This window comes from Lissotriton helveticus, chromosome 12, assembly GCF_964261635.1.
Source record: "Lissotriton helveticus chromosome 12, aLisHel1.1, whole genome shotgun sequence".
Lineage (NCBI taxonomy): Eukaryota > Metazoa > Chordata > Amphibia > Caudata > Salamandridae > Lissotriton > Lissotriton helveticus.
The window spans coordinates 123,950,569-124,238,926 of record NC_136073.1 but is presented as its reverse complement, the minus strand read 5'-3'; the positions used below and the strand labels follow the sequence as shown (position 1 = coordinate 124,238,926).

The window sequence follows — 288,358 nt, the reverse complement described above, 5'->3', positions numbered from 1 at the left end:
TTACCATGCGCGGAATCACAGCAAATGTAAAAATACCTGGGGAAGCAAAGGCCTGCCCGAGTTTGCCTGGGCCTACCAGTGTTGACTACGGTTGTTCACTGTGGTTAATGCAGTGGTGTAGTTGAAAGTCTATGGCCTACTAATGCTAATCCCAGCATCAAGTTTACCTGACTAAAACTACGAATATAAATTGCAGAAACAAACTTTGATTGCTTGATTTTCTTGTCCCTTACATGTCAGCGAGAGGCGCACCACTGCAACATGGACTCAAAACAGGTTGAGGACTGGTGCCAGCAGGCATGGTGGGGGCGTTCTGTGACAGTATGGTAACTAGGTGAGAGGTGTATGCAGTCTCCTCTGTGGTGTGCCTAGTTTGCTACTGTGGGTGTGCGATTGGCACATTAAATTTACACTGCCTCTGGTATAAGCCCTAAGGCTCGTCCTAGCTACCTAGGGGGTGAGTAGGGGTTAGCTTAAGTGTGTACTCCCTTCTCCTGACTAGTGGTGGGTTCGGCCAGGCTCAGGTGCAGACCTTAGCCAACCAGAAACTCCACTTATAACATGGGTAGAGAATGCTTAGGAGTTGCTTGCAGTCCATTGTGAAAGTAAGATGTAAAGTAAGCGGAGGATGCTTGATGAAGTTGTTAGACCCGCTATTAGTTATTAAAAGCACCAGGTACTATGAATTAGTCATTTGTACTCAAATCATAGGACACATGTTGTTCAATACACACACCTTGGACACGACTGCCCCCCCACCCTCGAGCAAATGGAAGTAAAACATTATATGGATTGGCAAGCTCTTGCAGACGGTGGTTAGCTCGCACACTTGGGTGCTCTGCTGAGTTTGGGGGCAGGTTAGCATGCTTCATCTTGTCACTTCTCTGTCAGAGCCAGCAGACCCATAGGGTGAAAGCGCGCTCAAATACACGTCATGTTGGAGGTAGGTCCAGGATGAAAGGTTGTGCTGGGTATCTTGCCAAGGGGCACATCTGGTTGGGCAGTACATAATTTTAAAGTACAACTGGGGATCCCCTCATTTATGTTAGATCCTGGTTGTTTGTTGTTTCCGCAAAGTTTGGGACAGGTTAACTGGACGCATCTTGTCGCAGTGGGTTTGATGTTTGGTCGGGTCAATTGACTCAGTACAGCCATTTTTGCTTGGTATATCTGGGCATGAAGGAATGCCAGGCAAGTTTCTAGCAAAGGCAGTTAGCGGGACTTATGGGGTATGGGATGTATTATCTCACTGGCAGGCCGCCATGCAAGGGGACCATGTACCTAGGTCACACACATCAGGCAGAGGTGCCCAGTTGAAGCATAGGGTGACGGCACAGAACAGGACACTGCACAGGTTAGATGTCGGTGAATTGTGGCTGCACTACTGCACATGGCAAAGTAAACCTGGACTGATTCACATGCGGGGTATGGTGGTGGTGGTCCCTACCTCTTTTCTCAGGATCACTCCCTGTTGGGCTTATCTAACGATCATCTTAATGGGTTTAAATTTACAGCCTCTCTGGTCTCTGCCATACTGTGAGTAGGTCAACAATGAACTTTAATAAGTGCTGCAAAGGACCTCTAATGCGATAGAACAACATCTAGTTTACCGGTGCCATTTGTACCATCATTAGCACTTTGCAGCCTGAAACTGATTAGGCAAAGACATACCTGTGATGGTGCAATGAGCACTCAGCTGTAGAACCAGCTAGTTTCAACATAATACTGGTATACCATCAGTGAAAAATGTAAGGTTGAGGGCTACACACGAATAGGCACTTTCTGTCAGCTGGGACATGAGTGTGAAGTTTACAAGAGAGTTCGGGTTACCTTGTTAGTGCTGATATGGAGGGGACAGAGCACTTATACGGACATCTACCAGAGCACATTTTGCAGTCATATGTAAGGTTAAATTGATTATATGGTTGACAAGTTACCAGTTGCTTCAGTTAAGCGAACTTACCTTGGGAGTTGGCAGCAAACATTCGGACTACAAGGTTGGTGGTTAGCCGCTTGGCAGGCCTTTTAGATGTACGTTTCTAGCTCAGGCACTCCAACTATGGGTTATAGTGCCTGAAGTCTGCCCTGGGATACAAGTTCACAGGCAGGTGGAGCAGCTGAACTGAAAGGGGCTTGGGTTTGAGCGCTGGTCACAGGTTCAGATCCGGGTAGGTCCACTAAGCAGTTCATCCTCTGAGGTCAATGAAACAAGTACCATTGAGTTGAGTAACAATATCATGTACATATTCTCCCACCCTATAGCCTTAGCTGGGAGCCAGGTAGGTTGTGGAAGTTGTCATCCAGCGAGTGTGCTGTGGTCCATAGGATTGGGGAAACCCCTGGGTCAAACACAAATGGGCTACATAGTATTAAAGAACACTTGGCTTTCCCAGTATTCATGAAAGGGCAGGTATTTATACTTGGTTCCCCTCTGGTTCACACTGTCCTGTGGGCTCCCTGGTATACTAGCAGAAGTTTGGGAGGGTAAGGTGTCACCTAGGGTGCTGACTGACTGAGTGCGATGGACATACTTCGACAAGTGCTAAATACAGATAACTGGGTGAAAGAGGAAGTGAGGCGGGCTTGTTAACTCTTACTTCCACCCGCTTTGCCACTTCTTGTCAGGAGTGGCTTGTCAAAGGTATTGCTCATCAGCCAAGCAATGTTAACATTGAACCAACACCAAACTATTGGTTTTAGGACATCCTGGGCGCATATACATGAAGGGCTGGGTGAGGCGGGAACCACGGATACTGGGTCCCCTTCCCAGTTGCAGACCCAGCAGGACATGATAACAGGTGGGGCGATGGGAATCCCAAGGCATTTAAGGGGACAGCCAGCCGTAGGCCACCCTGGGAGGGGTGGTGTAATTGTGCAGGCACTGGAACGGCTTCTGTAGAAGCAGTGGCCTGGGTGGGGCGGGGATGTCTCCCTTCTTACCACTGGGGTCTGACAGCTGGGAGGCAATGATTTGACTTTCCAGAGTAGGAGGGTCCTGCTGCCAGAACTGAATTACCCCTGGTGTAAGTTGTGCATCCATCCCTGAACAGAGGGGGTTTGTTTTATCAGTATAAAGTCCACAGGGAGTTTAGAAAGAATGGAGGCTCCTGTCCAGAAGGGGCATCTGGCCTCCGGTACGGTATGGGCTTGGACTTGTTTTGGCTGGATCTGGGAGAGGCCCAGTAATCAGCAGGATGTAGTTAAAGATGCCTACCTTGGTGGGGGGCCCTGGTTGTGACGGTGGCCACCCCAGAGCTGTGGTGGAGTTACAGGCCGTTCCATAGTCTGCAAGGTACAGAAGGCTACTACATGCAGCAGCACATTAAGGGTGCTAAGCCAAGGATACCCAGGGATGTCTTAGCATGTAACCCTGGAAGTACGACGGTGCCCCGTTATTCCTATGGGCGGTTGTGGGTCTGAGCAACCGGGGGCTGCCTGGAATGCTCCGCCCTTTTTGGGGGGGACGTGAGTAAGTGCATGGACTGGCGGTCCACTGATGGGAGGGGTGGCCCCTCCCAAAATTGGTAACCACCGATTGGCGACAGCCACGGTGTTATTTGGCTCATCAGGCGGGCAGGCGGCATAGGGGCTGGCCTGCCCTTGGATCGCCCATAAGATAACCCACCATGTTGGCATATTTGTTATGCAAATAAACCTGCAGCAAATTTCTCCACTAACAAGGTGTCTTGTGGTTTATTTATGTATGTTGCTGTATGAGAACTGAGGAGTGTTGCCGATATTGGCACTATGCGATTTGTCTCCCATGTACACTGCCTGGTACTGAGTACCTGCTCTTTTTGTTTAGAGGGGGAGACTACCAGGCACTTCTCAAGAGCGAGGTAATACTTTTAATTGGAGAATACCGATACTTCTCCAAAGTGAGGTAATACTTTTAATTGGAGAGTACCAGCACTTCTCAAGAGAGAGGCAGGGCACAAGTCCTATAAAAAGAAGTGGGGGGGACTGACAATACGTAAATTACCTCATGACGTCACATATTGAACGTGTGCCGGTGTCTGAAAATTACACCGGATACGTTCAGTTTATTTCTGTGGGCCCCAGCTTCTTGGCAGGGGGTGTTGTGTTGGGCCTCAGGCCCACATAGTACTAGAAGTAGGGATACAGACACTCCGTTACATTATGTGATAACTGGCCCAGGGAACGTGTGCCGGGCCCCTTTTATTGACAGGGTCACCTGACTGGTGACGATTGTGATGGGTGAATGTTCGTGTGTGCTTAACAGGGTAAAACACTAGAACGTGTCCAGCCGGACAATACATCCCTCCCAAACTTTAATGAAAAAACAAACAAAAGTCCAACCTGTAACAAAACAAATAAACAACACATAGCACCAAATGAGTCTCTTCAGGCCATCAGCCAGGCAGCGCTGGAGCTTTGGACCGCATGGGATGCCTTCAGTCGCCTTGGCGATGCGTTTACACCGGCCTGGTCTCGAAGTGTCGACGTCTATGTACAAAAGTTCAGTGTTGATGATGCATCTGGAGCTGTGGTGAAATCCACTTTGGATTCGGAGACAATCTCTGTGAGTGAGACCTTCCTGTGGGGGTGGCGTACTCGGTGACCCTCCTTGCTCCTGACTGCTGAGCGACGTTTGACTTGCCTCTCTCGCCTGGACTCCTTTGCCACTAGAGCCTCTAGGATTGCTTTCCTTGCTGGCTGTCATGGTACCGTGTGGACCGTGCGTGGCTTTGCGTTAGCCACGCAAAGGCGCCACTGAGGAACTGCCAACGGATTCACAGCCAAGTCGCTCATGTAGCCTCCGAGGATGGTGTCGTTGTCTGGACTTCCTCGCCATCTGGACTCGGGTTCTGCGCCTTCCTCTACTTATCTTGTGGGTGACCAATCTTCCGCGGATTTCCAATGGCCGGGTGTGCTCGACTTCAGCAGGCTGTAGGTTGACTGGGGTGCACCGACTGTTCCTGGGTGATTCGCCTCCTTGAGCTCCGGTTGTTCGGTGTGTGTGTGGATTCACTCTGGTGGTGTGATGCTCCTTGGTGATGATGCACCGGGAAGGTGGTAACATAACGGAGCTTCTCTTCAGTGGACAAACAGGCGATGATCTTCTGTCGGGGTGACCTTAGGGAGTGAAGAGGACTTGGGGGACTTTGTGGCACTGCTCCGTTGTCTGCAGGCAGGTGCACTGTGAGGTGTGGTGCTATCGATACCAAGCAGCCGGTGACAGGTGAGAGGATGGCCGAACTGCGAGGAGTGGGGCCAGGACGCAGATTGCGCTGCTAGCGGCTTACGGCAGGTCCTCCCCCGGACTGTCTCCAGTGACGTCTCTGCACTCCGGTGACTGGCTTGTGGGGATGAACACATTCCTCAGTGCTGGTGCGAGTCCTTGGTCCTGTTGCTCTTCTCTGTTCTCTCTTGCGCCTGTGGTGTTTGTCTGCCCTGTGGTGTCATGCCACTGTTCTTTCCTCCTTTGCGGAGTGGCGTCGTGCTACGCTCTTCTCCTTCCTCCGACCAGGCTTTCTCTGGATGTGGCGCCCTGCCACCTGTCTCATGTTTGCCCCACATGGACATTTCACTGGCCGTGTTGTTCTTGTGACTGTCTTGCCATTTCTTTGGCGGGCCTGTGGCAGGCCGGTCCTGTCAATAGGACTTGCATGTTCCTCTTGGGGACTTCAATTGGCATCATCCCCTCCTCAGGGATTTCGCCGTGTCCCTCTTCTACTCGCTCGAGGGCGTTGTGCTTGCGCCTTGAGGTTGCGCCGCCGTGGCGTCTGCTTCTTCCTTTCTTCCGGTGCGCTTGTCTGGACTAGTCACTCTGTGTGACAGGCTCCTTTGTTGCTGTGCGCTGTGATGTCCTGTCACATGTCACTGTGCTGTCGATGCCTGTCAGGTGGGGTGTGCGACTCCTCTCTTGCCTGTCGTGAGTCACAGCTGACTCCGTCTTGTGGCAGTGCGAGGGAGGACACTGTGTTGCCTTCGGCCCGCTCCGGGGTTTCACTGGGGCAGTGGAGATGTAGGGGATCTCCCTCCAGCAGTGCTTCTTCGTAAAGATGTCTCTCTCCTTCCTGGGCATCTGCCCGTGCTGTCGGATTCACTGGCGTGGCCTTCTGCGCGCTTTTGACCAAGTGCGCTCCATCTTCTCCTTGGACGCTTTCTTCTGGCACTTCGTGTGCCAGTAGGGTAGCTTGCTACGGTGCTGTGTATCTGGAGGAGAAAGGGATGCAATCCCTTCTCTGGTGGTGGCGTAAGGCATCCATGTGTGGTGCGTGCTCCCCACCAGTCTTTTGTTGTGCTGTTGATGGGGACAGCTCCCTTGAAACCTTGCCGTCTGTCCCTCTTGCTTGCGTCCTGCGGTAGCGAGGAGTCCACGTAGCACTCCTGCTGCGGTAAGTGTCTCGCTCACGTGGCCGTCGCCGGGGTCAAGGAAGTGGTGGGTTACCCATGGCGGGTGCTGCCTTTACTTTCCAGATGCTTTTGCAGACGATGCATGCTGGCACTCTCCACTCAAGGTATAGGCTCCTTGGGCTTCAGTATCATTCTGTTCTCTGGCTGAGTTCTTCATAGGAGCAGCGGTGCTGCTGGCTTCTGGGCACCGGGGCTCTTCCCTTGAGACTTGTTTCTAACTGTTGCTGGAGTCTAGTCGGTGCATGCCTGGGATGGAGAAGCGTCAGGCTTCCCGGGAGCACTCAGTGATGTACCCCAGTCTTTTTTTTTTGACAGTCTAGGCAGCCTGCTGGGGTGGCGCACGGTGCACCTCACCTTTGTGTGCTTCTCTTGAGGCTTGCTGTGTTTCACTGCCCAGTACGTTTTGTTGCGTTCCTGCGCTGTGGTAATCCTGGGCCCTTGGTTGGACCCCGCTACCTGATAGCTGCATGTGCTGGTAGATCTTCGCGGAGGTTTTGCTACTTCTTTTATGCCGTGCAGCGAGTGGCTGGTGTGTCTTGAGGTGTAATACTTCTGTGATGAGGCAGCACTGTCCTGCACACTTTAATGACTTGTCTCGCTACCTTGAGGCGGAATCACTGTGGGCCTCTCGACCCTCAACTTGACACTCACCAAGGCCTTGCAGTGTTCCTGTGGGTGTGGTGCAAGTAGGTGCAGGGGTGATGCTCCCAGACAAACAGCATCAAGGTGTGCTTGGCAGTTTGGGATACGTGAATGTGATGCCACAGTGTGGGTGACTGTTTTCTTTGGGGGTGTGTACATCTGGGCTGGGGCCCCCCTATCTTGTCCTTGCCAATCCTGAACGTGCTTTAGGTTCGTTGCGTGTTGTACCTGCTTGATGCAGCTGCAGGAGGGTGTGCTGCTTCCAATGACCGCTGGATGGCAGTACTGTGTGTTAGTTCCCCGGCCACGGCAGTCTGGTCTTGGAAAATGGGGGCTCTTCTGACTGTTAGGTGCCGAACCGTGCACTGACTTGTCGCAGATATGCAAGCACTGGGTGGCGCTGTGCTCTCCTCAGGCCTGGTGCATGCATGTGACCGCTGGGTGGCGCGTTCTTCGATGCAGGAAGTCGGTAGTGTTACCAGCGTGTCCGGCTGCAGGGATGTGAGAGCATAAAGGGCAAACTTTTGTCAGTGCTCTTTGCTCCTTCCTGGAGCAGACGCGCTGCTGCTCTTGGCGGCCGGGTGTGTAATGTCAGGATTACCACAAATAATGACACTGCCAGGAGTTAGAATTTCATGTAGTATTTATTTCTTAACAGCACTAAGGAGCGCCGAGCCTCCTGTCTCTCTCCCAGGCTTTCGCGCCAATGCCGCTGTGCTGCGCGCGCAGCCTGGACGTCATCACCGCACGTCACATGGTTACGTGACGTGCGTACACTAGACTGTGCCTCTACATATCTCCCTTTTTTTTCCAATAATGAAACTGTTAACTCACAGTCCGCCGTTCATGTCAAAGTCTCGGAACCAGGCAGGCTTGACCACTGCTCTCCCCCTCTGGGTCAGTCTCACTGGGGATGGCGCGGTCCTTCCTTCCTGACTTTCCTCACCGCACCTTTCCCTTCCTGGTGCGTCCGCATCACTTTCTCTCCTGTCCCGGTTGTCTTCACTTCCCCTTGCCTGGCTGGTGTCGCCAGTCCTCTCTCCCTGCTGCTCTCGGTCTCTCTCCTCTGATTCTGTCTCTGAATGTCCTTGTTCACCCAATTCTTCCTCCTCATTTTCTGGATTCTCTCCCACTCGGTCCCAACAAAGCACTTTGTTGCATCTTGCCATGCGATCCATCGACCACACGTTCCCATCACTTAGCCGAGCTGCTCTGCCCAGCACTTCCTCGACTTGCATAGGCTTGCTGTACTTGCTGTCGCCTTTTCTTTGTAGAGTGGCCAACTTAACTCGCACCCATTCTCCTTTTTCCAAACCTGTGTCCTTCACATTCTTCCGGTTGTTGTAATGTTTTGAGTAAATGGCTTGAGCTTTTTCCAAGTTAGCTCGCACCACTGCTGGGGACCATTCACTCACTATAGTCTTTTCCTTCCACACTCGATTGTCTTGGGTGAAGGGTTCACGGCCCCTTAGGATCTGGAAGGGGCTGTACCCTGTTCCTGTGGGGGTAATCCTATACGCCCAAAGTAAATGCCATATCTCCTTTTCCCAGTCCTTGTTGTTGGAAATAGCTGCTTGGACTGACCCCATCACCACTCTATTAAACCTTTCCACCAGTCCGTTTCCAGCAGGGTGATAAATTGATGTGTGCTTCACTGATATGCCGTTTCTCTGCATGAACTCCTTCCATTTCTCTGACTTGAATTGGGGGCCATTGTCGCTTAAGATGGACTTGGGGATTCCTTCCCTCACGAATGTGTCAGCCAGGAACTTTATGATTGTTTCTGTGTCCATCCCCTCGTCTATTTTCAGCTCCGGCCACTTGGAATATCTGTCCATGAGGACACATACGTACTTCTGGGTCCCTTGCTTGTCCAGAATCGGGCCTAGGATGTCCACTGATAATTCCTCCCATGGGTTTCTTGGGAGCTCGAACTTTCCAAGAGCAGGGCGTAGGGGTTTGAGTGTCTTGTCTGCCCCTTGGCACTGTTGGCATTCCCTGACGTGCCTTTTGGCCCTTACGTCCATCCCTGGCCACCAGTAGTTTTGTTTGGCTCTCAATTTCAATTTCCCTATCCCCAAGTGTCCCTCGTGGAGCATGTCCAATAGTTTGGGGACTATTCCTGCTGGGGGGATGACCTTCTCCCCTCTGTAAATAAACACTCCTAGGTCGTCCATCGACAATTCTTCTCTGACTTCAAAATATGGTTTGAGGTGCCCCCGGGTTTGTCTCTTGTCTGGCCATCCTCCTGTGATGCACGCTTTCACTTCTTCCATGACCGGGTCCTCTCCATATGCCTCCTTCCACTCCTGATGTCCTACGGTCTTTTCTTGGTCTTCCGTGAGCGCCACCATCTCTTCCGTCCATGCTTGGTCTACTCCGCTCTGGTCCATGGCCGCCGCTCTACTCAGATAGTCCGCCACCTTGTTCCTGCTGCCAGGGATGTGTTCCACATCATATCTAAATTCTAGCAGTTTGAGCGACATCTTTGCGATCCTGGGTGTGGCACTCGCGTGTCCACTGGATGTTAACACCTTTAGTAAGGGTTTGTGATCTGTTCTCATCAAGAACCGTGTGCCCCACAGGAACTGTCTGAATCTGGTCATGGCCCACACAACTGCCAGCATTTCCTTTTCGATCACACTGTACCGTTTTTCGGTTTCGCTCAGCGTGCGGGAGGCAAAGCTGATCGTTTCCATTCTCCCTTGACCCCGATCTTGCATCAGGACTGCTCCCAGCCCCTTGTCGCTGGCGTCAGTGGTGAGCACCGTGTTGCCCTGGGGGTCATATCCTTGCAGTGGTACCGCTCCAGCCACTTCTCTCTTTATGACATCGAATTCACCTTGTGCATCCTTCGACCAGCTGAACTCTATGTTGTCTCTTGTCAGCAACCTCATGTGGTGGGTCTTTGAGGCGAAATGCTGCACAAACTTACTGTAATATTCCGCCATTCCGAGGAACGATCGGACTTCTTCCTTGTTGGAGGGCGGTGGGGCTTCGCAAATGGCTCTCACATTGTCTGCTTTCGGGGTAACCCCTCGCACCCCAATTTCGTGCCCTAGGTAGGTCACGGACTCCATTCCTATCCGGCATTTGGACCACTCGGCCGTGAGGCCCTTACTTTCGAGAATCTTCAGTACTTTCCCGAGTTTGTTGTCATGATCCAGCTTGTCTCGTCCCATCACCAAGATGTCATCTTGGAAATATTGGATGCCATCCGTGTTCTTAAACAGTTGGTGCATTAACTTTTGGAACACCGCAGCCGCCGATGCCAGTCCAAACGGCATACGGCAAAACTGGTAGCACCCAAACGGGGTGATGAATGAAGTGAGTTTTCGGCTTTCCGGGTGCAGTGCTATTTGGTGGTAGGCGGAGGTCAAGTCGATGGTGGAATACCATTTGACCCCCTTGGTTCTGGCCAACATCTCCTCGATCCTGGGTAAGGGAAACTTCTCCACCACGATGCTCTTGTTCAGCTCGCGTAGGTCGACGCACAACCTGACTTTCCCACTTGGCTTCATCACTACTACCAGTGGCGCAAGCCACTCCGCGCATGTGATGGGCTTGATGATCCCTTTCCCTTCCAGATCCTGTAGCTCCTCTTGCACCGCATCTCTCACCGCCAATGGTACATTCCTCACTTTGTGGGCTACCGGCACGGCGTCTACCTTCAGAATTATCTTGTGAGCGAATTTCTCCATCTTTCCTACCGTGCCTCCGAACACTTTGGGATACTCTCCTCTCCACTTTTCTAGGTCAGGCCAGGGTACCAGCTCCGTAAGTAGTATCTGTTCCTTGCCCCCCAGATCCAACTTGATGCCCAGGTCGCCTTGGTCAAGCCATCCTAGGACCGAGGGTCCTCTCTCCGATACGTAGAGTTTGCAAAATGCTGAACGGCCTCTGAACTCGAACTGCAATGGCCTGAATCCTGCCATGGGTATTCGGTCACCATTGTACGTCACGGGGCGGATGTCTAACTTCTCCAGTTCCGGGCCGAGATTCGGCGCGAAACACTCCTCCCATACTGCTCTCTGGATAATGGTGAAGGGCGAGCCCGTATCTGCCACCACTTTTATCGGTATTCCTCCTATCGACATCTCCAAGACCGGTTTCATTGTCCTCTTGCCATCAACACTCATCACTCGACCATCCACCTCTAGTACTTGGTCCTCGATATAAATGACTGTGACGACGTCTTCTCCTGCGTCCTCTTCTTGTTCTTCACTGTCCTGTCCCACATACTTCACTACGCTCTTCGATGCCTTCTTCCGACACACTTTCTCGTAGTGTCCTACGATCCCGCAGTACATGCACTTGGCGCGGAATGCTGGGCATTTTCTGTCGTGCGCCTCGTGGGACCAGCTCCCACATCTGTAGCATGACCTCTTGTTGCTTCCCGCTTGTTTTTCCGGCGGGCCAGGGTTGCCATTCCATTTGTTGGGTCCTTTCGCCGCCGCTCCTCTGTACTTGTAGTCTCTGCGCGGCTCCTCATCGTCTATTCTGTTCACCATGGTGGTGGCCGCCGTCTCCTTCCTCGTTGCTTCCGCACTCCTGCGTGCCAGCTCTGCTCTTTTGACGATCACCATCACTTCTTTTAAGGTGGTGTTCCCGCTGGCCCACAGTTTGTCTTGCACAGCTGTGCACGTGGTGTGCATCACCACTTGGTCCTTGATAAACTCTTCTTCCCAATTGTCATATTTGCACGTGGACGCCAGTCTCTTCAGGGCAGCCACATATTCTTCCACTGTCTCGCCTGGGCGTTGTTTCCTTTGCTGAAAGTTAAACCTGTCCACCGACATGCACACTGCCGGCCTGTAATGTTCATTAAGGTCATCGATGGCATGAGCGTACACGTCGTCGTCAGCGCTCCCTCTTTCTTTTGGCACCAGGCTCTTGTATATTCTCAGGCCCTCGGGGCCTAGGTTGAGTAGTAGGATTCGTTTTTTTCTTTTGGAGTTGAACACCTCCTCACTTTCGTCCTCCAATACTCCTATGTAGTTGTCTATGTACTCCCTCCAATCCTCCCATTTCATTAATGGTTCTCCTGGTCTGGGTAGGAATTGCACTGGCGCCATCGCGTATCCTGCCTGCGCACACATTCTTTCGCTTTTGATTGTGGATAGCGTGCTCCCTTGGGTCCTGGGGCTGCCTGGAGCGTTATCTTGCTCTTCCTTACTTGTACGGGACTGGGGACTGCTTGCATCCGGCCCCTCGCTCTTTGGTGGGGGATCCAGCGCTGTCTCTCTGTTTCTCCTGACGCTGGTTGCTTTTGGTGCACTTCCCTTGTGCCCGCTGGTTTGGGCGCGCTGTACCGTGGGCTCCTCTGGCGATGCCCCGTCCTAGCGGTGCGATCGTTTTTCTTCTCGGGGTGCCCCTGGGCTCTGCCACGCTCCTTAGGGCTGGTACCTGTGTGTTCGTTTCAGGCTGGGTCTTTCCTGACCCTCCGCCTTCTAACCTTCTGGCGCCGTGGCCTTGTTCCTTCGCCACGTGTCTTCCAGGCACCGGTTGGTTTGTTGGTTCCTTCGGTGGCACTTGGTCGTGTGGTATTTGTGGTGGCTGGGTCTAGCATCCCACCCTCGTCGCCATTGTAATGTCAGGATTACCACAAATAATGACACTGCCAGGAGTTAGAATTTCACATAGTACTTATTTCTTAACAGCACTAAGGAGCGCCGAGCCTCCTGTCTCTCTCCCAGGCTTTCGCGCCAATGCCGCTGTGCTGCGCGCGCAGCCTGGACGTCATCACCGCACGTCACGTGGTTACGTGACGTGCGTACACTAGACTGCGCCTCTACAGGGTGCACTACTGGCACTGACACCGTCAGCTGTGGCAGTATATCTCGCAACTGCGATGCTTGGAAGACATCAGAGCTATAGCTGGGCTCTCACCACCGGCGCTGCTTCCCTCAAGGCTGGAGTGGCTGGTGGCAGGCAAGGAGCTTCCTCCCGCTTGAGCAGGTATGGGGAGACCTTTGGTTCAGCACTACTGCTCTTTTTCTGCGTTTCCAGGCTTCCTCACATTCGCAGCTTTTCTCAAGGCATCTGCCGAGCGAGATAGTACTTTCCCTTCAAAGGGCAAATGGGCAGTTGCGCAGGGTAGCACGTGTCGGCGTGGGCAGCTTGCTCACTTCCATGTGGGAGGTGACATGTGCGGGGGGGCAGTGAGACACGGTCGCTCTAGACACGTCTCACCTGGGCACCCCACGGGTCCGAGGATGGGTGCAGTCTTTTCACCACACGCGGGCAGCGCTGGTGCAGGCGCCGTCTCCCTTCCTGCGGTGGCGATCACTGCGCATCTGGTCCCCTCGAACCTGGTGCAGGCAAGAGCAGATTCCCATCTTTCTCCGAGGTTTTGCTGACGGGCCAGCCAGTGCGATGGGCAGTGCCGGGTCAGTATGCAGGTGGACGCAGGGCAGTCTGGAGGGCGACTGTCCAGCTGTGTCAGGCTATGCTCCCCCCCCCCAAGGAACCGGGAAGCGGCTGATATCACACGCGTGGGATAAGACCCACTCGACGTCATTATTGTGTTGGGCCTCAGGCCCACATGGTACTAGAAGTAGGGACACAGACCCTCCGTTACTTGGTTCGATAATTGGCCCAGGGCATTTGCGTCTGGCCCCTTTTATTGACAGGGTCACCTAACTGGTGACGCCTGTGATGGGGGGTGTTTGTGTGTGCTTAACAAGGTAAAACACTAGAATGTGTCCAGCCGGACACTACAGGGGGGGTGGAGTCCACCCTTTGAAAAGAGTGGGGGGACGCCGAGTACCTGCGTGTACCCCGACTTGAGCCCTGGAGAGAGGTAATACATTTAATTGGTGAGTACCTGCACTTCTCAAGAGAGAGGTAATACATTTAATTGGTGAGTGCCTGCACTTCTTAGGAGAGAGGTAATACATTTAATTGGAGAGTACCTGCACTTCTCAAGAGTGAGGTAATACTTTTAATTGGAGGGTACCAGCACTTCTCAAGAGAGAGGCAATACATTTAATTGGTGAGTACCTGCACTTCTCAAGAGGGAGTTAATCCTTTTAATTGGAGACTACTGGCACTTCTGGCACTTCTCAAGAGAGAGGTAATACTTTGAATTGGAGAGTACACGCACTTCTCAAAAACAAGCAGGTACTCTGGTACAGAGTACCTGCAATGTTTCCATTTCAAGCACTGGTCACAGGATTGCTTTTCATAATTAACTTTAGAAACTCCAGGACTGGCGTCAAATGGCCAGATGTATCAAAGGGTTTTGCTCATTCTGTGTCTATGGGGAAATGTGTTGATACATAAGGCCCAAAATGTCTCTGCAGGATGAGGAACAGGTGTCACATATAAATACAAACTCAGGTTCAAACCAGGGTGTCCCAGTTTCTATGGTGAGAAAGGCTCCCAGTACCAAGAATAGAGAACTGAAAGCAGATTTTCATAGCCACGTACCCAGTGTTTTACTTATAAATAGGTATGGTGGGGTCAACATTTACTTATGAGCCTAGCACTGACACGGCCAACAGTTGTGGCACCTGAATACCAAAACTGTCTGTTAATGTTTCCTCCTTTCTCTGTGCTTTAAGTGGAATGTAAACTCTCACGAGTGTGTCTCTCACTCGAAGTGGCGTGCCCAGTGTAATTAAGGGCATGGCTTAAACCTGTAAACTACTAATCTGTGCTTGGCATAGTGAGCTACCGGACTGATATTTTGCTGTCTCTTTCTGTTACTGCATCCAGTGGTCGAAGTGGGGGAAAGTAGAGGAACTGTGGGCAGAGAATCATAGGACGGGAATAAGCCGAAGTTGGGATCAGTGGGCGGAGTCAGAGGTGTGGCCAGAATGCATAAAACATTCAAATTTGGAGTATTTGTTTAGCATTTCAGTGACCAGTTACAGCTTACTATGTTATTTAATTCACCAGTGGATACACGATTATTTAAGGTTTAATATAGCCTTATAGCCCACCGTAGCGGGCTATACCGGCTATTAAAGGCCCGCTGAATCGTTAAAGGTCCGAGCCGAAGGCGAGGGACTTTAACGAGACAGCGGGACTTTAATAGCCGGTATAGCCCTGCTACGAAGGGCTATAAGGCTATTAGAACATTCTGCCACTAGAGGGCAGAATGTTCTAAAAAATTAAACAAAGGGTTCTTGAAGCTCAAGGGGATATAAATCCCCTCGAGCTTCGAGATGCCTTTGAAGAACATTAGAATGTTGCTCTGCGGGCCTTTACAGGCCCGTAGAAGCAGGGAGCAAACCATTGTCTGCAATGGAGCTCCCAACATTCCAATGTTCTAATATGAGTTATTGACATAAAAATAAATTCACAAAATGGGACATGTTTCCAATCACAGAATGTCCTGAATACTCTTAAAATTGGAACCACAAGTCATTTGTCTCCAAGCCATAGAGTTTCTGTCATCAGCACTTCTCTCCTCCCACTTTCCACAAGAGCAGTTCAAACATGAATGTCAAAATAGCCAGCTTTGCAAATGTTTTCTAAATAATTATGGCTCTGCCATATTTGCCACATAATGCAACATCTGCTGCATAATCTGACAATTTTAACTAATAAATTTTTGTAGCTCAAACAGATCAAAAGTTACAAAAAAATGTGACTTGTGTTGCTGCGAGGTGGATGGCCCTTTGCAAAGGTTGAGTGATCACCTTTCTCACTTCTGCTTTCATATGTTACACTGGTACTAAGGCAAACCAGAGACTGTTAGCATGTGTAAAAATGTCAAAATAAAGTATCAGAAAATATACTCATTATGCTGCAGCCTTTTTTTGCTTCATAATTTAGTCAACACTGCAGTGTCATTTTGTCCTCCTTTGCTGCATAAATCCAGTGGCCCCAAAGCAGGCAGCACATGTTTAAAGTGCTTGTGCAAGAAGCAGAGAGACTGCGAAGTTTGCAAACTTAGTTTGGTGTGCGTGCAAATCCTGCATTGATGATCCCTGGTGAGTTGCAGCTGCTACTGCTGATAACAAAGGCAATAGTGGTACCAAAGGTTTAGGCTTGGACTGGCCTCTTGGTCAGGGCCGGCATTAGTGCTGGTGACTCTTTGTGCAACAATGTTTATTGTTCTGCCACATATTCCCTCACTACCACCCTTTGACACTGTCAAGTCTCCATAACCACACTCTCTATCAGATGTATTTAATTTGATTTACAGCGCCACTCATACCAGTGTAGGGTGTCAGAGCACTTTACATCACACACATTACAAAGAGACAATCAATTATACATGTGTAAATCACAGTTTAGGAAATGTTACATAAGACTAAGGACTACAAGGTGTAGGAGTCACATGACAACCATACTAGTAGGCCGTATTGTTTAATAGTGATTGATTTGGAGAAACACAAACTCAGAATTTAAAACATAATTCCATGGTTGGGGGTTCAGGTTAAAAATCCGAATTGATTGCTATCCAAATGAACACTTTTTGCAACATTAGGTTAATCAAAGACTGGGGTAAATAACCATAACTCTCTAATTTATACCTTGCAGTTTTCATGCAGCTCTTAGATGACAGTTAATAGCTCATTGTTCTATGTTAGTATTATAGCCCTATAGCCCGCCGTAGAGGGCTATACCGGCTATTAAAGGCCCTCTCCAGCGTTAAAGGCCCCGAGCCGAAGGCGAGGGGCTTTAACAAGGGAGCGAGACTTTAATAGCGGTATAGCCCATCTACGAAGGGCTATAGGGCTATTAGAACATTCTGTCACTAGAGGACAGAATGTTCTAACAAAATAAATAAAGCCTTTTGGGGGCGTGAGCGTATTGGAATCCCCTCAGGTTCCCTGAAGCCTTTGTTCACAGCCAGAGCTGTGAACAAAGAAACATTGGAATGTTGGAGCTCCAGGCTTATACCAGCCATTATAAGCCTAGAGCACTCCATTGTTTTCAATGGAGCTCCCAACATTCTAATGTTCTAATATAATTTATAGATTGCAAGTAACAAAAGGATCTCTCTGACAATAGCAGTAATCCACTGAACTATTTACATTATGTGCACTCAGTAATCTGCATGGTACATGTTCTTTACAGCAGGCACATTAATCCTTCCTCGCTACCTTTCTATGAGCCAAACCTTCCACTAGACAAAACTCTAACTTCTCTATAGGAAGAACATTATTCATTGGAGTTATCATGAATTTTTTATTGTTGCTGACGCCTCCACCCAAAGTCAGCACCAGGTGCGGTCACACCGTTCACACTGCCCTAGAGCCAGCTCTTTTCAAGGGTCCTGTGACCTCAGTGGCACTGACGGTCTCCAGGGTGTGTTGCTTCATAGACTGTCCACTAAACTACAGGTGAACTTCAGTATGGATTGTGGTGGACAAGCCTTCAAGGTTAACCCACACTTGCCACCACTAGGGTCCACCTGCTGGTGCTAAGACACCAGGGCTTCTAAGGTCTTGTGGGGCATTCTAAGTTCTAGCATGAGAATGTGCTCCCTCAGGAGAGTGGTCTGGTGGACTGGTCATGAAGGCTGAACATGGTTCTCCAGTTCCAAATTTGGTAGCTCTGACTACAGTGCCACATCCTCTCCCCCAATGAACACCATACTGCCCCACTGAGAGAACTCGCCCTGCCTTCTACTACAACCCAATTGTGCCCTGCTATAAACACCTGGGTGCGACTGGATTCAAATTATGCACTAAACAAGAGTAATATGCTGCCTAAAAAAAGGTAACAACATCCTGGAAAAAGCAAACACTCTTAGGGAATGCAAGATAAAGTAAAGCATGTGAAATTGTAAGCAGGAACAACATGTTTCCCTTAATGCTTTTGCACTCATTAATCAGAAAGCTGTGAGTGTTTTTGCCTGAACAGTTAAGGGCAGGTAGGGACCCGTTTTAATGTCCATTGCTTATATCCTTACAAAATGTAAGCAATATGGTTTAAAAAGACCACATCCATGAACACAAAGCCACGGTACACACTTTGTTTTCCAATCCACTCATCAATCAGGCATTGCAGCACGTCCAGGATTGGTGCACCTCCCCACCCAGGTAAAACAATGCTGTTCAAAGAAAGACAAGAAAATTAAAGAAGTGCTTCACTGGCAAACTCTGTCAAGTGATGCTGATGTGTTTGGGTGTGAATAAAATCAATCTGGCCACTTTGCGACCACTCTGTCTTGCTTTATTTAGTTATTTATTTATTTTTTATAATTTGAACCTTTTATTCCAGCGCTTCACTTTGGAATAGAAAACGACAGTTCCAGCAAAATTGTTTTTCTATTTTGGATCTATTTCACAGGGGAACCAATAAACTAAAGGAGGAAAGAGGGGCTGAAAACAGCTTCTCAGAGTCACGGTTTTCAGTAAGTGAGCAGGAGCTAGAAGAAAGAAAAGGGAAAAAGGGGAAGATAGGGGGGGCAGCTGCCAGCAGCAGAGCAGAAGTGACACTGTCCTTGTCTTCCTTGGGCAGGAAGGAAGAAACTAAGGGCCAGATGTAGGTAGGAATCATTTACCGATTTTTAATTACAGAATTTTACCGATTCAGTAATTAAGAATCGGTAAATATGAAGGGTGGACATGTAGGTCCATCCAGATGTGTTTTTTACCGAATCGGTAAAAATCTGTATTTACCGATTGGGTAAATACCGACCGGTAATGGCCATTCATTCCTATGGGCTTTGAAGCCCATAGGAAAGAATGGGCATTACCGATTCGGTATTTACCGAATCGGTAAATACCGAATTCCACAAGGGTGCAGGGGGTGTCACTTTGACACCCTCTAGCACCCCCAAAACATGTTCGGGTGCCATGTGGCAGGCATACCTGCCCTAAGGGCAGGTCTGCCTGTCATATGGCACAGGTGTGCATGCACACCTGAATCGGTATTTTACCATCAAATAGAATTGATGGTAAAATACCGATTCTGTAAGGCTTGTGGGACTCTGAAGAGTCCCACCTACATCTCATAATTACCGATTCGGTAAAAAAACCGATTCGGTATTTTACAGATTCTGTAAATTTACCGATCGGTAAATTTACCGAATCTGTAAAATTCAGGGCCCTACATACCAAATCTGATTTACCGGTCGGTAACGGCCGAAAATACAGATTTTCGGCCGTTACTGACCGACCTACATCTGGCCCTGAGTCCTTTACCTTCTCTGTTAGCCCCGCCGGCCCCAAACGGCTACGAACACCGAACCTTGACTTGGCTATTTCTGCCATCCGGGGACGCATGTTTAAAATAAAAAAACAGTAGGGGAATGGAATCTATTGGATTAGAGAAGTAGGGCACGCCATGCCCTGCCGATCCTGCCACTTCGACCACTGACTGCATCCAGATATATAACACAACAACTGACATTACACCTAAAACCGTCCAGGATTATTGGCTTTGTTAATTGATGTTATTTTCCTAACATAAATAAGTAACATCAACTGTGTTATGTATATGTAAAATGCTTCAATTCTAAAATGATGAGTCAAATCAAATTTTCAAAGCTTTATTCGACAGCGTGTCATAAAAGCAATTGTACATCCTAACACTACACTATAAATACTACAAAGTAAATTTAAAAACTCATGAAACCATTATGCTGTCACTTTCCAAGGTAAAAAACAATTTATACAAAGTGATTACAAACAATTCAATAAGACATAATTTAAAAAGTTGATCGTACATAAAGCGGTGTTATAAATTCATTGGGCAGCATCTGGGAACTGCAAGGTGCGGGTGCGTATAATCCAGGCCCAAATTTTGCAACGACGATCGCCATACAAGGTGAACAATCTGATTCAAGTAATCTTAACGCCTCTATGTACCTACGTGTTCCTAAATTTAAACTCACAGGTTTTATCCACTTACGGCGGGGAATTACATAAAGGGGACATACAAATAGCAGGTGAGGAATGTTCTCAGTCAAATCTTTACAGTAATGGCATTTGTCATCCTGAGTTGCTGACCATTTGTAAGTAAATGCCTTCAGAGGAAGGGTCCCGGTTCTGAACTGAAAATACAATTTTCTATCAAACGGTCTTTCAATGATGTCCCAGTAAAGCTCACATGATAGTAGAGGTTTGATATCAAGAAAACGACCAGTTAAGTTGGCATTAGATTCAGGACTATAGGCAGTCAACCAAACCATGTCCCAATACATTTTTTTCAAGGTTGCCTTTGATGGAAAGCTTAAGGCATTGGGATTAATCCATAGGTGATCTAGTTCCAACTTAATTAACATACCCCTTATTTCTTTAAGCCACAGAATGGAATGAAAACGATCTGACCTGATAATGTCCTTCAGGGCAGTGGCATAATGAGCTAATTCAGGGGTTGTCATGATCCGTCTCCAATATAATAAAGGTCGTAGCCGTGCCAAATCCTCTATATTCTTCCTGCCGAGATCATATACCAATGGGACGGTTGGAGTACTTTGGGGAACCCCGACTAGACGGCGTAGAAACCTGTTCTCCGCCAATGTTAACTGTTTCAGATTGGAAAATCCCCACAATTCTGAACCGTACAAGGAGGCGCTTATCACCTTCATGTTATAAATTTCTAAAGCAGGGGTGATTGGCTTAGTCAATGAAGCTTTATGCTTGAGTGCCACTACACCCGCCAGCTGATGGAATTTTAGGACAGCCATATTGATGGGATTTTTCCATCTCATATTATACTGAAGGGATATTCCTAAATACGTGAAGGCCTCAACCTGTTCTAAGGGAGTTCCATTAAAATTAATTGTACCTTTAAATGTTTTCCGCTGGTTCAGGCACATGAACTTGGTTTTGGAGGTGTTTATCTCAAGTCCACGCGTCTGACAGAACTCACCGAATGCATTAACTGCCTTCTGAAGCCCACTCGGAGTTCGAGAAACTATCAGCATGTCGTCCGCAAACATGAGGACTGGCACACGTGCTGCTGCTAATACGGGAGCGTCAGTGGGGTAGCGGCTTAGGTGGTATACTATGCCATTGATGTATATAGAAAACAGTGTGGGTGCCAGAACACACCCCTGCCGGACACCACGTTCGACAGGGAAAGGGTCGGTCACCTCACCCTGAGCCCTCCATCTAATTCTTGCATAATTGTTCTCATGCAAGCGGACAAGAAGTGTTAACATTTCCGGGCCCAGCCCAGCTTCAGCAAGTACACTCCAAAGTTTAGAACGAGGGACTAGATCAAAAGCTGATTTTAAGTAAAAAAAACAGCATAAAGGGTCCCATTGGTTAGAGCCACGTTCCTCCAGTAAAGAGCTATAAAAAAGAAAACCTGATCAACTGAACTTGTACAGGGGCGAAAACCAGCTTGGTATGGGGACAAAATATCTTTTTCTTCTATCCAGATTGCAATTTATTTTGCACTAATCGATCTATTAATTTTTGTGCCGAGTCTATAAGACTGATAGGTCTATAATTATTAGGTAGTGATTTGTCTTCTTTTTAAAAACCGGAATTATTTCAGCACCCTTCCATGAGGTGGGTATTGGTGCAGCCCTAGCCACGGAGTTGGCTAACCACTCGAAATACTGACACCAAGACAATCGATCACTTAAAAACACATCAGCGGGTATGCCATCCATTCCTGGGGCTCTGCCCCCTGTCACACAGTCTAGCGCTATACTAACATCTTTTATAGTGAATAGCTGACATTGATAGAAAACTGTAGGGGGTAGTGTGCGCTCTCCTTCAACTAGATCACGAGCATATTGTGGTTTGAAGAAGTCTACCCACTGGTTTTTAGCAACGTTATTTTGCAGGGGTTGTGCTATCCCTCCTCTGTCCCACTTAACTGGAGCCCAGAATTGCTTTTGGTCCTTTGCTGCACAAGCAGATTTCAGATCACGCCAGTGATCCTCGTCCCACTGTTTCTTGGCTTCTTTCTGGGCCTTCCTATATATATCCCTCGCCTTTCTCACACCTGAGATGTTCCTGCTTCTAAGTTCAATACTAAGATTCTGGCGGGCTACTTTGCAGGACTGGTTATACCACCCCACCTTAGGTAAATTTTTATTAACCTTATCTAATTTTGTGGACTTCTTAAAGAACCCTTGAAGCTTAGCGAAAAATACTGGTGTGAGCCTCTAGCATGATTTCAGGAAAATTGTGTTTTTTACTGTGTGAGTTTATCTTGTCCACTTCTTCGACCACCACTTTTTTAAGATCCTCCAGCCTCTCCGGGTTCTCGATCAGTCTACCCCATTTTATATGGCGCAGGTTGTTCGAAGCTACAATATCTAGGGTGACTTTGCCGCCTCCTAGATTTGATTCTCTTGACCCCACTTTTGCTTGGATATCCATACAGAGAGGGTTATGGTCACTCTCCATCCTGTTTTTTACAATCATATTGATCAGCCTATGCCATTCTCTGATGTCCACCAGGAAGTAATCTATTCTACTGGAAAACCTACCATTATTGAATGTTTTCTCCCCCTGGCGATCTGATGGGGTACGCCCATTAGCTGCTCTAAGGCCTCTCGCTAGACATAAAGCCTTATGTTGGATGGCCACTGTTGTCCATCTTTTAACTGCGGGTAATTCAAGCTGGGGGACGCCCCATTTGCTGTCCTCCTCAGCAGCTAGAATTTGGTCCTCTTGACCGAGCGGTTCAAAGGTAGTGTTGATATCACCCCCCACAATAATAGACAGCTGGGTTGGGAGCGCCTCAAGCTCGTGATCAAGAGCAGTGATTACTTCAGATGTTTGGCCCCCCGCCACTCCCCTAGCATCGATGTTAAAGAAAGCCACCCCCTGGCCATTAGCCCATGTAATGTTAACTGACAAAATGTCATTTGATGGGGAACTCCTTTGCTGGATTCTACAACATAATGATTGGCGAATCCAGATTATCAGGCCCCCTGATGGGCGATCTTTAGGGTTTTTTGTAGCTAGTACCTGGAAGTTAAGGAACCCAAAATGATGTACTGGGATCAACGACCATGTTTCCTGAAACAGAATGATGTAAAATTGGTCAACGAAGTTACACCCTTCTGGAGATGTTACCTTGTTAACAATTACGGCAAGGTTCCAAGAAAGAAAGGGCAACCCAGCCTCAGCTGCTGAGCAGCATAAAGGTTCCTGAATTGTTAGCATGCCTTGGGTTTCAACCTCCAACCCCGATTCAGGTTCTATAATAATAGATGGATAGCCTGATGATTCTAATGGAATTACCTCTAACCCAGGACTAATACATGTCTCCAACAGGCTGGAGCAGGACTGTTGTTCAGGATCTTTAATCTCTGTTCTCTTCCCTTAAAAATTAGATTCACCCACCCTTTTTACTTGGGTCGTAGACATAACATTGGTAAGGGTAATCCCCTCAGTTATGGGAGCACACGTTCTATCAAGCTTGGCTAATTCTTTGAGCACAACACTATCAGCCCTCCCAAGTCAATCGCATTCGTTCAAGTCTGACAGTGCCGCAAACCTATTTTCAAGGCTGATTCCCCATTCGCTGGTTTGGACACCCCTACCCCACGTATTTGACACCGAATTCCACTTTGTCCTTAATATACTAGGATTCACTGTGCTACCTCTGTGATAGAAAAAATCAAGTGTTAGCGGAATTATATCAGTGCTCCTACGTTGTGGGGGGAATATATTTGTCAGGACGTTAGGAAGTACATCTGGACCTGAAAAATTCAAAACTACACAATCTCCTCCAAATTCTTTTGGGCTATTCCCTATCCAGTCTACCCTTCTTGCCATATTGATTTCCCCAGCTAGCTGCTGTTTTCCCCATGGAGATATCAACATATTATTCGATAACCAATGCACCGCTTTACTGATCAAAGAAGATGTAGATTCCACCTGGCCAGAATTCAAGGGGGGTACGTTGGCCAGGACCAGGACAAAGGGGAGAAGCCTCTACAATAAGTTGAACAGAGCCTTTCTCTGGACACAATACAGTAGGTCTTAATGGGGGGTCTTCTTTTGTCGTTACCTGGACACCTTTACCTACTGAGGGCTGAATGGGGGGAGGATTCGATACCACTTTCTCCCCACCCCCCTCCACGCTCCCAGAGTGCTCCTTATTTGTTTCAACTCTACTTGAAACTAGGTTTGATATATTACCCACCTCCTCCACTGTCTTGTTTAGGAGTCCTCCTAATCTATTTACCTCTACTGTTAGCTGGTCAATTTTAGCTACCAATGGTTTAATGATACACTTAATTTTTGATTCGATCATGTACACTAATTTCTTCATTTGCTCGTCTTCCATGAACACCTTCCCACCATCCACCCCATTTACTTCATTTATAACCATACTTTTGGGTGGAGAGGCTATCCTTTTTCTACCCGAGCGTGACCCACCACGTTTAATCTGGCCTTTTCTACACGCTCTGACTGCTCTGGTTACAGGCACAGGGGGCGGGGAATTTTCTTCTATTGTGTTTAGCTGGTCATCAAAATCATTCTCTAGGTCAACGATGGGAGGTATACTTTGTTCCGAAATATCATTTGTAGGATAATCAATATCTAGAGCATCGCTACTATCAACCTGTACCGGAAGTTCTACTTGGGAGGATTCGGGCGGAGGACTCTCCGTAGTGGTTGGGGAAGAACTCAAACCCAGTGACATCCTTCTTTTGCTGTTGATTTGACTCACAACCTGCACTAAATAATTGTCCATAGTGTTAGATACTGAGGGAGTCTTTTGCTTTGACATGCTGCGCACAGTTAGCTAATGTCACACTGGCACTCAGTAACGCTGTACTAAACAATAAATAACGGTTTCGGGCAAGACAAAAGCACAGGTTATCGACAATATTTGTGAAAGAATTTAAGTCTCACTGGATAGCTACCACAGGTGTCTCGCAGCAACGACGGTCAGAGATCCTGGCCCAGCCCAGCCCCGATCAGTCCCGGACTGTCACAGACTGTCCGCCCTTAGTCCGGGCTTCGCCCCGTGCTCCGACCCGCACGCGTCCCGCAATGCGCGGGAAAGGGCATGTCTATGTTGAGGAAGGGGGAGGGGGATAGGCAGGGGCGGGAAGAGACACCAGCTGCGCTGAGTTGTTGAAGCGCTTAGGATGCTGGTTCTCGCAGTTCCGGCCCCTGCTGCTGCTGTTGTCCGATTCCCCTCAGTGTGCCCTGCTCGGTGTGATAGTACTCCTTTATTTCCAAAGTCCTCGTGGCTCAATCCGTGATGGAAATCAAACTCCCAGCAAGGGTCCCAGCAAACGAAACGGCTTGCGAGCAGCACCCGCGGAGCGGGGGGCGTGAGCCGTAAATAGCCTGTGTGGGGGCAGGGGAGGGAAGAGACACCAGCTGCGCTGAGTTGTTGAAGCGCTTACGATGCTGGTTCTCGCAGTCCCGGCCCCTGCTGCTGCTGTTGTCCGATTCCCCTCAGTGCGCCCTGCTCGGTGTGATAGTACTCCTTTATTTCCAAAGTCCTCGTGGCTCAATCCGTGATGGAGATCAAACTCCCAGCAAGGGTCCCAGCCTCAATTAACTATAACGAGTCTCTTTAAAGTTACATCAAAGGCCAGTGAAGGGTGGTACAGCTGTAAATTTAAGATTTTGTTTTACTCTGAGGGTGAGGACAAAAATAGAGTAGGCCAGAAAAGAACCTGTTTAAGGTCCTGGTTTTTAGGTAGAGCCTGAGTAGTGTGCATGCTCTGCTCTGCGAGGCATGTAGCAATGAGTTAGGGATTTGAAGCTCCGCCCACTCTCTGCCCATATTTAATTGGCTTGTGTTGTTGTAAATGCTAGCTTCTGATTCCTTTATCACCTTGTTAAGCCCTATGGCAACTGGCCTTTTTACTTCTGATTTTACACAGTAGGTCTTATGTATGCACTATTTTCTTTAATGGGTTTTGCCCTACTGCAAGCAGGACGTTCTTTCCTTACGTTCAGTGCACCATGCGAGCTTTCACTTTCCCGACTTTGCTGTGAGGAACCTTCCCAAAGCAGGAACGGTAAAGGGCTATGTGCCCTTTGTCTCTCCCCCCATACAATTTAATGAAACTGCCAGGTCGCCTGGCTCCCTGTGCCAGATTATACATTGATAGATAACAACTCTATGGGGCATATTCTCAAGAATGTGTGATAACCATCGCAAAAGTTACTTAACGCAACTTCCAACATCGCAGTCTTTCGTGGGAAAATGAAGCTGTGTTAACCAAGCATTCTCAACACGGCGGCACCATGCGATAGTCTCCAGATAACGCGTTAAGTGACCGCTTTAAAATCAACATCACACCGCAAAAATGCGAAACGCTAATGCAAAAAAAGCTGCAATGAGGCCAATTGTGATAATGAAATTATCTAAAACCAGCAACAGGCCTGCAATCCACACACGTCAGGTGTGAAAAATCACCATAAAAGTAGAAAATAAACTCAAACAAATGCTAAACAACAGTGAAGTACAATGGATGTTGCCGGAGCAAGTGCTACAGAGAATCAGAACCCCACAAGCCCACCGGAGGACCTGCCTGGGAACTCGGGTCAGGGAAGGCCAAGGAGAAGAAGAGAAGGAAGAAGCGGTTCAGCACGCAGGAAAACAGGGTCCGGATTACAGAGATGGTCGAACACCATTAACAACTGTTCGTCACTTCCACTATGTCATAGGCAACTAAAAATAGTGAATGGCAGTCCATTGTGGACAAGGTGAATGCAGTAGAAGTGCTGAAGAGTACAATGGAAGGGATCAAGAGGCGCTGGAATGACGTCAAGCGTAAACCAAGCTGAAACTCGACAACAACCGGAAGGCAGCAATGCAGACTGGAGGTGGGAGTACTGCGCCACAGTAGGAGCAGGGCGATATGAAGGAAATGGTGTCCACAGTCATCAGTGGGAAGACGGTGACTGGAGTCAGGGGACCTAACACTGCTCAACATGACCGGAGACAACAGCAACAGAGTGAGTAACGACCTGGGACTGGGTTGACGGGGGGGAGATAGGCACAATGGCACACAATCACAATTGAGCTGAGCACATCTGCAGACAAACCATGCCCCAGACCCCAACTCCCACCAAGAGACCAATGTATACAAGTATGCAACATCTCAGCACTGTATAAGCACAGTAGTCAAAGGAACATCACAGAAAAGAGATAAGGGGCAGCAAAACAGAGCAGCAGGGGCCAAATCCCTGAAATGCAGTACACACACATTACATGCAAAGCACAGCAACACTGACAACAATGTGACATAAACCGAAACACATCCACAACAGAATACAGGACACAACTGGTGCCGACACGGAGAGTGGCGGCCATGGCTGCACACCAGCGAATGGACGCTGGATTCCTCAATGACCTCAAAACCATCCTCATGGCATTGCTGCCACAAGGCGTGGCGCTGATGCATGCTGCTGCTACCACCACATCCACATCTCTGCACCCTGAAGTGTCAGTGCCACACAGTGCAGCAGCCATTCCACCTCCAGGCCCTGAGATGTCACTGTCACACAGTGCTGGAGAGAAGCCAGCACCACCCGCATGTGAGGCACATGGAACAGCAAAGGATGAAGAGGCAGATGAAAGCACCATCGTGGTAAGAAGGATGCAGTAGCATTCATCTCCGCCATATGGCCGGTTTCAGCTTGGTTCTGCTCTCTGCATCATCACCTTCCACTGTCCCCCGATGCACTCTGCAACACTCACCTTGGACCTCGCAATGGACTGCCATATTCTGTTTGATCGCCAGTGACACAGCAAACAGACTGTGGACTGAACTTCTCCTCTACCTTTAGACTTGTCATTCCCTGAAGGACTCTGGCTGGCCCTCCACGGGCCAACAATGTAAAGTTGGGTATGCAGGGCCCTGTACTGCTCCAGAAGCAACACTCAACCAAATGTGCATTAAACATTCATAATCACGCAGATGTGTCGCGTCAATGGTCTTTCATGTGTGGTAGTATTGATTAATGTAGGGTCAGTGAATTCCCCTTACATCCATGTGGCTCATGTTGTTGGACTTGGGTCACAGGGTGACACATTGCCGAATGTTGTCCGGGTGGCCCTGATGCAACAACAGCGACACACACATTAGTTACTTCCTTGTCCAGCCCTGTACCGAACCACGCCTAGAGCCCAGGGTCATCGTTCAAACCCTCACGCTGGACTGGCATACGCCAGGTCAGCCCACTACGCTTACGCTCCAGGGGGGACAACACCGCTACATGTGCCAGGACTTCACTGTGGTGAACTGCTACTCACAGGTCTAGTTGTCAGCATGCCACGGACACTCCCTCACGGCTGGTATACACCCACACCACACGTGTCACAGGATATGTGACCCTGTCAATAAAAAGGACCGGATGTATTTGTACAACGCCATTTCCAACCTCTCTCGGGGTGTATCCGTTTGGTGTGCAAGTAGGCATGGGGGCTCAGGGGCCTGCGACATTACATACCGCAGGCCCAGAGGTGACATGATGGCGTCCGCACCATGATACCCAATCATGGAGTGTCAATGATTAGCGGGGCACAGTCTTAGTGGCACCGGATGCACTGCGGCAGGCACACAGCCACGGGACGGTGACTTCCGGTGCACTGAGGTAGGGGCACCTTAAGTGCTGAGCGGGTGTACAGCGTGTGATGGTGCCCTGTCCCGGCGTTCCGGACGGCTCAGGTTTTGTGTGCTCTGCTGGACCGCAGTGTAGGCCTGAGCTGGGACGCCCCTTTGCTGGGGCAGCTGTGCGCTATATAAGCTCTGATAACATTAACATTAACAGCCAGCAGGCAGCGCAGGCCTACCACCATTTGGTGTCCTCTCCTGGATCACAGAGTTAGTGGCACCTATGAGGCTGAGCGGTGTGCAGCCTGCGATGATGCCAGGTGCACTGGTATGTCCTCTTCCATGGAGAAATCAAGACCCACCACCAAATGTGAGACCTGGTGGCCTGTGGAGCGGGGCTGTATGATGTGGAGGGTGCCATGTCCGCAGGCCCCGGGTTAGTGGCTTACAGTGGCACGTGCTGGGCTCTCTTTTCTACACACCGGTGGTGGAAGGTGAGCAGTGAGGCATGTGTACGCAGGGGCGGGCATGCACCGCTGGGCGGCGGGAGGGGCTAGGGTGCAGCTGCCTGGGTACGCAGGGGCAGACAGGCGATGATGTTGTGTGCAATTGTATGTACTGTGCCATTCATGTATCTGGACTCTGTTTCAGATAATGGATCTGTTTCAGATGTGAGACATGGTGAACTGCACTACATACCGGCACGTGGTGGGAGACACACTGGTGACAGCAGGTATGCAGTGTGGGCGGAGTGCGAAGTGTCTGCACTCTCTCTTCCTGTCCCTCTCTACTGTTATTTGTGTCTCTCTTCCCCCTCTCTGTCCGTCTATCTCTCTCCCCCTCTCTGTCCATCTATCTGTTTCTCCCCCTCTCTGTCCGTCTATCTCTCTCTCTCCTGTTGGGATCCGACTTAGCGCCAGGTCAGAGCAGGTGTTAGTTTCCTGCTGCTAACGCGCCTTATCACAAGTTTTGTGATCTTATCGCCAATCATTGAGAATGTTGTGGAATGGTGTTGTCGCGTCTTTTTGCTTGGGAACGCCTACTCTGCATCTTATTAGCGATAATTGCGGGGGTCATTTGTGACGATGTTTTTTTGCGGCTGCTATCGCAGGTAAATTGGTGCTATGGGTTGTTAGCACCAGCTTGTGAATGGGGCGCTAAATTTATTGCCACTTTGGCTGCGATAAAGTGCTGCTAACTCTGTGATAGCTTCTTGAGAATATGCCCCTATGTTTCGGTCTTTACGACGGGGAATATTGATAAAGTACCGCGCAGAAACCTCTGCCTGATCCTCCACATCCAGAAAGTGGAGCAAGCCGCTTTGGGGGTGTGTTAGTGCTTCTTCAGTAGGTGATGTGTTTTGGAACCTGGGCGCGTGATCGATCTCTTAGGGCAGACCCCACATGTGAAAAGAGGTGCAGAGATAAACATGCCAAAATAGAAAGATGAGCTGTGTGTTTCACAATTGCACGCACTCCGTTACAGTGCATGTATGCGCTCCCTTTTATAACCACTACAGGCCAGCCCTAAAGTGCCGGCACTCTCCCTGACAAATAAATAAAGTGCATTTACTCAGATCCTGTCCGGATAAAGAGCTGCGGAGACCTAAAATGGAAAAGACGCACTGAGCGGATATCTGTAAATAAGGAAGCGCTAGGATGTAAAAAGGTGCAGGAGTGGACCTATACGTCTAAACAGTGGGGTTTCAGGTGTGCATACTGAGAATACACACAGCTTTTAGGGGCTGGCACATCGCTCGTACCCCATGCAGTCTGTCTAAAGTGCAGGGGGGGGACCTATAGAACACACATTTCCAAATACTGTTTTGGCTGAGCTCACCTGGATGTGTGAACATTCATCTGCCGATCCTGGGTAACTTTGTATAAAGTGACATCACGGAAGTCCGACTGTACCATGCATATGTGCCGATGTCTGTGTGTGCAATACGGGTACCTCTGGATACTCGTGTTACTGGTGCGTAGAAATGTGCTAGTATGTACTTGTGAAACATATGTACCTGTATATTGTTGTATAGCGTTTCAGGACCCTAGTGTAATTTTCACGATTCATGCCCTTATATAGTTATAAATCACCTTGACCTTATATAGGCATAGAAATCATAACCATATTGAGACATAGCCCATGCAGTCCAAATACGGCATGGCTACTTCCACTAGTTCCGAAAAGCCACAACGATTTCTTGGAAAACTCAGCTTCAGCAGTTAGGGACTTCCCCTTGCTTGAATATTGATTTGTCCAAGAACTCATAGAGTTTTCAAAGAACTGAGACTCTTTGAGGACGTTATTATGTCCACCTTTACGTCAAACTCGGCACCTGCAAGGTATAAATATGCCCACACTTGCCCTAGCAAACACACAGTGGTTTGGAGTAGTTCGACTATCTACTTGCCCAACGCATCTCGCTACAGCAAGTGCCGAAGGAAGCTGACCCTCCAGCAGACGCACTGAGAGAGACGCTGTCTTTTCTCTTGCCGAGAAATCCAGCTCCAGTGTGTCCAGGCTCCCCTTGCGGGGAGCCTGGACACACAGAGAGATACCAGACCTCCTTCATTCTAAACCAAGGTACATAGCTGATTAGACCCTAAGAGAAATCTTGGATAGATTCTTGGCAAAAAGAATACTGAACTTATGCTACACCACACTTATTTCTTCCCTCGTACTAGACTTAGGTTAGGTACATCGGGGTAGGCGTATTTTAGAAGCACCAGTTGAGTACTTTTAGTCTTTATTTATGTATGTATTTTATGGCTTAGAAACGCATTATACTTTACATCAAACTCGGCACCTTCAAGGTATAAATATGCCCACACTTGCCCTAGCAAACACAAGGTGGTTTGGAGCAGTTCGACTATCTACTTGCCCGACGCATCTTGCTACAGCAAGTGCCGAAGGAAGCCGACCCTCCAGCAGACACACTGAGAGACGCTGTCTTTTCTCTTGCCGAGAAATCCAGCTCCAGTATTTCCAGGCTCCCCTTGCAGGGTGTTGGGAAATCGAGTCCTGAGACAGAGAGATACCAGACCTCCTTCATTCTAAACCAAGGTACGGAGCTGATTAGACCCTAAAAGAAATCTTGGATAGATTCTTGGCAAAAAGAATACTAAACTTATGCTACACCACACTTACTTCTTCCCCCGAACTAGACTAGGTTAGGTACATCGGGGTAGGCGTATTTTAGAAGCACCAGTTGAGTACTTTTAGTCTTTATTTATTTATGTATATATTTTATGGCTTAGAAACCATACCATGCTTTTACAGTATTATTTTATAATACTTTTCCTGCTGTACGCATTATACTTTACAGCCAGTCTTACGGTTGTAGCAGTTAATTTCTTATGCATGAGAAAGAAGACTGCTCAATAAATACTTTTATTGAAAACACCCGTCTCTCTATTTCTCTGCACCTCTGGTGGAATGAAGCATGCATGATTGACTGAGTGAAATATCTATCTATTGTTTCCACGACTCTGAAGATACATTTTATCTTGGGGAAACAAAGTTGTCATGTTTATGCGGTTGTCAGAAACGAATCCCTTCTTGTGAATTCGAGAACGTTTCTAGTGACCTCTGAGCTAGCTGGCACTCACAATTAAGTTTAATATATTTGATAGCAACCTAGTAGACATAAGTCCTACATCACATTTATAGGATATATTATTACAGAGCCTATTGGGAATATAGGAACTATACTACATTGCGCCCAACATTTGGTAAGGCACTAATTTAACGCTAGATACTAGAGTAACTCAGTTGTGCTTTTCACAGAGACCCCTTATTCCCGTAAAATACTCCAATAGACGTCTGGAGTGGGTTAAAGGATAAAATATCTGCCATAACTGAGTAGGACGAAAAATCCTATGTATTAGTTTTTTGGTTTTTGTTCAACGTTGAAGGATACAGTGTTCCAAAATATTGTGCACCTTATCTTTGTTTCCTTGAAACTTGCTCTGAAAATTTTCAGTCATCAAAATGTCGAATAGTGACGAAGAAAACGGTGAAGATGCAGTAAATGCAATCCAACCGGGTTTAAACCTTACAGGTTTTCAAGAAACCAATGCGGATGCTATAATCATCCCGGAAAACGTACGGAAAACCATCGCTATAAAGCTTATACAAAATGGCCTATCATCGAGAGGTGGTAGGGTAATTTTTGTCATAGAGGCACATGAATATCGGCAGACAGAGGTATTCTATTTATGGATTATCTTCCCTGAAGCGAATCCAAGATCACATGTGTTCCACTTCTACAAGATAGAGGAACCTCCAGCGGAATACGTTCCTTTCGAGGACATTGAAATTCCACTAACTTACCAAGAGCATCAGCTCTGGTTTAAAGGCGCCCTACAACATCAAAATCACATTACCAGGCTCGGTCCAGTAGGTAGACCAGGAGCAACATGGCTGGTACTAGCCAGCTATACACCACATCCTGACATTGAAAGAATGATAGATGTAGAACTATTAGCTCAGCTAAAACAATTAATTAAAATACATAGACAATTGGTACAATATGTCATGCGGACTCTAACATTCCAACCTGCTATAAGAATTCCACAGCACACTCCTCATCAGGGGAACACAAACAAAATAACACCACAGACCATACAATCGGTCATCGGTAAATTACCCACAAAAAGGGAACAAATTCCATTCTGGTTAGCTCCAAAAATTACTCAAATCGAGGCAGTGTTTCCAGATAGTACACCTCATGAGAAACACAGGATTCTAACAATCTGTTTACCAATGGGGATCACACCACACCTGGAGGACTGTGACACTTGGGGTACAGTCTTTGCTGCAATTCACACAAAACACATGGTGTTCCGTCCATGGCGGTAATACCAGACGTCCTGAAACAGATTCAAAATGAATACGGGGCAGAGCCTGCGTTAAATCTCGGTATGAAATTACTAAAGGATTTCAAACAGGTCTCAGCTATAATATTAGCTAATATTAAAGGTGAAGCAGCATCCGTGGCAATCCGCCAAAAACTAAAAAACTTGATGTAACTGAGCAACTCTATGAACTGGCCAGAATAATAGAAAAATCCTATGAAGAACTAGGTAGAGATAGTTTGGGAGGGAAACCACTAAAGCCTGAACTAACAGAAAATCCTGAAAAAGTTTTTATTAAAAACAATCTCACCACTCCTAAAAAGAAGTGGAAAATACTAGACAGACACTTCCTAAAGAGAAACGTTCTCAATCCAGAGGTAGGTCTCCTCAAAAGGAGCCCACTGAAAAGAGGTATAACATCAGAAACAGGGATAATTTGAGAAAACCTGATAGATATCAAGATACTGATACAGGTTCCTCTCGTACCTTTCAGATTTCCTCACAAAAATCGGAAAGAAGAGGACGATCAGAACACAAGGAAGAACGCGTGAAATCCAAAGACGATCAACACGTTCCAAAAAATAGGAAAACTCAATTCACCAAACAGAAGGTAGCAAGTCTAAAAATCAGACATGCAGAGGATCTTGAGGACACAACTCAAGAACGGGGAGTGGGCCCCGACAATGCTGGACAGCGCAGCAGAAGTTACCATAGCTCGCAAGATCCTGAAGGATCATCTGGAGACAGTGGACCTGAATGAATACATTCAAGTTAAAACTACCGATACCAGGGTTAGTGTACCCCATAAGTTATAATGAAGTGACACTCCGGATAGAGGGGGACCTAACTAGAAAAATAAGAGCACTCTTGGGAAAAACTATCTAAGGGTTATGACATCCTTCTGGCTGAAAAAGACTGGCTACCTGAATTTGTCCGGAGTACCCACATGGCAAAGAGATCATTATGCCAGCCTTCTCAAATCATATTCCTATTCATAAAAAATACACTTATGCCAGAAAATGGGCTGTAGCCCAGGCTCCAGCATTATATAAAAATCATGTGGGATGGGATGAGGACTCTTCTCACCATAATATCCAGTTAAAAAATCAATCAACGGCTCAGAGGCAGTATCCAGTCAAGCGAGAAGCTAAAAAACAGGTCAGGGGGATCCTAGATCAACTTGAATACCAAGGCGTGATTGAAACATGCACCTCGTCAATGAACAATCCTTTGTTTCCTGTCTCCAAACCAGACAATATATATCGTCTAGTTTTGGACTACAGATATTTAAACTCTTGTTGCAAAACATTTGCAGTACAAAATGCACACAGTGCAGCACCAATGAATAACATAGTGCGCGAAAAATATAAAACGACATTAGATATTTCAAACGGTTTCTTCTGTCAAAATATCACACCTGAAAGCAGGTATTTGACCGCTTTCTCAATTATGGGGACACAGCGTCACTTTTGTCATCTCCCACAGGGATGCAAGAATAGTCCCGGGTTATTCACAGCCAGAGTAACAGAGTTACTGCAAACGTATGATGATGAAGCATTATCTTATGTCGATGACATCTATCTTACAGACGATGAATTGGTCAGGCACTTGGGTGAACACCATAATACTTGGCTTCGCCTCTGAAGGGTACAAATTCAATTTTAAGAAATCAAGAATTGCCCACCTCAACGTCCTATTCTTAGGATACAAACTTTCAAGTGAAGGCAAAAGCCTGGCAGCAAACTTTTTAGAAAAATGTGCGCTGCTGCAACCTCCAAAAACACTGAAAAACCTACAGTCAGTTCTAGGATTCCTGAATTTCAGAAGAACTTATATTCTAAACTAGGCAGAAAGGGTTAAACCTCTCTACGAACTAATCAAACCTGATTTCAAACCAACTAATTGGACTCAAAAACACACAGAAATTCTGCGGTCAGTTCAAACAGACATGATAGCAACAACCCATTTACAGACACGCGTAAACGTATGCAACCTTGTAATCCGAATCATCCCAGGAAGATGCGGATTCACATACCTAACCTTTAATGAAGGTGAAAAGGTACCAATAGCTTATAAATCACACTTGTACACACAAGCTGAAATGTAATTCACTTCAACAGAAAAAATTCTGACAGCGGTTCAAACTGCAGTAGCAAGAGAGAGGGCTCTCGCACAGGGAAAACGCATAAAGATTGTTACTCCTGTACCTGCCTTAGAGGCAGTGACAAAAGAGAGCATTCCAAATGCAAAGGCTTTACATCCGAGATGGATACAATGGGTTAATTCTCTTGCTGCAACAGACTTTGAATACGTTTTTGTCCCCTACTTGAAAACTCACGAATTTCTACAATACGAACAAGAATGTCCTCTGCCCACTGAGATTCTGCCTCTAGAACATTACGGATGTATAAATTATACAGACGGATCAGCACAGCCCGCAATTGGGGGAAAACAAGCTTATAGTGCAGCATGTGCGATTGCTAAAGGTCGCTGGTGCGATGGAAAATTCCGACCTATGGTCACAAAAACTCAATCTCTAGGTGATTGTAGAGCTCAGCGAGCTGAACTACAGGCTTTCAAGATGGCGTTTGAAAATACCAATCACGAATTCCCCACACTCTAAGTGTGTGATTCGTATTACTGCGTCCAATCGTACAACGAATACTTGCAGATATGTGTTCAAAACTGTTTCAAAGATGCAAAAGATGGCACAATCAAGCATCAGTTGCTTTGGGAACAAGTAGTTCTATTACAGAAAGAACTACAAAAGACTCACATGATCCATACACTGAGTCATCAATGTGTTGGCGTTCACATTGCAGGGAATTCAATGGCTGATGAAGCCGCGAAGGCAGCTGTGCAAACGGCTTCCATAGCTGCAATCACTCATTTGAAAAAACAAATAGACGGTGAAACAATGCTAGCTGTCAATGCCACAAACAAAGGCAGTGGTGCAGCAATAACTCTAAACTATCCATTCGAATATTCATACATAATTGATGCCAACTCCTTCCTTTTTGCTCGAATCCCTGGAGTGGGGGATAGGATAATTCCAAACAGGAGTCGGAGAGGTGCTTTGATTCAAGAAGCACATATGGGAGAAGGTCTGATACATCAAGGGATCTCAAAATCTCTACGAGAATTAAAAGAGATGTACTGGTGGCCAGGGATGAATGCCCACATTTATGAATTTGGAATTAATTGCGATGTCTGCTACAGAGATCACAGCATAGAGAGCCAGCAGATACTTGACTACAGTGTAGCCAGCCAAGTACAGACACCATTGTTAGACAGCATTAGACTTCCTACACGCAGACGTCACCATGAACGAAAGCGGCCCCACAACTATTAGGACAAATTCATTTGAATGTGGATTCAGCGCTCGGCTGACGCCCGAACTGTCATGAAAGATTTGCGAGCCTTTATCGGCGCATACGCAATCGGCACGCTACATTCTGACCAGGGTCCTGCTTTTAGTTCTCGAGCTTACAAGGGGGCCATGGCCAGTTTGGGCATTGCATTGCAGTACTCAAGTCCATTCCATCCTGAGGGAAATTCGGTTGAGGAAAGAAAAAACCGTGACATAAAGCAATCTATAACAGCAAGGGTATTAGGCTCGGGTGACGAGTAGGTCAAACATCTAATAAGTGTCCAAAGTAGTCTTAACAATCTGCCAAGAAATTCTCTGGGTGGAATCATTCCATATAAAATCCTTTTTGGTACTAGAATGATTGTTGAAGACCTCGATCGTCATACTTCAGTGGTAGAACAAAAACCCTTTGATATCAAAGACCGTTTGGCTGTTTTGCAGGACTTAAATGAAACAAGAAGAAGTCTAAGCAACACCATACAGAAGCCAATGACCACTGAAGAGAACCCACCTGTGTCAGCAAGATCTGTGTGGATTGCAAAGATTGGGGATCTGGTCAGAGAAAAAATAGCGGACAAGAAGGAATTTGGGCTTACTTACAGAAAACCAGTACCTGTACTAGCAATCCACGGATCAAGAACAGTGTTACTGCCGCCCCTTGCTGGAAGAAAGGAGAACCGGTTTGTATCAATTGACCTGGTAAAACCACACCATGTGGTCGATAATAAGTAGTAGGCCCAGTGGACTCCAAAGATGTAGCAGACAACCAAATCTTGCTACTATCCAAGAGGTTCAGACTGAGAGACTCATCACCTTTGAAGAATCTGCAGTAAGAAAAGAAGGGCTATGCAACAAAGCAATGGAACTTGTACCTCTTGAAACCCAAATAACAGTTTGTCAAGAAACTCCTGTCTGCAATGATTTAGTATCTGACTATACTAATATGTCAAGGGACCAAGCAGCTCCAGCGATTTCAAATAATCCGGATGCAATACAAACAATTGACAGAACTGCCTCTGGCTATTTCATCAACTTTGATACCTTTTCTGAGTATCCCAGCGAGCACGAAACACCGCCAGCAAATACAACTTTCAAGGAACATGTAACAGAACTTTTTCACCAGCTTACAAATGATATCTAGTTTCACAGTGGGTTGAACTTTGGATTGTGTTAGGTGTACTTTTTCTCCTACTATGGCTCATTCTTGTTTTAAGTTTGGGAAAGCTGATAGATGGATAATATAGTAAAATGGACACAGCAAGTAAGAACATCAACTTGCTCCTGAAGCCACACAAATCATCTCATCTTGAGCAAAGAGACCTATCGTCAGTAAACATCACAGCCGTTCCTCTACCTGGTGGTATAGCATGGGACAGACTGATTATGACATTTATGGTCCTGTCGAGCTGTTAAAGATTCCGCACCAATTTAAGGTTTCCTTTAGTGATTTTGTTTCACCCAGAACATTTTCTGATGATTGGGACTTTGAGACTGTTAATAACATGATGGCAGACTTAGAAATGTCAGCAAAATTTACAAAACATGAATACTTAGAAGGTTCATCAGATTATGAACAAATGTATTGTTTTAATCATTATGGTCATCATTTTTTGCACAAATCTGCAAATCCTAGAAATGTTTTTACTTATAATCAATGGGAACATTGTCCAACGCCACCAAAGGGTAGCTCAAGAACATTTTATGAAAAATGTCCATACTTCTCAGGTTTTAATGTCACGAATCCAGAAACATTTTACGTTAAAAGTGTTAATAAGACAGGAATGAAAAGTATGTTGACTAATACTAAGCAAATTTATTCTGCAGCCTTTTATGCTCAATTGTCCAGATTAGGTTTTGACTTTTGGAAAGACAACATTGAGACAAAAACCGTCTGAGGCACAAAAGACTGGCAGGTGCAAGGCTTAGAAGCCTTATTCAGAGCGTGCATCATCCCAGAACAAATAATGTTCTTAAATGAAACTGTTCAACAGACATCTTTTCTTGGCCTGGCTAAGATAAAAGACTTAAACAAACCGTCCATACCTAAGCCCAGTCCAGATAGTAATGGAACAACAGATGAGGAGGTAGACGTGAAATATATTTTGCAACAAAACAGAACTAATCCTGATTGGAAAAAAGGGTTAATCTGGCCCACAGACACGAATAACTGTCAAGATAAATTCCTGAATAAGACACAAGGGTTTACAGTAACTAGGCCAGATCAAAGATATGTCCAGAGACAACATCTAGGGATAATAACAACTTACAGAGTAGGAAAACTGTGCCTTGAGTAGCTACAAAAATCTGCACTCCCAGATATAAAACAACACTTATCTTTACTTAAAGATGGCGTTGATTTGAGAGACTTCTTACTAGGACCTCGCAAACAACGTCATAAACGTTTCATATACGCCGGTATATATGCTGCTTATAATAAGGCATGGAAAGACACGCAAATGGAAACTGCAGAACGAATACAAGAAATTGATCGTATTAATTTAGAGAAAGCTTTCTCTGTAGTTGACAATGGGCTAGCAACTCTGTCATCCAGAATTTATTGTATCTTCTGCCATAGGCATAATGGAACAGGACTTGCTCATGTTACAACATGGACAGTCTCAATTGCGTTCTATATTTCTGCTAGGCTGGACGTTAAAAAACCTTTGTTCAGGCTATGTGCCCTGGCATCTAATCAACACCACGTCATTGTTTACTGGATTTAACCTTACAGATAAACAAATCTCTTTGGTACAGAGGGGAGCAGACTATACGGTGCTGAGCATAGACAAACTGGAAAGATTACCATTAACCGTTTCTGAGAAACCAGCCGTGGAATGGATAATACATGGCACCATCACGATACCAGTGACGATTTTCCAGTTTCAGTATTGCTTGAAACACATACCAGCAGGCCTGTATGAAAGGTTGGGTAAAGAATACATAAAGTCGACCTGGGATTTACCATACACACACAAATGTTGGAGTGGGGAAAAGGAGGTATTTCTTAGTGGTAAAAATTGCAAAACCACATTGAGCGGTATACTTCTATGTCAGGGTATTATTTTACATGGAGCCTGCAATGGTTCTTCGACCAACTTATCCTGCCACCTGCAGGGTTCCCCGGCAGCAGTGATAGATGCAATTTTTAGGCAGCTTTCCAATTGGAGCTACATAATATTGAATGATCACAGCTGTTGTGGAATGATGCCAGGAATAGCCTATCTCGTTAGTGTGTCAGCCAGGGTCACTTGTTGTATGCAAGTATTGTTTCCTAAAACTAAGACAGACGGGGAGTCGCAGCTATGGCCTTCACTGAACATCTCTTCAATACGAATTGATACTTTAAGCAGAATGAAAGGCATTTTTTTTACAAAAACTGTGCCACTGACCTCGTCCAGGGAGACGTATGATCTGCAAGTTGCAAGGTCCTCTGCAGAGATTCATGCCCTATTATCAACAAACTGCCCCATACATTTCGCAGAAATGTTAGGTAGTATCTTAAACATGTATGATACCAGTGGTATTGTACATGTATTTAAGATGATTTTTTCGGGACTGTTAGCACCCTTTGAAGCAGTCCTAGGCATTTTTCCAAACTTCGTGCACTCTGTGTTCGGTGGCCTGCCTCTCATCTTGGGACTCGTAGCAGGGATACTATTTTTATTCCTTCTGCTCCGTTATTGCAAGTCCAGTCACCAGCGATACCCAGATTACCATGGAGAACACTCTTCTGGCAATGCAGTATCATGAGCGCATAATACAGATTCTTGACTTGGCTCGTTTCAGAGATCTGAATACCACGTGGCTCCTTTCGATCAGACCAATCTGGCAAGATTGCATCTTACCTGTTCTACGATGCCTGCTTTGTGGAGAGGAATGCGTGTCGGATATTTGTCTGACACTTCCATCAGCACTGCCAACGAATGTTGACGCTTTGCTTGGTTCGGTAACAGCTCATGCATTGTGTTGTCCCCAAAGACTACCAATCCTGATGACGGCATTCATTGTGGTCTCACCAGCAATCCCAGCTGAAGGTGAGATACGTGAACCAACAGGCACACAGGTACCATCTACTGCGAACATTGCTAATGCGACTGACGCTGAGGGTGATGCTTCTCATCTGTGTACGATTGATCTACTTGATTCAACTTTCACCTACTGTAGTAGACGATTTCTTTGCCAGCTTAGAAGATTTAATGTTTTCTCCTGACACCGAGAATAACTTTTGAAATTAGCACACAGCGTTCTATCAACTTTGAATTCGACTTTAGTTTTTCAAAACAAAAAACTTCCAACTTTGGAACTCTATTTTTCTATGATTTGATTTGACTTTTTCCAAAACTGAACTTTAGCACAAAGTAATCTGCTTAAAGTAGAACTATTCTTAGAGAACAAGAATTCTTTGACTACTTCCTAGAAACAATATTGACCTTATCCAGAAAACTACAACAGTTTATATATTATGCTATGTGATGGACTCAATTTAATTTCAGTATTTAAGAGCCATTTCATAAATGTAAAATTTCATGATTCATTTAGTTAGCATTGCCAATATCATATTATAGGCTTAAAATGAAATCATTGCTTTTAAATGCGTACAGTACAAATGGTCATTTTATGTGTATAACCATTTTCAAATGCATTTCATGTATATTTGGGTGGGATTGTAAACACATGCTTTAGATATGTTTTAGTGCTTAAATTTAGTAATGTCGAACATAATAAAGTGGAGTGGGTGTTGTGTAGCGTTTTAGGACCCTAGTGTAATTTTCCCGATTCATGCTCTTATATAGGTATAAATCACCTTGACCTTATATAGGCATAGAAATGATAACAATATTTAGACATAACCCACGCAGTCCAAATACGGCATGGCTACTTCCACTAGTTCCGAAAAGCCACAACGATTTCTTGGAAAACTCGGCTTCAGCAGTTACGGACTTCCCCTTGCTTGAATATTGATTAGTCCAAGAACTCATAGAGTTTTCAAAGAACTGAGACTCTTTGATGACGTTATTATGTCCACCTTTACGTCAAACTCGGCACCTGCAAGGTATAAATATGCCCACACTTGCCCTAGCAAACACACAGTGGTTTGGAGTAGTTCGACTATCTACTTGCCCAACGCATCTCGCTACAGCAAGTGCCGAAGGAAGCTGACCCTCCAGCAGACGCACTGAGAGAGACGCTGTCTTTTCTCTTGCCGAGAAATCCAGCTCCAGTGTGTCCAGGCTCCCCTTGCGGGGAGCCTGGACACACAGAGAGATACCAGACCTCCTTCATTCTAAACCAAGGTACATAGCTGATTAGACCCTAAGAGAAATCTTGGATAGATAGATTCTTGGCAAAAAGAATACTGAACTTATGCTACACCACACTTATGTCTTCCCTCGTACTAGACTTAGGTTAGGTACATCGGGGTAGGCGTATTTTAGAAGCACCAGTTGAGTACTTTTAGTCTTTATTTATGTATGTATTTTATGGCTTAGAAACGCATTATACTTTACAGCCAGTCTTACCATGTAGCAGTTCATTTCTTCTGCATGAGAAAGAAGACTGTTCAATAAATACTTTTATTGAAAACGCCGTCTCTCTATTTCTCTGCACCTCTGGTGAAACGAAGCATGCACGATTGACTGAGTGAAATATCTATCTATTGTTTCCACGACTCTGAAGATACGTTTTATCTTGGGGAAACAAAGTTGTCATGTTTATGCGGTTGTCAGAAACTAATCCCTTCTTGTGAATTCGAGAAAGTTTCTAGTGACCTCTGAGCTATCTGGCACTCAAAATTAAGTTTAATATATTCGATAGCGACCTAGTAGACATAAGTCCTACATCACATCTATAGGATATATTATTCCAATGCGCAGAGCCTATTGGGAATATAGGAACTACACTACAATATAGTATTATGTTGCCCCTATACTGCCTGTTCCCTATAGATGTGCTAGTGTGCATGTGTGACATATAGTCTGAGAGGCTAATATACACCTGAGCTATCTGGTCAGTATTACCTACTGGCGGTAGCCAGTAGGTAGTTATAGTTAAGGATATTACCATAGGAAAATCGCAACATTCTATTCCCAATAACTTTGGCGGCGATTGACAAATCTTTGCGCAATTTTTAAAACTCGTGGGGCGCTCCGGTTAGCTTCCATCTTGAAAGTTTCGGGGTGATTCGGCAAGCGGGGGCCGAGAAAAAAGGGGGTCCCAAAACGTGTTTTCTCCATGTTAATTCCCATAGGAAACTTTAGACATGGCTACAGCCCGAACTGCTGATCGGAATCACACCAAATTTTGCAAAAAGATAGCCCTTGGTTCAGAAAGAACTCTTTTTGTTAAATGGTGTAAATCCGTTGAGTAGTTTCTGAGAAATTGGAAAAAGAAAAAATATCGATATCTGGGCGGAGCCTAACCACACATGTCATCGTGAGATCTGATTGGCTGTGGGCACTTCATCCTGCAATTGCTGGCAGCCATCTTGGGACCAATATACATGATAGTACCCCATTGAAATGCATTGTAGTGAATTGAAGATTTTGAGGGTTACAAAAAGGAGAACTATAAAGGGTCATAACCGACTTTAGTTACATAAGAATTCATTTGTTGATGGTACCATACTAATTTCAGGAATTGTGGTGTGTTCTAAGGTGATTTTATCCTGTGAAAAACCTTCTTCTGGTATATCATGAATCGTGTTTGAGAGAAAACTATTTTCACATGCTTGTCCCATTGAGTTTTGGAAGGTGCTCCAGAAGATAAAATGAGAGCATATTTTCTGTAAATTCACATTATCTTTCTCAATCATGTGAGAATGAAGTCCGACATTCTCAGTACAACATGCACATCCAACAAGGGAAGAGACTGTCAGATGATTCCTTTGTGTTCTACTGCAGCTTCCCAGAGTGTTCTAAAGAACAACTAGAGCACCTTCAGCCTTACTTATGGCAAAAGTATGGCACACCTGAAGCCATCTTGATTGGAATAAACTGGTAACACTTAAAACATTTAATTTAAAAAGGAACAAAATGAAGGGTTCATTTTGTCATGGAAATTATGGTTAGTGGTGTAGAAATAAAAATTAAGACAAGTTTTAAGTGAGATCTCAAATATCTTCCTGTTATATTTCAACAGGAGCAGCCTGTCAGTTGATGCATTTGTGTTCTACTGCAGCTTCGCATAGTGTTCTAAAGAACAACTAGAGATCTAACAGTCTTACGTATGACAAAATTATGGCACACCTGAAGCCATCTTGATTGGAATAAACTGGTAACACTTAAAACATTTAATTTAAAAAGGAACAACATGAGGGGATTCAATTTGCCATAAAATTATGGTTAGTGCTGCAGAAAGAAAATTTAGGGCATGTTTTAAGTGAGGTCTCAAATCCTCTTCTATTTCATTAGACAATTCTGACATGCAGACTGAAACAATCACTTTCAATACCAGCAGTAGACATCCAATTAACTCCCTGGTGAGCAGTAGCTTTACTAAAGTGATCTAATGAACAACTAGAGTGCTAACATTCTGAATTTATGGCAAATGTGTGACACATATGAATGCCTTTTTGATGGAATCAAAGTAAAAAACTGAATGCATTTCCTACTGAAGAGACTGCAGTAAATGAAGAAATGAGGAAACTTCATAACAAATAGGTCTCCCAAGATGGCCACCAGAGAAAAAAGAGCCCAATTGTAGCACAAATATCACTCAGATGTAGCCCACAAACAGCCCAATGACAGAAATGTGCAAAACACTTTTTATTTTTAATTTTTCTGCAGTTTTATATAGTGCAGACTCGTCAGGTATTGGTGCGTTACATCTTACTTGGACCCCTTATTGCGTATTTTGATTGAAGTACATGAGATTGATCTTGCAAAGCATTGAACTTCACGATTCTGTTAACCTGAAGTTCCTCTGAACCGGGCTTTGTAACACCCGTTTTTACCCACTGGTTTTAATTAATTCTTACTGTATTGTATTAAGATAGAGGATTTTCTGTTTTTATGTACACTTTTATGATCTATGTTATGTTTCTAAATGAGATCGAATAAAGTTTAATGAATTCCATGGCAGGACGGAGGCGAGGATTATGCATATCTTTCCTCACTTTATTTGCATACCAGTTCAAAGAAAACGTAACACAACAACCATTAAACAAAAGACTACACAAGCAATGAACCATTAGGGGGGTAGTCTCCAAGGCAACTATAGTCCAATCATATCACAGTCCGTCGTATATATTATCGTGACGTCCATTCCGCTTCCTCTTTCTTCACTGCTCGTCAGTTAAGTGCATTCCTTACATTCTTGGCTTAATCTGACGTTGTTGCTGTTTGTGTAGCGGTTTCTTGTGCATGTTATTAACATTATTGCCTTGGTATTGTTTCATATTCCCTGCGCAGCAGGCTCTTCCCCAAGCACGTTTTCCCCCTCGCAGTTTCTCCCGCTGTGCGCTCTGCGCGCGGTGAGATCCTGTCAGGCACGCCTGGTCCGAGGGAGGCTGCTCCATTGAGCGCTCCCGCTGGTCTTTACATGCGTTTCGGAATCCGGTCCCTCCTTTAGTGACCGCTTGGTTCCTGACCAACCCTCGCCTAATTTTGACACAGCTATGGGGTGATTTCCCCACAAGGCCACGTTAGCGACCAGCACCACCTGGTGGTGGTAATTGGTATTGCGCCTCAGTCTATTCTTATAGCAGCTTTGGGGAAAGCCCAGCTGTTGGAGGGGGCTGCCTTAAGGATTTTAAGGACATTTGTTCTGCGCTCACACCCTCTGCTATCATGTCTTCTCCAGAAGACCATTTTTACTCCTCCTACCAGGAAGTGGAGGAGGAATGGCCCCCTAACTTCACCCTCCAGCAGTGGACCAAGCCCTCTCTCCGGCTATTTCTAGGGCGCTGGCTCCTCTTAGGCATCAGGTTGATAAGCTGGCGAAAAGCATCCCTGTGTTGTTCAGAGTCCCAGATCTGGTGGTGGGGGGTCCCAGCAGCTCCCAGATGGGGATTAAAAGGGCAGTTGAGCATAACGCAGGGCGCTTGGAAGGATTTGATGAACTTACGGAGACCTTCCTCAAGAGTGCGCGAACGCTAAAACATGCACCCTGCCAGGAGGAGGAGTGGCCCGGAGAAAATTGTGACGCTGTCACCACTATTGTAGACCCCAATGGCGGGTTTCCCTTAGAGGGAGAGGGTGTATCGGAGGACAATTTCTCCCCCGATGAGGATAAGGACTCCGGGCGTCCCTGGCTTCCAGAGTCCCACTCCTCTCAGTCCCCGGTTGGGGACGGGGTCCACTTGGACATGTTCGAGCCTACCCAAATATACCATCCTAGGTCGGAGGAGTGGACCCCTGACGCCAAAGAGGCAGAGTATGTGGTGGAGAAAATCCATCAACCTCTTGAAAGGGAGGTCAGGAATAGGATGAGGGGAGAATGCCCCAGGCACTTACTGAAGGGGAAGATGGCACACATGCCTGAAATTGATGAGAAAGTATGTACCTTTTTCTCCAAGTATATGAGAGATCCCATGAAAGGAATTGATAGGTCTTGGAAGTGGTAGGGCCCTTGACCCAAATTATTTAATTAGCGGAGCGTTCAAAAGAGTCAGGATCCCCTTTGTCCATGGACATTGTGGCTGGTTGGGCGCACTACCCTAAACCCTAAAACACTACCCCCTCCACTACCCAAACATAATTGCACTACCCTAAACCCTAAAACAGTACTACCAGCACGACTCCCTACACTACCCAAACACCACTGCACTAGCCTAAAGCTTAAATCTACCCCCACCACGACCCCTTCACTACACAAACACCACTGCACTGCCTTGAACCCTAAAACACTACCCCCAGCATGACCCCCTACATTACACAAACACCCATGCACTACCCTAAACTCTAAAACACTACTCCCAATACGACCCCCTTCACTGCCCAAACACAACTGCACTACCCTAAACCCAAAAACACTACCTCCAGCACGACCCCCTACACTACCCAAACACCACTGCACGACCCTAAAACCTAAAACATGACCCCCTACACTACACAAATACCACAGCAATACCCTAAACCCTAAAACACTAGAACCCAGCACGACCCCCTACAGTACACATACACCACTGCACTACCCTAAACCCTAAAACACTACCCCCTACCCAACACAAACACCACTGCACTACCCTAAACCCTAAAACACTACCCCCAGCACGACCCCCTACAGTACACAAACACCACTGCAGTACCGTAAACCCAAAACACTACCCCAGCACTAACCCTACACTACTCAAACATCACTGCACTACCCTAAACCCTAAAACACTACCCCCAGCATGACCCCTACACTACACAATCACCACTGCACTATCCTAAACCCTAAAACAATACCCCCAGCACGCCCCCTACACTACCCAAACACCACTGTACTACCCTAAACCCTAAAGCACTACCCCTAGCACGACTCCCTACACTACACAAACACCACTGGACTACCCTAAACCCTAAAATACTACACCCTGCACGACCCCCTACACTACCCAAACACCACTGCACTACACTAAACCCTAAATCTACCCCCAGCATAAACTCCCACACTACACAAACACCGCTGCACTACCCTAAACCCTAAAACACTACCCCCAGCATGACCCTCTACACTACCCAAATACCACTGAACTACCCTAAACCCTAAAACACTACCCCCAGCACAACCCCCTACACTACATAAACACCACTGCACTACCCTAAACCCTAAACACTACCCCCACCACAACCCCATCACTACACAAACACCACTGCACTGCCTTAAACCCTAAAACACTACCCCAGTATGACCCCCTTGATTAATTAGGTGGAAGGAATGTGTTTTTTTTTTACTGAAAACTGCATTCCCGGCTGTTTCATTGTGAAAGTGTCCGTGTGGCCTGGTTTCACTTCCGGTGAGAGAGTCGAAGAGTCTGTTTGGATCTAAAAGAGTTCTGTTGTTGGATGGGGCCGGCGCTACACGTCATCAGAAAACATAGCTAATGGAAAGCGTCCTCTCTGAAGTGTGGAGCAGTGCCATGAGAGGTCAACGAGTGTGCGTCCCACCGCCGCATGACCGTACCGCATCACCCATGTGCCGCCTCCAGGGTATGGGAGAAAGAAGCGGCATCGCAGGTCCTCTTGAAGACCGTTGTAGCACTAATTCTACATTTTGGTACTAGGATATTTTCACTTTGTTGTTCCTGCCAGATACAAAGAGAAGATCCTGTGTTATTCAGTGCCCTTGTTACCTTTTTTGTGGGTTGTGGTTCTTTTCACTTCCCTGCCCAGCCAGTGCACACGACTGGGCACCCCTCCTCGCTTTGCCCTTGGATCACTGGTTTCGGTTTCTGGAGTGGCAACATAAACAGTTGCTCCCACAGGACTTGCCTGAACACTTAGGCGAATATCCCCCTGCACCAGCATTCCACGGAAATTCTTTCCTAGCTCTCCCACGTCGACGAGGAAGTCATAATAGCACGGCTCCGCTCACAACACCGCATGACGTCATGGGAGCCATAAGAGGACCTCATCGGCGTGCTGACGTCAGTTCCACCCATTTTTTCCGTGCCACCGTGGCAAACAGGCGTACTGAGACATTTTCACATGTATATATTGTATAATAAATATATATATTCAATGAAAAAAACATAGGTTTCAAGCACGTTATAGTTAGAAATTAGCATTTAGAAAACCTTAGAAATTCACTGAAAAAAATATAGGTTTCAGGCACGTTATAGTTAGAAATTAGCATTTAAAAAACGAGAAATTCACTGAAAAAAACATCGGTTTCAGGGGCGTTATAGTTAGTTGGATATTTCACTAGTACAAAACCATAGAAATTCCCCCGTTATAGTTAGTTGAGCTAACTATAACTCGTGCGCCCGCAATGCACTGCTGATGACATCACAGATTACATCACTCATGACATGGTCAGTGACATCACTCATGATATCACTGATGACGTCTCAAATGACATCACTGATTACATCACTGATGACATCATCCAGTGAATGTGTGTTTTTCTGAAAATTAAAAATGTTTTATATATGTATATCCCAAGGTGGATGGAAGAATAAATGGGTATATAAGTGTCTAAATGGATTATTTTTTTTGTAAAATTGATTGTATAACTGACTGATTAAGTGTATCTTAGTGAACACATGGTTTAGTGAGTAATGTTTAAATATGTAAATATCTGTTTCACTCTCTCACTTCGTGTATAAGTGGCTGCATGGGTGGTGAGTAGCGACATGAGTGTCTATATGGGTTATTAGTTGATTTTTTGGGTATCAGTATGAGTGTCTGAGTGTCTGTATGGTTCGGTGGGGGGTATTACTTAGTGCATAGATGCATGAATGAGTGACTCACTGTTTGATGTGTAGTGGACAGCATGTGTGCAGGATTGTATAGGTGGATGAGTGTACGTATGGGTGTGTTAGTGAGTGAACGACTGTCTCAGTTGTGTCTTTATGAGTAACTACATATGTTTTAAACTAGTATATATGAGAATTGGTGTATATAAGTGAGTATATGTGAGAGTGAGAGATTTGAAGAGTTCCTGTACAAATAAGTAGGTGTTTCTATAAGTGATTGTTTAAGAAAGTAAGTATGTGTAAGTTTCTGTAGAAGTAAGTGTGTGTATAACTGTATATGAAAGTAAATGGATGTTTGATACTTTGTTTGCAAGTGTGTCTATGTGTGTGAGTAACTCTATGGATGAGTGGCGGTGTGTAACAGGATGTATAAGTGTATGAGTACATATGATGAGTGAGTACATGTATGAGTGACTGTATAGGGACTGTTGGTGAATGAGTGGATGTGTGTGTAGATCTTGGAATTACTGAATAGGTGTGTTGTAACTGGTATTGGTATGTCCATTGTTTAGAAAATGTTTGTTTGTATTTTTGAGTGTGTGTATCAAAGGTTATATTAGGGAGAGAGGAAGTGTTCCACTCTATCACAAGGATGATGTCATCAGTGATGTCATTTGAGAAGTCATTAGTTATGTCATGAGTGATGTTAATGACCATATCATGAGTGATGTAATATGTGACTTCATCAGCAGTGCATTGCGGGCGCGTGAGTTATAGTTAGCTGAACTAACTATAACGGGGTCATTTCTATGGTTTTGTTTGTACGAGTGAAATGTCCAACTAACTATAATGCCCCTGAAACCTATGGTTTTTCCAGTGAATATATATATGTATGTTTGTTTTTTTGTTTTGTTTTTTTAATCCTCATTTTGTGATTGTGTAAATAGGGAGACTTCGGGAGTCTAGTGGTCCAACGTTCTGTACCTTCACTGCCCCGTTGTTATCGGCTGGGTTTGGGGAGTATCCCTTTAGGGGTCGTGACCACTCAGCTTTCTCCCTCGTCCTTTATCGTGATCAATAATTCCGATGTTTGGGGAGGAGCTAGCCTTCCTGGCTACTCAGCAGAAATGATTTCTGCCTGGAATTATTGCCATCGCTTTAATCATTGGATTTTATTTTCCGATGACCCAAAAGATGTTAACAAGTTATTTGGGTGTTGTTCCCAAATTTCCCAAAAGTTTACTCCATTAGAGCTTTTTCCTTTCCTATCAAGTTTGTTAGTTTTTATTATGGAATTTAGCCAATTTGCGTGAGTAGGAGGTGCTGGTTTAACCCAGTTTATACAGATCTCTCTCCTCGCTAGCAATATCAGTACGAACAGGAGATTTTCCTGCCTTTTGGTTAGCTTACCCGTACCCACCTCATTAGTGTTATAGATCCCAAAGATAATGAGAGGGGTACTTACAGTTATGTGGATTCCCAATACCGTAGTTAACGTCTTACCAATCTCAAGCCAGTAGGAGCAGAGTGCGGGGCAGTTCTGGAACATGTGGATGTCATCTGATTTCTCCTCTCCACACTTAGGGCATGACTTTATGATGGTACCTTTAAATGTTGATAGTCTTTTTGGGGTCCAATATGCCCTGTGTATTGTGAACATATGGCTCCTTTTCAACGAGGCTGGTTTTATACAGGACCAACATTTTTCTAGAGATTTTTGCCAGATAAACAGTAAGTCTAGGTCTTGGTCAGGCATATCTTTCCTCCATGTTGCTTCCGGGACTAAGAAGTCTTCTTCTCCGGCCCCGATGAGAGCCCCATACCATTTTGATATTTCTTTTCTTACTGGTGTTATTTTTATCATTTCGTTTTCAAGACTCTCGTTGCCCCTTTTTTCCTCTGTTAGAGATTTAGCCCAACTAGTCAATTGGTAATATTTGAATTTTGATAACTTAGCTTCGGTAGTTACGTGTAGTTGGTCCCACGTAATTATAGAAGTTCCTACCATCAGTTGTCTCCATCTTTCATTTCCTGCTGTTTTAAGTGGTAACGCTAGAGAGTCTTTTAAACATTCTGGTGTCCCTGGGGAATCCCATATCGGGGCCATAGTGCTATAATACGATATGTTTACTGTGTTTCTGATCTGGTTCCAAAGCTTTGCAGCATTATGTAGGATCTTTAATTTTATTTTTATTTAAAAATTTTGGGTGGCCAAACTTAAATAGGAAATGGTCTGTTCTGTCTGTCATATTCTGTAGAAAATGTGGGTAGAATTGATGTTTTCTTAGTGGTCTAAAGTTATTAAATTGAAAGGATCTGTAATATTCAAATAAATCGGGGCTAGCTATTCCGCCTTGCTCTTTCCTCCTCCTTAGTTTATTCCAGGCTATTCTTGTGCTTTTAGATGCCCAAATAAAGCTGGCTCTTTTTCTCCCTGGATTTTCTTCAGAGCGTCTTTTTTAAATTCCAGTGGGATTGTGTTGAAAAGATAGGTGAATTTAGGAATGGTGGTCATTTTTATTGCATTGGATCTTCCCAAAAAGCTTAGTGGTAATCCCGTCCAGACTCTAAGAAGTCTTCTCATTTCTTCGGCCACTCTGTTCAGGTTTAGTTGTGGGATTTTTTCAATTTCTTTAACCAACATAATTCCTAAATATTTAATTTTGTCTCTGTTGTATGAAGTATTAGGACTTGTGTTCCAGCTCATCGCTTCTGTTTTCTCTTGGTTTGTTAGGTAGCTTGAGACTTTATCAAAGTTAGTTATCGTGTCTTCTATCGCTTGATTGGCATCTTCAAAGTTGTCTGTAAATACCATCAGATCGTCCATGTATAATGCCACTTTTTTTTACCAGTTTTGATGTTTGAAGGGTGTTATTAAGGGATGATTTCTAATCGAACAGGCCAGGGGTTCGATGTAAAGGTTGAAAAGTAGCGGCGATAGCGGGCAGCCTTGTCTTGTGCCTCTTTGTATTTCGATGTTACTGGTCAGGCTCCCATTAACTATTATTTTTGCTCTTGGGTTATTGTATACTTCCCTTACCATGTGTCCAAAGCTCTCCCCTAGTTTGTTTTTCCTGATGGTTTTCATTTAAAAAGGCCCAGTTGACTCTGTCGAAAGCTTTGGCTGCATCATAGGTGATTATAGTTAAGGGTACTTTTTCACAAGTGGCTACGTCTATTGCTGTGAATAACTCGTGAGTGATCTAATAAATTTGCCGTCCCTTTATAAAGCCCTTCTGGTCTAAGTTGATCAATCTTGGCATTACCTTGGCTAATCTTTTTGCTATGACTTGCATAAATATTTTGTAGTCACAGTTGAGTAATGAAATGGGTCTATATGACTCACATAGCTTAGGGTTTTTCCCAGGTTTTAAGATGATGCTGATCGTTGCATCATTCCATGAGTCAGGAATTTTTCGATATTCATTAGTTCTGTTAACTGGTCAACTAAAGTTTCCTTTAGCGCCATATAAAATTCATTATGAAGCGCATCAGGGCCGGCAGCTTTTCCTCTTTTCAGGCCATTTATGACCGCTCTGACTTCCTCGTTTTGATTTCGCTGTTTAACTCTCTCTTTTTTCCCTCTGTTAACGTTGGAAGCGGAACAGTGTCCAGTTAATTCCTAATCTGTTCTTCGGTTGGATTTATATCTTCTTTATATAGATTAGAGAAAAACTTTGAGAACTCCTGTCTTATTACAGTGTCATCAGAGCTTTGTAGCGTTTGTTCTTGGTTCTGGATGCATAATATTTTATTCCTTGACTGGTCTATTTTAATTCTCCATGCCAACATTTTCCCGCATCCTTCCCCGTATTTGTGGTTTGACAATTTACTAGCTTCCCACTTTTCTCTCACTATGTTCTCCAAATCGTTGGCCAGATTCTCTTTGAGCTTTCGACTCTTTTCTTCTAATACTTCCTTTGGATCTAAATGATTTCCACTCTCTAGTTGTGTCTCCACTAGTTTAATATCCATTTCCATTGTTTTGATCTCCTGTTTCTTGATCTTAGTTTTATGGGCTCCTAAATTTAGTAATTTCCCCCTGGCCACTGCTTTAAAAGCGTCCCAATTGATTTGTTTCGGCGTGCCGACTAAATTATCTTCAAAGTAGTGTGTAGAAACAATTTCTAGCTGATCCACATTTCGCGGCTCATTAAATAGCGTCCGCTCAACTGTCCATCTGGGAGGAGTTATGTTTTTTGGCATTAAGAGAGTTAGTTGTACTGCAGAGTGGTCAGGCAGATGCGCTGGAAGGTGTTCAATGCCTTTGACGCTACCTAGGAAACTCCTATTTAGTAGAAATAAGTCAATTCTTGACCTATGGCCCAATTTTTTATTGTGGAATGTAAAGGGGTGCGTTTTGTCTGCTCTTTGTTTCCACATATCTATCAAGTCCAGATCTTGTTTATAATTACCTAACCATTCCCTCATTTTAGGTAGATTCTTCTATTTACTAGGAGGGGATCTATCCGTTCTGGGGTCGAGTATAATGTTATAGTCACCACCTAATATTATAGGGGCGGAGGTTGATAGAAGTTCTATGTAAAGTTTTTGAAGAGGAGAAGGATGGTCCAAATTTGGGCCATAGTAACCGGCTATAGGAAAGATGTTATCATTTATTCTAACTTTAATCACAGCCCATCTTCCATTACTGTCTACCACTTTACTTTCGATCTTGGCTTTTAGAGATTTTTTTAGAATAATTGCTACCCCTTTTGTGTTACAGTTTTGAGTGGTGCATACGCAAGCATCCACCCAGTTTAGTTTTTTTATTATTTGGTCCCACTCAGTACTTACAAGATGAGTCTCTTGAAGGATAATAATTTCACTCTCAGCTTCCTTTAAATATTCAAGAATTCTTCTTCTTCTGTTAGAAGTTCTAAGACCGTTTACGTTCCATGAAAGAACATTAACTAGTGTTTCTTTTGTCATCTTTCCTTTAATTTTGTTGGATCATATCCTAGGCTGAGGTGTGTTTTATAAATTCTACTTGACTCCCGTTTGACTCCTAACTTTTAATTAATGAGGATTTTTTTCAGTTTTTTTTCCCTAGTTTGCTCCCCACCCGTGTTTTGTTGAGACTTACATTATTAAATATTTGTGAGGTTCGATTTTCCCACCCTGAGGAAGCCTCCCTTCTTCTTTTGGGTGGTATTTCCCACCCGATTTGAGCTCCGTTTCCACCAGATTTTTTGTTGTTGATTATTTTATTCTGAATATCACTTTCCTTAATTAGATTTCTCCATTTGAAGCTGGTCTTTTATCTGATGTATGAAGTTTTCTACCTCTTGGGGCTCCCTTAAATTGAGCATTTTATTACGCCACATAATTCTAAGGGCCGTGGGGAACTTCATCTGAACATTTGCCCCAAAGGATTTTAGCTCTTGCATATGCTGCCTCAATTCCTACTGTCTGTCTTGTGTGACTTTACATATGTCAGAGCGGATCTTGAAGGACCAGTTATCTTTGTTTTGTGTTCCGCTTTTTAGACCTTCGCTTAAAAAATGTTCCTTCAATGTATAGGTCTTGAAGTTAATTAAAAATTTTCCTGGGGATTTTCTTTCTTTGTTTTTCCTGAACGGGTCCCTATGGACCCTTTGGATATCCTCCAACAGATTGCTATCCTTGGTCCAGGGAAAGAATTCTTCAAATAGAGAAACGATAAACGCTTTAATGTCTGCTCCTGTTCTCAGGTACATTTAGCACTCTTAAGTTGTTTTTTCTTCCCTGGTTCTCCAGTGATTCTAGCTTCTCCTTGATGGCTCGTTCACTGTCTTTTAGTGATCTAATGTTTTTTTGGTTTGTGGCCACTTTTTTGCTGAGACACTCAACTGTCGATTCTACTGCTGTGACCCTCTCCCCCAGGTCCTTTAATTGTTGGTCCAGGCTTTCGCATACTTCTTGTATTTTATTCTGATTTGCTTCAGACACTGCGAATTTTTCCCTCATTTCACTCATTATTTTATCCATCAACAACTCCATGAGTTTTCCAGTTTGGTTATGTGCCAGAGGGTCACTTCCTGCTTGGTCTAAAGGCTGTTCAGAGGGTTTTGCTATGGGTTGCATTGAGGCTCCAACATTTGACTCTGTTTGTAGTGCCGTACTGGCGGGTACATTTGACATTTCTCCTTTACTTATTATCTGTGCACTATCCTCTGGAATTTTAGGATCTAGCTCCTTCTCTGTCGGGGAGATTATATTTAATTTATCACCAGGGTTTGAGAGTAGGGAGACGTTCTTATTCTGTGGTGAAGAGTGGCCACCTCTCCCTTGCACCAGTTGTTGGACTTTGAAAAAAGATCTTAAGGAGGGAGTCACTTTGATTTTCTGTCTTAACACAAGCGACCCTTGCTCTCTTAAGTTCGTGGATCTAGATTTTATATTTTCAGATAATTCCACGAGACTGGGAGATATCCTCTGTTTCCTTCTTGTGCTTTTAGGGGTCATGGTCTTTTTTGGGTGAGGCAGGAGGTTTGGTTTAACAAGCTGACGATTTCTAAGGCAGTAAGTATACCTCCCCCTACTCCCACTCTCCGATATTATTTCTGGTTCAGTTTGGGGTTGAGTATTTTTTTCTTCTTCAATCTTTCTGGATTTTGTACTGTGAACATCAGTTTGTATTCCCGTCTGGGATTGAGTGTCTCTTTCCCACCTGGCCTCTCCCCCCACCTTCTGTCACCACCAAGGAGTATTGTTTGCACCCTGCAATTAACTCTGGGGCTGCTGCTCCCTAGCCTCTCTCCCCCCCTTTTCCCTGTAGCTTTGATGAATAGTTGCAGTAGGTCGGTGCCTGCTCTTTCTGTTCTTTGGATTGCTGGTCACTGTGTTCTTCAACTTCTAGGACCTGGTGAGATCTTGTTTCTTCTTGCATCTGTTTGGAATCTCCCGCAGATGCAGTGTGCAAAATGCAGTGTGTAACATGCAAATTTCGCCTCAGCCCTGCGCCGTTCCCCTCTTTCGCCGTAGCCTTCACTCCTTTCCTCTCTGAATTTCTGCAACTCGTTTTCGTTCTCCACCCCCGTCAGCGTCTGGCAGCACAACGGCTTCCCTGCAACTGCAGCTGACAGCGTTGTTCCCAGCAAGTTACCTCCCTGTTTGCAGGCGGATCCGCTGTCTCTGCCGCCTATGCCCCGGAACAGGAAGGGGATCCTTCCAAACGCCTTATGGCAACTTCGGCTTGCTCCCAGCGCCACAGCCCAGATTCCAGCGTGCGGTGGTCCGCTTGGCTCTGGGTACCTTCCGCGGGGGGGGGGGGGGGGGGGGTCGATCATGCTGCGGCTTCAATCCAGCCCTGAGTACCACACTAGAAGCAGGTAGAGTGCTGCAGAAGTGCTTTACCTAATTATTTTCGCTGTTTATATTCTTTGTGCGGGAAAGTGCATCTCCTTCTATGGTTTTGCGCTGGTGAGTTCGGAGCTCCCGACCAAGCGTTTTCAGCCGGCCGCCATCTTCCCCTCTACAGGCATTCTCTTATGTATGTATGTATGTGTTTGTATAATAGAACACTATCAAATGGACTCATACACCTATATAGACATTGACACATCAGCAGTCATCCTAGTCGGTTATGCAGTCATCCTACTCACTCATGAAAAGAATCAATCACTCTTAAATGTACTCACCTACACAGTTATACACACAACACTTCATTTATTCATACACACAGTAACTCATAGTTACTATGTTAAAAAATCACTATTACAATTATACACTCATTCATACAGGTACTCTCACAATTACTGACTCTTAAGTATACTTATTTATATACACCAACTCTCTTTGTTGGAGATGTACCACTGAGGTATATATTCGCTCACCAACACACAAATAAACACACTCAGTCACCCAAACAAATGTTTCCATAAACACTCTGAGACCCATACACCTAGTCAATCAATTACTCACACATCTATGCATAGAGTTACACCCCCCACCCCACCTCAGTCTCCCATACAAATACTCAGCCAACTAATCAATAACTAATATAGACACTCGTGTAGTTAGTAACCAACTGATGCAGCAGGTTATACAACAGACACACTGATGCACACATGTATTTAGTGAGACACTTTACATTACTCACTTTAACAGACAGTCAGACAGCTTCTAAATCCTCCATCAGACAGTTATATATCCACTCAATCTTCAATACAGATTGGTATATGTATATAATACATATTTAAATTACAAACAAAACCACATTCACTGGATTATGTCATCAGTGATGTCATCAGTGATGTCATTTGAGATGTCATCAGTGATGTCACTGACCATGTCATGAATGATGTAATATGGGACAGTTTATACAATACAAGGGGACCCAAAGGAGCAATAAGCTAGGGACCTTGGGTAGTTATGTATTTAATAAAGGACAGAGGTCCCTAGACAAAGAGCATTCAGACAAAAAATAAATATAGACTAAATAGAAACTATATTCATTGTCCAGCCGGACAGTATTTAATTTTTGATAAAATGATGATCACATGAAATGAGGTGTAATACAAGCAGGACACCAGCCGATGTCAAACTAACACACTCAAGGAAGGAACAAACAAGGAACTAAAGGCAAGTGAAAATGGTCTGTGTATCATAAATCATAACAGACAATATGTAATACAAACTATTGCTTCTAGTCATTCACAGTGAACTAAGCATATAGTGTGCAAGGGTCGACGACGTTTCGAACTCTAACATTATACAGAGTTCATCTTCAGGACAAACTGTTATTGCCTTAGAAAATATCAAATGATACAGTAGTTACAAAACAGCCCACACTGTGGGAATCATGTAAAGTAGCATGATCAAGAAAGAGAAAAGGGGGGTTGGGAAGCATAGGAAAAAAGTTAAAACATGTCTTTTAGAAATTACACAAACAGGTTAAAACATGTCATTTACACAACCAAAATATTTGTTTGGCAAACCACATACGAAACCCCTTGATAAAGGTGATTGAGAGGATAGCCTTGACACGAGGAAACAGGGAGGCACATCGTAATATGATCTATGTAAATACCAAGTACACAAGGGGTCGTATTAATGAAACTAATTAAGCAAGGACGAACAGTGAAAGTGCAGAAAGGCTCGATAGTTCCTAGGTGGGAGTATTGGTGCCGGAAAGTGCCGTGAATCGAGGACAATGACAAGGGATTGGTGCCGGAGTGTGTCGAATAGCCGGACACTAATGATCAAAGAAGAGCCCCATAGAACCTAGGCTAGTGAAATGGCGTGAGTCGAAGACAATGACGGAGGAATAGTGCCAGGGGGTGTCGGATAGCCGGACAATACTAATTAGTGAAGGAAGGTACCTGTGTGGCTGTCAACAAAGTACGCGGCGGCAGTACTTGAGAGACGAACAACAGACCCAGGGTTCTGTAGTTGGGAAAAAAACCTAATGTAAAACGTGCTTACAAGGGACGTAAATGGAGGTGAGGATATAAACTCACTTACCAGTTGCAATCTAATGGCTGGCAAAAGTAGAAGATACTTAAGCGTCGGGTAACTGACCAATGGTTCTACAAAGGGAAGCATAATTCATGATGTAAACCAGTAACCGTGGGTGAGTGAAGGGAAAAGTAAATAAAGGGAATTATCTCGCTTACCAATTGCGAGCAGAAGGACTTGACCAAATGGAATGAATACAGTCCTAAGGGAAAAAATGGCGAAAAAATGAATTATCAAGTCCGCCGCTAATAGGGTGGAAAAACGGAAAGTCATGTTAAAACTTACCGGGATAGCCGGCAATGCGGATCCTCAATGGGGTCCACGATGTCGCGTAAAATTACACGATGGGGAGAGGTTGAGTACGAACCAGGAAGTAAGCCCAGCACATGTCACATGGACAATGTAGCCCAATCACCACCCGCGTGAAAACAGTACATTTGTCTGAACCAGTGTCGGCCATCTTAAAGTGGTGTGATAGAGGTACGGGAATAAAAACATGCAAATTACGTGAGCACAGGCATGCTGGAGTGCAAAAGTGCATACAGTGTCAGAGAGAGCACAGTACAGCATCACATATAACCATCAGCAATTTAGTGCCGATACATATCCATTCCAGAAGCAGTATGTGTGGTTGCAGAGTGATATACCACACGGGAGCATAAGGATTAACAGTACATGGTTACAATAAAGCAGTCCAGTCCTCAGCGCGATTCAGTCCATTTTGGATACTATGGGTCCTAAGTATCCAGTGCAGTTCTCCCTTATTGAGTAGATGTTGCAGATTAGCTCCTCGGGCAGGTACCTTAATTGTGGTGATGACAGTCCACTTAAAGTCAAGTTCAGTGTGCGCAAATTCCATGAAGTGCTCCACCAATGGGGCATTAGGTGTTTGGCAGCGTATTCTGCTTCTATGCTGACACATCAGTATTCTTGCATTTTGTGTAGTTTGCCCTATGTAGATCTTACCACATGGACAAAAAATAGCATAAATAACATTAGCGCTATTACAATTGGAAAAATGCCTACGTGTCAACTTAATGTCTTCATAGATAAATTCTTTACCTTTAATTGTTGTGTCACACATGGAACAATTGCCACACTTAGCCTGGCCAGTCAAGCGAGGAAGTCCCCAGAGGTCATCTGATGTCACATTAGGGTCAGGCATGGGCAAGGCTGCCCGCACTAAATGATCTTTTAAATTTTGGGATCTTTTAAAAGCAAAAAGTGGTTTCTCCAAATCGAGAGGACCGGCGTTGACAACGTGCCAATGCCTTTTGATGCTTTTGGTGATAGAATTTAAAGCAGGGGAGAATGTCGTAACACAAACCAATCGGTTCTGAATTTATTTAGGTTTAGGTTCAAGGAGGCCTTCCCTAGGGCAATACCAGGCCCTCTTTAGTGAGCTACAGATCAATTTGCGAGGGGAACCACGTGAGCCTAATTTGGCGCACAAAGTTTGTGCCTCTCGAAAATAATCATCCTTCATATAGCAATTCCTGCGAAGTCGCAAGAACTGCGAATAGGGAAGAGAGTCCCGAAGTGCTCGTGGGTGATGGCTTTGGTAACTCAACAAAGTATTCCTCTCAGTTGGTTTCCTGTAAAGCCCTGTAATGAGTTGACTCTCAAAATGCTGGATATTTAGGTCCATAAATGGAATTGTGGAATGGCTAGTAGACAGTGTGAATGTGAGACCACCGCAATTGCAGTTAAGCCAATGAAGGAATTGAGGAAGAAGATTTTCAGAGTCTTGCCAAATCAAAAAGATATCATCGATATAATGCTTCCATAGGGCAATGCCACTATGGAAGGGATTAGTAGGTACCAGAATGCGGCCGCATTCGAGGTAGTCCATGTACAATATGGCCAGGTTGGGGGCAAAAATTGCCCCCATAGATGTCCCCTTAATCTGGATGTAGTATTGGTCATTGAATAGAAAAAAGTTTTTGGTTAAACAAATCTCTAGTAATTGTAAAATAAATAAGGTTGGTACTTGGTGTGGCATGGGACGTCTGTTTAGAACATCTTGGACAACCAACATAGAGTCATTTTGTGGAATGTTAGTATATAATGACTCCACATCCATAGTACAAAGTACAGTGGATGTGGTGTCATATGGATAACCCTCTATGATGTTGATCATATGCATACTATCACGAATGTAACAATCAGTGATAGGCACAAAATCTTTGATAAAGTAATTAACAAGAAGTCCAAGATGCTCCAAAATCGAGCCACAACCAGATACTATTGGCCGGCCGGGGGGACTTGTTGCGTTTTTTTGCACCTTAGGAAGGGTATATATTACTGGTGTCCTAGGTGCCTTTGCATTGAGAAATTGATGTTCCTTCTGGCTCAAAAACCCTAGTTCCAGACCCTCATTAGTCACCTGAATGACGTGTTGCTGAATATCTTTAGTGGGGTTATTTGGAATTTTGCAATAATGTTCATTATTCTCAAGCTGCCGTAAGATTTCAGCTTTGTAGGTATCTATATTTTGCACAACAATCCCCCCGCCCTTATCGGCCGGCTCGATAACCAAGTTGGGGTTGGACTTCAGGGTGGTAATGGCTTTCTTCTCTTCTAGCGAGATGTTATACGCAATGAAAGGTGTACATTTTTCTAAACTGGAAATGTCGTTTAGGACTAGTTTCTCAAAGGTGAGAAGCTCGCCAGGGACCATACCATTGGATGGAGAAAAGGTGGAGGGTGGTCTGAAGGGAGTATTAAATACTCGTGTAGGTTTGGGATTGAGTAAGAAGAAAGCATGCAGCCTTAGCTTACGAAAAAACCGTAACAATTCTGTTTGAACTTCGAGGAAGTTGGGGCGAACAGTAGGGACAAATGAAAGCCCTTTGCTTAGTAAGGATAATTCCTTACTAGAGAGTAGGTGAGCAGAGAGGTTAAATATAGGAAGCGTGTTATCAGTGGGCAAGGTCTCAGATAGCTTGGTAAGGATAGGGGCCTCCATAACGGGTGTTACCATTGGTAATGTTGGCGTCGAGTATGTCGTTCGCCGGGAGGGTATGGCCAGCGCTGTGGTTGCTTGGCTTTCCCTCTCTTGGGGGGGTCTGGTTGGCCTCAAACTAAAAAAGGATTTCTGTTGGAAGGACCAGCGGTGTCACTTTGTTCAGAGCTGTCTGATGACTCAGCCGATGTGTCTGAAAATCCCACAAGTGTTTGTAGCTTGTTATAGCGTCCCCACGGTCTTGGATTTTGGTTTTGTTGGCCACTATAGGATCGGTTTGTGTAAAAATCTTTGGACAGATACGGATACGCCCTTTCCTGAGAGAAATTCTTAATATCCTTCTTTACCTTAATGGCTTTTTTATTCTGCTCAATTCTGTGAAACTCTTCCACAGTTTTTTCAATTTTCTCTAGGAGTTCCTTACATTCAGTTACTGGGTATTTATCATTGATCTGTTTTTCAAGATCACTTATTTCTACTTCAAATTTTTTAAGCTCTTCGGTTGCTATATCAATGCCCAATACCATCCAATGTCTTGAGCAAGTCGATCTGATATAGCTGAATCCTGTTGTATACTGAGGATTGTCTGTGAAGACACCTGGTATGTTACGAACCTGAAGCCCCAATGGAATATTATTAGACTTCAAATATGCTGTAAGTAAGTAATATGGGACATCATCAGCTGTGCATTGCGGGCGCGCGTGTTATAGTTAGCAGAACTAACTATAATGGAGGAATTTCTACGGTTTTGTACGAGTGAAATGTCCAGCTAACTATAACACCCATGAAACCTATGTTTTTTTCAGTGAATTTCTAAGGTTTTTTAAATGCTAATTTTTAACTATAACGTCTCTGAAACCTATGTTTTTTTCAGTGAATATATATATATATATATATATATATATATATATATATATATATATATATATATATATATATATATATATATATATAAGGAATTAACATTTCACTACCTGGAAAAAGTCTATTTAAAGCACCATCGACGTTTGTACCAATTATGCCAAGAGACGCTCTTGATATTTTTCAAGAGAGGGTCACCGACGAACTAAAGTGTCTATATAGGAACACTTGCAGATCTAAGACCAGAGCCAGTGGAAAGACAAGAGAATACTGCCAATTAATGAAGAAATTGAAGGACAACAAAAAGGTTGTGATCAATAATGCAGATAAGGGAGGGAACATTGTTCTTTGGGATAAAGAGACGTACCGCGCAGAGGCATTCCGACAATTGGAAGATGCAAATTGTTATGAGCGCAGTGATGGAATCTCGGTGCGCAAAATAGGCAATGACTACAAAAATGATTTATCCAAGTGGCAACGGGAGGGGCTGATTACAAAAGATGAATTTAAATTTCTTCATACAGAACATCCTGTGTTGCCTCTTTTCTATCTTATTCCCAAAGTCCATAAAGGCTTGGATCCTCTGCAGGGCAGACCTATCATTTCTGCCATTAATAGTTGTTTCGAGAATACATCCAAGTACATTGATCACTATCTGCAAGAATTTGTCACGGCTCTTCCAACATATTTACGGGACTCAAGAGACTTCTTAGTCAAACTCAATACTGTCAAATGGTCACCTGATATGATTTTTATAACTCTCGACATACCTGCACTATACACTTGTATCAGGCATGAGGATGGCATACGTGCAGTGAAATACTTTTTAGATCAAAGAAACATCGGTATGTATCAGCATAACAAAATGTTGGTTGAGATGATCAGAAGATGTTTAAATAACAATGTGTTTTTATTTGACACTAAGATCTACAGACAGAAACGAGGCGTGGCAATGGGGGCATGCTTCTCCCCCAGTTATGCATGTTTACATGTAGGCTGGTGGGAGGAGCATGTCCTCAGAAGCCACCACAAGGCCCTATATGACGCCCATATAGCTCACATGTGGCGTTACATTGATGATGTTTTTATAATATGGAGAGGTAATGCAGAGCAGGCATCTGATTTTGTTCAATGCATTAATGACACTAGCGACATCAATGTACACACAGTGAACTTTTTAGACATCAAGGTCACAGTACGAGAAGGGGTCATCATTACTAGTCTGTATCAGAAACCCACAGCTGGTAACACGCTTCTGCAGGCGTCCAGTTTTCATCCACGCCACACTATTGACAGTCTACCGTATGGTGAATTTTTGAGGATTAGACGAGCGTGTAGTACAGAACAGACATGGATTGAGTCACAGGAGATTGCTAAAAAGAGACTGTTAGCCAGAGGTTATGGGAAGCACAACTTGGAGGTAGCATTGAAAAAAGCTAACTCCCAAGATAGAAATATTCTGCTTCAACCTGGTTCTCCAACCACCAGCGAAGAGGAAACCCTGGCCCACAAAATAGTCACAACATAAGTAGAACCCACAGGTGAAGCCTCGTGTAGGTTCATCACCACGTATAGTAAACAGTCACAAGCAATCAGGAAAATCATTAATTCCCAATGGCCCATTGCATTGACAGATGGAGTGATGAGAGAAGTCTTGCCCATAAAGCCTGACTTCACTTACCGTAAAGTTCATTCCATGAGATCTGATCTAGTCAAAAATAGTCCAGAGATACTAAACAAGGACTGTTGGTAGTCTTCCAAGTATGGCTTTTACAAGTGCAGTAGTTGCAGAGCCTGCAAGTTTGGTGCTAACACGAAAACATATCAAAGCGCTTTCAGGGAAAGTGAGATTAAGATCAAAGGCAATTTTAACTGCAGAACGGAGTATGCGGTGTATGTTTTAACCTGTAAGTGCGGGCTCCGCTACGTGGGAGCACCAAACTGCCTGTGCAGGCTCGCATTCTCCAACACCTAAGGGCCACTGTCAACTCAGATCCATCAAATCCTGTCGCAAGACACGTCAAGGCAGAGCATGGGGGTAACCTCAATGTCTTGACCTATTATGTAATTGACAGTGTGCCAGCAAACAAAAGGGGTGGTGATAGAGATAAGTCCCTTAGGCAGTTGGGGACCAAGTATATCTTGGAATTAGATACCAAGAGTCCCAGAGGTCTCAACATTTGCGAAGATTTGCCCCACTATTTATGATAATTGATATTAGACAGTGGTAGCAGTGGCTTTACGTGATTTCTCTTGGTGACGTTTACATATTATTGAAATGCTTTTACGATGTGTGTGGTATTTATATTTTATGTCTCCAAAGGGTGGTGTTTTGTGAATGTGGATTTTATCATGAATTTATTGTGAATTTATGGTTTTATCCTATTTATTGGCGCCATTTTTTGTATTGAGATATGATTAATAATTTATTTATCTATGCCCAATTTTTCACATCGTGAAATTACCATGCACAAGTCACTTTATCCCCTGACTCTGGTCGATGGTTCTTATATGAAAACTGTGAAATAATCTGTTCTTACTGTAACTGTCCTTTCCCCAACAGGATTCCCCGGCTGGGGAGCCTGTTTTTTAAAACTTTTTTGCACATATAGATTTTTTACACATTGCACTTTATTGGCACAACAGCACTTTTTCCTTTTTATAAACCAGTGACAATTATTATGCGCCTACATGATATTTTGGCGATGATAGATGTTATGGATAGGTATGTCCATGATGATCACATTACTAGTGTTGAGCCACGACATTGCACTATGCAAATAATAGGCCCAGCTGTTCATTGCTTTTTATACTGACATATTTTGCAATATTTATGATTTTAAGCATATTAGTGACATGGGTAGAACAACATGTATTTGTACTGTTATAGGCTGTGTATGTCTATTTACAAAAGTGATCAGGGTAACTGTTCTTTTGAACATTCCTAGGAGCATATTCATGTATTTGTACAGATAGTATTAATGCTACAAATTCGTCAATTATGGTAGACGACTCACCCAGATGAAGTCTGTTGTCTATTTCTATGAGGCACAATTTGCGGTCACATGGTATGGGAACAGGTGTTTTGATTGGTGGTTTGCCGTTTTAAAAATTTTTGGTGTGTGATGGCAAACATTTTGTATCTGGTGAGCAAGGCGACAGGGTCGCCGAAACGCGTCCGGATCGTGGCACTCCTGCTATACATGAAAAAATAAATTAAAGAAGACACTGCTGCACTCGCTACCTGACTTGGTGTCCGTTTTTCTCTGAGAGGGTGCTGCGGTCTGTGGCACTCTTGGGAGCGTTGTTGTATATATATATATATATATATATATATATATATATATATATATATATATATATATATATATATATATATATATATATATATATATATATATATATATTACCTACTGGCGGTCGCCAGTAGGTATATATAGTTAGGATTTTTTCTCTATGGGATTTTTGAAAATTCTATGTCTAATAACTTTGGCGTTTGTGGACGGAATTGGCTGAAATTTTCAGGAAAATGGAACATTTTATTTCTGAGCAGCCACTGAAAATTTGGGGGGGGTTTGTCAAGGGGGGGCTGAGAAAAAAGGGGGGTCCCAAAACGTGTTTTTAACATTGAGTTTTCCATAGGGCGGTTGGCCTCACTTTTAGCCTGAACGGCTGAATGGATTTGCACGAAACTTGGCAAAATTGTAGGGACTGGTAGCCCGATGTGCCTTTGCTAGGTCTCAATATATGTGCTGCAGTAAATTTTGAGAAATTAACGTTCAAAAAAAGATATATATCTGTAACAGCGGACCGGGCAGCGCTCCAGTTCGCGTACTTTTCGCATTACGGAGCTTTGTGAAGCGAAGCTGATTGGTTCTCCGGCGTCTGTAAACATTCCAAACAGTCCGTAGCGGCCGCCATCTTGTCTCTTGGTAGGATCGAGAGACAAGAGGAGGCCAAAGCGAAGGGGCAAATGACCATAAGGGGGCATAGTAGATCCTCCCTGACCCCCTAGGTTTGATGTGGAGGTTTTAAAAGGGCCCCGCGGGGCAAAAAAAAAAATAATAATAATAATCGAACGGCTGAATGGATTTGCACGAAACTTGGCAAAATATTAGGGACTGGTAGCCCGATGTGCCTTTGCTAGGTCTCAATATATGTGCTCCAGTGGATTTTGAGAAATTAACGTTAAAAAAAAGATATATATCTGTAACAGCGCTCCGCTTCGCGTACTTTTCGCGTTACTGAGCTTTGCGAAGCTGATTGGTTCTCCGGCGTCTGTAAACATTCCAAACAGTCCGTAGCGGCCGCCATCTTGTCTCTCGGTAGGATCGAGAGACAAGAGGAGGCCAAAGCGAAGGGGCAAATGACCATAAGGGGGCATAGTAGATCCTCCCTGACCTCTTAGGTTTGATGTACCATTTTGCCAAGTTTGGTGTAATTCCGTTCAGCCATTCAGGCTGTAGACGTATCTAAATGTCCTATGGAAAATTGCATGGGGAAAACACATTTGAAAGTGTTGAAATTTAGAACCAATTAAAATGTTAGTTTGGTTTTGTATTTGTGTGTGATGAAAGTTAATTGGTTATGTATATATCTAAAATGAGAGGAAACCACAGCCATTTTGTGATACTACTGTCTGAGGTATATTTGTGAGGAATTTTTGGTGCTCAATTTCTGGTGTTTGATTTACACAGTACTAACACTTCTCCTACTTTTAAAAAGGTGAGTTGTTAATTTGTAAGGGGAACTATGTTGTACACTTTAAGATAATTTGAAAAATGTTTTCTGTTATTTATTTACAGTCCTTCTGTTATACTAAATACTTGATAAAGTTAGTTTTATATTATGTATTACTAAAAACGATAAATGAAAGTGATTATTTTTTTCTGCAATTTACAGCAAGCAATTTCAAAATAAAATGGCTCACAATGAAGAGACCGTGGCAATTTCTTTTGAATTATCCACTACATTTATTGAAATTGACAGCACCAATAATGAAATATTCTCACAAGGAGGAGATGACTTGATTGATTTTTTTGATCAATCTCTTGATGGCGAATTTATCGAATGTTTGGAGACCATAGAGTTACAAGAATCATCATTGCAGACTTTTCATCAGGAGATTCCTGATGAGATGATTGAAGAGGAAATTCCTGATGAGGACATGTTACTAGTTCTTTCAAATTTTGAAAATTCAGAAGAATAAATTTATATTTAGAAATCAAAAATTGTTTGAGACATTATTCATTTTTATTTTTAATTTATGAGGTTGTAGCGAAGTGATTGTAGTATAAAATGAGACTTATAGTATAGAGTGCAACACTTTTATGTTACATGGTAAGTTTACTCATATTTACTTTCCTTCTCCCACTATATTATCTCCAATGTGTATTTGACATCTCTTCTTCATCTCCGGCCTCCTTTCTCTCACTGTCTGTGTCTGATGCATCTTATCGCTGCCATTTTGTGTAATTACAGAAGAGAGTAAAATAAAATAGTTCGGAACGTGAAAAGGGGGCAAAGTAGAGTACCCCTCACCCCCTAGGCCTTCTCAGGCGGTCCCAAAAGGATCAGTTTCTGTTTTCCTGAGAGATTATGGTATGAGTTCCATATACCACAATAACTTGCATTACAACATGCAAGATATCTATCTCCTATTACCAACTTTTGGAGATATTCGCGCTAAGCGCGAATATCTCCAAAAACTAACACCTGCCCTGAGCAGTTCTTAGCCATGTTATCCAATGGGAGGTGGATAACATGGCTAAGAGCATTAGCTCGGTAATGCATGAATATAGCTGACTTTTTAGCGATATTCATGCATTGCGGCCGTTTTTTATCGCATTTGCGATAAACCTTGATAATAGCAAGGTTTATCTGCGATAATTTCTGACGATGCTTAGCGGTAAAAAATTTGTTGCTAAGCATCGTTAGCGATAAATATCGCTTAACTTTGGTAATATGCACCAACGTCTGTTAACGTTCGATTCGAAGGAAATGAGGAAGTGTTGAAAAACATTGTCTGCGCCATCTTGCCTTTTTTGAAATGCCACACTTTTGTCGTGCACGGCAGCCATTTTAGATGCCTTGACCAGACCCACTCTCTGCACGCTGTTGATCCGTAGCATGGCTCCCCACCCTCGCAAGCATCTTCCCCAGGCACTGGTCACCCCCGCTCTCTGTCTTATGCATCGGCAATAAACCTCCCCCCATCTGCGCTGCTCTTCCCTGAGAATCACACTCTGTGCCCGCCCGACACCTCCCTTTCGCCCTATTCACTACCGCACCCTCTGACACTCCTCTTCCTCTGTGTCCCATTGTCCAGGCTATCAGCTAGCCCTGCAGATGTAGTTCATGGCCCCAGCTGTAAAGAATCACCCCTCTTCAAAGGAGTTATAGTAGATCAAGGCCCACACCCGATGAGATCCGTCAAACCACACGCGTTCCTACTATCTGAAAACCATCCTGTATTGTGATTGGGGAGGGGACCGAGCCTGAAGCGGAAGATTCCAGGGATGACTCTTTGTACATCAAAGTTTTTACAATTATGTGTCACATTAAAAATATATAGCACTCCAACAAAGTAGTAGGAATATAAAACTTTAATAACTTATAAATATATACAACAAAACAAAAACAGTAAAAACATTTAAACAATGAAGAGAACGTGGCAATTTCTTTTGAATTATCCACTACATTTAATGAAATTGACAGCACCAATAATGAAATATTCTCACAAGGAGGAGATGACTTGAATGATTTTTTTGATCAATCTCTTGATGGCGAATTTATCGAATGTTTGGAGACCATAGAGTTACAAGAATCATCATTGCAGACTTTTCATGAGGAGATTCCTGATGAGATGATTGAAGAGGAAATTCCTGATGAGGACATGTTACTAGTTCTTTCAAATTATGAAAATTCAGGAGATGTTGCCTGGGTGCCGCACTGATTTGGGTATCCGGCGTGGGGCGTCCCGGGGGGTGGGTTGTCAGTAGCGGTCTGTTGTGCGAATAGTTCCAAGGCAGCAGAACGCGCTGAAATCTGGATGGCACGAAGGTGATGTCTAGTAAGTTGCCGCCCAGCAAATAACGGCGTGGGGCGCCGCGGGGGGGGGGGGGAGGCAGTCCAAAGTTCCGTTAAAAGGGCAAAGGAAAGGATCGGTGGTTTGAACCATCAGTCAAAAAGGGGAGGGGGTGCAACAATTTTTCCTACCGGGTCACACTGTGCTTTCACCGGAACTGAGGTCTGCAGGTTTCTAGTCATTCAAACTGAGGCTGGCGCCAGCATGGGAGCGCCGACGTCCCGCGGCTACAGTTTCGTCACTCCACGGGCGATCATGGCAGTCATTCCCCATCGGGGGTGTCTGCGGGGGTCGGGGACTCCCGCGGCTCCTCTACAATCTTCAAGGTCGTGGAGGACTACGGTGGTGGAGTCAACCAGTGACCGGGCCATTTCTTCATGCTGGGCCCGCTCTTGCCAGGTCGACCGCCATTTTGAGAGTTCGGTAGCTACTGGCGATCGCGGGGTCAAATGAGCGGACGGGCTCCACCCTGCCGGGCGAGACGTTGCAGCATCGCCACAGTGGAAGAACCCTTTTCCGGGCGCCTGGAGCGCTGAGGGTGCAGCTGGGAAGCCTCCACCTGGGGAGGCGGGAGAGGCCTGTTCGCACCGTCTCTCCCACCCAGTGCACCCCACGGCGTCTCGCTTGACATTTGTTATGGCCGGACCAGGCGATGAGGACGAGGGGGGGGGGGTCGCAGGCATGTGCAAGACATCCCCCCCCAGTGTTGTCGCAGCCATTATAAAAGAAAGAAGAAATGTCCCGTCCGTCTTTGGGCCGGACCTCCGGTGGATGGCGGCCGGACGCCCTTTGCTCTGGCCCCATGAACGGGTTACTTGGCTCATCCGGTGGGGCAGGCCTTGGCGTGTGGTGCCTCTCCTGGGCCTTTCGTGCAGTGGCCTCTCCACTCCCAGGCCCTCCATGGATGCTGGCCCAGACTGGGAGAGAGAGGGTCTAACCTGCAATTCTCCAGGGTTACCACCACCGCGGCCGGATCCCGTCGGCCTCGGCCTCTGGTTGATGGTGGCCGGACTGGGAGAGAGAGGGGAGGGTCGAGGACACGGACATTCCCCCCCCTGCAACTCTCCAGGGTGGTCGTAGCAATCACCCTGGCCGGGTCCCGCTGGCCTCGGCCTCTCCTCCGGCTACACCCTACGTGATGATCTCCTGGCCGACGGTTGGCAGCAGGACCCGCCTTATATGTGTTGCTTCCGGCTGGGCGTAGCCGGAAACCTGTTTCTCAAACAAAGGATATTGAGGCAAATGTGGCGCATACTCTCTTCTTAACCTATTGTATTCCTTAACACAATCTAGATCCGCACAAATGTTTGTGACATCACACTCAATCAAGTACAATCCCGATAAAGTTTCCAGAATGGGGCGGATGTCTGCTGACTTGTATCTTTTCCAGTTTGCCGTTATTTGGGCGTGGCAGGCGGTGGGACAGACACGTTTTGGGGCAGTGAGGGGCGATGAAGCCTCGTTGCCTTGTGGCCGTTGCAATGTCACACGTGGTTTCTCTTACTGTTTTCAGGTTTCTTATTACGGGCTTACTTCTAACGTTTCTTGTTTCTAGGACAATAATAGGTTTTATCATTACGTATTGTTATCGTTTCTTTGTTTGTTATTTAATAAAAAGTTCATCAGTGGCCTACTGATTTTCGTTTTCCTATTCCTTTCTTTCCAGGTTGTTTCATGCTAAAGTTTCTGTTAACAGGATACAGTGATCACTTCGTTATTATTGCATATGTCCTTTTCACTAGGGGTGCTCTCTGGTCGGGCCAGATGACCTATCTCTAGTAAATGGTCCGGGTGAAACAGGTGCATCAATCAGTGGGGAGTAGATAGGCATGACAGATTACAACGGGGGACAAAGGTCCGCATTACCTACCCTTTCACTACTTGCAAAGATTTTCCTACGTTTATTTGCAAACAGGGAATACCTCCAAAAAGAACCAATTCCCAAACAGTCAATGTTCGGGCAAACAATCAATCAATGAGGAACGAAATAGGCACGACGTGTTAAAGGTTTGCGTTACCTACCTTTCACTATCTGCAAAGGGAGAGAGAATATTCCTATTCTTCCTCGTTTGCAGGCAGAGAAGATCCTTAAGAGAACCAACTTCGAACAATTCAATGCTCGATTCAAACAATCAACAAGGGGTACTGTGAACACAAATGAACGCCGCTTATGTACATACACATTGCTATTTTCAACAGGTTGTTCCTAATGTTTCTATTTTAGCCAGGTCAAAAAGAGATCCCATTAGTGGCCTACTGATTTTGCTCGATTCCTTTTGTTTTTTTACACGATTTTTCGCTATCTGCAAAGACTAAACAGAGTATTGCGACTCTGTGCTTGTTTGTAAATAGAGAATGAACCAAAGAGAACAATCAATGAAATGGAGAGAGAAGCAGGCACGACGGATTACAACGGGGGCAAAGGCCTGCGTTAACTACCCTTCACTATCTGCAAAGAGAGAGTACTCCTAATAGAAATGAGGGGGGGGCAGCATTAAAGCAGATCAGTGTGCATAAACACGAAAATGTTTTTACTTACCACGTACTTGACATTCGACAGCTTATGATATTTGCTATTAAAAAACCATTGAAATTCACTGAAAAAACCATAGGTTATAGACCATATATAGTTAGGAATTAGCATTTACAAAACCTTGAAAATTCACTGAAAAAACCATAGGTTATAGACCATATATAGTTAGGAATTCGCATTTACAAAACCTTGAAAATTCACTGAAAAAACCATAGGTTAGAGACCATATATAGTTAGCTGGACATTTTATTGACATAAAACCAATGAAATTCCATATATAGTTAGTTGCACTAACTATATATCGCGCACCCGCAATCCACTGCTGATGATGTCACATATTACATCATTCATGACATGGTCAGTGACATCACTGATGACATCACTGATGACATCTCAAATGACATCACTGATGACATCACTGATGACATCTCAAATGACATCACTGATGACATCATGACACACCAATACCAGTTACTACATACGCACTCACTGATTCCTACGTCTACACACACATTCACTCATTCACCCATACAATCACTCATACATACAGTCACTCATTATTACAACACTATCATATGCACTCATACACCTATGCAGACACTCACACACTGCCACTCATCCATGGAGTTACTCACACACCTAGTCAGTCCTGTAAAGAATCAATCACACTTCCATTTCCTCATCTATACAGTTAAACACAGAACACCATACTTCAGTGACATCACTGATGACATCACTGATGACTTCTCAAATGACATCACTGATGACATCTCAAATGACATCACTGATGACATCATGACACACCAATACCAGTTACTACATACGCACTCACTGATTCCTACGTCTACACACACATTCACTCATTCACCCATACAATCACTCATACATACAGTCACTAATTATTACAACACTATCATATGCACTCATACACCTAGTCAGTCCTGTGAAGAATCAATCACAATTCGATTTCCTCATCTATACAGTTAAACACAGAACACCATACTTTTCACACATATACTAACACATACTTACTCTCTTATACAATCACTGATACAAGTACACATTGATATGCACAGAGTCACACACCTCCCAGCCAGCCACACACACACTCAGTCTTCCATACATCCACTCATTCTTCAATATGTAAAACATATTTAAACTTTACAAAAACACACAGACACTAGATGATGTCATCAGTGATGTCATTTGAGATGTCATCAGTGATGTCATTTGAGATGTCATCAGTGATGTCATCAGTGATGTCACTGACCATGTCATGAATGATGTAATATGTGACATCATCAGCAGTGGATTGCGGGTGCACGATATATAGTTAGTGCAACTAACTATATATGGAATTTCATTGGTTTTATGTCAATAAAATGTCCAGCTAACTATATATGGTCTCTAACCTATGGTTTTTTCAGTGAATTTTCAAGGTTTTGTAAATGCGAATTCCTAACTATATATGGTCTATAACCTATGGTTTTTTCAGTGAATATATATATATTACCTACTGGCGGTCGCCAGTAGGTATATATAGTTAGGATTTTTTCTCTATGGGATTTTTGAAAATTCTATGTCTAATACCTTTGGCGTTTGTAGACGGAATTGGCTGAAATTTTCAGGAAAATGGCACATTTTGTTTCTGAGCAGCCCTTGAAAATTTGGGGGGGGTTCGTCAAGGGGGGGCCGAGAAAAAAGGGGGGGTCCCAAAACGTGTTTTTAACATTGAGTTTTCCATAGGGCGGTTGGCCTCACTTTTAGCCCGAACGGCTGAATGGATTTGCACGAAACTTGGCAAAATTGTAGGGACTGGTAGCCCGATGTGCCTTTTGTAGGTCTCAATATATGTGCTTCAGTGGATTTTGAGAAATTAACGTTCAAAAAAAGATATATATCTGTAACAGCGGACCGGGCAGCGCTCCAGTTCGCGTACTTTTCGCGCAACGGAGCTTTGTGAAGCGAAGCTGATTGGTTCTCCGGCGTCTGTAAACATTCCAAACAGTCCGTAGCGGCCGCCATCTTGTCTCTTGGTAGGATCGAGAGACAAGAGGAGGCCAAAGCGAAGGGGCAAATGACCATAAGGGGGCATAGTAGATCCTCGCTGACCCCCTAGGTTTGATGTGGAGGTTTTAAAAGGGCCCCGCGGGGCAAAAAAAAATAAATAATAATAATCGAACGGCTGAATGGATTTGCACGAAACTTGGCAAAATATTAGGGACTGGTAGCCCGATGTGCCTTTGCTAGGTCTCAATATATGTGCTCCAGTGGATTTTGAGAAATTAACGTTCAAAAAAAGATATATATCTGTAACAGCGCTCCGCTTCGCGTACTTTTCGCGTTACGGAGCTTTGCGAAGCTGATTGGTTCTCCGGCGTCTGTCAACATTCCAAACAGTCCGTAGCGGCCGCCATCTTGTCTCTCGGTAGGATTGAGAGACAAGAGGAGGCCAAAGCGAAGGGGGAAATGACCATAAGGGGGCATAGTAGATCCTTCCTGACCTCTTAGGTTTGATGTACCATTTTGCCAAGTTTGGTGTAATTCCGTTCAGCCATTCAGGCTGTAGACGTATGTAAATGTCCTATGGAAAATTGCATGGGGAAAACACATTTGAAAGTGTTGAAATTTAGAACCAATTAAAATGTTACTTTGGTTTTGTATTTGTGTGTGATGAAAGTTAATTGGTTATGTATATATGTCAAATGAGAGGAAACCACAGCCATTTTGTGATACTACTGTCTGAGGTACATTTGTGAGGAATTTTTGGTGGTGAATTGCTGGTGTTTGATTTACACAGTACTAACACTTCTCCTACTTTTAAAAAGGTGAGTTGTTAATTTGTAAGGGGAACTATGTTGTACACTTGAAGATAATTTGAAAAATGTTTTCTGTTATTTATTTGCAGTCCTTCTGTTATACTAAATACTTGATAAAGTTAGTTTTATATTATGTATTACTAAAAACGATAAATGAAAGTGATTATTTTTTTCTGCAATTTACAGCAAGCAATTTCAAAATAAAATGGCTCACAATGAAGAGACCGTGGCAATTTCTTTTGAATTGTCCACTACATTGATTGAAATTGAGAGCACCAATAATGAAATATTGTCACAAGGAGGAGATGACTTGTATGATTCCATTAGATTGATTGAAATGGACAGCACCAATAATGAAATATTGTCACAAGGAGATGACTTGAATGATTCCACTACATTGATTGAAATTGAGAGCACCAATAATGAAATATTGTCACAAGGAGGAGATGACTTGAATGATTCCACTACATTGATTGAAATTGAGAGCACCAATAATTAAATATTGTCACGAGGAGATGACTTGAATGATTCCACTCCATTGATTGAAATTGACAGCACCAATAATGAAATATTGTCACAAGGAGGAGATGACTTGAATGATTTTTTTGATCAATCTGTTGATGGCGAATTTATCGAATGTTTGGAGACCATAGAGTTACAAGAATCATCATTGCAGACTTTTCATGAGGAAATTGCTGATGAGGACATGTTACTAGTTCTTTCAAATTTAGAAAATTCTGAAGAATAAATTTATATTTAGAAATCAAAAATTGTTTGAGACATTATTCATTTTTATTTTTAATTTATGAGGTTGTAGCGAAGTGATTGTAGTATAAAATGAGACTTATAGTATAGAGTGCAACATTTTTATGTTACATGGTAAGTTTACTCATATTTACTTCCCTTCTGCCACTATATTATCTCCAATGTGTATTTGACATCTCTTCTTCATCTCCGGCCTCCTTTCTCTCACTGTGTGTCTCCGATGCATCTTATCGCTGCTATTTTGTGTAATTACAGAAGAGAGTAAAATAAAATAGTTCGGAACGTGAAAAGGGGGCAAAGTAGAGTACCCCTCACCCCCTAGGCCTTTTTAGGCGGTCCCAAAAGGATCAGTTTCTGCTTTCCTGAGAGATTATGGTATGAGTTCCATATACCACAATAATTTGCATTACAACATGCAAGATATCTATCTCCTATTACCAACTTTTGGAGATATTCGCGCTAAGCGCGATTATCTCCAAAAGCTAACACCTGCCCTGAGCAGTTCTTAGCCATGTTATCCAATGGGAGGTGGATAACATGGCTAAGAGCATTAGCTCGGTAATGCATGAATATAGCTGACTTTTTAGCGATATTCATGCATTGCGGCCGTTTTTTATCGCATTTGCGATAAACCTTGATAATAGCAAGGTTTATCTGCGATCATTTCTGACGATGCTTAGCGGTAAAAAATTCGTTGGTAAGCATCGTTAGCGATAAATATCGCTTAACTTTGGTAATATGCACCAACGTCTGTTAACGTTCGATTCGAAGGAAATGAGGAAGTGTTGAAAAACATTGTCTGCGCCATCTTGCCTTTTTTGAAATGCCACACTTTTGTCGTGCACGGCAGCCATTTTAGATGCCTTGACCAGACCCACTCTCTGCACGCTGTCGATTCGTAGCATGGCTCCCCACCCTCGCAAGCATCTTCCCCAGGCACTGGTCACCCCCGCTCTCGGTCTTATGCATCGGCAATAAACCTCCCCCCATCTGCGCTGCTCTTCCCTGAAAATCACACTCTGTGCCCGCCCGACACCTCCCTTTCGCCCTATTCACTACCGCACCCTCTGACACTCCTCTTCCTCTGTGTCCGATTGTCCAGGCTATCACCTAGCCCTGCAGATGTAGTTTATGGCCCCAGCTGTAAAGAATCACCCCTCTTCAAAGGAGTTATAGTAGATCAAGGCCCACACCCGATGAGATCCGTCACACCACACGTGTTCCTACTATCTGAAAACCATCCTGTATTGTGATTGGGGAGGGGACCGAGCCTGAAGCGGAAGATTCCAGGAATGACTCTTTGTACATCAAAGTTTTTACAATTATGTGTCACATTAAAAATATATAGCACTCCAACAAAGTAGTAGGAATATAAAACTTTAATAACATATAAATATATACAACAAAACAAAAACAGTAAAACATTTAAACAACGAAGAGACCGTGGCAATTTCTTTTGAATTCCTGATGAGGACATGTTACTAGTTCTTTCAAATTATGAAAATTCAGAAGATGTTGCCTGGGGGTGGGTCGTCAGTAGCAGTCTGTTGTGCGAATAGTTCCAAGGCAGCAGAACGCGCTGAAATCTAGATGGCACGAAAGTGATGTCTAGTAAGTTGCCGCCCAGCAAATAATGGCGTGGGGCGCCGCGGGGGTGAGTGAGTCCAGTAGGCACCACAGCTATTCTTACCGGCATTGCAGAATTACTGCTGGGGACAATGCCTGTGCTGTAGCAGGGTCACAGCAGAAACAAAAAGGATTCTGTTGAAGATGTTGTTGGTTTTCAATTTGAAAACAGTTCTGGTGTCAACTGCTATGCTAATGTAGTGGTTAATGTTTTGTTTTCTCTAGAAAATGTAAAAGAGGGGGAGGCAGTCCAAAGTTCCGTTAAAAGGGCAAAGGAAAGGATCGGTGGTTTGAACTATCAGTCAAAAAGGGGAGGGGGTGCAACAATTTTTCCTACCGGGTCACACTGTGCTTTCACCGGAACTGAGGTCTGCAGGATTCTAGTAATTCAAAGTGAGGCTGGCGCCAGCATGGGAGCGCCGACGTCCCGCGGATACAGTTTCGTCACTCCACGGGCGATCATGGCAGTCATTCCCCATCGGGGGTCGGAGACTCCCGCGGCTCCTCTAGAATCTTCAAGGTCGTGGAGGACTACGGTGGTGAAGTCAACCAGTGACCGGACCATTTCTTTATGCTGGGCCCGCTCTTGCCAGGTCGACCGCCATTTTGAGAGTTCGGTAGCTACTGGCGATCGCGGGGTCAAATGAGCGGACGGGCTCCACCCTGCCGGGCGAGACGTTGCAGCATGGCCACAGTGGAAGAACTCTTTTCCGGGCGCCTGGAGCGCTGAGGGTGCAGCTGGGAAGCCTCCACCTGGGGAGGCGGGAGAGGCCTGTTCGCACCGTCTCTCCCTCCCAGTGCACCCCACGGCGTCTCGCTTGAGATTTGTTATGGCCGGACCAGGCGATGAGGACGAGGGGGGGGGGGGGTCGGAGGCATGTGCAAGACATCCCCCCCCCAGTGTTGTCGCAGCCATTATTCAAGAAAGAAGAAGTGTCCCGTCCGTCTTCGGGCCGGGCTTCCAGTAGATGTCGGCCGGACGCCCCTGGCTCTGGCCCCATGGACGGGTTTCTTGGTTTATCGGCTGCAGCCGGATCCCGTCGGCCTCGGCCCCCCGACCGTTGGTGGCCGGACCGGAAGAGCATGTGGCGGGACTACCTGAAACTGTCAAGGGCCACCGCGGCCGGACTGGGAGAGAGAGGGGAGGGTCGAGGAGATATTCCCCCCCCTGCAACTCTTCAGCGTTGTAAAGGCAATCCCCTGGCCGGGTCCCGCTGGCCTCGGCCTCTCCTCCGGCTACACCCTACGTTAGGATCTCCTGGCCGAGGCGTGGCAGCAGGACCCGCCTTATATGGGCTGCTCCCGGCTGGGCGTAGCCGCAACCCTGCCCCACCTTGGAAGTTTCCAGAGTGGGGGCGGATGTTCTACTGACTTGCATTTTCCCTAGTCTATCGATTTTTTTGGCGTGGCAGGCGGTGGGACAGCGAGGGGTGATTTGGTTTCTCTTACTGTTTTTCTGGTCTCTCACCACTGGCATATTTTAACGTTTTCTTGTTTCTAGGACATTAATAGGTTTTATCATTACGTTATGTTATCGTTTCTTTGTTCGTTGTTTAATAAAAGTTCATGTTCATCAGTGGCCTACTGATTTTCGTTTTCCTATTCTTTTCTTTCCAGGTTGTTTCATGCTAAAGTTTCTGTTAACAGGATACAGTGATCACTTCGTTATTATTGCATATGTCCTTTTCACTAGGGGTGCTCTCTGGTCGGGCCAGATGACGTATCTCTAGTAAATGGTCCGGGTGAAACAGGTGCATCAATCAGTGGGGAGTAGATAGGCATGACAGATTACAACGGGGGAGAAAGGTCCGCATTACGTACCCTTTCACTATTTGCAAAGATTTTCCTACGTATATTTGCAAACAGGGAATACCTCCAAAAAGAACCAATTCCCAAACAGTCAATGTTTGGGGAAACAATCAATCAATCAGGAACGAAATAGGCACGACGTGTTAAAGGTTTGCGTTACCTACCCTTCACTATCTGCAAAGGGAGAGAGAATATTCCTATTCTTCCTCGTTTGCAGGCAGAGAAGATTCTTAAGAGAATCAACTTCGAACAATTCAATGCTCGATTCAAACAATCAACAAGGGGTACTGTGAACACAAATGAACGCCGCTTATGTACATACACATTGGTATTATCAACAGGTTGTTCCTAATGTTTCTATTTTAGGGAGGTCAAAAAGAGATCCCATTAGTGGCCTACTGATTTTGCTCGATTCCTTTTGTTTTTTTACACGATTTTTCGCTATCTGCAAAGACTAAACAGAGTATTGCGACTCTGTGCTTGTTTGTAAATAGAGAATGAACCAAAGAGAACAATCAATCAAATGGAGAGAGAAGCAGGCACGACGGATTACAACGGGGGCAACGGGGGCAAAGGCCTGCGTTAACTACCCTTCACTATCTGCAAAGAGAGAGTACTCCTAATAGAAATGAGGGGTGGGGGGCAGCATTCAAAGCAGATCAGTGTGCATAAACACGAAAATGTTTTTACTTACCACGTACTTGACATTCGACAGCTTATGATATTTGCTATTAAAAAACCATTGAAATTCACTGAAAAAACCATAGGTTATAGACCATATATAGTTAGGAATTAGCATTTAAAAAACCTTATTTTACTCACACAAAACCATTGAAATTCCATATATAGTTAGTTGCACTAACTATATATCGCGCACCCGCAATCCACTGCTGATCATGTCACATATTACATCATTCATGACATGGTCAGTGACATCACTGATGACATCTCAAATGACATCACTGATGACATCTCATTTGACATCATTCTTGTGCTAATACGATAAACCTCTTCAGACTCTAATATAACCTTAGATACACTCAGTGTATACAGACACTCACACACTGCCACTCATCCATGGAGTTACTCACACACCCAGTCAGTCATGCAAAGAAACAATCTCACCTCCATTTCTTCAACTATACAGTTAAACACACCTTACTTATTGAAACATATACTAACACATATTTACTCTCTTATACAATCCCTGATACAAGTTCACAATGATCGATACAACCACTCACTCATTCAGTGGCTCTCATGCACAGTTATTTATATATGCCAACTCTCACATGTACTGTGTTTAACATATGTACTTACTATGACATTGAGATATCCATTCACTCATCAATACACTCATGCACACAGTCAACTGCCCATGTAGCTGTTTCCACATGCAGTCTTGAACTCATACACCTAGTGAATAAACTGCTCACACATCTATGCATAGAGTCACACACCTTCCAGCCACCCCCACACAAACTCAATCTCCCATAGAAATACTTGGGCAACCAATTAATAACACATATAGCCTCTCGTATAGCTAATGATCAACACATGCAGCAGTTTACATCACAACAGACATAATGATGCACAAATTAAGACAGTTTAGTCACTAACCCATGCACTCAGTGAGACACATTTAATCACTCACTCATACAGTCAGTCATGCACCTACTAAATCCTTCATCCAGACACTTATACATCCACTCATTCTTCAATATGTAAGACATATTTTAACTTTACAGAAACACACAGTCATTGGATGTTGTCATCAGTGATGTCATCAGTGATGTCATTTGAGATGTCATCAGTGATGTCATCAGTGATGTCACTGACCATGTCATGAATGATGTAATATGTGACATGATCAGCAGTGGATTGCGGGTGCGCGATATATAGTTAGTGCAACTAACTATATATGGAATTTCAATGGTTTTGTGTGAGTAAAATAAGGTTTTTTAAATGCTAATTCCTAACTATATATGGTCTATAACCTATGGTTTTTTCAGTGAATATATAGATATATATATCTATATATAGATATATATCTATATATATATATATCACTGCCCATACCAACTAACGCTTTGGGGAAGGCTCACGCAGGCTCGGGTGCTACCCGCTACTTGGACAACCCCATGGAGCGTAATATATATATATATATATATATATATATATATATATATATATATATTATATAGTTATTTACCTACCTTCAACACTTTTACCAAGTGTATGTCTTTACCCTTTTGCATTGTAATAGCATGCGTGGTAAAGGCATATGCATAGTAAATATTCACGTTGTAATGGTAGGTCATTGTAAAGGCTTTGGCTTAGTAATACCCATGTTGTAATGGTACGTGTTGTATTAGTGCATGCTTTAATGTCATATATTTAACTAATACACAGAGTGGGCCAACTGCTATTCCAACCAATAACAATCCAAGTGAGGAAGACGCAAGCCACCCTACTCTGATGAGGAGTAGAGCTTTGCACCTTTTAATCTAGGCCTTTCCAAACCCCAAATGAAACAGGAGATGGAGTGCTGAATGCTCCACAGTTAGGCGACTGACATAATCAGCAGTAACATACCAAAAATGTAATTACATTTTGGGGGGACATTCATCTTGCACCCTACATCACAGGGACAGGTTGAGGGCTGACCACCTTTTAAAGTCACATTCCATGCAATCCACAATGCGCTGCACATTCTTTGAAGCATGTCCCCTATTTATATACACCAAAGATATTTCAACGGGATTGAAGCCATTTTAATGGCAGACTACCTAGAGAGGTGCTAAATGTGATGGTTGTTAAGGGCAAGGCCTCACATTTCGACCAGTTAAATCTTATAGCCTGAAAACTAGGAAAAGGAATCTAGTTGAGAAACCAGAGCTGAAGCTGAGGCCAAGGAGTTTGATAATGTCAAAATATTATGATCTGCATAGTGAAAGGCAATAATCTCCCCCACTGTCATAGAAACACCCAAAATATTATCATTAGATTGAACTGCAATTGCTAGGGATTTCAGAACCAACAGAAATTACAGCAGGGATAGGGGACAATCCTGTCTGGTGCCTCAATAGATTTCAAAGTTAGGTGAGGAAAAACCTCCACATCTGACATACGAAGGGGTCTAGAGTGCATACCACTGGGTAGTGTAATTAAATCATGTCATATGTTCATCCTTTCCATGGCCTGAGAGAGATAACCCAATCTACACAATCAAAAGCCTTTTCTGCATCCAGTGAGAGGAGGACATTCTCTTCCAGCTCTTTCCTCATCTGCCACACAATAGGTGATAGAGTGTATTAGTGATTGGTTGAAGAACTTCCGGGAATAAAGCCTACCTGAGAAGACTCAACAAGAGTTGTGATGCCCTTACTTAGGCGCATGGCCAAAATCATTGGCAAAATCTTAACGTACACGTTTGTCAATAAAATAGGGCGACAGCTTGAGCATTCCAGGGGATCCTTGCCTGGTTTTGGAAGCACAGAAATTTGAGCCTAGAGAAATTCTGCAGAGGTATGACGAAAAACTAGGGCCTTATGATAAACCGAGACCAAAATGGGAATAACCTGTGCTTTTGTGGCCATTTAACTTCAGCTGGAAGTCCGTCCCTCCTAGGAGCCTTCCCGGTGGGCATAGCTTGGACTTCTGATGCGATTTCCTCCGCCGTGACTCACCTTCCAGCTGTGCAGATTGTGTAGGGGATAGCCTTGGTATTTTAAGGGAATTTAAAAAGGAAGATTCAATGTGTGACACAGGACGTGTTTCAGCTGTGCATAGGCTTTCATATTATTTCTGAAACACTGCCACTATTGCCATCGGTTGGGTGATGAGATGGACCTCCGAATCTCAGACAGCGGAAATCATTTGGAATGAGGCTTGTTGATGGAGCTGATAAGCCAAAAGCCTACCTGCATTCTCACCCCTTTCGTAGTGTCTCTGTCATATAAGGAAGAGACATTTCTCCGCCTCTGTAGTATAGTGTGTATTCAGTTGATATTTAGCCAGTATAGACTCCCAGAGAAGGGACGATTTTGGAGTTGAGTTATAGTCAGTTGACAGGGATAGAACCTGTGCTTACAGTTCTCGCCTAGAGTCTGTAATCCTACATTAGATCATCACTGAATCCCTCATTTGCATGTCTTTCCCAATCCCTACAGTGCCTGCACCTAGGTCACTGAGTTCTTATTGTCCTCCTTTCTACATATTTTGTGAAGAAACGTTTTGCCTCAGCGTCTTTATAATGGGAGGCATTTAGGTGCCAAGAGCCTCACGGGGGTAAATGCAAACTCAAGTCTATGTATAGATCTATAAGGTCATGCATGATGTGAGATCCTGTTAGGAATAATGTTTGCGTCAAGAAGGCGTTTGGGTAACCTAGGAGGTGCAAAGGATGTAGTCAATACAGGTTTGAATGTTGTGGGAGCAAGAGGTGGAAGTATAATCTCTACCTTGTGGATTCTGGAGTATCCAAGGGTCCCAAAGAGCATGGTGTTGCATTAGATCATGTAAAGCGGGAAACATCCTTTATCATGAAACTTTTACAACGCAGTACCATTACCAGGCAGGTTCTACAACGCAAGTCGTTACAACGACTTGCACTGGAGGGCGCTGTAGGATAGGGAATAGTTTAATTTACTATCCAACTCCTTCCCTACTATCCACGGGGACTGGAGTTGGAATAGTAAATTAAAGTATTCAGTATCCAGCGCCCCCCAACGCAAGTCGTTGTAACGACTAGCGTTGTAAAACCTGCGTGGTAACGGTACGCGTTGTAAAAGCACGCGTTGTACCGTCATACATCCTGTAAAGCACAACAACCCCCATCATGATATATGTCAGGCCTACGTGATCTGTCCAGAAAAGGGTCAAGAGCTACATTCCGTTCTTCTCCAATGATGATTCATGAGGTGCCAAATGGTGTCAGTAACATAATGCTTTTCGAAAGAAAACCAAACTTAGAGGTCTGTGAAGCATACACTGAGCCCACAATAACTATCATTCCCTGTATAGAGAGCCGGTCAAACACATAGCTGCCATCTGTATCTGGCAAAGTTTGGAGAAGTCTATACAAGAGGAGCTTAGGAAGAAGTATGGTGAGTCCTTGCTTCCTTGGTGGGCCACCTCTGTCATCCTGACCCTGTGATGTGGGAGAGATGCTAGCCTGAAGGACTCGTCCACCCAGTCTCTCCATAACTTGTCACACTCTGCTGGAGACAAATGGATTTCTTGAAGGAGGGCAATCTCAGGTGAGAGGTTTTATTTCTGTTTGATAAAATGAGTCAAACCGTGCAAATTTAGGGAAACTACCTTCAATGACCTTTGCTGCAGGGGATGTGCCATGTGATTAATATGAGTGAATGGGTCATGAGGCAAGTTCCGAGGGGTAATATAAACTAGCAAACAATGAGAGGAAAATGGATAGCAATGGATGCTACTGATACGCTCAGTGAGAATGGAAAAGCTGACGCCTATAATGGGACAAGATCCCAGAACCATGAAAGGACTGATAGAATTCAACCTATAAACAGGTTGGGGAAGGAGGCACACATACTGAAGCGAGAAGGACCACCTGCCAGATGGGAAATCTAATTTTGGCCAAAACAAACAATACGCTAGAAAGGCGTTGAGACTGCAGAGAGAAGAGGCTGCTTCAAAGATCCAAAATGGGAGCAGATCACAGCAGGATCTAAGCGCTGCAATCAAATTCATCAGAACAATACCTTTTCTGACTACTAACCCTCTCACCACAGCCAAAAGAACATTAACTTAGAACTTAAAACAATTAACAGTATACCAGGCGATCTATAAATAACCCTATGACGATGTAACATAATCATGAAACGTCTGACACACAGGAGAAAAAGGGTTGTTTAATCAATCAATCAATCGATCATCTCTATTCGATCATATTCAAAGGATCATAAAAGCACATATAAATAATTCGCATTAAAATTATTTCAAAATACTAACTTTAAGATTACAGATATTTCATCACGATTTCAGAATAAAGATGAAAATACATAAAAATGTTAAAAAAAGAGAGCCATTTCATGTGCACAATCTAAATACTTGTATTATTGTTATACGGGCTCCGTAATCTACGCATTGTCCCTTTCCTCTTCCTCATGCAAGCCCATAGGAATGACGCGACTGAATAACAGACAAAAGGATCAGGGAGTGTTTTTAAAAAGTATAGTGCTACCCAACACTGTTTAAAATTCATTTTCTTTAAAATTGGTTTAAGATGGGCATTCCTTTTCTCCTCATGTAGGCTGCAAAATAAAAATATGTGCAGTTCTCTTTGAGCCGATAGATTGTAGCATGGGCACACACTTAAACTGGCGTGATTATATATTTTTTCAGAGTACCCTAACATGAGGGGAATCAGGTTAGTGTGAAACCTCAATAATATAAATCTGTGTTGCATCTTATTTAAATTTGCTAGATAAGAAAAACCTCCTTCAATTATTGGTGGGTTAAGGCCATATGCCCAAGCTGCTTGTTTCTCTTTGCAGTATTCCTCACGCTTATACTCGGCCATCAGTATTAACATGTCGCTAACCCTCTGTTTTGAGACCTTTCTGCAGGTTAGGGGGTCTTTAAAGAGTTCTTGGAGACCAATCTCCCTTAAAGCTGACTCCACATAGCTAAGCCACCTAGACCTCTTCCTCTTGTCCATTTCTAGGCAGCTCCTTACTATTAATTGATTTAGTGGGACTGCATCTCTCCTCCAGATAGAGTGCCAGAGGAGAAGTGGGGTTAACTGTGTGTAGTCTAAAATGTAAGGCAGGTTCAATTCCGAGTGTAAAATACCATTTGGAAAAGAGGGAGGTAATCCCGCTACCGATTTGAAAAATAAATTCGCAACGGTTTGTAATTGTGTTGATGCAACCATACCCCATATTCATGTATTGTAGACTCAGATACACATTACTGAACAAATAATGGCAACTGTTGCCAGTGATGCCGAGTCCATCAAGACTTAAGGGCAGGCCTCAATTTATCTTTTGGGTGGAAAGACTTTCACAATTGCGGTCTGGCAATTTGCAACCATTTCTGCATGACCGAGTCTCAGCGTTTAAGTTCATCCTTAGAGGTGGAGGCATCCCCATGGGATACATCCTTTCGGGGTGAAGATGAAGAGGTTAAGGATGTGACAGAAGTGACATCCTCAATGTTAGTTTCATCAAGGTCATCCAGGAAGCACTCCAGGTCTTTTGGATTGTGGTATTCAGATGTTCTGCCCTAAAACAGGATGAGCTTGGTAGCAGGTTCCAGCAGCCCATATTTAATGTTGTTCTTCTTAAGTCGAGTGCAGAGAGCTAAGAATTGTTTCCATTTGGCATTGGTTTGGCAGACAAATCTACAACAAATAGAATTTGCGCGTTTTCATGTCGGTAAGGAACATGTTTATTGGCTTCCTGGAGAATCAGTCTGGCATGCTGATGCCATACACAAAATGCCAGGACATGACGTGGATGAAGATTGATGGCTGTGGAGTTCGAATGTATCCTATGAGCCCTATGGAATTCCACTGGTGGATCGAAGTTGAGGCTCGAAAGTTCAGGGATTAAGGTACTCAAAAGCTTGAAAAATCTTTTTCAATATGTTATGTTATTGGTTTTTGTACCGCGCACAGCTGCCCCCAATATGCTCTGTTAAACCAGTACGCATGATATTGTTGCATCAACTGGGGTCTTCCAAGCCAATAACTTTCTGCTGGAGGAGCTAGATGCCTTTACCAAATCCAGGATTGTGACTAGACGTGTTTCCACATCCACCTATCTCCTCTCTACAGAGGTTAATCTAGTCTGAAAAGAGCTGAAATCATTTTGCAAGCATTGTACTTTGGAATTTGGTTAAAGACAAAGCCGAATTTATCTGTGCCTTAGAGCCTTTAATCTCAGTCCGCTCCTTTAGGAGAGTGGGGAGAGCGGTATCTCAAAAAATTGAAGTAGTAGCCAAGGAGGCATCTGTGGATTGTGCATTGAGCTGAGGTGTGTTGGCCATTGCTTCCGGGAATGTAAGCTGACGAGTATATTGATTTTTGACATTAAAAGTGATACTTGGATAATGATCTGAGACACAGCAGTAACAACAGTGTTATAAATCAATAAGTCAGGGGATTTCAGAAGTGAATATTGGTCTGGACCTTTGTGTTCTCAGATCACATACAGGATTTATACACCATGAGCACTATTGATTTGGCCAGCTGTGCCATCCAGATTATACGATTCTCTTACAGTATGTTACCCTCTTTTTTGAAGGGGTGCCACCTTCCTCAAAGATACACAATAAATTCTAATTAACAACAAGATGGCTGTAGACTTGATGGAATGATCCAGGGCTTCTATTTCTCTTTTCCAGTAATTACAGTTTCTCTTATCATACACGTACAATTCTTGAAGTTTGCTATTATTTTAATTCTATTTCCCCAAAGTATGATGCCACACCAGTGGGGTATTGATGAATAGTGATGACTAGGCCCACACTAGCAAACCACACACAAGATGATGGACGGAATGTTGCACAATGGCAAACATTCACCCCCAGTCACAGATCTGGGTTTAATCCATCGTTATTTTGCTCACCAAGCCACCCCAGTTCAGACATGGCCATATGCAAATCAGTCTGACCCTGTGCCTCATGGGAACAGGCCATTCCCACATAGGGTGAACAGAAAAACACACAAGATGATGCCTCTCTCACCACAGACCCTCCTCTTATGTCCACAACTGGACAGGTCGTTACCTGGGACCTGTAAGCACCAGAGGGCATAGATGCATATTTTAATGGCCACAATAGCAACAGTGAGTCAGGCTGCCTCCTCATGCATTTTGGCCGTTACAGGCAAGGACAGCAAAGCCCGCTTTTATTTTAGTAAAGATCGCTTCACCAGTCTTTAGACAACCCGTCTACTCTAACTGGAGTGAAATCAGCCTGTCTTGGACGATACTGCAAACAGGCACCTCCAGTACTCCCCAGAGACCTAAAGATAAGACTCCATCTTCATCCATGGACTTCTAAGACCCCTCCCCATAGTTTGATTTTCATTCAATGAGGGATTCATTTGGTGACTTTGACCCAGTGGCTATCTCAGTTAATTTGACTGGCACTGTTTAATGCCTCTGGCGCCCCATACCTCAGTCCAGGTGACAGTCGTAGCACCTCTTTTGGAAGTCCTCAAGGCGCTACACTGGATTTATTAGTATTCCACTGTTTCTGGGTCCCTTTCCAAGAGTCCTTAAGGTGCTTTATAGATTCTTCAGAGTCTGTTGTGTCTGGATCCCCTTCTAGAAGTCTTCAAGGTGCTGAAGTGGGTTCCTCAGAGTCTAATGTTTCTGGTTCCCCTTCTAGAAGGCCTCAAGGTGCTGCAGTGGGTTCCACAGAGTCCTTTGTTTCTGGATACTCTTCTAGCAGCCCTCAAGGAGCTGCAGTGGGTTACTTGGTGCACAAGTGTTTCTAGGTCCCCTTGAAAATGCCCTCAAGGTGCTACAGCACCTCTTGTTCTCCAGTATTAGGATGTCTTTCATAGATTCACATGCTTGAATAATTCCCCGTCGTCGAAGTGGGAGTCCCACGGTACATAAAATAGTAGTAATATATATATATAAAAATAGAAAACATCATAAATATACATATACATATAAATATATAATATATATAAATAGATATAAATAAGAGATTTAAAAGTACCATAGAACAATATAGGCCCATAGAAGCCTAAAGGGAGAATTCACTTTGGTAACATATCCATGTCATTATAATAGTCCACGTTCCAGCCAATCAGGCTGCAGCACCCTCCAGAACCTTCTCCTCAGAAGCTCAAGCCCTCTGATTTTCTACCGCACGTCGTGTGAAGGGAGTCTCCCTGAGCTCTGCTCAGTTTCTTCAATCTTCAAACCTTTTCATCTTCTTCTACAATGTCTTCAACAAAGAAATCTTTATTCAGGCCTTGTTCTGCTTGTGGGAAACTTCGCCTGTTCCATGGGGATCCTCGTAAAAAGTGCATCTATTGCCTGTACCCGGACCATGAGGTGAGGGACTGCAAGTTTTGCATAACTTTTTCTACTAAGACCCTAAAGGATAGAGAGGCCCGTCTCCTTCTGTGGATACAGAGGTTGAAGACTTCCGACAATCCTGTGTCTGATGTGGAGAGTGAGTCTTCCTTCCATTCCAAGACCTCTCTTAAATGTGGATCGGAGACTGAGATGCCTTCTCCTTTTCTAAAAAGGAATAAGTTGGTGGATGCTCCAAGGTCTGTCTCCCCACGGGATCTGGCGGCCTATACGCCTAAGGGACCTGGTTCTCTGGCATCGCAGTCCCAATCTGTGCCCTCGTCGTCCAAAACGAGTGCCAGCTCGTCGACGAACTCGTCGACGGACGTCAAGATCCGTCAACATTGTGCCTACGATGACGACGACATGCCCTATGTCGACGAAGACGACGACGACGTACGCATCGTCGACGACGCTCCAAGAGGTTAGGCCCATAACCTCCATAGTGAAGATCTCGTCGACGGCGAAGAAATCCGTCTCATCGACGACCTTGCCAAAGAAGCATTCCTCGACGACAGCTTCATTGACGCGACGCTCCGGTACCACCTTCATCAACGGTAGCCTCGTCGATGTCGAGATCCTCGTCGACGACCACCTCCTCGCCGACAGCTACATCGACGACGAAGAAGACCTCGTCTACGACTGCCGCACTGTCGACGGGAAAAGTCCTGGCTCCGTCGACGGCTTCCGCATCTTCGTCAATGCCTTGTTCTACATTGGCGAATCCATCGACGACAGTTTCGACCACGAGCTCGTCGACGGGACCGTCGACGGGACACTATTCTCTGGAAACTGCAACAACCTTTACTGTGGTGACAGCTTCTCTTGTTAAACGTTCCACTACACTGATTTTGAGTCCTCTTCAAGGTGGTTCTGGCCCCACTGCTCAACTCTTTGCGTCTGCAGAGGAGGATTCTTCGGATGGGTCTTATGTTGATGACACCTTTCGTCCTACTGCAAGTCCTTCGGAGCTCAATATAAAATATCAGGACTATGAGGATGAGGACAATGATGACAGGGGTTCTTTCTTCCCAGTTCACGATGATCAGCTGGATGTTGACCACGAGGTTCCTATGGCACAAATACCGGTGTCTTTGATATTAAACCTTCAGCACATGTTAGACGATTATAATCGTCGGTTCCCACCTTCTGCGCAGAATTCTCCTGCTCCGCCTCCTCCAACACAGGAGCCACTTCCTGTTGCTCAACCAAAATCACCAGTTCTTCCTGATCCAGATACTGACGATGATGACGTCCGCCATGATATGGACCAGGACGATGACGCTGTCCTTGCAGATTGGGACAACTATCGGGCCCAGACCCCGTCTCCTCCTCCTACTTCTCTCCTGGCTTCTCCTCCAGTGGACATTGGGGGTTTCCACAACTTGATGGTGAGAGCTGCAAAGCGTTTTCATTTGCCCATAGAAGTAAAACAACAAGACTGTTTCCTTTATGACTTCAAGGATCAACCTTTGAAGCAAGGACATACTATCCCAATAATTGACTTTGTATGGCAGGAGGGACTTAAACTAATGGAACGGCCTAACTCCATCCTGGCCGTGCTTCCACGCCTTGACAAAAAGTATAAGGCGCCTGCGGATTCACCGGCATGTCTTGTGTCACAACCAAAAGCTGACTCAGTCATTACGCAAGCCGCCCAAAAGAGGTCGCGTAACCCGGCAACTCCGTTAACTTCGCCACCGGATCAGGAGGGTCGCCACCTGTATACCATTGGAAAGAATTCACCACTATGGCTGCCATGACAATCAGGGTGGCAAACTCCTTGGCCATCCTCGGACGATATGACCGTAAGATGTGGTCAGTGATCGCAGCTTTGGTTGACTTGCTTCCGGACTCCTCCAGGGCAGAAGCCCTTAAGATCGTGCAAGAGGGTGAGAAAGTCTCCTCTGAAATTATAGACTGTGCAATTGATATTTGTTCTACGGGTTTCAGGCAGCTCGCAGGTGCTGCTGCAGTCTTACGGAGGCAGGGCTGGCTTAAGGCTACGGCTTTTCGGCCTGAAGTGCATGCAAGAGTGCTCGACTTGCCTTTTGATGGAGAGTCCCTCTTCGGCAAGCATGTGGACGACGCCTTAGAGTCCATCAAGAAAGACACGGACACTGCTCGTGCCCTGGGTTCTCTCCAGTACCGGAAGCGGGCCTTTCGTGGAGCATGTTGCAGAGGTACTTCCTCCAATTTTCGTAACTTCTCCCAGTACCGCTCCTATGGTGAAAACAAGCAGCGCTACTCCTTTCAAAATCAGAATAGGCAATCTGATTCCAGGCCTTATCGAACGAAAAACACTGACTTTCCACGGGTCAAGTGTTCTCCTGCTCTTAAAATTGGAGGTCGAATCTCCCAACACTTCTACAATTGGTCAAAAATAACTTCAGATCGTTGGGTCTTGGATGTCATCTTAAAGGGCCACACTCTTGAATTTCTCAGATTTCCTCCCACCCGCCCACCCTCTGGACCTCCCCAAGGACATTTGAAGGAAATATGTTTGCGCAGGTCGCAGTTATGATAGAGAAAGGGGCTGTTGAAGTGGTTCCTCGATTAAACAAGGCAAGGGCTTTTATTCCCGCTTTTTCCTTATCAGGAAAAAATTAGGAGAGTGGCGCCCTATCTTAGATCTCCGAGCCCTCAACTAATTCTTCAAATCCCAAACATTTCTGATGCTGACCTTGCTGGAAATTTTACAGTTCCTGAATCCCAGAGAGTTCCTCTCTACAATCGACCTCCAAGATGCATACTTTCATGTGCCAATCCATCACAGACACAGGAAGTACCTTCTCTTCACAGTGGGATCAAAACACTTCCAATTCACAGTTTTACCTTTCGGCCTTCGTTCCGCTCCGAGAGTCTTCACAAAGATCATGGCTCTGGTTGTGGCTTTTCTACGCTTCCAGGGCATACAGTTCTACCCTTATTTAGATGACTGCCTGATAAAGGCTCAAACATTTCTTGCAGCAAGACAACACACTCAGACTTGCCTATCCATCTTTCACGCCTTGGGTCTTTCCATCAATCACGAGAAATCACATGTCCGTCCAGAACAGCAAAGAATCTTTAAGAGGCATTAATCGACTCTCGTCTGGCGAAGGTGTTTGTTTCACAGGAACGGCAAGATCGCATTGTCAAGATGGTGGCTCTTCTACGCTCAAGAAGGTCCGCTTCTGTCCGGATGTTAAAATCTTTTCTAGGCATGGCATCGTCCTGCATGCAGCTGATCCCCAATTGCAGGCTACACATGCGAGTCCTCCAAGAGGAATTGGACAAACAATGGCGGCAAGTCTCAGGGCCATTTAACGACAAAGTCTGCCTGATCCCCCGCATTCAGGGCGCATTGGAATGGTGGGCTCACCTTCCAAACATCGCAACTGGGCGGCCGTTCCAGGACGCAGACCCCACGCTTACCCTTACAACGGACGCTTCCTTAGAAGGTTGGGGTGCACACCTTGAAGGGTTGTCAGTCAAGGGCAAATGGATGCCAGTTCAATGCACGTGGCACATAAATCACCTGGAACTCTTGGCTATCTTCCTTGCCCTGAAATCTTTCCGGCTGGTGGTGGAAGGGAAGTCGCTGCCGGTGAGTACGGACAACACCACCAGTATGCACTACCTCAACAAGCAATGAGGTACGAGATCTCTTCTGCTATCCAGACAGGCACAACAAATCTGGGAATGGGCGATTCACCATCGAGTCCAGCTAAAAGCAGTTCACGTGCCAGGTGCCTCCAATGCACTTGCTGACTCTCTCAGCAGATCGGCTACGGACAATCATGAGTGGGAACTCCATCAACCGACTCTGGAGTATGTGTTTCGCTTGTGGGGCCAGCCGGAGCTGGATCTGTTTGCAACTCCACTCAGCCGCAAATGCCTACGCTTCGCAAGTCGGCATCCCCACAGCGGATTGAGCGGGAATGCATTTTCAATTAACTGGTCGAACAAATTTGTTTACGCTTTTCCGCCGATCCCTCTGATTCCACGCCTACTACGCAAGATGAGACTTCAGCTGTGTCACATCCTTTTGATTGCTCCCAAGTGGCCGCGTCACCCGTGGTTCATGGATTTTCTACTGTTTTCCCAGTGCGATCCGAATCTTCTTCGTCCCCTGCCTGATCTTCTCACCATGAGCCAGGGCCAGATTTGCCATCTCGATCCGGCACCTCTCCAGCTTCACGCTTAGAACCTGAGCACAATGAATTTGCACGGATCACTGAAAGAATATCGACTACCAAAATATCGACTACCCAAAATATCGAGGAAAAAATATCTACAGCAAAAATATCGAGTTTGTATGTACAAACAGGTAAGTACAAAAATATCGAGTACAAAATATCGTTTACAAAAATATAGTTGTAAAAAATATCGTATTTACTAAAAACAGTGTTAAATTAAATTAATATTAATAATTAATTACTAAAATATACTTAAAATTACTTAAATTAACTTATAATAATTAAATAATTAATGAAAGTTAAATAAATATTTTTTTATTTCATATTTATTAAACATATATATATAGTAATAAAATATAATAAAATAATACCCAAAAACTGAAAACTGACCCTGAACCCTAAAAATACCCCTTTACCCAAAAACTGAAAACTGACTCTGAACCCTAAAAATACCCATTTACCCAAAAACTGAAAACTGACCCTGAACCCTAAAAATACCCCTTTACCCAAAAACTGAAAACTGACCCTGAACCCTAAAAATACCCCTTTACCCAAAAACTGAAAACTGACCCTGAACCCTAAAAATACCCCTTTACCCAAAAACTGAAAACTGACCCTGAACCCTAAAAATACCCCTTTGCCCAAAAACTGAAAACTGACCCTGAACCCTAAAAATACCCCTTTACCCAAAAACTGAAAACTGACCCTGAACCCTAAAAATACCCCTTTACCCAAAAACTGAAAACTGACCCTGAACCCTAAAAATACCCCTTTACCCAAAAACTGAAAACTGACCCTGAACCCTAAAAATACCCCTTTACCCAAAAACTGAAAACTGACCCTGAACCCTAAAAATACCCCTTTACCCAAAAACCCAAAACTGACCCTGAACCCTAAAAATACCCCTTTACCCAAAAACCCAAAACTGACCCTGAACCCTAAAAATAAAAACAATTTTTTTTACTATCTATAGTATATACTTACATATTTTCACTTTCGATATTATTTACAGTCGATATTACTGCACTTACCTTAAAAACGATATTTTGGCTGTCGATATTCTGTCCAGTCGATATTTTGTCCAAACGATATTTTTACCTCGATATTCTGTCCAGACGATATTTTGGAGTCGATATTATGTCTGTGCACCAATTTGCACATCTGACTATTGCTCTTGAGTGGAGGGAAGTGCTTGCTAATGCACGTGCTCCTTCCACAGTCAAGACCTATAAACTGAAATGGAAACGTTTTTGTGTCTGGTGCCTCAAGGAGAAGATCGATCCTCTGCTCGCCATACCTGAGCAAATCCTGCCTTTTTTCCTCCTTTTGGCAAAGTCGGGACTTTCGCATTCTACTCTTAAAGTCTTCCTGGCAGCCATTTCCCGCTTTCCCCACGACAGTTCCACGTCACTGTACTCCTCTCGGATCATTCGTCAGTTCTTTAAGGGCCTGTTCTGGATGTTTCCGCCTCTCCGGCGTCCACCACCTGCTTGGCGTTTGAATCTGGTCTTATCACAGCTCCTCCGACCACCTTTCGAGCCTATTCATTCAGCGGAATTGAAATTCCTTACTTGGAAAGTTGCCCTCCTCACACTTACATCCTCCAGGCGAGTGAGCGACATCCAAGCTTTCACCATTCAGCCTCCTTTTCTTCAATTCTCAAGGGACGTTGTTACACTCCGCTCGAATCCTACATTTATTCCTAAGGTTCATTCTGACTTCTACCTTAATGAACCTGTCATTCTCAAGACTTTTTTCCCAGACCCTCAGTCTCCCGCTGAGCGCTCTCTTCATTCTTTGGACTTGAAGCAATGCCTTAAATTCTACATCCAACGCACTGCTGCCTTTCGTAAATCCGGCCAGCTCATTGTGGCCTATGGACGGATGCGCAAGGAACATCCGGTCATTAAACAATCCATTACTCGATGGATCTCTTCTGCCATCTCCTTCTGCCATCAACGGGCTGGCAAGCCTCTTTCTGCTCCCGGTGCGAGCGCACTCGACGAGGGCAGTTGCATCCCCTACCGCCCTCTTTGCTGGAGTGCCTCTACATCAAATCTGCAGGGCGGCAACGTGGTATAGCAGGCACACGTTCACGAGGCACTACTGTCTGGAGGCAGCTAACGCTGCAGACACTGCTGTGGGTCAAGCGGTGCTACGAAATTTCTTCAGATAAAGATGAGCCTCTGTTGCTTCCCGCCTCCTGGCATAAAAGGTTCTTTCATATATATGCAATGTTCATATGTGCATTTATTTGCTTGCATTTGTTCTTATTGCCTTTTATGACTCTCATGTGTTGGCGTACTGCTTTCCATTCTTATTCAAGCATGTGAATCTATGAAAGACACCCTAATACTGGAGAAGAACAAAAGTTATTTACCTGTAAACTGTGGTTCTCCAGTATTGGTGTCTTTCATAGATTCACATGCGACCCACCCTTCCTCCCCTCACAGGCTCTCTTCTCCTCATGCACTCTTGGTCACTTTAGTGCTACGAAAATCTGAGGGCTTGAGCTTCTGAGGAGAAAGTTCTAGAGGGTGCTGCAGCCTGATTGGCTGGAATGTGGACTATTATAATGACATGGATATGTTACCAAAGTGAATTCTCCCTTTAGGCTTCTATGGGCCTATATTGTTCTATGGTACTTTTAATTTTCTTATTTATATCTATTATATATTTATATGTATATGTATATATATATATATATATATATATATATATATATATATATATATATATATATATATATATATATATATATACTATTTTATGTACCGTGGGACTCCCACTTCGACGATGGGGAATTATTCAAGCATGTGAATCTATGAAAGACACCAATACTGGAGACCCACAGTTTATAGGTAAGTAACTTTTGCTGGTTTCCTCGCTCCCTTTCTGGAAGTCCTAGAGGTGATGAAGTATGTATCTCACAGCTCATTATTCCTGACTCCACTTCTGAAATCCTCAAGGGTCTAGAGCGAGTTCCTGGCATCCCATTGTTTTGGGCTCCCTGGTTGAGAGTTCTCAAGGCCCTGTGTCATGTTCATCAAAGCTCAACAGATTCTAGACACTGGCCCGAGAGCAGTTCAGGGTGCGGAAGCCTGGAAGAGTCAGCTTGCCATGTAGAATGATGTCCAGATCAGAGCCCTGGTTCAGGCGCTTCACCAGGTTCTTCTCAAACAGCACTGGGTGGTAGCCACCAAAGGTGCAGGCCGCTTCATGCAACTTCTCGTAGTAGTGACAGAGATCCGTCTGACGCCGTGAAGGTAGGTACTCATACACATGCACCACATCACAAAGGGAGAGCATCAGGAAAATTCCTGAAAAAAGAGAGAACGCTGTTAGCGATGTGCATACAGTATGTTATAGTATGTTATGTTATGTACATGCGTGCATTAAAAGTGACAAAATTGCCTCCTGGTGCTATATAGAACAGGTTGTATTAAATGCCTTTCTACTTTGGCACGACTAAAGAAGTAGGAAGTAAGGAAAAATGAGTCTCTTATTATTGCTTACTGGTAAATCATTCTCTCTTTTTGTCACTGTAATAGGTCAAATATTCAATGGTTTAAACACCCTGTGCATAAAGGTAAGGCTTTCTCATGGATGGCTCTGAGCACCATATAAAGAGTGTGTGAAGTGTGCTGATAGAGGCAAAAGAGCATTTTTAACAACATGTATGAAGTGTGTGATGGTGAGAACATCCTATAGTATATATATATTGGCACAGGGAAAATAGAATTATAGCCTAGCGCTATTTCTCAGATCTCCATTTCCCTTAGAGGGAATACTTCATATGGTCCACTTTAATTCAAGTTGTGAGAAGAATACACACAGAGATGTGGAAGTCCATATAAAGTCTTTATTTTCAAAAGCTTCTTCGTTTTAGACATTATTCAAAGTTCTCAATTAAATGCATAAGTTCCACAGCCAGCCAACAGGTGTTTTCAGAGTTTCTCGCTTCTTAAGGGCTTCAAAAATTGGTCATCAAGTAAGTACTTCAAGTGTTCGCTCCTTTCAGTAATCCTGACCAGATCAAGTAAAATGTAATATATTGTCTTTTCCGGGCAGTTGCCATAGCCTTTTTCTCTTATGTCTGCACACAGAAAGTTAATAAAGCAATTGTGGAAATGTAGTTTTGACATCAATAAAGAGATTTCATATGGCGTCGTAGCTCCTTATTCAGCTTAACCACAGAACTTCATAACAGACTTTGATATAACATAATGCTGAGTACCTCACAGATTTATTTATTAATTAATATACCTTGAATATAGTTACATCACCCCCATCCGTGTTCAGAGTTCCACTGCAGTTATTGTGCTATGACTATCATGGCCCAAGTCTGTGGAGCTTTGTTGCAAGTGATCTCACCATCACCACAACTTATTTTTGTATTATGTTGTATCTGCATTTATAACACTTCCTACCCTTGGGGTGCTAGAGCGCTTGAGGATGGGTAGGACACCATGGAAGGAAAGTGTGATTCTTAAATGACATGTAAGGGTAGTGTGCCATGGGGGACAGATGTGTAAACCTTGCTGCATTGATGCATGGTCTTGAAACTAAAAGAGTGGGGTACTGCTGCTGTCAGTGTTCAGCCCCTTTTTAAGTCGAGCATTCAAGACCTCTTGTATATACTTTAGAATATACTTTAGTATATATACTTTAGTATATACTTACATGTGTGACTTGAAATGAAATGAAAAAGGGTTTTATTAAGCGCAACTGCTGCCCTGAGGCGTCCAGGCGCTAGAGAACTAGGTTAGTACCCTCCAATGAGGTCGGACCAAAGGTTAGCATGACTTATTAAAAATGAAAGTTTTAAGCTGTTTGCGGAAGGTCGTCAAATTAGGATTGGATCTTAAATGGAGAGGGAGTGAGTTCCCTAACTTGGCCGCATCGTAAGAAAAAGACCGACCTCCAGCTCTAGATCTCCGGATCCGGGGAACTACCGCCAAAAAGGCGTGGGAAGAACGAAGCTGTTTGTTGGGCCGATGAGGGGTGATCAGAGAGTGATTGATTGCTGGGCCAGATTTCCAATATGCTTGATGGGAAATGCCCATGGACTTGAACTCGATTCTCTCCCTGACAGGGAGCCAATGCAAGGCTCTCAGCCCAGGCTTCACCGAGGTTCTACGTGGCAGACCAAGCAATGTGCGTGCTGCACAATTCTGAATCCGCTGAAGTTTTTGCAGACAGTATTCAGGCGCCCCTAGATACAGGGCGTTACTGAAGTCAAGGCGGGACTGGAATAGACCCTGCATAACTACCTGTTTGGCTTCAAAAGGTAGAAGCGGAAGGGTTTTTTTCATCATCCTGATGAGACCAAAGCAAGTCGCAGACAGCTTAGTTGCTTGGATGTTAAACGTCAGGGATTTGTCCAGCCACACCCCAAGACTTTTTATATTGTCTCTGGGTATGGGGGGCGCGCCCAAGCTAACGGGCCATAGCAGCTTCAAGGTGGACGGAGCTGATTGACCAAGAAGCATCAGCTCGGTTTTATCACCGTTAAGCTTGAGACACAACTTCGTCATCCAGCTCTTGACCTGTTCCAAGCAAATTGTCAGGCTGGTCTGTGGTTGATGGCAGTTCTTTTGAGCGAGAGAGACCACTAGCTGAGTATCATCCGCATAAGAAATTATCTTAATACCTTATGGACGAACGATCTCAGCCAGTGGTCTCATGTACGCATTAAATAGCGTAGGGCTCAAGGATGAGCCCTGCGGCACCCCACAGCCCAGAGGCCTGCTTGCAGATACTGAGGCTCCTTCGAAAACTTGAAAAGTCCTATCACTTAGAAAGGACTTAAACCAGGACAAAGCTTCTCCTGATACTCCCACACTATAGAGACGGCTTAAAAGGATTTTGTGATTCACCGTATCAAACGCTGCGCTCAGATCAAGAAGGATCACTGCCACTGATCCCCCCTGATCCAAGATCCGCCTAGCTTCCTCTGTAACCGCCATCAAAGCAGTCTCCGTCCCATGTTTGGGACGGAAACTCGTCTGGGTAATGTCAAGCAGATGGTTACTCTCGAGAAACCTAGTTAGGTAGATATTAATATGTTTACATGTGTATGTACTTTGTGGGCTCCGGAGATCAGCCCTAGGACTTGTCTGCTTCCGCTTAGGGACTATTTTCTCTGTTCAACAACCTCTATTTAACTGTCTTGATAGAAAATGACCAGCAGAGGTCAGTAAAATATCAGAATTTCTTTCTGCCGAGCGACTTTCTTTTTTACATTTTTCTGGCAACTGCCTCTATTTAACTTTCTTGATAGAAAAAGACCAGCAGAGGTTAACAAAATACCAGAATCACTTTAGCATTCTCTAGCTTCCAGTCCATAGAATTTGTCTTCCACGAGCACCCGTAGAAAATAATATTTATTTAAAATCTTGTATTTTCAGTGATATGACCACCAAAGGCCCTGCTTTTATATTAAAAAGAGAGCTTTGGACTATAGCATTACCTCTGAAAGGCAATCTTTCTCTCCATGTGTTCCCACACCCCACGTGTCACCCAGTTTGGTGCTTACTTTCCCTCCATGTTAAAGAACAGTAGATGTTTCAGTGCCAAGGCTAATGTGCTGCATAGCTAAATACATATAAGGTCCCAAAGGTGAGATCGAATGCATTGCAAATGCTTGTTTGGACAACGTGGTCGCTGATTTGGGCTGTGTCTGTGCTGTTCGGGTCAGATGCCGCTATCAGCGCAGTGAGAGTATGAGCAGCCTTTCCAGAGGCAGAGTGGGCTCTATTACCTCCCTTTGACCAACGAGGCGTCATTCCTAGTCTCTCGCTGGGCCAGACCATTAAAGTATGCAGATTGAGCAGGGGCCTCCACTGGACAGGAAAGGCATGGACAAACGTGGGAAAGTAAAATTCTCTATCATATTAAGGAATTTTCTCCCTGGAGAATGCATAGGTCGGGGTTCTCTGCTGGTAATTTTTGGTATAATACTAATCCGTGTTTTTTTGTACAATTACAATAAAAAAAGACATTGTTGCTATTTGTGCGGCCCAAAAGTGCTATATTTTTGGAATGTGGAAAGTAGCATTCATTTCGGGGGTTGGACAGTTCGAAAAGAAATCAGTTCCCTTACCTCTGTGCATACTTAGAACACTATTAAGATTGTTTCTGGCGCTATGTCTTCATAATGCTCATTGACTTTATGATTGACTGGCAATATCCAAGACAATAACATAAGAGCAACTTAAACAGACGGACAGAGATAAAAAAAAAATGCACAAAGGCAAACAGACACCAAAACACAAACTCGTTGAAATGCTCATTCGAATATCCCAGAAGAAAATACACAGGGAATAGTGTCACACGCCTTTTAGAATGCATGTGACGGGAACAGGCAAGCATCATTGTAACACATTTAAATATAATGTTCAACAAGCAACGATAACACACTCAAACCTCGAGGGAAATCCCAAAACCCCACTGTGACTATTCTCTTAAAACGCCTCGCTATGTCAACAAGCATTTGCAATGCAATAGGTCTCGCATTAGGAAAGTTTGAGCTATTGGTATTGTAAGTGACACATTTTTTATTTATGTGTTGGTTTTGAAAATAGCGAAATTAATAGCTTTGTCATTTACAATGCCAATAGTTATAACTTTTCGCAAATGTGACACCTATAGCATTTGATGTATTAATATTACAAATAACAATGGCTTTTCTTTTTTTAATAATTAATACTTAAATAAAAGTTATTGTAATTTATAATGGCAATAGCTTAAACTTTTGTAAATAACTTTTGTGAATATTATGTTCAGTGTATTTTATTGTGACGAAAATCCAAGAACAGAAGTGAAATAACATCTTTTTGTGACATTTGTAATAAAGCGTAAAACATTGAGAGAACATATTTGAACCAGTTGTTGTTGATTGGTTGCACAGATTGATGCTGTGGTGGTGCTGAGTAATGTTGTGATTTCGACGAGTGATGCTGTGGCGTTTAGTGATGCTGTGGTAGCGCATAGTGATGTTGTGGTGCCCCTGAGTGATGTTGTGGTGCCCCTGAGTGATGCTGTGGTGGTGCTGAGTGATGCTGTGGTGATGCTTTAGATAGAATGAGTGCGATAGATAGAGGGAGGGCGATAGATAGAGGGAGGGCGATAGATAGAGGGAGGGCGATAGATAGAGGGAGGGCGATAGATAGAGGGAGTGCGATAGATAGAGGCAGGGAGGGCGATAGATAGAGGGAGGGAGGGCGATGGATAGAGGGAGGGAGAGTGATTGATAGAGTGAGGGAGATAGATAGAGGGAGGGAGGGCGATAGATAGAGGGAGGGTGATAGATAGTGTGAGGGTGAAAGATAGAGTGAGGGCGATAGATTGATAGAGTGAGGCGGATAGATAGATAGAGTGAGGGCGATAGATATAAAAATAGAGTGAGGGCGATAAATAGATAGATAGAGTGAGGGTGATAGATAGATCAATAGAGTGAGGGCGATAGATAGATAGATCGATAGAGTGAGGGAGATAGATAGATAGATAGAGTGATGGCGATAGATAGTGTAATTATGTGGCGTGTAATTATGTCGCACTCAGTGGTATTTGGAGTGTATGTTGCATTGATCGCAGTGTAATTATGTAGCATATAATTATGTGGCACTGAGTGGTATTTGGAGTGTATGTTGCGTTGAGCGCAGTGTAATTATGTAGCTTATAATTATGTGGTACTGAGTGGTATTGTATGGAGTGTATGTTGTATTCAGTAGAGTGTAATTATGTGGCGTGTAATTATGTGGCACTGAGTTGTATTGTTTGGAGTGTATGTTGCATTGAGTGCAGTGTAATTATGTAGCATATAATTGTGTGGCACTGAGTGGTATTTTGAGTGTATGTTGCATTGAGTGCAGTGTAATTATGTGGCGTGCAATTAAGTGGTATTTGGAGTGTATGTTGTGTTGAGCGCAGGGTAATTATGTAGCATATACTTATGTGGCACTGAGTGGTATTTGGAATGTATGTTGCATAGAGTGCAGTGTAATTATGTGGCTTGTAATTATGTGGCACTGAGTGGTATTTGGAGTGTATGTTGTGTTAAGCGCAGGGTAATTATGTAGCATATAATTATGTGGCACTGAGTGGTATTGTCTGGAGTGTATGTTGTATTCAGTAGAGTGTAATTATGTGGAGTGTAATTATGTGGCACTGAGTGGTATTGTTTGGAGTGTATGTTGCATTGAGTGCAGTGTAATTATGTAGCATATAATTATGTGGCACTGAATGGTATTGTGTGGAGTGTGTGTTGCATTCAGTAGAGTGTAATTATGTGGTGTGTAATTATGTGGCACTGAGTGTGTGAGGGTGCAGTGTGTGTGAGGGTGCAGAGTGTGGGCGCAGTGTGTGTGGCCTAAAGTAGTGTGAGGGCGCAGTGTGTGTGACCTAAAATAGTGTGAGGGTGCAGGGTGTGTGGCCTAAAGTAGTGTGTGGGCTCAGTGTGTCTGGCTTAAAGTAGTGTGAGTGTGCAGTGTGTGAGTGTGCAGTGTGTGAGTGCGCAGTGTTGGAGTGCTCAGTGTGTGTGGCCTAAACTAGTGTGAGGGCACAGTGTGTGAGTGTGCAGTGTGTGAGTGCGCAGTGTGTGAGTGCGCAGTGTGTGAGTTCGCAGTGTGTGAGTGCGCAGTGTGTGAGTGCGCAGTGTGTCTAAGTGTCAGTATAATGTACATGGTGCTCATTTAAATCACTCCAGTGCCTTCGGGTACACCAGTGAGGGCTCAGGACATGACTGAAGCAGGGGGCTGGGTAAAACAGAGCAGGGAGAAGGACGTGGTGGGTTAAAAAAAAAAACTAGGATTGTACAGCACACCACGCATTTTATTTGCTCCATGACTGCACATATTCCAACGAGAAGCATTAGAAGTGACACCACCCACTATTCGCCCATTATTATTACTGCCCTTGGCACTATTAGTGTTAAAGCCTCATTGCAAGCAGAAATTGGCTTTTTTAAGCTTTTGACTCGTCGCTATTTTTTACTGTACGACATGACATGCAGTTATGGCTTGAAATTTGTACATGATTGAATGTTGCCCCTTGGGGATAAAGTACCAACGTTACCAAGAGATTACACGGAAGAATGAGTACTGCCTTTTTCAATCTAGATTTGCAAAACTTATACATTTGATTGTTGTATTTTATTTTAGAGCAACATAGGCATTTTCAAATAAGTCCAGGCGCATGCCTGGAAAGCAGCTTTCACAGCTTCCCAGGAGTGCTTACACATATAAGCTGTCCAAAACAAGACTCACCCCATAGTTTAACATCGATTATTATTGTTTCTCTAAAGGGGATTTCCGCATGCACGTGTGAGTAGCAGGAAAAGAGTTTGGTTAATTTGGGAGGTGGGAGGGGAAGTAGGAGAGGTGGGAGTGATCGGGATGAAAGCGCAGGAGGCCGCATGCGGGCAAATGGTGACCTGCAGAGCACGTGAATGGGAAGAGCGGCCGTGGGAGGTGGGAGGGGAAGTAGGAGAGTGGTGGGGGGCGGAAGAGCGGCAGCCTTTGAAGTGTGATGCGAGGCACAGACAAATGGTGGTGTGCGAGCGGGGGCCCGAGAAAGGGCTACATATTTTGCGAGTGCGTTGATAACAGAAGGGCTGTAAGACTGACATGCATGTTAAATAAAGGTCCATGACAGAAGTCGTGAGATGACTGAGGGACTGCAAGTAATGCATGATTGAGAAAGATTTTAAAGCGTTGCACACAACTGAGGGACTTTTAGACTGACTGGTGCTGTAAGTGGGAGGCCTGACTGGTGCAGAGTTTGTGATATTGCTGAGGTGCTGCAAGAAGGATGCGTCTATCGATTCTCAGCGACCTGGTAACTCCTTATATAGCTCCCAGATCCCTGCGGTCCGAGAATGAACATCTAGCCAACATCCCCAAATTTAAAAAGACACGCACTGGAGGCCGACGCTTCTCTGTGAAAGCTTCCACCGGATGGAACTCACTCCCCCGTACCCTCAGACTGGAACCCAGCTATCTTATTTTCAGAAAAAAATTGAAAACACTTCTATTTCCGAAATAACGTCCCCCCCTTTTCTTTTTTTTTTTTTCTCCTCCATCTCATCTGGATATCCAAATCATTACAGCGCGGGGATGCCTTCGGGTCACCAGGCGCTCTACAAGTCGTTAAAATAAATAAATAAAATAAATAAATGATGGGGTGATGGCTGGGGGCGGCAGTTGGTGCATGGCTGAGGGGCTGCAAGAGGGGCCCACACTGTAAGGAATGCATAATTGAGGAAGGTTGTAAGGGTTGCACACAACTGAGGGACCTTGAGATTGATAATTGGTATAAGTGGGAGGCCTGGCTGTTGCAGAGTTTGTGATATGGCTGCAGACATGGCTGAGGGGCTGCAAGAAGGATGCATCTATGATGGAGTTGATGACTGGGTCGGCAATGGGTGCCTGCCTGAGGGGCTGCAAGATGGGCCCACACAAATAATTACATGATTGAGGAAGGTTGGTAGAGTATGTTTGAAAGTGCCTATTGGATGCATGCTGTAAGAATGGATGGCTCTGATGGTGGTGAAGGTGAATGCGTTGATGAGGGGAGGTGCTGAGTTGCGTGTCAGTGATAAAGGCTGCAAGGGGAACAATGACTACTTGAAGCCTTACTATTTGTCGCTCGTAATATCTCATGTTAGTTACTGTTGCCCAGCGAGCCTTTTAATGAACCATTTTGTCAGCTCGAAGACGAGCCTGGTGATGTGGGGGGGTTTAGGGGAAGGCCGGTAAGCAGTACTTGATGTGTGGTGGACAAATTGAGCTTTGATGTTCTTGGCTGTGAAAGGGGTTGTCTAAGCAGCGAGAGAGGCGATTTCAAGAGGAGCATGGCTGAGACTGACAGGCCTGTGGGTCTGACCAAAGCTGAAAGGACAGATAGGATAGCGGGACACTCACAAAGACTTCTCAGTAGGCCGCATTAATTGCACCTTTGCAACAAAAACAAGACTACAACGGCGCAGGTAGAATTGCGCTGTGGAAATGGTTATCACATGGTTGAAAGAAACGAGGTAATAAAAAAACAACAGCCATTTCAAACAAGCATTTACAATGCAATGGTTTTGCCTTTGTTAAAGTTAGAGCTATTGGCATTGCTCTTGACATTATTTTTATGTATGTTTTTTTAACATAAATAAATGGCATTGTCATTTACAATGCCACTAGCTTTATCTCTCGCAAATGACACACACAAACACCCACATCAGAATTTGCAAGCAAGTAAAAAACCATGCACCCGTAAATAGCAGAGGGAAGAGTCTTCTACTGGGACACCCAAAGATCAAAGACACGAAAGCTGGAGGGGGGGGCGGGAAAGACACGAAAGCGGGAAGGGAGGGGGGCGGAAAAGACACGAAAGCGAGGGGGGGGCGGGAAAAACACGGAAGCGGGATTGGGGCAAGTTTTACAGAACTTTGCCAGCAATAACAATAGCAACTATTATGAACACTGACAAACTGGGCATACAGATATCAGTTTTACAGACATCAGGATGTTTGATACCAGGAAATCTGAGGTGTCGGAAAGCTCTCCAACGTACCCCCTTTTTAGACTCGTTGAAAACTCTTAAAACTGACGATTGCTGCCCGGAGCCAAGGAAGATACCTACCTAACAGACCAACACGCGACGCAGATAATAGCAAGGCTGAACCAGTCTCACACCCTTTAAAACAAAGACCTCCAAGTATTACACCACTGGAGCTCGCGAAAATGCAGGGCCCATTACATCACATCAGAATTTGCAAGCAAGTAAAAAACCATGCACCCGTAAATAGCAGAGGGAAGAGTCTTCTACTGGGACACCCAAAGATCAAAGACACGGAAGCGGGAGGGGTGGGGTGGGGGGCGGGAAAGACACGAAAGCGGGAGGGGGGGGCGGGAAAGGAACGGAAGCGGGAGGGGGGGGGCGGGAAAGGAACGGAAGCGGGAGGGGGGGCGGGAAAGGAACGGGAGGCGGGAAAGGAACGGAAGCGGGAGGGGGGGGCGGGAAAGGAACGGAAGCGGGAGGGGGGGCGGGAAAGGAACGGCCAGCGGGGGGGTGAGGGGGGGAGGGAGTTTAAAAGTCTTGGTTTACTTACGAATGTTTCCTCTGTTATATTTGGCGGCTCTGAAACACAGAAGTAAAAAAAAAAAGTTTCAGCACTCACTGGTAAGAGAGACAGCTTGTGGAAAGAGTTCTGTGAGCCAAAGCAATATATCATTAATGTCCACCAGGGCACACGTGTGGCATGATAGATACCCTGAGCGTCAGAAAAGTAGACTCATTTTTTTCTTTTTTAAAAAGTGTTGAGCATGTTTCCATATAAGAGGGCATGCTTCTTACCGGTGGTCAGCCTTTTCCCCCTCATTGTCAGGTGGTAGCGGGGGCGGTGTTGTGCGCCCCTTCCTAATGTTCCGAGTGCCTGGAGGAGCTGTTCAGATTCCATTTCTTGGCACTACGCCACTTCGCACATCATGTAGGAAGCCCCCTGCGACAGCCCGTCCGAGGTGGTCTCCCAGCCGTCTCATTTACGCGGAAGCGTGGACTCGCGGTCGTGGGGCGCTGGGGGCGCTCAGCAGCACACCCTTCATTTGTGCAAGAGCGGGGAGTTAGACTGCCGTAACTTGCAGTCTGAGCGCGTCCTGCCTGCTGCCCCTGCCTTCCTGCCTGCGTGCTGCGCTACCAGGCAGGCCTCCGGGTTGCTATGGTGCTGCATACAATGCCATGAGAGAGCAGGGTTTCCCTCTCCCTGCACTAAGCAAACACGGCTACTCCTCCGGCCTGCCCGCGGCCCGCTCGTGTGAAAGCAGAGCCTCCTCGCGGTAACTGCGCATTCATTGTGAATCATGTTCAGCCGCCAGGGTTGTGTGGTGATGCGTGAAGGAACGGAAGCGGGAGGGGGGGCGGGAAAGACATGGACAGCGGGGGGGGCGTATAGCGGCTTCTTAATCCTGCTCAGAAAGAATGGAGCTATAGGAGAGCTGCCAATTTAGCACTTATTAGGTCCCCAATCTTATTATCAACGGTGAGATGGCTAGTGGAAAGAAAGATGCAGACAGATTCATGCACGCTAAAACATTGTAGTACTTCATAACACTACAAAAATAAAATCAGAAAAGGACTGACCTCGGCAATTATTTCCCCAACTTTAAGACAAAAACATGGCAAATTAGACAGAAACACTGTCATATTCTAGACCACAGAAAAAGGTGGTATTAAAAGCATACAATACAAATTGTGTTATGAGCAACCAGACGCCTGTGAATGTGTCGAACTGCGCACCCCTTACTCAGTGACCACGCGCATTCTTGTCATGACAATTACTTAGACTGTCCCTTGTCTGGAGGCAGTAACTCTACTAACTCTAGTAGAGCACCAGCAAGCGCCCCTACAATGGGGATTCATCTTAAATGGTTTCAGCCAGGGGTTCGCAACACTCGCTGATAATTGGTTTTGGAATGTCGCACAAGATCACACGGGGGAAGCCACACATAGGTACTGGCTGATGACAAAATGGCAGTCCTACATATCTCAACAAGAAGGAGTCCCTGTACTTCTGACTACGTTTTGGGCACACCCATTGTAGAGGGGGAGTCAGTCTCTTTAACTGCACCCATGCTGGATGGGCGCTGCACGGGCACAAATGCCTGCCGATGTTGAAGCCACGCCCTTAGTGAGTGATGAGGAAGAAAGACACGCAGGAAGTTTGGTCAATTATGCATACTATAGACCATTTGTTTTAGAATTCATCCCAGTTTTATCTATAACTTGATTTAATGCTTTTCATGCTATCGCCCCTGGCAGGTGGAAGGCTTAGTCAGCCCCGCCGTGGTGGGCACCTAGCACCTGGGTTCACACTGATTTTTGCAGTGGATCCTCGACCACTGACCTCTCATAGTGTTTGCGAATAATCCAATTAGTGTTTCTAATAAAACACCCCTAATAAAGCTGAGCCAGCTTGTAAAAAGTGACTGTGATTAGTTGCACCTGTCCACGAGGGATTCCATTCAGCTTAAAGCGGTTCTTGGCAAAGGGGCCCACATCTTGCGTGCAGCGCCCGCTCACATCGTGAAAGGCGTCAGATTCGTGGGTCAAAAGCTTAATGTCCGTGCTAGATAAACGATCACGGCTATTATTGCTTTACCTTTATGACCCCCGGGTCTGCGCTGGGCCCGGATAGGTCGAGTCACACAGATGGTCCCCGTATGTGAGGCCTCGCCCGCTTCAGGTATGGTCACATTCTCTGTGCCCCGATTGGTGGCCTCGGTGGGCGTCTGCCCCACAGTGGTGCTCTGGGGTGCAGGGGCTGCCTCCTCTTAATGGCGCTGTCTGCCCAGGATGGAGGGGGCGCATCAGTATGGCGGACCTTGTTTGTCCCTGAAGGCAGTTTTTAAATGAATGACGGAAAGGGTGCCGTCATTCTTCTGCAGCCATTGAATGCCGGAGGGGGGGGGCGGGAAAGGAACGGAAGCGGGAGGGGGGGGCGGGAACGGAAGCGGGAGGGGGGCGGGAAAGGAACGGGAGGCGGGAAAGGAACGGAATCGGGAGGGGGGGCGGGAAAGGAACGGAAGCGGGGGGGGGGCGGGAAAGGAACGGAAGCGGGAGGGGGGGCGGGAAAGGAACGGCCAGCGGGGGGGTGAGGGGGGAGGGAGTTTAAAAGTCTTGGTTTACTTACGAATGTTTCCTCTGTTATATTTGGCGGCTCTGAAACACAGAAGTAAAAAAAAAAGTTTCAGCACTCACTGGTAAGAGAGACAGCTTGTGGAAAGAGTTCTGTGAGCCAAAGCAATATATCATTAATGTCCACCAGGGCACACGTGTGGCATGATAGATACCCTGAGCGTCAGAAAAGTGGACTCATTTTTTTCTTTTTTAAAAAGTGTTGAGCATGTTTCCATATAAGAGGGCATGCTTCTTACCGGTGGTCAGCCTTTTCCCCCTCATTGTCAGGTGGTAGCGGGGGCGGTGTTGTGCGCCCCTTCCTAATGTTCCGAGTGCCTGGAGGAGCTGTTCAGATTCCATTTCTTGGCACTACGCCACTTCGCACATCATGTAGGAAGCCCCCTGCAACAGCCCGTCCGAGGTGGTCTCCCAGCCGTCTCATTTACGCGGAAGCGTGGACTCGCGGTCGTGGGGCGCTGGGGGCGCTCAGCAGCACACCCTTCATTTGTGCAAGAGCGGGGAGTTAGACTGCCGTAACTTGCAGTCTGAGCGCGTCCTGCCTGCTGCCCCTGCCTTCCTGCCTGCGTGCTGCGCTACCAGGCAGGCCTCCGGGTTGCTATGGTGCTGCATACAATGCCATGAGAGAGCAGGGTTTCCCTCTCCCTGCACTAAGCAAACACGGCTACTCCTCCGGCCTGCCCGCGGCCCGCTCGTGTGAAAGCAGAGCCTCCTCGCGGTAACTGCGCATTCATTGTGAATCATGTTCAGCCGCCAGGGTTGTGTGGTGATGCGTGAAGGAACGGAAGCGGGAGGGGGGGCGGGAAAGGAACGGCCAGCGGGAGGGGGGGTTGGGAAAGGAACGGCCAGCGGGAGGAGCGGCAAAGGAACGGCCAGCGGGAGGGGGGGGGGCGGGGAAGGAACCGACAGCGGGAGGGGGGACAGGAAAGGAACAACTCACCTGGACTTCCTCGGCCGGCGGTCGGCCGCCAAATGGACCAAGCAAACCTCGACGAGCCCAAAAAAAAGCCCCGCCCATCGCTGCATGACGTGGCCAAAAGGGAAAAATTGTCGGGAACGCCCCCGAATCTGGTCCGGCCTTGACGGACAGATCCGGCTCCCAATGGCTAGCCTCCATTTATGGAGCTAGCCAATGGGAGGAGGGCGCGAGGAGGGGGCGGATACCCGACTCCACAGAGGAAAACATTAGATTTTGCTGGCGCATGCGTACTTCGTACGCATTGCCGAGGCAAAACCTAAAAATGAAGTTCCGTTTCTTTATCATATGGAAGGAGTCAACAACCCACAAGGTGGCAGCAGAGGCTTTTAACACACCGATGTGCTCAGAATTGCTAAGGAATGCGTCTCACGGTGATGAAAAATGCCGAGTTCATGTGAAAAAACGCGGTGGAAGGACGAGTGTGGAAACACAATGTGCAAACGTGCCAGGTTTGTTCTAAAGGAAACAAAGAAGTAGTGAATGAAAATAAACTTCTAAAACATGGTTTTGCTCGATATATGATCGCAAACGTGGCACGAAAGTAAGAGGGGGAGCAGGAAGTGATGCGTGGCGGGGGAGCAGGGGAGTGGCGTTCCTTTGAAGTTGGAAGGGTGGGAGGGAACAAGCATATGGGGTGTGAGCAAGAAGAGAGGTCGAGCGCGCGCTGGCGAAGCTTCGCGCTTGAATGCCTCACAGGCACTGGACGTAATCTGCACTCCAAAACCTCTTGGTAGGATTTGCTGGTTGCCCTCTATATGTCTCGCCAGCAATGCCCAAGCGCATTGGCAGGTCAAGACCTAACAACTTTTTACAGAATCTCGCCAAATGCTGCATTGAAATGGTACACATGGTCAGAAAAAGCTCCGGAAATGGATGCACTTAGCCAGACATGCACATGTTTGTACGTTCTGCTGCAAAAACATTTGTACTGCAGCGAAGCAATCTCGAACCTTTGAAGTTCTTACATCTTTGGTACCATTGATTGAACCCATCAATCCCGTGCCTATATTCTGTAATTCAAGTGACTGAATAAAAACGCAAAGTCATTCTATTAATTCTAATTTCTCTATTTAAATAAAAGTGCACAAGCAGGTTATTTTTCATGCTGTGCATTTGCGGTGTGCCCCAGCAAGATTTGAAAGATAGGTAAAAGCAGGCGGCGTTTGTAAAGCAAGCAGGCTGAACGCCGGTCTTCAGCGAAGAGTCCCAAACATCTGCATTGGACAAGCACACTTCCATCAGCTGTTCTTTAGCTGGGGTGCCAGAGCACTGAGAGCAGTACACTGCAAGCGCATTAGAGCTCCCGGTGTGGGACGCAATGACTCCTACTTACCTTTATGCTGCCTAACACACTGCCCATGTGTTGCTATTTCTAGTGCATCTGGGGGGACCCTAAAGAGCATTATGCATGGATACCTGTCATCCCGTGGAACTTATGGGTTGCACCTCTGTCACTCAAGGGCCACCTTTAAAGAGTGCACTCCTTGTGTCCAGCCTAGAATGCGATTCTATCTCTCACTTCACTTCATGGAGCACTTAGACCAGGAAGAAAGGTCCTCACTGGTAAATGACATGCAGCAATTATTCTTTCCTATATACACCATATTGTAATCCAATACACTTCCAGCCAAGTCCTCACCACAGTGTAGAGTGCCTCCTTTCCAATGCTCCTCAGTATAAAGCACTTTATAATATCTTGTATCTAAAGTTGAAACACTTACCGTCCGTCCCTCTCAGCACTGAATACTCGTGACTTTGCCAACAGGCTGGCCAAGAGCATGGAAGTTGTGATCTCCCTCCAGTCCCTGGCCCACCCCGCGACTCCTTAGCCAATCTAGATGCTGCTCCCACAAACAGCAAGAGAGAAGCATGAGGATTGGCTCAGTCAGGCACTGCCAGCTCTCATTTGGAACCGTAGGGGCTGTGGCATCAATCTCCCAGGCTCCAACTGTTCTGTACTTTCCACTAATCAGTAGGAACTGCAAATTTGTGGATGACATCAACGTTGGGATAGTGACAGACTGATTCCATGCACCCACCCCCACACCCCCAGGATATGTTGTCCAATAGACCAGCTAGCTCTCTATGCCACCATAAGCCCCCCTAAACCTAGACAGAGAGCAAACAGTTCTGTCAACCACTGAACATGACAACCAAGGACCCTCAGGAACCGCGGTGATAGATCTAGAACCTTTCACTCATACACTCTTGCTCTCTTTGTCTCAGAGATATATAAAAAGAGTACACAGAGGGACATTTTCAGTGTGTATTGAACCAATGTGACTCTTACATAGAATATATGTGCAGCAATGATTACTAGGCAGAAGCAGATGAAAGCTATGAGAAGTATTAGGACAGTGAATAAAACACAAAGCTTCACAAACACAAAGCTTCAACATTGTGCTGAAACAGCTTATATATGCAAGCATATAAAATAATATGACAATCTGACATACTCCTACTATGCGAATCGTAACCTACGTGTCCAGGAAGTTTGTGTATGTTCTGCCAAGAATCCCTTTACTGTATAATCCAATCCCATCACCTGGTGGGTACGAAGGTAGGACCCCATTTGGTCATGAGCTGGACACCCCTCACAGAGATGTTAGCCAGCTGCTGGGCAAAAGCAACTGCCTATAGATTCCACTTGATGTCAGCAGAAGACTACACCTGGAAACAGATGTTTATCTATAGAAAAATGCATCTTTGCTTTGGGCTGAGATTGTGATCAGGCTGCCATTATTTGTGTGCCACAGATAGCTGTGTTGCCATACAGATGAACATAACAAACATATTTGCACAACGTACATGTAGGCCTTGAACATAGTGCCATGGCAATACACTAGTGTTCTTGCAAAGTTGACTCATGTAAGCAAGGTCGCTGTTTCTAGGAAACTAATTCAAAGTGTCACAAATGCAAATGTGGGTCAAACGTCAATGTGACAAGTGAAGACAACTTTAGGAAAGCCCCTTGTTCATGTAAAATGGCAATGTTTCTTTTTTTAGGTCTAACTGGGACACATGACACCCACTCCTAGAACATAACTTAACTGAGAAGCTATCTAAAGCTAACAATCCTAAAATGAAAAATGCAACAGCATATGTAAAGGAAATTGCCAAAAAAAGAGTAAGTTAAAATATTGATAAAAGGAAGTAAAACAGGCACGCTATTTGGAGACCCAAAGTACACAGAAAACCGAAAAAAAATATAAAAGCTATAAAAAGAGGTCAAGCTAAAATCAATTTGGTATATTAAAAAAATCCCACCAAACGGAAGAGCCAGGGGCCTTATTTATGAAGGCCTTGCGCCGCCGGTGCGCTACTTTTAAAATGGGAAAAAGTGACGCACCGGCGGCGCAAGGCCTTCATAAATAAGGCCCCAGATGTTTAAGTCCTCCGAGTAGTAGACAAAACATTTCTGTCCCCAGCAATCGCAGAAGATGATCCCAGAGGCACGGCATTGAGCAAGTTGATAGAGGCAGTATTGTTCTATCACCCCCCACAATAAGTCACAGGAGAGAAAACAGCTGGTTGGTGTTCCGTTGAGCTAGAGCAAAGATCCAATCCAGCAGGCGCAGAAGCAATCTAGAGAGGCTCGTAGAATGCGGCCAGGAGCAATGGAATATGAAAGGGACAGCTATACATATGGGCCTTCTGTGGGTCCATCAGTACATGTATGTTCAAAGGTTCAAGAAATTGCGACCCCAAGCCCAAGGTGCACTCGTAAGTGCACAGAATACAGCAATGAAGCCATACAGGCCTATTTGACAGCCAGTTCCCGAAGCAAAGGTGTACCAAAGCAATGCACCATCCATTCACGGCGCAACAGGACGTGAGGCAGTGCCAACTCCATTTTATCTAAAAATGGGACATCTATTGCAGAGCAAAAATATTAAAAGCAATATCCCTCTAATCTAATTAGGAGCAGGACCAGCGGAAGACCTCCAAAGATGCTTCCAAAGACGGGGTGGATAAAAGATGGAATGACTCCAAACACCGTCTGGAAGGTGCTAACCAACCCAGAGCCTATGCCTATGAAAAAAGCACTTTTCTCATCATATAGGGCATGTTAAGAATACAAAGCCACCAAATCACCAAAATGTCATGGGAACTTAGTGCAGAGTAGCGCCTGTATCTCTGAAGAGGACCTTGCCACCTAAAGATTAATTGTCACCTTTGGAGACGTTAAGGCCACATCTTTCTTAAATAATAAGGCTTTCAGTTTCCTCAGGATGTCAAAACACAAATTGGTGAGATATATGAAGGCCACAGCGTATCCTCCCTAACTGTATGGGCAGGCAGAAACAGGACTTGAGTGTAAGTAACAATGGAAGACACGGTAACAACATAGGGAACCCCTGGGTTTCATTTGTGATGTTAATGTGTCACAACGGCATGTGGCCAGAATGTAGTGTCTGTAATGTCTAGCTCGTTGTAATGCAGACATGTCTTGCTACATGACGTTTATTGTTGATGATACGATGTTACCCAAAGAGTATACTCATAATGATAAGGTAGCTATACGGTTGTCCACTACTGCAAGAGCCTGTTCTAAGTGGGCTCTGTCAATCTCTTGCAATCTTTTGGGAGCCTCCTGTTGAGATAGTTTCCATATCTTATTATAAAAGGAATAAAGAAAGCGTTCTTGACATGGTTTTCAAGGACCTAATAAAAATTCCCGTAGTTCCAGGTTGTTAGAAAGGCGATCCCGGGGGAGGCAGAAGATGTCTGACTGACCACCCCTAGGTCCACCCCTCCTTCTTGGAAGTGGCCGAGCGTTGTCGAGAGGCCTCCGGTGTGAGGGCCCTCTCCTATAATCGTACAGCAGAGCAATCACACCACTACAAATGGACACCACACAAGGATAAGTTCTTAGGCTTTATCAAGTGTAAAGGGTTGGTTATCTTCGGTAATATGTACAAGCGGATCGAGGGATCCGTAAAGTCTCGTAACAGGGAACAGGGTAGCGGGACAGTCTCAGTACTTGTTGGGCGAAGGGATACCCTGCGCACAGCTCTCAATCCTCGAGCTGGGGGATTCCGAAGGGTCGAGCCGCGGCAGCTCCAGCAGGACTCGAGGCAGGTTCGGCGAGGATGGGCCGCGGCAGCGCCAGCAGGCTCCAAAGATGGTTCAGCTAAGATGGACCGCGGCAGTGCCAGCAGGCTCCAAAGATGGTTCAGCGAAGATGGACCGCGGCAGCGCCAGCAGGTTCCAAAGATGGTTCAGCGAAGATGGACCGCGGCAGCGCCAGCAGGTTCCAAAGATGGTTCAGCTACGATGGGCCGCGGCAGTGCCAGCAGGCTCCAAAGATGGTTCAGCGAAGATGGACCGCGGCAGTGCCAGCAGGCTCCAAAGATGGTTCAGCTAAGATGGACTGCGGCAGCACCAGCAGGCTCCAAGGATGATTCAGATTCAGAGTAATGAGTTCTTCACGGGGTCAGCCGCAACAGCGTCAGCAGGGCTCTCGACTCCAGGATACAACTGGTGTCCTACTCCTGGGCTAGCCCAGATATAGGACTGGAGTCCTTTGATGTCCGGACCCTCGCGCCTGGGGGTCAGAGGGGCCGGGATGGTGGTGTCCAGACACCCAGCAGGGGGGTGGAGCCAGCGCCCAGGGAGGCCGGAGGGCGATCGATACCAGGCGTCCGGGGACGGCTGGAGGGCCATCGAAACTCCCATCCTCTTGGATTCGTTGAGTGGCCACTCTACCACCTGGGAGGATCTTGGTGCCTCCATTGTCGGGGCTTCGCTGGGGCCTTGGCCGGGGTCGGAGTTTCTTTAGGGCCCACACGACGGCGAAGGCTTCCCTCTCGATGGTGCTCCATCGTTGTTCTCTAGCCAGCAGGCGCCGACTGATGAAGGCCACGGGAAGGTCGACTCCCTCAGGGTTTACTTGTGATAGGACCGCGCCAATGCCGTGCTCCAAGGCGTCGGTTTGGACCACAAACTCTCGGCTGTAGTCGGAGGCCTGGAGCGCAGGGGCGGTGCACATGGCAGTCTTTAGTGTCTCGAAGGCTGCTTGGCACTCGGGGGTCCAGTGCACCTTCTGTGGTAGTCTTTTGGAGGTCGGTTCTGTGAGGGGCCCCATAATGCTCCCATAGTCTTTTATGAAGCGCCGATAATATCCAGTGAGCCCCAGGAAGGCTCGGACTGCTGTCTGGGTGACCGGGGGCTCCCAGGCCCGGATGGCGTCAATCTTTGGTTGGAGGGGAGCCACCTGGCCGCTCCCTACTTGGTGCCCCAGATAGGTCACTGACCCTTGGCCTATCTGGCACTTGCTGGCTTTTATTGTCAGTCCGGCCCGTCGGAGGGCCGTCAGGACCTTCCAGAGGTGTGTCAGGTGTTCGTCCCAGTGGAGGCTGTATACCGCAATATCGTCCAGATATGTGGCACTGAACTCTTCTAGCCCCGCCAGCACTCTATTCACTAGTCTCTGGAAGGTAGCCGGGGCGTTCTTCATGCCAAAGGGCATCACTTTGAAGTGGAAGTGGCCGTCGGGGGTCGAGAAGGCAGATCGCTCTTGGGCACCAGGGGTGAGGCCGATCTGCCAATACCCGGCCGTGAGGTCGAAGGTGCTGAGATACTTGGCGGCCCCCAGGCGATCGATCAGTTCATCTGCCCGGGGGATGGGATGGACGTCGGTCCTGGTGACGGCATTCAGCCCCCGGTAGTCGACACAGAATCGGAGCTCCGGGGGTGCGCCGGGGGCGGCGGCTTTATGGACCAGGACAACGGGACTGGCCCAGGGACTGTTGGAGGGTTTGACTACCCCAGAGCTAGCATCTTGGCAACTTCGGACTGAATGCAGGTGAGGGAAAATAGGTCTGCAAATTGCCCCAGCAGCTTCCGGCAGTCTTGGTGCTGTTCTGGGGTCAGGGTAGAGGAGAGCGTGACCCCTTCGACGGAGCCGTCCCTCTCGGTGGTGCTCAGGAGATCTGGTAGGGGCTCGGAGTCGTCTTCCGCTCCGTCATCTGTAGCTATCAGCAGGCTCAGTTCAGTGCGGGCAAAGTGAGGCTTGAGCCGGTTGGCGTGAAGAACCCGGAGGGGGTTTCGGGGGGATTCCATGTCCACCAAGTAAGTGACGGGGCTTTTGCGCTCCACCACTTTGAAGGGCCCCGTCCATTTGTCCTGGAGGGCACAAGGTTCGACCGGGGACATGACCCAGACCTGTTGGCCCGGCTTGAACTCGATGGACGAGGCGTTCTGGTCATACCAGCGTTTCATCTCCTCCTGACTGGCCTCAAGGTTGGCCTCGGCAAGTTCCCGGAACTTCCGAGTCTAGTTGCGGAGGGTCAGGAGGTACCGGTAGACATCCGGTGGAGCATCTCGGACAGCCGTCTCCCAGCCTTCCTTGACCAGGCTGAGGGGACCTCGGACAGGGTGCCCATACAACAGTTCGAAGGGGCTGAACCCCAGGGACTTCTGGGGCACCTCTCGATGGGCAAACAGGAGGCAGGGCAGTAGGACGTCCCATCTGCGTCGTAGCGGCTCTTCTAGGCCCTTGATCATTCCCTTCAGTGTTCGGTTAAACCGCTCTATAAGTCCATTCCCTTGGGGGTGATACGGGGTGGTAAACTTATATGTGACCCCGCACTGTTGCCACAGGGACCGCATATATTTAGATATAAAGTTTGTGCCCCGATCACTCACGACCTCTCGGGGGAAGCCGACTCTGGAAAAGATCCCCATTAGCACTCGGCCCACCACGGGGGCCGTGATGGTTCGGAGGGGGATGGCTTCTGGATAGCGGGTGGCATGGTCCACCAGAACGAGGATGAAGCGGTGTCCCTCAATGGTCGTCACAGCAGAATCAGGGAAGATCTCAGTTCTCCCAGCGTCGTCCTGGTAGAGGAAGGGGTGGCATTTCCAGACAGTCTGCACCTGGAAACAAGCAGCAGCAACAAAAACAGTGAGTGTTTGCTTCCCCTGAGCCCGTTACCCACTCCGGTGGGGGGAAGTGTTCGTTTTTGCCTGGAAGAGTGGAAAAACATCACAAATGACAAATGGGTGCTGAATATTGTACAAAATGGATATACAATCAGATTCAATTCTCCTCCACCTTCCATTCCTCCTCAAAAGACTGTGTTCCATCGACTTCACCTTTTGAAGCAGGAGGTGTCTGCATTAATCTTAAAGAAAGCCATCGAGTAGGTCCAGAGGGCACAGCTTTGGCAAGACATTTACTCCAGATACTGTCTAGTTCCAAAGAAAGGTCCAAACAAGGAGTTCAGGCCCATACTAGATCTCAGGCGCCTCAATCAGTTCATTCGACGAGAAAAGTTCAGAATGCTGGCGTTACATCAAATAATCCCACTTCTGCATCAAAGGGACTGGATGTGCTCCATAGATCTTCAAGATGCTTATTTTCACAGTCCCATCACCCCAAAGCATCGGAAATTTCTAAGGTTTTGCATACAAACCAGCCATTACCAGTTTGCAGTCTTGCCCTTCGGGCTAAAGTCAGCTCCTCGCACCTTCTCAAAGTGCATGGCAGTCGTAGCAGCTTTCCTAAGGAAGAGACATATTTTCGTCTATCCCTATCTAGACGATTGGCTGCTAAAGAGTGCGTCTCCGATTCTGCTTCAGCAACATCTCACGTTCTGCATACATCAGCTGCGGAGGCAGGGCCTGCATGTAAACTTCAAAAAGTCTATCCTCAACCCCATGCAGAGGATACACTATCTGGGCGCACTTCTGGATTCAAAGGACACAAAAGCGTATCCTTCGGAGGAGAGACTATCCTCCATTCTCCTCAAGTGTACAACCTTACTAAAGACTCCTCGTCCAACGGCCAGACAGATCTCGTCTATGCTAGGGTCCATGGCTTCTTGCATTTTCCTCGTTCCGAATGCCAAACTGCACATGAGACCTCTGCAGCAGTCGCTGGAGAATCAGTGGTCCCAGTTTTCAAACCGTTGGGAAGACAAACTGTCACTACCTCTGTCAGTGCGGATCTCCATTCGATGGTGGATGCAGCGGAGTCATCTGGTAGTGGGAGTGCCCTTTCAAGAGGACATGCTCAGACGATCGCTGGTGACAGATGCGTCCCTGCAGGGATGGGGCGCCCATCTGGGGTCTCTTCAAGTTAAAGGAGTGTGGTCAAAGAAAGAAAGGCTGTATCACATAAACATGTTGGAACTCAGAGCTGTCCATCTAGCTCTCAAGGCTTTCTTTCCCGCGCTCAAGACATCCTCTCTGCTTGTTCAGACGGACAATACAACAACGATGTACTATCTGAACAAGCAGGGCGGAACGAGATCCAGACCTCTGTCGCTGGAAGCGCAATCAATCTGGAAGTGGCTTCTGGCTCGGGGCATGAAAATTTCAGCTGTCCATCTGCCCGGTGTCCTCAACGTCCAAGCAGACGACCTAAGCAGACACTTCGCAGAAGCACACAACTGGGTCTTAAAAGACGAAGTGATAAAAGATATCTTCCAGGCCTGGGGGTCACCAGAAATCGATCTCTTTGCGGATGCCGACAACGCAAAATGCCGCGTCTTCATGTCCAAGTACCCACAACGAGGGTCCAAGGGGAATGCTCTATGGATGGACTGGTCAGAGACATTACTCTACGCTTTTTTCCCTTGGTGATCAAGAAGCTGTACAAGTCCAAGACAGACATGATTCTGGTGGCTCCGGATTGGCCTCGCCAATGGTGGTACCCGGATCTCCTGTGTCTTTCCAAAGTACCGCACAGGAGGCTTCCTTGCTGTCCGGATCTGCTGACCAGAGAGAACGGCAGGGTGTTCCATCCCAACCTGCCGTCCCTGAAGTTAGCAGTATGGTTCCTGAGTTTGTCCAGTATGGACATCTAGGCCTCTCGCAGGACTGTATGCACATTTTAAGAGAGGCAAGGAAAGCTTCTACAAGAAAGTCGTATGCTTTCAAGTGGAAGCGGTTTTTCATGTGGTGTGCTGCTGAAGGTCATGACCTGATTCGAGGTCAGGAACAGGTGCTGTTACCATACTTACTTTCTTTGGCCAAAGCAGGTTTACAGTATTCTTCTATTAAGGTCCATCTGGCAGCAATAACAGCATATCGAAAGTCGCCTACCCAGGTTTCTTTCTTTCAAATGCCAGTTGTGAAGGATTTTCTGGAGGGTCTCAGGAAAGTGTATCCTCCCGTGAGGGCTCCCTCACCTCCTTGGGAGCTTAATGTGGTTTTGTCTAAATTGATGGATCCTCCATTCGAACCTATACATAAGGCCTCCCTTCAACATCTGTCGTGGAAGGTGTCCTTCCTTGTAGCTATCACTTCTGCGCGCAGGGTGAGCGAGATTCAGGCTTTTTGTGCTACAGAACCCTATCTCGTTTTCCATGCGAATAGAGTGGTGCTTTGGACTCATTCAAGATTCCTTCCTAAGGTAGTCTCGGATTTTCACATTAACCAGTCAGTGACACTGCCTACGTTTTTTGCTAATCCGAGCACTCCAGCTGAAAAAACTCTACACTCTTTGGATTTGAAAAGAGTTTTGAAGTTTTATCTTGATAAAACTAAGAGTGTTAGAAAGACTGATCATCTGTTTGTGAACTACGGTCCTCTGAATACGGGCTTGCCTGCTTCTAAGAGGTCCATTTCTAGATGGATTGTGTCATGCATTACGTTATCTTATCAGTTGGCACGGAAACAGCTCCCGGGCAAACCGAGAGCGCACTCCACTAGAGGAAAGGCTGCTACTATAGTAATGCTTAAACATGTTCCTGTTCATGAAATTTGTAAGGCAGCTACGTGGCGTTCGGTTCACACCTTTGCTCGCCATTACTGCCTTGATTCTGATACTCAGGCGGATGCCCAAGTTGGTCAGGCATCCCTGAGGAATTTGTTTGGGTAATATATATATTAGTATACTGTTTAGAGAGTCTGGTATTCGTCCGCAGGGTATGGGATGGGCTTGCTACTCTATTCAGTGCTTATGACTATTGATGAGTATCCCCTGGAAGAGAAGGATTTGTTACTTACCTGTAATCATAGTTCTCTTCCAGGGGTATACTCATCAAAGTCATAAGCACACCTACCCGCCTCCCCGGGCGAATGCCAGAACTGTCTATTTTACATGTTACCCATGCAGTTATCACACTGTTATATGCCGTCTAAAAGAACTGACCTAACTGTCACCTGTGGTGCATGATGGGAGCCTGGAGGCTCACAGAGGTCTTAAAGGCACGGCACCAGATTTTTCTGTTGTTACAATGCAGCCTATCTAGGCTAAAGCTGCCTCTATGATCCTGCCTGTTTTTACCTTTGAAAATAAAGGTTGTGTTTTTCAAAGAAAACCAAGGCAGTGTTTTCTTCTTTGCATTGTCATATAATGTAATTTATATGTCTTTATTTAACAAATGTACAGTTTTACAGGCAATTGTGGCAGTTTTTTAGCCTAGTATGGTTATATTGGGCTGCATATGTATATGTATATGCATATTATCTATATATATATATATATATATGGTTATTTTATGCGTATTTAAATGTATTTATATATATATGTAGATATATGCATATTATTGGCTATTGCTCCGGGGTCCCGCACGTGGGCGGGACTATTCACTGCTTATGACTTTGATGAGTATACCCCTGGAAGAGAACTAGGATTACAGGTAAGTAACTAATCCATCCTCTACATGACAGAAAGGAAAGCAAAGTAAGACAGAACACTGTGTAGCAGATTTACAAGCCCCTTGAGCCACTTTCGCGTCACTTTTCCCATGATGCAACAGTAACGCAATGAACTTGTAAATCTGCCCCAATGCACATTACGAGCAAAAGAAGTACACAACTCTTTCAATTCTTTATCGATCACAATTAGACAGTGTTGCTTCACGATTCACAATGCACTTCAAAAAATACTTTGTGCCTATTTAAATGGGAGACAAGATTGTCGACATTACAAAACTTAAGGGCATATTTACAAACACAGCGTTAAAATTGTTGACGCTTTAATGGCTGCAACCTATAACAAAAACGCAGAAAATGGACTTCAAAATCCTTTGTTATCTTGCCGGAAGATTTTCTCAACATTGCTGTTTGCTATGCAACAGTGAGAGCCACCCCCAGAGGTATAAAATAAATAGTTGGAGTGGACTCCAAGCCCCCCCCCCTGCAAAATTAGAAGTGGAAGGGCCTCAACGACCCCCTCAAGCTCCGGGAACCACCACCCCCGGGGCTTTGTGTATTGTGGGAGGGAGGCTGCGTGGCCCCCCGCCTGGAGCCTTCGAGGGCCCTGGGGACCTCCACCCCCCAGGGCCGGCTCCTGTAGTGTCCCGGAGTGCCTACCCCCGGGACACTGCTGTTTGCTATGAGAGGGCAGGAGTGTCGCGGCTCCCGTCCTCCCATAGCAAACCTGGTTTGCATTTTGAAAGACAGAGCAGAGAAATCTGTACTCACTTTCAAAATCCAAACCAGATAACTTTTCCACATGCAAGTTAGCATCTCCCCATGTGGAAAAGCAATGCCGGCTCCCGAAGGACGCGGTGAGCCGGTGGGACCGTGGGGGCATTGTGGCTCCCCCCACGGTCCCCAATATTTTTTATAAGACCAGAGGGATAGAGTCCCCGGGGATATTAGAAATTACTGATAGGGGCTATTTTTTACAGTAAAATTAGAAGTCGCACACCCAGCGCAGCGCTCAGTGCGGCCCCCTGGTGTGTACGTGCTGGATGCACAACTCATAATCTATAGTGTGCGCGACTCCAGCGGCTTTGGTGCACAACTTCTACACGTTTGGGAGCCGGCATTGCATTTCCACATGGGGAGCTACTAACATGCAGCTCCCCATGTGGAAAAGCAATCTGATTTAGATTTTGAAAGACAGAACAGATTTCCTTGCTATGGGAGGGCGGGATGGACACCCTGGGACACTGCAAAAGCCGGCCCTCCCACAATACATAAAGCCCCGGGGGGTGATGGTCCCCACGGCTTTGGGGACCTTGGACCCCTCCCCCCACCAATTTTTTTTAGACCCGGGGGTGACGATCCCCGGGGCTGGGGGGCCCCTCTAGACCCCCATAAAATGTAATAATTTTGCCCCCGGTATTTAGCCCCCCCCGGGCTAATTATGAAAAAAGCTCTGTTTCTTTTTTTAACAGCAGAGTCCGCGCACCCTACACACACCTGCCGGGTCTTTTTAAAAATAAAATAAAATTGTGGGCCCTGGGGGTCCATGTGGGACCCCCTAAGCAGGTCTAGAGGGTAAAAGTATTTCTACCCTGCCCCCTTTCTACGTTTTGCACACATATTCCACTGACTTCTTCAGCCTTCTATCGAGGCACAAAATGGATGCCAACAGTTCCTGGTTTCGAATGTTGACAACCACTTGACAGCCAATTAGTATTCAGCGCATGATCGGAAGGGTGCGCTCATGGTACGATGACGATACGATGATCACAGACTCCGGGGATCCCCCGCGCCCATAGATATATAAATGATTTTAACAGTGATTTTCTCAGGAACTACTGAACAGATTGACACCATTTGAGCACAAGGCACAAGTCTGAACTGAGGACTACCTCTTTGCCAAATTTGGCGTAATTCCGTTCAGCCATTCGGGCTGTAGCTGTGGCTAAAGGTCCTATGGGAAATTGCATGGGGAAAACATGTTTTGGGACCCCCCTTTTTTCTCGGCCCCCACTTGACGAATCACCGTGAAACTTTCAGGATAGGAGCGGACCAGAGCTGGCCAAAAGTTTGAAAATGTCACAAAGATTCATCAGTCGACTCCAAAGTTATTGGGAATAGAATGTTGAGGATTTCATATAGATAATAGGTCCTAACTATAACTTCCTACTGGCGACCGCCAGTAGGTATATATATGAACTCCAAGACACCAAACGGGTTAAACGCAAGTGAGGACATGTATACGTGTCTCTAGGGGCCCGGGTTATCTTGTTGTCACTGTGACGGTAAAAGAGGAGAGTAGGGGATTAAAGGAGTTGCTTGCCTAATCTGAGATAATGAATCTTTTAATTTAAAACTGTATTTAAGAGAAATTCTATACACAATATTTTTTGTAAGTTTTGTTGGTACACAAGGGTTGGTCTATGTGACCCACACGTTGATTTCTTGTTTTTTTCTTTTATTCCGAGGGGTGCACAGTATCAAGTATCAAGCCTCGCCTGGGGGATAACTTTGTTTATACATTTAATCCGGTCTGTCCCGGCCGGGAGGCTTGCACTACCAACAAATGAAAATGTAAATGTAAATGTGGGTGTACTTGTAAAGCTCACTACGACTCCAAGGAGTATCTAGGCACTGAAGACCGCTGGGGAACCCGTCCTGGTTTTCCCTGTGAGATGGTCCCTTTCTGGGTGTCTCCAAGGTGAAACCAGGCATCCGCGGCGTCTGCGGGGGGCCGTTGTAGAGATGAGGCAAGCTTAATGCCCAGAGTTGCCGAGTGTGTTCCCTGGTTAGAGTAGGCACCGAGGCGAGAACTATCGAGTCTGTTTTGACCCTGGTCCACGACCCTGCCGCGTCGGGAATTGAACCCTGGTCCCGGGCCGTTCTCGGCTTACGGGTCTGCCGCCTCTAACCAGTGAGCCCTGTTTCACATGGACTAACTATGATTGACATTGCAGACTAAAATAGGTTCGAAAAAGCAAACTGGAATTCTGTGCTTGACGCTCACCGGAGAGCTTGATTTATGCAAACTAGATGCTGTGATCGGCGGCGGAATCCACTGGAGTATATTATTTAAATGAGTATTAAGACTACGAGTTCCAGAATGCTGTCACCATTGAAGCCACGCCAGAGGGCGTAACCTATTAAGGATTAAAGAGGTGTGACTCGCTTCATACTAATTTTTCCGCCTATTTCAACATCGCATGGTGCCCGTGAGCAGGGAGCAAGCAGCTCCGAAACGCGTAGGGCTTTTGGATTTGATTGAGCAAAGCAATGTCCGTTTTTTATGAAATAAAGGAGGCTGCTGAGGGGCATAGAGTCCGCTTGTTTTTTCAAGTGCAGCCTCGCCTGGGGGATAACTTTGTTTATACATATGTATGTATGTATATTACCTACTGGCGGTCGCCAGTAGGTATATATAGTTAGGATTTTTTCTCTATGGGTTTTTTGAAAATTCTATGTCTAATAACTTTGGCGTTTGTGGACGGAATTGGCTGAAATTTTCAGGAAAATGGCACATTTTGTTTCTGAGCAGCCCTTGAAAATTTGGGGGGGGTTCGTCCAGTGGGGGCCGAGAAAAAAGGGGGGTCCCAAAACGTGTTTTTAACATTGAGTTTTCCATAGGGCGGTTGGCCTCACTTTTAGCCCGAACGGCTGAATGGATTTGCACGAAACTTGGCAAAATTGTAGGGACTGGTAGCCCGATGTGCCTTTTGTAGGTCTCAATATATGTGCTCCAGTGGATTTTGAGAAATTAACGTTTAAAAAAAGATATATATCTGTAACAGCGGACCGGTTAGCGCTCTGGTTCGCGGACTTTTCGCGCAACGGAGCTTTGTGAAGCGAAGCTGATTGGTTCTCCGGCGTCTGTCAACATTCCAAACAGTCCGTAGCGGCCGCCATCTTGTCTCTCGGTAGGATCGAGAGACAAGAGGAGGTCAAAACAAAGGGGGAAATAACTATAAGGGGGCATAGTAGATCCTCGCTGACCCCCTAGGTTTGATGTGGAGGTTTTAAAAGGGCCCCGCGGGGCAAAAAAAAATAATAAAAATAATAATTGAACGGCTGAATGGATTTGCACGAAACTTGGCAAAATATTAGGGACTGGTAGCCCGATGTGCCTTTGCTAGGTCTCAATATATGTGCTCCAGTGGATTTTGAGAAATTAACGTTCAAAAAAAGATATATATCTGTAACAGCGCTCCGCTTCGCGTAACGGAGGTTTGCGAAGCTGATTGGTCATTCTGTCACTGGGCTATAGTTGGGCTACATCTGGCTGATATTTGGGCTACATTTGTTTTTTTGTGTGTCTGGCGGCCATCTTTGGGCTACATTGGGCTACATTGGGCTTCATTGGGCTACATTCGGCTAATTAGCAAATAGCTCATCGCAAACTAGGAATGGTAAAGAATCGCTATTTATTCCTTAAAGTTCGCTATTTAGGAAATGCAAATAACTTTGATGATACATATGGCGGTTCATCTCTAACAAGATAAGAAGCATAGGGATAGATTTATGATGACTGGCGCATCACCAGGGATGTGTTAGTCATTCTGTGCCGCTGTTCCGTCACCTATGGTGTGCTGCATTTACAATGCGGCGCATCATGGGGCAAAAACAGCACAGATGCGTGATGTATCTGTGCCGTAAAGGTGGCGCATTGCTGGAGTTGTATAGCAAGTGTGATGAAGCTCCAGCAAGGGTCGGGGGTGCCCCTGTCGCAGGGTTTCTGTTCTCACACAGAACTGTGGACAGAGGATTGGAACCTCGGCGAATTAGGGTGTCCCAAAACTCACGTTAGTAATCAAAAACTATTTAGCAAGCTAGGTACAGTGTCACATTGGATATAACAAACTCTCAATGTTTAGACAATCCAGAATATGAACTTATAGTACCTCAGGATACGTGGAACTCATGAACAGTCGGTCGTTATATATTTCTTAGAAACCAGAACATGGAGTTAAGAAGAACACATGTGTATTTGAAATGTTTATTTACTAATGCCGTCTTCTCAGGCGTAGTACCTTAGATAATAAAAGTACACATATTATCAGTAGCAAAATTACCAGCATAGTTACTAGTACATAAAAAGTGAATGGTGATAGTATGTTAACATGCTGTAAATGAATAAGAGTTAGCAACACTTATAAGCAGCCGCGGGCCGTGGAGGAAGTTGCGGTGAGGCAGGGAGGCGGGGAGGGGGAGAAGCAGGGTGGAGAATACAAGTACACATATTATCAGTAGCAAAATTACCAGCATAGTTACTAGTACATAAAAAGCGAATGGTGAAAGTATGTTAACATGCTGTAAATGAATAAGAGTTAGCAACACTTATAAGCAGCCGCGGGCCGTGGAGGGAGTTACGGTGGGGCAGGGAGGCGGGGAGGGGGAGGGGCAAGGTAGAGAGGGCTCCACCCTGCTTCTCCCCCTCCCCGCCTCCCTGCCCCATCGTAACTCCCTCCACGGCCCGCGGCTGCTTATATCTCACCCTCCCTAATACACATATTATATTATTTGCTAAGAAGGTCTCTTTGTGTTGGTTTAGGGCGTGTCCATACTTTAGTGTCTTAGATTTGAAGGAATCACATCAGCATACACCAGCTCTCTCTTCATGTGAACCGCATCAACTGTTGTGTATGTGTGTTCGGCAAAGCAATATAAAACCCGCCTCATGCCCAGAATTGGCAGAAGTTGCACTTATGTTATGAGTATGAAGTCGTGGAGATCAGACCTCATAACAATTCTGTATCGTGTTGTTCTTGAAACTTTAGCACTCGCTGTACAGATATAGTTTAACAAGTAAAGCAGATAGTAGACCAATAACATATTATTCTCATGTAAACCACGATGAACTACTAGGTGGAAAGCTAAAGCAACAACTAAGTGTCGTGTGCAGAAGTTGCAAAAAAGGAAAAATGGCGTTTAAACCGGTAATGAGCCCATGCTAACTTAACACGGTGTAAAGATATCCAGGACCTAGATGACACCTCCTCATGATCCGGAAACGAACTGAATAAGATAATAGAAGTGCCATCTCATGAGAGCAGATTGCAAGTTTATATGTGGACGGTCCGCAAGGTAAAGCATTAAAAACTAGGAAAATTCAATGCTAAAGAAAAATAAAACAGCCAAGTACTTTATCGAGTCTTAAGCCAATAGGCAAGGTAAATAATAAAAACTTGACAAATAAGTCAATGAATTGTCAATGAAATGCTAGTACTCAGCATATCAAACATGAAAAAGGTCTATGACATAACTGTGTATGCAAAATAAGCTGCAACAGCCTCCAATAGGAAGTCACCGTCTTCATCCGAAAACAGTTCAGCCATCCAATTTAAAAGCGGAAAAGAACATACGTGCTCTCCCAGCACCGGATCCTCTATCACCATCAGAGGACAGCTCGGTGGGTTTTCAAGAAAGCTGTGTTCCAAGAAAGACTGTGCTGCCGCCAGTAAATTCCAGGGACCAAGTAGTCCATGCATCAATGCCACAGCCATAATCCTTTCGCCAGGACAAATCAACTCGTGAGTAATGATAGGAGTCATCAGCTGATTAAAGTCGACGTCAGGAGAAACCGGTCCGCAGAGACACAAATCAATGGCCCAATCGAAATCACAGGTCAGGCAGTGAAATACAGGCTGGACACAGGTGAAGTAGGAGAACCGAAAAGATAATCCATATGCCGTGCTTAATATCGCCAACGGCATTGTGCCATAATATTCTAGCATGCGATTGCGGAACAGTGTCAGCAGCTGCAGGGTCGGAGGTTGCATAGGAGGGACATCCATATTTAAAAATGTAAAAAAGCACAAGAGCGTCCGCTGGTAATGCAAGTAAAAATGCAATCCACGAACCAGAGTGGAGAAAATGGAATGAAAGGGAGCAGGGATGACTCCAAAGATTTTCTCAAATGAAGTCACGAGACCACTGGTAACAACTTTAAAAAAGTGTGCCAGGGATTTTGTGGAGGATGCGTTAAAGATAGTCGGAAACATGTTGCTGAAATTGAAAGGCAAACCTGTGTACGGGTGTTCGCTATGTGAAGTACGAAAGTTTCACGGGCCGAACTCAAGGCCACCTCTCTCTGAGACAAAAGAGCTCTTATTCTTGTCATGCCGTTGAAACGTGTCCCAAGGTTGGTATTTGTGGCCAGATTGAAAACTCCCTATGTTCATGTGTGGGAGGAAATAGAACATTTCTGCAGCAAATAACCCGTTCACTTACTGTTACGATAAAAGGAATACTTTTAATTAACTCAGAACAATCTTCATTATTGAGCATCAAATAACTACCATTTTCCAACAACTTGAACGTGGGGATGATAGCAGGAACTGGCGTGCCTTGCAACACGCAAGCCATATTTGGTCGGTGTTTGTTGCATGAATCGTGTAACTGTATGTGCCTACACATTAGTGAATGATCTGGCGTCTCAGTGCATTCCTCTCCATTCAGATAAACTTCTTGATCATCTTTGAAACATCTGTATGTGTATGGAAGCGACCAGACCTCATGAACAAAAGCACTACCTAAAGGTTCATAAAGACCTATTGGTATATATTTCATACAATTTGAAAACTTATATAAAGCAAAAGGCAGCGTTATTAAACCGTGGATAAGGCATGTTGCCAAAAAACCCGCAATCCTCTGCTGATGATGTCACTGAGCATGTCATGAATGATGTAATATGTGACATCATCAGTAGTGGATTATGGGTAATAGTATCTCTAGTTTACTCCCCTATAGCTGTCTTTCTTTTAACATAAGTGTGTGTTTCCTTCCCTTATACTTACTGTTTTTGGTTCGCTTCCAGTTCGCGTACCAGCGAGCGAACTAGGAAGCGAACTAAGAGAAATAGAGGTTGGCACAGTTCCAAATATTGTACCAATTTTTTAATAACGGGGAGGTAGTTCTGAAAAGAACTTTTTTTTTTATTTTTCTGAACATTTTTTTACTGTTTTTGAATTTTTCGGAACAGTTTTATATTTTTTGGGGTTTTTCTTGGAGGGGGCAATGAAAACGATTCATTGTAAAGGGCTCAACAGGAGCAACAAAACAAAAAAAAGAAGTATTTATTATTTTGGGCGTTTCGGACAAACTTGCATATGATAGTCAATAGCTCTGTTGATCAGAGTGATGCTTCTTTCTCCGTAGGAAATGAATCCATCGCAAAATACGCAGGTGTGTTTTACTTCACCAAATCTCATTTGTATATTTGGCACCATCTCCCTGCCCTCTGGTCCCGTTACTTCCGGTACAACAGATCTTCTGGCCATAATAGGGAGATTATCTAGGTCGTTCCGAAACTGTGCAGCACTGTAGTTGTTAGGATGCCACCTAGTCATATGGCGATGCATTGTGTAGTTTCCGAAACTGTATTTTTTGTCGGTCCCTCTGGACAGTCTATCTTGACATATAAGGCAAGTTACGTATCTTGCATTTACTTTTTTCTGACCTTTGGGAATTTTAAAAAATTGCCAAATGAAGTTTTCTTTCCGGTGAGACGTCTTGGGCTGCTCAGGCAAAAACTGCCTCTCTTCGTGCTCGTCCTCCTGTTCCTCTTCTTCTTCTTCTTGTTGAATTACAACTTGAGCAGGTGGTCCACTCTTCCTTGGATGTGGTGGAGGTGGTGGGGAAGCACCAGCTGAAGCTACTAAAGAAGCCATTGCTCAGTGATCACAAAGGGTCTTTCTCTCACAATGATGAAAGTCAGAGTGAGGAAAGAAGGAGGGATTTTCATCATTTGGGAAAAACAAGAGTTCTCAACCAATCAAAAGTGTTCATTTTAGATTATATGACCTAGTCTTACATCATTAGGAAACCAAAAGTGAAATGAACCAATGAAAAGTGTTATTACCAAGTCACATGACTTGCTGTGTTTACGTTAAGCGCTTTGCAGGGCCTCCCTGTTTGCTTCCAGAAACCTGCGCTTTGGCACTCGCTTCGCGTACCAGTTCGCTAACGTAGCACGTCATATGACGTATCAAGCGACAACGTGGAACGTCATGCGGACGGGAGGCATCACGATGTTGTTTTCTAACGCGGCACTTGCGGTAAAGAAACGTTTACCGGCTCGCGGTCTATTTCGCGGCATCAAGGTCAGCTAACGGGAAGCTTCCCGATTCGCAAAGCGGGAACGAAGAAAAAAAAATATTTTAAAAAAAAATTATTCATAAACATATAAAATATATTTTTGGATTTAAAGAAGAATACATTTTACAGCTACAGATATTAGCTGTTAAAAAACCAATGAAATTCACAGAAAAAACCATAGGTTATAGACCATATATAGTTAGGAATTAGCATTTACAAAACCTTGAAAATTCACTGAAAAAACCATAGGTTATAGACCATATATAGTTAGGAAATAGCATTTAGAAAACCTTATTTTACTCACACAAAACCATTGAAATTCCATATATAGTTAGTTGCACTAACTATATATCGCGCACCTGCAATCCACTGCTGATGATGTCACATATTACATCATTCATGACATGGTCAGTGACATCACTGATGACATCACTGATGACATCTCAAATGACATCACTGATGACATCACTGATGACAACATCCAGTGACTGTATGCTTCTGTAAAGTTAAAATATGTCTTACATATTGAAGAATGAGTGGATGTATAAGTGTCTGGATGAAGGATTTAGTAGGTGCATGACTGACTGTATAAGTGAGTGATTAAATGTGTCTCACTGAGTGCATGGGTTAGTGACTAAACTGTTTTAAATTGTGCATCATTGTGTCTGTTGTTTTGTAATCTGATGCATGTGTTGATCATTAGCTATATGACTAACTATATGGGTTATTGATTAGTTGCCCAAGTATTTGTATGGGAGACTGAGTGTGTGTGTGGGTGTCTGGGAGGTGTATGACTCTGTGCATAGATGTGTGAGCAGTTGATTCACTAGATGTATGGGTTCAAAAGTGCATGTGGAAACAGCTGTATGGGCGGTTGACTGTATGCATGAGTGTATTGGTGAGTGAATGGATATCTCAGTGTTACATGTCAAAGTAAGTACATATGTAAAACACAGTACATGTGAGAGTTGACATATATAAATAACTGTGCATAAGAGCCAGTGAATGTGTGAGTGGCTGTATGGATCATTGTGAACTTGTATCAGGGATTGTATAAGAGAGTAAATATGTTTTAGTATATGTTTGAATAAGTAAGGTGTGTATAACTGTATAGTTGAGAAAATGGAGGTATGATTGATTTTTGCATGACTGACTAGGTGTGTGAGTAACTCCATGGATGAGTGACAGTCTGTGAGTGTCTGTTTACACTGAGTGTATCTAAGGTTATATTAGAGTCGGAAGAGGTTAATTGTATTATCACATGAATGATGCCATCAGTGATGTGATCAGTAATGTCAAATGAGATGTCATCAGTGATGTCATTTGAGATGTTATCAGTGATGTCATTTGAGATGTCATCAGTGATGTCATCAGTGATGTCATTTGAGATGTCATCAGTGATGTCATCAGTGATGTCATTTGAGATGTCATCAGTGATGTCATCAGTGATGTCACTGACCATGTCATGAATGATGTAATATGTGACATCATCAGCAGTGGATTGCAGGTGCGCGATATATAGTTAGTGCAACTAACTATATATGGAATTTCAATGGTTTTGTGTGAGTAAAATAAGGTTTTCTAAATGCTATTTCCTAACTATATATGGTCTATAACCTATGGTTTTTTCAGTGAATATATATATATATATATATATATATATATATATATATATATATATATATATATATATATATGATGACATCTCAAATGACATCACTGATGACATCATCCAGTGACTGTGTTTCTGTGAAGTTGATATATGTTTTATATTACCTACTGGCGGTCGCCAGTAGGTATATATAGTTAGGATTTTTTCTCTATGGGTTTTTTGAAAATTCTATGTCTAATAACTTTGGCGTTTGTGGACGGAATTGGCTGAAATTTTCAGGAAAATGGCACATTTTGTTTCTGAGCAGCCCTTGAAAATTTGGGGGGGGTTCGTCCAGTGGGGGCCGAGAAAAAAGGGGGGTCCCAAAACGTGTTTTTAACATTGAGTTTTCCATAGGGCGGTTGGCCTCACTTTTAGCCCGAACGGCTGAATGGATTTGCACGAAACTTGGCAAAATTGTAGGGACTGGTAGCCCGATGTGCCTTTTGTAGGTCTCAATATATGTGCTCCAGTGGATTTTGAGAAATTAACGTTTAAAAAAAGATATATATCTGTAACAGCGGACCGGGCAGCGCACTGGTTCGCGGACTTTTCGCGCAACGGAGCTTTGTGAAGCGAAGCTGATTGGTTCTCCGGCGTCTGTCAACATTCCAAACAGTCCGTAGCGGCCGCCATCTTGTCTCTCGGTAGGATCGAGAGACAAGAGGAGGTCAAAACAAAGGGGGAAATAACTATAAGGGGGCATAGTAGATCCTCGCTGACCCCCTAGGTTTGATGTGGAGGTTTTAAAAGGGCCCCGCGGGGCAAAAAAAAAAAATAATAATAATAATTGAACGGCTGAATGGATTTGCACGAAACTTGGCAAAATATTAGGGACTGGTAGCCCGATGTGCCTTTGCTAGGTCTCAATATATGTGCTCCAGTGGATTTTGAGAAATTAACGTTCAAAAAAAGATATATATCTGTAACAGCGCTCCGCTTCGCGTAACGGAGGTTTGCGAAGCTGATTGGTCATTCTGTCACTGGGCTATAGTTGGGCTACATCTGGCTGATATTTGGGCTACATTTGTTTTTTTGTGTGTCTGGCGGCCATCTTTGGGCTACATTGGGCTACATTGGGCTTCATTGGGCTACATTCGGCTAATTAGCAAATAGCTCATCGCAAACTAGGAATGGTAAAGAATCGCTATTTATTCCTTAAAGTTCGCTATTTAGGAAATGCAAATAACTTTGATGATACATATGGCGGTTCATCTCTAACAAGATAAGAAGCATAGGGATACATTTATGATGACTGGCGCATCACCAGGGATGTGTTAGTCATTCTGTGCCGCTGTTCCGTCACCTATGGTGTGCTGCATTTACAATGCGGCGCATCATGGGGCAAAAACAGCACAGATGCGTGATGTATCTGTGCCGTAAAGGTGGCGCATTGCTGGAGTTGTATCGCAAGTGTGATGAAGCTCCAGCAAGGGTCGGGGGTGCCCCTGTCGCAGGGTTTCTGTTCTCACACAGAACTGTGGACAGAGGATTGGAACCTCGGCGAATTAGGGTGTCCCAAAACTCACGTTAGTAATCAAAAACTCCTTAGCAAGCTAGGTACAGTGTCACATTGGATATAACAAACTCTCAATGTTTAGACAATCCAGAATATGAACTTATAGTACCTCAGGATACGTGGAACTCATGAACAGTCGGTCGTTATAGATTTCTTAGAAACCAGAACATGGAGTTAAGAAGAACAGATGTGTATTTGAAATGTTTATTTACTAATGCCGTCTTCTCAGGCGTAGTACCTTAGATAATAAAAGTACACATATTATCAGTAGCAAAATTACCAGCATAGTTACTAGTACATAAAAAGTGAATGGTGATAGTATGTTAACATGCTGTAAATGAATAAGAGTTAGCAACACTTATAAGCAGCCGCGGGCCGTGGAGGGAGTTATGGTGAGGCAGGGAGGCGGGGAGGGGGAGAAGCAGGGTGGAGAATACAAGTACACATATTATCAGTAGCAAAATTACCAGCATAGTTACTAGTACATAAAAAGCGAATGGTGACAGTATGTTAACATGCTGTAAATGAATAAGAGTTAGCAACACTTATAAGCAGCCGCGGGCCGTGGAGGGAGTTACGGTGGGGCAGGGAGGCGGGGAGGGGGAGGGGCAAGGTAGAGAGGGCTCCACCCTGCTTCTCCCCCTCCCCGCCTCCCTGCCTCACCGTAACTCCCTCCACGGCCCGCGGCTGCTTATATCTCACCCTCCCTAATACACATTATATTATTTGCTAAGAAGATCTCTTTGTGTTGGTTTAGGGCGTGCCCATACTTTAGTGTCTTAGATTTGAAGGAATCACATCAGCATACACCAGCTCTCTCTTCATGTGAACCGCATCAACTGTTGTGTATGTGTGTTCGGCAAAGCAATATAAAACCCGCCTCATGCCCAGAATTGGCAAAAGTTGCACTTATGTTATGAGTATGAAGTCGTGGAGATCAGACCTCATAACAATTCTGTATCGTGTTGTTCTTGAAACTTTAGCACTCGCTGTACAGATATAGTTTAACAAGTAAAGCAGATAGTAGACCAATAACATATTATTCTCATGTAAACCACGATGAACTACTAGGTGGAAAGCTAAAGCAACAACTAAGTGTCGTGTGCAGAAGTTGCAAAAAAGGAAAAATGGCGTTTAAACCGGTAATGAGCCCATGCTAACTTAACACGGTGTAAAGATATCCAGGACCTAGATGACACCTCCTCATGATCCGGAAACGAACTGAATAAGATAATAGAAGTGCCATCTCATGAGAGCAGATTGCAAGTTTATATGTGGACGGTCCGCAAGGTAAAGCATTAAAAACTAGGAAAATTTAATGCTAAAGAAAAATAAAACAGCCAAGTACTTTATCGAGTCTTAAGCCAATAGGCAAGGTAAATAATAAAAACTTGACAAATAAGTCAATGAATTGTCAATGAAATGCTAGTACTCAGCATATCAAACATGAAAAAGGTCTATGACATAACTGTGTATGCAAAATAAGCTGCAACAGCCTCCAATAGGAAGTCACCGTCTTCATCCGAAAACAGTTCAGCCATCCAATTTAAAAGCGGAAAAGAACATACGTGCTCTCCCAGCACCGGATCCTCTATCACCATCAGAGGACAGCTCGGTGGGTTTTCAAGAAAGCTCTGTTCCAAGAAAGACTGTGCTGCCGCCAGTAAATTCCAGGGACCAAGTAGTCCATGCATCAATGCCACAGCCATAATCCTTTCGCCAGGACAAACCAACTCGTGAGTAATGATAGGAGTCATCAGCTGATTAAAGTCGACGTCAGGAGAAACCGGTCCGCAGAGACACAAATCAATGGCCCAATCGAAATCACAGGTCAGGCAGTGAAATACAGGCTGGACACAGGTGAAGTAGGAGAACCGAAAAGATAATCCATATGCCGTGCTTAATATCGCCAACGGCATTGTGCCATAATATTCTAGCATGCGATTGCGGAACAGTGTCAGCAGCTGCAGGGTCGGAGGTTGCATAGGAGGGACATCCATATTTAAAAATGTAAAAAAGCACAAGAGCGTCCGCTGGTAATGCAAGTAAAAATGCCAATCTACGAACCAGAGTGCAGAAAATACAATGAAAGGAAGCAGGGATGACTCCAAAGATTTTCTCAAATGAAGTCACGAGACCACTGGTAACAACTTTAAAAAAGTGTGCCAGGGACTTTGTGGAGGATGCGTTAAAGATAGTCGGAAACATGTTGCTGAAATTGAAAGGCAAATCTTAATTGAAAAGGGTGTGCACCTCTGTATGGGTGTTCGCTATGTGAAGTACGAAAGTTTCACGGGCCGAACTCAAGGCCACCTCTCTCTGAGACAAAAGAGCTCTTATTCTTGCCATGCCGTTGAAACGTGTCCCAAGGTTGGTATTTGTGGCCAGATTGAAAACTCCCTATGTTCATGTGTGGGAGGAAATAGAACATTTCTGCAGCAAATAACCCGTTCACTTACTGTTACGATAAAAGGAATACTTTTAATTAACTCAGAACAATCTTCATTATTGAGCATCAAATAACTACCATTTTCCAACAACTTGAACGTGGGGATGATAGCAGGAACTGGCGTGCCTTGCAACACGCAAGCCATATTTGGTCGGTGTTTGTTGCATGAACCGTGTAACTGTATGTGCCTACACATTAGTGAATGATCTGGCGTCTCAGTGCATTCCTCTCCATTCAGATAAACTTCTTGATCATCTTTGAAACATCTGTATGTGTATGGAAGCGACCAGACCTCATGAAGAAAAGCACTACCTAAAGGTTCATAACGACCTATTGGTATATATTTCATACAATTTGAAAACTTATATAAAGCAAAAGGCAGCGTTATTAAACCGTGGATAAGGCATGTTGTCAAAAAACCCGCAATCCTCTGCTGATGATGTCACTGAGCATGTCATGAATGATGTAATATGTGACATCATCAGCAGTGGATTACGGGTAATAGTATCTCTAGTTTACTCCCCTATAGCTGTCTTTATTTTAACATAAGTGTGTGTTTCCCTCCCTTATACTTACTGTTTTTGGTTCGCTTCCAGTTCGCGTACCGGCGAGCGAACTAGGAAGCGAACTAAGAGAAATAGAGGTTGGCACAGTTCCAAATATTGTACCAATTTTTTAATAACGGGGAGGTAGTTCTGAAAAGAACTTTTTTTTTTATTTTTCTGAACATTTTTTTACTGTTTTTGAATTTTTCGGAACAGTTTTATATTTTTTTGGGTTTTTCTTGGAGGGGGCAATGAAAACGATTCATTGTAAAGGGCTCAACAGGAGCAACAAAACAAAAAAAAGAAGTATTTATTATTTTGGGCGTTTCGGACAAACTTGCATATGATAGTCAATAGCTCTGTTGATCAGAGTGATGCTTCTTTCTCCGTAGGAAATGAATCCATCGCAAAATACGCAGGTGTGTTTTACTTCACCAAATCTCATTTGTATATTTGGCACCATCTCCCTGCCCTCTGGTCCCGTTACTTCCGGTACAACAGATCTTCTGGCCATAATAGGGAGATTATCTAGGTCGTTCCGAAACTTTGCAGCACTGTAGTTGTTAGGATGCCACCTAGTCATATGGCGATGCATTGTGTAGTTTCCGAAACTGTATTTTTTGTCGGTCCCTCTGGACAGTCTATCTTGACATATAAGGCAAGTTACGTATCTTGCATTTACTTTTTTCTGACCTTTGGGAATTTTAAAAAATTGCCAAATGAAGTTTTCTTTCCGGTGAGACGTCCTGGGCTGCTCAGGCAAAAACTGCCTCTCTTCGTGCTCGTCCTCCTGTTCCTCTTCTTCTTCTTCTTGTTGAATTATAACTTGAGCAGGTGGTCCACTCTTCCTTGGATGTGGTGGAGGTGGTGGGGAAGCACCAGCTGAAGCTACTAAAGAAGCCATTGCTCAGTGATCACAAAGGGTCTTTCTCTCACAATGATGAAAGTCAGAGTGAGGAAAGAAGGAGGGATTTTCATCATTTGGGAAAAACAAGAGTTCTCAACCAATCAAAAGTGTTCATTTTAGATTATATGACCTAGTCTTACATCATTAGGAAACCAAAAGTGAAATGAACCAATGAAAAGTGTTATTACCAAGTCACATGACTTGCTGTGTTTACGTTAAGCGCTTTGCAGGGCCTCCCGGTTTGCTTCCAGAAACCTGCGCTTTGCGACTCGCTTCGCGTACCAGTTCGCTAACGTAGTACGTCATATGACGTATCACGCGACAACGTGAAACGTCATGCGGACGGGAGGCGTCACGATGTTGTTTTGTAACGCGGCACTTGCGGTAAAGAAACGTTTACCGGCTCGCGGTCTATTTCGCGGCATCAAGGTCAGCTAACGGGAAGCTTCCCGATTTGCGAAGCGGGAACGAAGAAAAAAATATATTTTAAAAAAAAATTATTCATAAACATATAAAATATATTTTTGGATTTAAAGAAGAATACATTTTACAGCTACAGATATTAGCTGTTAAAAAACCAATGAAATTCACAGAAAAAACCATAGGTTATGGACCATATATAGTTAGGAATTAGCATTTACAAAACCTTGAAAATTCACTGAAAAAACCATAGGTTATAGACCATATATAGTTAGGAATTAGCATTTACAAAACCTTGAAAATTCACTGAAAAAACCATAGGTTATAGACCATATATAGTTAGGAATTAGCATTTAAAAAACCTTATTTTACTCACACAAAACCATTGAAATTCCATATATAGTTAGTTGCACTAACTATATATCGTGCACCCGCAATCCACTGCTGATCATGTCACATATTACATAATTCATGACATGGTCAGTGACATCATTGATGACATCACTGATGACATCTCAAATGACATCACTGATGACATCACTGATGACATCTCATTTGACATCATTCTTGTGCTAATACGATAAACCTCTTCAGACTCTAATATAACCTTAGATACACTCAGTGTATACAGACACTCACACACTGCCACTCATCCATGGAGTTACTCACACACCCAGTCAGTCATGCAAAGAAACAATCTCACCTCCATTTCTTCAACTATACAGTTAAACACACCTTACTTATTGAAACATATACTAACACATATTTACTCTCTTATACAATCCCTGATACAAGTTCACAATGATCGATACAACCACTCACTCATTCAGTGGCTCTCATGCACAGTTATTTATATATGCCAACTCTCACATGTACTGTGTTTTACATATGTACTTACTATGACATGTAGCATTGAGATATCCATTCACTCATCAATACACTCATGCACACAGTCAACTGCCCATGTAGCTGTTTCCACATGCACTCTTGAACTCATACACCTAGTGAATAAACTGCTCACACATCTATGCATAGAGTCTCACACCTTCCAGCCACCCCCACACAAACTCAATCTCCCATAGAAATACTTGGGCAACCAATTAATAACACATATAGCCTCTCGTATAGCTAATGATCAACACATGCAGCAGTTTACAGAACAACAGACATAATGATGCACAAATTAAGACAGTTTAGTCACTAACCCATGCATTCAGTGAGACACATTTAATCACTCACTCATACAGTCAGTCATGCACCTACTAAATCCTTCATCCAGACACTTATACATCCACTCAAGACATATTTTAACTTTACAGAAAAATACAGTCACTGGATGTTGTCATCAGTGATGTCATTTGAGATGTCATCAGTGATGTCATCAGTGATGTCACTGACCATGTCATGAATGATGTAATATGTGACATGATCAGCAGTGGATTGCGGGTGCACGATATATAGTTAGTGCAACTAACTATATATGGAATTTCAATGGTTTTGTGTGAGTAAAATAAGGTTTTTTAAATGCTAATTCCTAACTATATATGGTCTATAACCTATGGTTTTTTCAGTGAATTTTCAAGGTTTTGTAAATGCTAATTCCTAACTATATATGGTCTATAACCTATGGTTTTTTCAGTGAATATATATATATATAGGACGAGGTATATTGAAGAATGAGTGGGTGTATGAGTATCTCATTGGATGATTTAGTAGGTGCGTGACTGACTGTGTAAGTAAGTGATTAAATGTGTCTTACTGAATGCATGGTTTAGTGACTGATATAGACATTCACACAGTTTAGTTTGTCAGTTGGTGTGTAAGCGGTTGCATGGGTTGGTGAGTAGATAAATGAGGGCATACGTGGGTTATTGATTGGCTGGCTGAGTATCTGTATGGGTGCCTGAGTGTCTGTGTGGGTGGTTGGGGGGGTGTGACTCTGCATAGATGTGTGAGTGAGTGAATCACTGGGTGTATGGGTTCAAGAGTGCATCTGTGAAGGGCTGTATGGGTAGGCGAGTGTGTGTATGGGTGTGTTAGAGTATATAAATGACCATATGTGAGAGTGAGTGATTGTGAGAGTGGCTGTATGGATGAGTGTGTGCTTGCATTAGTTATTGTATAAGAGTATAATTATGTGTTAGTATATGTTTGAATAAGTGAGGTGGAGTGTGTATAACTGTATAGGTGAGTAAATGGGAGCGTCATTGATTCTTTGCATGACTGACTAGGTGTGTGAGTAACTCTATGGATGAGTGGCTGTGTGTAAGTGTCTTTATAGACATGTGAGTGCATATGATAGTGCCGTATTCATGGTTGACTGCATGTATGAGTGACTGTAGGGGTGAATGAGTGGATGTGTGTATAGACCTAGCAATTAGTGAGTGGGTATGTACTAACTGAGATTGGTGTGTCTATAGTTTCGAAAATGATAGTCTGTATTTTAGAGTGGGTGTATCAAAGATTATATTAGGGTATGAGGAGGTGCATCAGATTATCACATGGATGATGTCACCAGTGATGTCATCAGTGGTGTCATTTGAGATGTCATCAGTGATGTCACTGACCATGTTATGAATGATGTAATATGGGACATCATCAGCAGTGCATTGCGGGGGCATGAGTTATAGTTAGCTGAACTAACTATAACGGACGAACTTCTCTGGTTTTGTACAAGTGAAATGACCAACTAACTATAACGTCCCTGACACCTGTGTTTTTTTGAGTGAATTTCTAAGGTTTTTTAAAGGCTAATTTCTAACTATAACGTCTCTGAAACCTATGTTTTTTTGCAGTGAATTTCAAAGGTTTTTTAAATGCTAATTTCTAACTATAACGTCCCTGAAACCGTTTTTTTTCCAGTGAATTTCAAAGGTTTTTTAAATGCTTATTTCTAACTATGCCTACAAAGGTAGGACATGTGCAGAAAAATGAAGAAAGGTGCAGAAAGAAGCAAGAGATGTGCACAAAGAACCAACAGAGGTGCAGAAAGAGGCCTTGTTGCAAAGTCATCCTGTGCCCCCAACTTTTTGCTGACAGGTACTGGCGGTAACTGACTCTGACTAACCAGGACTGGAGCCAGTGCTTTGTTGAATGACACTTAGAATATAGTGAAAACACCTACATATACTAGGTTACACTATGGGTTGGGGTACCCCTGTGATTGGCATGACCTCCCCTGTATGGCCCTAGTACCTAATAGGGCAGGGGTATTAAAACTACCTCTAAGAAGTGCAGAAGGAGGCAAGAGAAGTGCAGAAAGAAGCAACACAGGTACTAAAAGAGGAGAGAGAGGTGCAGAAAAAAGCAAGTGAAGTGCAGAAAGAGGCAAGTGAGGTACAGAAAGAAGCAAGAGCAGTGCAGTAAGAAGCAACAGAGGTGTAAACCTGCTCTAAACTGCACTAAACTTACCAGACACACCAGAGCTTCTACTCAGCCGGTCCTGCCCTCCATTTCCACTCTCTCGGATGCGGTTTAGTGACCAAAGGGGTTCTCAGCTGCTGCTCAGCAGGGCTGATTGGCGGGGAGTGGCAAGGGGTCATGAGAAGCATTTAAACAGTACGCTGGAGCGGCCGTGCGCAGCAGACGTGCCGCTGTTGCGCCAAAGGTGTGCCTAAGGCAAGCCTGTCTGCTCCTGTCCATGCCTAAACGGGCCCAGGGGCATACTCTGGGGAAGTATTAAGAGCTCTTGATCTCAGATCCAGCCCCTTGAAACAACAAACAGTAAATACCGACTATAATTGCCTCACTTCCCGATGGTTATGACGCCATCTAGCATAACAGGACAGTTGGGAAAAGATGAGGGGGTGGCGCTTCTGTACAACAATCAATTGACATTTGAGAAATTGTCGGGAGAAAACCTGGAAGGAGCAGATATTTTAATGGTTAAGGTCCGTCACAGCTCTTCAAGCATAGCAATCTTGGAGGCATACCGCCCCCCAAAATGCCCGCACGTTTCATGGATCTCCTCACCGAATGTGTCACCAATCTCCAATCAAGATTCCAACAATTTCTGGTGGTAGGAGATTTTAACTACCACTGGGACCAACTATTCAGAGGGGCACAGGCTCAACAGTTAGAGGAAACGCTGACCATTCTTGGGATGAAACAGCTAGTAACGACCCCCACCCATGAGAGGGGACCTGGTTTGGGCAACTCATCCATTAGTGGACTTAGTGGAGACGACTCCTTGTGATTAGTCAGACCACTACTTTATCATCCTCCTACTCCCCCTAATTAGGCATTGTTTACACCCTCCACCCAACTGGAAAATGGCGCAAAGCTGGAATACAATTGAGGGTTCTAGCTTAGAGGACACCCTTTGAGAGACCTCCCCTAGGAAGCCGGAGACAGCTGATATCGATGAGTGGACCGAATCCATCTCCAATCAGCTATCATTTGCTATCAATAAATTAGCCCCAGCTAAGACATTTAAAATAGGAAACAATGGCAAGGGTGCACCTTGGTTCACAGAAGTGCTAAAGGCACTGAAACGTATGCTCCGCCACCACAGGAGACTGTGGCGCAAAGCCTATGAGCCGTAAGCACTTGTAGATTACAGGTCAAAAGTCTCCATCTATAACAAGCATTTGCAATGCAATAGGTCTCGCATTAGGAAACTTTGAGCTATTGGTACTGTAAATGACACATTTTTTATTTATGTTTTGTTTTTGAGAATAGCGAAATTAATAGCTTTGCCATTTACAATGCCAATAGTTATAACTTTCCCAAATGTGACACCTATAGCATTTGTAATGCAATATGTGTTCTATTTAAGTGACTTACATGTGTTGATATTACAAATAACAATGGCTTTTAATTTTTTTTAATAATTAATACTTAAATAAAAGTTATTGTAATTTATAATGGCAATAGCTTAAACTTTTGTAAATAACTTTTGTGAAGATTATGTTCAGTGTATTTTATTGTGACGAAAATCCAAGAACAGAAGTGAAATATTAACATCTTTTTGTTACATATGTAATAAAGCTGGAAACATTGAGAGAACATATTTGAACCAGTTGTTGTTGAATGGTTGTACAGATTGATGATGTTGTGGCGCTGAGTGATGTTGTGGTGGCGATGAGTGATGCTGTAGCATTCAGTGATGCTGTGGTGCCCCTGAGTGATGCTGTGGTGGTGCAGAGAGAATGCTGTATGCTATGCTATGTTTTGTTTTGCTATCCTATGTTTTGATTTGTTATGCTACGCTATGCTGTGTTTTGTTATGCTATGCTATGCTATGTTTTGTTATGCTATGCTATGTTTTGCTATGTTTTGTTATGATATGCTATGTTTTGTTGTCTTTTATTATGCTATGCTTTGTTTTGCATTGCTATGCTATGCGTTTTCGTGTTTGGTATGCTATGCTATGTTTTGCTATGCTATTATAAGTTTTGTTTTGCTATGCTATGTTTTGTTTTGTTAAGCTATGCTATTTGTTGTGTTTTGCTATGTTTTGTTATGATATGTGTTGTTGCATTTTGTTATGCTATGTTTTGTTATGGTATGCTATGTTTTGTTATGCTATGCTATGTTTTGTTTTGCTATCCTATGCTTTGTTTGTTATGCTATGCTAGGTTTATTTTTGCTATCCTATGCTTTGTTTTGTTATGCTATGCTATGTTTTGCTGTGTTTTGTTATGCTATGCTATGTTTTGTTGTGTTTTATTATGATATGCTTTGCTTTGCTATGCTATGTTTTGTTAAGCTATTCTATGCTTTGTTTTGTTATGCTATGCTATGCTAAGCTTTGTTTTGTTATGCTATACTATGTTGTGTTTTGTTATGCTATGCTGTTTTGTTGTGTTTTGTTATGCTATGCTATGTTTTGCTATGCTTTGCTATGCTATATTTTGTTATGTATGCTATGTTTTGTTGTGTTTTGTTATGCTATGCAATGTTTTGCTATGTTTTGTTATGCTATGTTTTGTTATCTTATGCTATGTTTTGTTCTGCTATGTTTTGTTGTGTTTTGTTATGCTATGCTATGTTGTGTTATACTATGCTATGTTTTGTTTTGCTTTGTTATGTTATGCTATGTTTTGTTTTGTTATGCTATGTCTTATTATGCTATGCTATGTTTTGTTGTGTTTTGTTATGCTATGCTAGGCTTTGTTCTGTTTTGCTATGATATGTTTTGTTTTGTTATGCTATGTTTTGTTTTGCTATCCTATGCTTTGTTATGTTATGCTATGCTATGTTTTGTTATGCTATGCTGGTGAGGGTGAGTGAGGGTGAGGGTGTGTGAGGGTGAGGGTGTGTGAGTGTGAGATGGTTGTGAGGGTGAGGGGCTGTGAGGGTGAGGGTGAGGGTGTGAGGGGTTGTGAGAGTGAGGGGGTGAGGGACATGCATTGGACATTGAGGGACACTAGCACGTAGCACAGGGAGGAGCAGGCACTGGTTTGGGGCAGTGTGGATAAAACATGCAAACAGGTCGAGACCTAAAAAACTGAAGACCCAACTTCTACTAATGGCACCAGCAATACTGATGTGATAAAAAAGAGCTGTGAGTGAAACACACTAAGATAAATAACGCAGCGGTCTTTTGAAATGAACAGCCACATGACATTCTGGATAATAAAAAGGGCTATTGATACACAAATGGCATCGCCTCCCACTTCCTTTGGACGCAACTCCGAATTGAAAGCTTAAATAGGTAACTGAGGGGGTGGCGATGACTCAGAAAGCTCTTCGCCGTACAAACTGTAAGCGCCTAATGCAGTCAAAAATCGGTTTCGTACAGAGTGTGATATTATAAGAAGTATGTTAATAACTCGGGGAGAAAGCGAAAAGGGCGTTTCCTACGCGCCAACCCAAGTGCGCAACTACAAAATACAGGGCTTGATGCTGGATCTCTATTATTAAGTCTCTCTCTCTCTGCCCGATGAACGAGTGAATTTCAAGTAAAAAGCGAACTAACCATCACACAGCTTTCTTATTAGAAATACTCATGCCATATTTGAACGTTTATGTTGTTCACGTTCTCCACAATGATTAATCGATAGGAATGTATACTTGCATTTTAATGAGTAACTACGACAATTCTGATTAAAACTCAATTTAAAAGTGATTTATTGTGACAGCTGTGCAGTATACATAGTGCAATTATAGTCAGTGAAATATTCACAATTAAGTGCAATATCGGTATGTCAGGCGCGTGCCTCCCATCGTGCTCAACACATCACGTTACAAGATCAGCTTAGTTTATGAAAGGGTCGTGGTGGGAATTTCATCCTGTGCGTAATCCTCTCTGTTTCTGCAGGCCGGAGAACGAATTGCGTGCATTTTTAATCCGGGGCCTCTTCGAAACTGGTTTACGTAGCCGGAGTTGCGCAGATGAGGCTGGTTGGTTAATCCACGTTTCTAGTCCTGGTGATTTGCATACAGTATCGGGAAAACATGCTGTTTTCAGGTCACAGGTCAGGCGTTTTGGTTCTTATTGCTGGAAAAACGTTAGTGGGGGTTTTAGATTGCCATTTACCACTGATTTTTATTTATTTCAAAATGGTTCTGTAATGTGAAACCTGCTAAAAATAAAACTTATCCTGCTGTCCTGCCCACAAGGATTCTCTAACGATGTGGGCATCAGTCAATTCATCACGCATGTAACGCAGGCTGGGTTTTAAAACTGATACGTGTCTAATGAAGCTGGAATGTAAATTAAAGTATTTTGAAAAAGGAAGCCCGTAGTGACGCACAGTATTTATACAATAACGCTAGGCAGTAGCAGTATGGAGAACTGATTTTCCTCCTCTTCCCGACTGAGGTTAATGAGTGCTGGGCTGCAAAGACCGGAATATCAATTGCAGTCTATAGCAACAAGCTCTTGGCATTGCTGTGGGGAGGGGGGGGAGCAGAAATTCGAGACACGGCAACAGGGGCAGAAAAAACGCGGCCGCGAAATGAAAGTAAATAAACCCGGCCGCAAAATGAAAGCCTTTGGTGCAGCAGGGAGCGGAGCGGATCCCTTTGAAGTGAAGCTGCTGGTGGCACCACGCTGGGGAAGCAACAGATGGCTGGCTTTGATGTGGTGATGTGAGGCAGGCAGGCAGGCGGATAGAAGCGCGTGCACAGGACACATGCACTTCTGGAAATCCGCATTTTTGAGAGCTTAGTTTAGCTCTTAGTTTAGCCCCAATAGTCTCGACCTATCCATTCCTTGCGGAATGGGATAGGCAAGACCTAAAAAAGCACTCTTGGTAGGAAAGCCAAATACTATGAACACAGGATCTTGGAGGTGGCCAAGAAAACAAAAAGAAACATTTAAAATCCTCAAGGAACTGAGTCAAAAACAGACACTGGAAGCGCCGTCAAGCCAGGAACAATGTAATACATTTTTGTCCTTCTTTTCCGACAAAGTACAAGATATCCTGGTGGACATTGACAATTCCCCCTTTAAACAACTTATCAAAGAAGTGGCTGAGCCATGTGGAAATAGGGTAGAATTGATCTCTTCCTTCTATACACTTGACCTAGAGACCCTGCGATGCATTGCGACCAGAATACAATCAGGCTCACACGCAGATCCATGTCCACCTAGGATCTTTAAACTTGCAATTCCAGCAATTGATGGAGAAATCTTCACCATGATGAACCTCTCGCTGGAAACAGGGAAGGTCCCCAGTTAATTTAAGGAAGCAAGAGCAATCCCCCTGCTCAAGAAGACAGGAGCTGATATCTGTAACATGAAAAATTACAGACCTATATCTCAACTCCCTTTCTTGGCCAAAATCATGGAACAACATGTCCTGCAAACTCTATCTAGGTTCATGGATGACCACCAACTCATTGGAGACAGGCATGCGGGTTTCAGAGCTCACCACAGTACTGAGTTGGTGATGTTGTCAGTACTAGATGAAATCAGGGCCACAGCAGACAACAAAACGCTGTGTGTCCCAGTCCTCCTTGACCTGTCGGCAGTGTTCAACATGATTAACCACGTCCAACTTGTGGAAAGAATCCAGGACATTGGAATTGGGGGGACACTCCTAGAATGGATTAAATCATTTCTGAAAGACTGCACCCAAAAAATCCAGATGGGTGATTGGGTGTCAGCGAGGAGGTCCATCACCTGTGGAGTCCTACAAGGGTCAGCACTGTCCCCACTCCTGTTCAACATATACCTCAGACCACTAGTGAGGGACTTGGTCTTCATGGACTGCTAGGTATTGAACTATGCGGAAGACACACAAATCATCCTACAAATAAAAAACACCCCTCAAGCCCACTCACGGGTGAAAGATATACTGCGATTTGTGGTAAACTGGATGACAGCCAACTCTCTCAAGATCAATCCGGATAAAACAGAAGTATTGTCTGTCACCACTGATAGTAGTTATCACACAAAAAGGATTGGGGACTGGGAGCAAGTTAGAAAGGAAGAGGTCCAGTATCCGTGCTCCCACAAGATAACGTGTATACACTAGGGGGGGTAACCGTTTTCTTTTCTGAGATCTGAGGAACTGTAACCCCCCCAGTGTATACACCACTGAAACCCTCAGTACTGGCCACACGAGCGGGGAGACACCCCGTCTCCAGCTCCGTTGGTAAAAAGTTTGGGCATTAAAATTGATGCCAAACTCTCATTGGCCAATCAAGTTCCCACTGTGTTCAGGAATTGTGTGGACCTACTCAGACGGTTGAGGAAACTCTACCCATCCTCTCCTTCTCAACTATGCGGAAGGTGGTGGCCGCCCTGATTCTGGCTCGTTTTGAGTATGGGAACTCACTTTAGATTAGACTGCTCGACTCATTGCTGGGCAAACTCCAGGTGGTGATGAAAGACGCTGCCAGGCTAATTTTAAATTTGCCAAAATGCACTCATGCCTCACCCCTACTGCAACAACTGCACTGGCTTCCCATTAAGCAGAGGGCTAAATTCAAAGGCCTCTTTATCACACATAAGGCCCTAAATGGGCATGTAACCAAATATATCAAAGATCACCTGGAGAAATACTTCCCAGCCGTAGCCTAAGTTCCTCCACGGAGGGCCTACTAAAATGTCCATGGTTCAACTACACCACTAAAGGTGGCCGAACCTTCTCGGTCCTCATCCCGCAATTATGGAACAGGCTGCCTGGTCAGCTTCGCTCCGAAAGCTCCCTCCTTCCATTCATGAAGAAATTGAATCACTAATATTGACAGACGCCAGGGCATAGCACTCTCCTCTGAGATACAACACTCATCCTGGGACTATCGCTGATATTCTTGCAGCGTTTAGAGACCAGCAGGTATTTAGCGCTCTATAAGTCAAAATTAACATTAACAATAAAAAGAGGCACAAGGGGTGCAGAAAGGGGTAGGAGAGGTGCATAAAGAGGCAAGAGAGCTACAGTAAGAGGCAGGAGGGGTGCAGAAAAAAGAGAAGTGCAGAAAGAGGAAGGAGAATTGCTGAAAGCAGCAATAGAGGTGGAGAAAGAAGCAAGGTAAGTGCAGAAAGAGGCAAGTAAGGTGCATATAGAAGCAAGAGCAGTGCTGAAAGAACCAACAGATGTGCAGAAAGAGGGAAGAGGGCGGACAGAGAGGCGAGAGGGGTGCAAAAAAAGGTAGGATGAGTGCACAAAGAGACAAGAGAGGTACAGAAAGAGGCAGGAGGAGAAAGAAGCAAGACAAGTGTAGAAAGAAGCATGAAAGGTGCAAAATGAAGCAACAGTGGGGCAGAAAGAGGCAAGAGAAGTGCAGAAACAAGCATGAGAAGTGCAGAAACATGCATGAGAAGTGCAGAAAAAGGCAAGAAAAGTGCAGAACGAGGCAAAAGAGGTACATAAAGAGGGTACAGAAAGAAGCAAGACAGGTACAGAAAGAAGCATGGAAAGTGGAGAAGGAAGCAACAGGGGAGCAGAAAGAGGCAAAAGAAGTATAGAAAGGAGCAAGTGAGGTGCAGCAAGAGCCAACAGAGGTGCAAAAATAGGCATGAGATGTGCAGAAACAGGCAAGAGATGTGCACAAAGAGGCAAGAGAATTGCTGAAAGAAGCAATAGAGGTGTAGAAAGAAGCAAGAAATGTGCAGAAAGAAGCAAGTGAGATGCAAAAACAGGCAGGAAAGGTACAGAAAGAGAGAAGACGAGTGCAGAAATAGACAACAGGGGTGCAGAAAAAGGAAAGAAAAGTGAAGAAAGAGGCAGAAGAGGTACATAAAGAGACAGTTGTATGACATCACAACGCATGCTTTTACCACGCATGCCATTACAAGCAGTTTTTACAACGCAAGTCTTTACAATGACTTGTGTTGGGGGGCGTTGGATAGTGGAATAGTTTAATTTTCTATTCCAACTCCAGTCCCAGTGGATAGTAGAGAAGGTGTTGGATATAAAATTAAGCTATTCCCTATCCTACAGCGCCCTCCAGCGCAAGTCGTTGTAATGACTTGCGTTGTAATGGTTGGGTTGTAATGGTAGTGCGGTGTAAATGTTGCTTTGTAAAGGATGTTCCCCTAAAGAGACAACATGGATGCAGAAAGAAGCAAGACAGGTGCAGAAAGCAGCATGGAAAGTGCAGAATGAAGCAACAGGGGTGCAGAATGAGGCAAGAGAAGTGTAGAAAGTGCAGAAAGCCAACAAAGGTGCAAAAAGAGGTAAGAGATGTGCAGAAACAGGCAATAGAAGTGCACAAAGAGGGAAGAGAATTGCTGAAAGAAGCAACAGAGGTGTAGAAAGAAGCAAGAAAGTGCAGAAAGAGGCAAGTGAGATGAAAAAACAGGCATGAAAGGTACAGAAAGAGGGAAGACGAGTGCAGAAAGAGACAACAGAGGCACAGAAAGAAGCAAATGAGGTGCAGAAAGAGGCAACAGACGTGCAGAAAGAGGGAAGAGAGGTACAGAAAGTACAAGAGATTTGCAGATTGAGGTCAAGAGAAGTGCAGAAAAAGAAATAAATGTGCAGAAAGAAGCAACAGAAATGCAGAAAGAGGCAAGAGAGGCGCAGAGGGAAGCAATAGTGGCTTGCACAACATTAGTACCAATTTAATACCCACATTTAGCAATAAGTAACAGGTGACCATTCTAGGTATCCAAAGGGCATTCCATCACGCTGTAACACTTGTTTTGGTAACGTTTGACACGTTTCAGCTAGAAACAAGGCTTTTTTTTGTTCAAATCTGCAGATTAGGGTGTGGATGAGGAGTTATGTGGCTAATGCAGAAAATGTATAATTGTGCGAAAGTCGGTGCAGCCACACAGTCACATAATTCCAGTGACCCTGCTCATACCTCTGACTAGGTTCGCAAGTGCTCCTCAGTGATTCGACCTTTTTTTGTCTCACTGAGCTTCTATGGAAATGAGGAAGACTAAGCCTGAGGTTACCACTCCAGAACACAGACTACCATACCACATAATTAAGCTCCATAACACATAATCCCACTCTACATAATTCCTATACATTAAATACCACATACTTTCTATCCACATAATTTCACTGTACAACATATCACAGGAGGTAATAGGACATATCACATAATTCCATTACACGCAACGTACATCCACTCCACTCCAAAAAACATTATTAAAAAACATTTGTATTTACAACGCCAATAGCTCTAATTCTCACAAATGCGAAACCTATAACATTGCAAACACTTTTTTAACTAGTAGTAGCATTTGCAGAGTGGTGGAGAAAGGGTCCTGGGCCTCTGACCAGCGCTCAGGAATTCCAGTGCGTAGGGCTTACAGGAGGTACCAGTAGGGCTTCTTGGTCCCCAAAGTCCCTCAGGAGTAAATTGAACTTCATCCCCCACCCTGTAGTCTGCCAGGAGGCGTGTTTGCAGAATGGTGGAGAAGGGGGGGGGTCGTGGCCCCAGAAGACGTTTTAGCAATACCACTGTGCGGGACTTACTGAAGTTAACAAGAGCGGTAGTTGGTCCCCAAGGACATCCTTGGGGCCAACTACCCCTCCTATTACCTCCAGTAAGTTCCACACAGCAGCATTGCTAAGTTTGAAGAGCAGGCCATGCCCCCTCTTCCCACCACTCTACAAGCACGCTCCCTAGCACGCTCCTGGATGGGTATTGAAGTCCCCTTCGCCGCTGGGGGTCTTTTAGGGGCCAACTAGCCTACCTCTTACCACCAGTAAGCCCCACGCAGTGGGGCCAATTTTGGGCATGGCCACATATTTATTTAAAAAAAAAAGTTTTTTAAGGAGGCGGGATGCGTGGCCCCCCTCTTGAGGCCTCTATTAGCCCCGGGGACCACACCCTCTGGCTGTGCCTCTTTTTAAAAAAAATATTTTAATTTATTTTGAGGGAGGGAGCCACGTGGCCCCACCACCCGGGCCACTTCAGGCCCCGGGACCTCATACCCCGGGGCCTGGCTGCTCCGTTGGGGACTGTGGGGGGAACCCCAGTGTCCCCACGGTCCCGCCAGCTCCCCGCCTCCTGCAGGAGACAGCATTGCTTTCCCACAAGTGGAGCTGCTGACATGCAGCTCCCCTTGTGGAAAAGCAATCCTGCTTTGCTTCATGGAAGCGAGAGCAGATTCCCCTACTCTCGCTTCAATGAAGCAAAGCAGAGAGTGCTATGGAAGGGTGGGAGCCGCACGGCTCCTGCCCTGCTATAGCAAACAGCAGTGTCCCAGGGTGGGCACCCCGGGACACTGCAGGAGCCGGCCCTGGGGGGTGGGGGTCCCCATAGCCATCAAGAGCTCCAGGACCGGGGCCATGCGGCCCCCCTGCAAATGTTTAAAGCCCCGGGGAGGCGGTGGTACCTGGGGCCCGGGGGGTCCGTAACGGACCCCCACATTTGAATACAGAGTGCCCAGGGGAGGTGGTGGTCCCCGGGTCATGTGGGGGTGCTTTAGCCCCCCACACTAATTATTTATTACAGCCCCAGGGAGGTTGCAGTCCCCTGGGCTTAGGGGGGCCCGCGAGGCCCCCTGCCCTTATTTAATGAAGCCCCGGGGAGGTGGTTGTCCCCGGAGCAGCGTGGGGGTTTGGGACCCCCACGCATTTATTTTGAAAGCCCCGGAGAGGTGGTGGTCCCCGGGGCTGTGGGGGTGTCGCATGCCCCCGCATATAATTACTATAGCCGCGGGGAGGTGGCGATCCTCCACTATACAATTTGGCATTGCCCCCAGGACCTGGCCCACCTGGGGCCTTAAAAATAACAAGGCACGGTAACCAGCGTTGTTCACTATGCATGCGGAACCCACTGGGGTGAATATGGAATCGAGTCTTGGCCAACAAACAACATGGACTATCATATCCATAATGCCATGTGGGTCAACGCCCATGAGGGGCGGGACTTTCACTTAATAAAAGAAAGATTAGGAGGAGCCATCTGGCGACCAAGATGGCCGCTTAGGCTCCCAGCTCCATCGACCTCCTTCTCCTGTAATAACACGGCGGCTGCAGTTGGAGTGCCCTAAATGATGGAGCCCGGAGTGTGAACGGCCCGGACATTGTCTGAAACTCGGCCCGATGGATCCGGGCGTAACTTGGAGGCAACCCTGGTGTGTCCCAGCAAATCGATGGATTTATACGCGGGCTGTAACTTTACATCAGAGCGGGGACTTCATCTACAGACACGGGGTACAGATCGCGAACGAGGTGAACGAAATGGCGCCCAAAACCGACCTATGTACAATTAATTGCCTCTACATGTTGTGCTTAAGGAAGTCCTTTAGGCAAACTCTAACTGTCGCAGAAATTCACTTCCATGGTGAGGCGGGCCTCTCAAAGTGGCTCCTCCATTCAGCCTTTTCCGTTATCAATGTTTCAGCCGGCGGGCGCTTTTTAATTTGTTTCTCACAAGAACCAAGGATCTGACAAGAAAAGCGCCACCACCTTGCGAGTCGGGGTCGGTTATGGGATGTGTCAGACAACCCAATAAATCCAACAGGAATTACGCACAGCCATCAGCAGCGCAATGACCGACCACACCAGCATGTTCAAGGTTCTTTATTTCCAGGCAAGGAGATATTCACAAGCAGGGCAGCATAACGCGTTTCGAGGTCAATTACCTCTTAATCATATGCATGGTTCCTGGGGTGGGTTCGTTAGTCTTTTCAAACGTGGCTAGAACACTGAAGAGGGACAACAGTCCATTAATTTAAAGAGGCAGTCTTTTTAAATGTTTTTCCGAGTGTTGGTCGAATTTAAGGTAAACGTACCCGTTTTCATTCTTTTCTAGTGCTTAATGCAAACAGTCACTTCAAATAATGTTCGGTTTACCTTAATTCATTTTACTCCCAATGTGATTCTTTATTTAGACTGCCAGGTCCACAATGCCTCTTACTGCATACACAGCGTTAATCTTTTCTTCAGTGTAGGTTTAGGTAAACAATCCACAGTGTATTCACAGCCAATTGCCAAACGCTTTTAATCGGTCGAATTAATTCTTCGTTTTACCCGACGGCCGGAGCAACACTGGAACAGGTTACGACCACCCTGTCATCCAAACTTTACTTGTTTGCCATCGTGGAATTAATTGCCTCTACATGTTGTGCTTAAGGAAATCCTTTAGGCAAACTCTAGCTGTCACAGAAATTGACTTCCATGGTGAGGCCGGCCTCTCAAAGTGGCCCCTCCATTCAGCCTTTTCCGTTATCAATGTTTCAGCCGGCGGGCACTTTTTAATTTGTTTCTCACAAGAACCAAGGATCAGACAAGAAAAGCGCCACCACCTTGCGAGTCGGGGTCGGTTACGGGATGTGTCAGACAACCCAATAAATCCAACAGGAATTACGCACAGCCATCAGCAGCGCAATGACCGACCACACCAGCATGTTCAAGGTTCTTTATTTCCAGGCAAGGAGATATTCACAAGCAGGGCAGCATAACGCGTTTCGAGGTCAATTACCTCTTAATCATATGCATGGTTTCTGGGGTGGGTTCGTTAGTCTTTTCAAACGTGGCTAGAACACTGAAGAGGGACAACAGTCCATTAATTTAAAGAGGCAGTCTTTTTAAATGTTTTTCCAAGTGTTGGTCGAATTTAAGGTAAAAGTACCCGTTTTCATTCTTTTCTAGTGCTTAATGCAAACAGTCACTTCAAATAATGTTCGGTTTACCTTAATTCATTTTAGTCCCAATGTGCTTCTTTATTTAGACTGCCAGGTCCACAATGCCTCTTACTGCATACACAGCGTTAATCTTTTCTTCAGTGTAGGTTTAGGTAAACAATCCACAGTGTATTCACAGCCAATTGCTAGACGCTTTTAATCGGTCGAATTAATTCTTCGTTTTACCCGATGGCCGGAGCAACACTGGAACAGGTTACGACCACCCCGTCATCCAAACTTTACTTGTTTGCCATCGTGGAATTAATTGCCTCTACATGTTGTGCTTAAGGAAGTCCTTTAGGCAAACTCTAGCTGTCGCAGAAATTCACTTCCATGGTGAGGCGTGCTTCTCAAAGTGCCCCCTCCATTCAGCCTTTTCCGTTATCAATGTTTCAGCCGGCGGGCGCTTTTTAATTTGTTTCTCACAAGAACCAAGGATCTGACAAGAAAAGCGCCACCACCTTGCGAGTCGGGGTCGGTTACGGGATGTGTCAGACAACCCAATAAATCCAACAGGAATTACGCACAGCCATCAGCAGCGCAATGACCGACCACACCAGCATGTTCAAGGTTATTTATTTCCAGGCAAGGAGATATTCACAAGCAGGGCAGCATAACGCGTTTCGAGGTCAATTACCTCTTAATCATATGCATGGTTTCAGGGGTGGGTTCGTTAGTCTTTTCAAACGTGGCTAGAACACTGAAGAGGGACAACAGTCCATTAATTTAAAGAGGCAGTCTTTTTAAATGTTTTTCCGAGTGTTGGTCGAATTTAAGGTAAAATTACCCGTTTTCATTCTTTTCTAGTGCTTAATGCAAACAGTCACTTCAAATAATGTTCGGTTTACCTTAATTCATTTTACTCTCAATGTGCTTCTTTATTTAGACTGCCAGGTCCACAATGCCTCTTACTGCATACACAGCGTTAATCTTTTCTTCAGTGTAGGTTTAGGTAAACAATCCACAGTGTATTCACAGCCAATTGCTAGACGCTTTTAATCGGTCGAATTAATTCTTCGTTTTACCCGATGGCCGGAGCAACACTGGAACAAGTTACGACCACCCCGTCATCCAAACTTTACTTGTTTGCCATCGTGGAATTAATTGCCTCTACATGTTGTGCTTAAGGAAGACCTTTAGGCAAACTCTAGCTGTCGCAGAAATTCACTTCCATGGTGAGGCATGCCTCTCAAAGTGCCCCCTCCATTCAGCCTTTTCCGTTATCAATGTTTCAGCCGGCGGGCGCTTTTCAATTTGTTTCTCACAAGAACCAAGGATCTGACTAGAAAAGCGCCACCACCTTGCGAGTCGGGGTCCGTTACGGGATGTGTCAGACAACCCAATAAATCCAACAGGAATTACGCACAGCCATCAGCAGCGCAATGACCGACCACACCAGCATGTTCAAGGTTCTTTATTTCCAGGCAAGGAGATATTCACAAGCAGGGCAGCATAACGCGTTTCGAGGTCAATTACCTCTTAATCATATGCATGGTTTCTGGGGTGGGTTCGTTAGTCTTTTCAAACGTGGCTAGAACACTGAAGAGGGACAACAGTCCATTAATTTAAAGAGGCAGTCTTTTTAAATGTTTTTTCGAGTGTTGGTCGAATTTAAGGTAAAAGTACCCGTTTTCATTCTTTTCTAGTGCTTAATGCAAACAGTCACTTCAAATAATGTTCGGTTTACCTTAATTCATTTTACTCTCAATGTGCTTCTTTATTTAGACTGCCAGGTCCACAATGCCTTTTACTGCATACACAGCGTTAATCTTTTCTTCAGTGTAGGTTTAGGTAAACAATCCACATTGTATTCACAGCCAATTGCTAGACGCTTTTAATCGGTCGAATTAATTCTTCGTTTTACCCGATGGCCGGAGCAACACTGGAACAGGTTACGACCACCCCGTCATCCAAACTTTACTTGTTTGCCATCGTGGAATTAATTGCCTCTACTTGTTGTGCTTAAGGAAGTCCTCTAGGCAAACTCTAGCTGTCGCAGAAATTCACTTCCATGGTGAGGTGGGCCTCTCAAAGTGGCCCCTCCATTCAGCCTTTTCCGTTATCAATGTTTCAGCCGGCGGGCACTTTTTAATTTGTTTCTCACAAGAACCAAGGATCTGACAAGAAAAGTGCCACCACCTTGCGAGTCGGGGTCGGTTACGGGATGTGTCAGACAACCCAATAAATCCAAACGGAATTACGCACAGCCATCAGCAGCGCAATGACCGGCCACACCAGCATGTTCAAGGTTCTTTATTTCCAGGCAAGGAGATATTCACAAGCAGGGCAGCATAACGCGTTTCGAGGTCAATTACCTCTTAATCATATGCATGGTTTCTGGGGTGGGTTCGTTAGTCTTTTCAAACGTGGCTAGAACACTGAAGAGGGACAACAGTCCATTAATTTAAAGAGGCAGTCTTTTTAAAAGTTTTTCCGAGTGTTGGTCGAATTTAAGGTAAAATTACACTTTTTCATTCTTTTCTAGTGCTTAATGCAAACAGTCACTTCAAATAATGTTCGGTTTACCTTAATTCATTTTACTCCCAATGTGCTTCTTTATTTAGACTGCCAGGTCCACAATGCCTCTTACTGCATACACAGCGTTAATCTTTTCTTCAGTGTAGGTTTAGGTAAACAATCCACAGTGTATTCACAGCCAATTGCTAGACGCTTTTAATCGGTCGAATTAATTCTTCGTTTTACCCGATGGCCTGAGCAACACTGGAACAGGTTACGACCACCCCGTCATCCCAACTTTACTTGTTTGCCATAGTGGAATTAATTGCCTCTACATGTTGTGCTTAAGGAAGACCTTTAGGCAAACTCTAGCTGTCGCAGAAATTCACTTCCATGGTGAGGCGGGCCTCTCAAAGTGGCCCCTCCATTCAGCCTTTTCCGTTATCAATGTTTCATATATAGAGATATAGCACCAACATGATCCAATTCCTCGATGTAGAAATCTATGTTCTCGAGGGTTCACTACAGACGAGGTTACATAGAAAAGCAACTGCCGGCAATGCGATTCTGCATGCAAGCAGTTCGCATCCTTATCACCTCATTAAAAGTATCCCCTATGGGGAGTTTTTAAGGATGCGTAGGATTTGTAGCTCCAAGGTGGCTCTAGAGAGATGTCAAACTGAGGCATTCAAAAGATTTTGTGATCGAGGCTATCAACCTGCTCTGCTTAATGAAACTAGAAACAGGGCGAATGAATTCAATAGGGAGAACTATCTTACCTCTATTGTAGTAAATCCTACCCAGACACCTAACAGCGTTACTGATGTAACAACCAGTAGGAATTTAAGTCTAATAACAACCTACAATATGGATGAAATGAAGGTTAGAGGCATATTGAAAAAGCACTGGCCTCTCTTGAAAACTGACATCAGCCTAGCTCCTCTAATACCCGAGGAACCCTCTATTGTATTTAAACGAGCTCCATCAATGAGGGATGTCTTGGTCAGGTCTAGCCCAGAGGTAGTCTCTAAAAACATCAGGATTTCAGACAAAGGTGTTTTTTTCAAATGCATTTCATGCAGGGCCTGCAAGTTTGGGATCAACGCCAGTGAATTCCATTCAGCTTTCGACCCCAGTCCCATCAAGATCAGGAACCATTTCACCTGTCGCACTGATTTTGCGGTTTATGTGCTCCAATGTACATGTGGCCTTCGGTACATTGGAAGCACAAAGTTACAAGCTTTTAACCGCATCTTACAGTATCTCAGGGCCATAGTGAATTCAGATAAAAATTATCCTGTGGCTCGTCATTTTGAGTTAGTCCATAGCAAAAACTTAAATGACCTCAAATACTTCATCATTGATGCTGTACCTAAAAATATAAGGGGAGGCAATAGGGAGAGAGCTTTAAGACAACTGGAGAGCAAGTACATTTTGCTTTTAGACACCAGAATCCCAAATGGGATGAACACAGGAGAGGACATGCATTGTTTTCTCTGAATGGGTTGTTATACACAGTGTGTTTAATCTATATTCTGACATCCAGTAACATAATATATACTACCTGTGGCTTAAAACCAATAACTGAAACCTGACATTTGACATTGGTTGCCCCATTGGGGCTTAGTCTAATATGCTGTCTGACTTCATTTGAGCTATAATTCGGAGTTCTATTTGAGTATTACAATGGGAATAGTCTTGTTTCTTTTGGGTATTCTAACAGTATTGATTTATTCTTTCCATTGTTCTTTCATGTGTTAGGAAAATTATCAAGATGTTTCTTAATCTGTATTTAACAGGATTTCGGGATTTTATCCCTTCATGTTGGATTTGAATTCACTATCTGGAGTTTGGTTGTGAATTAATTGTCAATGAATCCTGATATGTGTATATATGTATATATTTTTGTATGTACGTGTACATAGGTTTCTTTTTTAAAAGATTAAGGGCACTATGTCCTAATAACAACTTTTTTCCGTAAGAATCATCACTCCCCCTAAATTTGAATTGTGATATTGCCTTTTTCATCATGCTTAAGGTTATTAGTCATATAACCCTCATAATCATGGGTTGAATATGCCGTCCAAATTTGCTTTGTCTCTTTTTTTATTTAGAGTGTACTGAAAAGTCCTTTTTGTATCAATTAGGATTTGCACTATGGTAATGAATTATGTTTTGCACTGTACATAGGTTTGCACTTGCACTTTTTTTTAGGATTGCGCCACCTGTGACTGCTATAACCAACTATAGATTTTGTAAAATCCTCTCTATTAAGTGTATTGGATTTTTTAACTATTGCCTCAGGAGTACCATTAGTGGTATGTAATTTTCAGGATTTAAGTTTAAATATATGAATCATGAAATAACCTTTTTTGTATGTTTAGATTCATGCATTTGGTTTAACCGTATGTCTTCCAGGTAATAATGAATAGTATGTTTTCTATGTTTAGCATTGCTATAGTGACGTCAATCTGTTTCGTGCACTGTATTTAAACACTGGTATTGGTTCTTTTTTGCCATGTGATCAAGGCTACCGTGTTGTAGCCGAAACGCGTCATGCTGGGGATCTGGGAGCATTAAAACTACCCTGAACTAATTTTCCTGCGTTGCTGTGGTCTGTACCTACGTGGTGGAATCGGCGTCTAGAGCCGATTTGTGGGACTGGTGAACGGATATATATATATATACATATATATATATATAAATACATACATACATATATATGCAGAGAAGCTGGACGCAACGCGGAGAGGCCATGACATCGCACTTAGCGGCTGTTTTTGTGGTTCAACGTTCCTATGGAAAGACAGCTCTGTTTTTCTTCAAGTTTCCCCCTACTCAAGGGCATAAACAATTGGTTTAATTATCAATAATGGCAGGCAACCTACTTAAGGAGAATCGACATTCCCCCTATGGACTACAATGACCATCATTCCTGGTGGTTAAGAAGACAAGCCATGCCCACTTAGGGCGGTCCTTTCAAATGAAATAAAGTTTGGATGACAAAGGGTGAGTGAAATGCCTGTTCCCTTATTGAAGACCCCATGAAGAAGAGGCGCTCAGCCTCGAAACGCGTTGGGCACATGAAAAACAATGAGGAAAAGTGAAGATACAGAGCACTCGAGAGGCGAGAAGAGCCGGATGGCTAGGAGCGTTGAGTGTGCCTGTTGAAAGCGCAGGAGCGCATTTGCTAATTTATATATATATATATATATATATATATATATATATATATATATATATATATATATATCAATGCTCGAAGGTGTCCACCTTTGAGTAGCACGCGAACAGCAGCTTGGTTTATGTATAGGTGAGGACGGGGATCCACTCGTAGACGCCGCTCCGTACGGGATCTGCCCGACGCGTTTCGAAGCTCCATATTCTTCTCTTCAGGGGCTTTAACGGAAGCGGTGTGCGCAACCGCCGACCCACTTCCCCATTTTATATATAACACACCCACCGATGGGAGGCTCAAATGAGACTGTGCATTCTGGGAAGTGTGGTCCGGGAAGCACACAATCAAGTCCTGTATGGACTCCACAAGTGGGCCTGTCCTCGATTCCAAGTACGACTGCTGCTTCACTTTCGTGACCCCCAGGGTACCGGGGTGGTGCATACTCCGCGGCTGGACGGCCGCGTATAAATCAATGCTCGAAGGTGTCCACCTTTGAGTAGCACGCGAACAGCAGCTTGGTTTATGTATAGGTGAGGACGGGGATCCACTCGTAGACGCCGCTCCGTACGGGATCTGCCCGACGCGTTTCGAAGCTCCATATTCTTCTCTTCAGGGGCTTTAACGGAAGCGGTGTGCGCAACCGCCGACCCACTTCCCCATTTTATATATAACACACCCACCTATATATATGTATATATATATATATATATATATATATATATATATATATATATATATATATATATATCTCGCCGGTGTTGAGAGTGCTCTAAGGAGTTGCTTTCCACCTAAACTTGAGAACTACCCAGAGTTCTCTCCTTCTTTTTTGCATAATTTATGCGTCACTCTATGCCTGAAAGGGTTTTGTTTTGACTTATACTGGGTGCTTCCTTGTGTCTGGACAAAGCTATACCTCTCTGAAGAGCTCTAATTAGAGCGAAACCCTGTGTCAGGGGTTGCTTTTACTCATTTCAGGTTGGTGTGAGTTGGTATTTTACCAATTCAAAGCTGTAATAATGTGCCTGGAGTGATAAATGGCTTTTGTCATTTTACAGCTCGGCAAGGACAGCACTGTGCTAGTCCTACGCTTAAAGACTTTTCTGTAGAAATGGCAAAAGACTTTGTCCTTTTCTATCTCGGCGTGGATGGCACTGCGCTAATCCTATGCTTAAAGACTTTGATTGAAAAACAGACAGTTGAGGTGAGCAGATCTAGGGTGTCACTGGTGCTGAGAGTGCTCTAACAGGAGCTGCTTTTCACCTAAACTTGAGAACTACCCAGAGTTCTCTCCTCCTTTTTTGCATATATATAACATATAGTAACCTGCAAAATCATCGTGGATCCGCTGCCCGGAGATCTGCGATCGCTGGAGAGTAATCGGAGATTTCAAGGTAAGCTGATACCCGTTGAGAGTAGCAAGGAGCGGGCAAAACTACTGTGGTTCAAGGGAGAGTGAGTCCCGTTGTGGCGCAAAAAATCCCACGGGCAGTGAATCTGTGCAAACGTTAACATTCAACTAAAGTAAATGTAAATGTAAATGTCATGGTACTTATAGAGCGCACTGTCACCAGACGGTCACCTTGCGGTGTCGCCTATGCGGTTTCCTGGCGCTGATACTCATACCGCTGTGGAACCCCTCCTGGCTTTCCCTGTGAAGTGTCCACTCCTGGGCAACCCCAGGGTGAAGCCAGGCATCCTTAGCGCTGTTGGGGCCGGTGTGGAGGCTAAGCAAGCTATTGCCCAGAGTTGCAGCGTGGGGCCCGTGATTAGAATAGGCACCGAGGCGAGAATTAACAGGTCCGAGGAAATTGAGCCCGAGACCCCGCCGAGGCGGGAATCGAACTCTGGTCCGTAGCCAGAACTCTGCATCAGGGTCTGCCGCTCTAACCATTGAGCCACACTCCTCCACTAAAGAAACTATCAGTATGGCTGCTGAGTGGGAAAAGGGAAGAGAGGAGGCAGCACTGAATATATTTACCGATACAGACACAGGCAAAGGCAAAAAGACTGGCTTAGGCGCTCAAATACAAACAACTGAAAAAGATGAAACAAAAATACTACTAAATGAATTGGAGAAATTACGCAAGAAGGAAGTTGCAAAATGGTGGGAAGTGAAATCCCTCACCAGATATCTGGATGTAGGAAGAATTCCACGAGGCCTGAGAGTTTTAGTGGCACCCACCTATGAGGACCCAGACCCAAGGATGCTAGAAATGTGGGCGGAAAACAGCGCCAAATCCTCTGAAAACATGTTGAAAATCCTCATCCAGTTTGCGGCAAGCGACAGAGAAACAATGATCACCCGCATAGAGGAAATACTAAAAGAATTGGATACAAAGGAGAACAAAGATGAGATTGCAGAGCGAATGAAAGACATAAAAATAAGATTGGAAAAACATGAAACCGAAATTAAAGAAAGAAAAGCGATAAAATTCCAGAGGGATCGCAATGATTACATGAACGGCAGAATCTACACATTTGCGAGGAAATTCGACCAAATAAGACGGCAACCGTTGGTAACTGCTGAAAAAGGACAAGCGATGCCGACTGAGCAGAGTGACAATGAGATCAGTTCTGAATATGAGACTGATGATAGTAATCAAAGCACGGAAAAATCTGGTCCAGCACCAACCCCTGCACAGGAATTGGCTGTTTTTACGTATACAGCGCCTACGGACACTGCGCCCACGGATTCCACCGAATCAGGTCGACGTTGGTGGAAGAAACCAATCGAACGAAAAACGGCAACAAAAAGCAGGAGGAGAAAAAACAGGAGATGGGGGAAATCAGGTGCAAAAACAAAACAAGCAAACGTACAGACGCAACAGACGCCGATGATAGTCAAAACCAATGACAACACGGTTATAAATCTATCAGATTTGGAATTATCACCTGAAGAATTGGAAATCTTATCGCTGGGTCTATCGTTCTGCAAAAACACTAACTTCGATTATGCTCAAACACGCATTGATCTGTTCCTATATATCCGCAAACTGAAACTACAAAAATATTTCACCAATTCAAGCCAAAAGAGCCCTGAGATGCCCCAAATGAATGACCCGAATCAAATGCTGAGTGTGGCACACATGGAAACCCTACAAGTCATGATAGACCTAGAAAACCAAAACGACGATGCAAATGATGCAGTCACACCAAGCGGGGCAGCCATGAGATCTGACATAAACATCTACCAAAGTATAGAAACTGGTTTCAAACCAAAATCAATATTTATGCCAGCAATGCCCAAAGATGGACTAGACCTTTTTTCTGATTGTGTCATTAAAGACTTAAAAGACTTGTCACTATTGAGCACAAAACAACGTAATCTCGAAAACCAAGATCACACACGCAAATACAATGAAGTAATGACAAAAATCAAGGCAAGATCTGACATTGTGGTGAGGTGGTCTGATAAAGGGGGCAACATAGTCTTGTGGCCTCTGGAAATGTACAATAAGGAAGCCCAAAGCCAACTACAAGACCGAGAATGTTACGCAAGGATAACCCCCACGAACGTGATAGGTATACAAGAGAAATACCACAACGAACTGTACAAATGGCGTGGTAAAGGGTTGCTGAGCAAAAAAGAATTTGAGTTTCTAAAAAATGACTATCCTGTGACAGCACAACTGTATCTCATTCCCAAGATACACAAAAACGACAAAACACCTCCTGGAAGACCTATAATATCTGCAATTGGAAGCTTGTTTGAAAATACTAGTGTTTTTGTAGATCACTACTTACAACCAGAAGTAAAAAAACTTCCTGCCTACATAAAGGATACAGGTGACTTCCTAACTAAAATATATGATGTTGAGTGGAATGAGCAGTATCTTTTCATGACGTTGGATGTCCAATCCCTCTACACCAGCATCAGGCACAAAGATGGCCTTAATGCCATAAAGTACTATCTGGGCAAAAGACAAATACACCTTTTTGAACATACCAAAATGCTACTTGAAATGACTGAATGGTGCCTTACGAATAATACATTCATGTTCGACAAACTACACTATAAACAGGTTCAAGGATCAGCCATGGGTACTTACTTCTCCCCCAGCTATGCAAATCTGCATATGGGCTGGTGGGAGGAGCAGGTACTATGGGCAATATACCCACAAATCATGACCAACAATGTGATTATCTATCAAAGATTCATTGATGACATTTTTATTTTGTGGGAGGGCAATGTGGAGAGTGCTATGCAATTTGCTGAAGATCTAAATGAAAATGCACTGAATTTAAAATTCACTTGTAACACCAGCGCAGACACAATTCAGTTTTTAGATCTTGAATTGTATGTTGAACATAACAAAATTCAAACCCGTACATACCGCAAGCCAACAGCAGGCAATGCGATCTTGCACGCCCACAGTTTCCACCCTATGCCCTTAAAACAATCAATCCCCTTTGCAGAATGTCTCAGAATGACACGTAATTGTAGCACTACTGAGGGACTTAATGAAGCTAAACAAAACCTGTTTTCGAGACTACAGCAAAGGGGATATACCAATAAAACGTGTAACAATGCAGAAACTAAGTGTAGTAAAAGGACCCGGCATGAATTGCTGTTCCCAAAGGCAACGGAGAAATCGTGTGGAAAACAAGAAAGGCAACCACCGAGGTTGATAACAGGATTCAACCGATACCACACTAATCTTCGTAAAATCTTGACCAGGCACTGGCCACTTATCCGCAATGACCCAACCATAGGTCAGATAGTGGGTAAAACACCCCAGGTGTCATTTAGAAAAGCCAAATCGATGCACAGCGAATTAGTCTGCAATGCCCCTGTTTTAAAAACAAAAAAACAAACGGACTGGTTTCAAACCTCAAAAGGGTTTAGAAAATGTAGTAAATGTAAAGCCTGCAATCACGGTAGAAATACAACAAATGTGGATGTACCGTTTAGAAGTTTTCCATATAAGATCAGGGAACTCTTCTCATGCAAAACAGAGTTTGCAGTTTACGTGCTCACTTGTGAATGTGGGAAAAGATATGTGGGATCTACCATCCACCCTGTACACGTAAGAATTCTTCGCACCTACGTGCGATTGCAAATGAGGACCAAGCTTACCCAGTAGCTAGGCACATCCACGAAATCCATGCAGGTAACGCAGCAGGGCTAACATATTTTGTCATCGATAATGTACCCAGAAATGTCAGAGGCGGGAATCGCAAACTAGCGTTACGCCGCCTGGAGTCAAGATATATTATTCTTTTAAACTCCAAGATTCCGTCAGGTCTGAATGCGGCTGAGGCTTTAAATGTCCATATATAAATCGACATGTGTTACCTCCAAATCTTTCCGAGTACCACTCGAGAACATCTGGTGCTTTAAATAATATGCACTCACGTTTATTTTTTCACATGTAAATAATGCTTTGGTTTAAACTACACATTTTATGTCACCCCATTTTTTCGCGCCACTTCCTCTAAACTTAGAAATCCCTACCTTCTCCCCATTAGTGCCTATGAGTAGTCGCTCGCAGATACTAATCTTGATATAGTGAACGTCCCGAGTAGGCAACATACAGTGGCCATGAATTAGTATCAGTATTAATACAGCCGATATGCCTAAACGGAGGAAACACTCACTGTGATGAGCACGCTGCACGACAGGTTTCACCAAGCTGATCTGTCAGACACAAATCACCGGCCTCCCACTGGAGGAAAAGCTTTGTAGTTTCAGCGTAGTCACGAGCATCCAATTACAGAGCGATTCACACCTCACCAAGTAGGCACTAACCAACATTGATGAATGGGATAGGCACAAGCCGTGACTCCAAGGGGCGAGGGTTCGGGCAATAAACATTACGTTAAATAAGACAGAAAAGAATTTTAAACACACGTAATGACCTCCATAAGGGAATTCTAAGCTACACGTAATTTGTAACAATGTCTGTTTATTTTAAGCTACGTGGAAGTGTATCGATATTTAGATCAGATTACTTTATATATTTCTATAGTTTATAAATGTATGGTTTGTTTAAATCACATATTAACATAAAACAAGTGACGAATGACTAGCATGTAAAACTGAAATGTGAAAGTCAAAAACTTGCTTTGATAATCCACGGGGTGTATCCATGTTTACCTTAGCAACAGCCAATCAATGGGCTGAGAAATGAATCACATGACAGACTGAATATGTATATATGAGCAACTAATTTGCACACAGTTATTAGTGAGCAAGGCGGGAGCAAGCCGCCGAAACGCGTTTGAGCAGCTACTGAAATTGGAATTAAACGTTTTGAACTAAGAGTCACGGAGTCAGCGCCTTCTTTTGATGGGAAAAGTTTGGTGTGGTAAAGAATATATGTATATATATATATACACACATACACACACAATTCAGCCATCTCTCTTACACACAAAGTAGGTACATCATCAATAGGCAGTTCAGCCATTTTCTACTCACACACAGAGCAGGAACAGCATGTGTCCCTCTGCACTGGGCAAAGGCTGCATTGGAGAGGTCGGTGTAGTGGACCACCACACACACATGGCAGAATCAAAGGTGGAAGAACATAATTGTGTGACAGTCTATCCCTGTGCCCCGCTCATCCATAGGCCGGAGACGACGCCAGATGCTAACCACCACTAAATGCCTTTAGTGCCCCACTTCCCCCTTGCTTTGGGCTGCAACATTCCCAGACTCCTGTGGGTAAAAGACATCCTGTCTCCATAAGCCTAAAATGCCCCACCACTTCATAGGCCTCCGAGGCAGAACTCTGCATATAGACCATGATTTGTCTTACTATGTCAGCTTCCCCATAGGATTGTACAGCTCATCCTACCCCTATTTTAATGAGGTGCCCACTTGCTTACAAACATGGCCTCATTGGTTTGAATCATCATAAGCTCCAACTTCTTCCCGCCCATAGAATGCTGACAATGACCCCTAATAGAGTGGAACAAAGCCAACTCCCCCTTATGTTTGAGATGCTGAACTTCCCAATGACATGAAACTCTGAACATCACTCCATAAGCCTTGGAGACCAACTTCTCCAACCCCTATCCATCATCATGGGCAACTCATAAATAGTTCTAAAATGCTGATCTCAACTCATAGTACCAAGATGTACAATTGCCCCCAATGGTCCTGCAGGCCCAATATTCTAATCTTCTCCCCTTGGTCTGATATATCATTTGTACACATAAGCTGTCCAACTTATAGAAGATGTCCAGCTCTGTTCCTAGGCTTGAGACACTCATATACTGGGACACCTATAATGCACTTTCCAGCCCCGAGACCCCTCAATGCCATCACAGATGAGCAATGATCTTCATTGTTCTATCCGTTCTCACCCAAAAATCCTGATGATGGTGGGTTTCGTTGGATAGGCTCAGCCGCGTTCTCCTGGATGATATTCCACAGCTTCCATAGGAACTGGGGGTGTAGGATGTAGAATGGTTGGTTTGGATGCTTCTGTCTGTATTCCTTGTATCGTGTGAAGATTGGGAATTCTGGATTCTTAAACCACTGATGGGCAAGAAGGTCAAGAAATGGTATCAAGCATCTTATCACCCACCTCACTCTCCACAGTTGGCAGCAAATAGCGCTGTATTGTATCTGGTGGCTACAAGTGGGGCTCTTTTACATGCAGTACCCATAAACCACACAACGTCCCTTCAGGATTTATAGCTGGGCGCTAATTTACAGATATTTCACAGCGGGGCAAACACGACACACTTTCTATCCCGGTCTATGCCCCACAGTAATTGTCAATGTTTCTGTTTTTTAAGGGGGTGCTACCTCCGTGCCCTTGCTCCCCCCCACACTGACCGCGGCCATTTTGCCAGCTCTATCTGCAGAGTTGCTTAATTAGGTGTTGCTGAGATTCAATGATACTCCAGTTGTGATATCACGCATATCTCTCCCAATACATATGAGGCCTGAGAGTCAATGCTCGTTCCAATTGCAGTAGCACATCTTGACAAAGCAGTGACACAGATTAATTCAAGCACTTCCATTTATCTCTTTCAGGTCTTTTCAGTGAGTACCCTAAGTTAATTTGGTGTGTCCAGATGTGGGCATCATAGTTCACTGCGCTACTGATCTTTACTACTAATAAGCCTGAAGCCTGTCTGGAGTTTCTTTAAATTCTGTTCAGATGGGCCATGGCCTAGCAGGTCAAGCAGTACTCCCATTTTGGGGAGGAGCTAAAACTGTTTTGCATATGGCTGGTCCTTGTACGGTATTGGGCAAGTGAACAATACAATGGTCTAGAATGCGGCCCAGAGTAATCACAAGTGGCTGAGATTAATTTAAGCATTGCGTCCCACTTGCTTTGTTTTGCCTAATTCTGTTATTCCAGCTCCCTACAAGATAATAAGAGTAAAGCCTGGGCCACGGCATTTGTTTGTAGCGAGAAAGTCCTAGACTAGTTTCAAGCAGCAAGTTAGTGAAGGCCACTCACCTCAGTGAGGTTTGCAGAGTACGGTGCAGGATCCCAGGCCACCAGAATCCCATCCGTATAGAGTGTGTCGTTCAGGAACCTGTAGCTCTTAGACGCCATCACCTGCCAATAAATTACATATTAGGGTCCACATTTACGGGACTTGAAATCTGATCAACTATAGAGCACAGCTACTGATAGTCATAGGACAGTAGTGTGAATCAACTACAGGGCATCATTATTGACAATTATCTGAATCGGTGTGAGTGCGAACATGGATCTGTCTGTGTGTCTGCATGAATTCATATCTGTATGTATGTGCATGTGAGTGAAAACGTACTTTTGAGTGTAGAAAAACACAGTAGACTGACACCGACAACCCAAGATGCATAAGCTTCTACTTCCCAGTAATTTACAGTATCTTCCCATCCTTGCCAGAATTAGTATTCTGTCATTCTTCCATAAAAGTGCTACTATTCTGAGCCTGGGAAACTCCTTTTATTGGCCGATTTCAGTACAAAACAGTATACGACCCTGGCTTTTGCCTTTGCAGAAACCAACAGAATACTTCCATGGAAATCAAGTGCAGGTGAAGTGGAACAGAACTTTACTGCATATGTTTAAAAAGCCTAGTGCCTGTTTTTCAGATGAAATTAGCAGGATCTCATAGGAGCAGACCAGTGTGGAGTTTGTTGCTCTTCAGGAATCTCTCATCTTTGATCCCATGAAGAATGAGGCCCTCCCTCTTCAGCAGAACTGGTATCACTGCTGAGCACAGAGAGATTGTTGACTTGCCTTGACTTGAACCAGCCACAGCCCGTTGTTAAGGACAGAAGGGCTCTGCCCTCCACCTTTTTCACTGCACAATGAGTGTCTATCAGGCTGAGCTAGAGTCAGCCTGACAAACACTTTTCATGTTCTAGTCAGGAAGCTATGCACTGTGCATGCACTAAATGAGAAGGCACCTCGCTGCCTGGGATGAAATTTGCCAGTCTAAAGATTTCACAGCCCAGAGGGCTTAACCTCCTCAGCCCAGCAAAGGTTTCTGTGAACCTTCCCCTAATGACAAGGGGGAGCGTAACTGATACACTCAGACCTGGGTGCTTCAGAATTAAGCTGTGTGATGCCCTGGGTCAACTGTCCATTAGTGAGGTTTTTCCCTGAATGGAGCAACTCTCACTGACCCCCATCCCACTCAAAGAGGAGATAAGGAAGGTCTTCCTCTCATTAGCTTACCCATGACAAGGCCATTCACTTAGCAGAGGTAGGGAGATCTTCCTCCTGTCCATTACTCACCTGAAGCCTTCAGGAAACAACCGAGGCTTCTGCTTCTCACTCCCATCACCTGATGGCACCGCTGTGGCAGGTGATTATTCAATAAATGTCGAATACATGTGTGTATTTAAGAATGTATCTATATATGCACATATGTGCTCTAAATGGGCATGTCTATGTGCTTGTGAATGGGTGTGAGTGAGTGCACATGTGGATGGGTGTGCATGATGTGTGTGCATGTGGAAGAGAGTGTGCACAGTTTCCCGCCCTCACTACAGCTGCACATTACAAGCCACCACTGACTTGAACAGCAATTGGTATTATGATGCAAAGGAGCAAACATTTTGGGAAATGATGTAGTGTTCATCCACACCCTTTTCCCTGCCCAAACATATTTTTATGACCTCTTCTACCATTTATCACAAGTTCCTTAATATTACTTTTTGTGAAAATTACATTCTGGCCCATTGATTACACTTCATCCAACCCAAGCCGGAGAGTACGTTCCGATTTGCAGAGTTCGACCCAATTTGGAGAGTACGGCCTGGGTGCGCAGAGTACGACCGAAGCCAGAGATTTTGGCCGGACTGTGGACGTAAAGATATGACTCGTAAATGACGACTGTGAATATCAAAAGTTGTAAAGTTAGACTTTTGTCTCAGATTGCCTTTGTGAATCAGGCCGACATGTAGGCCAAACATTGAATGACCTCTGTACAGGATTCAGGAATCACAAATCAGCAATAATTAGTAAGAGACTAGACCAGCCTGTAGCCAATCGTTTTAATTTTGTGGATTATTTACTATCAGATTTGAAGATTTTCTCTGTGGAACATATCTTGACAGAAGAAATACTGGACTCCAAAGGAAACTTCTGAATGTACAGTTTAATTTCATGGCATCCAGATTAGCTGACAGTACCACCTGGTTACTGTATATCTCAAGGAATCTCAGGACTGCTTTAATCCCACATTCCAAATGAAATGTTCACTTATGATGCTTTTTGAAAATTCAGCAGTGTCATCTGTGCAGGAACTGAGCTAACCATCTTGTACTACCTGAAGAAGGTAGGTGGAAATATATTTTTGTTCTTTGGTGAGTCTATCTGTTTGAGACACTTCTTTCTTTGATATATGTATTTATGAAAAGCAGCTATAAACTTTTCAGAGCAGGTATATCCATACCTACTAGTGACTGCACATCATGACCTCTACCACCAAAGTTCCCAGGGAACATTGAGCACTCCCAGGTTTGCACAAATCCAATGTATTGGTCCAAAGTCGCAGGCAGACGCGTTTCGACATCCATATGTATTTATCAATGCCTTTTCAAGTGAGAGGGTTACTATTGTCAGTTTTTATTAAGTATGGGCGAATTTTGCGAATTCATGATTCGCGAATTTGCATATTTACAAATTCGCAAACCGCAAAATTTGCGAACTTTCGCGAATTTGCGGATTTTTTTTTGTGTTCGCAAGGGTTTCTGTCAGTTTGCGAGGGTTTTTTACCAGTTTGCAAACGCGAACTTACTTGTCGGGTCGTAACGGTTGCGACCATGTTGTTTCTACGTCTGGTTCATCACAGCACCCTCTGTTTCACCACTGCCACCCTCTGGTTTCACCCATGCCACCCTCTGATTCATCACTGCCACCCTCTGGTTCATCACTGTAGATTATGGGGGGAAAAGCACACCTGCCCTGCCTCAACTGACATGAATTAATTTGGGGCTGATTAATGTGTCACTGAATTTGAGCTAGCACCTGCTTCCTTAGCTGTAAGTGCTTCCTGATTAATGATGAGCTTGAACGTTTGCACCTGCTAAGTGCTTTCAGTTTTGCAAAATTCGTTAGCCCACCTGCCCTGCCTCAACTGACATGAATGAATTAGGGGCTGATTAAAGTGTCACTGAATTTGAACTTCCAGTCTGGCACCTACAGAACTGCGTAATGCTAGACACTAAGGGGCAGATTTGCAATTACCAGCGCATCCCTGCAAAGTAGCAGGGATGCGCCAGTAATTGTGCGCCACGCAACCACCACCCATGGTGCGCCGTATTTACAATGCGGCGCACCATGTGCCCAAAACGTCACCGAAGCGTTACGCATCTGTGCCGTAAAGGCGGCGCATTGCTGGAGTTCCGTCGCAACGATGGCGCAGCTCCAGCAATGCTCTGGGGTGCCCTATCTCCCCAATGCTGCGTCAAGCCGTACGTCTGCTTCAAGCAGGCGCAGGGTTTGAGTGACGCATCATTGTCCTAAAAGTGACTGATTGAAATCTTGTAGATTTCCCTCAGCCACTTTTTAGGATGCGTTCCTGAGCAGGAACGCCCTCCCTTGCGCTGGAACGCCCCCTGATGGCGCAGGGCTTTACAACGTGATGCATCTCCCATATGCGTCACGTTGTTAATATACGCCGCACCATGGCGCCTCTTTTGTTCTGCCGCTGCGTCACAAAAGTCACGCAACAACGGAGCAAAAGAGCCGCAAGGGGCTTGTAAATCTGCCCCTACAGACTCAATTTCAGTCCTTCCTTTGTACACCTGGCAATAAGAAGAAATAGTGGTGGTGGATTGTTAGTTTGAGTATTTTAATGACTGGTTAATGTAGTAGGAAACTTTTTAGTGTTGTCACTGATCTGCAATCACGATGGAGTTTGTCTGTCACTTCGCGTGCTGCGTACTGCTGCCTGCCAGTCCTAGGCGAACCTTTTTAGTAGTTTGTTTAGTGAGTTACATAACTTTCCAAGTCGACGGTCCGCAAATCAAGCAATACTAATATCGTAGTAGACCACATGAGATAGGTCAATATATCCCGTGGAATAGTTGTCTATTTGCTATTTCGCCAAAATATTTTGTTATTGTTCTTTTGAAATGTTTGATTTGGTTGACAACAATCATCCATGTTTTCGGGTCTTTCTTTCTTTCATGTTGTACATCAGCTCCCCCCAGGGGCAAGAGGACAGAGGAGGAGGTGGTATCGGCTGCTGCTGCTGTAGAAGGCCAGGATCGGTCAGGCCAGGGCTCCTTTGCTGGCCCGGTAAGTTTTCATTTTAATATAAAGTACCTATTTTTACTAGCGTTCCTCATTCGATTTTTTCTAAATCGTCTTTGATCTTCTTGTAGACTGTATCTAAATTCTTATCCTGCCTCTACTATGACTCCCTGTGGTATTACTAGATTATTCTTATTAGTCTGTCTGTGTAGCTAACTAAGATTGCACAGTTGGCAAAAGGTGTTAAACGAAACTCCCATTCTAGTCAGCAATAGCTCTATGCACTGAGTGCAGTCCTCTGGGATTGTCCATAATGTCTTTTCAAGTCTTCTAAATGTTTATGCTTTGACAATTCCCAACAATAAAATGTGAATGACCACCAAGAAAGAATAAGATACTACTTTACTTTTGGTTTGGATAGGAGGACAAGCCATACTACTACTGTTGCAGGGACAAATCTGCACAAACAGAACTATGGACACTAAATAGTGCATTGTTTATCAATTATATTAGGCGCAGGTAGACTGTCCACATACCTCAGTGATAACAGACTTTGAAGAACCCCCAATCTCCTTACTGACTAGATAGTGTGGCAGAGTCATTTAGCTCCCGAATTCATCGATGAATGATCCCCAATGATGATTATCCAAAGCAGGACAAGAGTACGGAGTCAGAGTCCAGAAGTGTCAGAGGCACAGACTCATGCTTGCAAATTGCAAAACCTTTTGCTCAGTCACTCTTGACCAAAAACCACAGAGACTATTTAAGTTTTAATGCTTTATTAAAAGTAAAAACATTTATTAAAATCAAGTTTTTCATAAAACATAAACGGTTGATTAAAAATGGAAAAGTGCTTAGTGATTTATTATACACATTTATTGTGGGCGAGGCGAGCCCTAACTTGGTTTGAACTTTAATTTTTCTTTTTAGTGCGTGGTGGTGAATCGTTGGTCACTCCGTCCTAGTGATGATGATCTGATCTTGCTCTTGTTCTTAGAAGTGAAGCTTCTGTCTGTTATGAGAAAAATGGTGCGTGTTAAAAAGCAAGCATTCATCAGTTGTGCCAAAAAGTGCAGCATGACAACACCCTTCCCTGGAAAAAGGGTCATTTTTACTTTAGAGTAGACAGTCACAAATTATTAGATTGGTTAATGTATTCACATTTCTTCATTCCTAGACAAAATACTAGTGAGTGGTGTATGTCTATGACATCTAACATTCTTAAATGTACTTTGTAGGTGGAACATCTGGTGCCGGGGCCAGCGCGGAGGTGGAGGAGGACACTTCTGGGGAGGAGGCGGTGCAAGTGCCAGAGGAAACTGCTTTGAAAGTTGCCATGGTAGTGGCGGGCAGTGGTAAGCTCTTATATTCCTTACTTATTGGGATTGCAGACTGCAGAGTGTGCTCTCTTCACGGGTGTAGTATATATGTTGTACAGTTAAGTTACTATACTGTTAAGTAGACTTTCAAATTTAGAACAAAGTTTTTATCAACCAGGTAGTAGCCTCCTCTAAATTTACTTCAACTCAGCGGGGAATTTATTTTCGAGAATCCAAATCAGATCTGAGATGAACTTGATGGATGGGATGAATGAACAGCGAAAGAAGGGTGTAAGTAAGTGTGGAAGGACGAGCAAGTTAAAAGGAATGATGACTGACAAAGAAGAATGATACATGTTTGATTGATGCCCGAGGTGGCTGGGAAGGAATATGATGCATGGCTGGGTGAAGGATGAAGCAAGGATGGGTGGAAGGAAAACAGCCTGGGTGGGTGAAACAGAAACTGTATTTGTGCGCAATATATCCTTTGGTTGAAATTCAAATGTAAGTCAAGCACGCATGTATGGCTTGCGGTTTCCCAAATAAAATGAAAAGGTTGTTTTCCCGTGAGAAACATAAGGTTTGTCCAGATGAGAGACATGAAGAAGAATGATTGACATATAGTTTGAATGGATGGATGCCTGGATCATGGTACTATCTGACTCTTAGATAGCATATGTGTATCTAGAGAGAGTAGACGGTAACTGGATGAACTAAGTGTTACTTTGAAGAGCATGTAACACCGCACCCGCACGTCCGTTCCAGTGTAGGAAAGGCAAGGAAAATAAGTTTTTATTTTGTCCGAATACTACCATGAATATTAGCAGTAGTTTGTATTGCAAGCACAGCATATATCCGGCTATTACGATGGCCACTCACTACCTCTGTTAATAAGTTTAGTAGAACTCTGTCATTCATGTGTGGATGTATCACTGTTCACTCAATAAAAAGCAAAGCACCTTAAGTCATCCCATATGTAAGCAAATACATACCATGTGCATTGATAGATAATCAGATTATTTATCTTCATTTTCCTTTTCTAGTATTCATTGGCACTGTAGGGTGAAAGTTAAATTCATTAAGCAGTAGCCCTTGTAACAGAGTATTCTCAGTGCCACCCGTAATAGAAAAGTAAGAGCATCACCACCTGCATGTACTGGACCGGTACAGTAACGCAAGTCTGTCTCACTCATCATGACGGGCGTCTGTTTTTCTCGGGTGCAAGTTGACTGCGCTGGCATTATGCCGGCTTGCAGAAGTTAACGTACCAATTTTGCTAAACAAGAGAGAAGAAGAAGACTAAGACACAACTTTCTGCTGAATCATTTTGTGTTAATCTTGAGCATTGGTTACAGACTATGTCTTTCTTTCTTCATATAGATGCTCCTTCCAAACCAACACGGAAGGAGCTGGCTAAAAGGGCCCAGCAACGGAGGCTGGAGGCGACTGTCGCCGAATATCGGCAGCTGGTGGCCCAGGAGGAGGGGTACACGCAGTCGACCATAACATCGACCGGGACAGCTGCATCTTCCTCCGCGCTCCCTGGGTCAGCCAGTCAGCGCAGCAGGTCTCCAGCGGTACGGAGCCGGGGTACCGCAGCCACCCGCCACCGCCGAGCAGCAAAATATTCAGCTGCCCCCCACAGCAGTACCAAAAAAAGGTTGCACCGCCTTTCACTCAGGGTGTCTTACATCGGGCAGGAGCTGTTGAACACCAAAACCCTGCTCGAGACCCTCCGCAAGGAGCATGCCGACCTGGCCCGAAAAGTGAACAGCAGCCAGCAGTAGGAGGAGACTGTGCCTTGCCCCTTTTTTAAAGACTTCTGGGGGGTGGGAATTGGGAGTTGGGTTTTTTGGACTTTTCACGAACATTCGTTGGGGTTAGGGAGGAGGGGTGAGTTGGGTCTTGCGGGAGATAATTTATGTTAGGGATATAAATATACTTTAAACTTTATCTTAGCATACGTGTTTTTTACTGCTTTTGAGGCTAGTGGGTGGGGGTTTAACAGTAAGTTTGTTTTCCTGAAACTTAAGTGGCATCTTGATTCAAGTTGTGTAAGTAATTGCCCAAATGTTTTCAAAACTAAGTGCCTCTCACAGAGTAAGTGAATTCAATAGTCCTAGGACTTTACTAGTACTACCGTCAGTCTCTCGTCTCTCCTAATACTCTATCATACTACCTCCCCCCAAACGCTTATCTTACCTGTAATTTGTGTTTGGAAATGGGGCTAGGCACAGGGCTGGCTGCACGGGAAATGGCGATTAAGGTTGGCAATCCTGGGCGGATGAAATGTCATCATTGCAGTGGTACTAGTGGTGTTACACAGTCGCAGTTGCAGCATATGAAAAAAAGAAAATGAAACCTTGTTTGTCCTTACCGTAGCATTAGAACGGTACGATAGAGAATATAGCAGGTGACAGTACACTAGAACAGTGCCACAATGTAGCCTAACAAATGGTAAAGTATTGAAAGTATAACTACTACTTGCGTTGAATTTCTTTGACATTGGCTACTACAACAAGAAATAGAACTGAAGGTGAAGGACACAGCAGCGTAATCATTTGCCACGTTAGGAGGAGGATGTTCTTGATGATCAATCAAGTTGATGGCACACATGAAAATCTGCTTTCATTTGCGAATAGTCATGGGTCTGTGTCAAGCTGAGTAAGAATATATCCTTGGATTCCTTCACCAGCCTGTTGCTATGACCTTATCCTCCCCAGCAAGTGTATTGAATTATTGCTGTCATTTAGTCACACATCAATCAAAACCACACAGCCCGGGGGAAGAGGGTTAGGGTTTGGAAAATGGATGGGAATGGGTTTTTTTGGGAAAGTTTTGTTGAGAGAAGAAAAAAACACAGCATGGACAAACAATAATTGAAGATAAACAAATCTTTGGGTACAAAGCTATCCATAAATCTTTTAAGTGATATAAAGGAAGTGCATGCACTACTGCATGCATGGTTACTGAAAAGTAAGTAGTACTTTCGACAACCGTGAATGAAAGAATGCGACAGTACAGGGCTGCAGTAATTATGCGTTTTCACTTGCCTATCTGCACTCAGAGAAACACTTCGTACATTAAATTGGGTTTGGAAAATAGCAGAAGTAAAACCTATACAATGGCTGTAGGGATGAACTTAGAAGCAGAGATCAAAGAAATGCAGAGTCACGCTCATAGAAGTTCACAGCAATAACATTACTTAAAAGATAATTAGAAAAGAACGTATACTGTATCTGTATGTTGTTGTAGTTGTCCTGTTGAATTTGGGAAGTTGCATGCATCCAACCATTCCTCTTATTAGCAGTACTCCTCCATTCCATCTGACGCTCCGTCCATCAATGTTGGTGACCAGAAGACACCCTGTCCACTGCCTGCCTGGCGGATGCTGAATTGCGGCTCGCTAATGTGAAGCCTGACTTCACATTAGCACATTTCCCATTGCACAGGCTGAAACCCGCCCTGTAATTATTGATGGAAATACAGGAAGTGATATTAGAACACCACTGACAAATAAATATAAGGTATGTACGCTGTGTAGTGCAAAAAGTTACACTTTGAGTTTCCTACTAGAGAGTACAATATTTTTGAATGTGCGTACTCTGTTTGAGTCTCCTTTTGAAGGATAAATAAGTATGGGCGAATTAATTTAGCGGATCTTTCCCCTCAAGCTAGGTGTACTGTAAACTGTGTTTTAGAACAAGATTAGACCTTCCCAGTAGTGCTCTCAGACCCTTACTAAACCCAGTCGCAAAAATGTAGAAGACCCCCAATCAGATCTCAAAAAACGTGCGATACTGCTACCTGTCAGAGGCCTAGTAGAAAATGGTGACAAAACGTACTTTGAAAGTAAAGTAGGCCCAAATCCCCCCTTACCCACCATGGATTCTATTCAAACCACTTGTAAGCAAGCAAAAGTATCCATACCCAGCATTGCTCCAAGTCTCGCAAACCCCCCCCACAAACACCAGGAACCCCCACAAACAGCCCCCCAAAAATGGTAGAGTGAGCGAAATCTCAGAAAATGCAAAAACTTTTTCCCCAGGGATTGTCTCCAAAACATTTTCTTTCGGGTATTAGACCTTCCCAGCAATGGCCCCAGAACTGTCAACCCGGGCGAAAACGAGTTTAACACCCCCAACAAGCCAAAAGGCAAAACCCGGGAAAAGCCACACTTAGACAACTTTGGGCCTACCTGGAATTCAGTCCAAATGCGCTCTGCAGCTAGGCCCCAACTCCCCTTTTCCACCATGGATTTCCTGTAAAACAAATGCAATCAACATTAGAATGTGCCAGCAGTGCTCACAGACCCCAAAACCCACCCCCAACAACCTAAAAGCCCCCCACACAGCACCCCAAAGACAGGCAAGTGATCAAAAGCGCAAAAACTTTTTCTGCTCCGATTTTCTCCAAACCACTTTTATCCGGTATTAGACCTTCACAGCAATGCCCCAGACCCGTCAACTCACCCGCAAAGAAGTAGAACACCCCCACAAGTGCAGAGTCTTTCTTCATTGGGCGTAATCCAGCCATCTGCTTTGAGGGAAATAGGAGTCTGGAGGAGGAGGATACAGGAGCGTGTTCTTGTGAACTTGTGAACCTGAAGAATGCAGACTGTGGCACCTTCAAATCAATAAGCAAATAAGTGAAGACAGTTCTGCTGATGGGCTTGTTTTTGTGATTAGGTGATTAAAGTTTTTTTATATAGATTTTGCAAAACAAAGAAAGACAGACACACGAATAAAAGTGAATAAGGACGAAAAAGAAAGTTAGAGATTTATTGACTCATTTTCAGGGCTCGGTGTCAGGGAAGAAGAGCTCGTCCTCAAACTCTGCAAATTCAGACGGGAGTAGGTCAGTTAACAGAGAAGAACTTCCCTCATCTAAGTTGGTGTCCTCCTCGTCTTCTTCCTGCATGCATTCTCGTATTTTGTAATCTGGTGGTATGAAGTGCTGATTCATCTTGATCATTGTTAACCTCTACACATTTTTGGCTGAGAGGCGGGTCCTTTTGGAAGTTACAATGTCACCAGCAGCACTGAAAACACGTTCAGAAGACACACTTGCAAGTGAACAAGACAAGTAATTTATAGCCAGGTTGGTGATCTCTGGCCACACATCTCTTTTCCCATGCCAATACGCCAATGGGTCATGATGAACATAGACCTCTGTTGAGTCATTCAGATAGGCCTGCAACATCGACTCAAGGTTCTCCAGGGTTCCTCCACTTTGCTTACTTTTTTCTGGGACCTTTTGAGAAGCAAACCCAAGCTGAGTTAGCCAATCCTCTTCTTCACACAATATTACTGTTGTGTCTGGTGCAGATGATACGGTTGCTGGTGTCGTTAACGGCTGAGAGGGAAAATCACTCACTTCTACCACAGCCACAGGTGCAGAAGTGGATTTTATTGACTCCGGATGGCCTGCTGATGCTGATTTACTGCCTTTTCCTTCAATTTCCTGCCGTTCTCTTTCAAACCGAGTGGCTAACACAGCTAGCCAATGTTTGTACTTTGTAACATCTGCGTCATCAAAAGGAAAGAATACTCTGCCTGCCACTGCCTTTTTGTACCGTGGATCCAGATGCTCAAGTATGTAGAAGGTTGAGTTCCAACGTGTTACCACCTCCTGGATGAGTGCTTTCACTGGCACTTTACATTCATGTTACAGGCACCTCAGCTGCTTCCGGGCCATAAAAGAATGGTTGAAATGTGTGCACATTCTTCGGCCGGTGGTCAGTAACTCGTAGACGGGACTTTCTTCATGCAAGAATTGTTTTAACAACCAGGTTTATACAGTGCGCCAAACATGGCACTCTGAAATAGTTACCCTTTTCCATGGCCTTAACTACATTGGCGCCATTATCCGTGGAAACATAACCAATACTGCGTTTTCTTGGGGACAGCCACTGAAAGACCTTTGTGTTAAACTCATGCAAAATGTTTTCTGCTGTATGAGTTTTCTCCATGGCAAACATGGCTACTGTTGCATGTTTCCGAGCAGCTTTATAAACTTTGTCCGTGTCAACACCTGCGCTTAGCTTTGCTTTAACCCCTGAAAAAGAGACCCAGTGGGCAGTGATGCACATGTAATCAAAGGCTTGGAAACTGGTCCACTTGTCTGTTGTCAGATGTATAGTGTGAATAGCACTCTTCTGCAAAGCTGCCCCAATCACCTCCAGCACATCTTCATGTAGTGCTGGAACCGCAACTCTGGCAAAATAGAACCGGCTAGGAACCTTCCATTTAGGGCAGAGCGTTGCCACCATTTCACGAAAACCCACTCCTTCCACAAAAGAAAAAGGGAGAAGGTCCAGCGCTAGCATTTTAGCCAGCTTAGTGTTATACAGACGCGCCGTTGGGTGGTTGCGTTCAAATGGCGCATCTGAAAACAACATGCTTCTAATGCCGGGCTGGACCATTTTACGGGATGATGATGACTTCTTCGACCCAGTTACGCTCAGTGATGATGAACTTTTTTGCATTGGTGTCTCACTCTCTCCCACACTCTTAGTGTGGCTCATATATCTTGCAGGGGGTGTGCTGCTGACAGGGGTACTGGGTGTAACTGAAGAAATGTTTCACGCTTCTTCCTCCTCGTCATCATCAGATGAAACGTCAACGGATACAATTTGTTGACTTGCAATTCGGGCTGCCTTGATCTCCCTTAGGTGTGCATGCCATTTGACAGTGTGCTGTCTCTCAAGATGACCTCTCTGGCCTCCGGAACCATAGTTGGTACCAAGCTTACCACGACTAACTCGAACCTTACAAATGGTACAAATGGCTATGTTTTCCCTTGTTGGGCTAACACTAAAGAAGTCCCAAACTGCGGACTTCAAATGTCTGTGGGGGGCGGAGGAGGCGATACTGGGAATGCTAATGCCAGATGAAGTGGAGGATGTGTGTTGCCAAAATTTACTACGTTATGCACTTACAGCACCACTAATTGAGGAAATGGAGGTCGAGGTGGATTGAGGTCCCTTCTGGCGAGAAAATATGGAAGCTGTAGGTGGTGGTGTACTAGTTAACTGCATTGGTGGTGGTCCCATTGACACGTCGCCAACATCACGCTCAGCAGCATTTCGGGATAGGGTAAAAATGTCTGTTTGCTGCATGCCCGCTGAGGCTGAAATGACGTCTATGATGACTGCGTCATCATCGTGAGAGTCTTCATCAGCAGGAGTATACGCCACTTCTTGTTCAGCGTCATCATCACACTCCATAACTATGAGACTTTCGGGGCCTTTCCTTTTACGCTTAGCTACCTTTGTCAGATCATGGTGTGCCTCACTCTCAGACAGCACTGGTGGTTCCCAATTTTCATTCATATCATCAGAAGGAAGGGGGCTTGAAGAAGATGTAGACACCATCCTTGATCTTTTCCTTGCTGGGGATCTGGAAGATAATGAATCATCAGGAGGAGTGGCTTCCTCAGATGATACCTCGGCTTGAATGTCGATTTCCTGATGTGCCCCTACTTCGGGAGGAACAACTATTGTGGGCACTTGTGCCGCTCCATGCACCTCTGCTTGCGCCTCTCCTTGCGCCGCCTCTCCTTCTACATGTACTTGGGCTTGTACTTGCACATGTGGTTGTTGTTGCGGCTGTGGTTGTTGAACACTCGTCAGATGAGTTACAACAACCTGTGTTGATTGAGGGATGCTGCTACTTTCTTGCGATGAGCCAACATCACTGGTGGATGGTGATTGAACAACTCTACTGGCTGCCTCTGCAGCACTCAAGGGCTTGGACCTAAGTTGGCGTGGTGGTGGTGGCACTGAGCCCAATGGAGCGGAGGTGCTGCTCCCAGCTTGGTCACCAGCAGACCACACTGCTGCTGCAGGCGTACTTTTTTTTCCCCAAAAAATGTGGCGGTCGGCACACCAGTCTCCTTGGTTAGTGGCGCCACTTGCTTCTTCTGCTCCGTACTGGCAACTTTCTTGCTAGAGGAGCTACGGGCAACTTTTTTGGGGCCATCTTCTTCAGATGCCAGAACAGTAGGACGCAGTTGCACAAGTTGCAGAGTTGTCTGTGGCCACACGTGGCGTTGTGCTGCACACACCGCAGCAGGACTTCTTCCTGGCACTGATGAGGAACGATGAGGCTGATGATTCGTCTTTCTGCACCTAAAAGCAAACTAAGCCACAGGAACATCAGTTAAATAAATGTTGTATATGTAGCGCTTCAATTAATAGTTTGCAAGTAAGCATTTTTATTATACCCACCCCCCAAAATGGAAAGACCAATATAATGCACCACTGACAGAGTACCCCTGGGCATAATGGATGAAAGCATGGCAGGCTGGGTGCAGGCCTATGGCACAACAAAGCGCACTGCCTGGCTTCAAAATGGCCCCTAGACCCCCACCCATATGGCCAGGCCCTGCCTGGACCAGGCCTCAAAATGGCCCCCACCCACATGGACAGGCCCCAACCCCACCCCAAAAAGTCGAAAAACACACAAAAATCACAACAATCCAATGCCATCCATGCCCTCCATGATGTTTACATTAAAGAGACCCCACAGAAAGGCTCAGCCCATGCACCACTGCGTACCCCTGGGCAAAAGGCCCCAACAACAGCCAAAAAGTCGAAAAACATACATAAATCACCACAATCCAATGCCATCCATGCCCTCTGTGATGTTTACATTAAAGAGACCCCAAAGAAAGACTCAGTCCATGCACCACTGAGTACCCCTGGGCAAAAAGGCCCCAACACCACCCCAAAAAGTCAAAAAACACACAAAAATCATCACAATCCAATGCCATCCATGCCCTCCATGATGTTTACATTAAAGAGACCCCACAGAAAGACTCAGTCCATGCACTACTGAGTGCCCTGGGTAAAAGGCCCCAACAACAGCCAAAAAATCGAAAAACACACAAAAATCACCACAATCCAATGCCATCCATGCCCTCCATGATGTTTACATTAAAGAGACCCCACAGAAAGACTCAGTCCATGCACCACTGAGTACCCCTGGGCAAAAGGCCCCAACAACAGCCAAAAAATCGAAAAACACACAAAAATCACCACAATCCAATGCCATCCATGCCCTCAATCATGTTGAAATTCAAGACACCCCACAGAAAGACTCGGTCCATTCACCACTGAGTACCCCTGGGCATTATGGATGAAAGCATGGCAGACTGGGTGCAGGCCTATGGCACAACAAAGCACACTGCCTGGCTTCAAAATGGCCCCTAGACCCCCACCCACATGGCCAGGCCCTGCCTGGACCAGGCCTCAAAATGGCCCCCACCCACATGGACAGGCCCCAACACCACCCCAAAAAGTCCAAAAACACACAATAATCACCACAATCCAATGCCATCCATGCCCTCCATGATGTTTACATTAAGGAGACCCCACAGAAAGACTCAGTCCATGCACCTCTGAGTACCCCTGGGCAAAAGGCCCCAAATACAGCCAAAAAAAAAAAATTATCGCAATCCAATGCCATCCATGCCCTCCATGATGTTTACGTTAAAGAGACCCCACAGAAAGACTCAGTCCATGCACCACTGAGTACCCCTGGGCAAAAGGCCCCAACAATAGCCAACAAATCGAAAAACATACAAAAATCACCACAATCCAATGCCACCCGTGCCCTCAATCATGTTGAAATTTAAGACACCCCACAGAAAGACTTGGTCCATGCACCACTGAGTACCTCTGGGCATAATGGATGAAAGCATGGCAGACTGGGTGCAGGCCTATGGCACAACAAAGCACACTGCCTGGCTTCAAAATGGCCCCTAGACCCCCACCCACATGACCAGGCCCTGCCTAGACCAGGCCTCAAAATGGCCCCCACCCACATGGACAGGCCCCAACACCACCCCAAAAAGTCGAAAAACATACAAAAATCACCACAATCCAATGCCATCCATGCCCTCCATGATGTTTACATTAAAGAGACCCCACAGAAAGACTCAGTCCATGCACCACTGAGTACCCCTGGGCAAAAGGCCCCAACACCACCCCAAAAAGTCGAAAAACACACAAAAATCACCACAATCCAATGCCATCCATGCCCTCCATGATGTTTACATTAAAGAGACCCCACAGAAAGACTCAGTCCATGCACCACTGAGTACCCCTGGGCAAAAGGCCCCAACAACAGCCAAAAAAATCGAAAAACACACAAAAATCACCACAATCCAATGCCATCCATGCCCTAAATGATGTTGAAATTCAACAAAACAGTTGTATCATGCACCCATAATTAACCCTGGTCCTACTGGATACTGTGACTACCCACGATATATTTTATTTAATGTTCTGAAAAAGTTCCAAAATTGTAGTTGCAGCAACTGTAATGCCCCAAACAAACTTACTTGTGAAATTTCTAATCCAAAAGTGATCCAAAGAAAGTCAAAAAGGCCTCAAATCCAAATATCCAGCAGCATCCACAAAAAGTAATCCTTCCAGGTCAAGATCCAAATCAAAGTGACCAGGACATGAACAAAGCACTGGGAGGAGCCTGCTGGCCAGGAACAGGAAGTTGGAGACTGTGCGGCACTACCTTCCTCCCACCCCCCCAAAATGGACTCCTTGCAAAACAAAGGGCTGGCAAATGTCAACCTGAGGAGTTATTCTGATAAAAATCATAATTTTCAGAAGGTTTATGCTGCCTGCTGGTGGATTTCTTGTGCAGAATTGCAAATTTTGCAATTTCGCGAGCGCGAGATTGTTGCTGCCCGCCGCATCTACATGTTCGCAATTGTTTACTCCTGCGATGCGTGATCACGGGCCTTTATGACGTACCCGCGTTGACAAACTCTCGCTGTGCAAGGTGGCGGGCCGCGATGACGTAATCGCGGTCGACAAACTCCCGCGGGATCACGCAGCAAGATCCAAAATGGCGCAGTACACGCAAACATGGAGAAAAACAACTCTTCAAAGGCTGAATGACGGTAAGTGAACGCCGCGCGGGGCAATATTGTATTTCTCAAGCGCGACCAAGGAAAAAAATCCGCTGCGTGCGAATTTGCGAATTTTCTGCAAATTCCCGAGAATTCGCGGATCGCGAATTTGCCGAATATCCGCAAATTCCGCAAGCAGAACGGATTTTACGTCCATACTTAGTTTTTATGTGTCCATCAACCACTGCCATTATTTGACGATCCTGCAGAAGGAGCAGGGCTGGATTTGCTACCGGAATTTCCTTAATAAACAATGCAAAGCAAAAGTTTTATAAAGTAAGCTTTAAAGCTATTTGTTTTGCATTGTTTATTTAGAAGCGCCGGCAGCTCGCCAGCAAGGAAATCAGGCCCTCTGCAGTGAACCTGGGCACCACCATGCCACCCCTGCGAAAAAAAGCCCAGTAGCCAGTCAGGCCCAAAGTAGGGGTGTTGCACACAAGTCCACAGTGCACTTCACTGGATAAACTACATCCCGATTTTAGTTGTTACTTGATTAAACAGGAAGCAATGCCACACTATTTGTGTTCTCTTCCCCTCGCTCAGCCATAATTGCCTCATCAGGAAAGACACACTCGTAGGCGCTTCTTCAATAACTTACACTCCTCATTTTAGTAAATGGCGATTGGTATCGGCTTCTGTGCCTCTCTTTTTCGGCATGTGACGGTTCTAGCTGCATTTCTTTGAACGATCTACCAAATGTCGCTAACTAGCAGCTGAACACTTTTCAGAGCGGGAGCATCCATATGTGCTAGTGACTGCAAGTCATAACCTCTACCACGAAAGTTCCCAGGGAGCATGGAGCACTCATGGGTTGGCACGAATCCAATTTATTTATCCAAAGTCACAGGCAGACACATTTTGACATCCATATGTCTTTATCAATGCCGTTTCAAGTGAGTGGGTTACTATCTTCAGTATTAATATGTCCATCAACCACTCCCAGTAGTTGACTGTCACACAGTGCACTTCACTGGGTAAAGTACATCCCGATTTTAGCTGGTACAAGATTAAACAGGGAGCAATGCCACTCTATTTGTGTTCTGTTCCCCTCGCTCAGACATAATTGCCCCATCAAGAAAGGCACACTCACGGGCACTCGTTCAGTAACTTACGCTTTTCATTTTAGTGAAAGGCGATTAGTATCTGCTTCAGTGCATCTCCTTCTTTGCATGTGACGGTTCTAGCTGTGTTCATTTCAACAATCCACAAATGTCACTAAATAGCAGCTGAACACTTTTCAGAGCGGGTGCATCCATACGTGCTAGTGACTGCTCGTCATAACCTCTCTCACCAAAGTTCCCAGGTAACATGGAGCTCTCCCAGGTTTGGACGATCCAATTTATTGGTCCGCAGGCAGACTCGTTTTGACATCTATGTGTATTTATCAATGTCGTTTCAAGTGAGTGAGTTATCATCATCAGTTTTTATATGTCCATCAACAACTCCCATTGGTTGACTATCCTGCAGTAAGTGTGTTGCACACAAATCCCATAGTGCACTTCACTGGTTAAAGTACATCCCGATTTTAGTTGGTACTTGATCAAACAGGAAGCTCAGCCATATTTGCCTCATTAGGTAAGACAGACTTGCAGGCGCTCGTTCAGTAACTTACGCTCTTCATTTAGGTAAATAATGATAAGTATCGGCTTCTGTGCCTCTCCTTCTCTGCACGTGGCGGGTCTAGCTGCGTTTCTTTCAACGATCCACCAAATGTCACTAAATAGCAGCTGAACACTTTTCAGACCACATGCTTCCATATGAGCTAGTGACTGCACGTCATAACCTCTACCACCAAAGTTTCCAGGGAGCAAGGATCACTCCCGGGTTCACACAAATCCAATTTATTGGTCCAAAGTCACTGGCAAGCATGTTTCGAGATCCATATGTCTTTAACCCTCATATTACCTCTAGTAAGTTCCACGCAGCAGGATTGCTGAGAAGTTGCCAATGGCATGCTCCCTTTTTCAAACACTTTGCAAATGTGCCTCCTGGCACACTGCTACTTCGGGGATGAAGTACACTTGGCTGCAGAGGGACCTTGGGAGCCAAAAAACCCTCGTAGGCACCTCCTGTAAGTCCTACACAACAGAATTCCTGTGAGTTGGTCAGAGGCCCCACCCCCTTTCTCCACTACTTTGCAAACAGACTACCCCTTTTAAAACCATTTAAATTCACTGAAAAAATCAAAGGTTACAGGGACATTGTAGTTAGGGTCAGATTTTCTCAGCAATGTCATCAGTGATGTCACTGACCATGTCATGAGTGATGTAATATGTGAGATCATATCCAGTGCATTGCGGGGTGAGAATTATAGGTAACTCAGATAACTATAATGGCTGAATTTCTCTGGTTTTGTATGAGTAAAATCTGACCCTAACTATAACGTCCCTGTAACCTTTGTTATTTTTAGTGAATATAAATATCTACAATAGAGAGGTTTCACTCACCTGATACATTTTCGTTGTAAAGGCATGCGTGGTAAAGGCATGGGCGTGGTAAAGACTTGTGTGGTAAAATCCATGTATGGTAAAGGCACTGCTTGGTAAAGGTTTTGGGACAGATGTTCGTTTTTGGTGGTCGCAAATGGGAATTCGGCCTGATTGCGACTGCAAAATTTGTCAGCCCCATGTACAAACCCTATTTTACGAGTTGTTAACCTATTAGCGACTCATAAAATATGGTTTGTGACTTGCTATGAGGCAGGGGTGTGCCAAGGGCGTCCCTTCCTAATAACGAGTGCGACTGCAATGTTTGATTGTTGTGCAACCGCATTAGCGGTCGCAAATCACTCGCAGTTTACCACTCTTTTCAAAAGGATGGTAAGCCACTCAAAAATGTGAAGGGGTCCACAGGTGATCACTTCCCCTTTGTCAAGTCAAGTCAGAGATCTTTATTCGGATGTGGAAACATCCATAAAAGTGCATAAAATCACATCATCGTCCACAACACATAATATCACAATCAAAAAGACACATAATAAAATCACATAATTCATCATAATGTATGTTAAAAAGGTGTAGATAATTTTCATTAAAAGGTCCAACGGTAATTTTAAGGCTCACAATGGTATATAAAAAAAACACTGCAAAGGTGTCAGTAATATGTGCAAAGGGCAAAAGTAGCTAATTGTGCAAATAAGCAAAGTGCAAACTAGGCAGTAATAAAAACAAGACTTTTCACGTCATATTCAGTGATACTCTTGAGCGAACAGCATTTCTAAGAAAACAACTAACTCTGAAAATCACCTCGTCAGTGCCTAGCCTTAGTAAATCATCAAAGGCCAGGTTAAAATCCAACTGGGCTGTCTTACGAAAGTATGGCATTAGGAGATGTTTAGTGTATTTTTCATAGAAGCCGCAGAAGAACAGAAAATGTAAAAGGCCTTGTTTCCCACCACGGTTACAGGGACAGTTTAAGTTTTCTAAATTTTTATTAAAGCCCCGTGGAAAGCATAATAGATTTTTAATGCTCCCGTCCCTGAGCCGAAACAACAGGCTCCTGTTCCATTTGCCCATCTTTCTACACAAGTAGCTCTGCGTTAGATCATAAGGCCGGTCGTTAAATACCAGGGTGGCTATGTACCTTAAGCTTGCAGGTCTTACGAACTCTTTCTTCTCCCTTTCGTTCTTAAAAAGGTTATACAGGGCGTTTTTTACCAAGTTCTTGTGTGTGCGGTCCATTGTGTCGGGAGATGTAAATAAGTGGCCCTGCTCCACACTCACTAGACTTTTTTCCACCGCCCTCAGCCACGGTATATAACTGGCCCTGTCACTTTTTAGACAATCCTTAATGATGTCACGTGTCAATGACGCAGATGGATTTGTCCATATTTTCAGCCAGAACAGGGCGGGTCTAGATTTTATAAAGTCCTCTGTATACTTAAGGCTCAGTTCTCGATGGCACACAAAGGTAGGGACAGAGATAACCCCCCCAAAGATCTTTCTACAGAACCTATTCTCCATAGTTTGTATGTTGGTGCAGTTCGTGTAGCCCCACACCTCGGCACCATAGGTGCCTGTAGGTAAGCATTGAGTCTTATAGATTTGCAACAAGGATGTAATAACCTCAGCGTTTGGGGGTTGTCGGAGCGAGATTACAGAATTTATAGCTTTGCCCAGTTTGTTTCTCCCCTGGGCAACATGAAGTTGCCATGAGCCAGAGTCAGCGAACAACAGGCCTAAGTATGGAAAAGTGCTTGTGCATTTTAAAACATTATTCCCTATCAAAATTTGGTTGATCTTATGTTTTTTTGGGCCACAGCACATTATAAATGATTTGTTAAAATTTGTGCAGAGGCCAAGATCTGCCATGTACGAGACAAAACCGGAAATTAATTTACGCAGGACATTCGGTGTGCGGGCCATAAGGACCGCATCATCTGCGTAAAGAAGGGTGGGAAATAATTTGCTATTAATTTGCGGAACATCAGTTGTTAATTTACACACGGACCTACTTAGTTCGTTTATGTACAAAATAAAAAGCAGGGGAGCCAGAACACAGCCCTGTCTGACCCCCTGCCAATAAAAATGTCATTAGAGACTTCACCAGAGGTATTCAAACGAACTCGAGCCCTCAAATCACTATGCAAATGGGCCAAGAAAAAAACTAGGGATTCATCTAACCCATAATTTAACAAAACTGACCATAAATGAGAACGATTAACAAAATCAAATGCAGAACTTAAATCTATGAAACCTAAATAAAGAGGGGATTTTTTTGCGATGGTATATTTTGCCATTAATAGATTTAAGTTTTGGCATTGCTCCACAGTGCCAACATGGCTTCTAAAGCCAAGCTGGCATGGGTGTAAAATGAAATTATCTTCTGCCCAAACTCTGATCCTGTTAAAAAGGACCCTGCCTAAAATCTTCAACATGTTATCTATTAAAGATATTGGACGATAACAGGCAGGGTTGGATCTGTTTCCTTTTTTAAAAATAGGAACAATAGTGCTATTTGACCAAGTTACCGGGGGGGCAGTATGTGATATGTTGTTAAAAATATTACACAATAATGGCGCCCAAAATTCAGGTTCCGATTTAATTTGGTCAATCGACAGACCATCAGGGCCAGGTGCTTTGTTCCCCGCACTTTCTGAGATAGCATCTTCCTCCTCCATTAAAGAAATATCCAATGTAATTGACGGGGGGGTAATGATCATAGGGTCAACGGGGGCCTCATAAATTTTCGAAAAGTGGTCTACCCACACGTCTCCTGGGATATTGCAGTTTATGGGGGTAATATCTGATCCTAGTGATCTTAAACTTTTAACTTCGGACCAGAACCCAGAGACACCCCTCAGGGAAGCAAAACGCACAAGGGAGTCCCAGTGATCTTTTACTAACTCCTCAGATCTTATTTTAAGAGTGCGCTTATAGCTGGCCCTCAGTCTCCTCACAGCTGACTGATCCCGTGGGACCGCTGTGAGGGCAGCCCTTAGTTCCTGGTTGGCTTTAGAACATAAAGAGTCAAACCACCTCGGTAGTGTGTGGTTAGTTGTTCGGGCGGGTTTAGAGATCTCTTATTTTATGGCCTTACAGAGGCCAGTAAAGGCCTCAATAATCACATGTTTGGGACTGTCAGTGGATAGACAAACTGATACTAATTGGGGATGTTTTTGGATGGTACGTATTAAAACTCCCTTATTATCCACCCCCCTCCAAACCACCCTAAGTTTGTCTGTGGATACCCCTAAATTTTGGGCCCCTATTTGCCTCTTGTTCCCCTGTCTCTTAATTGATTTGAAACTAATACAAATCGGATAATGATCACTATAGGGGACATTAAAAACCTCTGCCTTCAATAGGAGTTCTTCTAAGGAAGGGGATATGAATACATAATCAATTGTTGTTGAACATCCTCGTCCTACATAAGTTGCCACAGGTTCTTCAGTCGCAGTGGTGTTTGCCATCTCCATGGCATTAACTAAATCACGTGTGGCTAAGTGATCGAGCAGTTCTGCTCCTCTTTTGCAGCAGGGGTTTCTTAAATGAATGTGGGCATTAAAATCCCCCCCTATACAAATATCATCAAAAACACCATATTTGTGACCGTCAACAATTTCATCAATAAAATTAAACAGTCTTATAAAATTAGCATTGGGATGAGTTGTAAAATCATTATTATAAAAATTGATTAGACATAGCTTTATCTTACAAATATATATCAGTGCCTGAAAGTTCATATCAATAACAGGTAAGGTTTCAAATCTGACTCCAGCCGTAATCTTAGTCCAAATGGATAATCCTTCACTTGGGCGTCCCATAGTCGGGGTGGGTATAATCTGATTGAAACAGCTGTATCCTTCCTGGAGTAATGGACGTATACACCAGGTCTCCTGGAACATCAGGACATCAAAGTTAATAACCCACTCTGTCCACTCCTTGATTTGTGTTTTGGCTTTGAGACCAGCGATGTTCCAGCTCAAAATAGTCAGGTCATTAGATGATGTAGAGGAGTTAGTGACCTGAGAAGATGTTAAACTTGTGATAGGTGAAATAGATACACCTAAATCATAAGATTCCCTAGCATTGCGGCAGACAATTGATTCAGCTGCGGGGTCTACTATAAATGGCTGGTCATTAGATGTTATATGAAGGACAGCAGACGGTAATGGTCACTCAAAACTATTCGATTCAGATAAGACATTGAATCTATTAAATAAGGGAAAGAGTGGTGAAGCTTGGTTGAATGGTCTCTGAGGGGACCTGTAAAAGTAGGCCAAGGGGAGTGAAGTTATGACAGTTGATGGTCCAGGATGGTTATTAATGTTAAGGATGTATTTGGCTGTGCCTGGGTGCCGGAAATTAATTACAATACAGTCGCCGTTGATGTTTTTAAATAGGGGACCTACCCAACTTACTCGACGTACTGACAGAATTTCGTTAGAAATGTCATGGCCTACCCCTTTGTGTTTGCATAGCCAATCTATACATTTGTCATTCAACTGGACCCATGACTCGCCTTGGCCTTCTTTGAGTGAAGGAACGCCTGCCAAGACCAAGACGTATGGGCAAGCGTCCGGTGGAAGATGCAGGGCGGGACCCTGAGATTTTGTGGGCCTTGCTGTCACAGCGGGCCCCTTGTCAGGGGCAGTGGGTGTAGGAATCACTGCCCCTGATTTGGGGATGGCTGGACCAGAAACGCCCTTTTGCTTGCCACTAACTGTGCTGGGGGTGCTGGAGGACCCAGTTACCACGGCTGGGATGTTGGAAGATCCAGCTGCCACGGCCGGGGTGTACTGTGGTTTCGTGGTAGTTAGGGTTTTACCAGCAGTATTACTCCCAGATGCAGCAATAGATGTGGGTATACTGCTACTGGGAGTCTTCGAACCTTCACCCAAATTGGCCTTACACGCAGACTCTATTTCCTTTAGTAGGCGATCTCCCCTTAACAGGTCTAAACTAATCAACCCCTTCCTTTTTGTGTCATCCTTTTTTACAAGATTTTCCAACCTGTCCAATCTTTTAAAAATAGAATTAAATTGCTTGATCATTTGCTTTCTAACTGTTTAAAAATAGTGTCTACAATAGTCTCGATAAGATATTCCCATTGGTCTTTGGTTGACTAATGCTGTCAAGTAGTGAATCAGTCTGTGTGCAAGCAGAGCTGTAGCCATCAATTGCAGGGCTTGTTGGGGGTACAGCAAAAACCACTTCGTCTTGTAGTATGGAATCATTCGAAGCGCCCCCCCCCTGTTCGGTCTTTATTTCCTTTGGTCCACATGCTCTGTGGAGTGGGTTGGCTCTTATTGCGAGGAGGTTGCTTCCTCTTATTGACTGTTAATTTGGATGCGCCTCTTTTCCTTTTCTCACCACCGGGTTTATTGTTTAGGGTCGGCGGAGCGGTAACAGTGTGCACGACTGAGTCAGATGGAGAATCTATTGTAATAGTGGGGATACTGCCCCCTGGCAAAGGATCCGAAGAATTAGGGGGTAAAGATGAATTTACTACTATGACCACAGGTGAGAGCGGCTGGGCAATACTGGAATTTTCCAAAGCTGGCTCAGGGTGTGTGCCGGCACGACCCACTGACATTCTTCTCTCAGTGTCAGCTATTTCATTAGATACCATATTGAAAGCGTTTTCTAACATACTTTCCAGAGATGGTTGAAGGGCTGAGGGTCTATCAGATACTTGTGACACGTTGCTGGTGTTACGCTTCACCATTGTTTATAGTAAATGGTCTGCCTCACCTGATGTAGGCGACTTAGGGGGGTGGCCCAGCCCAGTCTCTTCGGGCCTCTGAGGGCCTAAGAGGACCCGCCCTTTGCCCGGGCTTAGCCCGGCGGCGCCCGCGCGCGCGTCCCGCGATGCGGAGGGAGCCTCTCCTCTCTTGTACCGCCTAGGGGCGGGATTCATGGCGGGACCGGAAGTTGGCCTCTGTGCAGCCTGGGAGCTGTAGTCTCCCCCAACTGCGGCCGCGAGATGGATTGAAGCGGCGGCAGGGGAGACACACAGCGTTGGCCCCCCAGGTGCGGCAAGGATGTCAGGAGCCCAGCAGGTAGGATATCAGGGCAGTCAGGGCAGTCAGCTCCGTGTGAAAATGCCCCCGCTCCACCGAGGGAGCCTCTCCTCTCTTGTACCGCCTCTGGGCGGGATTCACGGCGGGACCGGAAGTTGGCCGCTGTGCAGCCTGGGAGCTGTAGTCTCCCCCAACTGCGGCCGTGAGATGGATGGAAGCGGCGGCAGGGGAGACACACAGCGTTGGCCCCCCAGGTGCGGCAAGGATGTCAGGAGCCCAGCAGGTAGGATATCAGGGCAGTCAGGGCAGTCAGCTCCGTGTGAAAATGCCCCCCCTTTGTGAATGGGTGTGAAAATATTTTTTTAGGGCAGGCAGTGGTCCAAGAACCACTGGCTGCCCTTAAATATTACACTGAAAAGTTTCATATTTCTTTTTGAAATGCATCCCGTTTTCCTTTAAAGAAAACAGGCTGCATTTTAAAAAAAACTGCATTATAAAAAAAAGCAGTCCAGGATATGGTGGTCTGCTGACCCCAGCAGGCCAGGCCAAGAAAGTTGCGGAATAAAGGGTGTTTACCCTCCCCCGGTAAGTACATTGGTGGCACGGCGGCCCACATCTCCAGCAACATACTCATATTTTTTCACCAACCATTTGAAAAATGCACAGGTCTCTCTCATTGATGCGGTCCCGGGGAGGCAACCTATTAGGTATTATCAAGCGATTTCACAGGCTAGGAACAGTGAGTCCCATAAGTGAAGTCGACTCCCCAGCGAGACCATGAAGTGTTATTATACACTTTAATAACACCATCATTGATATACAAACGTATGTATTTTTAGTATGAATGCATGCTCTGATTATTAGGCTTATTAAATATTCATTGCTCCTTTATTCAGGGACACAGGAGTGGCATATGCAGGGCTGGCCCCTGCATGGTCCTGAAGAAATGCTAGGGGTAGCATGAAACATGTTGACCGTATTTGCTCACTGAATCAACCACATTAAGGGTTGATCTACAGTGACACTAACCCCACTTTTAATATACCTGCCTAGGAGCTAAATAAATCTGGTGAGGCCCACTAAGCATGGTATTTTTAATTCACTGAACTTAATAGAATATGCAGTCAAAAAACAGAAAAGTGGATGCAGAAAAAACTATTTTCTAAAAGAACCCTCACTCACCCTAGTGGTGACATGCTTCATCATGGGGTTCGTCACAGGAGGGGCCGACTATCCCCCCCTGTGTGCTTCGAGGCCTGCAAGTGCAGCGGAGCAGGTATGTGCAAAGAGCGTGATATGTGTGATCAGTGACAAATGAATAGTGTAATAAAAGATCACAGCTGTACCCCAACAGACTTTATTAAAGGGTCAGTTGTTCACATTAAAAACAGTGAAGTCACTTGGAGATTTTTATTAAAACCCCAGTGACCTGGTGTAAGTGGTCAACATGTTTCTGCTGGTTACTGCTATTTAAGCGCAGCTTTCATCAGGACCATAATTATAATACAAAAACAACACCGTCCTACGGGGGTCCACGCACGCTAAGGCGTGCCCTCACCGTTAGGACAGAAAGGAAAAGACCTAAATTCAGTACTCTCCTCAGTTCACTCACGGTTTTACCCGCCGTCAGTGCTCTTACTATTCATCGGGATACACTCTGTGAAACAATAAGAAAATAAACACACATATTAGATATGTCCTTTTTAGTTGATCGACCTGTTCTTCCAAATTTGGTTCAAGTTAGGATTTTCAGCTCATTATCAATTGTTTTGCTGATTTGAAAGCTATTATTAAGCTACATAACTTCATATCTCCACTAGAGGCATGTAGTTCCTTAAAATCAAGTTGTACGTTTAAAATACCAGATGTGCAGACCATAAAAATCCTAGTCATTGTAGTCCCCTTTCCGAGGTTACAAAGACCGAATAACAAACAGAACTATCGAGAACAAAATGGTTGTTTCTAATGCACTTACGGTGCTCAAGCTACCATTCCAATAATAAAAATAAAATGTGGTCTGTAAAACGTCTCAGATGCTGTGGTGTTGAGAGACACTGGATGAGGAGAAGCTGGGCTAAATTAATTGTAATCATATCTCAGCACATATCTTTAGCCACACACACAAAAGGACGCATACTGGACCAAGTCTGGACCACTAACCTCACAGTGTCCTACCATGTATATGGTCTGACCATCACCTAACAAAATTCACGGCAACCATTCCTATCAGTAGTAATACTCCCATGGCCGAGGGGGGCATGAATAGGAAATGGAGTGTCCTCAACAAACAGGAATTTCAGGACAGCCTGGCTAGTTCAAACCCTGCCTTTGACCTGATGTTGTTCTTTTTGAAGCAAATATCTCAGCCTGGCTACTAGCAGCCAGCGATAAGCATGCCCCACTCAAAAAACTAAAATGAGCTCGCCGCTCTGATGCACAGAAACGGTTCTCTAATGAGCTAAGAGACCAAAAATTGGTCCTCTGACAAAAAGAAAGGAAATGGAGACAGAACTAATTCCTTGAAGGAAAAAAGCCATTATGTTAGCCAAGGCGGCCCACTTCTCCGCCAGAATTTTAAACTCTAACAACAGGTCCAAGGAAATCTTCGCTATCTTTAATGAACTATCCAATGCAGAGAGAGTTCTACCTAAACCCATACCGACCCAAGAACTCTGTGACTCTCTGAATAACTACTTTGTGGAAAAAATCTCTAACATTAAAGCTAGTATCCCTATTCTCAGCCCCACGGAGACTCCATCCATCACGATAATGAATCCGTTCACCTTGGATCACTTCCCAGCCATCACTGCCCAGTCTATCCTAGACTTGTTGTCCAGAGTCAAATCTGGCTCCCTTTTAGACTGCTGTCCACCTCATATCTTAAAAGACACCCTTTCCGCCCTACCACATACGACCGTGACCCTCTTGAATGAGTCCCTCTCGCAGGGCCGGGTCCCCAAAGCATTCAAGGACGCAATTGTGGTCCCCCTCCTAAAAAAAACAGGAGCAGACCCCCAGAACTTATCCAACTATCTGCCCATCTCCATTCTCCCCTAACTGGCCATGGTTCTTGAAGCCCATGTGGCAAAGTGCCTGTCCAATTTCATGGATTTTTCTGAATATCTAGACACTCACCAAGCGGGAATCCGCCCCGCTCACTCTACGGAGACAGTGATTCTAGCTGTACTGGATGCCCTAGGAGAAAAATCAGACAGAGGTTCCCCTCAGGCCCTGGTGCTTTTAGATCTCTCGGCCGTATTTGACACGGTTGATCATGCAATCTTGATTGACTGTTTCAGGCAGGCCGGCATCCAGGGTGCATCCCTCAGCAGGATTGGGTCTTTTCTCAAAGGCTCTACACAAGCGGTATGCCTAGCCTCTTTCACTGCACCCAAGATAGCAACTACGTGCGGGGTCCCACGGGGATCATCACTATCCCCCCATCTGTTTAAACTTTTACCTCTGATTCAGTCCCAGAAGGAACAAATGGTCACCACCTTCAATTATGCTGATGACCTACAGTTAATCTTCACCATAGATAACTCCCATCCATATTCACCATTGGATGGACCAAAACCATTTAAAACTCAATGCAGGCAAGACTGAACTAGTCCTGAAAGGGAACAGCCAGAACTTCTGCGGCCCACACTACTGGCCAGTGGAACTCGGGTACCCCCACCCTCCCCCCGAACACTCTACCTCTGTCAAGAGCCTAGGGGTTACCATAAACAACGACCCATCGTTAAGAACACAAGTTGGTGCAGTAGTCTTGACCTGTTTCTTTCAGTTATGCAAAATTAGAAAGATCAGCCGTTTGCTCACTCATACAGCACTGATACAAGTCGTGATAGCCATGGTACTATCACACTTAGACTACGCCAACTCTTTATACCTAGGCATACCACTTTTCCGAATCAAACGGCTTCATATGGTCTAGAACCAAGCAGCAAGACTGATTCACCAGCAACCCACATGGCCATCTGCCAGACCTCTCCTAAAAGAATTACACTGGCTCGCTATTTCCCAACGTACAACCTTCAAGACGGGATGTCTCATCTTTAAGTCTCTTCACAGCCGGAGCCCCAAATGTATTAACTGCCTCTTATTAAGGTACAATCCCTATCACAACCTTTGCTCAGTTCACCTCCAGCTACTGACCACCCCTGCCTTCTACCTAAAACGTCAGGGCTGTAGGTTCGCATCCCCGGCCCCTAGACTTTGGAATTCTTTCCCACTGGAGATTCGGTCATGTACCAATCTGCTAAGCTTCAGGAAAATCCTCAAGACAAGGCTGTTTGTGCAGGCTCATGATTAACCTCATCCAACGGTCCCGGCATACTCTAGAGTTAGTGCGTTGTATAAGTAATTTATAACATAACATATTAATCAAAACTTTCCCACCTTTCATGATGCATTTGTCACATGGGTTCTAGGCCTAGAAAAGCAAACATGACTCCAAAAGGTGTGATCTGTTCAACTTGCCAAAATTCGTCAACGTTATAATGATGGCATGAGAGCGATGGAGGAGGAATGTGGTCGGTTGGGTTGATCAAAGGATTATAATACAGTGGTGTACGTGTGGGAGGGAACGCTTTCTAATGACAATAAGTCCTGCAAGCAAACTTTGTGTTTTCAGAGACTTACTTTTGGGCTGGGTCTTGCTAGTTTCACATCGCTTTTCTGTGTTGAGCAACTTTTTGGATTCTGGCTAAAATGCAGAACTGGACATTGTGAATTTTTTAACATACTATAGACTTAGAGCCCGACCTAGCGGGATCTAACGGCTATTAAAGGCCTGAGCTAAAGGTGAGGCCCTTTAACAAGGAAGGAGGCCTTAAATAGCTGGTAGAGCCCACTAGAAGGGCTCTAAGGCTATTGGAACAATCCACCCCTAGAACAAAAAACAACATTGGAATGTTGCTCTGCGGGCTTCTACCGGTCCATAGAAGCCCAGAGCACCCCATTGTATTCAATAGAGTGCTCCACATTCCAATGTTCTAATTTTGTTTCTTACTTGGGTAAACTTGTCACATATTTTTATTGAAGAGGGGTGTTTGTTCTCTTGAGTTTAACTTTGGTCTTGTCACCAAATGTACAAATTAATGGAATGGAATGGTTGATCTGAAAGAACATGTAACTTAATCTAAATGCAATTGCCAACCGTGTTTAGAAAAAGAAACTGAATCTGAATGTAATTGTCAACCTTCTTTTGAAAAAGACAGAGAAACAAATGATTTCAGACCTGGGGCGTCATGACCAGATCAATTCCTACTATCCACCAAGTGCCCAGTACCTTCATTGCCATACCTACGAACTCATCCTTAACAGGTTCTGAAATGGACTGTAAATAGTCCCCATGAAGAGTGCCTGACACTCTTATCCAGCCTGGTGACTCTCAGCGCTCCCAGAATAACAGTAGCATGGCACTGTGCACTCACTCAGCATATTGCATATGAATTATCTCAGAAAGAAAAAGCATTTTATTGTGCACTAAAATTCAGAATGCTGCCTATGACTTCTCCAAGAAAGCTGCAGCATTATTTTGTGGACTTGTGTTCAACTTGTTGCCTATGAGGTATCTTAGAGAGCACCAGCATATTATCGCGCACTCAAATCCAGCATATTGACTCTGGCTTCTCCGAGGAAGTGACTGTAGTAATCTGTGTACTAGTCAGCAGCTTGTTGCTTATGAATGCTTTATAACATTGCGCTCTTATGTACAGCTTGTTGTCTCTGAGCGCTCTCAGAAACCCACAGCGGGCCATTGTGCATTTGTGTTCAGCTTATTGCCTACTCTCTGTCCTATATAGAAGCAACATTACATTGTATACACTCATTCATCATGTTTTCTATTCCTACACAACAGCAGCATGGATTTATACACTTGTGGTCAGCATCTTGCAGATTAAGGCCATAACTTTTATTGATTTGTGTTGTGAAGCCTCTATAAATGTGTTGTGGAAAGTGGTGACCAGCGGAATTTCTGGATATAAGCCTCTCCAAAGCAATTTCATCTTTCACATGAGGACTCTTCCGCTAACCATCTCATGCTCTTCTGCTGTAGTTCTCATCTAACCACTGAATCTATCTTCGGCTTCTTGGCCAGTATAGCCTGGAACAAGATGGATTATTTTTACTCATCTCCTGTGGTCTAAAGATACCAAACATTGAACCTTCCACTGACCGGGCAGAAATAGAATCCGTTGGGTGTGTCACACTTACCCTGATTTCATGGTTTGTCTATCAGCCAATTACCCACAGGGGTGGGGCCTTGCCCTCCTCAATATTCTAAACTAGATCTGTGGAACAGCATTTGATCTTTTATCATTCCCGTATAACAGGAGACCCAAGCCACCTATGAAGTGGTTTGAAGCCCGCAGGGTTGTAGGCCTGGCTATATGTACTGCACTTTTGAACACTAATAAACGTCTTACAAAAAAAAAAAAAAATGAAGTGGTTTGAAGGCAGTTGCACCCAGCCAAACAACCACTTACTCGCTGCTTTAAGACAATCCCCTAGAGATACGGGCGTGGTGCAGAGATGTCGATCTCTGTATAGAGACACTCTGTATAGAGAAACCCTTAAAACCAGAAAAAGAGAGGCAGCATCCTCATCATTGGTCAAGGCAAGTGGACTTAAGGACTGTAAAGCCTTTTGAGAAGCAGTTAATCGCAGCTTTTATAAAGAAAAAAGAGAACCAGGTATTGATACTTTTATTCCATCTGCATCCTAGGTTGCCCATTTTAACGAGCTATTTGTTGTCTCTTACTAAGGCACCTAAGAGAGCCCTGATGACAATCTCTTACTCAAGAGAAGTGCCAATGTGAGTAAATCAAAAGATGTGGCAGGGGAAAAGCTGCACAAAACAGTGTATTACAGTGTCTCTAGAAGTGCATTTGTGATGGTGCTCCAAGGACCAGAAGGAACCACAAAGCCCTTCCCACATTTGAGAAAAAACCTTCAGACTAGTCAAATTACATTCCTGAGCCCTCAATATTGAATCAAAATGTGCTAGTCCGCACAATTTCATCTTTGTTGTAGTTCCTTCTTTTATTTGTTGCTGTATTCAAAATCTCATGTAGCAGAAATCACAAACTTGATGCTTTAGTTTCCAATGAAAGCTCACACTTGTTTCATCTATTGTTAGTATCCCTAATGTGTGATGGAAGATTGGATACATAAGGGCATAGAAAAATATCAACAAACTCAGATAATTTCTCTGTTGGGCCCCTGATTCCTGAGATAATTGCTCTGCCAGGTGGGGAAAGTGAATCCTTATGGATTTTTGGTAAGGTATAGCGACAGGGGAATCTTGGATGATCCACTAGTAAAGTAGAGGTATTTATCCTCAATGAGAAATCCTTGTCCTTGCCAACATTTTGAGTTAGAGTTAATAAGATTTGAAATCTCTGGTACAGGGTTATAGTCCAATTTCTGGTAACATTTGGTGTCATTCAAGTGCCTGTGAATTTCATCATCATATTTAGTTGTATCCATTACAACTATATTACCCCCTACGTCTGCTTCTCTTATCACCAAATTACGATGTAATCTCAGTTCTCTCAGTGCCTTATGTTCTTCAACGGTAAGGTTATAATGGTAATATCCTCTCTTAGTCATAGTCTGAGTCAGTTTATCATTTCAACCATCAATTTCTTTCAAGACAACCTTATAAAACAAATCAATATTGTTGCCACTTGACAATTGGGGAGTCCATTTAGATTTCTTCTTAAGACCACTACTCTGACTTAAGTCTGTACACAACTTGTAGTACATTGTGACTAGTAATTGGATCATGAAAGAATAGAACCTTATGAGAGCACTCTAATAAATAAACCGAAAAGACCATTAGGTCCTCGGATAGCATCAAGATAATATATGCAATTTTAAGAAGAATTACAACTACTCAAAGTTGGAAAGTATCTCTTCTCTTAATGTAAATGTGCAAAATAAGGTTCATGAAAGATAGTAATTCGACTGGTGTTTTATTAATTTCTTTTTCTTTTCACAGCAATCAGCCAACACGTGTTTCGTCTTATCCAAAGGACTTATTCAAGGCAGTTCAACCAAATTGTAACTCAAATTGCACTGTCCCATTTAACCAGCTCAGTGTGGTATTCAGAAAAAAAGAAAGTCTTCAACTCCACAGTTCAATCAATAGAAGTTGTTTTAAAAAGAGTAATTCTGTCAGTTTCTCATGCCACAAAAATTTTTCAAACAACTGTCAATGCGCCTCTATGTAGCAAGAAAATCCTCCAATTCAGAGTCTTTATGTAAATAAGATTCATCCCGTTGCTACGATCAATTTTAAGTTTCCCTTTCCTTTTCCAAAGTGTCACGATCACCATATGTCTTGTTTATTGCTCGCCAAACTAGTCCTAATGTGACTCCATTCGAACCCAAGCATGATCACCAAGGTATGTTTGGTATGGTGTCCTTAGTGCGTCTCCATTCTACAACAAAACTCAAACGGTCCGCATGGGAGAAAGAAAGGGAAACTTAAAATTGATCGTAGCGACGGGACAAATCTTATTTAATAAAACAACAGTGGAATTACTATCTTTCATGAACCTTTTTTTGCACATTTACATTAAGAGAAGAGATACTTTCTAACTTTGAGTAGCTGTAATTCTTCTTGCAATTGCATATATTATCTTGATGCTATCCGAGGACCAAATGGTGTTTTCGGTTTACTTATGAGAGTGCTGTCATAAGGTTCTATTATTTCATGGTTTGAGCATATTTTCTTTTAAGGTATGGCAGGATCACCTTCTGGTAGTAGGGTGTTTGAACTAATTTAACACTTCAACCTTCAATTATAATGCACACATTAATTTTTGTATTAGATAGAGCATATTTGTGTTTTGATTGTGTGGTAATTTCCTTTTGTGGAACCACTACTACCATTTAATGAAATATTTGTAAGTTATTGGATCACCTTCCTATTCTGTGATGGAAAGTAACATTGTTGTACCATAAACATCTTGTATTGACCTATTCTCAACCATAGTCATTTAAGTATGCACTTTATTCGATTTGGGGTTAGTGGCAAAGAATTTTATTAGCTTAAGTTGTCTGAGAAATGTATAAATATCAATCTTGGTATCAATTATATCATAATCAGTGGTTGGACAGAAATTCATACCTTTTTTAAGCACAGAGATCGCATCTTTCATCAACAATTTACTAGATAGATTACCAACCTGTACATTTAAGGCAGGGTTCGTGGTCATTATTTGTTCTTGTTCCAGGATCTTGTCTGCATTCCCTCGTCTTTCCCATCCCATCACAAACACACTTCTAGAGGCACTGTAATATACTGTTTTGTGCAGCTTTTACCCTGCCACTTCTCTTGATTTACTATTATTGTATAGGGTATGCAGCATTACGTGTTAGCTAATAGGCAGTAAAAAGATGAGTTCAAGGAAGAATCAAGATGAAGTCGCTGAGGACTTATTTAGCAATCAAAGCACAGATGAGATCTTGAAATGGTGGGGTGGTGGGACCCTCAAACAATATCAGAAATTAAATAGGATACCCCAGAGTCTACACTCCCAGATCTTCCCAACGCATGTAGGGATGAAGACTTTTACTACTGCTTTGGGAAAAAGAATTCACAGTAATTCATTTAAACTAATGAATGTAATGATAGAAAATGCAGAAAGGAAAGTTACAAATCTTTCTACAAATGGTTGATACTATTGATTTTGGACCTCAATATACCAGACGCTACTTAGAAAAATTTGAATATTCTGAAAGAGATTCTTACCAGATAAGAATAATACATTAAACAGAGAAAAGCTAGGAAGCTTAAGAGGGACAAAATTGATGATTCCAGTGTTAGAGTTTTTATAGTTGCTAAACACTTTGATTATCTAGTTAAGCAAGAAATAGGCATTGAGAGAAGCAAGTCACCTTTGAAAAGCGGAAAGAGTGTTACATCATCTAGTAATATCTCGAGCAGTGAAGAAGAGGATGCAGGTGAGGGTACATCTGATTTAACTGCAGGCAACTCTTTTTTACGAGAATTAATGAGGATCAAGTTTGGAAACAAAGATATGAGTTCTAGAACAAGAGGACAGGTCTTGGCAAAACAAGGAGGGAACGAGAGGTAGAGGGTGGACCACAGGAAAGACAAGGGATGCAGACAAGATCCTGGAACAAGAGTAAATAATGACTATGAACCCCGCCTAGATTCTATCTAGTGAAATGTTGACAGAAGATATGAATTCTGTGCTTAAAAAAGGTATGAATTTCTGTCCAACCACTGATAATGATATTATTGATACCAAGATTGATATTTATAAATTTCTCAGACAAATTAGGCTAAAGAAATTCTTTGCCAATATCCCCAAATTGAATGAAGTGCATGCTGAAATACCTATGGTTGGGGATATGTCAATACAACATGTTGATGATACCACAATGTTTCTTTCCATCACAGAATGTGAAGGTGATCCAATAACTATTCACAATGTACTGCAAGATTTGGAGTTATGTACCGACTTAAGTGAGAGTAGTGATCTGAAGAAGAAATCTAAATTGATTGCCCAATTGTTGAGTGGCAACAGTATTGATTTGTTTTATAAGGTTGTTGTACAATAAATCGATGGTTGAAATGATAAACTGACTCAGACTAAGACTAAGAAAAGATATTACCATTATAACCTCACCCTAGAAGATCATAAGGCACTGGGAGACATGAGATTAGATCGTAATTTTGTGATAAGAGAAGCAGACAAAGGGAGTAATATAGTTGTAATGGATACAACTAAATATGATGATGCAATTCACAGACACTTGAATGACACATGTTACCAGAAATTGGACTATATCCCTGTACCAGAGATTTCAAATCTTAACTCTAACTTGAAATGTTGGCAAGGACCAGAATTACTTAGTGGGAATATATACCGCTACTTACTAGTGGATCATCCAAGATTCCCCAACCTCTATACATTACCATAAATACATAAGGATTCACTTCCCTCACCAGGTAGATCAATTATCTCAGAAACCGGGGGCCCGACTGAGCAATTATCTGAGTTTTTTATATTTTTCCATGCCCTTACGTAAACAACTTTCCATTACGCACTAGGGATACTAACAATAAACAAAAAACGTGTTGGCTACAAGTGTGAGCTTTCATTGGATACATATGAATGGAAAATAAAACATCAAGCTAATTTGTTATTGTGGGCCCCTTCATTGACCAATGTCCTTAAGCTCTACTCTAGTGTTGGCCCTCCAAATAACGGGTCCCATGAGACCATTGTTCCTATTTTTAAAAAGGGTTCGAAGTATGACCCCCCACTCCTATCGTCCTATCTAATTAATTAATTCCACTGCGAAGATCATGGGTTGATTTCTGATGGACCGCTTTCAGCTTTGAACCAAGGAACACACATACTTTCGGACATCCAATTCAGCTTCTGCTCCGGCCTCGGCACAGTCGAGCAATCCTTAAATCTGTATCTGCTAAGCGTCGCAAGTTGTATCTGGCTTTTATGGACTTGAGTCTGCGTTCTACTCTGTAAACAGAACCAAATTGTTGAACATCATGGTTGATATGGGGGTTGATCTCTACATTGTTAACTTTCTTAGAGATCTTCACAATGATGTCACCACCAGAGTAAGATACGGCAAAGCGGGGAAACCACACCATCATTTAGCCAGGCTGGGGGCGTATGCCAGGGCTGTGTTCTAGCCCCTTTTCTGTTTTCCATTTACATAAACAACCTGGAGGATAAACTGGTTCATTTCGGGGTTGACTGCCCTTGTGTAGGTGCTCGGAGTATTCCCACTCTAATTTACGGAGACAATACAGTCCTAATTGCTAGGACTGCAAACGTCTACAACATCTGCTTGATGGTTTTGCTGAGTTTATGGCCAGCTCAGATCTTATGGTCAAACAAAACCTTTGTAGTGAACAGCAAGAAGGTTGGCTCTGTACCCACCTTTACCTACCTTGGCATCCCCTTTGACACTCAACTTTCATGGGGACCGCTGAAGACTAGTAGAGCTTCCGCCTTCTCCAAATCAGTGCCTGCAAACTTGGTCAGAAACTAATAAAGGAACTCTTGACTGTCTACTAATCAAATGCTGTGCTATTGCTTGGTATGGGGCAAGGGTGTGGGGCATTGAAGATCAGGGGGCACTGGAAAAAATTGTGATCAGTTTAAATAAGAGATTGCTAGCTGTCCCCCAAAGCAGTAGTTACTTTGTCTCACAGAGGTAGGGATTGGTTATATCAATGACCTTATTAAAATTCAACCCCTCCCTTTGTGGCTTAGAATCAGGACCAAAAGCTAGATATCTTTAATAGGGCTGTGCTTGCAGACTGCTTAACACTTGACCACTGTTCGAGTATTCCTTGATGGAAGTGTATACACAACTTTAAGCACAGGATGGGCTGAGAGAACTTGTTTACCTTTCCGAGCACTATTTCAGCTACTTCCAGTAGGTTGTTGAAGTATTTGTTTCATTGGGATGCCTGGAGGATAGAATGCGGTGTGCTGCAGACAAACCAACGGTCCAGTCCTATATGGGTGTTTGCGCAGCTAAAATTCCTGCACCATACTTAGTACGGGAGGGAGACTTACACCACAAATTTTTATTGATGAGGCTTAGGGTTTGCAGGGTGCACTTTCTTGCTGCTTTTTCGTCACAAGGCACTTATTTTTCACAACTTCCATTATTCCCTTTTGATGACCTATTCCCACAGACTACCTTACATTTTATTCTATTCTGTAAATGTTATTTGGTGTAGAGGAAACGCTGTTTGCTGCCCATCCTAAGGGCGGCCAATATTCATTAATGTAGAGCCACTTTTAATTATCTCCAAACCCTACCCACGATCAAGCTCTGCTTCTCGGTTGCCACTTATATTGATTGTGATATTAAGCAGTGGGCTACAGTTTATATATGATGTTTTAAGAATCTTAAGTTATTTTTATGGATTCTATTCTATTTTTATGATAGATCATCTTGCTTTGAATTGTAGTAATTCTTAATATCGTTGATTTTCTGCTTAGGAAACCCTGGGGGACTTAGCGGAACCCTTATGAGTTTTTCTTTTATGACTCCATCTGAGGTTTATGTTCCTTTGGTTTCATCCGAGCTTTGTGAAATTCGTTTGACGACTGCTGTTGTATGACTCTTTATCTATTGCTATGCACTGCAATTACTATTTTAATGTTTTAATCATACATATTGCTCTACACTGTGCACTTTTACTGATCAAACGACCTGAAATAAAGTTGTTTTGGGGTGTATCACTCTTGTTTGTTCCAGTGCTAGACAGAGAATATTCTATGAAAGCTAAGTAAGCAAGAATCATTCACATGGATCTTCCCATCAATCAGTTTCGAAATGTCTCTACTCAATCCATTTATGTCTTGTGAATTTTGGAATACTGCACTATTATTGATGCAACAAAAAAAGCAGAAATGTATGTTAAAACAATCACTAGACACCAATAACATCATTTGGTGCTACTAGGAAGCATTTACAAAATGCACCTGGAACAAATGGGATTTTCTGAATAAAATTTGATTGGGTATACGCATACTCATGTGCCAGCAGAAGCAATTTGTAATATTCTAATTAAATGACTGGTAGATATAGTTTTGGCCACATTGGTCCTGATCAGTAGGAATGCAGGAAGTTCAGCTTAACAGAATTCACCTAAATTGATTGTGCTTCATGGTCACAACTGACTGATTTTTTACCCATCTCGCATTTCTCCTTGTGTTGTTTTCTGGAGTGGGACACTTTTCCTCTATGTAAAAAAGAATGGCCCAAGCTGGACCAAAGGAAATATTCGCTTGTTCACTGTGTAAGAGAAGAACGTAAAAATAGGACTTGTGAGTCCAGAGGTTTAACAATGAACTACAATCAAGGCCCTCTAAGAAGTTTCCGAGGTACCAAGATGTGCCTACACCATTATCCCTTTCATCAATAATGAATGCTGTTCTGGACTGAATCTGTGTAGCTCTATCAAGAGCAAATAATAATTTGCTCCACTGTTGCTAAATACCTTATCACCTGATCCTTTCTTCTTTTCACGAGTTTACCCAGTATTGCTGAATCTTCCACTTCAAAAAGCCCAGTACACCTCAGGTTTCTTGCTGTTATCATCGCCATAGTGCTGTAATATTTTCAATATAAAGAAGTGAATATCGCTACTGCTGACGAGTGATTCAATTTTTGTCTATTTCTCTGACATGTTGTCATGACATTCTTAAGGATTGGTTGCTGGACGTTTAATCGTCAACTTAAATCCCTTGGCAGCTTTTGATTAAAGAGTGCCATTGATTTATTAATTCTGTGTCCTGCCTAGGCAGGAGGGTGGGGAAGTTATTAAGACAGTGACATGCAGCTGGATTTATTTGTTTATAGAGCGTTTATTTTAAAGCTCTGACTATATCAGATGTGCGCCCAAAATGTGCTCACTGCAGCCGAGATGATGCAGGCGTGAGTGCTTTGGTCATTAGTGCAGCACGTCAGTGGTTGGAAACTAGCTAGTGTCACATTTGTCGCTGTTAATGCATGTTAATTTGTTCATCCAAATGAGTCAGCAGACACCCATCGTGACATATTATCTGTCGTCTATACCATGCATTCTTAATTTAGTGATTCCGTAAGTGCATTGCTGCACCTTGTATAGACATAACGGAACTCGCATTGGATTTAAGATTGTTGCTAGTTTCAGGCTTCCATGAGGTGCCACCATATAAGTAAATTTTTTAAAAACTAGGGGGCATATTATCAAGCACGGCGTTAACATTATCGCCACTAAACTGCTGCTAAAAAGGCGATAATAGGCTTGATAATACGCCGTAGAGAATTCCCATAGAAGCCCATGTTCACACCAGAACATGGGCTTCTATGGAAATTCACAAAGGCATATTATCAAGCCCATTATTGCCGTTTTAGTGGCAGTTATCTGCCGCTAAAGCGGTGATAATGTTAACGCCGTTTCCTGATAATATGCCCCTAAATACTTTTGTTGGCTGCATGTTTTTCGTCCAATGTCTTTTTAAATGTCCTTGCGTCTGCACCTTTTTTTTAGTTTTGCCTGCACAGCACTTGCGCTTGTCTTGGTTTTTCCTCTGCCCTCTACCTAATTTCCCCATAGCCTCACTCATTTCAACCGTTCTTGTCTGGGGGAATATTTTTTTTCTTTGTCCTCCGCTCTTTACCTAATCTCTCTGGTTTATAGTACCACCAGTACCAGCACAATATATATTGCCTTTCTCAATAAACAATTCATAACCCTTTCACAGAGTTTCAGTAACTTATATTGCACACCTGCTCACCAAACTACAACTTACAACAAAAAAGTAGCTTATTATCAATCACATAAGCAAAACCTAAAGCATTTACCAATGCTTATTTACTTTAGAGACATCAACAAATGCAGATGCATGCCCAGTCAAAAGCGACACATGCCTCTAAACCTCCAGTGACAAACATTCACCATCGTCTAAGGTGGTAAAGCACTGCTACTCCAACTCTTCAACTATTTAAGACACCAGTCAGCCCAAAACAGTGCCTGTAATCTCTCTCAAGGTAGCTTGTTCAGTGCTTATTTTATGTGATTAGCTGATCGAGCTAAATCCTCTGATCGCACTTCAAATGTCTGCCTCTAAAACAAAGGTGGCAGCAATAATTACCAGAGGAACATGTACATTATTGTGACCATCTGAGTAGCATGCAGTGCCATACAGAAGCAATGATTTTTCAGATACTTAGTAATATAACAAGCATTGGCAATATTAGTAGGTCCTGCCTTTGGGGCCTATTGGCTGTGCAGCCACATCAAAAAAGGCACTATGGCAGCAGCATTTACACTGATGCACACATGTGTCAGAACTCACATGCCGCAGTGAAATGGTGTGGGCACCATTTACTTTAATTTTTATATACCTATCAAAATTGACGAACGCCACTTGAATCAGTAAATTAAATAAATACATTTTCTAGGTGAAAGTGCTCATTAAAAAAAAAAAGAAATGACCACAGCTTCTGTGAGTGGTGGAAGGGGAAAGGAAGGGGGAAAGCAGCACACAGAGGAGGGTACAACTGGGACAGAACACCACAGATGAGAGAGGGAGAGCAACACTGATTGCCGGGTGAGAAACAGAAACTTCTCTTCCAGGGGATCCTCATCAATAGTCATAGGCACTTGAATATTCCCGTCCCCAGAAAACATATAAACATTGTATATGAAAACATATATATACAGCTCTACATATATCAATTTTTTCTAAAAACAAACAATGCAGACTTACAGACACCCACAGGCTAAGCAATGCTGTGAAATCTTGTCATTGCACGTATACAAATAAACCAGAAAGACAACAAAAGGGACTTGAACTGCTTTTAATGTATAGCAGAAAAGTAGTCCTGCAAAGAGAAAAGCAGGCATTGTTAGCCCATAGGCTGCATTCTAACTTTAATAGCATGGAAATTGAAAGCAAATGTAGAAAATCAAAAACTGGCACCCTGCCTTGAAGGCAGCCACGAGCCCTAGCTTCCCATCATGCCTCAGGGGTGACAGTTAGGTCAGTTATTTATTCCGGCTCCTTCACTCAGGACCCTGGCTATTCAGCTCCACAGATTTGTACTTTTCTTTCAGAAATTATACTCTTTTTCCAATTAAAACCCTTTTAGTTCGACATTTTACACTGTTGGTATATTCCTCTACCTTTTTCATGAGTTTGGCATTTCTTAACGCTCAGAAACGCATTCCCTTTTTGATCCTTGTCCTTCTTGTGTTCAAGAAGAAGTTCAAAACAGACTCCCACTCTTTCTGTATTCTTTGCCTTCCGGATTCCCATGCTCCTGAGACTTGCCAACACTGCTAGTCTTTATTAAGACGGACTCTCAAGGACAGAGCTTTTCTGAGAAAAGGTAATGCTTCTACCTCTAGAAGCAGGTCTTCTGTGGGACAGAAGAAGAAGAGACCCAGATCATCTTCCAGAAGCAAGATTCTGATCTGTTCTTCATTGGCGTCGGGCCCGGCGTCGAGAATGCCTCCACCAGGTGGAGAAAACATTGATGACAATCCCATCGACCGCGGGCTCGCCCTTGAGAAAACATCGGTCATAGTTGAAGACTTCCAGACAAAGATGTACATCATCAGCGACAAACCTTCCGCCAACGTTAACCAGGCGACGGCCGGCGTCGAGGAGTCGCTCTCCTTTGGTGCAGAGTCACCCAACGACGAGAAGCCGCTCTCTGTCCTTGCCGTTGGTATGGCGTTTGGCGTTGAGGCGCAGCCCTCCCTTACCGTCAACCAGGTGGTGGTCAACGTCGAGGCATAGGTCATCAACGGCATCGAAAAAGGATTCAACGTCGAAGCAGATCCCTTCGTCGTAGCCATTAAGACCCTTGACGACGAGGCCAAGATCATCAGCAACTTCGAGAGGAGAATCGTCGTCGAGACGGACTCCTCTGTTGCAGTCCACAAGACGGCACTCAATGTCGAGGCCATAGTCAACACCGTTGGCTCGACCTTGGACCTGGGGAACTGGGTTCGAGTCTCGGTAATGACGCTAAACCTCCTGTGATTCTGGGCAAATCACTTAATCTCCCCGTGCCTATTAAAAATGAATGTGTGTACTCATGTAACGTAACTGCTGCTATGTAGAGCGCTCTGATACCCGGTTCGGTTTCGAGTCAAGTTCACGCTATATAAAACTCTGCAAAAAAACAAATGACCGGTACAGAAATCCACCCGTAGATCACGGCTCCATCTACACAACAAGGGGAAGAACACAGATCTCCCTCTGTTCATCTCTCTCCCAGGTGGCGTCTCCCGGTTCATCATTGGCAGAAGGAGCCTTCAACACAGGTTCAACAGCCCTTGGACTATTCAAGCCCTCAGCATTGATCCCCTCTGGTGCAGCTGGTACAGGCAGCTGACCGATCACCCACCAAACCATCCAGGGGTCGCCAGAGGGACAAGTCTCCACCACGTAAATCTGCTTCTCATGGGCGTCATAGGAGGCGAGGATCACCCTCCTGGTCGTCCTCCTCGACCCGATCCTCCAAGAGGGATTATTCTCCCACTCTTACGGACAGGCCACCATCCAGAATGTCACCTGTTAATGACATCGACACCTTCCATGATGTCCTAGCTAGAGGAGCACGAAAGCTAAACATACACCTCAGACATCTAGATCAGTTTTTCTTTTTTTTTTACATACTTTATTAATGACCGTAATATCAAAGTCAGTGCACGGAACAACATGAATAGACAGTCGTTTTGTACTTACAGTAATTACAGCAGATATATGTCATGAATCTGCCCCATTCCTTCTGTAATGGTTAACAAGAAACAGAGGATAAATGGTATTAGTAGGCAATGTAAGTAGCCAGCCATTGCAGGCTTAAACGGATAGATGCGCAGCATAAAGTAGTTATATTTCTAGTCAACATGAACAACAGATTCAGACCATGTCCCCTCCCACCCTAACCCACCCAATCCCTGCTCCTGGTCGGTCGATGTCTACATTGGTCATTAGGATCTGATAGGGGGTGTCAGCAACGCGGTGTTAGGGGAGTCCGCAGTGAACATAGAACATGACTTTTAGGTAGGGTCCCGAAACCCATCATGAATCAGTCGTATTCTGACTCAGTGTATCATGGGGTCGGGGCAACCCCTGGAGGCAGTAGGTCGAGCGATTCAAACTCATGTAGCATGATCTCCCTATCCATGGAAATGGGTTGTTTTCGAAGGCCCCTTACTTCTTCTCTCTGGAGGGCTGCACCTTCGGCCTTTCCCCTTTGTACCATGTCATCTTGCCAGCTGGATAATGTTGGGCATCTAGGGGATTTCCATCTCATGGTGTGGGCTCTAATTGCTGATATAAGGGCCAAGTCAGTGAACTTCAGTAGTACCTTCTGGACCTTCGTGCGTCTGCAGAGGCCCACGAGGCAAGACAGGGCATCATCCGATATAGGAATATGTGTGACATCAGACAGGGATTGACGAACCCCCTCCCAGAAACCCCGGAGGTGAGGGCAGGACCACAGCATGGGAAGGAAGTCAGCCTCCTCTCTTTGACATCGGGGACACCGGTATGAGGCGTCAGGGAACATGTGGTGAATCCGCTTGGGGGTGAGATATGATCTGTGAAGAACCATAGTCTGGATGTATTTTAGTCTGGTATTACGGGAGACTCTTTTTGGGTGATCGAGCATGCTCTGCCATGCTTTGTCTGTAATCTCCGCAGTTGAGTCCTCAGACCACTGTTCTCTAAGTGAGGTAAGTGTAATCGCAGCGTGTGCCCTTATACCTGTGTATAACCAATGTACTAGGTGTCCCCCCTACCCATGTAGTATAAGAGCTGTACCAGGTTGTGCTGTGGGGGTTCACTGCGCTGTGGAGCTCATGTGTTTTTTATGTAGTGGGATACGGTAGCGTGTAGTAAGTATAGTCGTGCTGGTGCACCCGTACTCTGCAGGAATGAGTTGTGATCTAACAGGCCACCATCACCAAAGAACGCCCCAATGTCCTCCACCCCTGCCTCCAGCCAGTCAAGTATCTGGGCCTTCGTGAGTCTACCTTGCGGGGAGGGTATGACTGGAAGGGGAATATTCGACAAATACGGGATTACCTGGGGGGTATAACACAGTGCCTTCTTCCAGCATTTCAGGGCCGTCTGTAATAGGGGGGCTGTCTCTGGGAATTTTGGCCTTGGGTAAGAGCAAGGAGTGCAGTGTGCCATGGTCCAGATCCCTAGGTGTGAGCCCGACCTCTTGTAAGTTTCTCCCCGCCGTCCAGAAAGACAGCCATTGGAGTTGACTAGCATAGTAATAGGCTCTGAAGTCAGGTACTCCCAGTACACCGCTGCCCGTCCCCAGTTGGAGTTTCCGTAGACTCATTCATCTGCGGCCTTTTCCCCAGATAAGATCTATTTTTTTTGAAAATCTTTTTATTAGCATAGTTTGAGAGCAATAACAGCATACAGTTGCGCATATACAAGTCTAGCGTTAAACTCAGTGTTACATGTATACGGTTGCCCAGAGCATATATATAGACATGGTAAGTTCGATTTTTCATTTCGTCGATGAATCATAACAAACTAACAAACCCCGTTCACGTCCGATCCCACCCTCCACCCCTGTGAAAACCCACCCTGCACTCTCTAAATAGGCACATGATTGAAATATCGCTAAGTGGGTCACACTCCATTCATGTACACATAGTTGAGGTTAACACACATACTGGGTGGGTAATGTGACAGACGGGTCTGAGCTACCCGTTCCCCCTTGTAGCGCACCGTGGGTAGTGGTCGTGGCAGCGTATAGGAGAATGAGTCGGGGCCTAACATCACCCCGATCGGCTATTCACTAACATCCTCTTCATCATTGTCATTGCCAGCCTCGAATACCCCCAAAGTGGCAAACCATTCCAGTGAGATAGGTGTTTTGCGGAGGCCCCTACTCTCCTCCCTTTGTAGTGCCTCGCCCTCAGCCTTACCCCAGCGCACAACTTCCGCCCGCCACAGGTCAGGGTTGGGCGGCTTCATTGATTTCCATCGTATCGTGATGGCACGCTTCGCCAGCAACAGGGCCAGATCCGAGAAGCGCGCCGCCACAGTCCTGGTGCGGGTCGATGGCCCTAGCCCTAGGAGTGTGTGTTCCAGTGTAGGTGATCGGGCCAGTGTACCAGCCTTCTCAAGTGATTCATGGACAGTGGTCCAGAAATACCCCAGTTTGGGGCATTGCCACAGCATATGTACCAGAGATGCGTCGTCTGCATCGCATCGGGGGCAGTTGCTCTTGGATGTAGGGAACATCATATGTAGGCGGTGCGGTGTTAGGTAGGCTCTATGTAGCAACATCAGTTGGATGAACTTGTATTTGGGGTTTCTAGCTACCTTCCTGGGGAATTGCAGTATGCGCTCCCACTCCTTGTCTCGCAGTGGCCTCCCAATATCCGCTTCCCATGTCGACCGTAGTGGTGTCAGTGTAAGTGCCCTCCCCGATTTAATGCTAGCAGTGAGCCACTTAGTCAGATGGCCGCCCGTTCCCATGAGGTAGAGCATTGTGACTAGAGGATTCGCAATAGGTTCCCGTCCGTCGGGTGACCAATTGCGTGAGATATAGTGTCGGAGTCCGGCGTGTAGGAGAAAGGAGCCGCCGGGTATGCCTTGCGTGGTTCTGAAGTCTTCGAAGGACAATAAGTGCCCCTCCGTAAACAGGTCACCCACATGTGTCACACCAGCGTCATGCCAGGGCTCCAGTAGAGTCGTCGTGAGTGTGCCCGGGCCTAGTGGTATGCCCAAGAGTGGTATCGTGGGGGCATAAGGTGTCCCAGAGGACGTATATTTCAATGCCCTCCGCCAGTGTGTGATCGCCAGTTTGAGGAGTGGCGGGGCGTTTCTAGGTAGATCCGAGCCAGGTAGGAGCAAGATGTGTATTTTCCCCTTGGCATGGTCGTCTTGTGATAGATTAATCTCATGAAGATTGCGGCCCGCCACCCAGTAAGCCAGCCATTGTAGCTGACATGCATAATGATAAGCCCTAAAGTCCGGTAAGCCCATGCCTCCCGAGTTGGAGGGGAGCTGTAACTTGGCCAGCCCTATGCGCCTGCGGCCATGTCCCCACACAAGTTCGGTGAGCAGGGAGTCGAGGGTCCTGAATGTTACCGCTGCGATCTGGAACGGCAGGTTGGTGAAGTAGTAGATAAGACGGGGCAGCATCACCATCTTGGAAATTGCCACCCTACCGGGTATGGAGAGCGGCAATGTTAACCAAAATTGAATTTGTGACTTCAGCGTTCTAATGGCCCTCCCCAGGTTGCCATCTATCATCATGCTCGCCTCTCTATATATCTGTATTCCAAGGTATCGAAAGGTGGTGTCCGCCATCTGGAATTCATGAGGGGCAAAAGGCAGGGGGGTCGACTCACCTGCAGCTGCAAAGGTGAACCCGTAGGACTTAGACTCGCTGATGGTGAGGCCAGAGATTTCTCTAAAATCCTCAAAAACCTGGGAAACTGGGCCCAGGTCGCCCCTCAGATCTCGGAGATATAATATGATATCATCCGCGTACGCAGAGACAATGTGGTCCGTACCATGTCGTTGTATGCCATAACGGGGGGCCAGCAGCCTAAGTCTACAGATCAATGGCTCGAGGGCAAGAACGAAGAGGAGAGGGGAAAGTGGGCAGCCCTGCCTGGTGCCCCTGGCAATGGCCATGGGGCCCGAGATTTGGTTGGAGGTGCGCACCCTGGCCGTGGGGACGGTGTATAGTAATCTGACCCAATCGAGGAATTCCGGTGGTATCCCGAATTTTGACAATGTGGTAAACATATAGTCCCACCTTAAGGAATCAAAAGCCTGTTTTAAGTCCAGAGAGATGCACCCCTCGGAGCCCACGTCCGCATCGTCCCTGAGCATAAGTTGGGCCAAGCGCCTAAGGTTCATGGCCGTATTACGGCCTGTGACAAAACCGCATTGATCCGGGTGGACCAGGTGAGGCACGTATTGCACGAGCCTCGATGCCAGTACCTTGGCCAAAATTTTTGAATCAGTATTAAGAAGGGACAGGGGTCTGTAATCGGCCAACTGCAAACCATCTTTGGCCGGTTTCAAGAGGGACGTAATCAGTGCTTGCATGGATGATTGTGGTAGAGATGCTGTACGTAGGGCTTCCAGATAAACAATGTGTAGCCGTGGGGCCAGGAGATCTATGTAAGTGGCGTAGAAGTCCGCTGGCAGGCCATCCGTTCCAGGGGCCTTACCCTTTGGAAGGGCTCTTATCGCCTGTCTGATTTCCGCCAACGTTACGGTACGCTTTAAGGCTTTGCGCTGATCAGCAGTAAGCTGCGGGAGATCCAGATCCGCCATGAAGGCCACTAGTGCGGGTTCGGACAGGGGTTGTGGGGGGCAGTACAGCGTGGTGTAATAGTCCTTAAACGCCGTATTAATCCCTACTTGGGTGGTAGCTGGTTGGCCAGATTGGTCCAAAACCAGCAGAATGGCCTGGCTGATCGGGGAGTCCCGCAGGATGCGGGCGAGTAGGGGGCCGGCACGGTCGGCCTGTGTATGTTGTCTATTTGTGTACTCCCTATAGTCGATAACCCGCAGCTCTTCCAGCAGCTCCGCATGTCTAATACGTGCCTCCTGCAGTGGTGTAAAGGGAGCGTTGGTGCCCGCTGCCTCGTTCTCTAGGGATGCAAGTGAGCCCTCCACCTCCTTCAGCTGGCTAATCACCTCCCGCCCCCTCCCCACCCTAGTAGTCATAGCAGCCCCCCTCAGACAGACTTTGAAAGTGTCCCATTCTACCTGCCGGGAGCTAGCCGTGCCCGCATTCGTGGAGAAGTAGGTATCTATAGTGTCGGACAGGGAGGACCGGAAAACCGAGTCCTCGAGGAGATCAGGGATTAGTCGCCAGGTCGGTATGGGGGCCAGCCTCCTACCCCACTGCCATGTAATTTCCACGGGGCTATGGTCCGATAACGTTTTCCCCATGTGTTGAGTTTGGACAATCAGTGCTGTAAGGGACCTGGAGCAGAAAACATGATCGATTCTGGTGTGAAGCTGGTGGGGAGGGGAGAAAAAGGTGTATTCCCTTTCCATAGGGTGAATGCTACGCCACACATCTGCCAAATCCCAACCCTCAGCCCAATTCGCAAGCGCAGCAGCCTGTTTCCTGCTCTCAGTAGCCTGTAAGGGGGGATGTGACCTATCCAGCAGAACATCAAGTACAGCATTAAAATCACCCCCTATTATCCAGCGAAGGTCAGCCCAGTCTGCAAGCACCCCGTTGACAGTGGACAGAAATTCCGACTGGTTCGTATTAGGCGAGTACATACATCCCACGACAACTGCCTCCCCATCCAACAGACCCCGCACAAATACATAGCGACCCTCCTTATCAACCCGTTGCTCCAGCAGCTGAAAGGGGAGAGAGCCACGGATCCAAATTGCCGCCCCCCTTGAGAATGCGGAATATGAGGTAGCATAAAGCTGTCCTCTCCATTTCTTTCGCAATTTCACCGCTTCAGCAGCATTCAAATGTGTCTCCTGCAAGCAAGCAATCTGTGTCCCCCTCCGGTTGAGTTGTGCAAGGATTCTATGTCGTTTATGCACCGATCCCATGCCACGCACATTCCAGGTGCACAAATGGTAATTGTTAAGAGGTCCCATCCCCATCTGTGCGGTGTGGCAAAGTGTAACAACTGGGTGACCCCACATGTCCTGCTGTGCTAAAATATGAGAGTGTCTCGCAAACAAGTAACCCCTGAACAAAAAGGTCCCTGAGCCAACGTACCCAGGAGCCAAACCATGGTGTCCAACGTGGGCACAATACAGTCAAGTACGTGTGCATATCGGGGGGTGGTGGACCTCCGTCGATTGGCACTGAACTGTCTGCGTGGGCATGAGAGCCCACAATACAATGGATCCCTTCACATACAACCCACCACATGTGAGGGAGGGGATTAGACATACGTTACCACCTGGAGAGAAGTAATCGTGTCGTGGTTCAGAACTCTGCAGCCATCTGGGCCGTGATCTTCGGGAAAAGTTGCAGGCTGTCAACTGAACCAGACACCTCAGTGCGAGTGTCAGTGGTGACGGTGAGTCTGTCTCCGGTTGCTCCCGCGTCGTGGGCAGCCAGTGCCGCCTCAGTTAGACGCTGATGTGTGGATGATGACGTTTGGTCTGCCGCCTGGCGTCCGAGTATATGCGCCGCCTCCGATGCTCCATGGGATGAGTGATGTCCAGGGCTGTGAGCGTCGTTCTGTCGGCCTGGCGAGTCCCCGCAAGTGTCACTGTGGTGGCCTGTGAACTGGTCCCGCGATGCCGCCGGAGTCAGGGCGACCTCCATCCATTCTGTCGCTTCCTCAGGTGAGTCAAAAAAATGGGACTTGTTGTTATGTAGGATTTTGAGCCGAGCAGGGAACAAAAGTGCATATTTCATGTTCCTGTCACGCAATTTGCGTTTCACCCCCATGAAGGTGGATCTGGCCCGCTGCACAGTGGGCGTGAAATCAGGGTAGACCGAGATAGTCTTGTCCTCGAAGCGTATTGGCGCTTCCTCCCTGGCCGCCCAGAGGACAGTGTCACGGTCTTTGAAATGGAGGAGACGGGCGATCAGTGGGCGCGGGGGTGCCCCAGGTTGTGGGGGCCGTGATGGCATCCTGTGCGCCCTTTCCACACTGTAGAGGGCGGTGAGGTCTCTCTGGCCCACCAGCTTCCCAAGCCAATCCTCCACAAACTGCGTGGGGTCTCTTCCTTCGCTTCTCTCCGGAATGCCCAGGATGCGGACGTTGTTGCGGCGGGCACGTCCTTCCGCCTCGTCCACCCTCCCCCACAGCTGCTCCAGTTGCTTCTCCACGTTTTCTAGTTTCGCGGAGTGTTCCGTTTGCTGTGGGATAATGTCGTCTAGCGCTATTTTTTGCTCCGCCACACGATCCGCCAATTTGTTGTGGTCCGCCTTAAGTAAGGATAGGCCGGTCGCCATATTGTCTATGCGCAATTCTAGCGCTTCGCGCTTCGCGCGTCGCGCGTATTTCATTCAGGATCAGATCTAGCTTGGCGTCTTGAGACCCCTTACCGGTCGGCGGGATGATGTCCATATTGGAGGAGGCTAGTGGGTCCTCCGAGCCCGTGGACTGCACGTCCGTTCGGGCGCCCCGGTCCTGAGGTTTGCCCTTCGTCCTGCCCATAGACCTTGTTAGCAAGGCGGCGCTGTAGTAGAGGCAGCAGCCCGCAGTGTTCCCTCTGAGTGTACGGCAGTGGTTATGGCCTGACCACTATGTACTGCAGAGAGGTAGATGCAGCGTAGATCCCAGAGCTGGCATGGGTGGTGCAGGATACCCAGATGAGGCGTCAACGCAGGGTGAGTCGGTGCGCCACTGGTGCCTCGGTGAGGTCCGCAGAGGTGGTGAGGGGGGCAAGGGTGGTGTGAACCAGATCGTTGCAAAGCGAGTGTATCGTGGCTGTCGAGAGCGCAGTCAGGTCTGGGCTGCAGCGCTGCAAGAAGGCGCCAAAGCGCGAGGCGCACCACCCCTGCACAGGCCCCCACACCCGTGAGCTGCTGGTCTCCAATGTCCGCCGCCTTGTTTCACGCGGCCGGCTCTGATCCTGTGAATGGCGGGCCCGTGGCAAGTGAGGCAAGACTGCCAGGGTCCGAGGGTCTCCACTTTGCCCCAACGTAATGACAAGATGGCGTCAGGATGTTCTCAATGCCAGCCAGATCCGCTCCGTGACCCTGGTAGCCTGTGCGGGACAATGCTAGTTTGCGGCGCCGGCTGTGTCGTGTGTGCCGCCTGTTCTGCGTTCTTTAACCCAGTGGTGGCAACGCCGGAGCCCCGCTGCTCAATTGGACGGGCTGGGGGGACAGCACGGAGGCGCTCCCGCGCCTCGGAGGGGCTGCGCAGCAACGTGGACAGCCTGTGTTGTAGCAGCCGAGGGGAGGGGGGGGGCAACGGAGCCTTAGCGGGGGGTGAGGACTCCGTATCGCACCCGGCGGTACTGGTCAGCGAAGCGGCAGCAGTCCAATCCTGGGTCCCGATTGGACCGCGAAGGAGGATGGGGGTAGGCCGGTCAGGCCGATCACCCGAGGCCGGGGCTTCACCTCGGTCAGCAGGCCGCAACAGGGTCCGTCGGCAGAACCTTCCACAGGAGCGGTCCCAGAGGGGCTACGTGGCACCGTTACACGCCGCCTGTCACCGGAGACAACCTGGGTGGGAAGCAGGCGGGTTGCAGGCAGGGGATCACAGGATAATCAGCTGGTGTTCAGGGCATAGGACGGAGCTGGCAAACTACACGTCCACCATCAACGGCTCCAGGCCACGCTCCCTCTTCCCCAGATAAGATCTATCAGCATTGTACTACATCTACATCATTTATTTGAGACTCTGCATCAAAGGTTTGCGTCGAGGCCTTGGCTACCACTAGTTCCTGCTCTTTGACAACCAGTCATGGACGTTTTCCTTACACCAGCTACAATTAAAACAGTTCCAGCAAGGATCTTAAAGAAATACAGACCAGCAGAACAAGATCCCCGTTCCTCAGGTCAGATCCTCCACTTGACTCGATGATTATTGCAGCAGCAAGGAAGACGGTCCCTCCGGACAAGGAGAGCAGAGCCCATGATTCTTGGGGCAGCTTCTTTGAAGGTTTCTAGTGTGGAGGCTCTTTTGGCCATTATGATGGAGCGTTGTGGGGCTCTCTAGAATTCAACAAGCTGAAGAAGGCATCATGCCGAAAACGTTTCTTGTAAATAAATGCATTTCTGACGGTGTCCCGCGAGTGAGGCGTTTCTTTTGAAACTGGAGCTTTGATGTTTTGCATGGGTCACCGCCATGCTGTCCGAACCCGTCAACAAGAGTGCGCAGGTTGCCCTCGGTGAACTTTGGGAGCGTGATTTGAATTGGCAACTGCACCACCACGCAGGATTGAAGGTGCTGCCGCCGACCGAGGTTGACAGTGATTCACACTGTTGGAGATGTGGATATTCGACCAGCTCCAGAGACATGTGCTGTAAGATCCGGTGGTTTGACGAGGGACACCAAACGGATGAAATACCTGGTAAATTGCAGGTTAAATCGCCCAGGTTGCAGTGAGCTGAAGGGGACATTGTATATTTATACAACATAGCGTGAATGACAGGGAAACATGCTCATACAGAGAATTTTGCTTCCCACAAGCGCTACATGAAACCTCAAATCCCAGGATGCACCAGGGGGATTGAACATTGGTCACAAGGTAAAAAGCCCTCCTTCACTGTGAAGCCCCTCCACCCAATTAGGAGAGACTCACCTGTTTGAAACCTGATGCATATCAATGGCGAACATTTAAAACAAGCTGAAGAAGGCATCATGCCGAAAACGTTTCTTGTAAATAAATGCATTTCTGACGGTGTCCCGCGAGTGAGGCGTTTCTTTTGAAACTGGAGCTTTGATATATATATATATATTCACTGAAAAAACCATAGGTTATAGACCATATATAGTTAGGAATTAGCATTTACAAAACCTTGAAAATTCACTGAAAAAACCATAGGTTATAGACCATATATAGTTAGGAATTAGCATTTAAAAAACCTTTTTTTACTCACACAAAACCATTGAAATTCCATATATAGTTAGTAGTACTAACTATATATCGCGCACCCGCAATCCACTGCTGATCATGTCACATATTACATCATTCATGACATGGTCAGTTAAAATATGTCTTACATATTGAAGAATGAGTGGATGTAGAAGTGTCTGGATGAAGGATTTAGTAGGTGCATGACTGACTGTATGAGTGAGTGGTTAAATGTGTCTCACTGAGTGCATGGGTTAGTGACTGAACTGTGTTAATTTGTGCATCATTATGTTTGTTGTTCTGTAAACTGCTGCATGTGTTGATCAGTAGCTATATGAGTAAGTATATGGGTTATTGATTGGTTGCTCAAGTATTTGTATGGGAGACTGAGTGTGTGTGTGGGTGGCTGGGAGGTGTATGACTCTGTGCATTGGTGAGTGAATGGATATCTCAGTGCTACATGTCAAAGTAAGTACATATGTAAAACACAGTACATGTGAGAGTTGGCATATATAAATAACTGTGCATAAGAGCCAGTGAATGTGTGAGTGGCTGTATGGATGATTGTGAACTTGTATCAGGGATTGTAAAAGAGAGTAAATATGTGTTAGTATATGTTTGAATAAGTAAGGTGTGTATAACTGTATAGTTGAGGAAATGGAGGTGTGATTGATTCTTTGCATGACTGACTAGGTGTGTAAGTAACTCCATGGATGAGTGACAGTCTGTGAGTGTCTGTTTACACTGAGTGTATCTAAGGTTATGTTAGAGTCTGAAGAGGTTCATCGTATTATCACATGAATGATGTCATCAGTGATGTGATCAGTAATGTCAAATGAGATGTCATCAGTGATGTCATCAGTGATGTCATTTGAGATGTCATCAGTGATGTCATCAGTGATGTCATTTGAGATGTCATCAGTGATGTCATTTGAGATGTCATCAGTGATGTCATCAGTGATATCACTGACCATGTCATGAATGATGTAATATGTGACATGATCAGCAGTGGATTGCGGGTGCGCGATATATAGTTAGTACTACTAACTATATATGGAATTTCAATGGTTTTGTGTGAGTAAAAAAAGTTTTTTTAAATGCTAATTCCTAACTATATATGGTCTATAACCTATGGTTTTTTCAGTGAATTTTCAAGGTTTTGTAAATGCTAATTCCTAACTATATATGGTCTATAACCTATGGTTTGTTCAGTGAATTTCAATGGTTTTTTAATAGCAAATATCATAAGCTGTCGAATGTCAAGTACGTGGTAAGAAAAAACATTTTCGTGTTTATGCACACTGATCTGCTTTGAATGCTGCCCCCCCCCCCTCATTTCTATTAGGAGTACTCTCTCTTTGCAGATAGTGAAGGGTAGTTAACGCAGGCCTTTGCCCCCGTTGTAATCCGTCGTGCCTGCTTCTCTCTCCATTTGATTGATTGTTATCCAAGCATTTACTGTTTTAGAATTGGTTCTCTTTGGTTCATTCTCTATTTACAAACAAGCACAGAGTCGCAATACTCTGTTTAGTCTTTGCAGATAGCGAAAAATCGTGTAAAAAAACAAAAGGAATCGAGCAAAATCAGTAGGCCACTAATCGGATCTCTTTTTGACCTCGCTAAAATAGAAACATTAGGAACAACCCCTCATGACAAATACGAAACTAGTGAGATGAACTGAACTCCACACCATGATGGCTGCAAGACAGCTCGGCTCCGCCACCCACCCCGCCCAAAATAACGATAAACTCTATGCAAATATATACAACACACCAGCAAAGTAACAGGGTAAAACATTTTATTAAACAACTATTTACATAACTATTTTAAACTTTTTGTTGCCCGATCCGGCTAGCTCAATCGATCGAGCATGAAACTCATGCACTCTGATGATTCAAAGTTTTGAAGAGTGCTTGTAACACTGTCTGAAGCCTATTTGCACTTGCTTCATCTTCACTATTCTAAAAGTAAGTGGGGGCTGTTTGAGTATGTTACTGCATTTGTAAACAATGTGATGCGGTGCCACCCTGAACCGCTTAACGGAGGCCCCCGAGGGACGGTGTGATGGCGCGGACTCGGAGGGGGCGCTTGGCTCCGGCCCCCTCCCCAAGTCGTGTTCTCCTGGTGTGGCCTGAGATCGCCCCCGACATAGGTGGCCGGCTCCCGGGATCAAGCGGAACTTTTTGCCTTTTGGTAACTCTTCCATTCTTGACCTTGTCCCACAATCCGTTTCACCTAAAGACACGCTGTAGTGGGGCGCCCCTTTACCATTTCAGTTGCCATTCCGCCCGCTTTTGCTACACTGTGCCTCTTCCGCTATTCAGCTGTTTACCGCCCGCTCTTTCGACTACAACGTCTCGCTCACCATGTAGTTGAGTTGCTCCTGCTCTTGCGGTGCAGCGATAGGCGGCTGCCACAGGACTCTCAAAATGGCGGCCGGCTCTTCAGATTTGGGCGTGGTCCACTAAAATGGCCCTGCGACACCTTGGAACTCGGACGCTTGTCTGCTAGAGCTTGGGCTCCATTCTCGAAAGCGTCCCCTCAGCCTTGAAGATTCTACAAAAGTCTTGGGGGCCCCCGACTCCCGCAGGCTTCTGGTGGGGAGCGGCTAGCATGATTGCTCGTGGAATGGCCACGACGGAGCTACGAAATGGTGGTGCTCTCATGCTAACGCCAGCTTCAGTCTGAAACATCCAGAAACTCTGTAGACTACCAATTCGATCAGTTCCGGTAGCGCCCCAACGTGACCCGGTAGAGAAGAACTTGCCCTCCCCTCTTTGACTGATGGTTCTTGTTGCCTGTCCCTTCTGTTGTCATTTAACAGAACTATTTAGCCTGCTGAAAGGGGTTGTGTTCCGACCGCTGGTTGGTGGAGACATTTTGACTATATTCTGGACCTGCGTTGTCGCGTAATGCGTCATATGACGCGCCGCGTTAGCGCATCCGGAAGTGATCCGAGGCGCGGCGCGCAGCGCGTAACGTAAGCATAACAGATCATGTAACTTGTTAATAAAACTTTTCATTGGTTCATTTTACTTTTCTTATTCTAATGATGAAAGGCTTGGTCATATGACCTAAAAATTACGCTTTTTATTACTTTCGAACATTATTTTTTCTTAAACATATGTTATAATGTTCCAGGCTAATGTACTTTCCCGGAAAATTTACAACTGTCCTGCAAGTAAAATATATTCCTTTTTCGAGAAAAAGAGCGTTTCTTCGTCCCATGACGGAGCCGTTGAGCAAAAGAGGGTCGGCCTGCTGTCTTAGTCGCCGATACGCCAGAATATCAGATTCTTATCGATCACTTTATGTTGCAGGAGTAGAAAACACAACAACCCTTGACCATTTATCTTTACTGCGTTCCTGCGTATTATACCTTTTACCCTTCATGTAATTCGAATGCTTTATTTCACTTGCCTTTTACTGATTCTAAAACAGTGACTATTATTAAAAACTTTACCAATGTAAATACTACTACCATGTTTTCTTTTAAAAACCTTTATTGTGAAAATGTCAGTATACAAATACGGGCCTATAACCACGTGGGCCGGCCACGGAGCAAACTGTAATCGTATATGATGAGTAGACATTTACACTGTAGATGAACGTAACGGGCGGGCCATTAGGTTGCAAGAACTAAGGTGTCTAACAGTTGCGGAATCGGTGGACGTACATTTTATAATTAAAATACGACAGGGCCAGTTACAATAAAATTATCTAGATATACATTTGCGGGCAAGTACCATGGGTGACGTTAATTCGAACTTTCAATAGTACAGTAATCAATAACACATCAGAACTTAATATCAATAGGGATGTCGAAATATTCAATCAATTCTCGTCCCCGCCCGCCATGTGCTTCAAAACTGCATACGTATCTCGTGATTTCAATGTTCTGCAACCAGTACACAACAAGGAGTTACGACTCCCATTTATTCTGGCGCCATTTTGGGCGAGGACGGGCAGGTCCAGGATATAGTCAAAATGTCTCTACCAACCATCGACTATGATGATGTTCATATGCTGTATTTATTAGAGTAACACTCATCTGTCCACATGAAATTAATTTGCCACAATCTAAACATGTCATTTTAATCTTTCCAAAGTTCTTCTAAATATTTGGGACCGTTTCCCTTGCCTCTGATGCTGTCAGTGCCAGTTCTTTGATGAATGTACAGGCAGGTCGGGGGTTCTCCTCCAAATCTCTCTTTTATGCAGCACTATAATTAATCGGTGCCACCTCTCCATATGACGATGCATGGTATAGTTACCATAACTATATTTTTTTTCGGTTCCTCTGGAGAGTACATCGTGGCAGATGAAGCGTGTAACGTACCGGGAATTTACCTTTTTTGCATGTAGAGGAAAGGAAAAAAAATTCGAGCGTCCGAGTTCTAAGGTGTCCCAGGGCCATTTTAGTGGACCAGGCCCAAATCCAAAGGACAGGCCGCCATTTTGAGAGTCCTGTTGCAGCCGCCTGTCGCTGTAGCATCAAAAGCGGCCGAAACTCAGCTGAATGGCAACTGAAACGGTAAAGGGGCGCCCCACTACAGCAGACGAGCCTCCACCTGGGAAGGCCCGTTCACGCCGCCCCCCCCCGCCCCTTCGGGCACCCCACGCCGTTATTCGGAGCAGGATTGTAGGATGGCCACACCAATGCGGCAACTTGCTAGACACCACCTCGGTGCCAACCGAATCTCAGCGCCTTGTGGTGTCTTCTATTCAGAAAACATTGTTGTGCTGCCTTCGACCTATTCGCCGCAAGTGCGCACGCAACTCAGCTGCATAGCTTGCTAGACACCACCTCGGTGCCATCCGGATCTTGGCGCGTTGCGCTGCCTTTGGCCCCATTCGCACATCGGTCCGCTACTGACGCCACCTCTCAGGCCAACGGGGCGCCCCACGCCCACTTTCAGCATTGTAGGATGGCCACACCAGTGCGGCAACTTGCTAGACACCACCTCGGTGCCATCCGGATCTTGGCGCGTTGTGCTGCCTTCGGCCTATTCGCACATCAGTCCGCTACTGACGCGAACTCACAGGCCAACGAGGCGCCCCACGCCGACTTTCAGCATTATAGGATGGCCACACCAGTGCGGCAACTTGCTAGACACCACCTCGGTGCCATCGGATCTTGGCGCGTAGTGAAGCTGCAGCAGCTGCAAATAAGCTTCAGACAGTGTTACAACCGCTGCTCAGAACTCTCAACTATGACACCACCTCGGTGCCATCCGGATCTTGGCGCGTTGCGCTGCCTTTGGTCCCATTCGCACATCGGTCCGCTACTGACGCCACCTCACAGGCCAACGGGGCGCCCCACGCCCACTTTCAGCATTGTACGATGGCCACAGCAGTGCGGCAACTTGCTAGACACCACCTCGGTGCCATCCGGATCTTGGCGCGTTGTGCTGCCTTCGGCCTATTCGCACATCGGTCCGCTACTGACGCTGCCTCACGTGCCAACGGATTTTCTACGCTTTTTATACCCTATGCCGCATAACAGGTCATGTGACTTGTTTATAAAACTTTTCATTGGTTCATTTTACTTTTGGTTTCCTAATGATGGAAGGCTTGATCATATGACCTAAAAATAACACTTTTCATTGGATGAAAACTTTTTTTTTTCCCAAACGATGAAAGCCCCACCTTGTTTCTGGATGTTTCAGACTGAAGCTGGCGTCAGCATGAAAGCACCACCATCTTGTGGCTCCGTCGTTGTCATTCCGCGAGCAATCATGGCAGCCGCTCCCCACCGGAAGCCTGCAGGAGTCGGGGGCCCCCAAGACTTTTGTACAATCCTCAAGGCTGAGGGAACGCTTTCGAGAATGGGGTCCAAGACCTAGCAGACTAGCGTCCGATTTCCAAGGTGTCCCAGGGCCATTTCAGTGGACCAGGCCCAAAAAGGAAAGAGCCTGCCGCCATTTTGAGAGTCCTGTGGCAGCCGCCTATCGCTGCACCGCAAGAGTGGGCGCAACTCAGCTGAATGGCGGATTTTGACACAGTGGACCAAAAGCGGACGGAATGGCAACTGAAACGGTAAAGGGGCGCCCCACTACAGCAGACGAGCCTCCACCTGGGGAGGCCCGTTCACGCCGGCTCACCCCCCCCCCCCCCCCCGGGGCGCCCCACGCCGTTATTCGGAGGGCGGCAACTTACTGGACATCACCTTGGTGCCATCGTTCTGCTGCCTTGGAACTATTCACACAACAGACCGCTACTGATGACCCACCCCCCGCGACGCCCCACGCCGGATACCGAAATCAGTGCGGCACCCAGGCAACATCACCTGGGTGCCGTCCAGAAATCTGGACGTTGTGCTGCGTTGGGACTATTCGCACAACCGACCGCTACTTCCTTCTTTTTCCCTAAAAATGTTTAAATGTTTTTACTGTTTTTGTTTTGTTGTATATATTTATAAGTTATTAAAGTTTTATAATCCTACTACTTTGTTGGAGTGCTATATATTTTTAATGTGACACATAATTGTAAAAACTTTGATGTACAAAGAGGCATCCCTGGAATCTTCCGCTTCAGGCTCGGTCCCCTCCCCAATCACAATACAGAATGGTTTTCAGATAGTAGGGACGCGTGTGGTGTGACGGATCTCATCGGGTGTGGGCCTTGATCTACTATACCTCCTTTGAAGAGGGGTGATTCTTTACAGGTGGGGCCATAAACTACATCTGCAGGGCTAGCTGATAGCCTGAGACCGGCCTGGACAATCGGACACAGAGGAAGAGGAGTGTCAGAGGGTGCGGTAGTGAATAGGGCGAAAGGGAGGTGTCGGACAGGCACAGGGTGTGATTCTCAGGGAAGAGCAGCGCAGATGGGGGGAGGTTAATTGCCCATGCGTAAGACAGAGAGCGGGGGTGACCAGTGCCTGGGGGAGATGCTTGCGAGGGTGGGGAGCCATGCTAAGGATCGACAGCATGCAGAGAGTGGGTCTGGTCAAGGCATCTAAAATGGCTGCCGTGCACGACAAAAGTGTGGCATTTGAAAAAAGGCAAGATGGCGCAAACAATGTTTATCAACACTTCCTGATTTCCTTCTAATCGAACGTTAACAGACGTTATCTCTACCACACACCCGGTCCCCTGGGCTTAAACGCCGAGATGGTAGGGACTGCATTTTATACTACAATCACTTCGCTACAACCTCATAAATTAAAAATAAAAAAATGAATAATGTCTCAAACAATTTTTGATTTCTAAATATAAATTTATTCTTCTGAATTTTCATAATTTGAAAGAACTAGTAACATGTCCTCATCAGGAATTTCCTCTTCAATCATCTCATCAGGAATCTCCTCATGAAAAGTCTGCAATGATGATTCTTGTAACTCTATGGTCTCCAAACATTCGATAAATTCGCCGTCAAGAGATTGATCAAAAAAATCATTCAAGTCATCTCCTCCTTGTGAGAATATTTCATTATTGGTGCTGTCAATTTCAATAAATGTAGTGGATAATTCAAAAGAAATTGCCACGGTCTCTTCATTGTGATCCATTTTATTTTGAAATTTCTTGCTGTAAATTGCAGAAAAAAATAATCACTTTCATTTATCGTTTTTAGTAATACATAATATAAAACTAACTTTATCAAGTATTTAGTATAACAGAAGGACTGTAAATAAATAACAGAAAACATTTTTCAAATTATCTTAAAGTGTACAACATAGTTCCCCTTACAAATTAACAACTCACCTTTTTGAAAGTAGGAGAAGCGTTAGTACTGTGTAAATCAAACACCAGAAATTGAGCACCAAAAATTCCTCACAAATGTACCTCAGACAGTAGTATCACAAAATGGCTGTGGTTTCCTATCATTTTAGATATATACATAACCAATTAACTTTCATCACACACAAATACAAAACCAAAGTAACATTTTAATTGGTTCTAAATTTCAACACTTTCAAATGTGTTTTCCCCATGCAATTTTCCATAGGACATTTAGATACGTCTACAGCCTGAATGGCTGAACGGAATTACACCAAACTTGGCAAAATGGTACATCAAACCTAGGGGGTCAGGGAGGATCTACTATGCCCCCTTATGGTCATTTGCCCCTTCGCTTTGGCCTCCTCTTGTCTCTCGATCCTACCGAGAGACAAGATGGCGGCCGCTACGGACTGTTTGGAATGTTTACAGACGCCGGAGAACCAATCAGCTTCGCTTCACAAAGCTCCGTAACGCGAAAAGTACGCGAACCGGAGCACTGCCCGGTCCGCTGTTACAGATATATATCTTTTTTTGAACGTTAATTTCTCAAAATCCACTAGAGCACATATATTGAGACCTAGCAAAGGCACATCGGGCTAACAGTCCCTACAATTTTGCCAAGTTTCGTGCAAATCCATTCAGCCGTTCGGGCTAAAAGTGAGGCCAACCGCCCTATGGAAATTAACATTGGAAAAACGCGTTTTGGGACCCCCCTTTTTTCTCGGCCCCCCCTTGACGAACCCCCCCCCCAAATTTCCAGGGGCTGCTCAGAAACAAAATGTTCCATTTTCCTGAAAATTTCTGCCAATTCCGTCCACAAACGCCAAAGTTATTAGACATAGAATGTTCAAAAATCCCATAGAGAAAAAATCCTAACTATATATACCTACTGGCGACCGCCAGTAGGTAATATATATATATATTACCTACTGGCGGTCGCCAGTAGGTAGTTATAGTTAGGACCTAGTTTCCATAGGAAATCGTCAACATTCTATTTGGATTAACTTTGGCCCTGGTGGATGAATCTTTGCGAATTTCTCAAAGAAGATGGCTCGGTCCACTGCGCTCCTTCCCTGGGGGATTGGTGAAGTGGGGGCTGAGATAAAAGGGGGGTCCCAAAACGTGTTTTCTCCATGTTATTTTCCATAGGACGTTTAGACACGGCTACAGGTCGAACGGCTGAATGGATTTATAAGAAATTTGGCAAAACTGTAGAGTCCGGCTCGCAGATTACGCTTTTTGTGGAATGGTGTAAATCCGTTCAGTAGTTGCTGAGAAAATTAAAGTTAAAGTCAATTATATATCTATAAGCGCGGACGGGTGCGTGCACTCGAGCGGCTGCGCGCGAGCGGAATTTTTTTTGTTGCTGCGTGACGTCTGTTAACGTTCGATTTGAAGGAAATCAGGAAGTGTTGACCGCCATTTTGTCACTGCGAGTAAATATATTGTCATTTCAAAGCGTTGGAACATGGAAAGGGGAGAAGGTAGAGGTTGTTTTGTTGCGTAGGTTTTCTCAGGGTGTGCAGTAAGGTCCTTAAAGGCGAAAATATATATATTTTTTTTTTTGAAAAAAAGTTGCGGGGTGCGCGCACTCGGGCGCGCACACCTATTTACAAGAGTGTGAAAATGGAGATAAATCAGAAGTTTGAGTGCTTTGATATAAGGTGGCTCTGAAAAGAGCCCTTGTGTTAATTGAGTTTTTTCTGCATTTATAAGTAAGTACCGATGCAGAGTCTGATGTTGCAGAGGAAGATTCTGTTTCCCTCATCCGTGAAATGAACACCATCTGTCCTATAGATGTCTTGCATGTGGTAACGCAAGTTGTTGTGGTAAATAGAACCCATGCTATAATCTCTGAGGAAAGCAGAAACAGATTTATTAACATGTCTCCTTGCTTTCTCAATTTGTGCACAATGTTGATTGGACCAATTCCATTTCTGTCTTTGGCATATATTGGAATATACCAAGGCAGTTCGAGGAAAAAGTGTCATCAATTGTCTAAAGGTGTCTTTTAGAAGCATTTCCAGACCTACCCCAGTCAATGTGCCTAGATCGTTCCCACCACAGTGCACAATTATAAGGTCTGGTTCTGGGAGATGCATAAAAGTTTTCACCAATGGTATTAATTGGTGACATCTTAATCCTCTTTGCCCAATCCACGTTATCTGCACATTTGGTAAATCAAGGTTGGAAATTCGTCTGCTTGCTGCATATTTTCCACTCCAGTGAATATAGCTGTGTCCTAAAAGCCAAACATTCATTTTCAAGGCAGATGCAGTCGTGCTCCGATGGGTTGTGGAAGTGGAATGGCAGTTAGAAGCTGAAATTCAGGATAAAAAAAATGGATGAGGCTTGGTGTGGTTGAAAAACAAAAGATGATTGGGTGATTCTAATACATGAAGATTGAAGACTACGTTGCATGTTAATGTTATGTAAAAGAAAAAGTAGTATTGGGTGTGAAAAAAATGACATGTAACAGAGCTGTGGATAGGCAGGTGTTTCTGGAGGGAAAACAGTGTTGTTAGTTTGCTGTAGAACGTTGAGATATGAACTTTTGACCTGTGCCTTCAGCCAGGTGCAGAATGAGGTGTTACCATGGAAACAGCCAGAGATGGCAGTGGGTGATGGGTGACTTTTATGTGACATTGAAAATATTGTGAGGGACAACCAACTGAAATGTGAATTTGAATACAAAATTTTGCGGGAGGAAATATGATTGGCTGAAGAGACATATATGAGTCTGTATTGACTGGATATCTGTGCCATTGAATTTTGGTTGCAGTGATAGCAGCATAATTGAGACTTCCGTCAAACGAATATCTATTTTGTGACTGTCACTGTTGTACATCGTACAAAGCATTGGTAAAGGCAAGTCTGTAACTGTTTGTTTTGTCATGTACTGTAAAAGAAAGGGTTCACGGGCTGTTATAGGCCTGTGGGTTCTAGTATGAGTAAATCAGGTCGACAAAAGAAAATATTAAGTTAGTACAGCTGAAGTTACGTGGAACTCATGAATACTGTTTCAATATACAATCATTTTAGTTGAGATTATGGATTAAAAGAGAGAACGTGTATATTTGAAATGTTTATTCAGAAATGCACTGTTTTCAAGGCAAGTTTCTTATCTAATACGAGTGCAGACATTGTAAAAAACAAAGTAATCGGTATAGCCACTAGTACATAAAATACAAACGGTATAGTTGATGAAAAATGAATATGGTTTAGCAAAATTAATTATACACTCTTATGAGGAAGTATATTGGGGCAGATTTATGAAGGCCTTGCGCCGCCGGTGCGTTACTTTTAACATAAATAAGGCTCATTATATGTTAATAAATGGATGAAGGTCTCTAGCTTTTCAGTTTAGGAACGATACATGAAAATGCTAGTGGTTAGACCAGTGTTTCCCAAACTGTGGTCCGCGGACCCCCAGGGGTCCTTGACCCATTCTCAGGGGGTCCGCAGGCAGCAGTTTTAAAAGCACTTCAAAGTTCCTTGCAGAATTATCAGTTTTGGAGCAACAATAAAAGTGTCAAGATAACACCAGTGATTAATGTACCTGCTGGAGAGAGGAGAGTTTTGTCCAGTGGCAACTTCAACTTATCTAATGTAGCACAGAGGGTTACTGCAAAGAATATGTACCATGTATTTAATTAAAAAAAATGTTATATGCATAGGTCAGTGGGTTACTTACTGCTTTTGTAAGTAACTTATTTTTCTTCCCAGATTGTCGTATCCTTGTGCATAATAAGGTCTTCATTTACTATTCTTTGAAAGCTAATAAAATTCAATCTGTAATGATAACTGTGTTGTAGACTGCACCATTGTTTCCCAAAAACCTTTGGGGGAGAGCATTCCAAAGCACCCTCTGTAGTGGTCAGGCTCACTCATTGCACTTGGTATGCACCGTATGGGGACTGGTCTGAAAAAAATTTCTAGGGCTGCTTTTGGTTTCCAGACTGGCCCTTGCAGGAGCAGGAGCCTCGAACAGCAAAATAAAACCAGCCATGTAAAGGTTTGTCACTGGGATGCAGCACCAATCTTCCCATTAAATTATTTAGTTTTTTGTAAATTCACAGAAGTGGAGGAGCGTGTCGTTATCCTCCTTGGCTTAATGACACGGTCCACCACTTCGGAAACGAGGGTTTTGGCCATATTTACAAGAATATGGTGCAGCCCTGTGTTTCCCCCTGCGCTTGCGCTACACTTAGCAGGGTAGCGGCAATGCAGGCACCCTTGCACCATAGTGCAAGTGTGACTGCGTGCAGGGGAAGATTGTTTATGTACAGGAAGATCCTCCTTCCTGAACATAAAAAATCCAAGGCGTTTTACTTTTTCCATGTGTACTGCATAAGGCAGCACACATGAAAAAAGCAAAATCGAGGAGAAATAAAGCATTTATCCTCGTTTCGTCAAGTTAAGTCCAGGTGTTTCCTGGTTTTAATTATGGCGCAGTCTCCTATTTACGCTGCCCTTGTAAATAGGAGGCAGCGTTAAAAAATCAATGGCTGTTGCAGTGGAACGCCCATCGCAACACCCACTGCCCACCTCTTTCACGTTAAGTATTGCATGAAAGTGGTTCTTATTTGCAAAGCAGCGTTAAGCCATAGTAAGTGGCTCAACGGTGCCTTGTACATAGGGCGAAACCCATATCACCACGGGAATATCGCAAAAAGTGACGTTCCCATGGAGATAGGGGTTTGTAAATCTGCCCCAAAAATTGTTAGTAATTCGAGTTTTTCTTTTGTGTACACCTGAAACAATTTCCCTGAGATATGTGGCATACAAGGTAAAACAGAACACCGGGACCTTTATCGATTGCCTTATGTTGCACAAAAGAAAAAAATACACGTAACAGACTTGGATCATTTACATTTTCACTATTTCTGGGCACTTTGATTTTTGACCTTTCAGTAACCGACTTGCTTTATTTCGCCTGTATTTTACGTAGATCGGAAACAATGGCTATGTATTCGAACTTACCAATTCAAGAGCTACTATTATATTTGGTTTTCACAAAATCTTTATTCAAAAATGATGACGTACAAATGCAGGCATACAACCACGTAAGTGATGACACACAAATGCAGGCCTAAAACTACGTGGGCCAGCCACGGAGCAGACTGGGGCTGTACAAGAGGGCATATTTATCTGAGGAAAACATAACTGAGTCGGTGGTCATTTTATTTCATCAAGGTTCGATAAGTGCAATAGAATCATATCGAAAATTCATTGTGGGCAAGTACCATCAGTGTTGAAAAATCGACCTTTCAATAAAACTGTAATTAATAATGCGTCAGAACTTAATATCAATTCATTGTCCGAATGTTCAAGCAATACTCATCCCCTCCCGCCATGTGCTTCAAGAACTGCATCCATATTTCATGATCTGAAGTCTGAGCATCCGGAACACAACGGGGAATTGCGAGTTTCGTTTATATCGGCGCCATTTTGGGTAGGGTCAGGCGGGCCCAAGTATAGTCAAAATATCTCCACCAACTCTGGGTTGGACCAGAATCTCTTTCGGCAGTCCAGAAGTTCCGTTAAGGGGCAACAGAAGGGACCGGTGACATGAACCATCAATCAAAGAAAAGGGAGGGGCAACAATCTTTCCTACCGGGTCATACTGATGTTCCACCGGAACCGATCGAATCAGTAGTCTGCAGGATTTTTGGTCATTCAAACTGAGGCTGGCGTCAGCATGAGAGCGCCAACGTCTCGTGGCTACGCTTTGGTCATTCTGCGGGCAATCATGGCAGTCCTTTTCCATCGGGGGCGGTCGGAGGCCCGCGGAGGCCGAGGGCCCTCCGCAGCTCTCGTAGAATCTTCAAAGTTGAGGAGAACGCCTCTGGACAGGTGTCTTCCATTCAGAAAATATTGTTGGCAGCATTTTGAAAGGAAAGACAGGGGCCCATTTTCTGGTTAACAGGCGACCAGGCCAACTTTTCACGCCAGGCCCATTCCTGCAAAGTCGACCGCCATTTTTAGGAGATCTGCAACCACCGGCAGTCACTGGGTTGCAGGAGCAGATGGACTCAAGCCTGTCGGGCGAAGCATCGTTGCACCGCCACAGTGGACGAGACCCTGCTGGGTGAGTGGAGCGTCGCTGTACCACAACAGTGGGCGAGTCCTTTGCTGGGCTCGTGGAGCGTCCCTATACCGCCAGAGTATGCGAACCCTTTGCTGGGCTCGTGGAGCGTCCCTATATCGCCACAGTGGACGAACCCTTTGCCGGGTGCGTGGACCGTTGGGGGTGCAGCTGAGGGGCCTCCACCTGGGGAGGCGGGAGAGGCTCGTCCGCGCCGCCTCTCCCTCCCAGTGCACCCCACGGCATCTTGCTGACATTTGTTATGGCCGGACCAGGCGATGAAGAGAGGGGGGGGGGTCGGAGGCATATGCAAGACATCCCCCCCTTGTGGCCTGCAAGGCGCCGAAAGAAGAAGAGAATGGGAAGGCAACTACAACTCGGGTAGGGCCCATGCCTTCTCTGGCCGATGGCGGCCGGCCGCTCTTTGCCACGGCCCCAGGAACGGATCCCTTGGTTCATCCTGGGGACAGGCCTTGGCGCGTGGTGTCGCCTCCGGACTATTCGCGTAATGGTTCTCCACCCCAGGCCGTTGCCGACGGCTTTTGTAGACTTTCTGACGCTCAAAAACCCTACTAGAAAGCAGCCCAAAAGTAGCCCAACATTGCTACTTTGGGGAAGGAGGGACAGGGACGGCGTCAAGTAGACGGCGAAATGCATTGTGGGTTTGTTGCTGCGGCCGTTTGCCATGTAAATAGTTGTTTTAATATATTATTGTTCAAGAATAAAAACGTTTTAACCTGTTATTTTGCTGTCGTGTGGTATATTTCTAATATTTGTCGCTCTGATGTCGTTTCCCCTCCCAAATGTAACATGTGATTGTAATCTACAGCCGGACATTCCGACAGGACATGAGAGCAAAAGGGGGGGGGGGTCAGATCTGAAGTTGGGCAGGCGATAAGATCACGTTTTGCTATGTGGGGCTATCTATGTTCGTGATGGGGCCTAAAAGGGGGCAAGATGGCGGGGCCACTGTGCCGTGACTTTCGCTTTAACTCCAACAGTGGTGAGGGTGAACACAAATGAACGCCGCTTATGTACATATACATTTTCATTTTCTACACCACATGAAACCTGCGTCAGGTTTCATATAGGCGTTTTGTTGCAGGGTGGGCATTCATTTGCATGAAAGCCCTGTAAAACTAACACAGTGAAATTTAGAAGATTTCACTGAGTCAGCTTTATAGCATTGCTGAATCAAATCCTTACGCCTGTTTGAAACAGGCATAAGGAGTGATGCACCATGCAATGTGTGGCTTGCTCCTGTGCATTGCAGTAGACATGTTGCGCTTACGACGTGATTCCTGCAATGTGCTGCTTTTGCGGCACAGATGCGTGACGCATCTGTGTTGTTTTTGCTCAATGGTGCTCCACATTGTAAATGCGGCACACCATGGGTGGCAGAGCAGCGGTGCACATTAACTGGTGCATCTCTGGGGATGCGCCAGTTAACATAAATCTGCCCCTTTACATTTAAGTATGAGCAGGGGACACAGAGTTGGTGAGGCTTATCCAAGGTTAAAAAGAGATGAGTCCTGTTTACTATTATAGTCTCTGAGATTTGTCTCTTACTCTGCAACATCTCATTGTTGTTCTCTTTCTTTAAAGATAACGACAACATTAACCATGAGTGATAATGAGCAATCTGTTGATCTCGATCTTATCGTTGAACTTGTCATTGAAACATCAGTGGAAGTGGATCCCTTAGATGATTTAAATCCTAAGGATGATGAAGAACATGATGAGGATGCCGATTTGTCAGAATTGTATGACATAGGGTGGGAAGCTGACGTGCTTCAGCATATGGAACTATAAACATTTATTTTTAAAATTTACTGGAAATAAAAAGTGAAAATGTAAACCGTTTCATTTAAAATTAAACATAACTTGAAAAACAGGTTATGTGTAGTGTCTTTAATAAAATAGTCAAATATGCGCATAAAAATATTTCTAAACCAATGAAAAGCTTTATTAACAAGTCACATGACCTGTTATGCTTACGTTACGCGCTCCGCGCCGCGCCCCGGATTGCTTCCGGGAAGCTGAGCTTCGCGCCTCGCGCACCGGAGGACTTCCGGGTGCGCTAACGCGGCGTGTCATATGACGCATTATGCAACAACGCGATACGTCGTTGGGGCTCCACCGGAACTGATTGAATTGGTAGTCTACAGTGTTTCTGGATGTTTCAGACTGAAGCTGGCGTTAGCATGAGAGCACCCCGTGGCTACGTCGTGGCCATTCTGCGAGCAATCATGGCAGAAGCTTCCCACCGGAACTCTGCGGGAGTCGGGGGCCCCGGTGACTCTTGTAGAATCTTCAAGGTTGATGGGACGCTTTTGGGAATGGGGCCCATGCCGTAGCAGTGAAGCGTTCGAGTTCCAGGGTTGTCCAGAGTCATCCTTGCAGGCCAGGCCCAAGTCTGTGGAGCCGACCTCCATTTCCTGAGCTCCGTGGCAGCCGCCTGTCGCTGTACCGCAAGAGTGGGTGCAATTCAGCCGGATGGCGGGTGAGACGCTGTAATAGCAAGAGCAGGCGTAATTGAGCTGGCCGAGCGAGGCAATGTGCCGCAGGAGCGGGTGCAACTCAGCTTGTCGAGTGAAGCGCTGGGGTGCAGCTGAGAAACCTCCACCTGGGGAGGTGGGGGAGGCTCGTTCGCGCCGCCTCTCCCTTCCAGTGCACCCCACGCCGTCTCCTGGTGCAGGTATATGTGATGGTTGGACCAGGGCACCGCAGGACGTGTCTTCAGGTCAAACGGATTGTGGGACAAGGTCCAGAATGGAAAAGTCACGAAAAGGCTAAAAGTTCCGCCGGAGCCCGGCAGCCGGCCGCCTATGTCGAGTGAAGTGCTGGGGTGCAGCTGAGAAACCTCCACCTGGGAAGGTGGGGGAGGTTCGTTCGCGCCGCCTCTCCCTTCCAGTGCACCCCACGCCGTCTCCTGGCGCAGGTATATGTGATGGTTGGACCAGGGCACCGCAGGACGTGTCTTTAGGGGTGTAGCTGAGAAACCTCCACCTGGGGAGGTGGGGGAGGCTCGTTCGCGCCGCCTCTCCCTTCCAGTGCACCCCACGCCGTCTCCTGGCGCAGGTATATGTGATGGTTGGACCAGGGCACCGCAGGACGTGTCTTTAGGTCAAACCCTCAACTATGGCACCCAACATCCAGGACTTATGACATTTGTGGAAGGCTGTGACATCGAAGCATCTCAGGGACCAAGCATATGCAGAGTCCTTTCTACAGCCTCTGCGTTCCTTCTTACCTAGTTATGGTTTTTTCACTGCCACTCCAGGCTTTTAGTCTGTGGATGGCAAACTATGAACCTACACTCACCTATGAAAATCTTACTATTGATGCTTGACTGAGGACAAGGAGATCAGTGAAGCGCTGGGGTGTAGCTGAGAAACCTCCACCTGGGGAGGTGGGGGAGGTTCGTTCGCGCCGCCTCTCCCTTCCAGTGCACCCCACGCCGTCTCCTGGCGGAGATGTTGCAGCAGGCTGCCATGTAAATAGTTATTTAATTAAACGTTTTACCATGTTACTTTGTTGGTGTGTTGTATATATTTATAATATTTGCATAGGGTTTCTCGTTATTTTGGGCGGGGTGGGCGGCGGAGCAAATTCACTGAAAAAACCATAAGTTATAGACCATATATAGTTAAATATCTCAAGTCCTTCTGTGCACTCGATGGAGATACAGGTCGTCCACCAGAAGATGTGCTGGCCACCTCTGATGGTAATAGCGTGGCCAGGGCCCTTGTCGATGCCTTTGCAAATTCAACAGGGTGCACTTGTTTGACATGCCGCACCATGGTATGTATGGAAAAGGAATATTTTTTTGTTGGATTTCCTCTTGAGAGAACCTTATTGCATATCGTGCAGGTAACTTTTGGCACATTAACTTTCTTTTGTTCTTCAGGATAAGTGAAAAATTGCCAAATAAAAGATTCCTTTTTTCTTTTTAAAGGTAGTCGCTCATTTCCTTCCGATTCGGAAGATGAATGCGGGGCGGCAGCCATTTCAGCAAAGTCTTCCGAAGGATGTTGAACGTTGTTCTCTTTTGAGAGTACAAAAGATAGTGAGGGAAGTGGGTGGAGTCCTCCGTGTAAATTGCAGACTAGAAACTACTAAGAACCAATTGGAAGTGTTGTTTTCAAGTCACATGACTTCGCATGCGCGTCTCAGGACGTGTACGCGGTGATAGTATCTAGTCACGTACATCATTTGGAAGTAGCGGTCTAATTCAGCGAAGTTTCAAAACGTGAAAAGAAGTAAATTCAAACATATTCGGATTTAATATATCTTTTGAGCTCGATTCAAGCATACAATTGTTAAAGTATAAAACCTTTTTTTTTTTTTTTTAAATACCAAGGTGTGTACATTGGGTAACACACAAAAGTTTAAAAAGACATTCGGCTCCATTTAATGAAAATTTTCATAATATTAAAAAAGAAGCCTAGGTTTAGTCTCTTTGACGTATTATAAGTTCTTTGATGGGTCTATAAAGAAATTCAATAAGTTCAGATTGCAAAGTTTTCACGAAATATATAGGCGGGTGCGCGCAGTCGGTCGCGCACGGAAGCTTGGAAATGCGCTATCCATTTTATTGAGAACTGTTGCCGAGAGTGCGCACACCGGGTCGTGCACGAAAGTTTAGAAAGGCTATTTTTATTTATAGACAAATTTTAATGCGTTGAAAAAAAGGCAAGGTACCGACTTTCTAATTCTGTATCGCTTTACAAGGAGTCTCTATGCAACTTGAACAATGAAGAAAACGGATTTTTTCCGAAAAAAATATTGCCAGAACTTTATTGACAAAAGTATAGGTTGCATACACGAGATATTTCTGAATTAGCATTTTAAAAACCAATGAAATTCACTGAAAAAACCATAGGTTTTACACACGTTATAGTTAGGAACTAGCATTTACAAAACCTATGAAATTCACTGAAAAAACCATAGGTTTGACACCAGTTATAGTTAGCTGGAAATTTTACTGATATAAAACCAATGAAATTCCACGTTATAGTTAGTTGGACTCACTATAACTTGCGCGTGTAATGCACTGCTGATGACGTCACATATTACATCACTCATGACATCACTCATGACACCATCCAGTGAATGTGTGTCTTTCTGAAAAATAAACATGTGTTATATATGTATATATTATTGAATATCTTAGTGAATACATATATTAGTGAGTAATGCTTAAATATTTAAATATATGTATTAGTGTTTCACTTTGTGTATAAGTGGCTGCATGGGTTGATGAGTAGGTACATGTGTATGTATATAGGTTATTAGATGTTTTTCGTAGTATCAGTATGAGTGTTTGCATGGTTTGGTGGGGGTATTACTTACTACATAGATGCAAGAATGACTGAGTCTCTGTTTGAATGTGTTTTGAAGACAGCATATGTGCAGGACTGTATGTGTGGATGAGTGTGTATATGTCTCTGTTAGTGAGTGAATGACTCTCTTATTAGTGTCTTTATCAGTAACTACATATGTTTTAATGTAGTATATGTGAATATTGATGTATATAAGTGAGTATATGTGAGAGTGAGGTATTGTAAGAGTTCCTGTTTAAATTAGTATGTGTTTCTATAAGTGATTTTTTAAGAGAGTAAGTATGTGTAAGTTTCCTTAAAAGTAAAGTGGTAGTGTGTGTATAGCTGTTTATGCAAATAAATGGATGTTCAATAGTTTATTTGCATGTGTGAGTATGTGTGTGAATAACTTTTGGATGACTGTCGGTGTGTAACAGGATGTGTAGGTGTATCACTACATATGATTAGTGAATATATGTATGAGTGACTATATAGAACTGTTGGTGAATTAGTGCATGTGTATATAGATGGTGGAATTATTGAATTGGTTGTTGTAACTGGTATGGGCATCTCCATTTTTTTGAAAATTTTAGTTTCTATTATTGAATATGCGTTTCAAGGGTTAGATTACAGTGAAAGGAGGTATGTCACTGTGTCACAAGGATGGTGTCATCAGTGATGTCATGAGTGATGTAATATGTGACGTCATCAGCAGTGCATTACACGCGCAAGTTATAGTGAGTCCAACTAACTATAACGTGGAATTTCATTGGTTTTATATCAGTAAAATTTCCAGCTAACTATAACTGGTGTCAAACCTATGGTTTTTTCAGTGAATTTCATAGGTTTTGTAAATGCTAGTTCCTAACTATAACGTGTGTAAAACCTATGGTTTTTTCAGTGAATACATATATATATGTATATATATATATATATATATGTATATATATATATATATATTTCGAGCTCCGTGGTTCCAAGGAAACCAATAGAAACAGCACTCGCAGCAGGTTAAACTTAGTTTCAAGTTTATTGCGCAGATATTCTCCAAACAGACGCGTTTCAGCTCTTGCCTTCGTCAGTGTCAGCTGGCAACGACAAGGTGGAAGTATAATAAAGCAAAACCATTGAAACAAACAATGGACCAATCTCTTCAATGTATGAGCGCCATCTTTGAATGGTGAATTACTCAAATTAATCAAAGCAAAAACAATCAAGCAATGTTTAAACTGGTCAACATAAGACAAATATTAAGCAGACCGACTAGATCAGTTAGTTAAATATTTACATGCTATATACACGATATTTACATTATTTAGCCCTGAATGGGCTAGTTCATCGTGTTTGCTAATATATGCAACTCATTCTCTAAAAGTCAACCAGTCCCGCATTGCACTAAATCAATATATGTTCTCGTTGGGAAAGGGCGTCCATAGGTTAATTCCATTCATATAACCTATGACCAATAATATTAACAATTACGGCCTGGATGGCCCATTGGGTGTATTAAAAATGACATGCATTCATATCCATACACTCTAACATAGATAGACTTTATATTCTAGATTAATTCTGGATTCTAACGCCCGACCACCAACAAAAATTTCATAATAATTCTTAAAAACAAAATATTCTCAAAATATATATATATCAATGGCGGCTGGTGAAATTTGAAAGTGGAGAGGCATAAAACAATTATCGTACTTCACTGTGGCGGGCGAAAACACATGCACTCTCAGGGTGTGCTTAGCTAAAAACGAAAGAAAAAAAGTAGTGTCTTAATAGTGAACAGCGCAAGGACACAAGTAATGCCCAACACCTGCAACCATGGGCGCCATTTAAGCACTTATGATCCAACAGTCTGCCAGGATCTCTGTCAGACACAAGTTAGTGATACCATCACATGAACTTTTAAACCTACTGTACACTACAGTGCTTTCATCTTCACTGTATCATTATTACACATGCACCAATGAAACTGCCTCGATAAAAGGCGAGGTATGAATTATGTTCTTTAAGAACCGGCACTAATCGGGGCAGAATGCCTGTATGAGAGGTCAGGCTGTGCAAGGCAAGGTACCTGATTAGTCCCCCCACAACATTTTTTAGGACTTCAAGGCTCCATTTGGCCTCTTTACTTTCAACCTTGGCCCATATGTATGGGATTGTAGTTCGTGCACAGCTTTATCCTTATGTCAAGAGCTTGTCACATCCCAAGAGTCCCATCTACCTTTGCTCCCCCAACCCGGTGTCCCAGGTCTGCTGTGTCCGTGGGGTAGGGAGCATTGCACCACTACTGCCATGCTGTGCTTCTTTGGTCAAGGAAGGGAAGTTGTCCTTTTGTTGTGACTCAATAGGTACCTCTTTTGAGAAGGAAGAGAAACTTGCACTGTTGTTGCAACACAATTGGTATTCACAAACGAGACCTAGACCACTACGGCATAAAATCGTAAACCACTTTCTAGTGTACCATCATATGCAAATCATTTGCAAATCACTCCTCTTTTTTACCTGGCAGCTAGATAGGTATTAGCCTTTCTCTCCTCTCTCTACTTGCAAGTAGAGCATGGCTAGATAGGTATTAGCCTTTCTCTCCTTTTTAACCCCCCGCAACCAACACGTAACTGAGAGAATAAAGCTAAACTTTGTGTTGTTTGTGTGGCTTTTGTATGTTTGATGTACTCACCAGGATTGCCCTGCTCTCATCATTGGCACCATCAAGCTCAAAAGAAAGACTTGTGTCCAAAAAACAAACAAAGCAGTGCTTGTGAGGGAATGCAGTGTGTGAAAGCAGACCAAAACACAAAGAATGTGTTCCCTCTTTGCTCCTTGTTGTTAATCTCAGCAACACAATTGGTACCTGTTTTATGAAAGAGAGACACTTGTCCTGCTACTGTTCTGTGAGTGAAAGAAGCCTGCACCACTTGTTCTGACAGCAAGTACTCATGCACCTATCAATAGTGCAGAGGGTGCAGAGGCACTAGACCTCACTGTACGAGGGGCCTATTGCATTCCAATTATGGTGGTCTTTCATACCCAGGCAGGGAGGGGGCATTGAACGCATTTCCATTGCTTGCGCCAGGCTCCAGGGCACTCTTGCAAGGACACTCGTCGTACTGCTTTCGGTAAACTTGAATTCCCACCATGCACTGCCTCCCCCTGCAGGTCCTCTGCTGCTCCCTCCCTTTTTACCCTGCACTGCTCGCCACCCACTTGGCCATATGTGCTACCCCTTTAGAACCTGCACTGCTCCCTCCCTTATGCCTGTGGAGCACAGACACACACAGGGTAAGAACTCGAGGGTTTTGTGGTGTGAAAATTAATTATAATTGTATTTATACAGCGTTTACCCCTGACGAGGAGTTGCAGTGCTTTTGGGTCACCAGCACGCTACTCCAAAACCCAAAAAGAATTGGTGGTGGATTACTATAGGGACATTCTTTTGCCCTGCTTGATTCAATATAGATGAATGAGAAAAGTCCATTCCCCGATTTTTACATTAAAAACGAAAGTGAGAAATTTGTAAATAAAAATCGGAGAATGGACTTTTCTCATTCATCTATATTGAATCACAGCAGGGCACGGCACAAGTCCTAAAAAATGAAGTGGGGGGAGTCTGGCATATATATATATGTTAAATCGTTTCCATATGTGCAAGCTTCTAAACCAAGAGCTGCACAGCGCCTATAACCTAACCCTGTGACTTCCCGAAAAGTGAAAGTAAAATGTTGAAGGAACCGAACATACTGGCACCTTATACTGAAAGGAAAGCGTGTTGTTTGTCATTCGTCTTATGAATGAATGCCAGAGGGTCAAAGGCAACCAGTCGCGGGCCTCGGCCGGCATGACGAGTGGGTGGGGGTGTGTGTGAAAATGGGGTCGTTGCACGGGGGAGAAACGGGAGGTGAGGTGTTAAATGAAAATAATAAAACTTACCATCAACCACCTCAGCTTCTGTCCCGACTCCCACTCCTGCCGTCCTGCATTATTTCTGCAGCTCTCGTCATCAGGCCGCCTCCCTGGTCCCTCCCCTCCACCAATCACAACGCTGCCATGGCACTATGCCAGCGTTGTGATTGGTAAGGCTGCTGCCCCACCCGGGTCATGTCTTAGCAAGCATTGAGAACACATAGAGAGTGGGCGGTGTTTCTCGAGGGCAGGGGGAAGTGGCTTGCCCACTCTTGTTCATACTGCATGTTTGGGCGGCCTGAGGCTGCCCAAACAGTCAGTATGAACAACAGTGGGCAAGCCACTCCCCCTGCCCTGGGGGCAACACCGCCCACTCCCAACCAGGAACTTCAGCTTTCTCGCCGTGCGAGAAGGCAGAAACAGATGATAGTTATTACCATTTATTTTTCTGCCTTCTCGCACTGCGAGAAAGCAGGGGGGCGGCGCCCAAACGCCCCTTTCGAGGCGCTGCCACTGATATATATATATATATATATATATATATAGAGAGAGAGAGAGAGAGAGAGAGAGAGCTGTATATATATATGTTTTCATATATAATTTTGATATGTTTTCCGGGGTCCCCGGGCAAGGGCGGGAATATTCAAGTGCTTATGATTTTGATGAGGATACCCCTGGAAGAGAACTAGGATTACAGTAAGTAACTTATCCATACAGATGTGAGAGAGCAGCGTGGGTTGTAGACAAGAGCACAAGAGAGCGATATATAACAGGAGAGAGGAGACCCACACATAACGGAGGCAGCGGGAAAACGTGCGTTTGTGGTGTGATTACGAAAAAAGAAACGAATGAGAGCAGTGAGGAGAGGGCAGTAGGGAGATAAAACCTCACAAACAAAAGAGAGAAACATGGAGGAGGATGGGGAGAAGATCACATTTGGAAGATAACTGAGCAACACATGCACGCATGCGGAGTGCTAAGCAAAAGAAAAATAGTTCTAAAAAATGGAGCAGTGGCAGGACACGCAGAAATAAGCTATGCTTCATAGGAGGGACAAACACAAGATCTACAAGGAAAGCCACTGAATGAGAAGTAAGCAAATGAGAGTGATAATAATTCCGAACAATGGCAAGCAATGGGTGGGCTTTAAACCCACTATAAGATCTGGTAAGCTGGACATAGGCTTTTTAAACCTGGCAGCTTGCGCTGTCTGGTGGAGTCCTCCTAAACACTGCTAAAAAAAAGTTTTGCAGATTTCAGTGCCTTTTGCTTTAATTCTGAAATTCTATTCCACTGTTTTCCAAATATTCAACATTAATGATGCTATAAATCAAATAGGCAAAGAGTGCATAATATGAATTAGATGACTTTTAAGCATGAGATGGCATTTATGCTCTATAAGAAAAAATAAAGATGATATCTTACAAATACCATGAATTTTGGTAAATTTGCTTCAATTGGCAAGAGATAAGGTCATAAAGTCTAAAACCTCACACAATCCTCCAATTAAAATACAGAACAAGTTTTGACATCTTCTGGAGGCCACCACACTTATCAGTCAATGGCTGTCCTCCCTCTATATAGGGCCCCTCTTGAGGAGTTAATATTGCAAATGTATCTTATTTGATGCACTTCAAATAAAACATCTATTGATATTTAATTTGCAGAACAGCAGTTTCAAACCCCGTAATTTGCAGAAATAAGATTAAACATGTGAATATTTTCCCGCAATTCATAGTATTTCAAACACTCATGTAAATTACAGATTTCAACCAACGGGGAAGCCTCACATTTATTCGTGTATTTCATATCGAAAGTACTGGAGTAGCGTCATTTTTTTTCATCCGATCATATTGATATGGCCACATATATGTGTGTACTTTTACCTGAGGTATTCGCATAATATGAAGTGGAGGCGCCGCCACTGGCCCTGGGCCAAACATAATTTGGGGCCACCCACTCAAACCAACTCTGATTATATTATCCACTTTCAGATCATTCACGCCCTCCATAGCTATGGGTGGCTCATAGACAACCCTCTTCGTTGCCAGCCTACACCTGGGCCCAGCCCTAGAACAAACAGCCTCTCTCTGGCTGGGTGACACTAGGGCTGAACAAACCTGCTGCAAGTGGCGCAAATGGACTGGTGCCTCACCTCATGAGCCAGTGCATGTAGATTGTTTGCTGCACTACCACTCCTGCTCTGTGAGAACTAGGGAGTCTGAGTAAGATGGAACTAGGCTGTGACTGCACCGACCCATCAGCAGCTCCACTTGGACAGTGGAACCTTGGAGGAAGCATATAATGCTGCTCTGCACTGCACTATACACTGCCTTACCATCGGACCCTACCTCGGCATACGCTTATTATCAACAATTGGTTCATTCGGGTAAAACATATTTCTTTACTTATCTCATGTTGGCACACTCTATTATTCATTAACCGCATGCGCGCTAGCGGTTTTCCCGCTGTGCGCTGGGTTTTTAAAAAACCCGCGTTACATGACGAGCTCAGCTCGTCATCAGCGTTCGACAGGCGCACCTCATGACGAGCTGAGCTTAATTATCAGCTGGAAAATTCAGAACATAATTATTTGAGAATAACTGAAAACTGAGAATCCAAACAATTCAGGAGTTATAATGATATTTTATAAGTTATGATCATCTATAAATTCATTCATTTATAAACGTACATGAAGAACCAAGGCTGAGGGTGCTGTACAATATTGAGCAAGTAGTGACATTTGTGACAATTGGTGTTCAGTGTAATTGGTGCCAGTACAATTTACAATATATACAATAATGGTACGACAATCGTGAGGAGTAGGAGGGGGAGGGGAGGGATGTGACCAATGCAAAAAATGGTTAGTATGGTCTGTTCACTTCAGACGTCAGTATTGGGTACAGAATCCTAAGGAAAATGGTCCACTGGGATTTTGTCGACGTTTCAACCCTTGGATAGCACACTTGGGGCGTCTAAGCGGGTCTTCTTCAGGACTGTGCGGGATTGGGTGGGGTGGGAGGCAGCCTATGGATTAAAAGAACATTTTTCAGATATGGATTCTCATTAAAAAAGGCTTAGGAAAGAGCCTAACAATTAAATCACTCACCTCCTAGTAAGCCCAGCCGGGCCAACCTTTGAGGACCTGTGCAGCAGTGGTGATTTACTGTGGGATAGCAAGAAGCCTTGTGAATTGTTTGGATTCTCAGTTTTCAGTTATTCTCAAATAATCATGTTCTGAATTTTCCAGCTGATAATTAATGAATAATAGAGTGTGCCAACATGAGATAAGTAAAGAAATATGTTTTACCCGAATGAACCAATTGTTGATAATAAGCGTATGACTGCCCAGGTTCTTAGGGATACTGGGTTACCCCATTTGTGACTTAGCCTACCTCGGCGTAAGCGGTCTCCAGGTGGACTGTGCCAGAAAATCCGAAAGACTAGTGGTCCAACCAAGCCTATCCAAAATGTGTGCGTGGTGCAGCTAGTCTATCAGGATCATTCAGGCAGAGGGTTCTGATGGGTGCTTTGTGTTCATTGCTCTGCCTGTGCTGCATGGGACTGGTATTCGGAGTCAGGTGGCTTCAGGCTATTATCACACTGGTCTGGCAGCAGCTCCACAAGGATGCAGTCACAGAGGGAGCACACAATGCCAATCTTTACAGCATAGTAAGAGGTACACGCTGCATAAAGGTAAAGGCCTGTAAAGTTGGGCAGGATCTATGCACTTTAAAAACGTAAAGTTCTTGCTGAATTCAACCAGAATCTAAAAAGTATTTTTCCTTACACCTCTCTATATCTCAGGAGGGGGTCGTGCTGGCTCCAAACAAAAAAGAAATTAAGTAAACAAACTGGCTATTTTAAAACTATAGACTGTCTGAGGCTGTTGTAAAATCTTAATGGTTTGGTCCCTATAAAGGTAGGGGCCCTTGGCCAGAGCCAACATTGCCTATGCCTTAAACTGTCTCTTCTGACACTACCTGGTAGTTGTTTTCCCACAGCCACATAAAGCTTTATGATAAAGTAGGAGTTACCTGAATATGGCATGAAATGACTTGAAGTTTTTCTTCTGACATTTTAGGGGCCATGCCACCTTACCTTGGAGTTGATTAAACGGAGAGTCGTCTTCGTTCCCACATCGTCCGCATATCGGAGCACGGGGGCGCTGTTAAACCTCAAAACTGCATCATGGCCATCTGGAATGGTGGGGAAAGGAAAGCAGGATGGTAAAAGGGGAGGCAAGATTATGAATTATCCCAATAGAGCACTTTTAGAATCACACTTGTCATATCCATGGGAGGGTAGAGAGTGTTCAAGGGACCCATGATAGGTGCTTTTAAACAATGATAACAGTAATAATAATAACAATGATAACTGTAATAATACATTTGTTAATATTATTATTATTGTTATATTTTTACTGTACTTCATATTGCAGTTCAGACATCACTAAGCACTGCACAGATGACATACATAGAGAAGTATAGATTTCCTATCTTGATTATATGTTGGTAGTCAATCTCGTTGAGTTGATAAAATTGCTGGACAATAGTAAATCTTCTATATTGTGCTAGAACACCTTTTTACCTTTTGGATTTGCTATCCCTTTACATCAGAGTGCTCTGTTCTTCATGGATTTGCTTTACCACTGTCCCTATGAACAGGAGATCTGTTTTTATAACAAGTAGGTGGAATAATAACTGCAGGAACATGGGTGGCAAATACACCTGCATGACATTTGTATGCATTTAACACTGAAATACAGAGGGATCCGACCAGGAGCATGCTCTGTGACTTAGCAGTTAAAGCTAGATTGAGCTTTTGACTGCAAAATACTAGGCTGCATGCAGCTTTTGGCCCAGACCTCATCTCACAACTGGGAGCATTCATAGGGGATTCCAGTACTCAAATGCACATCTTACCTATTTCCTTGCCCAGACTGGACCTCTGGATGGACCCAGCTGATGAGACCACAGCACAATTCTTCAGGTGACCCAACTCTTCGGAGAGGTTTTGGAAAGGGAGGTATTTAGCCCACTCCACTGTGTCGGGTGGTCCTCGGTGTGGCTGGAGTGTCTCCACACTTGCTCTTTCTCTTAGCATGCAAAGCAGCTCATGCCCAGCAGCCTGGGTCCTGTTACTCCCCCGCTTGTGATCCCCCTTCACTACGTTGTACTTGTTCTTAGACCCATGTTTGCGAAAGACCTTCTGCAAATGTTTGCTCAGTTGTTTGGGTGACAGCTTCTCATTCCACACTACCCAGTGGGAGGAGTTCCTGGTGGCATTGCGCCTGTATCTGGCCAGGGTTGTAACATGAACCCTTCCTGGAACACTCGTTAATGCATGGAAAAAATTAGTTACTCCTTGAAACCAGCCACCCCCCGAACTAACAGGAGGTTTACTTGTCTTTTTCGGAGGGACAGTAGGGTAGTGATGCTCAGGTGCAGAGGTCACACTTGAAAAGACATCAATGTATCCACTGGCAGAAGCAACACTTAAGTTGCCTCCAGATGTGGTCTGGATGTTGCGTAGGATCTTCATGATAGAGGCTGCCCCAGGCTGGATGTGATGCTGTTGGCGGGCATTCCTCATCGCACTATACTGGAGCATGAGTCCCGTCTTCAGGCACACCAAGCACAGGACGGCCAAGCAGAAGCAGGAAAAGGTGACAGAGAGGCACCCACGGCTGGCCCGCCGTGGGGCATGCACGAACCATCTTAGGAGATCCATTGCTGGACAAGATGCAAGTCGGAGGCCCTCAAGAAACCTGTTGACAAAATATGAAATGGTCAGTAGTGGACCTCAGAGGCTCTGCCCTACAGTGCTTAGCCTCAAAGGACTCAACTGTAAGAGGCTACAAGAAGTCACTCAAGAATAAGGAGTCTAATGCACTCAACACTATAATAAGGGACTTTCCCAAACAGTAAGAAACCTGATGTCTCACTCAGCAGGAGTTACTTGCATTTATTTGACATCATACTCTACGACAGGTTGCAATCATGTACTAGGGCTGGAGGTTAAATGCTGGAGAAAGAAATCTTCATAACTGCAATCATCCTCTTTTGCATGGGAGGTGCAGTCAGGACCGGTGAAATGGGGTTGGGTTTTACTATAGATACGTTTGTGGTCTGAAGATTTTTATGTCTGCAGAGGACATTTTATAATGGATATTAGTGAGATCAAGGATACAAAATTTGTATAGCAGGGACATCAGTCACTCACACAGGGCTAAGATGTAAAGAGCTCTTTTTCAAGTGAAAGAATTAACGGGGGTTTCTTCTTGAATGGAAAGGACCATAAGTGTTTACCACAAGGTACCACCAGACAATGACTACAAAAAATGATAGGGCCCCCCTTCAGAATGTGATGAGGGCACTAGACTCTCATATCTCACAAATATCCATTGGCCTTCTAAATTTGGCGGCCTCCTGGATACTTGGAGACACCCCTGAAGACCAAATGTCCAGTGTAAAGATAAGGGGCATCAAGATCCCATTATAAAGTATAAGAACTTTCACTCCTCCCTAGAAGTAAGTGACACTAATAGCTTGCAAAACATGGGGAAAAAAGATTTCTCTTCCTAGGGATCATAAGCACTGAATATTCCCACCCATGCTCTGTGTGTGACCCCAGCATATATGAAAATATATATATGCAGCTTTATATACAGACAAGCCAACCTACTCAAGGTTACTATTTTGTTTCACTTCACAGGACTACGTTGACCAGAAGTCCCGGTGTTGCCAAACTCCACCCACTCAGGGAGGACGACGCCAGCTGCTCAAACTAAGATGCGTTTGAATAGCGTGAAGAGAACATGGTGTTGAACTGCGCAAAGTCCATGAGGAAGGGGCGTTTGTGGCCCGAAACGTGTCGGACCCAATTTTAATTCAGGGGAACCTGTGAACATTGCAGAGGAGCCAAACACAGACCGAAGGGTCGGATGAAGCGGTGAGCCCTCCCGAAGCGCTTGCGCAATTTGCTTTACTATATATATATATATATATATATATATATATATATATATATGTATGTGTATATATATATATATATGTATGTATGTATGTATGTGTGTATATATATATATATATATATTCACAGAAAAAACCATAGGTTATAGACCATATATAGTTAGGAATTAGCATTTACAAAACCTTGAAAATTCACTGAAAAAACCATAGGTTATAGACCATATATAGTTAGGAATTAGCATTTAGAAAACCTTATTTTACTCACACAAAACCATTGAAATTCCATATATAGTTAGTTGCACTAACTATATATCGCGCACCCGCAATCCACTGCTGATGATGTCACATATTACATCATTCATGACATGGTCAGTGACATCACTGATGACATCACTGATGACATCTCAAATGACATCACTGATGACATCATCTAGTGTCTGTGTGTTTTTGTAAAGTTTAAATACGTTTTACATATTGAAGAATGACTGGATGTATGGAAGACTGAGTGTGTGTGTGGCTGGCTGGGAGGTGTGTGACTCTGTGCATATCAATGTGTACTTGTATCAGTGATTGTATAAGAGAGTAAGTATGTGTTAGTATATGTGTGAAAAGTATGGTGTTCTGTGTTTAACTATAGATGAGGAAATCGAAGTGTGATTGATTCTTCACAGGACTGACTAGGTGTATGAGTGCATATGATAGTGTTCTAATAATAAGTGACTGTATGTATGAGTAATTGTATGGGTGAATGAGTGAATGTGTGTGTAGACGTACGAATCAGTGAGTGTGTATGTAGTAACTGGTATTGGTGTGTCATGATGTCATCAGTGATGTCATTTGAGATGTCATCAGTGATGTCATTTCAGATGTCATTAGTGATGTCATCAGTGATGTCACTGAAGTATGGTGTTCTGTGTTTAACTGTATAGATGAAGAAATGGAAGTGTGATTGATTCTTTACAGGACTGGTTTGGTGTGTGAGTAACTCCATGGATGAGTGGCAGTGTGTGACTGTCTGCATAGGTGTATGAGTGCATATGATAGTGTTGTAATAATAAGTGACTGTATGTATGAGTGATTGTATGGGTGAATGAGTGAATGTGTGTGTAGACGTAGGAATCAGTGAGTGCTTATGTAGTAACTGGTATTGGTGTGTCATGATGTCATCAGTGATGTCATTTGAGATGTCATCAGTGATGTCATCAGTGATGTCATTTGAGATGTCATCAGTGATGTCATCAGTGATGTCACTGACCATGTCATGAATGATGTAATATGTGACATCATCAGCAGTGGATTGCGGGTGCGCGATATATAGTTAGTGCAACTAACTATATATGGAATTTCAATGGTTTTGTGTGAGTAAAATAAGGTTTTCTAAATGCTAATTCCTAACTATATATGGTCTATAACCTATGGTTTTTTCAGTGAATTTTCAAGGTTTTGTAAATGCTAATTCCTAACTATATATGGTCTATAACCTATGGTTTTTTCTGTGAATTTCATTGGTTTTTTAACAGCTAATATCTGTAGCTGTAAAATGTATTCTTCTTTAAATCCAAAAATATATTTTATATGTTTATGAATATTTTTTTTTTTTAATATTTTTTTTTCTTCGTTCCCGCTTCGCGAATCGGGAAGCTTCCCGTTAGCTGACCTTGATGCCGCGAAATAGACCGCGAGCCGGTAAACGTTTCTTTACCGCAAGTGCCGCGTTAGAAAACAACATCGTGACGCCTCCCGTCCGCATGACGTTTCACGTTGTCGCGTGATACGTCATATGACGTACAACGTTAGCGAACTGGTACGCGAAGCGAGTCGCAAAGCGCAGGTTTCTGGAAGCAAACCGGGAGGCCCTGCAAAGCGCTTAACGTAAACACAGCAAGTCATGTGACTTGGTAATAACACTTTTCATTGGTTCATTTCACTTTTGGTTTCCTAATGATGTAAGACTAGGTCATATAATCTAAAATGAACACTTTTGATTGGTTGAGAACTCTTGTTTTTCCCAAATGATGAAAATCCCTCCTTCTTTCCTCACTCTGACTTTCATCATTGTGAGAGAAAGACCCTTTGTGATCACTGAGCAATGGCTTCTTTAGTAGCTTCAGCTGGTGCTTCCCCACCACCTCCACCACATCCAAGGAAGAGTGGACCACCTGCTCAAGTTATAATTCAACAAGGAGAGGAAGAAGAGGAACAGGAGGACGAGCACGAAGAGAGGCAGTTTTTGCCTGAGCAGCCCAGGACGTCTCACCGGAAAGAAAACTTCATTTGGCAATTTTTTAAAATTCCCAAAGGTCAGAAAAAAGTAAATGCAAGATACGTAACTTGCCTTATATGTCAAGATAGACTGTCCAGAGGGACCGACAAAAAATACAGTTTCGGAAACTACACAATGCATCGCCATATGACTAGGTGGCATCCTAACAACTACAGTGCTGCACAGTTTCGGAACGACCTAGATAATCTCCCTATTATGGCCAGAAGATCTGTTGTACCGGAAGTAACGGGACCAGAGGGCAGGGAGATGGTGCCAAATATACAAATGAGATTTGGTGATGTAAAACACATCTGCGTATTTTGCGATGGATTCATTTCTTACGGAGAAAAAAGCATCACTCTGATCAACAGAGCTATTGACTATCATATGCAAGTTTGTACGAAACGCCCAAAATAATAAATACTTCTTTTTTTTGTTTTGTTGCTCCTGTTGAGCCCTTTACAATGAATCGTTTTCATTGCCCCCTCCAAGAAAAACCCCAAAAAATATAAAACTGTTCAGAAAAATTCAAAAAAAGTAAAAAAATGTTCTGAAAAATAAAAAAAAAGTTCTTTTTAGAACTACCTCCCCGTTATTAAAAAATTGGTACAATATTTGGAACTGTGCCAACCTCTATTTCTCTTAGTTCGCTTCCCAGTTCGCTCCCCGGTACGCGAACCGGAAGCGAACCAAAAACAGTAAGTATAAGGGAAGGAAACAGACACTTATGTTAAAAGAAAGACAGCTATAGGGGAGTAAACTAGAGATACTATTACCCGTAATCCACTGCTGATGATGTCACATATTACATCATTCATGACATGCTCAGTGACATCATCAGCAGAGGATTGCGGGTTTTTTGGCAACGTGCCTTATCCACGGTTTAATAACGCTGCCTTTTGCTTTATATAAGTTTTCAAATTGTATGAAATATATACCAATAGGTCGTTATGAACCTTTAGGTAGTGCTTTTCTTCATGAGGTCTGGTCGCTTCCATACACATACAGATGTTTCAAAGATGATCAAGAAGTTTATCTGAATGGAGAGGAATGCACTGAGACGCCAGATCATTCACTAATGTGTAGGCACATACAGTTACACGGTTCATGCAACAAACACCGACCAAATATGGCTTGCGTGTTGCAAGGCACGCCAGTTCCTGCTATCATCCCCACGTTCAAGTTGTTGGAAAATGGTAGTTATTTGATGCTCAATAATGAAGATTGTTCTGAGTTAATTAAAAGTATTCCTTTTATCGTAACAGTAAGTGAACGGGTTATTTGCTGCAGAAATGTTCTATTTCCTCCCACACATGAACATAGGGAGTTTTCAATCTGGCCACAAATACCAACCTTGGGACAGATTTCAACGGCATGGCAAGAATAAGAGCTCTTTTGTCTCAGAGAGAGGTGGCCTTGAGTTCGGCCCGTGAAACTTTCGTGCTTCACATAGCGAACACCCGTACAGAGGTGCACACACTTTTCAATTCAGATTTGCCTTTCAAATTCAGCAAGATGGTTCCGACTATCTTTAACGCATCCTCCGCAAAGTCCCTGGCGCACTTTTTTAAAGTTGTTACCAGTGGTCTCGTGACTTCATTTGAGAAAATCTTTGGACTCATCCCTGCTTCCTTTCATTCTATTTTCTCCACTCTGGTTCGTGGATTGGCATTTTTACTTGCATTACTTGCGGACGCTCTTGTGCTTTTTTACATTTTTAAATATGGATGTCCCTCCTATGCAACCTCCCACCCTGCAGCTGCTGACACTGTTCCGCAATCGCATGCTAGAATATTATGGCACAATGCCGTTGGCGATATTAAGCACGGCATATGGATTATCTTTTCGATTCTCCTACTTCACCTGTGTCCAGCCTGTATTTCACTGCCTGACCTGTGATTTCGATTGGGCCATTGATTTGTGTCTCTGCGGACCGGTTTCTCCTGACGTCGACTTTAATCAGCTGATGACTCCTATCATTACTCACGAGTTGGTTTGTCCTGGCGAAAGGATTATGGCTGTGGCATTGATGCATGGACTACTTGGTCCCTGGAATTTACTGGCGGCAGCACAGTCTTTCTTGGAACAGAGCTTTCTTGAAAACCCACCGAGCTGTCCTCTGATGGTGATAGAGGATCCGGTGCTGGGAGAGCACGTATGTTCTTTTCCGCTTTTAAATTGGATGGCTGAACTGTTTTCGGATGAAGACGGTGACTTCCTATTGGAGGCTGTTGCAGCTTATTTTGCATACACAGTTATGTCATAGACCTTTTTCATGTTTGATATGCTGAGTACTAGCATTTCATTGACAATTCATTGACTTATTTGTCAAGTTTTTATTATTTACCTTGCCTATTGGCTTAAGACTCGATAAAGTACTTGGCTGTTTTATTTTTCTTTAGCATTAAATTTTCCTAGTTTTTAATGCTTTACCTTGCGGACCGTCCACATATAAACTTGCAATCTGCTCTCATGAGATGGCACTTCTATTATCTTATTCAGTTCGTTTCCGGATCATGGGGAGGTGTCATCTAGGTCCTGGATATCTTTACACCGTGTTAAGTTAGCATGGGCTCATTACCGGTTTAAACGCCATTTTTCCTTTTTTGCAACTTCTGCACACGACACTTAGTTGTTGCTTTAGCTTTCCACCTAGTAGTTCATCGTGGTTTACATGAGAATAATATGTTATTGCTCTACTATCTGCTTTGCTTGTTAAACTATATCTGTACAGCGAGTGCTAAAGTTTCAAGAACAACACGATACAGAATTGTTATGAGGTCTGATCTCCACGACTTCATACTCATAACATAAGTGCAACTTCTGCCAATTCTGGGCATGAGGCGGGTTTTATATTGCTTTGCCGAACACACATACACAACAGTTGATGCGGCTCACATGAAGAGAGAGCTGGTGTATGCTGATGTGATTCCTTCAAATCTAAGACACTAAAGTATGGGCACGCCCTAAACCAACACAAAGAGACCTTCTTAGCAAATAATATAATATGTGTATTAGGGAGGGTGAGATATAAGCAGCCGCGGGCCGTGGAGGGAGTTACGGTGAGGCAGGGAGGCGGGGAGGGGGAGAAGCAGGGTGGAGCCCTCTCTACCTTGCCCCTCCCCGCCTCCCTGCCCCACCGTAACTCCCTCCACGGCCCGCGGCTGCTTATAAGTGTTGCTAACTCTTATTCATTTACAGCATGTTAACATACTATCACCATTCGCTTTTTATGTACTAGTAACTATGCTGGTAATTTTGCTACTGATAATATGTGTACTTGTATTATCTAAGATACTACGCCTGTGAAGACGGCATTAGTAAATAAACATTTCAAATACACATGTGTTCTTCTTAACTCCATGTTCTGGTTTCTAAGAAATATATAACGACCGACTGTTCATGAGTTCCACGTATCCTGAGGTACTATAAGTTCATATTCTGGATTGTCTACACATTGAGAGTTTGTTATATCCAATGTGACACTGTACCTAGCTTGCTAAGGAGTTTTTGATTACTAACGTGAGTTTTGGGACACCCTAATTCGCCGAGGTTCCAATCCTCTGTCCACAGTTCTGTGTGAGAACAGAAACCCTGCGACAGGGGCACCCCCGACCCTTGCTGGAGCTTCATCACACTTGCGATACAACTCCAGCAATGCGCCACCTTTACGGCACAGATACATCACGCATCTGTGCTGTTTTTGCCCAATGATGCGCCGCATTGTAAATGCAGCACACCATAGGTGACGGAACAGCGGCACAGAATGACTAACACATCCCTGGTGATGCGCCAGTCATCATAAATGTATCCCTATGCTTCTTATCTTGTTAAAGATGAACCGCCATATGTATCATCAAAGTTTTTTGCATTTCCTAAATAGCGAACTTTAAGGAATAAATAGCGATTCTTTACCATTCCTAGTTTGCGATGAGCTATTTGCTAATTACAAATTACCCATTCATTTCCTTCATTTCCATAGGGCGGTTGGACTCACTTTTAGCTCGAACGGCTGAATGGATTTCCACGAAACTTGGCAAAATTGTAGGGACTGGTAGCCCGATGTGCCTTTGCTATGTCTCAAGATATATGCTCCAGTGGTTTTTACGAAAATTAACTTTGAAAAATATATATTGGGCTACATTGGCCTATATATATGTTGGAGCCCAAATGTAGCCCAATGTAGCCCAATGTAGCCCAAAGATGGCCGCCAGACACACAAAAAAACAAATGTAGCCCAAATATCAGCCAGATGTAGCCCAACTATAGCCCAGTGACAGAATGACCAATCAGCTTCGCAAACCTCCGTTACGCGAAGCGGAGCGCTGTTACAGATATATATCTTTTTTTGAACGTTAATTTCTTAAAATCCACTGGAGCACATATATTGAGACCTAGCAAAGGCACATCGGGCTACCAGTCCCTAATATTTTGCCAAGTTTCGTGCAAATCCATTCAGCCGTTCGATTATTATTATTATTATTTTTTTTTGCCCCGCGGGGCCCTTTTAAAACCTCCACATCAAACCTAGGGGGTCAGCGAGGATCTACTATGCCCCCTTATAGTTATTTCCCCCTTTGTTTTGACCTCCTCTTGTCTCTCGATCCTACCGAGAGACAAGATGGCGGCCGCTACGGACTGTTTGGAATGTTGACAGACGCCGGAGAACCAATCAGCTTCGCTTCACAAAGCTCCGTTGCGCGACAAGTACGCGTCCTGGGCCGCTGCCCAGTCCGCTGTTACAGATATATATCTTTTTTTAAACGTTAATTTCTCAAAATCCACTGGAGCACATATATTGAGACCTACAAAAGGCACATCGGGCTACCAGTCCCTACAATTTTGCCAAGTTTCGTGCAAATCCATTCAGCCGTTCGGGCTAAAAGTGAGGCCAACCGCCCTATGGAAATTAACATGGGAAAAACGCGTTTTGGGACCCCCCTTTTTTCTCGGCCCCCCCTTGACGAACCCCCCCAAAATTTTTAGGGGCTGCTCAGAAACAAAATGTGCCATTTTCCTGAAAATTTCAGCCAATTCCGTCCACAAACGCCAAAGTTATTAGACATAGAATTTTCAAAAATCCCATAGAGAAATAATCCTAACTATATATACCTACTGGCGACCGCCAGTAGGTAATATATATATATATATATATATATATATATATATATATATATATATATATATATATATATATATATTAATTTTTCACAAAACAATGCAGCCTCCCAGAAACAAATACAAGGCTAGCTAATGCTCTGAGACCTTGTTTTTTGCAACAAATACAGAAATCAGGAGGAAAAGGAGACATTTGAACTCTCTTTATTGAACAGCAGAAAGTAGTCCTGCAAAGAACTCAGGCATTGTTAGCACATAGGCTGCATTGAAAACTAACAGCATAGAAAATGAAAGTAATTTAAAGCATAAAATGGCACCGTGTCTTTAAGGCAGCCATGACCCCCAGCTTTCCATCGTGCCTCAGGGATGACAGTTAGGCCTATCAGGTTCAGTCAGGACCCCAGTTTTTCAGCTCAACATTTGTTTTGACTTTTCTGTCAAAAAAGGTTTCCTTTATTGCTGTAACGTCTGAAATTTTACATTTGTTGAAGTAAGGAGTTGCCTTTTTTCTAGAAGAGATTTGGCTTTTTTCAGTCAAAGGATGCCTTCTCTTTTTGATTCTTGCCCCTCCTGTGGTAAAAAGAAGGCTAAGACAGATTCCCATTCTGTTTGTATCTTCTACCTTTCTGAGTCTCATTTCCCTGAGACCTGCCAGCACTGCCAGAATCTGTCAAGACGCACTCTCAAGGAGAGAGAAAGAGTCTGTCTTTATGGTCTCTCTGAGATGAAAAAGTCTACTACCTCTAGAGGCAGATCTCCTGTGAGGCACAAGAAGAAAAGGCCCAGGTCAACTTCCAAAAGTAAGGTCCCGTCGGTTCTTCTTCGGCGTGGGGCTCGGCATCGAAAATGACTCCAATGGCAAAGAAATCGGCTATGGCAGCCCCTCCTTCGACGATATAACTGTCAGGAGCATTGTAGCATAGATTGACATCAAAGACTTTGCAGAAACATGGTACGTCTACCAATCGACATCATGCTTCAACGTTGAATCCTCCGTTACTCTCAAAACGGCGGTAGTCAACGTCGAGGAGTCGATCTACGTTGGTGCCAGCTCATCGCCCAATGTCGAGACATTGCTCTCCGGCGTCGCCGTTGTTACAGCTTTCGACGTCGAGGTGTAGCCCTCTATTGCCGTCGACTAGGCAGCAGTCAACGTCAAGGCCTCGGTCAACCACAACGGCATCCAGAAGAGATTCGACATCGAGGCGTACTCCTCCATTGCTGTCAATGAGGCAGCGGTCAACGTTGAGACCTCAGTCAACCATATCTGCGTCCAGAAGAGGTTCGACATAAAGAAGATGCTCCCCATCACCTTCTCCCCGCATGATGTCGAGGCTTCCGTCTCCGGTTGCCAGTGCCCTCCCGACATCAAAGCACCAGTCAAAGTTGGCGGGGCTTCATTGGATGTCAAACCAGAAGTATCTCTGGACGTCAGAACTTCAAACTCTGTCGGCTACTCACTCCCCGACATCGAGACCTAGAAATCCATCTGTGGTTTCTCAATTCTTGGTAGCACATGGCCGCTCAACGTCGGGATACTCTCATCTGTCGACGTTGATTTACCGATCACCATCAGTGAGGCCCCGCTCAGTGTTGAAGGGTCTCTGAGTCTTCAGTATTGGAAGCAGGATCTCCTCAGGTACCTCTTTCGACAACGTGAAGCTCCGCTTCTCCATCTTCAAAACGGAGAGCAGAGAAGAACACTCCGCAGGCTACTGCTCCTCCTGCGTAATGGGAAGAAGTTCAGAGATCTCCTTCCATTCACCTATCTCCCCTATGACTCCTTCCAGTACACCACTGGCAGAAAACTATTTCTACACAGATCCAGCAGCCTCTGGACTATTATAGCCCTCTCCACAGATCTCCTCTGGCTCGTTTGGTGCAGGCAGTGCATCGTTCTCCTACCACGCCTTCCAGGAGTCATCAACGTGACCGGACTCCACCTCCATCAGGTCAGAGGTCCACTTCACGTAGCAGCCGCAAGAGGCGTACATCACCTTCTTGGTCTTGCTCCTCTACACACTCTTCCAAGAGGGACTATTCTCCCACACTAACTGATAGTCCACCCACCAGAATATCGCCGGTGGATGACAATAATACCTTTCACGATGACCTGGTAAGAGGAGCGCAAAAATTGAATATTTTAATGTCCGCCACTCAGACATCAACATCAGTCATCTTTGAGACTCTTCACTAAGCATGGGCGGTTTTTGCGAATTGGCAATCCGCGAAATTGTGTATTTACGGATTTGCAATCCGCTAAATCCGCGAACTCTCGCGAATTTTGCGGATTCCTTTTTTTTTGTGTTCGCAAGTGTTTCTGCCATTTCGCGAGGGTTTTTTACCAGTTCGCTAACGCAAACTTACTTGTTGGGTAGCAACGGTCGCGAACATGTTGTTTCTACGTCTGGTTCATCACAGCACCCTCTGTTTCACCACTGCCACCCTCTGTTTCACCACTGCCACCCTCTGGCTCACCCATGTCACCCTCTGGCTCACCCATGCCACCCTCTAGTTCATCACTGTAGATTATGGGTGGAAAAGCACACCTGCCCTGCCTCAACTGACATGAATGAATTAGGGGCTGATTAATGTGTCACTGAATTTGAACTTCCAGGCTGGCACCTGCTTCCTTATCTGTAATTGCTTTCTGTTGCAGTGTAATTTTTTTAACAGGACCTTTGTGGTATACTTGTAGCTATTCTCTGAGCCTGCTGTGAGGGTCAGAGCAGGGTCATAGAATAGTTGCAAGTAGGCAACTGAACTCTGAAGGGGCCCCTCAGGAAGCACTACAGGGAATGGTTACTAATGATAAGATTGAACTTTTGCACCTGCTGAGTGCTTTCAGTTTTGCAAAAATCCAAATATCCAGCAGCATCCACAAAAAGTAATCCTTCCAGGCACTACAGGGAATGGTTACTAATGATAAGATTGAACTTTTGCACCTGCTGAGTGCTTTCAGTTTTGCAAAAATCCAAATATCCAGCAGCATCCACAAAAAGTAATCCTTCCAGGTCAAGATCCAAACCAAAGTGACCGGCACATGAAGAAAGCACTGGGAGGAGCCTGCTGGACAGGAACAGGAAGTTGGAGACTGTGGGGCACTTCCTTCCTCCCCCCCACCCCCCCAAAATGGACTCCTTGCAAAAAAAAAGTGCAGGCAAATGTCAACCTGAGGAGTTATTCTGATAAAAATCATACTTTTCAAGGTTTATGCTGCCTGCTGGTGGATTTCTTGTGCGAAATTGCAAATTTTGCAATCTCGCAGTTGCGAGATTGTCGCTGCTCGCCGCATCTACGTGTTCGCAAGTGTTTACTCCCGCGAAATTGTATAGTATTCTAGTTGGCAAGTGCGACCAAGCAAAAAATCCGCTTCGCACGGATTTACGGATTTTCGGCAAGTTCGCGAGAGTTCGCGGATTGCGAATTTACCGAAAATCCGCAAAATCCGAGAGCGGAACGGATTTTACGCCCATGCTTACTCTTCACCAAAGATCAGTGTCAAGACCTCTACTGCCTTTGGTTCCAGGCCTTCTACTGCTGGTCATGGATATCTTTCTCACCCCAGCATCGCTCAAAACAGCTAATGCAAGGATCCCAAAGAAGTACAGTCCATCAGAGCAGGATCCTCTTTTCCTCAGGACTGCGAAGAATACTCATGCAGAAGCCTCTTCTTCAACAGTTCCTCCAGACAAGGAGAGCAGAGTGCAGGATTCATGGGGAAGGAGAGCATGTGGCTCGTCAGCTCCTTCTTTGAAGGTATCTAGAGCTGCAGACCTATTGGGGCACTATGACAGGGCATTGTGGGATTCATTAGAGCTCTTCAAGGACAAACTACCCAAGAAGGATTGCCAGGATTTCGGAGGGATCCTCCAGGATGGAACTCCTGTGGCAAACCAGATGATCAGTGGGCAGCAGATGGAGCATCTCTGGATGCACACTTTACTCCCATGGCATCTGTACCTGAAGATCCTCCTGGTTACGTCTTACAGCCCTTGAACTTGGAGGCCCAGCAGCACATTTTGAACCTTCCGTTTACAGGGAAGTCCCTTTTTGACTCGCATACAGATGAAGAGATGGCCAGGATGAAAACGGACGCGAACACTCTAAAGGCGGTGGGTCTAGAGAAGAGGAAGGAATTCCGGTGCCAGTACAGGCTGTATGACCGCAGGCCTTTCCATTAGAGTAGTCAATCCCTTCAGTGGTCTCAGAGGCAGTAGCACCAGACCAAAACGCACTACTGAGGACGTTGGCCTTCCCGTGGTAGAGGTGCATCTTGACATTCTCTCCTCCACCACCAAGAACACTGCCAAACAATGAGCAATCGCTTACTCTGTCACCATTACCTACTCTGGTGGGGGAAGTATCACCTACCATGTTCAGGAACGGTGCAGCATTACAAAAGATCAATGGCTACTGAATATACTGCAAAATGGATGTGCTCTATGTTTCCGCTTTCCACCGCAATCCACTCCTCCAGTAAAAACAAGTTCGCATCAACGGTCGTTGCTACAGCAGGAGTTAACCACTCTCTTACAAAAAACTGACATAGAAGAAGTTTCCCCCTCACAACGAGGAAAGGGGGGTTTACTCCAGATACTTCCTAGTATGAAAGAAAGGCCAAAAAGCAGGATTCAGACCCATATTGGCTCTTCGCATCCCAAACAAAGCCATACAAAAAGTGAAATTTCATATGCTGCCGCTCCATCAAATATATCCTCATCTCCAACAAGGAGACTGGATGTGCTCGATAGACCTTCAGGATGCGTATTTCTATGTTCCAATTACTTTACGACATGGAAGTTCCTACGCTTCATGGTAGGGTCCATTGACATTCCTGTCGCCGGACGAGCGCTGACCTCGGAAGAACTGCATGCACGGCGGTTGTAGTGCCCGTACCATATGGCTAAGAAATTATCCTGGTCCATTATTGTCTCTTTTATCCTATCACGTTTTATCCTGTGTTTGTTGCACATACTTTTCACTTTTTTGCAGTAGCTACATCACCGACGCTGACGAAAGCAGTGACACTAATCAAGGTCAATCGGGCTGAAACATGTTAGTTTGTAAGAGCGCAGAGGCCTTGAATCCTGGCACCTGCACTACGAGCGTTATCTTGGTTTTACTCCTGACACTGGGCAGCTGAATAAAGGTAGCATTATAGCTGACCTCGTAGACAGTTTTAATCACTTTCAATCACTTGTAACACAGCACTGCACCTTTTTCAAACACACCGAACCTTAATGGGGTTTTAGTACACCCACCCTCCTTATCAAAACATCCCTGAGCTCCTCCCTTGCAGCGAGGGGGTTGTAGCCCGTGTGAGGACTAGGTCTCTCACGTGAGGAGGTACCCCCATGATGAAGCATGACACCTCTGGTGTGTGAGGGGAACTGTTCTTAAAAAGGGAACTCCCCACATATACACTTAGACACATTGAGTCACATGCTAGACCTCCCTACTAACTCGGACCCAGGGCTTTTTTTGTGATGTGCAATTATGAAATGAAATGAAATGAAAATGGGTTTTATAGAGCGCAATACTACCCGAAGGCCTCGTAGCGCTAAAGTTGCTTACTTCTGGGGAAGATTGCTGAACTAAGTGGAAAAAAGAAAAGTTTTAAGGCTTTTTCGAAATTTTAGGAGGTTGGGCTTATTCCGGAGTGCAAAGGGTAAGGAGTTCCAGGTAGCGGCAGCATTAAGGGAGAAGGAGCGTCCGCCCCACCTGGCCCGTTTAATTTTACCTGTTGTTGCCAGAAAAGCTGTACTTGAACGCAATGATCTTTGGGGATGGTAGGGAGTGGCTAAGGAGCAGATCATTGCGGGAGCATTTTTCCACATGGCCTTATGCATGATGCACATCGCTTTAAATTTTACTCTGGCTTGGATGGGCAGCCAGTGTAAGTTTCTCAAGGCAGTAGTGCCTGAGTGACTACGGGAGAGGCCTAGTAGCAGACGTGCTGCTGCGTTCTGGGTGACTTGCAGTGTTTTAAGTGTGCTACTCGGTGCACCCAGATATAGGGCATTCCCGTAGTCGAGGCGAGAAAGGATAATGGCCTGGACCAATATCCTGCGGGCCTGAAAAGGGAGAAGAGGTAGGATTTTCCGCAGCATGCGCATCAGCCCAAAGCAAGTGGCGGACAATATAGTGGCTTGCTGATTGAAGGTGAGGGTATTGTCTAGCCACATGCCCAGGCTTTTAATTTGTTTTTTTGGTTCTGGGGGGGAGCCCATACAAGGTGGCCAAGGTAAAGTGGGGCTGGGGTGGACTGAGTTCCCCAGGAACATAAGTTCCGTTTTATCCCCATTAAGTTTCAAATGGGAGGAGGCCATCCAGTCTGTGACTGCTACCAGACAGCTACTCAGGTTTGAAGGAGTGTGGCCTGGCTGATTCAAAGCTAGCACCAGCTGAGTGTCATCAGCATAGGTCACAATTTCAAAGCCAAACGGGTGAACAATCTCTGCCAATGGTTGCATGTAAACATTAAAAAGCGTGGGGCTCAGGGAGGAGCCCTGAGGCACACCTTGGTTAAGAGGCCAAGTTTTGGAGTGGATGTCACCCTCCACCACCTGGAATGTTCGATTTCCCAGGAAAGATTGTAGCCATGAGATGGCGCTTCCCGTGACTCCGAGTTGTTTTAAACGGGAGAGGAGGATGTTACTGTTCACGGTATCAAAGGCGGCACTTAAGTCTAACAGCATTATTGCTGTGGTGCCGCCTTGATCCATGTGCCTGCGTGCTAATTCAGTCACAGTCAGAAGTGCCGCTTCTGTCCCCAGTTTAGGGCGAAAACCCACTTGAGAGTCGTGGAGCAGATGGTTCGTTTCCAGATAGGACATAAGACTGGTGTTAATATGTTTCTCAAGCAGCTTAGCCACCCAAGGAAGGAGTGAGATGGGGCGGTAATTAGTCATTTTGCTGGGGTCAAGGTTAGGTTTTTTTAGCAAAGCTTTGACTTGCGCCAGTTTCCAGGTTCCTGGGACTCTTCCTGAGCTGATTGACTTATTTACAATGTTTAAAATTACTGGTCTAATGGTGTCGGCAATTTTCAGGAGCTGTCGTGGGGGAGCAGGGTCTAGCGGGGAGCCTGTTGTAACTTTCAGCATAAGGGAGTCAAGCAGGTCTTCCTCTAATAGTGGAAATTCAGCGAGTAGACTGGCGGTGGAAAAAGGAGCTAAATCAGTAACCACTAACTGTTGGCTGGCCTGAGCAAAAGAAGAGGAAATAGTTTGGATTTTTTGATAGAAATACTCTGCTTGAGCATCGCAGCGAGATTGGGCTTCAAGAGGGTCTTGCAGAATAGAGGGAGGGCTAATTAGGGATTTTGCTATCTGAAATAGTTCCCTCGAGAAATTGGCGGAGTTAGTAATTTTTTCCTCATAGAACAAAGCTTGTACCAGTGTGATCTTAGCTTTATATTTTTTGATGGCCTCTCGATGGCTACTTTTGTCTTTTTCCTTAAGAGTGTATCTCCAGGTTCTTTCAAGTTTCCGGCAGATGCGCTTTAACTCTTTTAATTCTGGGGTAAACCACGGAGATTTTTTGGACTTGGTTTTCTCCTTAAGGGTTTTTTGAGGGGCAGCTGTATCTAAGGTGGTCTGTAACCAGTTGACATAGTGAGTGTAGAGTATATCTACGTCACCCTCAGTCAGTCGAGGGGTAGAAGAGAGTAAGTGCACCCATAGGTCTGTGGGTAGCTTCGTCCAGTCCCTAGCTCTTAGTGTAGCTCGGGCGGGCGCAGAGCGGAGGCTGGGTATGTGCCAGAGAAGTGGGACCAAGAAGTGGTCGGACCAAGGGAGAGGAATTGGGTTGCCAGTATTAAGCCTCTGATCGTTACTTAGAACCGCGTCCAGTAGGTGGCCTTTAATGTGAGTAGGTTCAAAGCCCTTCTGGACAATCTGAAGGGCTGCTAGACCATTCAGAAAGGTGCTAGCTAGGGGGTCCGTGGGGTCGTCTAGGTGAATGTTCATATCGCCCAAGACTGTAAAATGAGGCAGAGAGACAGCTAGGTCAGCGACCATAGAAGGGAGATGGTTAAAAAAATTGCCCATTTGGCCTGGGGGGCGGAAGATAAGTAGGCCAGAGAAGGTTAGTGTAGGGGATAGGTCAAGTGCGAAGTTCATGCTTTCGCAAGAAGGAATTGTCGCAGGACTGGTTCTGCATTGATAGCAGTTTTTGAAAAGTATGCCTAATCCTCCTCCTCTGCCCTCTACCCTGTCAACCCTTTGTAGTCCGTATCCTTTAAGTAATATGGCGGTAATGTCAGGGTTAACTTCGTCTTTTAACCAGGTTTCCGTGAGAAAAATAGCATCAGGGTTACTGTCCTCGAGAAGAATTGCCATTTCTGTCGAATGTTTGGTCAAGGAGCGACAGTTTAAAAGGAACAATTTAAAAGGGGTTCCAGTCTCAGGTCGCTCCAGTGTAGGGCATGGTGTGAAATGACAGGGGGAACACTTTGCCCCCGGCTCGTCCGGATGCAAAGAGTGGCAGCATAAAGCCTTTTGGTTGGGCATAAGAGATTTTAGTTGATCAGGGGCATACCTTATTTGAGAGGGTAGGTCATCCAAGAGTGGAGCAGGGGTCCTAGCCCCTGGGCGCTTTAGGGCGCGGACGGGCGCGGACGGGCGCAGACGGGCTTGCCTTAGGCGCGCCTTTGGCGCGCCGTCGGCGCGCCCGCTGCGCGGACGGGATGGCCCAATGTATTTAACCATTATCCGGGGGGGTGGAGGAGGGTGGGAGGGAGGAACAACTCGACCGGCAGCCTTACCCGACCTAAGATGGCGGCCAAGCTGGATCGAGCAGACAGTGTCCAGCGCCTAGCAACAGCAGCGCTGTATCAAGGTAGCTCCAGAGCCACCTCGGAGCGAAGCAATCTCGCGCCGAGGTCAACAAAGTATTTAAAACAGTGCTGGCTAAAATATTTACATATGTTAAAAAACGCGTTATTTGTAGATCAATAACGAGTTGTCATTGCATTATAAAGGGACAGCAAAGAACCCCCGGCTTTCCGCCTCAGGGGAGAAGTGAGCTTGGGGTATGGAATGGGGAGTTGGCTCCCGTGGTCCTTAAACCTCCTCTAGCCCCCATGCGTGATTACTATGGTCCAAACACTATCAGTACAAAGTCCTGCCATTTGGCCTGAAGTCGGCCACTGAGTGTTAGCCAAGTGCATGGCCATAGTAGCTGCTGCTCTATGTCACCAAGGACTGTTTATCCATCTGTACCCCGATGATTGGCTCCTAAAGAGCTCATCTCCTCCGAGTGTGAAAGACTACTATCAAATCTCTCTGAATTTGCTGCAGCGGCTGGGCCTTCAGGTCAATCTGGAGGAATCAGTTTATCAGCCCACTCAAAGAATACACTACCTGGGTGCTACTCTAGACTCCATCACAGGAAGAGTGTATCCTACGAAGGAGAGACTATTATCATTCAGGATGAAATGCAATTGTCTTCTGCAAGCTCACCAGTCCTCTGTTCAGTAGGTTGCATCGCTCCTGGGGTCGATGCCATCTTGCATTTTCCTAGTCCCCAAAACCAGGCTGAGGAAGAGGCTTCTGCAGAAGGACCTGGAAGACAAATGAGATGGGACGAAAAGATTCTACTTTCCCATGCTGTGAGACCAACCATCCCATTGAGGTTTAATCGGAAAAATTTCCTGGTGGGGAGGGAGGGACCCACTCTCGACCCTTGTCCTTTGAATCTCAGGCGATCTGGCATTGGCTCCTAACCAGGCAGCTTTCAATCACAACAGTCCATCTGCCAGGAGAACAAAACATTCATCAGACTCCCTAAGTTGTCACTTCGAAGATCAGCAAGACTGAGTTCTGCATAACGAAGTGGTGGCAGATATTTTTCAACAATGGGGTCAGAAAATCCTTGATCTCTTCAGGATGATACAAACAAAAAATTGGTACAACTTCGCGACAAGGTTTTCCTGGCCAGGGTTGAAAGGGAATGCCATTATGATCAACTGGTCATAGGACTTTGCGTACATTTTTCCTCCTCTTCCTCTCATGCCGTAGGTCATAACCAAGTTCTTACACTCTAGAGCGAGGAGGATACTGATAGCACCAGACTGGCCACAACAGTGCTGGTACCAGGACCTTCTGCCTCTTTCAGAGTGTCCACACGGTAGGCACGCGCAGGCTCCCGTGCATGCGCAGTTCCAAGAAGAAGGCTAGATGGGCCAGGATGACCCCGTAATAAGGTACGTTTTATTTCAATCGTATTTTAGGCTTTTTATTGTCATTTAATATTGCAGGCGGGAGGCGGGCGGCCAACTTCCGATACGCCCCCGAGTGTGAGGAGATTTGCCGAGTTTCTCCGCCTTCATTGCGAAAGGCGGAAGGGGCAAATCTCCGAACATTCCGTGGGTGGAACGGAGATGTCCGCCGACCCCTAGTATTAATTGTTTCATTTATAATCATATTAATTATAATTAATTTGTTATTAATTTTTATTTGTTGTTTTTGTTAATTAATGTGTTGTTAATTAATTATTAATCGGTAATTAATTTTAATTAAGTGATTGAGTTTTTTTATGTGTAGTGAGTTGTGGGTTTATAAGGAAATAGGTGGGAAGTAATTATATTACATTAATTAATTAATATGTTTTTATTTATTGTTATTGATTATTAATGTATTGTTAATTAATTATTAATTGGAAATGATTATTTATTAATTGGTTAACTTATAATTATATTAATTATCATGAATGTATTATTAATTATTATTAATTGCTTACTTGATAATTAAATTAATTGGGTGTTTTAATGAGTTGTGTGCTGTGTGTTAAAGGGGGAATAGTGTGGGAAGTAATTTGATGGTATTTAAGTAAATATTAATTTAATATTATTGTTATTTATTAATAATTTTTTTGTCAATTAATTATTCATGTTATTTATTTTAAAAAAATATTGAAGTATGTTAATTTAACCCCTACGCTAGCCTACATTTTCCACACTGTTACACTCACTGGTTTTGGAATAGTCATTTTAACCCCTCGCTATCCAACGCTTTCCCTACTGTTGCACTCTCTGGAGTGAGATTAGTAATTTTTACCCTGACGCTATCCAACGCTTTCCCTAATGTTGCAATATGTGGAGTAAGTATATATATAAATTTATGTGTATATGTTTAATTAATTTTAACATTATATGTATTAGTTAATATTTTTAAATATGTTTTAATATTTATATCTATATTTTTTATTTATTTGTATTATTTACTTAATTTTACATGATTATTAAAGCAATTTTAAAAAACGATATTTTTAACATCGATATTTTTCACAACAATATATATTTTTCTATATGTTTGTACTTACCTTTATGTAGATAGGACTTTGATATTTCTGTGTATTTTTGAAGGTCTATTGTATGTCCATCAATATTTTGTCAGGCATTCATTGGCAGCCAAGTATACATTTTAGTATGATAAAAAGCCTGGTGTCAGAAAGGCTTGGAGGAGGGGTAATGAAAGGTCCTCCCACATGAACCAGTTACAGTACATTGAAGAAGAAGGGAAATATTACTGAAAGTTGTGCAGAAGGTAACCTCCAATCCATCTCCCTTTCCAAGCGACGCAAGCAGAATTAAGCATTGGCAAAGTTAATAGGTCTGACTTTTTGTATACACTCATGACACGTGTTTTGCTCAATATAGAGCTCATAAGACAGGTATAGCTTTATTCAGACACCGGAGGGCACCCAGTTGAAGTCAAGACCATACACTTGCATGCTTAGAGTGCCACATAAATTACACAAAGATAGAAGCAGGGAACTCTAAGTAGTTCCTACTTTTAGGTGGATAGCAGCTCCTTTATACTGAGCAACCTACAACACACCCGTGTGGATGCCACTTGCTAAATCTATGCTATGAGGCCGGAAAATTCCTTTTTGATCTGAAGTTGGACACACCAACAATGGGAGACAACAAACTACTGATCCTTCTATTCGCAGATGAGGCAGTGTTTCTTACCCGAGCTGTGATGTTGATGTATCAGCTGTTGAGAAGCTTTGAACAATATAGTAATTCTATAAAGCTTAACATCAATGTCAACAAAACTAGGTTTATGACAGACAGATGTACCCTGGTACTCAACAATATTACTACAACATTGATTTTTAAAAATTGAAACACAAGATGTATGTATTCTATCAATCGCTCAAATCACAGTATATGACAAAATTTGTACTGGGGTTCTCTCAAATGTAATAATCATTGTGACATTCAGTCAATACATACTGTACATATATTCATATAAGAAAAATATGTTTTTTTTAACATTTCATGTTTATATAGTTATTTTTTCAAGGTCCAGTTCTTGTTGCTGGGAGAACAGAATAGCACTGTGAAATAGAGACATGACAGCTGATACGTGTTTCGTTACATTTGTAACTTCTTTAAGGCTGCAATAATAGTAATAGCATTTATGAATAATTTATTTAAGGGACATTTAGTTAATACATTTGAATCAACCCAGTACCGTTTTATACACAGAAAGTAAAGGCGAAGGCCCAAGTGAAGAAAATCTCAGAGTGATGTGAGAGAGTACAAAAAAGCCATAGCATTAGTGAGACATGTGAATATCAATGGATGGGCCATTATATCATTCTCAATAGGGATAGTAAGATAGGTGGGAAAATAGGATTTTAGTGTTGTAAAATCTGATAAGGAAAGGTAGATATACTCAGAAGGCAACATGCGAAGCAAGTGACATCCGAAAGTGTGTACTATTCATGGTAAAACACACTTTTTTAATAGAGCGTGCTGGAACCCAAGCCCAATATCATATGGTAATGAGGGCTCAAACTTTAGCTACGTAAGGGGGGGCAATCCTCAAATAGTCATAGAGAATCCACCAATGTCGTGTCGTCTTTATAACGTAAAAGAGAAGCCAATAAATATGTCTTAAGACATAAAGGTAAATAGTTATATGTAGCTGGTATATCTTTAATGACTAGTTAAGAGAAGATAAGGTATAAATAAGCACCCTGTATGTGCTGTTTGAAATCTGTTGATGTCTTTCAAACATCATGGAAGAGCCACAAGGAGAACTTATTTCAGCAGTTCATGTGGTCTAGACTTCTCAACTGAGATTGCAAACATATAAGTAGAATAAAACTGAGTAAAAGAAGAAGAAAAGAAGCTGCAGGCATTCATCAGTTTAGTATGGTCCGATTTAAATAACTGTGAAAAGTCACTTGCATTAAAATTCTAGTCAGAGAGAGCGTAAGATTCTAGCATGAACTCGTCACAATTCATGAGTCGATTCTCTAAATAGGTAGTCCTCTATTCCAAATCTGTGTGAGGTTGTCCTCGTAATCAAAATATAAGACATATGTGCAAAATTATATATCGAAGTTGCCCTTGGTGTTCGAAAAGACAATAGTGCTAATGTGTCACTTACGTCAAAGTACGTTGTATGACTGTAAGTTGCGTGATTAAAAAAGTAGAGGTACATGCAATGTGCAACTGAAGGGCAATGATACGTCCTTCTAGATAAAATGAAATGCCTGTAAGTTAGATGCGGAAATTTTAGATTGTATAGATATGTTACTTTTTATCTATTTAATGCAGTATTACAGATGCCAATACCAAAGTATAAATGCCTCAGTATCTGTGGTGACATTTAAGAGAATTCACCAAGTAAGGTACAATTGTTATCTGTTTAATACGGTTTGAGAGCCTGTACCAAAATATGAAGCTCCCAAGTATCTATAGTGAACATTAGAAGAGTTTGCCAAGTAAGATAAGATCGATCATACTATGTTAGGCTGAGTCCCAGAGGGTGGCTAATCCATTTAAGGTAAGAAGAGAAGAAGGTAAAAGGTCTGAAATAAATAAAACTTACTTATAAGTTTATTGTTTATCAACTCTGGGCTGAAGTATGCCCCTATAAATAAAGATGAACTAAGTGTTTCCCCTAATGGCAGCACAAACTCTTACCCGTAACTATTCAGATGAGTCTGCTGTCTCGTGGCACACTGGTCCAAGTAAGGAACCGGGTGCAAATAAAGCCTTCATGTTTAAAGGTAGGCGGCAGGTGTGGAGGATCATCCGGCCCGGGATGTAAAAAATGGGAGACAGCAATTGATCCTAAAAATAGAGAAGAGACTTATGAGTCCATGTTGGGTGCATGACAACCATTTTGAAGTGGGTCCCCATGCATATAGTTGCAATGATGAACTTAAACGTAACACTAAGGAGGGATATTAGTGTAAAACTGCCAGAGAGATCTATATCAATTATTCTCTCTGTTATTTTGAAGTGAAAAATGAAACAGGCCTCGCTTTTAGAAATAGAACAGAGACTAATAAGTTCATGTTGGATGCATGGCGGCCATTTAAGAGGGGCAAACAGGCTTCAATTTCGAAAATATAAAAGAGACTAGTAAGTCCATGTTGGATGCATACAACACAAAAAGATATCAGCAGCTGACCATAGGTTCCGCACCAGAATCCCCTTCACATTTATTTTAGTAGATAGTCCTGTGCATCCTCTTCCGGCACTTGCTGCTGCGTTTAGTGCCACTGGAAACCAGAGAAACAGATATACGCCAAAAGGAAGGTGCACCAGAAATAGATTCAATATTGCCAGTGTCACTTCATCATCTTCTTTTATTGAAAATTATTGATCACAAAATTTAAAATCAGCGGGGGTGTGGCCAAGCTGGAGTCGAAGAGGAAGTTCACGTGCCTCTGAAGCTCCGCCAGGCAGCTCTGGCGCAGTTCGTCTGTCTCTGAAAATCCGGCAATGGAAGCAGCTTAAGGGAGAGCCATCAACTCCTTTCAACATGAGGTGCCCCCAATGCATTAATGGCTCCTGAGCCCCGCTAAAAACCCTCGAAAATAGACTTAGAAACCTGCACAGGATGGAGCGAATGGCTGATACGTGACATGGCCTACAACACACCTGGGCCTCTCTATGTGCATTTTCAACACTCAGCCAGAATAGAGTGAAGCATCGTGGTTCCTGCACATAGAACGAACAGGGTGAGAGCTGCTGACGCCGAGCCTGTCACCCCACTCGGCAGACCCTGCGACTGCCGTCACGCGCGCCCCCCTTTATCTGGATCACATCGGGGCGCGCGTGGATCAATCACGGCTCTCCCTGAGGCCCCGAGGTGACAGGGACCTCAGGAGATCCTGGGAGGCAGTTGCATGCGGGCCTGCTGCAGGGGGATGTGGCTCCCCTATAGGATATCCAACAGGGGCCCCAGAAGCATCGGTTTTTGCCTCCCTGCACCCTCCATGGACCCTCCAGGACCCTGTATACCACTTATTGGGGCTAGAAGGCTGGCGACTATTGATAAACGCTGCAGAGGGTTATTTGTCCACCACTGCAACACGGCCGCAGGGTCCACAAATTAGCAGAGTGAAGACCTAGTTTTGCCCTGTCTGGTTCATGCTTTTGCTGTCCGAATAAGGCTCTGGATAAACAATTGGCAACTGGAACCCCTTTCTCTGTAACCCGGCCCTTTTCTGTGCCTCACTGCGGCTCTTGATTGAGCACTGCTCATTACTTTTTTCGAGCTCAGAGTAGCTTTTTTCTCCTCGCAGTCTTGGTCATCATCATTACCACTTCTTGGGGCCACACTCCAATTTGCACATGCACGACGGCATGGGCCAGAAAGACCCTAAACAAAGGGTATTAACATTTGGTAAAACAGCGGAGAAGGCACTGGAAACCGGCGCAAACACGGCGGAGGGTGGCCAGGGCGCAACTACCACAGCAGATTCTGCCGCAATCCAATCCTTCCTATTTACTGAAATGAGAGCAGGATTCAGAGCAGTGGATGGCAGGTTAGACTCGTTGGAGAGGCGCCTTGACACCCTGGGGGCAAGCTTGATATCCATGATCGGAGATTAGATACTGTAGAAGGTCGGGTTTCTGATCTTGAAGATGGAGCTGCCCAGTCTATGAAGTGTTTGGAGCACATGGAGAAAATTTGGATGAATGTAGCTACTAAGAACGAAGATTTAGAGGTGCGCACCAGGCGCAATAACCTCCGCCTTCTTGGAGTTCCAAAGTCGACCAACACTGGCTAGATTGATATGGTTGTCGAAACATTACTCACAGACATTTGTGGGAAAGAATCTTTCACACCGGGCTTTGTTGTCGAGCGCGCTCATTGCTCCTTAGGCCCGGGTCCAAATCCAGGCTGTCCCCCAAGGCCCATTATTGCATGAATAATGAACTTTCGAGACACGGACACTGCACTTCGCCTTGCCAGAGAACAAGGCGAAATCACCTGGCAAGGCTCGACAGTGGCATTATACCTAAGCCTGGGCGATACATTCTGTTCTGCTTGCAGAATTTGCGGAATTTGGGTAATATCACGTTCCGCAGAGAATGCAGAATTGCAAAAAATTCCACGATCCATGGCTTCACCGAATTGTTTGCTTGTTCGCGCTTTCAAAATGCGTGTTTGCGAGATATTTCTCCCCGAGCATGCAAACAGCGGTCGCGAACAGGAAAAAAGCATTGCAAATGGGTGGAACAAGCAATTCCGTGTGTTCGCTAAACTTTTTAGCACTCGTGGAGATTTTTTACCGTTTCGAAGAGCTTTGCATAGCGCGACTACGCAAAATCCACCCACCCCTAATTATACCCAGACTTCACAGTGATGATCCAAGAGGCGCTTCACAAATACAACAGCGTAAAATCTACCCGTCAAAATGTAGGCCTCCGATACGGCATGCTGTGCCCTGCTCGCTTGCAAGTAGACATAAAGGGTTGCTCCCACATCTTTGAATCCCCTACAGCATGCAGGAATTCTGCAGAGCCTAAAAAAACACTGGTAGTCAGCAGAAAGATGCAGGGACTAACTCAACCCCTCCACATAGGGGATCTGCGGCAGGTGTTTAACTCTTCTCTACCGAGTAATCGTCCCAATAGGTTTTGTAGTATCAATATGCATATTCATTTCAGCCTCATAAACGGTGAAACAGAACAGTATTATACTACAGTATAAAGTATACATAGCTGGACACTGCCGGGCCGTTGCCTCACCCCTATGTGTATAGCACATTGTTGATCTTTTTGATCTTAATGTATCTTTTTGCACTTTTGCATTCACAACTTGGACGTTTCCAGGAGGCCGAGTTTAGATGACCAGTGGGAGGTGTGCTGTGGTCAGACTTGGAAGAGCTCCTTGAACAGCCGTCATAAACTGATCCATTTTAAATTTCTGCGGAGAGTCTACATTACCCCTGAGGCTACACATAGGATAGATCCAGACAGACCCCACCGTTGCCTGAAATGCGGTGCTCCGCACGCTGACTTCACCCACCTCTCTTGGAATTGTGGTAAAATCAAGACCTTCTGGGCTGTAGTTTTCCAAACACTAGGGTTGATCGTAGAGTTGGAAATTGCTCCCACCCCGGATACTGCCCTGTTGGGTTATTGTTTTAACTTTCCAAAGGGGGTTCGAAAATGTATTGCCATTGGATTGCAATTGGCTAAAAGAGAAATAACTATTAAATGGGGATGCAAACCCGCCCCGACATTAAAAGGCTGGTTATATAGCTTTGCAGACTGTAACATAAATAGCGATTTGTATGCCAGCACTCTGCCCAGGTTGTCTCGCAAAAAGGATATCTGGGGGCCTATGAAAGCATATACAGCGGCGCAACGTTCACAATCTGCTTTATAGCTAGAATAGGGATTGGTCCCGGCGGGTGTGGGCTAAATGGGTATTCTATTAATTTTAACTGCCATTGTAATAACTGTGATCTGTTGAGAAAAGTCTGTACCATTCATTCTAATTCAAGATTGGTGTGCTATCTTAACAGGTTGGAGGGATGGTCACTCAAGAACAAGCCTTACTGTGTCCAACGTGCACTAGATGTATTTTACATGTTGAACTGGAGACTTACTTCCTTTTACTGCTGGTCAATAACTGTCAATGTATAATACTACTGCTATCAATGGAACTATTGTAACTTATATGAAACTGGTTAATAAAGACAAAGAAGAAAAAAGAACTTTAAAATCAGCCAACAGGTTTCACAGTAGGAACTTCGTCAGGGCTCCAATTATTGAATAGCATATTCACGCTTGTTGATAAGGGTCGTAGTAACAGCACCAGGATTATTATCCCAATATCAGGGCGTAAAGTAAGTTCCTGTCCCGGCTCAAGATCCGAGTCCTCGGGACCACCAGCGTGAGAGTTCTATATCCATTATTCTTTCAGTTATTTAGACATATGAGACTCAAGAAAATAAAGGTGACAACAGGAAGTGTTAAAAGTAGTAAAAGATAGACTCTTGCGCTTGTATTGAGTGCATGGCGGCCATTAAGAGTGGGTACCCGATCACAGTGTCAGTCAATACAAACTTTATTTGGTTTGTTACAACCATAAAAGTACAATTTACATCTTATCTTACTAAAAAGGATAAAATAAAAACAGCGACAGATACATAGCACGACGGTATCAATAGACATATTACTTCTTGGTATACATATGAGTACTATCATTTTTAAAATCAGAGTATTATAACAATTAAATTAATAAAATCACTTAATTCATACTATACAACACCTCCTTAAACATGCAGCACTTACTATTTTAAACACTAATTGTTTCAGACTTATTTAATATCGAGGACTTATATAATTAGATCTTACTCTGTGCAGTTGAGGAACCCCTTAACTTTTTTCATATATTTCCCCAAGGCACAGGCTATATCTAAGTTCTCCATTTCCATCAACAATTTAGCAGCTTGCATCCTGTTTGTAATATTATACTTTTTAAAAATCGGGCATAAAAACTCCTTTCGTATATCTAAAAACCACAAACAATCTAATAAAATGTGAGTAATATTGCAGGTAGTGCCTAAAGTGCAAGTGCAATTCCCATTACATCCCATCATTTGATTTCAAGCTCCATTATTAGCGAAACATGGGTTTATTCCAATTCTCATTTTTAGGACTTCCCACCTTAAGCTATGGCTTGGTAGCCGATCTACATAGGAAAAATGTTGGTCAAGCTCCCAGGCTGATGTCATATGGGCTACCGAGCATTTTTGTGAGAGGTACTCCCGGTCATAGGTACGGGACATATCGGTTCCTTGAAGCCTTAGTTCTTTCTTACCTATTATTATATGGTCTTGTAGCGGGCAGACCTTCAGTTCGAGCACCCTGTAGGCATTCCTTATTGATATTCTAGACTCTTTTGCCCAGGGTAGCTCACTCGTGGTAATTTCCTTTTTGGCCCATTGGGAAATTTTGAGGGACTCTTCAGCTCCCAATTGCTGCCAAAATCGTACAAGGGCCATACAGGCGGGTATTGCTCACGAGGTAATTCCCAACTCAATTCTTGCCGCCTGTACCATAGAAGATTTAGGCAGTACGAATAGGCCTTTTAATATATTTCCCTCCTCTCTATCCCAAGAGGTCTTACCGCTTAGGTAAATTACTTCGGCTCCATACAAGAATTGAGGGGGCACCATTGCTTGATAGGCTTTCAGGACCGGCCTATCCGACATTTCTCCATAGATATTATTGATTTTTTTTAAGCCATTCACGGACGATAATGCCCTCATTTTTAATGCTTGTATATGAGTATACCATTTCATGGTACCAGAGAACCACATTCCCAGATATCTATAATCGGCTACCCTCTCAAGCAATACTGTGCCTAAGTACCAAGAGAACTTTGTTTTCCTCCTACCAAAGCAAACAATTTTTCTTTTCTCCATGTTCACTACTAACTTTTTGCTAGTACAGTATTCTTTGAATCGATTTAATTTTCTTTGGAGCCCTATCTCCGTCTGATCCATGATTACCAGATCATCCGCATAGAGGAGGCACGATATCTGGTTTCCTCCCAGTTTTGGGTTTGCCCCTCTAATCTCTCTTAATTTTTGGGGTAGGTCTGCAAAACAGAGAGAATAGTAAGGGGGCAAGTACACACCCCTGCCTTAAGCCGTTCCCAATTGGGATTCTCTTGTCAATCCTCCCTCCTTATCCAGAATTATCTGTGCCCAGTTTTCAATATGCAGTGCTTGGATTAGGGCTAGCAGGTCACCCGGTATTTCATACTCTACCAGTGTTGACCACAGTTGCTCCCTGTCCACCAGATCGAAAGCTGCACGGAAGTCCACGAAACAGCAGAATAATTCCCCCCCTGATCGATAGACTTCCGTGCAATGGACCAAAGAGCAAAACAGTGGTCAACCGTTGAGTGGCCTTCTTTGAACCCCCCCTGTTCTGGTGGTACTATCTGTTTATCATCCACCCAATCCTTTAATAAACCCAAAATTGCTTTAGAAAAGACCTTTTCGCCTATATCCAATAAGTTTATTAGGCAATAGTTTTTTGGGGAGTTTACATCACCTTTTTTATGTATAGGCCTGACAATTGCCCCTTTCCAATTATCTGGACACTTGCCTGTTTTTAGTATCTCTTGGAACATATTAGAAAGAAACTCAGCCCACCAATCTATGTTCGTTTGTATTATAATTGCTGGTAAATTGTCAGGTCCTGCAGCCCGTGTTAAGTTTAACCTCTTTATTATACCTCTAATGGCATCTGGGGAGAAGTGTACTTTAATTTCTTCCCATATTACAGGCCAAACATTGGCCATTCTTCCCTCCCTGTCTGGCCATCTAACATAGATTTCTTCCAGGTAGGTCACCCACTTGTCCTCTGGTACCGAGCAGTGTAGCGTTCCTAAGACTTTCCCTGTACATTCCTGAACTAACTTCCAAAAGCCTCTCACATTTTTTTCTCCAATTGTCTCAAGTAAATTCCCCCAACATTTGTCCTTAAAGGTTCTTTTTTTATCTCTAATAGTGGCCTTATATTTTATTTTTAGATTCTTAAGTTCTATTACCGCTTCATCACTATAGTTAGCTCTTAGGCGTCTCTCCTGTTTTCTAATACTGGCCTTTACCCTCCGGCATTCATCATCGAACCAATGGTTGGTACTACTGGGGTATGATTTCGCACTATTTACTAATTTATGTTTACCATGATTTAATTTTATCCTGAGGCATTCTACCATATCCCTTATTCTATCCTCATACCAGGTTATGCCCTCCTCTGGTGCTAGGTAATCTAAGTTCACAGTTAACTGGTGTGCACTCAGTTTTTTTATATATTCATCGGTAATTCTCGTAGTTAGTCGCTTAGGGTATTCCACCTCTACTGGTAGCACTTTTTGTCTGTGTGGAGAACTATTCACCTGGAGTTCTATCTGCAGTGAGTAATGATCACTACCATCTAGCCTAAGAATTTCAAATTGTTTAATTAGATAAAAGTTCCAGGCCTGTATGAATGCGTAATCTATTGGGCACATTTGATGCCCTACTTTAAAGGTACGATTCGCGGGCCGGTCTGCTTCCTTTCTTCCATTTACGCAGACCAGACCCATGGCCCCCAACAGTTGTCCAAGCTCATCATCTTGGGTTGAGATCTCACAACTGGGAAAATGTGCCAGCTCTATTTTGTATACTCCTAGCACATCCCTCAGCCAAGGGTCCGTTTTAATGGGATTTAATCTATGATTGAAGTCCCCCAGTATCATTAGCACATCTCTTGGATAGCAATCACATAGGTATTCCAGGTCTGATTTTAAACATTCCAGGTCAGTCCTATATTCGTTCGTTTTAACTTTCTGTATGTACACATTGATAATACATAGATTTTTGACCCCTAACATATTGTTTAGGGTTCGCACCCTACTACCCAAAGCCCAATTACACTTGAGTTCTAGGGATTCCATGTCTTTGGCTATCGTTGTTGAGACCAGCGACATCTGGCCGCCAGAGGGTCTACCTGATAAGTTCTTTTTTGCAGGTTTTACGTGGTGAGTGAAGCCTTCCGTTACAGGGGTTTCGTCGCACAGCCAAGTTTCCTGGAAGCATACAATGTCATTTTCCTTCAGGATGTTTTTGAAATCTTCCTGTGGCATTATTCTATTGTATCCATTTACATTCCAGGACAGAATGGATAGGCTGTGCAACGACCCTTCTTCCTAATCAATGTTGCTCATGTAACCGTCTTCCTCACCATTCATGTATGCCAGTTCTCTATATCTATTCCCAGCAAGTACATCTTCCCCATCCAACCTCTGATCTTTTGGTTTTATCGTAATTTCCAGGGCATCTTGTTTGCCTCTCCCCAGGCAAATCATTTTTATTTGTCTTTCTCCTAGGGCTGCATGGTTTCTAAGGAAAGAGTTCCCTATTTTGTTCTGTAACACCTCCTCCCTTTTTACTATTCTAATTCCTTCCCAAAGCATCTCGGACTCTGCCTTTTCTATTGCATCTTTTATTAAGGCTGAGTGGAGTAGGACCTTTGTTATTTCCTCCCCCTTGCTATTCGCAGTAAACCCAACTTCTTTTAGATCAGCAGTACTGGCATATCTTAGGCTGGGGCACATTGCAAAAGACGATAGGAGCTGTGAGCGATTTAAGTGGTTTAATTTCCTAGTTCTTTTCCCCCCTTTTCCTGTCCTAATGGTTCTACAAAAACCCAATTGTCTGTGTGCAATTCTGGCTGCCGATGTTGTGCTGTTCCCTCTGGCATCTCTCCCCTTCTGTGCCTACTTGCTTCTTCCCTTTCTCTGGCTCTAACCCCCTTCACCTGGTTTAGGTTTGTGGGCTCCACACCTACAGACGTGTCCAGCCCCCAATCTACTACTGTGCCCTCCTTTGTCCCAGATTGGGTCCTCATGGTAGCCTTTTCGCCTTTTCCCAATCTGTTCCTTATTATCCTCCTACTTTGATTGTCAGGGCTATTACTACTTGCTCCTATTTCAGCGAAGTTTAGTTTTTTGGCTCCTTGCCTTAGCTCCTTACCCGTTGTCTTATGAGGTGGAGGGGTCCCCCTCCCGAACACCTGTTGCTTTGCGGGGCGGCAGTTAGCTGCGACCTTTCTCCCACTCCTTTGCTTTGTTGTTTTTTGTGTTCTATAACTCCTTCCCCCATACCTTTTTATTATCATTGGGCAGTAGGATATGTATTCTGTAGGTACATCCTCTGAGTGACTACTAGCACTTCTCCCTACTTCCCCACTTTCCGCTATATTCTCCTCCTGGCCTTCTACTGGCCTTACTAAAGCGGGCATCATGTTTTTAATCTGTACCAGCTCTCCAATTATATCCTTGTATTGGTCACCTTGTCTTTTTATAATATCATTATTATTATTATTATTATTATTATTATTTAAGAAGCTTATAAAGCGCGCAGCTACCCCCATAGGGGGTGTCCCGGCACTACAGATTGCTAGCTAGAAAGAAATGAGCTGCTTATGAGATGGTGAACAACCAAGTTTTCAGTTTTCTTCGGAACAGAGGCTCCGACTCAATGAACCTAAGATCCAGTGGGAGGCTGTTCCAGAGTTTAGCTGTAACTACGCCGAACGCTCTGCCCCCACTCCTGGCACGGCGAAATCTGGGTACCACCAGGAGGCGTAAGCTGTTCGAACGCAGAGATCTGACAGATTGGGATAGTTTAAGTCTCTTTCTCAAGTATCCAGGGCCTAACCCTTTAAGAGCACGGAAGGCCAGAATCAAAGCTTTAAACTGGATGCGGCGGGCAATGGGGAGCCAGTGTAGTTTTTTTCCGATATAGAGCAACCGAGTTGCGAAAGGAATATTACCAATCAGTCTTGCAGCGGCATTTTGTACTATTTGTAAATGTTCAATTTGATAGAGGGGAGCGCCCGCGTAGAGACTGTTGGCATAATCCAAATGCGAAGTGATCAGGGCATGAACAATGGTCTTACGGGAATCCAAAGGGAGGTAGGGGAAGATCTTCCTGATCATGCGTAGTTTCCCAAAGCAAGCTGATGTGACCTTGTTGATTTGGGATTTGCAGGACAGAGCATTATCAAATTGAAAGCCCAAGTTTCGAGCTGTCTGGACTGGGACTGGAGGGGGATTCAGTACAGTTGGCCACCACTGAATAGCGGGCAGTGCGGTTTTCTGATTAAAAAATAAAACCTCAGTTTTGTCGTTATTCAGTACAAGGTGGTTAGAGGCCATCCAGGAATAGATATTACTGAGGCAGTGGCGAAAGTTGGCGAAACTGGTGTCAGAGTGATCTCTGAATGAGAACACAAGCTGAGTATCATCAGCATAGGAGATCACTCTGACCCCCAAGATTCCACCATTTTAGGACTGAAACCTCTAAAATGCCCTGCAAAGTCTTCTGAAGCATTAACATAACCTCAAGCATGGATAAGCTGGTGGACCCAGTCACCTCCAAACTACATAAAGGCCGATAACATTTGGGCTCACTGGTCTTTGGTGTCCATTAAAACTAGCTTCCCTCCCAACTGAATTCCCTTCACCCAAGGGGTTGCTACTGTCTGTATTGTCTTCATTCACCACATCTACTCCTATGTCCTGGGTGAATAGTGACAGACACATCCTTGGTGAGGAAGACAGACGAGGTTCCAATGGTAACTCAGCGATATTGAAGTCAGACTGGTTCAGAGCTTCCGTGCGAGATTCTGCCGAGTCTTCAATGGTTTGCGGGGTCTCTAAAACACTTGTCTCCTTACTTGCTATCTCTTTTCCTTTAAAATGTTTCCCGATGAAGTCCTTAATGGATTTTGATACCGCCGACCCCCCTTTTGCGCCGGCTGACTTGGCAGATGTAGGCGCTGGGAGTGGAGTTGAACTCAGGGGTGAAATTTCTCCATTAGCCATTACTCCATTAGCCATTACTCTGCAATTGGTTCGTGTTGCCATATCTTTGTTTGCATAGTCCAAATTTTTCGATACGTTGATCACATCCACCATTCCGGATTTATTTCCTACTTTTTTAGAGTTTTTCTGGACCTTACGTGGTTTGGTTTTCCCTAAGGCCATTTGTCTTTTCAAATTCTTCTTTACTTCGTGGCAGAGAGTGCAAGGGAGTTTTGTTACACTGGGAGGTTTCTGCCACTTAACGGGTGTGCATCTACTCTCACCCCCAGTTAACTTCCCTTAATTGTTTAACTGTGGCAAAATAAAAAATCAGATTAGGGATTGCCCCTTTCACTTACCTCTGTTTCTGTAAGCCCACACTCCTTCCTCACCTCACCTCTCGAATTTCAGGATCTTCTGTAGATTTCTGTGGCAGTATTTAGTGGCAGTAATCTCTTCTCCTTGACATTAATAGATTTCCTTCTGCCACCACCGCCTCTCAAATGTATGCGCTTAGCGGGCTCCTCTCCAAGCAGTCCTTGTATTGCTGTCTCGGAATTTTCTAGCCCAGGCTCTGCCCCTCGTGCGATAGATATTTCCTTGGCAGTGCGCGGGTCCTGAGTCTGTGGGCCCTCACGGGGGGAGGGGGGGAGGGGGTGCGGGCACCACGCCCCCTCTGCATCCACTGCCTCCACTGCCCACGTAACGCGGCTTCGATAATTGCCGCTGTACGCTAAAGAAGACCGATTTAATTTCGTGTAGGCGCGGTGGGAGCGGCCGTGAATGCAGCTGGCGGCTGGCGTTCTTTGCGAGGACCAGAAGTCGAGCATCAAGCGTTGAGCGTCGGGAAGTTCTGAGGTGGACAGTCCGGATGGAGTGCTGCAGTCGGGCGCAGAAACGGAGCCAAATCAGTCCAGTCCAAGTCTGCCGGCCCTGGTGTGGTGGAGGGAGAAACTACAGGGACCACAATCCACCTTGCGCAGGACCCACGACAGCCTGGAACAGTCTATCGGGCTCACTAACAGGACTGCACCCTCTGTGTGAGCTCCACCTGCAGCTGCAGTGACACAGGTGAATACCCACTTACTGGTACTCTCTGGTACATTCTGTTCGGTACCTCTGTGCTCCCTTTCGTGTGTCTGCCCTGTGAACTGCAGACCTTGAGAGGCAGAGACAGCCGCCCGGCACTCCGGCTCTCTGGACGGCAGGCTGACAAGCAGTCGGGCGCAATGAGCAGCCCCAAACACGGTGCAGACCAGCCTGTGGCAGTCAGTGATCAATCGCTCCGTGAGCCGCGGACCGCAAACAGGGGCGGCGGTGAGAGGCACTCCGGAGCTCTGGGCAACCGCAGCAGATCGGCAATCCAAGCAGCCCCAGCCGCGTGCAGAACAGCTGAAAACCGGCAGCCAAACAGCAGGCTGCAGACCGCAGGCGGTGTCGGGAGCAACAGCAGGAGGCAGCGGGAAGCACAGCAGTCCGCTCGTGTTCAGGTACAGGAAACACCTCTCCTATTATGTACCGCTCTCCTGTAATGTGTCGCCTGCTGTGAATCACCTCTCCTATGATGTACCGCTCTCCTGTAATGCGATGGTGGGTCTGCATACGCACCACCTGGCGTCTGGAGGAATGTAGAAAGGGAGCAGCTGGGGTCAGAGAGGTACGTAGGGGGCAAAGAGCCCTTCAGTTTTGTTTGAGGTGTTTCGCGCTGAGGGAGCAGCAGTGCTTATTGGTGTGTCAGCAGCTGCCCACGCCCACTCCTATGGTGGGTCTGTAAAACCACATCCTGGCATGTGTAGACACAAGAAAGAAAGTAGCCGATCACAGTGGATATAGCAAGGAATTTATAAGTGGAGGGAAATGCGATATTAGAACACTGCCAGAGTGCTAAGATCCAAGATCAAAGGTCAAAAGTCCATGGTTATATACGGATCAAAAAGTATAAGGCACCAAGTGTATCTTGGGGTACATCTGTCTGTCTAAAGTTTAGCACAGCAATCTTTTTGGAGACCTTGCATCAACACCCAAGGTAGTGGGGTGTTTCTGTTACCCTGATTTACAGCTAAACTAATTATTTTTCATACTTGGAATTTGCCAAAACGCTGCCCACCTTTACATGTCTTTGTTCTTCTGATGTGCGATTGTTTGTGCAACCACTAGTCCCTGTCTATTTTATAATACTAGGCTTATGATCATAAATCAAAAAACCTGCATAAACACACTTTGGAAATTAATTGTATTCCCCTGCAAGAGGTGACACCTTTGATTACTTGGTGATATGTAAGGGCTGTCACCTGTTGGTTTTAACAAAGGGAAACTAGGGCTCTTATTATCAACCAGACTACAAGTGCAGTCCTTCACTGGAAGTCTAATACTAGAAGAACCCCTTTTAAAATAGTCTTAGAGATTCATCAAATAAAAGCAGGAACTTCAAATGCATATTGGGCTGAACTATGGAGTCATATACAGGTCACCAAACTTCAGCAGATGAAAATTGCTTCCTCTGAACACTGTTGCACCTAGGCTCAGGTACTCCATTGGTAGCTTTACGACTCAAGGATGACATGTATAGCTCTGAGTTCATAACCAGCCTTAAACATCTACGCTACTGAGGTAGACTCTAGACTAATACAACAGCAGAATTATACTTGGAATCTCTCGGTGATGGTATAACTTGTAAAGGTTGAAATAAATAACAGTAAATGAAACACTTTAAATACACCGTGAAAGCAATTTGATGCACCGACTACTGGAATATTTATAAGCTAATGAACTAGTCCAACCTCATATTTATTAAGAATAACTTTTAGAAACATTTTATAATTTCTTGCCAAAGCTCCACCAAGAGGTTGCTGACTAAAGTTCTATTAGAAGCTGAAAACCTCAAAGATCTTTGAACCGTATTTGGATTTAGTACAGCCTGAGTCCAGGAGAGCCCTTTATGTAAAGTTTACACTGGGAAAATTACTTGTTTTTGGCTCTATAAAATATGAGGATATGACCAAGTATCTTCTGACTTAAGTACCCACGAGTTTGGTGGATTAGAGACACTGAATTACTTCATGTTACTTTGCACAAAAACTCTGATGTTAAGAAAGCAGGTGGTTCAGCCTTTGTTTGAGAAATATAGCATAAAGCAGTTCGATGAGGCAATGACACTATGCCAACGGACTTATTTATAAATATTGTTCTGCCAGTGGTTTCTCACATTGCTTTTGCCAGGAGACTCACGAGATGTACCTAAATCTTTATGCGTCTTTATTAATATACACATTTTGCAGAGAACAGAATATTATATACTATGATATTTTACAATAGTATATTTTTTTAATCAAGGGTTATATTACGCTGAGAGGAGGTCTGTCACTCTTTCACAAGGATGATGTCATCAGTGATGTAATTTGAGATGTCATCAGTGATGTCATGAGTGATGTCACTGACCATGTCATGAGTGATGTAATATGTGGCTTCATCAGCAGTGCATTGTGGGCGCACAAGTTATAGTTAGCTGAACTAACTATAACGGGGGAATTTCAATGGTTTTGTATGAGTGAAATGTCCAGCTAACTATAACATGTATGAAACCTATGTTTTTTCAGTAAATGTTTAAGGTTTTCAGACTGAGTGTGTGTGTGGTTGGGTGGGGGGGGTGACTCTGTGCATAGATGTGTGAGTGGTTGGTTGACTGAGTGTATGAGTTTAAGAGTGCATGTTGAAACAGTTGTATGGGTGGGTGAATGTGTGTATGGTTTTGTTGATGAGTGAATGGATGTGTCAGTGGTACATGTCCAACTAAGTACATATGTAAAAGGCAGTGTATGAGAGAGTTGTGTATAAAAATGACTATATGTGAGAGTCAGTGATTGTGAGAGTGGCTGTATTGATGAGGGTGTACTTGTATCAGTGATTGTATAAAAGAGTAAGTATGTGTTAGTATATGTTTGAATAAGTGAGGTGGTGTGTGTATAACTGTATAGGTCAGTAAATGAAAGTGTGATTGATTCTTTGCCTGACTGACTAGGTATGTGAGTAACTGTGGATGAGTGCTGGTGTATGAGTGTCTGTGTAGGTGTATGAGTGCCTATGAGACTGTTGTATTGATGAGTGACTGCATGTATGAGTGATTGTATGGGTGAATGAGTGGATGTATATGTAGACCTAAAAATCTGTGACTACATATGTAGTAACTGGTATTGGTGTGTCTATGTTGAAATAGGTATTCTTTATTTTGGACACGGTGTATCAAAGGTTATATTAGGGTGTGAGAAGGTGCATCAGATTTTCACATGGATGATGACATCAGTGATGTCATCAGTGATGCCACTGACCATGTCATGAATGATGTAATATGTGATGTCATCAGCAGTGCATTGCAGGGGCGCGAGTTATAGTTAGCTGAACTAACTATAACGGGGGAATTTCTGTGGTTTTGTATGAATGAAATGTCCAACTAACTATAACGTCCCTTAAACCTATGGTTTTTGCAGTGAATTTCTAAGGTTTTATAAATGCTAATTTCTAACGATAACGTGCCTGAAAACTATGGTTTTTTCAGTGAATTTCAAAGGTTTTTTAAATGCTAATTTCTAATTATAATGTTCATGAAACCTATGGTTTTTTCTGTGTTTTTAAATTGTCATCCCATTCTCAACCTGGTGAAAACTGCCAATCTCACCAGTTTTCCATCGATAGCTTCCACCCAAAAAATCGCCACAAATGATAGCGACAACTAACGCTAATGATATGCAGAGTATGCATTCCCGTGCAAAAAAAACACAAAAGCACCACTTCCCCATATTTTCAATGACCAGCCAAATCTGTGATCCAAAAACAGGCGATAAGCCGAGTTAGCAGTAAGAATTTAACATCAGCCTTTTACTTGTGTAAAGCAGGACAACTATCTACAGTATGAAAGGGAGCCCAGCCCAGAGCCACATCTAAAGACCAACACATCATAGAGCTACTGATAATGCAACTCCGACACCCAAGAAGGCCACAACACCCACCGCCCCCACCCCCTGGGACCTCTCCCCAGACCACACCCCCCCTACTACCACTGAGGCAGCACAGAACAGGACAACAGACCTTCCCAAAACACCATGGCTCCTCAGCCGCACAATAGCTGAATGTTGGGAGATGTGGAAACCAAGAATGTGTGAAGGACGCAAGTCACCAATCAATAATAATGCACACAATACCAAGTGTATTGGTGATGTGCTGAACAGA

General features: G+C 44.6%; 1 protein-coding gene across 1 annotated transcript; it reads right to left on the bottom strand.

The window, feature by feature from the left end:
• Positions 1 to 96,044: 96,044 nt before the first annotated feature.
• LOC144798272 (beta-galactoside alpha-2,6-sialyltransferase 1-like) lies at positions 96,045 to 249,869 on the bottom strand. Its single transcript, XM_078669045.1, has 5 exons — positions 249,062 to 249,869; positions 248,238 to 248,335; positions 168,068 to 168,169; positions 166,956 to 167,130; positions 96,045 to 96,484 (listed from the first exon to the last, which is right to left on the bottom strand). Exons 1-5 carry the CDS (start codon positions 249,867 to 249,869, stop codon positions 96,228 to 96,230), a joined length of 1,440 nt encoding a protein of 479 aa, XP_078525171.1. The 3' UTR covers positions 96,045 to 96,227.
• Between the last annotated feature and the right edge of the window lie 38,489 nt (positions 249,870 to 288,358).

Bases quoted from the DNA above. Each gene is read 5' to 3' on its own strand.
- LOC144798272 (XM_078669045.1), bottom strand. From the start codon at position 249,869: ATGGATCTCCTAAGATGGTTCGTGCATGCCCCACGGCGGGCCAGCCGT. The intron at 248,336-249,061 runs GTAAGATGTGCA...CCACCATTCCAG, and splicing joins CAGTCTGGGCAAGGAAATAG to ATGGCCATGATGCAGTTTTG. The intron at 168,170-248,237 runs GTAAGGTGGCAT...ATTTATTGGCAG, and splicing joins TCCGTTTAATCAACTCCAAG to GTGATGGCGTCTAAGAGCTA.